At 37.6% G+C, this 288,358-nt stretch overlaps 4 protein-coding genes and 1 pseudogene across 5 annotated transcripts; 1 reads left to right on the top strand and 4 right to left on the bottom strand.

Moving 5' to 3' along the window:
• Window positions 1-10,932: 10,932 nt before the first annotated feature.
• LOC306650220 (vomeronasal type-1 receptor 90-like) lies at window positions 10,933-29,391 on the bottom strand (annotated as a pseudogene). The gene is made up of 3 exons: window positions 28,787-29,391; window positions 27,765-27,772; window positions 10,933-11,057 (listed from the first exon to the last, which is right to left on the bottom strand). The product of its transcript is annotated as a vomeronasal type-1 receptor 90-like (transcript).
• Window positions 29,392-54,074: 24,683 nt separating this feature from the next.
• On the bottom strand, window positions 54,075-214,507 carry LOC306650219 (vomeronasal type-1 receptor A8-like; the record flags this gene model as incomplete). Its single annotated transcript, XM_079122067.1, has 3 exons — window positions 54,075-54,199; window positions 72,001-72,115; window positions 213,821-214,507. The coding sequence occupies 3 exons, from the start codon at window positions 214,505-214,507 to the stop codon at window positions 54,075-54,077; spliced, it is 927 nt and encodes a 308-aa protein (XP_078978193.1).
• On the top strand, window positions 122,669-123,616 carry LOC306650440 (vomeronasal type-1 receptor 90-like; the record flags this gene model as incomplete). Its single annotated transcript, XM_079122468.1, has 1 exon — window positions 122,669-123,616. One exon carries the CDS (start codon window positions 122,669-122,671, stop codon window positions 123,614-123,616), a length of 948 nt encoding a protein of 315 aa, XP_078978594.1.
• On the bottom strand, window positions 178,338-187,572 carry LOC306650439 (vomeronasal type-1 receptor 90-like; the record flags this gene model as incomplete). Its single annotated transcript, XM_079122467.1, has 3 exons — window positions 178,338-178,447; window positions 186,515-187,362; window positions 187,529-187,572. 3 exons carry the CDS (start codon window positions 187,570-187,572, stop codon window positions 178,338-178,340), a joined length of 1,002 nt encoding a protein of 333 aa, XP_078978593.1.
• Window positions 214,508-259,992: 45,485 nt separating the features above from the next.
• On the bottom strand, window positions 259,993-260,910 carry LOC306650218 (vomeronasal type-1 receptor 90-like; the record flags this gene model as incomplete). The annotated part of the gene is made up of 1 exon (XM_079122066.1): window positions 259,993-260,910. One exon carries the CDS (start codon window positions 260,908-260,910, stop codon window positions 259,993-259,995), a length of 918 nt encoding a protein of 305 aa, XP_078978192.1.
• Between the last annotated feature and the right edge of the window lie 27,448 nt (window positions 260,911-288,358).

The following is a 288,358-nucleotide window of genomic DNA, read 5'->3' as shown; positions in this document are numbered from 1 at the left end:
GAATTGCAAACTCTGATGTCAGATCACTTCAATGCACCTATATATTCTTCCATTTAAAGGCTAAGTATTCAGCCTTGAGAATTCCATGAACCAGACTTCTAGGCTCTTCTTACCAATAAACTGAACACATTCTAATCAGGTATGTTCTGGAGATAAAGTGCATGAAGCAGAATGAGATATATGTGACAAACAGAGGAAACTTTCCTGCAAAGAAATATCATATGGATTCGTTCTACTTTTCAAAATTGTACAGATTCTCATTTATGTCAGTTGGTAGTCTTCATAGAGTTTTAATATCTGATCACCTCTATCACCAAAGCAGAGAGGTTAAAAATTTACCAGAATAGTAGTCAGTTGACAATATCTGTTCAGAGAAAACTGATTGAAATTTAGGAGTTTTGCCATCCTTCAACACAGCTCTATATTTTAAATATTTTTCTTATCATAATAGAATTTGGCTTATGTGAGCCACGTCCAGTTATTAAATATGAGCAGGAATGCACTATGAATTTTTTTCTTCTGCAATACATGGAATCCTTGTGTAGCAGAAGTATAATTAAAATAGATCTAGGTACACTCCATTTTAAGGTATTTATTAAAGGATAAGTATCCAAACTATCCTTGAAATATCAGTCTTCTTTGAGTCCAGATTTTCCTCCCTCCTACCAGAAAGCAATGTGATTTCTCCAGGCTCAAGAGGTGCACACATGGTCTGGGGTTCTGGCTCAGTGGTAGGGTGCTTGCCTAGAACATGTGAGGCACTGGGTTCCAACCTCGTCACCACATAAAAATAAACAAAATAAATGTATTGTGTCTATCTACAACTAAATATATATTTAAAAACAGAGGTCCACATGTAAAATTGGTACTGGATTTGTTTGATTGCAAGGGTGAGGATCAAGCCCAGGATCCCACACATGTGAGATAAGTTCTTTACCACTGAGCTACACCCCCACCCCTATTCTAGAAAATTTTGTATTGAATTCCTGGCAGAAATTTTTCCTGGACAATGCATGTATTTACCTTTATCCAAACTTCTCATATATGTAATAATTGATTTAATTTGTGTTTTCACATAGTGAAAAAAAATATCATCTGGAAAGCGAACTCTGAAGTTTAAAGTAGTTCATGAGAATATAGATGTGAAAGTCAGATACTGAGGAAATCCCAGTTACTCAGGAGGCTGAGACAGAAGTATCCCAATTTCAAGGTTAGCCCAGCAACATAGCAAGTCCCTAAGAAACTTAGCAAGACCCTGTCTCTAAATAAAATATAAAAATGCTGAGGATGTGATACAGTGTTTTAGCACCTCTGTGTTTAATCCCTGGTACTAAGATAATAATTTTAATAGTAATAATAATAATGATGATGATAACAACAACAAAGGAGCATTCTTTGGTTCCTCCTGGCCATGAATTTAAAGTTCACTACTGTTCCCATCAACTTCTATTTGCTGAGGATGGACAAATGAGATCTGGAAGGTCAGACTGGTCCTGCTTTATTTGGGTTTGTGACTGAGGGGAAATTGGGCAGCAAGCTATATTTTGTGACCCAAACCAAGCTGAGAAGTTATGAGGGACACTTGGGAGAAACAGCTTGCACATCAGGGAGGGCAGAGCCATCAACAAGCAGGAGCCATGATGGGTGGCACTCACATACTACAGGAATGTGGAGTGTGATGGGCTGACAGATTTGACTCCATGAGAATGTTATAGGTCTGACTCTAAGGGAAATGACTAAACAGACTCCATTTTTCTCTGATTTACCATGTTATCTAGGAAATAAGCTTCTCCCATGGGAACACCTCTGTGCCCATCATCAGTTACTTGGTGTGACATGTTTAATAATATACAATGGCAACTCCTATGTAGTAAAGAATTGCTCTCTTTTGATTCCTATTGCTACTAAACAATGTACCATGTGAACAGTGATTGTGTGGATGTTATCAACCATTCTTTAGTTTGTACTTAGGTAAGGGTCATTTTGACACACTTCCCCCTTTTTTGATGATCTCATGATGTTAATGTGTAATTTCAAATCATAGCAACAGACACTTATGATTAATGTAATTTTTGGTATAAGAACCCCTACAACCCTGTGGTCGGGGATGTTCTCCCAATAGCCATTTTTGGGGGCATTGTGTGAGACAGTCAGCCTGCCGGCTTAAAGACTCTCAAATTTGGACTTCTCAGTGGTGATCGGTCTGTTCTTAAGTTGTGCCCCATAACAGGAGGAGAAAATCCTGGAGAAGATTTGGGCAAATAAACCACAGCTAATCCTAAAATATCTGGCTGATTATAATCCATTGGTTCTGCAAATCTGAAGGATAAGAATATCTCAGGGTTTGCACTGGCAGCTAGAGGCTAAGACTATTTTAATATCTGTCTTCAGAAACATTAGAAGAAAAATTACATTTCTAACATCAACCAGAAACTACAAAGGCATTTCATCACAGACTCGAACCTGTCATTACTAGAAAATTCAAACAAACCTGCAAGAGAATCTGTTTCCATGATCAACTGAATAATGACATAAGTCCAGTCCAGGTTTCTTTAGGAAGAAGAAAAGGAGATAGTGTTACACTTATTTTTTTTTTTCTGTAAATGCATGTGCATGGAAAGATGTACTTAAGAAAAAGCAAACATACACACTTGAAGTTGAGGTCCCACTTGCTTAAGCATTCTTCCTAACAAAATGCCTTTCAGAAACATTCATTATTAGGGAATTGAGAAGAAGAATTTTTAAATTAATTATGAGAAGAGAAAATGTTAATGGACATAAATATCCTTCCTACTCAGCTGTTGCAAATTATATTCCAAGGTATTTTGGAGCAAGAGAAATGTATTCACCAGCAGGTTCACGTCTCTTTTTAATATTTCATGTGAAGGTTACATTGGGATCACTGACTTCTCCCTTGAAATTTGATAGTGGGCAGAGCACATGCTTTGGACTTACACCATTAATTTTCAATTTGTTAAATGTAGAACAGGAAAGATTTTATGGGAACCTACAATAGATGCTTGCAGTAATGTGAGGTTACCCTATTACCTTCTGGAGCAAGTAGAATTATTTTTTAATTCCTCAAATTATAGAAGTCACATATCAATAATAGTTCTTTTTTTTCAGGAAGATGAGGTAAGCAATTCTGTGTTTTCAAATAAAAAGTGAACAGGGAAACTTAATATTTCCCTGAATATTTTATAGGAGTAAATAACATGTAAAATATAAGATAGCATAGATAGCATATGTAACTTGAATACTGCTACAACTGGTTGATGAAAATTAAGCAGAAATCTGAAGTAATTGACTTTTCCTATGGAAAAATAATTTTGTTTCAAATTTAATGGATGACATAACTTCGAAAGATTTCTTTCATTGCATTTTACAGAGTACAGTTGTCTGGTTTGAGTATAGAAGTTAGAGCTGGATGTTTCTTCTCAAGCCACCAAAAACCTCATTAAAAGACCAATTTGTTCCCTTCCAACCTCCTCCTAGAAGCCCCATACACGGACACACTTCAGATGTGGAACAGAGGCACTCACCTGGATGGATGAGGGACAATTGGTGCAGCTGAGAATAACCTGCATAGATTTAAAGAAAGGGTGCTGTGAGCTCATGTCTCTGCAGCCTGTAATTTTAGTGTCTCTAGAGAGGTGACAAGATCCACAGGGAGGCCCTGGACTATGAAGTCCCCAATGAAATATTTCACCTTCCCCTTGATGGAATTTGTTCTGGATAATAGCCATCTAGGGAGAGTGAGGCTCAAAATCTCCTCTAGGTATTCTTGACAAAAAAGTGCATGCCAATCATGTAGACAGCCCAACTTTTCTCACTTTTATCAGATGTTCAAATTATCCCATACCCACTCCATGTATTGTTCTGCCTTGATTCTTGGGTGAGAGATTCCTAGTGCCCACTGTGGCTCTGAAGATCCTCTCTCTACAATGTCTGGTGGGTGCCCTCTTCCCCACTCCATTCCCACATGGATCACCTGGTTTCCTGATGTAACTGCTCATGTGCTCCATGATTTCCATACTGAAAATATCTGGATTCAAGCTATGCATCACATGAAAGTGCACATGAAGCAAAATAGTAAAACAGAGGCAGATCCAAGACTGGGTTTGTGGTGATAGCAGGCAGATGGAACATACTTGAAGCTCAGGCAGAACCTGAGCTATATTCCACTTTGTTGGGAACCCAAGTGATCACCCTTCATCGTCATGAATGGAGAAATTAAAGACATACATTTCCTCTGAAAGAAACAATAAAAATTCTGCATAACTCCAAAGCAATTTATACAAAACTATGTAAAGTTTTATGAGACCTGGAACAAAATGGAAGTCCATGATCTACAAGTCGTTGAGATGTAGTGATAGGTTATTTATTTGGAACTCCATGCAATGAATTTTCCTCTTAGAACTGCCTTCGTAGTGTCCCAGAGGTTTTGGTGTGTTGTGTCAATATTCTCATTTACCTCTAAGTATTTCTCATTGATCCCTGATTTCTTCTGATATCTATTGGTCATTCAATGGGCATTCTGTCCCCAGATGTTAAAGTAGTTTCTATTTTTATTTTATTGTTGATGTCTAATTTTATTCCACTATGATCTGATAGAATGCATGGTATTATCCCTATTTTTTTTTTAATTTTCTAAGATTTGCTTTGTGACATAAGATATGGTCCATTTCAGAGAAGGATCTGTGTGCTGTTTAGAAGGAATTATATTCAATAATTGATGAATGAAATATTCTATGTCTGTTGACTCCATGTTACTGATTGTATTTTTTTATTTCTAATCTTTCTTTGTTTAGTTTTTGTTTGGAGACTCTATCCAGTGGTGAAAGATGCATTTTAAAATCACCCAGTAGTTCCCCAATATCTTCTTCCATTCTGTGGGTTGTCTGTTCACTCAGGTTACTGTTTCCTTTGCTGTGCAGAAGGTTTTGAGTTTGGTATTATCCCATTGAACTATTTCTACTTCTATTTCCTGTATTTTTGGAATAGATTTTGAAAATCATTATGTGTACAGAAATATCATCCTGAAAGTTTTCCCATTTTCTTCTCTAAGTTACATATTTCCAGGTCTGCATTTAGGTCCACAAAGAGGGTGGTATTGGTACTGTCATGAAAAAAAATACACACACACACAGGGAAACATATATGTACATATATGTTTATATATAATTATATATTATATATGATTATATTTGAGTAAACATAAAATATGTGTGTATATGTTTAAAATACATACTATATCTATATATTATATATACAAAATATGTTTCATGCCAGTACCATTCGGTGTGTGTATTTTTATATGCATATATGTATATATATGTTTTTATATCTCTTTATATACTTATATATCTGTTTATATATTCCATATCACAATGGAGATCCCAGAAGTAAATCCATACATCTATACACATACATCTATATACATCTATAATATATAGACAATGAATTCACAAAAGTCTGCAATAAACACATCATAGAAAGGACCATCTTTTCAGTGAGGCTTGGTAAGCTGAATATTCATATAACAAAGATTAAAACTTGACCCTAATCTCTATCTCACCCTGTACAAACCAAAAAAAGTAAGTCCAAATTGTTCACAGACCTAATTTCACATGCTTCTGTGGTGATTAGTATCATTCCTTTACTTCTAGACCTAGGAGTCTCAAGCACATCTTATGAGACTCATCGGGTGATGATGAGTTCCCTGTTTTCTGATTGGTGCATAATAATTCCACATAATTGAGGGATTGATGATGCCATATTCATTTGTGCACATAACACAGTGTGCCCCAGGACCTTGCATTCCCATCCCTTGATGCATTTTGCGCTACTTGTAGCATCAAGGGTAGTGGGAGGACTGCAAGGGCTGGGCTTTGGTTCTGTAGTACTTCAGTGTTGCAGATTCCCTAGCAGCTCTGTAAACTGCTCAGGACATGGGTGCCTGCAGGGTTTTCCAGCAACAGAGACTTCAGTTGTCCATGGCATTAATGGGGCTGCTGTGGGCATGCCTTTTTTCTTTTTGTCATTGAGAGATGACAATATCCCTTTTTGTTCTAAACCAACCTTGATATGAGAGGTAGGTGATTTGTTACCTTCTTCATGAGTCCATCAGGATCTTCAGGATACACAGTGTCTCTTCCATTTTTCCACTATCCTCTAGCATTTTCCCTCCTGTACTCCCTTTGATTAGTAATTGCTTATTATATGTCATACATTTTTTGGGGGAAGCATATCATCCCCTCTAGTCAGCCATATTGATGTTTTCAATGTGGAGAATATAAAGAAGACTCAAATAAATAGAAATAAATGATGTGTTCATCATTGGAAGAATTACTATTGCTAAGACATCAACAATATCCAAAGTTATCTACAATCCCTATCAAAATCCCACTGATTTATTTCGCCAAAGTAGAATAATCCCTTCTGGCATACATGTAGATTTCTAAATGATGCCAAAATAATTTTGAAGACATGGGGCACATTTGGACATCTTACATTTCTGAATTTCAAAACTTATTCAAAAGATAGATCAAACAAATGTGTGTGGTAGTAGCTTAAAAACTGACTAATGCAATGGAGAACCTAGACAAAAACCCTTACAGAAAAAATCAAATGATTTTGGCCATGGATGTCAGTCTTTCAAAGGGGAAAGGGCACTCCTTGCAACAAATAGTGCTGAGAAACCTGAATATCTGAAAGCAAACAATGAAGTTGGGCCATTACTTATAAAATTCACAGACAATATCTCCAAGTTGATCAAACACCAAAGCTTAAGAGCTAACTCTATAAGATCCTTACAAAAGCTTAGGAGGAATGCTTAATGATGTTGGACTTGGCAAAAATTTCTTGGATATAATAATATGAAGGAAAGGGGACAAAAATACAATAGACAAATAGAAGTAGATATAAATGTAACAACTTTTATTGAAAAGATATAATGAGTAGAATGAATAGGGAACTTACCAAATGGCTGGAAATATATACAAACAATGGATATGGAAAGTGGTTAATATGTAGAATATACAGAAACCACAACTAAAAAAAGCCAGCCAAATTGTAATAAATGGGCTATGTGGCACTAAATAGAATTTATACCAGCAACTTCTCTTGCTTCTTAGTAAAAATTGTAAATGAGACAGGGAGCTTCAGGGAATCACCATCAAATTACTGCTACCCACAGTTTTGTTTCATTTTATTTTTTGTTTTTTTGTTTTTTGGTACTAGGGATTGAGTGTATAACCACTTGACTGCTGAGGCACATCCCTGGCCCTTTTTAAATATTTAATTTAGAGAGAGCTTCTCAGTAAGTTGATGAATCTGGCCTAGAACTCACAATACTCCTTCATCACCTCCAGAGCCCTTGAAATTATAGTCATGTGCCACTGAGCACAGTTTGTTTGGCACAGTTTTGCTGAGATATTTTCAAATCATTGGAAAATTATATTTTTGCAATTTTAAAACCCTTTTACTTTCTTTTGTAATATCAGAGAAAGTTTTTTCAACCATTGGCTATAAGGTCATTGAAACATTTCATTAAAAGGTTAAAGATAAAATCTACAATTTACCCATTTTTAGGAATACAGGTCAGTGGCATTGAGCAAATTCAAGTTTTCTGCACATATATTCTCTACCATCTCCAGCACTTTTTCTCCTTCATATACTTTATCTGTATCCATCACACAGAAATTCCCTACTGGACTCCTTCCTCACTTTCTGGCAAATATCATTCCATATTCTGCCTTTGTAAATTATACTAGCCTATGCTCCACCATCTACATGTAGTTTATACAGTGTTTTTTTTTTTTTAGTGACAGTTCACTTGACACAGTAGTAAAGACTCATCTGCCTCAGAATCTCCTTTCTATTTACCATCAAGAACCACTCATGATCTATATGATTGAGACATAGAAAGTTAGTCACTGTTTTCCAGAGGAAATGTGATTATTTCAGAATACCTTTTAATTTGAATCAGTGAGTTGTAACTGTACTCAGGTTACATATGCTATCTATGCTATCTCCTGTTTTATATCTAACTTACTTCTATAAAAATAATGAGAGGTAATAAATTTCCCTGTTCACTATTTCAGATACTCAGCTTTGCTTCATTCTTCTGTGGCTTCCATACTGAGAAATTTAAAAAACAATAATTTTATGCACTCCAGAGCAATGTGAGCAACCTCACATCACCACAAGCATCTATTGTTGTGTCTCATAAAATTTTTCTTGTGGTACACTTAGTAACTCAAATTAAAAGTTAATGGTTTAAGTATATAGCATGTGCTCTTTTCATTATCAAATTCCAAGTGAGAGGACAGGGGTTGTGATGTCCCCTTTCCATGAAATATTAAAAAGACAAGTGCAACTGATGGTAGTTTCCTTTTCTGTACTTCAGAACACCAGGGTACATTATTTCCAATACCTGGATTGAAAGAATATTTGTGTCCATTAATCTTATAAAAGAGCATTGTAAACTTTTCAATAACATGTTTTAATCATCTGTAAGTCAAAGCATTACATGAAATTATTCAATTTTAAGTAAAAGTGTTACTTAAAAGAATGCAGGCATGCAAACCTAAATATTTTAGAAAAGTAAGAATGAGAAGGAGCCATGAATTTGCAACAATATTTAGAAATTAAGGTCTCTGTTTATTGTTGCTTTAAAATGACTGGAACATCTTATTTTTCTGAAAAAATTCCACAAGAGAAGCAAGAAAAATGAATATCATTTCTCCAGAGTGTAGAGGAGAGTGAGTGAACACTACTAACTACAATAGAAAAAATAATAACTACTCTGTACCAGGAGAAATCACATATTGTCTCTTTTCATTCTTTTGTTGTGGGAGACAACTTAAGAACAGACTGATTGTCACTGTGAAGCCCAAATTTCAGTCTTTATTAATTGACTGGCTGACTGTCACACAACACCCAAGAAATGGCTACTGGGGGAACAGCCCCAACCATAGGGTTGTAGGAGTTTTTATACCATAAGTCAGTACATCACTCATAAATGTCTGTTGCTCTGATTTAAAATTACAAACTAACATCATGAGATCTAAAATCATTAGCAGAAGGGGGAAGTGGGTCAAAATGACCTTACTTAGGTACAAATTAAAGATTGGTTGCTAACATCTAGAAAATCACTGTTGACATCACTGTTGATATGGTACATTATTTAGGAAAATAGGAATCAAAAAGGGAACAATTTTTCATTATGCAAAAATTACATTTTGTGTTGCCAACATGTTGTGATAAGCAACTGTTGATGGGTACAGAGGCAAGGTGTTCTCATGGGAGAACTATTTCCTACATAACATGGAGACTCAAGGTAAAATGAACTCTGTTTAATCATTGCCCATATAGCCTGTCATATATAACATTTCCATGGAGGCAAATCCATCAGCCCATCACAGTTTTAAAATTCTCCTTCCCATTTCCTTAATAATGAATGTGCTTAAAGGCAGATTTTAGAAAAAAAATATTTAGGGAAGTTGAATCTCATCCTGTATTGGTCTGTATATTCACATTTTATTTTGTCAGGACATCACAGAAAATGTGAACCTCTCTTCTTTTCTTCTTCCTAAAGCAAATTGCACTTGGCTTTGTCATTATTGAGTTCATCAGGGAAACAGATTCTCCTGCAGGTATGTTTTTTTTTCCCAGTAATGACAGCTTAGTGTCTGTGACAAAGTTTCTTTGGAGTTTCCTGATTCTTCATTGTTAGAACAACAAAGTTTCTTCTAATATTTCTGAAGACAAACTTTGAAAGGTTCTTGCAAGTCTTATTTTCCAGAAATGGTTGCCATCCATTTGGCCAGATATTCTCCAGGTATTTCTTCTCCATATGTCTGTAGCTCATACCTTTCACAAGGTGCCTGCAAGATATACCAAGCTGTTTCTCCCTAGTTCTCTTCATAGTTTTTCAGTTAGAACTGTGCCACCAACTACTGCCCAGTTAACAGTCAGTCCCAAAACCACATAAAGCATGACCAGTTCCATTTTCAAGATCTCATTTGTCCATAATGCCTTAGCCTACAGAAGGCCATGAGAGCTGTGGTGAGTTGAACTGTATGGCAAAAACAAATCAAAGTATGAAGTTCTGCAATTATTATCATTAGTACTGTTATTATTTTGGTACCAGAGATTGAATCAATGGCTGCTTAACCACTGAGGTACAGTCACAGTCCTCTTTTATTTAGAAGTAGGGTTTCACTGAGTGACTAGGGCCTCACTAAGTTGCTGAGGCTGTCCATGAGTATGTAATCCTCCTGCTGCAGTCAACCAAACTGTTGAAATTAGAGTCATGTGCCACAGTGTCCAGCCCATATTACTTTCCCTGTGATTTATGTCTGCCTCCATGGAAGGTCCAGTGTTTTTGAGGATGGTTTTATGCTGTAGTGTATTAAATCTGATTGTTTTTATTGGAACAGTGTGTTATCCTTGCAGCACAAAGACCCAATCAAATCTGATTTGACAACAATGGAAAAAAAGAGAGAGGGATGTCTTCCACAAGGCACCAGAGAACATGAGTATTAGAGGGGAAAATGGGTCACTGGGACAGGTTCACAAATTTTTCTCACAGCCACAGTTTTAACTGAGAGATTGAAATTAAATATTAATATTAATGACTATTTTTTACTTTTCTACTAAGACATGTATTCCATGATTCATTACCCCAAAATATGAGAAAAACAAGCTGCACCATATTAAGAAACACCTTTTATTCTGGTGTTGGAATTGGGATGTTGGCAAACACCTTTTTTTTCCTGTTCCACATCAAGGTTCTCTTTGACAACAGGCTCAAGAATACTGACTTGATTATTTGACACTTGGCTTTAATACACCTACTGATTATGTTCATCATGGGATTCATAGGTACCAACATGTTTCTGTCTTAGCAGTGGCTTTGGGATGACATCACAGGTAAATCAGTTTTCTGTTCTTGTATAGGTCGATGATGGGCTCCTCAATTTCTACCACCTGCTGAGCATCCTGCAGGCCATCACCCTCAGCCAGAAGCTCCTGTTTGGCAAAGTTCAAACCTAAATTTTCACAGGACAGCCTGAGATTGCTTTTTTACCTGTGGGTTTTGCATATGTCACTCAGTGCTCACTTCTCAATCTCTGCATTTGACAAGTCCATTGTGACTTCATGTGGGCTCATATTTCTTAATGATTCCTGCACTATTTTACCCATGAGGTAAATAGGTTGCATATTCTGCTCTGTTTTCTCAGTCAACTTTTTAACTTCAAATACAGAAGATTACATACGCAAAATGGATTTGCATCCAAAATCAAAACTGTGGACATATTTGTTTCTGCTAACAGGGTAGGGGATGACATAACATTCTTTGAATAAGACTTTTCTTCTAAGGCAACTTATAGTGGTGTTTCATGCAGCTTTTTTCTCCTGTAAATAAAGGACCAAATGAGGACAATATAGAGAAGAAAAAAATTATTTGAGGTCTCAGATGTTCAGAGGTCTTATTCCATAGAAAGCTGGTTTTGATCCTTGGGGATTGGAATGGGATAGCACATCATGGCAGAACAGTGTTGTAGAGAGACAAGGTTTACATGATTATCAGGAAGAAGTGAGATGGAGACTCCTATCATCAGATAAAAAACATACCCCAAATCCATGCCCCTAAAGTCCTACCTCCTGCAGCCACAGCTTACCAGCCTTCAGTTACCACTCAGTAATTCCTTATCAGGGGACTAATTCACTGGATTAATTAATTGAATTAAGGCTCGTAAAATCCACTCACTTTTTTTCTCTAAACCCTCTTGTGTTGTGTCACACGTGAGTTTTTGGGAACACTTCACTTCCAAACCATAAAACAGGATGAGGAAAATGTTGGAATGTTTGAATTCCTCTTTATTTTACTTCACTTTTTAAGTTTTCTACTTTGGGTAATATAATGACTATAATTTCCACAATAAATCAGATGATAAGAAAAAAAAATCATTAAAAAGCAAGGGACAAATCATCCCAAACCAAGATACTTCAGTAAAAGAATCCATCAACACTACAGTGGAAAAAATGTCAGAAAATGAATTCAGAATATACATAGTTAAAATAATCTGAGAGCTACAGGAAAATGTAAGGAATTAATCAGAGAGGAAACACAGGAAGTGAAAGATCACTTCCATAATGGGAAACAGATTTTTTAAAAATTTGAAAAAATCCTCTAAAGGGAGGAATCACTAAGCCAAATTAAAAGTTCAAGAAAGCATCACCAAAAGGCAATACCAGGTTATACCATTTGAAAGACAGAGTTAGGCAATGAAAGACAATATGTATCAATTTGAAAAATAATTGACCATGGAGAAAATATGTTATAAAGACATGGAAAGAACTTCCAGGAAATATGGGCTATCATGAAAAGACCAAAAAAAGATTTATTGAGATATATGAAGGCTTGAAGATATAAACTAAAGGAATGCACAGTCTTTTCATTGAAATAATATCAGAACATTTCTCAAACCTTAAGAATGAAATGAAAAATCAAACACAGCATACTTACAGACTCCAAATATTCAAAAGTAGAACAGACCCACACAAGTGCACATTATTATGAAAATGTCTAACATACAGAATAAGGATGGACTTATAAAGGCTGCCAGAGACAAAACACAGGTAACAGTTAGAGGGAAACATATCAGGATCTCAGCTGATTTCTCAATCCAGACCATCAAAGATAGGAGATCTTGCAATAATATCTACCAAACTGTGAAATAAATGGATGCCATACAAAAATATAATACCCAGAAAATTAACTTTTAGAATTGAGGATGAAATATAAACCTTTCATGACAAACAGCAGTTAAAAGAATTGACAGGTAGAAAGTCTGCATGAAAAAAAATTCTAAAAAAATATTTCTTGAAGAAGAAATAAAAAACAATAGAATAAAAACAGTTCAAGGGGGAAACCACACTAGAGAAAAGAGTCAATCAAAGGAGAAATTAATTCCAATTGAAAACCAGAAATAAATCAAATTGATGGGGAATAAAAGTCATTTCTCAATTCCAACATTGAATGTAAAAGGCCTAACCTGGTCAACCGGAAGTCATAGACTGGCATATTGGATTGAAAACCATGACCGAACAATATGCTATCTCCAAAAGACCAAATAATATACAAAAACATCAACAGAGTAAAGGTAAAAGTTTGGGAAATAATGTGTTATTCCCATAGATCTCCTCAAGTAGCAGTGATTTGTATCCTCATATTAGATAAGGTGTACTTCCAGATAAAGTTAATCAGAAGGGACAAGTAGGAGATTTCATACTGCTTAAGGCAAATATATATATATAATATATATAATTATATATAATAATAATTATATATAATATATATTATATATAATATATATAATATATATAATATATATATTATATATATATAATAGATATATCAATGGGATGTAAAAATCACAAATCATTATGCCCAAATAATGGAACATGTATGTACATCAAAAAAAAAAAAAAATCCCTTCTCAAATTCAAGGATCAAATAGACCATAAGAAACTAATACTGTTGAGTTTCACATAACTCTCTCCACATAGTAGATTCTGCAAACAGAAACTAAACTATAGAACTAAAAATGCCATTTATTGGGGTCCAGCACTAGCAGAGATTGGGGGTCCTAGGTGGATGGAGGTGTCAACATGGTGGAGAAACAGCACACAGAGACACCAAGTGTTCTGAGGCTGAATCTGAATCTTTATTTTTCTACTTGTCTTATTATAGATATTTTTCTTAAGTAATGGTTATATCATTTTTGATTAGTTTAAAAACAAGAAAAACCTTCAAAAGTGCAATCTATGCTTCTTCTCAAAGACACATTCTGTCTGTATGACTGTGCAGACCAAAACAATTTTATTTCCCAGCTAGATTAAAACAACCTTGTCTCCCAGTTAAACTGAAACAAACTTGTCTCCCAGCTAAACTGAGGACACCATGATCTTCCAGCCTTTAACCTTCAGAACAAACATGTTACTAGATTTTCTGAGAAACCACCCCTACCATGAACTCCAGTGTTTAACAGTGAGAAACTTTTAATATTATTAAAGGGCAAAGAAATCAACTGATAATTAGTATTTAGTCTCTTCTAATTTCATATAATAGCAGAATACAATCTTATTCTGATTCTCAAAGAATTAGACTAAGTATAGGAAAAGCACAAATTATATTTAGACTAGTCTAAATGTTTTTATTATGTAAAGTATCTCTAGAATCAACTATTGAAACTAGGAAAAGCACAAAGTCTAAACACCGCATCCAAGCTCAGAGGAATATCTGTTTATCCATCTATTATTTTACTAGAGAAATCACAGACTCCTTTAAACTTTAGTACATCTAGAATAGTTATGTTCATATATTTTATCTTGGTATTACTGCTAAATTTTTATTTTGCAGTATTTGTGTCCCAACACAGTAAAACCTTCCAATGCTTTTCTATAAGTGTTTCTAATGATATATTGATTATTAATATTAAAAAGCAGCTACACATGGAGACATGCCACACCTGTGGCCCCCAAGAGGGAGGATGATCAAACAGAACCATGTCAAGTGTCGGATCTTCTACTCCAACAGAGCTGTGTCAAATATCAGAGTGGCAGGAAATAGACGTGGTAGCCATTAATAATTTAGACTTGAAAGATACATATAGAATAATTCATCCATCAATGACTGAATACACTTTCTTCTCAGGAACACATGGATCCCTTCCAAAATACACAGATCTTAGGTCAAACAGCAATTCTTAGAAAATACAAAAAATATAGAGATAGTACCTTGCATTCTTTCAGATGATAATAGAATAAAATTGGAAGTCACAAATAAATAAAATTAGAAACTACTCTAACTCTTTGAGGCTAACTAATATGCTATTGAGTGACCAATGGATAGCAAGAAGAAATCAGAATGAAATTATAAATACTTAGAGGTAAATGAGACTAGTGAGATGTTCAAAAATTGCTGAGACACTATGAAGGTGGTTCTAAGAAGAAAGTTATAGCACTGATTTCATCAGGTAAAGAATAGAAGTCACCAAATCCATTACCTAAGATAAAATCCCAAGACCTGGAAATAGAATAAATCAACAACAAATCATTTTAAAGACTGGAAAGCATTAAAATCAGAAGCCCAAATCAATGAAGTTGAACAAAAATAAAAAATAAAAATAAAAAAATTGAAGTAAAAGTTGGTTCTTTGAAAAAAAAAAAAAAACACAAAATTGATGAACCCTTATCCCAGCTAATGAAGAGGAATAGGAAAATTACTAAAGTTGATGATGGAAAAAGGAAGAATCACAAGTGGCACTACAGAAATACAGATGATAATCAGAAACTATTTTGATAATTTTTAACTGTAATAAAATAAAAAAATATTAAAGACACTGACAGATTTCTAGAGACTTGGACTGGCCCAAATTGAATCACAGGACATAGAAAATTTAGACACATCAGTTTCAAACAATTCATTAGAAGATGCCATGAAAAGACTACCAAGAAACAAACTCCAGGAGAAGGCAGATTCTCAACTGAGTCCTACCAGCCCTTCAAAAATAATAACACCAATCCTCCTCAAATTATTCCATGAAGGGAAAGAGAACCTTCCAACCTCATTCTATGAAGTTAATATCACATTCTTATTTCTCCATCTTAACTGGACCCCTCCTTTGTGTCTTTTTTTTTTTTTTTTTTTTTTTCAGATCACTGCTTTTATTTCATCAAAGAGGGCTTTGCTTAAACTGGTGCTTAAGGGGTGAAGGAATAAGATTATTTTCCTTCCTGACAAAGATTGATTGTCCTTGGGCGTTTGCAAGGGATCTTGGCAAATGCTGCGATCTCATTCCATCTTGCTTACAGGTTAAGTGAAAGTGTTGTAGAGGCCCCGACCTCAGGCTTTCTGGGGACCATAGAGCTGGGGATGGGCAGTGGGGATGGGGATGGTGCCAGGGCCTCCTTTTCTGCTCTGTGGACTGAGCTTGCTACTAACACCTCAGGATTCAAAAGGTAAATATAAATATGTAAGTCGCATTTGTAGATTCGGGAACTTCAAAGCTCAGAGCCACGTACTCTTGTACATTGTGGACTTTCTTGTACGTGTGGCTTTTCTCACAATATTGAAATAAAAGCATTGTATGATCATCACTGTTCCCATAAGTAAACTGTAGGTCACCTTCACCCTGAGCTATAAGAGGCTGGAAGGTGGTGAAGCGTGACTACCCTCCCATCAGAAGGAAGCATGATCTATTGATTAAGAGCACAGCTTTCTCTAGCATTAAGAACTGAACTCACAGGTCCTGGCTGCTGTGGGAGGGGCGCAGAGCTGGCGGGTAAGGGAAGAATGGAGGAACTTTGGATTGTGTAGAAGGAAATGAGAGGAGGGGAGGGGACAGAGGGAAGGAAAGATGGTGGAATGAGAGAGACACCAGTGCCCTATTACATGTATGATTTCATGAATGGTGTGAATCTACATCGTGCACAACCAGAGGAATGGAAAGCTCTACTCCATTTGCATACAATGAATCAAAATGCATGCTGTTGTCATGTGTAACTAAATAGAACAAACAATAATAGTAAAAAATAAAAGAACTGGACTCAAATTCTGGTCCTCTCCCTGTTTGGTTGTGGGACTGTGGGAGGTACTGAAGCTCGAGCTTGCACCCTGGAGAAGGTTCTTCCTTGGTTTTGGGGGACATCATGGTCCTGTGCTCTCCCTTCTAGGCATTTCACTCTTCACTGTGTTTTTTTGTTAGTATCTCTTCTTGCCTCATACACCAGATGTTGTCAATAGGTCTGCTTCCCTCTCTTTCTCTCCCCCTGCTTTCTTGATATTCTCTTCTCCGTGGCTGGCTGCGTCACCATGACAGGGAAGGAGTGAACGAAGGATACATTCCACTCCAATCTCCCATTGGAAACATGACACACCTGTGCTCACCTCTCGCTGTACCCAAAAAGGCACAGATCCACATCTGCCCTCCAGATGGTACACATCCCAGCAAAGAGGAGCATCGGGGTCCTCAACTCTCACGTCTGTGTAGACTTCCAAATTGACTTCTCATCCATATCTTACAGCTGATCATGAATTCCTTTTGCTTTTTTGTTAGGAAGTTCAAAGCCAAATTTTCCATTCACTTCCAGGTTAAGGTCCCGACCTTACGGCATGAAGATCATATATTAATCTTTTTTTTTTTTGCATTTTTTTTATTGTAAACAAATGGGATACATGTTGTTTCTCTGTTTGTACATGGCTTAAAGGGATACCATTTGTGTAATCATAAATATACATAGGGTAATGTTGTTTGATTCACTCTGTTATTTTTTCCCTTCCCCCCACCCTTCCCACCCCTCTTCTCCCTCTATACAATCTTTCCTTCCTCCATTCTTGCTCCCCCTCCCTAACCCTAACTCTAACCCTAACACTAACCATTCCCTCCCCCCTTTATGTGTCCTCATCTACTTATTAGTGATATCATTTGACCTTTTTTTTGTGATTGGCTTATCTCACTTAGCATGATATTCTCCAATATCATCCATTTGCCTGCAAATGCCATAATTTTATCATTTTTTATAGCTGAGTAATATTCCATTGTATATATATACCACAGTTTCTTTATCCATTCATCAATTGAAGGGCATCTAGGTTGGTTCCACAATCTGGCTATTGTGAATTGAGCAGCTATGAACATTGATGTGGCTGTATCTCTCTAGTATGCTGATTTTAAGTCCTTTGGGTATAGACCAAGGAGTGAGATAGCTGTGTCAAATGGTGGTTGCATTCCAAGTTTTCTAAGGAATCTCCACACTGCTTTCCAGAGTGGCTGCACTAATTTGCAGCCCCACCAGAAATGTATGAGTATACCTTTTTCCCACATCCTCGCCAACACTTGTTGTTGCTTGTATTCTTGATATTCGCCATTCTAATTGGGGTGAGATGTAATCTTACGGTGGTTTGATTTGCATTTTTCTTATTACTAGACATGTTGAACATTTTTCCATATGTTTGTTGATTGCTTGTAGATCTTCTGCTGTGAAGTGTCTATTCATTTCCTTAGCCCATTTGTTGACTGGATTATTTGCATTCTTGGTGTAGAGTTTTTTGAGTTTTTTATAGATTCTGGAGATTAGTGCTCTATCTGAAGTATGATTGGCAAAGATTTTCTCCCACTCTGTAGGGACTTTCTTCACATTGATGATAGTTTCTTTGCTGAGAGAAAGCTTTTTAGTTTGAATCTATCCCAGTTATTGATTCTTGCTTTTATTTATTGTGCTATGGGAGTCCTGTTGAGGAAGTCTGGTCCTAAGCCGACATGTTGCAGATCTGGACCTACTTTTTCTTCTATAATTTGCAGGGTCTCTGGTATGATTCTGAGGTCCTTAATCCATTTTGAGTTTAGTCTCATGCATGGTGAGAGATATGGGTTTAGTTTCATTCTATTGCACATGCATTTCCAATTCTCCCAGCACCATTTCTTGAAGAGGCTATCTTTTCTCCATTGCATATTTTTGGCCTCTTTGTCTAGTATGAGAAAATTGTATTTATTTGGGTTTGTGTCCATGTACTCTATTCTGTACCATTGATCTACCTGTCTATTTTGGTGCCAATACCATGTCATTTTTGTTACTATTGCTTTGTAGTAGAGTTGAAGATCTGGTATTCTGATACCCCCTGTTTCACTCTTCCTGCTAAGGATTGCTGTAGCTATTCTGGGTTTTTTATTCTTCCAGATGAATTTCATAATTGCTTGCTCTATTCTGTAAGGTACGTCATTGAGATTTTAATTGGAAATGCATTGAATATGTATAGCACTTTAGGTAGTATGGCCATTTTGACAATATTAATTCTGCCTATCCAAGAACATGGGAGATCTTTCCATCTTCTAAGGTTTTCTTTAATTTCTTTCTTTAGTGTACTGTAGTTCCCATTGAAGAGGTCTTTCACCTCTTTTGTGAGATTGATTCCCAGTATTTTATTTTTCTCGAGGCTATTGTGAATGGGGTAGTTTTCCTGATTATTCTTTCCAAAGACTCATCACTTATGTATAAAAATGCATTAGATTTATGTGCATTGATCTTATATCCCGCTACTTTACTGAATTCACTTATGAGTTCTAAAAATTTTCTGGTGGAATTTTCTGGTTCCTCTAAGTATATAATCATATCATCAGCATATAGGGATAGCTTGAGTTCTTCTTTTCCTATTCCTATCCCTTTAATTTCTTTGGTCTGTCTAATTGCTCTGGCTAGAGTTTCAAGGACGATATTGAATAGAAGTGGTGAAAGAGGGCATCCCTGCCTTGTTCCAGTTTTCTGGGGGAATGCTTTCAGTTTTTCACCATATAGAATGATATTAGCCTGGGCTTAGCATAGATGGCCTTTACAATGTTAAGGAATGATCCCACTATCCCTATTTTTTCTAGTGTTTTGAGCATGAAGTGATGCTGTATTTTATCAAATGCTTTTTCTACATAGATTGAAATAATCATGTGATTCTTGACTTTAAGTCTATTGATATGGTGAATTACATTTATTGATTTCCTGATGTTGAACCACCTTGCACCCCTGGGATGAAACCCACTTGAAATGGTGCACTATATTTTCAATATGTTTTTGTATGCGATTTGCTAAAATTTTGTTGAGAATTTTTGCGTCGATGTTCATTAAGGATATTGGTCTGAAATTTTCTTTCCTCGATGTGTCTCTGTCTGGTTTAGGTATCAGGGTGATTTTGGCTTCATAGAATGAGTTTGGGAGGGTTCCCTCCTCTCTATTTTTATGGAATACTTTGAGAAGTATTGGAATGAGCTCTCCTTTAAGGTTTTGTAGAACTTGGCTGAGAACCCATCTGGTCCCGGACTTTTCTTTGTTGATAGGCTTTTGATGACCTCTTCTATTTCTTTGCTTGAAATTGATTTATTTAAGTTGTGTATATCTTCCTCATTCAGTTTCGGCAATTCATATGTCTCTAGAAACTTGTTGATGTCTTCGAGGTTTTCTGTTTTGTTGGAGTATAGATTTTCAAAATAGCTTCTAATTATGTTTTGTATTTCACTCGTGTCTGTTGTGATATTTCTTGTTCATTCCGAATTTTAGTAATTTGAGTTTTCTCCCTTTTTCTCTTTGTTAGCATGGCTAAGGGTTTATCAATTTTGTTTATTTTTTCAAAGAACCAACTATTTATTTGTTAATTTTTCCGATTGTTTCCTTGTTTCAATTTCATTGATTTCAGCTCTGATTTTAACTATTTCCTGTCTGTCTACTACTTTTGGTGCTGGTCTGTTCTCCTTTTTGTAGGGTTTTGAGCTATAGTGTTAGGTTGTTTATTTGTGAGTTTTACTTCTTTTATTAATGCACTCCATGAAATGAATTTCCCTCTAAGTACTGCTTTCATAGTGTCCCAGAGATTTTGATATGATGTTCTTTGTTCTCATTTACCTCTAAGAATTTTTTCAATTTTCTTCCTAATATCTTCTGTTATCCATTCATCATATAATAGCATATTGTTTTAATCTCCAGGTGTTGAAATAGTTTCTGTTTTTCCCTCTTCATTTATTTCTACCTTCAATCTATTATGATCTGATAGAATACAAGGTATTTTCTCTATCCTCTTGTATTGCTAACATTAGCTTTGTGGCATAATATATGGTCTATTTTAGAGAAGGATCCATGTGCTGCTGAGAAGAAAGTGTATTTGCTCTTGGTTGGATGGTATATTCTATAATGTCCGTTAAGTCTTAATTATTGATTTTGTTATTGAGATCTATGGTTCAATTTTGTTTGGAGGATCTGTCCAGTGGTGAGAGAGGTTTGTTAAATCACTAGTATTATTGTGTTATGGTTTATGTGGTTTTCTGAAATGAGAAGGATTGTTTGACCATACATGGATAGCCACTGTTTGGGGCATAGATGTTATGATGTTATATCTTGCTGATTTATGCTTCCCTTAAGCAGTATGAAATCTCCTTCTTTATCCTTCTAACTTTGCTTGAAGTCCACACTATCTGAAATGAAGATGGATACACCAGCTTTTTTGCTGAGCCATGTTCATGGTATGTTTCTCCCCATCCTTTCACCTTTAGTTTATGAGTATCTTTTTCTATGAGGTGAGTCTCTTGCAGGCAACATATTGTTGGATCTTTCTTTTTAATCCAATCTGCCAGTCTATGTCTTTTGATTGATGAATTCAGGCCATTAACATTCAGGGTTATTATTGAGATATGTTTTGGTTTCCCAGTCATTTGGTTCATTTTTAAATTACATTTATTTATTTATTTATTTATTTATTTGACACGACTTGGTTCCTCCTTTATTTGACAATTCCTTTGGGATAATTCCTCCCTTTGCTGATTTGCTTCTTTGTTTTTCATCTCTTCCTCATGGAATATTTTGCTGAGAATGTCTGTAATGCGGCTTTGTTTTTGTAATTTATTTAGCTTTTGTTTATCATGAAGGATTTTATTTCATCGTCAAATTTGAAGGTAAGTTTTGCTGGGTATAAGATTCTTGGTTGGCATCCATTTTCTTTCAGAGCTTGAAAAATATTGTTCCAGGCCTTCCTAGCTTTTAGGGTCTGGATTGAAAAATCTGCTGATATCTGTATTGGTTTCCCCCTGAATGTAATTTCGTTCTTTTCTCTCACAGCCTTTAAATTCTGTCTTTATTTTGTATGTTAGGTATTTTCATTATAACGTGCCTGGTGTGGGACTGTTGTAATTTTGTGTATTTGGAGTCCTATAAGCCTCTTGAACTTGATTTTCCTTTTCATTCTTCAGAATTGGGAAATTTTCTGATATTATTTTGTTGAATAGATTGTTCATCCCTTTGGTTTGTTTCTCTAAGCCTTCCTCAATCCCAATAATTCTTAAATTTGGCCTTTTCATGATATCCCATAGTTCTTGTAGATTCTGTTCATGATTTTCTTACCATCTTCTCTGTTTGTTCAACTTTGTTTTCAGGTTAAACATTTTGTCTTCAATGTCTGCGGTTCTGTCTTCCAGGCGTTCTATCCTATTGGATATGCTTCTATGGAGTTCTTAATTTGGTTTATTGTTCCTTCATTTCAAGGATTCTGTGTGTTTTTTTTTCAATATCTCTATCTCCTTATTGAAATGATCTTTTGCTTCCTGTATTTGCTCTTTTAACTGTTGATTGGTGAGGCACCGTTCAATGCCTGCATTTGCTCTTTCAGCTCATCGTTTGCTTCCCTGATCATTTAATTATGTACATTCTGAACTCCTTTTCTGTCATTTCTTCTGCCATGCTTTCATTGGGTTTTATTGATGTAACATCTAGATTGTTTGGGGCATATTCTTCCCTTTTTTTCTCATGTTGTTTAGGTATCAGTTGACCGCTGAGCTATTGCAGATTTCCTCTATTGACATATAATATCCCTGAAGATTTCTAGGATATCTCCTCTTAGCCTTCAGTAGGCTGAAGTCTTGGAGGCAGTTGATAGTGCGGTGCTGCACAAGGAAGCTGCCTCTCTAGGGGTGGTGGGCCTTCAGGTGGTATATATTCCCTGCTAGTGGGCAGAGGAGTCTCCCTTGTTGGACCATGGTCATCCAAAAGGTAACTAGGCTGCGGGCTGAGGCAAGGCCTGTTTGGGCCTGTGTCCTCTGGTTTTACCATCCTTGTGGAAAACCCTCACCCGCAGGGAAGACTCACCAGGTGGGGAGGTCTCGCTGGTCAGTTCCCGTCCTAGAGGTTCCTGTCAATCTACACTACTGCCTGGGCTGGGCTGCCTTCCTCTGCAATGTTCCCAGGATACCTGACCTACTCCCTGGTCCTGGGAGCCTCAACCTTCGCAGAGAGTCTCCTTTGTCTGCCTTTCCTCAGAAAGTCTGCCCGCAGTCCTGGAACCTTTGCTCCGCCCCTAAGCTTGTCTCTGTGCGGCTCTTCCACCAAGAAGACTCCTAGGTCCTGGGACCCTGCTCTGCACCTAATCGCTTGGCTATGCGGCCCCCTCCTCTGAGCAGCCACCTGGGGCCCCATACAACCACTCTGAGTCCCCAGAGACCCGCCGCATGCCTCTTCCTCCAGACAGCCGCCCGGTGTTCCGGTGTGGTCACTAGGAGTCCAAGCAACTCACTGAGAGCCTCCTCCCTCCCACCAACCACCCGTAGCCCTGGGCAATCACTCCGAGTCAAGTGACCCGCCCCGTTCCTCTCCTCTTCCAGGTAGCCCCCCGGGTGTTCAGGAGTGATCACTGTGAGCCACTCTGAGTCACTCTGAGTCCACGTGACCCGCTGCTCTCCTCCTCTGGCAGCCGCCCGGAGCTCTGGTCTGGCCACTGGAGACCAAGTGACCCACCATGCTCCTCCTCCAGGCAGCCCCCCGGTGTTCAGGAGTGGTCGCTTTAAGTCCAAACAACTCACCACTCGCTTCCCTCCTCTGAGCAGCCTCCTGGAGCTCCAACACAGTCACTGCAAGTCCAAGGACCCTCCTCCTCCTCCGGGCAGGCCCTGGTGTTCAGGAAAGGTCGCTTTGAGTCCAAACAGCTTGCCAACGCCGCTCCTCTTCCGGCAACCGCCTGTAGCTCTGGTATAGTCACTCCAATCCAAGCAAGCCATGCTTCTCCTCCTCCTCCTCAGGGCAGGCCCTGGTGTTCAGGAATGGTCCCTCCAAGTCCAAACAGCTCACCGAGCAGCTCCTCCTCTGGCAACCACCTGTAGCTCTGGCGCATCACTCCAAGTCCAAGCACCTCGTCACACTGCACCTCCTCCTCCTCCTCCTCCACGCGGCCCCGGTGTCAGAAAGTGGTCCCTCTGAGTCCAAAACAGCTCTCCTTGCAGCCCCTCCTCTGGGCTGCTCCCCGGAGCCCCAGTGGTAGCTTAAGTCCCAGCGCTGTGCTGAACAGCCTCCTCTACAATGCTCCCAGTGTCTGAGTTTACTGCTCCAGCGGGGGGAGGCGTGTCTCGCCGGGCAGCTCTACTTCACAAAGTTCCCTGCATTCCGGGACTATCACCCCATCTGGGACGCCTCCCCAATGGGAGACCTCACCTGGATGCTTTGAGTTGGTCCCAAGTCTCTCAATTTCTCCTCTTTTGAATCCTGAGTCCTGGAGCAACATGAAATGCAGCCACCCTCTAGGCCACCATCTTGAAACCTCCATCCTTGTTCTTAACTGTCCTCTGTTGTCCAGTTCATCCAAGAACCATCTGTGATCTGTGAGAGTTGATACAGAAACTACCCCTCACACTCCACTGTCTGTTCTCCACACAGGAGAAAGTGGTTCTGACTTGATGTCTGTCAGAGATGTGCTATCTTGCCTTGTGGAATGGTGCCTAAACTGAATAAATTTAAATTGCCCTTTTGGCACCATTCAGTAATATTATTCTTGGTGTTTGTTCTTCTGGAGTAGTGAAATTTCTTAAGTGGATTCTGTATTATCGTAAAAGTGTTTGGTTCATAAATTGTTAAATCAGTGTTTCCGTAGAGGCATGTGATCTGACTTCCTTTTCTTCCTACTTACCAAAACTGTTCTATCACTTACCTATTTTCTACTCCACATTGTTTCCTGATCAGGATGCCAAGTTGCATTTCGGTTTTATTTCTTTGTTAAACTCATCAGTGACTACCCTGGAAATTTCTTGTATGGAAGCATGGTATTTGCTTGTCCATTTCTTTTCTGAAGTACAGTTTTATTCCTTCCAACTTATATTTTTTTCAATTTACACTATCATGAAGATGCTCTAAACACTTTCAAACACAATTTGGGCAAAACATTTAGGTTTGATATCTCAATCTTGTAGGTGACTACTCTTGAGGGTAAGAAATTAAAATGCTGTATTCACAAAGCCTGTGTCATTTGGCATCCCATACATCAATGAGGATTCCTGTCCTCTGCATACTTACCAGCATTTGATGCTGTTCTGTTTTGGTGTGCCTTAATACATTAAATGTTTAGTAACATGACCACCAAATCAATCAGAAAGGCAACAATCAAGTGTCTGTTTAGTGGTATCTTATTGTGGTTTAAAATTGTTTTTCTAATGACATGATATTACTAGAAATGATGCACATTGTTTGAGGTTCCCTTCTAACCTGGACATCATATTTTGTCAAGTGTGTCTTTGTATTTTCATTCTGTATCTCAGCTGGATATTTCTGTTTCCTTCTTTTTCCCTCCATTTCTCATTCTGTTCTACTCATGATATGTAGATTCTTTCATGTCAAATATTTAGACAGAGTACATAATTGACGTGTTGCTGTGCATATTCTGATTATTACAACATCTAGAAGGTATACAGGAGATAATCTTTCCACAACCTACCTATTCCGACTACTTCCTTGACTTCATATTATTTATGCAGATCATCATTGTAAATAGAAAATTATCAGAGCCATACTAGAACTGTGATATCAGTAGGTGGTTGCTTATAAGTAGTTTGGTTTTGTCACATGTTCCTAAATTTTTCTCTTGATATATTCACATATGAACACTGTTACCTATTTCAAAATTTAAATTATTTTCCCGAGCCTGCTGGGAGAAAATGGAGGCCCAGCTCTCCATCATAACAGCTTAAGATGTGACTTACTCTACAAGACTCCTACAGTGCAAGAGGTAAATCAAGAATCATTAGATGGGATGAGGTATCAAACTAAAAAGTTTCTTCACAATAAAGGAAAAAAACAATAACATGAAGAGAGAGTCACAGAATTGGAGAACATTTTTGAAACCTACATCTGCGATAAACCATTAATTTCAAGGATATAAAACAATCTCAAACACTGAACACTGAAAGAACAAATAACCCAATCAATAAATGGGCAGAGGAAGTGTACAGGCACTTCACAGAAGAAAAAATACAAGTGGTCAACAAATAAATGAAAAGCAATTACATAATGGCAAACCAAATCTAAATTGAAATTTCATCTTACTCCAATCAGAATGGCCATTATCAAGAACACATATAACAATAAATATTGGCAAAGGTGTGGAGAAAAAGGTTCACAAATACATTGTTAGTGGAGCTTGATGTTGGTTCAGCTACTCTGAAAGAAATATGGAGATTCCTCAGAAAACAAAATGGAAACACCAGGTGATCCAGTTATTCCACTCTTCAGTATATACCCAAAGGTTTAAAATTGGCATACTACAGAGATGCAGCCACATCAATGTTCATATCCACTCAATTCACATTAGCTAAACTATGGAATCAACCTAGGTGCCATTCAACAGATGAATGGATTAAATATGTGGTATATATACACAATATTGTACTCAGCCATAAAGAAGAATGAAATGATGGTATTCACTAGTAAATGAAAGGAACTGGAGAATATCATACTAAGTGAAATGAGTCAATCCCAAGAAACCAAAGGCCAAATGTTCTCTCTGAAATGTGAATACTAACAAACACTAACGGGATGGGCAGGGAAGAATAGAAGTTCATCAGATTAAAAAAAGGAGGAAGGAAGGGGAGTGGAAATAGAAAAGACAGTAAAAAGAATCAGACATATCTTTTGTGTTCATATATAAATGCACAACCAGTCAAACCACATTGTGTCCAACCACAAGAATGGGATTATAATTAGAATAAGTTATATGCATGTATATATAATATGTCAAGATACACTCTACTTTCATGAACATCTAAATAAACAAGTAAACAGTCTCAAATAAACCTAGTACTCCAGGTTAAAAAGGAAAGAAGTTGGCATTATTTTTATTTGTTCCTTTTTCTAATTTAAAGACTTTTGTGAGTGCAAAAGTCAGGCTCTCTAGAGAAACAGAATCAACAGGAAGTATGATTATAAAAGGAAGCTTATTAGATTGGCTTAGAAGACCAGAAGCTGGATAGTCCAAAATGGTCACCTGCAGCTGGAGAACTGGAAGAACCAGCAGCAGTGCAGTCCAAGATGCAGAAGCCCCAAAACAAGAAAGATCAACAATGCTACCCTAGTCCAAGTCCAAGGCTTCTAGAAACTACCTGGAGAATCACTGGCAGAGTTCAATTTGGAAGAGTGAAGAACTGAGTGTTCAATATCCTCAGACAATTGACACAATGATCAAGTACCTGATCAAGAAGAAATGAGCTTCCATCTGCATCTGCTTCCTTTTTCTTCCCACTGTTATTCCATCCTATTGGGCAGTGCTGCCCACACTTAGGGAGGGGTTCCACTTGGGTTCACTATCCCTCATTTCAGTCATTCCTAGACATGCCCTCATGGACAGACCGAGAGTACTATTACTCATTGGAATGTCTTAATCCAATCAGGTTGACAATTCATATTAACCATTACAATGAGTCTGTAATTTTCATGACTTGAAGTGTTATCAAGACTCTTAATTTTCCAGGTACTGCTTTAATTTAGTGTTTTGACCTAATTTTATAAACTTCATTAAGGTAGTTAGCATGCAGGATTACTTTTATTTTATTGGGTTGCAGGCATTGAATCCAGGGGTGCTTAACCACTGAGCACATCCCCAACACTTTTATACTTTATTTAGAGACAAAGTCTGGCTAATTTGCTTAGGTTCTCACTAAGTTGCTGAGGCTGACTTTGGACTTGTGATCATCCTACAGGATTACAGGTGCTAGGATTAGGAGTGTGGCCCTGCATCTTGTTTACTTGGCACAATTTGCTAAAATGTTTTCCAATGATTGGAAAAATTATATTTTCACATTTTCAGAATTTTTCAATTTTCTTTGTATTTTCAGAGAGATTTTTCTCCCACAACTGGCTCTAAGTTCATTGAAATTTTATTATGATTATGTACACAAGATAAGACTTACCTTTAATCCTTGTTTAAGAGTACAGGTCAACAGCATTAAGCACATTCCCATTTGTATGCATGTATAATCTCCCCCATATCCAGCCTTTTTCTGCCTAAATTATCTCTGCATCCATCAAACAACTGTTTTCCCCTACAGTGATTCCTCAACTTCTGGCAAATACCAATTTATATTTTCTCTGTACAAATTGTGCTACCCTAAGTTCCAGTTACCATGTGTAGATTTATACAATGTTGAGAATTCTGTGACTGACATTTCACTGGACATAATTTCTTCCAGATTTATCTGTGGTTACATATGCATCAGAATCTCCTTTCTATTTAATGTTGAGTGGTATTCCGTGGTGTATCCCAAACACATGTTGTCTATACATTTATGTGCTTGCAGACATCAAAATGCTTCCATCATTGCCTATTATAAATAATGGTACCATGATAAACGGTGGTGTTTAAATATGTTGAGTCTCTATATTCAGTATTTGTTATATTGATAAAAGTACAATTGACAGATGAGATGGCAATTCATGATAATAGATGTTTACAATCTATTAGGCATAATGGAGGATACTGAGAATATTGACTTATTAATAGCTGCTCTGATCTCTCATATGTCTACAAATATATGGACTAATTTGACAATGAATGTGAGACTCAAATCTCAGGGGTCCCTTTCACACAAAAATCAGAAATATCTCAGAGGCATATGGATATTTACCAGGATTGTACTTTTCATTCACAAATTTCAAAGTAATCATTTTTAAAACTCCATATTATCAATTCATACAGGAGAGGTTATACGATATACAAAATAGCATATACATAACACCATGATTAAAAGTTGCAAAGCTGAACTGTAACTCCTTAAGAGAATTTATCCATCACACAATGATAACACTTTTACTGTCCTTCCCCAAAAGTTTTTCAAAAAGTTACTACATTGCTTTGCACTACAAATGAAAATGAAAGGACTGATTGTGACATAGCCATTGGCCACCATCATTGAGATAGAATGAAAAACAGTACCTTTGTTCTGCATTGTTCTGAAGTAGAAGAAGATGCAGTCCAAACAGTACATGAGCATGAAGAAACTCATCAGTCAGGATGGTTCTGGTGGCCCTCTGTTCTGGGGAGGCTTTTGGAGATAGGGTGATGCTGTGAAGGTGCTGGCACTCCCTTTTATGCTTGCACAAGAGAATCACCATATACCCACACAAAAGTGCCATAAGTCCTATAAGAAAGACATCTCAAAATATACCCAGTGTGGAAAATAAATGGCTAAGGAAGTAGCCCATGGGTAAGACAGTGCAGGAATCACTGAGAAATATAAGTCCTTGTGAGGTCACATTGAACTTGTCAACTGTGGAGATGGAGAAGTGAGCACTAAATGACATATAGAAGACCCACAGGAAAAGAAGAGATCTCAGGGTATGATGTGGGAATTTAGGTTTGAATTTTGCCAAACAGGAGTTTCTTGGACTGAGAGTGATGGCCTGGAGGATGCTCAGCAGGCAGGTGGTTGAAATGGAGAGGCCCCTCATCAACCTGTACAAGTAGAAAACTGATTTACATGTGATGTCATCCCAAAGACCCTGCTGAGATGTAAGAATGTCTGTAGCTATGAACCCCATGGTGAGCAGCATCAGTAGGTGGATTAGGGCCAAGAGACAAATGATCAAGTCAGTGTTCTTGATTCTTTTGTCAAAGAGGAGCTTGAGGAGATGGAATAGAAAAAGGATGGTGTTGGCCAAGATCCCAATTCCAAGTTCAGAGTAAAAGATGTTTCTTATGTGTATAATACAATTCAGTTTCTTGTTTTTCCTCATCTTTTGGGGTAAGGAATCATGCGTACATGTCTTAGAAGAAAAATTCATTATCAAAAATATTAATTTTTATCCTTCTCAGCCAACACTGTGTCCATAAGGAAAATAGGGGACCTACTCAAATGCCTCATTTCCCCCTCAATATTCATGATTCTCTGGTACTCTTCTGGAAGTCATCCCTCCCTCTCTCTTTTCCCATCATTTGCCAATAATTACTTATTATCTGTGTCTCTAAATACAAAACATTTTCCTGTGCATTAAAAATTGTCATATATTATAGAAACTATTTCCATGTTATGACTTTGAGTTGTTCATGGTGATGTCTTTCTCAAAGGGTGATTTCTTATTTTCTTTCTGTCCATCGTCTTGATAACATGAAAGGAATATAGTAAGAACAGTGTAATTTTTGGTAAATTAAAAGTATGGGGGTTGCATTTGATAAGAACCCCCCCCCCAAAGCAAACTGTCTCAATGGTTTAGACAATCCATATTGACATTGTATTTGTATTAACTTTATTCTGGTTCATTTACAAACACATGTAATTGTGTTAATATGTTAATAAAGAAAATGCTAAGAAATACACACTCTGAAGTCAGATGGCTTTAATGTGCCCATATGATGCTTCATTTAATTCAACTGTGACCTTGAGAATTCCATGAGCCTGAGCTGTAGGCTCCATTTTTCTATAAAGTGAAAACAGTCTCATTATGTGCAGAGAAGGGATATAGTGTGTGAAAGGATGAAGCATGCATACCAAACAGGGTCACCTTTCTGCAGAGAATGACCTCTCCAGAATTGTTCTACTCACTAAAATAGTGCAGATTCTCATTCATGTAATTTGATAGACTTCATTCTGTTCTCTTAATATCTGATCACCTCTGTCACCAACTGAGAGGGGCTAAAAATGACCAGAATATTAGCATTTCTTAAAAATCTCTGTCAGAGAATATTGATGGAATTTTTGGAAAATTTGACTCCCCTTTTATAGCTACAGATTTTAAATATTTTTCTTATCAGGTCAGAATGTGTCCTATGTGAGCCAAGTCCAGTTATCTAACACTAGCAGGGACATATTTTGAAGTTTTTAATTAAATATGTGAAATCATGGTAGAAAATAGAATCAGACTTAAAATTGATCCAGGTTTACTCCATTTTTTTTTATGATCCTATTTTTTATTTTTTTTTATTGTAAACAAATGGGATACATGTTGTTTCTCTGTTTGTACATGGTGTAAAGGCATACCATTTGTGTAATCATAAATTTACATAGAGTAATGTTTTTGATTCATTCTGTTATTTTTCCCTTCCCCCCACTCCTCCCCCCCTCTTTACCCTCTATACAGTACTTCCTTCCTCCATACTTGCCCCCCTCCCTAACCCTAACAATAACCCTAACACTAACCCTTCCCTCCCCCCATTATGTATCATCCACTTATTAGTGATATCATTCGTCCTTTGGCTTTTTGAGATTGGCTTATCTCACTTAGCATGATATTCTCCAATTTCATCCATTTGCCTGCAAATGCCATAATTTTATCATTCTTTATGGCTGAGTAATATTCCATTGTATATATATACCACAGTTTCTTTATCCACTCATCAATTGAAGGGCATCTAGGTTGGTTCCACAGTTTGGCTATTGTGAATTGAGCAGCTATGCCATTTTAAGGTATTGTATAAAGACTAAATATCTTACCTAACCTTGAAATTCAGGCTTCTTGGAGTACAGGTTGTCCTCCTTCCTTCAAGAAGGGAGTGAGACTTTTCCATACTCAAGAGGTCCACATATCAAATTGATAATAGAAAAAACATTTTGCAATGCTGGGAATCAAGATGAGGTCCATACATTCTAGCTAAAATTTCTACTACAGAGCTAAAACCTTTATTCTAGAAAATGTTGTAGTGACTTACTGGCAGAATATTTTCCTGGACAACATATGTATTTACTTTAATCCCTGCTCTCAAATGTGTAATAATTAAGTTTTTTTGTTTTCACATACTGAAACATAGTGTTATCTGAAAACAAAGGTGTAAGATAAAATAGTTCATGAGCAAATAGATATAAAAGATAAGATACTAAGAAAATCCCAGAAACTCTGGAGGGTGAGATTTGAAAGGATTGGAAATTTAATGCCACCTTCAGCAATGTATCAGAGATCCTAAGTAATGTAGTCAGAAGCTGTCTAAATAAAATAAATGAAAACGGTCTGGGGATATAGATCACCCCTTGGTTCCATCCATGGTACAAAAATTTGCTAAGGAAAGCTGACATGTTAAAGACTTGTCAAAATAGTGTATCGAGTATGAACTCATAGCTTAAGTAGATGTTTGGTTAAAAGATTGAAAAATAAATTTTTTTATTGTAACCTTTGATTGACTCAATATTTGGACTAAGACTTGGAGTAAAATATTATAAATCAATACATGTTTTATTGTTTTATGATCACATTAGGGTAATTAACATTTTAGTGTCCTCAAATTTCATCATTTTATAGTGTGGTGAGTCTCAAAACTTTTTTCCTCTATGTATAAGTTTATTTGGTTTGGACTCTAGTGACCATATTTAGCTCTAGAGCATGACAACTGCTAATTGCAGCCCTGCAGTTGTGCACAGGTGTCCCCACCCCTCATTGATGTTTACACTGTCCCTTCCCAGCCTCTTCTAAGGTGCACTTGTATGTGGTCAATGATTTAACTTCTATACATGAGTGAGAACAGGCAGTATTTGTGTAAAAAGACAATTCTAAACATCATTACAAAAAAGTTTTTGTTTTCTCCAATGTGATGACCATGCCAATTGACATATTTATCCTTTAACTCATTCAGCATATTTGGGTTGGTTCCCATGACAACCCATGGAAAGACACCCGAAAGGATTTATTGAAGCAACTTCATTTTCTGTTTTATGCATCACAAATGATCACAGGCACACAGCCCAGTTATTCTCTGACATCTTTATACATAAAAATGACATACTTCTGTCCTCATATACTTTTTTCATTTGAGGTAAAATATAGACCGATGAAGCTTTAAAAATAAAATTTTACATATATATATCCATTCCACATATTGTGATGCCTTGATCCTGGGGTGAGAGATCCCTAGTGTTCCCTGTGGCTCTGGAATGTCTGAAGGATGCCTTCTTCCCCAGTCCCTCCTGTTGATCACCTGAATTTTTGACATTATGGTTTATGTAGACTATGATTTTCATATTGAAGATTTCAGGATTCAAGCTGTGCACCACATGAAAGTGAACTTGAAACAAAGTAGAAAAACAGAGGCAGAGCTGGAAGCTGCAGTTGATGTATAGCAAGTAGAGGGAATACACTTGAAGCTGAGACAGAGTCTGAGCTGGACTCCACTCTGCTGGAACCCTAGAAGTCATTTCTCATTCTCATGAATGGAAAATTATAAAGGCTCCAATGTTCATTTGTTTCCTAAGTAATTTATACAAAATTTTATGAACATTCATAAGACCTGAGACAAAATGAAAACCCATGACCTACAAGCCTAAAATAAACATAATTATTTTAAGTAGACTCAGGTATGATCCACTATTAAAATGTAATACTCCAAAACAATAGTAATCAATATATTAGTAATTAATACTGACATAATAGAAGAAAATAATAGTTTTTTCTGAGAGAAATGAAAACTTAAAATCAAATGAAAACTCAAGACCTTTAAATATACTGATTACGATGTAAAATTTCATATGGATGGAGTGGGCATGATTTGAAACTGCAGAAGTGAGTTTCACAGAAGTAAAAACTGGCTAATAATTACCCAAATTTATTAGAGAGATGGGTAAAATAAGGTATATGACCAGGGATGTAGCCTGTTATACAAGACCATGCTTAGCATGGTGAGGACCTGGGTTCAAACTCCAGGAGTAAAAATGTATGAATATTTATTTAGAACAAGAGGTCATCTGAAGTATGTGAGTAAGCATTCTAACTTATGTATAATTAGAACTTGGGAAAGAAAAAGAAAAAGAGAGAAACATTAACAGAAAATTATTGCCTAACCATTTTGAAACCTAATGAGACATATAAAATAAAAATTTCAATAAATCCTAATAGAAAACACAAAAAATTGACAGCCAAACACATCGCAGTGAAAGTGCTGACACAGGTTACATAAGGGGAATTCCCCCAAAGCCCATGTGTGAGACAAGACAAGAAGTATTAAGGGCGAAATAATAGGGTTATGAAAGCCTTAATCCAGTGAGCATATTAATCCACTCAGGAATTAACTGGGTGATTACTGTGGGTAGGTAGGGTGTGGCTGGAACAGGTAGGTCACTAAGGGCCTCCTTGGAGACTTTATTATTCCTGGTGAGGAGTTCTCTCATCTGCTTAATGGTGGGCATGTGCTGAGCCATTTTCCTCCTCCACACTCTTCTGCCATGATCTCCTGCCTCACTTCAGGCATTTCTGCTCTAAAGCTATTGGCATTGTCTCATACATGAGTGTAACCTATGAAAGTAGCTAAATTTCTTAATTACTTTGTGTTATTTTTTACTAGTTCTATGGAGAATGTCATAAGTGTTTTGGTAGAGATTGCATTCAATATGTATATGGCTTCTTGACCGTATTAACTCTGCTTATCCAAGAACATGGGACGTCTTTCCATCTTCTGAGGTTCTCTTTAATTTTTTTTTTTCAGCATTCTATAGTGTTCATAGTAAAAATCTTTCAACTCCATCTTTGGAGTAGGTTTTGAGGCTATTGTTAAGTGGGTCATTTTTCGATTCCTTTCTCAGTCAAGTCACTGTTGTAGAATAGAAAAGTTGTTGATTTTTGAGTCTTGATGTTGTATCCTGCTACTTTGCTAAATTCTTTAATCAGCTATGGAAGACTTCTGGTAGAAGTTTTGGGAGGCTTCTAGATGAAGGTCAATGTGATCGACAAACAGTGATTATGTGACTGCTGTTCCAATTGTTGCCCCCCTGATTTCCTTGTCTTGCCTGATTGCCCTGGCTAGAGTTTCAAGAATTACATTGAGTAAAAATTATGAGAGGGGACATGCTTATCTTGTTCCTGATTTTAGGTGAAATGCTTTCATTTTTCTTCTTTACATTTTATTTCTGTAGGAAATGCCTTTTCTTCTCAAATTGTCATTGGGATCACAGCCTACATCTTCCTGCTTCTCTTTCACATCCCCACATTCCTTCCCCAGCACAAGGCCAAGACCACAGATCTGACCATTGTTCACCTGGCCCTCATTCATCTGCTGATGCTAATAATCAGGGCATTTCTGGATATGGACATTTTTGGGATTCAGGACACTTGGAATGAGATCACATGCAAAGCAGTTTTCTGCTTGTAAGGTTGATGAGAAGCCTGTCTGCTAGCACCACCTGCCTGCTGAGTGTACTTTAGGCCATCACCCTTAGCCCCAAAACCTCCATTTTGGCAAATTTAAAAATGGACATCTCCACAGCTTTTGGAGAAGGCTTGTTTGTCATTGATAATCTTCAATGCCTGTTAGATATTCATGTGGACAGGTTTGTGCAGGTAATTAGGACTATGTGACCAAGTGTGACCAGTTAGTACGAGTGTGCAGATGGTGATGTATGTGGAGCCTCTAGCCCTGGTTCACATCTGTATGTAAAATGGAGCAGAAGAGAAATCTATTAAGGAGGAAGAGGAAGGGCCTCCAGACAGAAACTTGATAAATGTATCACTCTGGATTTTTGAGAGCATTAGACGTCCTAAAGCAGTGAATCCCCATGTTCTGAAGACCACTCAGAAAATGAGCAAGGGTGAAGTAAGGGGACCATCAGATATAAGGGAGTTTGTGAGATGGAAAACAACCTAATGTAAAGACATGGATTTCTGAGGGGAGAGGGTATAAATATAAAATTGGGGTCTCCATGTGCTCCATTTTAGAAAGTGAGCAAGAGGGACCATTGGATTTGACACTGCAGAGTTCCCTGAGAGTCTCATTGGAAAAGTGTCCCCAGGTGGTGGGGGATACTATTGGATGAATTATGGCAGAATGTGAATTGAAGGAAAACAGAGTAGAGAGATTCCCTTTAATGACCAAGGAGGATGATATGAATGACAGTGAGGGTATTAGCAATGGTGTTCTGAGATGTGGATGAGCTCATTCTGCAAAGCTGCATTTTCCTCAGGTGTGACCACAGAATCTCTGATTTGTTGCCATATTTACCAGCTAGTAACTAGAGATAGGTTTTAGAAAAAGCATAGAACCTAACGTGGAATATTGTGACTCCTAGAGAATGGTCATTGGGCTGGATTTGGGAAGGTGAAAAGTGAAAGAAAATCACCTCAGTGGATTACACGTGGAACTGGTTATACTGTTTCAGTGCTATCTTTATTATAATTGATTTATTGCCAGAATAACATTCTTAACATGTTAACACAGGAAATACTGATAAATGTGGAGAATTAATTGAGACTACTTGAATTTACATATCTGATCTGACACTTACTATGTGTGTGACCTTGCACACCTGCAACACTGAGATCCCATCATCTTATGTGAGAAATAGGTTTGATGGTAGAGATAGTGTGTGAGAAATAATGATTAAGCAACACATACCAAGCATGGAAATGTTTCTGGCACATCATGAGCTCTAGAATACTGTCTAATCTTTTTGTTATTATGGTTCTTCATATATTTGACTTGGATAATTCACTCAGTTCTTTTAATAATGACTTCTGTCCCAGTGAAATTAGAGATAAAACATTATCAAAATAAAATATTCCAAAATCTGTGTTGAGAGGACACTCATGGAATTTTAAGTCTTTTTTTTTTTACTTCCCCTAAAAGCTATATTTCTCACATTTTTTCAATTTTTATTGGTTCTCTTAGTTTTAACATAACATTGGTGTTATTTTGGCATAATTATAAAAGCAGAAATAATTTGCTCTGATTCATTCCCTTCACTCCTCTCCTTCCTCCCTGTTCTCTTTGCTGTGTTCTACAGATCTTTCTGCTACTTGTTTTTGTTTTAATAGTTAGTGTCTTGCAAATATACACATTGGTGAGATTCATGTGGTATGTTTATACATGTACATAAAAAAGTTAGGTCAAATACATTCCACTTTTATTGTTTATATATGAGGTATCCCCCAAAGCTCATATGTGAGACAATGCAAGAAGGTTCAGAGGAGAAATACTTGGATTATAAGAATCTTAATCCAATGAGTGATTTAATCTCCTTATAGAAATTAACTGAATGGTAACTGAAGTGTGTGTGGCTAATGGAGGTGGAATTGGACATGGCTTTGGGATACATATTTGTATCTGGCAAGAGTCTCTCCCTGCTTCCTGTGAAGCAAGCTGCTTCCCTCTTCCCCCTCTTCTGCCATGATGTTCTGCTTCACCTCCAACCACAAAGAGTGGAGCTGGCCTTCTATGGACTAAGACCTCTGAAACTGAGCCCTCAAGTAAACTTTTCCTCCTTTAAAATTGTTCTGCTTAGAAAAAATTGTTCACAGCAGAAAAAAGCTGACTGAAACACCACCATTCTTCATTATCCCATCCCTTCTCAATCTCTCAGTCCCCTTCATCTACTCTGCCAACTGTTCTTCAATTTTGAGGAATCCCCCCTAGATTTCTTATTCCTATAAAATAAATTACTGATTTTTAGTAAGGGCTTGCATCTACTCTGCACATAACTTTGGATATTTAATATTTATTCTTCATCTGTGAATGATGGTTCTTTCCTCTTATTCCTATTTGCTTTACTTTCTTTCATCATTATAATTTCCAGGGTACATGTATTTCCCTTCCCTGGTCAAGTTTATTTTCAATATTTTGCTCTTTATTATGGTATTGCTGCAGGAATTGTTTTCTAAATTTTCTTTTCATATATTTTCTGGCAATTGTAAATCAACAAAACAAAATTTTAGGAATATTGCTTTTGTATTCTGAATTCTCATAATAATCCTAAAAGAATATTTTTGTGGAGTCTTTAGTGTTTGTACATATATGATCATGTTACCACAAAGACAATTTTACTTCTTCCATTTGTATGCCTTATTTTTTTCTAGATTTTCACTCTAGCAAGAACTTTCAGGGATGTGCAACTAAAAGTGGTAAGAGTGGGCTTCATTCCCTCATGCCTGGTCATATATAAAATCATTTCAATATTTCACCATTAAGTATGATGTTGACTGTGGGTTTTTTAATTTATGGCCTTTCTTGTGTTTAGTAAGTTCCTTCTCTACCTTCTTTGTTGACAGTGTTTATTTAAAAGGGTCTGTTTGTCAAAGTTTCTTTGCATCTGTTGAGCAGGTTGTGTAACTTCAGTTCCTCACTAACTTGGTTTTGGGTGCAGTATAATCAATCTGCACACACTCAGCCATCCTGTTCCCATGGATAAATCCCAGGCATTAGTGATTTGAAGCCTTCATCTGCTCTTTTTTTCTGAAACATTTTCCATCTATGTTCATCAGGTGGATTGACCTGTAGTTTCCTTTCCTCATTGTGTTTCCTGATGTTGGTGTACATGTGTCTTGTCCTTATACAATGAGTGTGGAAATGTTTCTTCTTCCATGGTTTGGAGGATATTTAGGTGGTTTGTGTTAATTCTTTAAAAATGTAATAGCCTTCTGTCATGGAGTCAAGTGGTCCTGGACTAATTTTTTAATGGGTGGGACTGTTTTGTGTGACAAGTTCAATCTTCTCATTTATTATTTTTGCATTAAGTGTTAATTTTTATTCTTCAGTGTTTAGATTCTATATTTGTCTAGGGATCTATTTGTTTCTATATGGTTATGGTTCAGATGGTGTGTAATTGTTCACAGCACCCTTTTATGGTTCCTATACTTCTCGTGGTACAGTTGTAATATTTCCCCTTTAATTTCTGATTTGTCTTCCCCTTTGTTCTCTTAGTCATTCTGCATGGAAGATTACAATTTGTTTGCCTTATCAAAGAACCATGTCTTGATTTGATTGATTTTACTAGTGCTTTTCATATGATGATATGCATTAAATTATTATCTACAATACAAACAATAGGTGCAAAGTGTCTACAGTTTCTAATGGTGAGCAAAGAGAATATGAGGTTGGTGTAGGATGTGATGTTTATGAGGAAGGATGAGATTATAGAGATATTGGATTGTAGGTAGAGTGAAAGTAGAAAAATAGAAGTTGACTCTTACAGGAGAGATGAGTCATGACTCTCAGTGTACCAAGCCAGTAGTGACTTTGGAAATGATCTTCCAGGTCCTGGCTGTTATCTGTAGATAGAGTGGCTATGATCCTAGTTGTAGGCAGCGACAGCACCAATTGTAGGTACCTTGATGTTGGGCTTTGAGTCCCTGTCAGTGTCCCAGGGTGGGACCTACCCAAACTAAAGGTGGTGGCAGGCAGCACAGGTATCCCAGGATGGATTGGAGGTGACCTAGGATGGAGGTGACAGCTTTAAGGGGTAGGACTGCAAGGGTGAGCATGAGGTGGCATTGGGCTGCCTATTTAAATATGGCACTTTGGCAGGTGTTGTAGCAGACAGTTTTCACATGGCCCTGACTGTTGTTCTAGGGTAGAGGCTACCATGTGTGTGGGGCTGTGGTAGGGCTGCAGCATCCCACAATGGAGGTTGGCATAGAGACCATGGAACCATAGTGTGTTCTCTCTTCTCAGAATGGCAAGGTTGCTGTCCTTGGGGCAGGTGGCATGGGCGAAGTCACTGTCCCCTTTGCCTATTTTTCAACTGAATGACTTTGTTGTTATTTATGTGGTCATTATCTTTCAGGATATTTATCTTTTACCAAATCTGTGTACCCCAAAATCGTCTGCATTCTGCAGGTTGTCACGTCATTCTGTTCATTGTTTCCTTTGCTGTGTTTCTTTGGAGTTTGATTTCCTCCCCTTTGACTATTTTTGTTTTTGTCTGTCTTGCTTGTGGGTGTATCTGAATATAACTGACCTCACAGTACCAATCTCCTGAAAGGTTCTTCCTGTTTCTCTTCGTTTCATATTTTCAGTCTGCATTTAGTTAATCAAAAACATGGTATTATCATAAAACATATGCATATATATATAAACATACTATATATGTAAATATATGTATATTTAAACAAATACATGTATTTTTTTGTGCCAACCATTCTGTATGTATATATTGTTATACTCACAAACACATACTCACATATATTATATATCTATGTTTATATTTTTATATAGGATTTTGTATATCACAGTAGAGATACCAGAAATAATCCATGAAAAATAGTCTATATTCAATGGATTCACAAATAGTCTTCAAGAAATATGTCATTGAAAGAACAGTATTGTCAGTGACTGGTGCTTTGTTAACTGGATGTCCATATAAAGAAGATTGATACTTGACACTGATCTTATCGTCCCCTGTAAAAACATAAATAAAATATAAAAGACAACCCCTAATGGATCAGAGACCTAATTTCAAATTTCCATGGTGATTAGTATCATTACTTTAGTTCAAGATCTAGGAGTTTCAGACATTTTTCTGGAAGTCATCTGGTGCTGATGAATCCCTGTTTTTTGGTGTGTGGTAATCATACACAATGGGGCATTGATGATGCAATACATGTATGTTGCACGTATCATACTGTACCTTCTCTCATTCTGCAGGGACCTTGCAATTCCCTCCCTGATGTACTTGCTCTGCTGGAACCTCCCTGTGGGTGGAGGGAGGACTTCAATGACTGGGTTTCTGTTTCTGTCTTAATGTAGTGCTGCAGATTCCCTAGCAGCTCCCTACACTGCTCAGGACCTGGGATTCTCCTGCAGCAAAGACTTCAAGTGTCTGTGGCATTAATGGGGCTCTGCTGTGGGCTCCCTTTATCTTTTTGGCTGGTTGTGAGGGTTCCCTATCCCTTTGTATCCTGAGCAGACCTTGACTGGGGATTGAAATGGAGGGTAATTTGACATCTTTGTAAGGCTATCAGGGGATACTTAAACACTAAACCACATCCCCAGCCATTTTTCAAAACTTCACTTAGAGACAGGGTTTCACTGTGTTTCTTAGGTCCTCACTAAGATGCTGAGGCTGATGTTGAATAATGATGTTATTCTCAGCTTCTCCAGCCACTAGGATTACAGTCACCCTGCATGGCTTCTTTGGCACAGTTTTGCAGAAATGTTTTCAAATGAATGCAAAATTATATTTTGAGAATCCTTTTACTTGCATTTTAATTTCAGGAAATGATTTTGCCACTATTGGCTATAAAGTCATTGAAACATTTCATTATAATTAAATACAGAAAATATAACACCATTTAACCATGCTTAAGAGTACAGATCAGTGGCATTAAGCATATTTAGATTTGGGTGCACGTATTATCTCCACTATCTCCCCCCACTTTTTCTTCTTCTTAAACTATCTCTGTACCAATTAAACAAGAATCCCCAACTGTACTCCTTTCTCATCTGCAAATTATAGTACCCAAAGTTTCTCTCTCTTCATGTAGATTTGCCCAGTGTTGAGTTTTTTGAGTGACAGCTTACTTGACATAATAACTGGATTCATTTGTGGTTACCTATGGATCACAATGTCCTTCCTGTTGCTGGCTGAGTGGTACTGCATGGTATATCCAGATAACATGTTTATACATTCATATGCCTGTGGTATCAGACTGTTTGCACCATTGCCTATTATAGATAATGGTACCATGAGCAATGGTGTTCAAATAAAAATTTTGTACCACTGTATCCAAATTTTGTTATATGTATAAGAAGATGCTTGACAGATGAGGTGGCAATGTATGACATTTACATTATTTTAGGCATAATAAAGATTAATGGGACTATTGACCTATAAAATCTGCTCCAGTCTATCACATATCTATAAATGTATGGAATAATACATTATCTAATGTAGGTGATGTTTACCTCCCAGGTCCCTGTTTCACACATCAAAAAGAAATATAAACTTGTTAGTTCATTGTGGACCCATTTGGATAATAACCAGGGATGTTTTTGTCATTCACAAGTTTCAAAACAATTACTTAAAATACCCCACTTCATCTATTCACGTAGCACAGAGAGCTTACACACCACCCCATGATTTAATTGTTGCAAAGCTGTGCAGTTGCTCATTCAGAGAATCTATCCATCTTGCAATGACTAAACATTTACTCTCCTCCCCCACAAGCATTTCAAAAGGTCAACACTTTGTTTTTCAGTACAGATGAAAATCAAAGGACTGATTGTGGCATAGCCATTGGACACCATCATCTTGATAGAATAACAGATGGGGTTATTGTTCCACATAATCCTTGAGGAGAATATGATGTAGTCCAAAGAGTACAGGAGAACAAAGAAACTCATGAGCAGCAGGATGGTCCTGATGGCCCTCTGTTCAGGGGAGGCTTGTAGAGAAAGGCTGTTGCTTTGAAGGTGCTGGCACTGCCTCCTATGCCTGCACAAGAGGGTCACCATGTACACACTCAAGAGCACCATGAACCCTATAATAAAGATATCTCAGAATACACCTAGTATGGAAAGTGAGTGCCTGAGGAAATAACTCATGGGTAAAATAGTGCAGGAATCACTGACAAATATAAGACCCTGTGAGGACACTGTGGAGTTGGCAACAGCAGAGATGGAGAAATGAGCGCTGAATGACATGTAGAACACCCACAGGAATAGAAGACATCTCAGGCTGTCCTATGGGGATCTAGATTTGAACTTTGCCAAACAAGAGCTTCTAGGACTGAGGGTGATGGCCTGAAGGACACTCAGCAGACAAGTGGCAGAAATGGAGAAGCCCCTCAGAAACCTGTACAAGTAGATGACCTATTTACATGTGATGTCATCCCAAAGACCTCCCAGAGATGTAAAAGTGTCCGTAGGTATGAACCCCATGATGAGCAGCACCAGCAGGTGGATTAGGGCCAGGAGACCAGTGATCACATCAGTGTTCTTGATTCTGTTGTCAAAGAGGAACTTGATGAGATGGAACAGAGAAAGGCTGGTGTTGGCTGAGATCCCAATTCCAATCTCAGAGTAAAAGACATTTCTTATGTGAATAATGCCATACAGCTTGTTGTGTTTTCCCATCTAATAAGGTAAGGAATCAGGGAGTACATAGGAGAAAAGTAAAAATATATTTATTATGATTAATATTAAATTTCATCAGTCTCAGCTGTACTGTTGTCATGAGGATAATTGATGGACTTTACCAATGTCCCATTCCCCCTTCTAATATTCAAGTTTCCATGGCACCCTCTGGAAGGCATCTGACTGGATTATATTTGATACAAAGTACAAAACTTTCACTTATACTTTAAAAATTACCATGTTGTAGAAAATCTTTCCCTGCTCTGATAGGTAGCTTTACATGGTGATGTCTTACTGCAAGGGTGATTTATTTTTTTTCTTTGGACACATCATCTTGATTGCATGCCAGGAATATATTAAGAACCATATAATTTTTGTTAAATTAAAATCATGGGGGTTGCACTGGAAAGAAAATCCTCCAAAGCAAAGAGAGTCAATGTCTTAGATAATGCATATTTATATTAGTTTTGTGTTATCTTTATTCTGGCTTGTTTATGAACCCTTGTAATTTGTTAATATATTCATAGAAATGCTAAGAATTGCAAACTCTGATGTCAGATCACTTCAATGCACCTATATATTCTTCCATTTAAAAGGCTAAGTATTCAGCCTGAGAATTCCATGAACCAGACTTCTAGGCTCTTCTTACCAATAAACTGAACACATTCTAATCAGGTATGTTCTGGAGATAAAGTGCATGAAGCAGAATGAGATATATGTGACAAACAGAGGAAACTTTCCTGCAAAGAAATATCATATGGATTCGTTCTACTTTTCAAAATTGTACAGATTCTCATTTATGTCAGTTGGTAGTCTTCATAGAGTTTTAATATCTGATCACCTCTATCACCAAAGCAGAGAGGTTAAAAATTTACCAGAATAGTAGTACAGTTGACAATATCTGTTCAGAGAAAACTGATTGAAATTTAGGAGTTTTGCCATCCTTCAACACAGCTCTATATTTTAAATATTTTTCTTATCATAATAGAATTTGGCTTATGTGAGCCACGTCCAGTATTAAATATGAGCAGGAATGCACTATGAATTTTTTTTCTTCTGCAATACATGGAATCCTTGTGTAGCAGAAGTATAATTAAAATAGATCTAGGTACACTCCATTTTAAGGTATTTATTAAAGGATAAGTATCCAAACTATCCTTGAAATATCAGTCTTCTTTGAGTCCAGATTTTCCTCCCTCCTACCAGAAAGCAATGTGATTTCTCCAGGCTCAAGAGGTGCACACATGGTCTGGGGTTCTGGCTCAGTGGTAGGGTGCTTGCCTAGAACATGTGAGGCACTGGGTTCCAACCTCGTCACCACATAAAAATAAACAAAATAAATGTATTGTGTCTATCTACAACTAAATATATATTTAAAAACAGAGGTCCACATGTAAAATTGGTACTGGATTTGTTTGATTGCAAGGGTGAGGATCAAGCCCAGGATCCCACACATGTGAGATAAGTTCTTTACACTGAGCTACACCCCCACCCCTATTCTAGAAAATTTTGTATTGAATTCCTGGCAGAAATTTTTTCTGGACAATGCATGTATTTACCTTATCCAACTTCTCATATATGTAATAATTGATTTAATTTGTGTTTTCACATAGTGAAAAAAAATATCATCTGGAAAGCGAACTCTGAAGTTTAAAGTAGTTTCATGAGATATAGATGTGAAAGTCAGATACTGAGGAAATCCCAGTTACTCAGGAGGCTGAGGACAGGAAGTATCCCAATTTCAAGGTTAGCCCAGCAACATAGCAAGTCCCTAAGAAACTTAGCAAGACCCGAGCTCTCTAAATAAAATATAAAAATGCTGAGGATGTGATACAGTGTTTTAGCACCTCTGTGTTTAATCCCTGGTACTAAGATAATAATTTTAATAGTAATAATAATAATGATGATGATAACAACAACAAAGGAGCATTCTTTGTTCCTCCTGGCCATGAATTTAAAGTTCACTACTGTTCCCATCAAACTTCTATTTGCTGAGGATGGACAAATGAGATCTGGAAGGTCAGACTGGTCTGCTTTATTTGGGTTTGTGACCTGAGGGGAAAATTGGGCAGCAAGCTATATTTTGTGACCCAAACCAAGCTGAGAAGTTATGAGGGACACTTGGGAGAAACAGCTTGCACATCAGGGAGGGCAGAGCCATCAACAAGCAGGAGCCATGATGGGTGGCACTCACATACTACAGGAATGTGGAGTGTGATGGGCTGACAGATTTGGACTCCATGAGAATGTTATAGGTCTGACTCTAAGGGAAATGACTAAACAGACTCCATTTTTCTCTGATTTACCATGTTATCTAGGAAATAAGCTTCTCCCATGGAACACCTCTGTGGCCCATCATCAGTTACTTGGTGTGACATGTTTAATAATATACAATGGCAACTCCTAGTAGTAAAGAATTGCTCTCTTTTGATTCCTATTGCTACTAAACAATGTACCATGTGAACAGTGATTGTGTGGATGTTATCAACCATTCTTTAGTTTGTACTTAGGGTAAGGGTCATTTTGACACACTTCCCCCTTTTTTGATGATCTCATGATGTTAATGTGTAATTTCAAATCATAGCAACAGACACTTATGATTAATGTAAATTTTTGGTATAAGAACCCCTACAACCCTGTGGTCGGGGATGTTCTCCCAATAGCCATTTTGGGGGGCATTGTGTGAGACAGTCAGCCTGCCGGCTTAAAGACTCTCAAATTTGGACTTCTCAGTGGTGATCGGTCTGTTCTTAAGTTGTGCCCCATAACAGGAGGAGAAAATCCTGGAGAAGATTTGGGCAAATAAACCACAGCTAATCCTAAAATATCTGGCTGATTATAATCCATTGGTTCTGGCAAATCTGAAGGATAAGAATATCTCAGGGTTTGCACTGGCAGCTAGAGGCTAAGACTATTTAATATCTGTCTTCAGAAACATTAGAAGAAAAATTACATTTCTAGACATCAACCAGAAACTACAAAGGCATTTCATCACAGACTCGAACCTGTCATTACTAGAAAATTCAAACAAACCTGCAAGAGAATCTGTTTCCATGATCAACTGAATAATGACATAAGTCCAGTCCAGGTTTCTTTAGGAAGAAGAAAAGGAGATAGTGTTACACTTATTTTTTTTTTTCTGTAAATGCATGTGCATGGAAAGATGTACTTAAGAAAAAGCAAACATACACACTTGAAGTTGAGGTCCCACTTGCTTAAGCATTCTTCCTAACAAAATGCCTTTCAGAAACATTCATTATTAGGGAATTGAGAAGAAGAATTTTTAAATTAATTATGAGAAGAGAAAATGTTAATGGACATAAATATCCTTCCTACTCAGCTGTTGCAAATTATATTCCAAGGTATTTTGGAGCAAGAGAAATGTATTCACCAGCAGGTTTCACGTCTCTTTTTAATATTTCATGTGAAGGTTACATTGGGATCACTGACTTCTCCCTTGAAATTTGATAGTGGGCAGAGCACATGCTTGGACTTACACCATTAATTTTCAATTTGTTAAATGTAGAACAGGAAAGATTTTATGGGAACCTACAATAGATGCTTGCAGTAATGTGAGGTTACCCTATTACCTTCTGGAGCAAGTAGAATTATTTTTTAATTCCTCAAATTATAGAAGTCACATATCAATAATAGTTCTTTTTTTTTCAGGAAGATGAGGTAAGCAATTCTGTGTTTTCAAATAAAAAGTGAACAGGGAAACTTAATATTTCCCTGAATATTTTATAGGGAGTAAATAACATGTAAAATATAAGATAGCATAGATAGCATATGTAACTTGAATACTGCTACAACTGGTTGATGAAAATTAAGCAGAAATCTGAAGTAATTGACTTTTCCTATGGAAAAATAATTTTGTTTCAAATTTAATGGATGACATAACTTCGAAAGATTCTTTCATTGCCATTTTACAGAGTACAGTTGTCTGGTTTGAGTATAGAAGTTAGAGCTGGATGTTTCTTCTCAAGCCACCAAAAACCTCATTAAAAGACCAATTTGTTCCCTTCCAACCTCCTCCTAGAAGCCCCATACACGGACACACTTCAGATGTGGAACAGAGGCACTCACCTGGATGGATGAGGGACAATTGGTGCAGCTGAGAATAACCTGCATAGATTTAAAGAAAGGGTGCTGTGAGCTCATGTCTCTGCAGCCTGTAATTTTAGTGTCTCTAGAGAGGTGACAAGATCCACAGGGAGGCCCTGGACTATGAAGTCCCCAATGAAATATTTCACCTTCCCCTTGATGGAATTTGTTCTGGATAATAGCCATCTAGGGAGAGTGAGGCTCAAAATCTCCTCTAGGTATTCTTGACAAAAAAGTGCATGCCAATCATGTAGACAGCCCAACTTTTCTCACTTTTATCAGATGTTCAAATTATCCCATACCCACTCCATGTATTGTTCTGCCTTGATTCTTGGGTGAGAGATTCCTAGTGCCCACTGTGGCTCTGAAGATCCTCTCTCTACAATGTCTGGTGGGTGCCCTCTTCCCCACTCCATTCCCACATGGATCACCTGGTTTCCTGATGTAACTGCTCATGTGCTCCATGATTTCCATACTGAAAATATCTGGATTCAAGCTATGCATCACATGAAAGTGCACATGAAGCAAAATAGTAAAACAGAGGCAGATCCAAGACTGGGTTTGTGGTGATAGCAGGCAGATGGAACATACTTGAAGCTCAGGCAGAACCTGAGCTATATTCCACTTTGTTGGGAACCCAAGTGATCACCCTTCATCGTCATGAATGGAGAAATTAAAGACATACATTTCCTCTGAAAGAAACAATAAAAATTCTGCATAACTCCAAAGCAATTTATACAAAACTATGTAAGTTTTATGAGACCTGGAACAAAAATGGAAGTCCATGATCTACAAGTCGTTGAGATGTAGTGATAGGTTATTTATTTGGAACTCCATGCAATGAATTTTCCTCTTAGAACTGCCTTCGTAGTGTCCCAGAGGTTTTGGTGTGTTGTGTCAATATTCTCATTACCTCTAAGTATTTCTCATTGATCCCTGATTTCTTCTGATATCTATTGGTCATTCAATGGGCATTCTGTCCCCAGATGTTAAAGTAGTTTCTATTTTATTTTATTGTTGATGTCTAATTTTATTCCACTATGATCTGATAGAATGCATGGTATTATCCCTATTTTTTTTTTAATTTTCTAAGATTTGCTTTGTGACATAAGATATGGTCCATTTCAGAGAAGGATCTGTGTGCTGTTTAGAAGGAATTATATTCAATAATTGATGAATGAAATATTCTATGTCTGTTGACTCCATGTTACTGATTGTATTTTTTTATTTCTAATCTTTCTTTGTTTAGTTTTTGTTTGGAGACTCTATCCAGTGGTGAAAGATGCATTTTAAAATCACCCAGTAGTTCCCCAATATCTTCTTCCATTCTGTGGGTTGTCTGTTCACTCAGGTTACTGTTTCCTTTGCTGTGCAGAAGGTTTTGAGTTTGGTATTATCCCATTGAACTATTTCTACTTCTATTTCCTGTATTTTTGGAATAGATTTTTGAAAATCATTATGTGTACAGAAATATCATCCTGAAAGTTTTCCCCATTTTCTTCTCTAAGTTACATATTTCCAGGTCTGCATTTAGGTCCACAAAGAGGGTGGTATTGGTACTGTCATGAAAAAAAATACACACACACACAGGGAAACATATATGTACATATATGTTTATATATAATTATATATTATATATGATTATATTTGAGTAAACATAAAATATGTGTGTATATGTTTAAAATACATACTATATCTATATATTATATATACAAAATATGTTTCATGCCAGTACCATTCGGTGTGTGTATTTTTATATGCATATATGTATATATATGTTTTTATATCTCTTTATATACTTATATATCTGTTTATATATTCCATATCACAATGGAGATCCCAGAAGTAAATCCATACATCTATACACATACATCTATATACATCTATAATATATAGACAATGAATTCACAAAAGTCTGCAATAAACACATCATAGAAAGGACCATCTTTTCAGTGAGGCTTGGTAAGCTGAATATTCATATAACAAAGATTAAAACTTGACCCTAATCTCTATCTCACCCTGTACAAACCAAAAAAAGTAAGTCCAAATTGTTCACAGACCTAATTTCACATGCTTCTGTGGTGATTAGTATCATTCCTTTACTTCTAGACCTAGGAGTCTCAAGCACATCTTATGAGACTCATCGGGTGATGATGAGTTTCCCTGTTTTCTGATTGGTGCATAATAATTCCACATAATTGAGGATTGATGATGCCATATTCATTTGTGCACATAACACAGTGTGCCCCAGGACCTTGCATTCCCATCCCTTGATGCATTTTGCGCTACTTGTAGCATCAAGGGTAGTGGGAGGACTGCAAGGGCTGGGCTTTGGTTCTGTAGTACTTCAGTGGTTGCAGATTCCCTAGCAGCTCTGTAAACTGCTCAGGACATGGGTGCCTGCAGGGTTTTCCAGCAACAGAGACTTCAGTTGTCCATGGCATTAATGGGGCTGCTGTGGGCATGCCTTTTTTCTTTTGTCATTGAGAGATGACAATATCCCTTTTTGTTCTAAACCAACCTTGATATGAGAGGTAGGTGATTTGTTACCTTCTTCATGAGTCCATCAGGATCTTCAGGATACACAGTGTCTCTTCCATTTTCCACTATCCTCTAGCATTTTCCCTCCTGTACTCCCTTTGATTAGTAATTGCTTATTATATGTCATACATTTTTTGGGGGAAGCATATCATCCCCTCTAGTCAGCCATATTGATGTTTTCAATGTGGAGAATATAAAGAAGACTCAAATAAATAGAAATAAATGATGTGTTCATCATTGGAAGAATTACTATTGCTAAGACATCAACAATATCCAAAGTTATCTACAATCCCTATCAAAATCCCACTGATTTATTTCGCCAAAGTAGAATAATCCCTTCTGGCATACATGTAGATTTCTAAATGATGCCAAATAATTTGAAGACATGGGGCACATTTGGACATCTTACATTTCTGAATTTCAAAACTTATTCAAAAGATAGATCAAACAAATGTGTGTGGTAGTAGCTTAAAAACTGACTAATGCAATGGAGAACCTAGACAAAAACCCTTACAGAAAAAATCAAATGATTTTGGCCATGGATGTCAGTCTTTCAAAGGGGAAAGGGCACTCCTTGCAACAAATAGTGCTGAGAAACCTGAATATCTGAAAGCAAACAATGAAGTTGGGCCATTACTTATAAAATTCACAGACAATATCTCCAAGTTGATCAAACACCAAAGCTTAAGAGCTAACTCTATAAGATCCTTACAAAAGCTTAGGAGGAATGCTTAATGATGTTGGACTTGGCAAAAATTTCTTGGATATAATAATATGAAGGAAAGGGGACAAAAATACAATAGACAAATAGAAGTAGATATAAATGTAACAACTTTATTGAAAAGATATAATGAGTAGAATGAATAGGGAACTTACCAAATGGCTGGAAATATATACAAACAATGGATATGGAAAGTGGTTAATATGTAGAATATACAGAAACCACAACTAAAAAAAGCCAGCCAAATTGTAATAAATGGGCTATGTGGCACTAAATAGAATTTATACCAGCAACTTCTCTTGCTTCTTAGTAAAAATTGTAAATGAGACAGGGAGCTTCAGGGAATCACCATCAAATTACTGCTACCCACAGTTTTGTTTCATTTTATTTTTTGTTTTTTTGTTTTTTGGTACTAGGGATTGAGTGTATAACCACTTGACTGCTGAGGCACATCCCTGGCCCTTTTTAAATATTTAATTTAGAGAGAGCTTCTCAGTAAGTTGATGAATCTGGCCTAGAACTCACAATACTCCTTCATCACCTCCAGAGCCCTTGAAATTATAGTCATGTGCCACTGAGCACAGTTTGTTTGCACAGTTTTGCTGAGATATTTTCAAATCATTGGAAAATTATATTTTTGCAATTTTAAAACCCTTTTACTTTCTTTTGTAATATCAGAGAAAGTTTTTTCAACCATTGGCTATAAGGTCATTGAAACATTTCATTAAAAGGTTAAAGAATAAAATCTACAATTTACCCATTTTTAGGAATACAGGTCAGTGGCATTGAGCAAATTCAAGTTTTCTGCACATATATTCTCTACATCTCCAGCACTTTTTCTCCTTCATATACTTTATCTGTATCCATCACACAGAAATTCCCTACTGGACTCCTTCCTCACTTTCTGGCAAATATCATTCCATATTCTGCCTTTGTAAATTATACTAGCCTATGCTCCACCATCTACATGTAGTTTATACAGTGTTTTTTTTTTTTAGTGACAGTTCACTTGACACAGTAGTAAAGACTCATCTGCCTCAGAATCTCCTTTCTATTTACCATCAAGAACCACTCATGATCTATATGATTGAGACATAGAAAGTTAGTCACTGTTTTCCAGAGGAAATGTGATTATTTCAGAATACCTTTTAATTTGAATCAGTGAGTTGTAACTGTACTCAGGTTACATATGCTATCTATGCTATCTCCTGTTTTATATCTAACTTACTTCTATAAAAATAATGAGAGGTAATAAATTTCCCTGTTCACTATTTCAGATACTCAGCTTTGCTTCATTCTTCTGTGGCTTCCATACTGAGAAATTTAAAAAACAATAATTTTATGCACTCCAGAGCAATGTGAGCAACCTCACATCACCACAAGCATCTATTGTTGTGTCTCATAAAATTTTTCTTGTGGTACACTTAGTAACTCAAATTAAAAGTTAATGGTTTAAGTATATAGCATGTGCTCTTTTCATTATCAAATTCCAAGTGAGAGGACAGGGGTTGTGATGTCCCCTTTCCATGAAATATTAAAAAGACAAGTGCAACTGATGGTAGTTTCCTTTTCTGTACTTCAGAACACCAGGGTACATTATTTCCAATACCTGGATTGAAAGAATATTTGTGTCCATTAATCTTATAAAAGAGCATTGTAAACTTTTCAATAACATGTTTTAATCATCTGTAAGTCAAAGCATTACATGAAATTATTCAATTTTAAGTAAAAGTGTTACTTAAAAGAATGCAGGCATGCAAACCTAAATATTTTAGAAAAGTAAGAATGAGAAGGAGCCATGAATTTGCAACAATATTTAGAAATTAAGGTCTCTGTTTATTGTTGCTTTAAAATGACTGGAACATCTTATTTTTCTGAAAAAATTCCACAAGAGAAGCAAGAAAAATGAATATCATTTCTCCAGAGTGTAGAGGAGAGTGAGTGAACACTACTAACTACAATAGAAAAAATAATAACTACTCTGTACCAGGAGAAATCACATATTGTCTCTTTTCATTCTTTTGTTGTGGGAGACAACTTAAGAACAGACTGATTGTCACTGTGAAGCCCAAATTTCAGTCTTTATTAATTGACTGGCTGACTGTCACACAACACCCAAGAAATGGCTACTGGGGGAACAGCCCCAACCATAGGGTTGTAGGAGTTTTTATACCATAAGTCAGTACATCACTCATAAATGTCTGTTGCTCTGATTTAAAATTACAAACTAACATCATGAGATCTAAAATCATTAGCAGAAGGGGGAAGTGGGTCAAATGACCTTACTTAGGTACAAATTAAAGATTGGTTGCTAACATCTAGAAAATCACTGTTGACATCACTGTTGATATGGTACATTATTTAGGAAAATAGGAATCAAAAAGGGAACAATTTTTCATTATGCAAAAATTACATTTTGTGTTGCCAAACATGTTGTGATAAGCAACTGTTGATGGGTACAGAGGCAAGGTGTTCTCATGGGAGAACTATTTCCTACATAACATGGAGACTCAAGGTAAAATGAACTCTGTTTAATCATTGCCCATATAGCCTGTCATATATAACATTTCCATGGAGGCAATCCATCAGCCCATCACAGTTTTAAAATTCTCCTTCCCATTTCCTTAATAATGAATGTGCTTAAAGGCAGATTTTAGAAAAAAAATATTTAGGGAAGTTGAATCTCATCCTGTATTGGTCTGTATATTCACATTTATTTTGTCAGGACATCACAGAAAATGTGAACCTCTCTTCTTTTCTTCTTCCTAAAGCAAATTGCACTTGGCTTTGTCATTATTGAGTTCATCAGGGAAACAGATTCTCCTGCAGGTATGTTTTTTTTTCCCAGTAATGACAGCTTAGTGTCTGTGACAAAGTTTCTTTGGAGTTTCCTGATTCTTCATTGTTAGAACAACAAAGTTTCTTCTAATATTTCTGAAGACAAACTTTGAAAGGTTCTTGCAAGTCTTATTTTCCAGAAATGGTTGCCATCCATTTGGCCAGATATTCTCCAGGTATTTCTTCTCCATATGTCTGTAGCTCATACCTTTCACAAGGTGCCTGCAAGATATACCAAGCTGTTTCTCCCTAGTTCTCTTCATAGTTTTTCAGTTAGAACTGTGCCACCAACTACTGCCCAGTTAACAGTCAGTCCCAAAACCACATAAAGCATGACCAGTTCCATTTCAAGATCTCATTTGTCCATAATGCCTTAGCCTACAGAAGGCCATGAGAGCTGTGGTGAGTTGAACTGTATGGCAAAAACAAATCAAAGTATGAAGTTCTGCAATTATTATCATTAGTACTGTTATTATTTTGGTACCAGAGATTGAATCAATGGCTGCTTAACCACTGAGGTACAGTCACAGTCCTCTTTTATTTAGAAGTAGGGTTTCACTGAGTGACTAGGGCCTCACTAAGTTGCTGAGGCTGTCCATGAGTATGTAATCCTCCTGCTGCAGTCAACCAAACTGTTGAAATTAGAGTCATGTGCCACAGTGTCCAGCCCATATTACTTTCCCTGTGATTTATGTCTGCCTCCATGGAAGGTCCAGTGTTTTTGAGGATGATTTTATGCTGTAGTGTATTAAATCTGATTGTTTTTATTGGAACAGTGTGTTATCCTTGCAGCACAAAGACCCAATCAAATCTGATTTGACAACAATGGAAAAAAAGAGAGAGGGATGTCTTCCACAAGGCACCAGAGAACATGAGTATTAGAGGGGAAAATGGGTCACTGGGACAGGTTCACAAATTTTTCTCACAGCCACAGTTTTAACTGAGAGATTGAAATTAAATATTAATATTAATGACTATTTTTTACTTTTCTACTAAGACATGTATTCCATGATTCATTACCCCAAAATATGAGAAAAACAAGCTGCACCATATTAAGAAACACCTTTTATTCTGGTGTTGGAATTGGGATGTTGGCAAACACCTTTTTTTTCCTGTTCCACATCAAGGTTCTCTTTGACAACAGGCTCAAGAATACTGACTTGATTATTTGACACTTGGCTTTAATACACCTACTGATTATGTTCATCATGGGATTCATAGGTACCAACATGTTTCTGTCTTAGCAGTGGCTTTGGGATGACATCACAGGTAAATCAGTTTTCTGTTCTTGTATAGGTCGATGATGGGCTCCTCAATTTCTACCACCTGCTGAGCATCCTGCAGGCCATCACCCTCAGCCAGAAGCTCCTGTTTGGCAAAGTTCAAACCTAAATTTTCACAGGACAGCCTGAGATTGCTTTTTACCTGTGGGTTTTGCATATGTCACTCAGTGCTCACTTCTCAATCTCTGCATTTGACAAGTCCATTGTGACTTCATGTGGGCTCATATTTCTTAATGATTCCTGCACTATTTTACCCATGAGGTAAATAGGTTGCATATTCTGCTCTGTTTTCTCAGTCAACTTTTTTAACTTCAAATACAGAAGATTACATACGCAAAATGGATTTGCATCCAAAATCAAAACTGTGGACATATTTTGTTTCTGCTAACAGGGTAGGGGATGACATAACATTCTTTGAATAAGACTTTTCTTCTAAGGCAACTTATAGTGGTGTTTCATGCAGCTTTTTTCTCCTGTAAATAAAGGACCAAATGAGGACAATATAGAGAAGAAAAAAATTATTTGAGGTCTCAGATGTTCAGAGGTCTTATTCCATAGAAAGCTGGTTTTGATCCTTGGGGATTGGAATGGGATAGCACATCATGGCAGAACAGTGTTGTAGAGAGACAAGGTTTACATGATTATCAGGAAGAAGTGAGATGGAGACTCCTATCATCAGATAAAAAACATACCCCAAATCCATGCCCCTAAAGTCCTACCTCCTGCAGCCACAGCTTACCAGCCTTCAGTTACCACTCAGTAATTCCTTATCAGGGGACTAATTCACTGGATTAATTAATTGAATTAAGGCTCGTAAAATCCACTCACTTTTTTTCTCTAAACCCTCTTGTGTTGTGTCACACGTGAGTTTTTGGGAACACTTCACTTCCAAACCATAAAACAGGATGAGGAAAATGTTGGAATGTTTGAATTCCTCTTTATTTTACTTCACTTTTTAAGTTTTCTACTTTGGGTAATATAATGACTATAATTTCCACAATAAATCAGATGATAAGAAAAAAAAATCATTAAAAAGCAAGGGACAAATCATCCCAAACCAAGATACTTCAGTAAAAGAATCCATCAACACTACAGTGGAAAAAAATGTCAGAAAATGAATTCAGAATATACATAGTTAAAATAATCTGAGAGCTACAGGAAAATGTAAGGAATTAATCAGAGAGGAAACACAGGAAGTGAAAGATCACTTCCATAATGGGAAACAGATTTTTTAAAAATTTGAAAAAATCCTCTAAAGGGAGGAATCACTAAGCCAAATTAAAAGTTCAAGAAAGCATCACCAAAAGGCAATACCAGGTTATACCATTTGAAAGACAGAGTTAGGCAATGAAAGACAATATGTATCAATTTGAAAAATAATTGACCATGGAGAAAATATGTTATAAAGACATGGAAAGAACTTCCAGGAAATATGGGCTATCATGAAAAGACCAAAAAAAGATTTATTGAGATATATGAAGGCTTGAAGATATAAACTAAAGGAATGCACAGTCTTTTCATTGAAATAATATCAGAACATTTCTCAAACCTTAAGAATGAAATGAAAAATCAAACACAGCATACTTACAGGACTCCAAATATTCAAAAGTAGAACAGACCCACACAAGTGCACATTATTATGAAAATGTCTAACATACAGAATAAGGATGGACTTATAAAGGCTGCCAGAGACAAAACACAGGTAACAGTTAGAGGGAAACATATCAGGATCTCAGCTGATTTCTCAATCCAGACCATCAAAGATAGGAGATCTTGCAATAATATCTACCAAACTGTGAAATAAATGGATGCCATACAAAAATATAATACCCAGAAAAATTAACTTTTAGAATTGAGGATGAAATATAAACCTTTCATGACAAACAGCAGTTAAAAGAATTGACAGGTAGAAAGTCTGCATGAAAAAAAATTCTAAAAAAATATTTCTTGAAGAAGAAATAAAAAACAATAGAATAAAAACAGTTCAAGGGGGAAACCACACTAGAGAAAAGAGTCAATCAAAGGAGAAATTAATTCCAATTGAAAACCAGAAATAAATCAAATTGATGGGGAATAAAAGTCATTTCTCAATTCCAACATTGAATGTAAAAGGCCTAACCTGGTCAACCGGAAGTCATAGACTGGCATATTGGATTGAAAACCATGACCGAACAATATGCTATCTCCAAAAGACCAAATAATATACAAAAACATCAACAGAGTAAAGGTAAAAGTTTGGGAAATAATGTGTTATTCCCATAGATCTCCTCAAGTAGCAGTGATTTGTATCCTCATATTAGATAAGGTGTACTTCCAGATAAAGTTAATCAGAAGGGACAAAGTAGGAGATTTCATACTGCTTAAGGCAAATATATATATATAATATATATAATTATATATAATAATAATTATATATAATATATATTATATATAATATATATAATATATATAATATATATATTATATATATATATATATATATCAATGGGATGTAAAAATCACAAATCATTATGCCCCAAATAATGGAACATGTATGTACATCAAAAAAAAAAAAATCCCTTCTCAAATTCAAGGATCAAATAGACCATAAGAAAATAATACTGTTGAGTTTCACATAACTCTCTCCACATAGTAGATTCTGCAAACAGAAACTAAACTATAGAACTAAAAAATGCCATTTATTGGGGTCCAGCACTAGCAGAGATTGGGGGTCCTAGGTGGATGGGAGGTGTCAACATGGTGGAGAAACAGCACACAGAGACACCAAGTGTTCTGAGGCTGAATCTGAATCTTTATTTTTCTACTTGTCTTATTATAGATATTTTTCTTAAGTAATGGTTATATCATTTTTGATTAGTTTAAAACAAGAAAAACCTTCAAAAGTGCAATCTATGCTTCTTCTCAAAGACACATTCTGTCTGTATGACTGTGCAGACCAAAACAATTTTATTTCCCAGCTAGATTAAAACAACCTTGTCTCCCAGTTAAACTGAAACAAACTTGTCTCCCAGCTAAACTGAGGACACCATGATCTTCCAGCCTTTAACCTTCAGAACAAACATGTTACTAGATTTTCTGAGAAACCACCCCTACCATGAACTCCAGTGTTTAACAGTGAGAAACTTTTAATATTATTAAAGGGCAAAGAAATCAACTGATAATTAGTATTTAGTCTCTTCTAATTTCATATAATAGCAGAATACAATCTTATTCTGATTCTCAAAGAATTAGACTAAGTATAGGAAAAGCACAAATTATATTTATGACTAGTCTAAATGTTTTTATTATGTAAAGTATCTCTAGAATCAACTATTGAAACTAGGAAAGCAACAAAGTCTAAACACCGCATCCAAGCTCAGAGGAATATCTGTTTATCCATCTATTATTTTACTAGAGAAATCACAGACTCCTTTAAACTTTAGTACATCTAGAATAGTTTATGTTCATATATTTTATCTTGGTATTACTGCTAAATTTTTATTTTGCAGTATTTTGTGTCCCAACACAGTAAAACCTTCCCAATGCTTTTCTAATAAGTTTCTAATGATATATTGATTATTAATATTAAAAAGCAGCTACACATGGAGACATGCCACACCTGTGGCCCCCAAGAGGGAGGATGATCAACAGAACCATGTCAAGTGTCGGATCTTCTACTCCAACAGAGCTGTGTCAAATATCAGAGTGGCAGGAAATAGACGTGGTAGCCATTAATAATTTAGACTTGAAAGATACATATAGAATAATTCATCCATCAATGACTGAATACACTTTCTTCTCAGGAACACATGGATCCCTTTCCAAAATACACAGATCTTAGGTCAAACAGCAATTCTTAGAAAATACAAAAAATATAGAGATAGTACCTTGCATTCTTTCAGATGATAATAGAATAAAATTGGAAGTCACAAATAAAATAAAATTAGAAACTACTCTAACTCTTTGAGGCTAACTAATATGCTATTGAGTGACCAATGGATAGCAGAAGAAATCAGAAATGAAATTATAAAATACTTAGAGGTAAATGAGAATAGTGAGAGTTCAAAATTGCTGAGACACTATGAAGGTGGTTCTAAGAAGAAAGTTTATAGCACTGATTTCATCAGGTAAAAGAATAGGAAGTCACCAAATCCATTACCTAAGATAATATCTCAAAGACCTGGAAATAGAATAAATCAACAACAAAATCATTTAAAGACTGGAAAGCATTAAAATCAGAGCCCAAATCAATGAAGTTGAAACAAAAATAAAAAATAAAAATAAAAAAAGTGAAGTAAAAGTTGGTTCTTTGAAAAAAAAAAAAAACACAAAATTGATGAACCCTTATCCCAGCTAATGAAGAGGAATAGGAAAATTACTAAAGTTGATGATGAAAAAGGAAGAATCACAAGTGGCACTACAGAAATACAGATGATAATCAGAAACTATTTTGATAATTTTTACTGTAATAAAATAAAAAATATTAAAGACACTGACAGATTTCTAGAGACATTGGACTGGCCCAAATTGAATCAACAGGACATAGAAAATTTAGACACATCAGTTTCAAACAATTCATTAGAAGATGCCATGAAAAGACTACCAAGAAACAAACTCCCAGGAGAAGGCAGATTCTCAACTGAGTCCTACCAGACCTTCAAAAATAAATAACACCAATCCTCCTCAAATTATTCCATGAAGGGAAAGAGAACCTTCCAACCTCATTCTATGAAGTTAATATCACATTCTTTATTTCTCCATCTTAACTGGACCCCATCCTTTGTTCTTTTTTTTTTTTTTTTTTTTTCAGATCACTGCTTTTATTTCATCAAAGAGGGCTTTTGCTTAAACTGGTGCTTAAGGGGTGAAGGAATAAGATTATTTTCCTTTCCTGACAAAGATTGATTGTCCTTGGGCGTTTGCAAGGGATCTTGGCAAATGCTGCGATCTCATTCCATCTTGCTTACAGGTTAAGTGAAAGTGTTGTAGAGGCCCCGACCTCAGGCTTTCTGGGGACCATAGAGCTGGGGATGGGCAGTGGGGATGGGGATGGTGCCAGGGCCTCCTTTTCTGCTCTGTGGACTGAGCTTGCTACTAACACCTCAGGATTCAAAAGGTAAATATAAATATGTAAGTCGCATTTGTAGATTCGGGAACTTCAAAGCTCAGAGCCACGTACTCTTGTACATTGTGGACTTTCTTGTACGTGTGGCTTTTCTCACAATATTGAAATAAAAGCATTGTATGATCATCACTGTTCCCATAAGTAAACTGTAGGTCACCTTCACCCTGAGCTATAAGAGGCTGGAAGGTGGTGAAGCGTGACTACCCTCCCATCAGAAGGAAGCATGATCTATTGATTAAGAGCACAGCTTTCTCTAGCATTAAGAACTGAACTCACAGGTCCTGGCTGCTGTGGGAGGGGCGCAGAGCTGGCGGGTAAGGGAAGAATGGAGGAACTTTGGATTGTGTAGAAGGAAATGAGAGGAGGGGAGGGGACAGAGGGAAGGAAAGATGGTGGAATGAGAGAGACACCAGTGCCCTATTACATGTATGATTTCATGAATGGTGTGAATCTACATCGTGCACAACCAGAGGAATGGAAAGCTCTACTCCATTTGCATACAATGAATCAAAATGCATGCTGTTGTCATGTGTAACTAAATAGAACAAACAATAATAGTAAAAAATAAAAGAACTGGACTCAAATTCTGGTCCTCTCCCTGTTTGGTTGTGGGACTGTGGGAGGTACTGAAGCTCGAGCTTGCACCCTGGAGAAGGTTCTTCCTTGGTTTTGGGGGACATCATGGTCCTGTGCTCTCCCTTCTAGGCATTTCACTCTTCACTGTGTTTTTTTTGTTAGTATCTCTTCTTGCCTCATACACCAGATGTTGTCAATAGGTCTGCTTCCCTCTCTTTCTCTCCCCCTGCTTTCTTGATATTCTCTTCTCCGTGGCTGGCTGCGTCACCATGACAGGGAAGGAGTGAACGAAGGATACATTCCACTCCAATCTCCCATTGGAAACATGACACACCTGTGCTCACCTCTCGCTGTACCCAAAAAGGCACAGATCCACATCTGCCCTCCAGATGGTACACATCCCAGCAAAGAGGAGCATCGGGGTCCTCAACTCTCACGTCTGTGTAGACTTCCAAATTGACTTCTCATCCATATCTTACAGCTGATCATGAATTCCTTTTGCTTTTTTGTTAGGAAGTTCAAAGCCAAATTTTCCATTCACTTCCAGGTTAAGGTCCCGACCTTACGGCATGAAGATCATATATTAATCTTTTTTTTTTTTTCATTTTTTTTATTGTAAACAAATGGGATACATGTTGTTTCTCTGTTTGTACATGGCTTAAAGGGATACCATTTGTGTAATCATAAATATACATAGGGTAATGTTGTTTGATTCACTCTGTTATTTTTTCCCTTCCCCCCACCCTTCCCACCCCTCTTCTCCCTCTATACAATCTTTCCTTCCTCCATTCTTGCTCCCCCTCCCTAACCCTAACTCTAACCCTAACACTAACCATTCCCTCCCCCCTTTATGTGTCCTCATCTACTTATTAGTGATATCATTTGACCTTTTTTTTGTGATTGGCTTATCTCACTTAGCATGATATTCTCCAATATCATCCATTTGCCTGCAAATGCCATAATTTTATCATTTTTTATAGCTGAGTAATATTCCATTGTATATATATACCACAGTTTCTTTATCCATTCATCAATTGAAGGGCATCTAGGTTGGTTCCACAATCTGGCTATTGTGAATTGAGCAGCTATGAACATTGATGTGGCTGTATCTCTCTAGTATGCTGATTTTAAGTCCTTTGGGTATAGACCAAGGAGTGAGATAGCTGTGTCAAATGGTGGTTGCATTCCAAGTTTTCTAAGGAATCTCCACACTGCTTTCCAGAGTGGCTGCACTAATTTGCAGCCCCACCAGAAATGTATGAGTATACCTTTTTCCCACATCCTCGCCAACACTTGTTGTTGCTTGTATTCTTGATATTCGCCATTCTAATTGGGGTGAGATGTAATCTTACGGTGGTTTGATTTGCATTTTTCTTATTACTAGACATGTTGAACATTTTTCCATATGTTTGTTGATTGCTTGTAGATCTTCTGCTGTGAAGTGTCTATTCATTTCCTTAGCCCATTTGTTGACTGGATTATTTGCATTCTTGGTGTAGAGTTTTTTGAGTTTTTTATAGATTCTGGAGATTAGTGCTCTATCTGAAGTATGATTGGCAAAGATTTTCTCCCACTCTGTAGGGACTTTCTTCACATTGATGATAGTTTCTTTTGCTGAGAGAAAGCTTTTTAGTTTGAATCTATCCCAGTTATTGATTCTTGCTTTTATTTATTGTGCTATGGGAGTCCTGTTGAGGAAGTCTGGTCCTAAGCCGACATGTTGCAGATCTGGACCTACTTTTTCTTCTATAATTTGCAGGGTCTCTGGTATGATTCTGAGGTCCTTAATCCATTTTGAGTTTAGTCTCATGCATGGTGAGAGATATGGGTTTAGTTTCATTCTATTGCACATGCATTTCCAATTCTCCCAGCACCATTTCTTGAAGAGGCTATCTTTTCTCCATTGCATATTTTTGGCCTCTTTGTCTAGTATGAGAAAATTGTATTTATTTGGGTTTGTGTCCATGTACTCTATTCTGTACCATTGATCTACCTGTCTATTTTGGTGCCAATACCATGTCATTTTTGTTACTATTGCTTTGTAGTAGAGTTGAAGATCTGGTATTCTGATACCCCCTGTTTCACTCTTCCTGCTAAGGATTGCTGTAGCTATTCTGGGTTTTTTATTCTTCCAGATGAATTTCATAATTGCTTGCTCTATTCTGTAAGGTACGTCATTGAGATTTTAATTGGAAATGCATTGAATATGTATAGCACTTTAGGTAGTATGGCCATTTTGACAATATTAATTCTGCCTATCCAAGAACATGGGAGATCTTTCCATCTTCTAAGGTTTTCTTTAATTTCTTTCTTTAGTGTACTGTAGTTCCCATTGAAGAGGTCTTTCACCTCTTTTGTGAGATTGATTCCCAAGTATTTTATTTTTCTCGAGGCTATTGTGAATGGGGTAGTTTTCCTGATTATTCTTTCCAAAGACTCATCACTTATGTATAAAAATGCATTAGATTTATGTGCATTGATCTTATATCCCGCTACTTTACTGAATTCACTTATGAGTTCTAAAAATTTTCTGGTGGAATTTTCTGGTTCCTCTAAGTATATAATCATATCATCAGCATATAGGGATAGCTTGAGTTCTTCTTTTCCTATTCCTATCCCTTTAATTTCTTTGGTCTGTCTAATTGCTCTGGCTAGAGTTTCAAGGACGATATTGAATAGAAGTGGTGAAAGAGGGCATCCCTGCCTTGTTCCAGTTTTCTGGGGGAATGCTTTCAGTTTTTCACCATATAGAATGATATTAGCCATGGGCTTAGCATAGATGGCCTTTACAATGTTAAGGAATGATCCCACTATCCCTATTTTTTCTAGTGTTTTGAGCATGAAGTGATGCTGTATTTTATCAAATGCTTTTTCTACATAGATTGAAATAATCATGTGATTCTTGACTTTAACTCTATTGATATGGTGAATTACATTTATTGATTTCCTGATGTTGAACCAACCTTGCACCCCTGGGATGAAACCCACTTGAAAATGGTGCACTATATTTTCAATATGTTTTTGTATGCGATTTGCTAAAATTTTGTTGAGAATTTTTGCGTCGATGTTCATTAAGGATATTGGTCTGAAATTTTCTTTCCTCGATGTGTCTCTGTCTGGTTTAGGTATCAGGGTGATTTTGGCTTCATAGAATGAGTTTGGGAGGGTTCCCTCCTCTTCTATTTTATGGAATACTTTGAGAAGTATTGGAATGAGCTCTCCTTTAAAGGTTTTGTAGAACTTGGCTGAGAACCCATCTGGTCCCGGACTTTTCTTTGTTGATAGGCTTTTGATGACCTCTTCTATTTCTTTGCTTGAAATTGATTTATTTAAGTTGTGTATATCTTCCTCATTCAGTTTCGGCAATTCATATGTCTCTAGAAACTTGTTGATGTCTTCGAGGTTTTCTGTTTTGTTGGAGTATAGATTTTCAAAATAGCTTCTAATTATGTTTTGTATTTCACTCGTGTCTGTTGTGATATTTTCTTGTTCATTCCGAATTTTAGTAATTTGAGTTTTCTCCCTTTTTCTCTTTGTTAGCATGGCTAAGGGTTTATCAATTTTGTTTATTTTTTCAAAGAACCAACTATTTATTTTGTTAATTTTTCCGATTGTTTCCTTTGTTTCAATTTCATTGATTTCAGCTCTGATTTTAACTATTTCCTGTCGTCTACTACTTTTGGTGCTGGTCTGTTCTCCTTTTTGTAGGGTTTTGAGCTATAGTGTTAGGTTGTTTATTTGTTGAGTTTTACTTCTTTTATTAAATGCACTCCATGAAATGAATTTCCCTCTAAGTACTGCTTTCATAGTGTCCCAGAGATTTTGATATGATGTTTCTTTGTTCTCATTTACCTCTAAGAATTTTTTCAATTTTCTTCCTAATATCTTCTGTTATCCATTCATCATATAATAGCATATTGTTTAATCTCCAGGTGTTGAAATAGTTTCTGTTTTTCACTCTTTCATTTATTTCTACCTTCAATCTATTATGATCTGATAGAATACAAGGTATTTTCTCTATCCTCTTGTATTTGCTAACATTAGCTTTGTGGCATAATATATGGTCTATTTTAGAGAAGGATCCATGTGCTGCTGAGAAGAAAGTGTATTTGCTCTTGGTTGGATGGTATATTCTATAAATGTCCGTTAAGTCTTAATTATTGATTTTGTTATTGAGATCTATGGTTCAATTTTTGTTTGGAGGATCTGTCCAGTGGTGAGAGAGGTTTGTTAAAATCACCTAGTATTATTGTGTTATGGTTTATGTGGTTTCTGAAATTGAGAAGGATTTGTTTGACATACATGGATGAGCCACTGTTTGGGGCATAGATGTTTATGATTGTTATATCTTGCTGATTTATGCTTCCCTTAAGCAGTATGAAATCTCCTTCTTTATCCCTTCTAACTTTGGCTTGAAGTCCACACTATCTGAAATGAAGATGGATACACCAGCTTTTTTGCTGAGTCCATGTTCATGGTATGTTTCTCCCCATCCTTTCACCTTTAGTTTATGAGTATCTTTTTCTATGAGGTGAGTCTCTTGCAGGCAACATATTGTTGGATCTTTCTTTTTAATCCAATCTGCCAGTCTATGTCTTTTGATTGATGAATTCAGGCCATTAACATTCAGGGTTATTATTGAGATATGTTTTGGTTTCCCAGTCATTTGGTTCATTTTTAAAATTACATTTATTTATTTATTTATTTATTTATTTGACACGACTTGGTTCCTCCTTTATTTGACAATTCCTTTGGGATAATTCCTCCCTTTGCTGATTTGCTTCTTTGTTTTTCATCTCTTCCTCATGGAATATTTTGCTGAGAATGTTCTGTAATGCTGGCTTTGTTTTTGTAATTTATTTTAGCTTTTGTTTATCATGAAAGGATTTTATTTCATCGTCAAATTTGAAGGTAAGTTTTGCTGGGTATAAGATTCTTGGTTGGCATCCATTTTCTTTCAGAGCTTGAAAAATATTGTTCCAGGCCTTCCTAGCTTTTAGGGTCTGGATTGAAAAATCTGCTGATATCTGTATTGGTTTCCCCCTGAATGTAATTTCGTTCTTTTCTCTCACAGCCTTTAAAATTCTGTCTTTATTTTGTATGTTAGGTATTTTCATTATAACGTGCCTTGGTGTGGGACTGTTGTAATTTTGTGTATTTGGAGTCCTATAAGCCTCTTGAACTTGATTTTCCTTTTCATTCTTCAGAATTGGGAAATTTTCTGATATTATTTTGTTGAATAGATTGTTCATCCCTTTGGTTTGTTTCTCTAAGCCTTCCTCAATCCCAATAATTCTTAAATTTGGCCTTTTCATGATATCCCATAGTTCTTGTAGATTCTGTTCATGATTTCTTACCATCTTCTCTGTTTGTTCAACTTTGTTTTCAAGGTTAAACATTTTGTCTTCAATGTCTGCGGTTCTGTCTTCCAGGCGTTCTATCCTATTGGATATGCTTTCTATGGAGTTCTTAATTTGGTTTATTGTTTCCTTCATTTCAAGGATTTCTGTGTGTTTTTTTTTCAATATCTCTATCTCCTTATTGAAATGATCTTTTGCTTCCTGTATTTGCTCTTTTAACTGTTGATTGGTGAGACCATTCAATGCCTGCATTTGCTCTTTCAGCTCATCGTTTGCTTCCCTGATCATTTTAATTATGTACATTCTGAACTCCTTTTCTGTCATTTCTTCTGCCATGCTTTCATTGGGTTTTATTGATGTAACATCTAGATTTGTTTGGGGCATATTCTTCCCTTTTTTTCTCATGTTGTTTAGGTATCAGTTGACCGCTGAGCTATTGCAGATTTCCTCTATTGACATATAATATCCCTGAAGATTTCTAGTATATCTCCTCTTAGCCTTCAGTAGGCTGAAGTCTTGGAGGCAGTTGATAGTGCGGTGCTGCACAAGGAAGCTGCCTCTCTAGGGGTGGTGGCCTTCAGGTGGTATATATTCCCTGCTAGTGGGCAGAGGAGTCTCCACTTGTTGACCAATGGTCATCCAAAAGGTAACTAGGCTGCGGGCTGAGGCAAGGCCTGTTTGGGCCTGTGTCTCTGGTTTTACCATCCTTGTGGAAAACCTCACCCGGCAGGGAAGACTCACCAGGTGGGGAGGTCTCGCTGGTCAGTTCCCGTCCTAGAGGTTCCTGTCAATCTACAACTACTGCCTGGGCTGGGCTGCCTTCCTCTGCAATGTTCCCAGGATACCTGACCTACCTCCTGGTCCTGGGAGCCTCAACCTTCGCAGATGAGTCTCCTTTGTCTGCCTTTCCTCAGAAAGTCTGCCCGCAGTCCTGGAACCTTTGCTCCGCCCCTAAGCTTGTCTCTGTGCGGCTCTTCCACCAAGAAGACTCCTAGGTCCTGGGACCCTGCTCTGCACCTAATCGCTTGGCTATGCGGCCCCTCCTCTGAGCAGCCACCTGGGGCCCCATACAACCACTCTGAGTCCCAGAGACCCGCCGCATGCCTCTTCCTCCAGACAGCCGCCCGGTGTTCCGGTGTGGTCACTAGGAGTCCAAGCAACTCACTGAGAGCCTCCTCCTCCCACCAACCACCCGTAGCCCTGGGCAATCACTCCGAGTCAAAGTGACCCGCCCCGTTCCTCCTCCTCTTCCAGGTAGCCCCCCGGGTGTTCAGGAGTGATCACTGTGAGCCACTCTGAGTCACTCTGAGTCCACGTGACCCGCTGCTCTCCTCCTCTGGGCAGCCGCCCGGAGCTCTGGTCTGGCCACTGGAGACCAAGTGACCCACCATGCTCCTCCTCCAGGCAGCCCCCCGGTGTTCAGGAGTGGTCGCTTTAAGTCCAAACAACTCACCACTCGCTTCCTCCTCTGAGCAGCCTCCTGGAGCTCCAACACAGTCACTGCAAGTCCAAGGACCCTCCTCCTCCTCCGGGCAGGCCCTGGTGTTCAGGAAAGGTCGCTTTGAGTCCAAACAGCTTGCCACGCCGCTCCTCTTCCGGCAACCGCCTGTAGCTCTGGTATAGTCACTCCAAATCCAAGCAGCCATGCTTCTCCTCCTCCTCCTCAGGGCAGGCCCTGGTGTTCAGGAATGGTCCCTCCAAGTCCAAACAGCTCACCGAGCAGCTCCTCCTCTGGCAACCACCTGTAGCTCTGGCGCAGTCACTCCAAGTCCAAGCACCTCGTCACACTGCACCTCCTCCTCCTCCTCCTCCACGCAGGCCCCGGTGTTCAGAAGTGGTCCCTCTGAGTCCAAACAGCTCTCCTTGCAGCCCCTCCTCTGGGCTGCTACCCGGAGCCCCAGTGGTAGCTTTAAGTCCCAGCGCTGTGCTGAACAGCCTCCTCTACAATGCTCCCAGTTGTCTGAGTTTACTGCTCCAGCGGGGGGAGGCGTGTCTCGCCGGGCAGCTCTACTTCACAAAGTTCCCTGCATTCCGGGACTATCACCCCATCTGGGACGCCTCCCCAATGGGAGACACTCACCTGGATGCTTTGAGTTGGTCCCAAGTCTCTCAATTTCTCCTCTTTTGAATCCTGAGTCCTGGAGCAACATGAAATGCAGCCACCCTCTAGGCCACCATCTTGAAACCTCCATCCTTTGTTCTTAACTGTCCTCTGTTGTCCAGTTCATCCAAGAACCATCTGTGATCTGTGAGAGTTGATACAGAAACTACCCCTCACACTCCACTGTCTGTTCTCCACACAGGAGAAAGTGGGTTCTGACTTGATGTCTGTCAGAGATGTGCTATCTTGCCTTGTGGAATGGTGCTAAACTGAATAAATTTAAATTGCCCTTTTGGCACCATTCAGTAATATTATTCTTGGTGTTTGTTCTTCTGGAGTAGTGAAATTTCTTAAGTGGATTCTGTATTATCGTAAAAGTGTTTGGTTCATAAATTGTTAAATCAGTGTTTCCGTAGAGGCATGTGATCTGACTTCCTTTTCTTCCTACTTACCAAAACTGTTCTATCACTTACCTATTTTCTACTCCACATTGTTTCCTGATCAGGATGCCAAGTTGCATTTCTGTTTTATTTCTTTTGTTAAACTCATCAGTGACTACCCTGGAAATTTCTTGTATGGAAGCATGGTATTTGCTTGTCCATTTCTTTTCTGAAGTACAGTTTTATTCCTTCCAACTTATATTTTTTTCAATTTACACTATCATGAAGATGCTCTAAACACTTTCAAACACAATTTGGGCAAAACATTTAGGTTTGATATCTCAATCTTGTAGGTGACTACTCTTGAGGGTAAGAAATTAAAATGCTGTATTCACAAAAGCCTGTGTCATTTGGCATCCCATACATCAATGAGGATTCCTGTCCTCTGCATACTTACCAGCATTTGATGCTGTTCTGTTTTGTGTGCCTTAATAACATTAAATGTTTATTAACATGACCACCAAATCATCAGAAAGGCAACAATCAAGTGTCTGTTTAGTGGTATCTTATTGTGGTTTAAAATTGTTTTTCTAATGACATGATATTACTAGAAATGATGCACATTGTTTGAGGTTCCCTTCTAACCTGGACATCATATTTTGTCAAGTGTGTCTTTGTATTTTTCATTCTGTTATCTCAGCTGGATATTTCTGTTTCCTTCTTTTTCCCTCCATTTCTCATTCTGTTCTACTCATGATATGTAGTATTCTTTCATGTCAAATATTTAGACAGAGTACATAATTGACGTGTTGCTGTGCATATTCTGATTATTACAACATCTAGAAGGTATACAGGAGATAATCTTTCCACAACCTACCTATTCCGACTACTTCCTTGACTTCATATTATTTATGCAGATCATCATTGTAAATAGAAAATTATCAGAGCCATACTAGGAACTGTGATATCAGTAGGTGGTTGCTTATAAGTAGTTTGGTTTTGTCACATGTTCCTAAATTTTTCTCTTGATATATTCACATATGAACACTGTTACCTATTTCAAAATTTAAATTATTTTCCCGAGCCTGCTGGGAGAAAATGGAGGCCCAGCTCTCCATCATAACAGCTTAAGATGTGACTTACTCTACAAGACTCCTACAGTGCAAGAGGTAAATCAAGAATCATTAGATGGGATGAGGTATCAAACTAAAAAGTTTCTTCACAATAAAGGAAAAAAACAATAACATGAAGAGAGAGTCACAGAATTGGAGAACATTTTTGAAACCTACATCTGCGATAAACCATTAATTTCAAGGATATAAAACAATCTCAAACACTGAACACTGAAAGAACAAATAACCCAATCAATAAATGGGCAGAGGAAGTGTACAGGCACTTCACAGAAGAAAAAATACAAGTGGTCAACAAATAAATGAAAAGCAATTACATAATGGCAAACCAAATCTAAATTGAAATTTCATCTTACTCCAATCAGAATGGCCATTATCAAGAACACATATAACAATAAATATTGGCAAAGGTGTGGAGAAAAAGGTTCACAAATACATTGTTAGTGGAGCTTGATGTTGGTTCAGCTACTCTGAAAGAAATATGGAGATTCCTCAGAAAACAAAATGGAAACACCAGGTGATCCAGTTATTCCACTCTTCAGTATATACCCAAAGGTTTAAAATTGGCATACTACAGAGATGCAGCCACATCAATGTTCATATCCACTCAATTCACATTAGCTAAACTATGGAATCAACCTAGGTGCCATTCAACAGATGAATGGATTAAATATGTGGTATATATACACAATATAATGTTACTCAGCCATAAAGAAGAATGAAATGATGGTATTCACTAGTAAATGAAAGGAACTGGAGAATATCATACTAAGTGAAATGAGTCAATCCCAAGAAACCAAAGGCCAAATGTTCTCTCTGAAATGTGAATACTAACAAACACTAACGGGATGGGCAGGGAAGAATAGAAGTTCATCAGATTAAAAAAAGGAGGAAGGAAGGGGAGTGGAAATAGAAAAGACAGTAAAAAGAATCAGACATATCTTTTCTGTGTTCATATATAAATGCACAACCAGTCAAACCACATTGTGTCCAACCACAAGAATGGGATTATAATTAGAATAAGTTATATGCATGTATATATAATATGTCAAGATACACTCTACTTTCATGAACATCTAAATAAACAAGTAAACAGTCTCAAATAAACCTAGTACTCCAGGTTAAAAAGGAAAGAAGTTGGCATTATTTTTTATTTGTTCCTTTTTCTAATTTAAAGACTTTTGTGAGTGCAAAAGTCAGGCTCTCTAGAGAAACAGAATCAACAGGAAGTATGATTATAAAAGGAAGCTTATTAGATTGGCTTAGAAGACCAGAAGCTGGATAGTCCAAAATGGTCACCTGCAGCTGGAGAACTGGAAGAACCAGCAGCAGTGCAGTCCAAGATGCAGAAGCCCCAAAACAAGAAAGATCAACAATGCTACCCTAGTCCAAGTCCAAGGCTTCTAGAAACTACCTGGAGAATCACTGGCAGAGTTCAATTTGGAAGAGTGAAGAACTGAGTGTTCAATATCCTCAGACAATTGACACAATGATCAAGTACCTGATCAAGAAGAAATGAGCTTCCATCTGCATCTGCTTCCTTTTTCTTCCCACTGTTATTCCATCCTATTGGGCAGTGCTGCCCACACTTAGGGAGGGGTTCCACTTGGGTTCACTATCCCTCATTTCAGTCATTCCTAGACATGCCCTCATGGACAGACCGAGAGTACTATTACTCATTGGAATGTCTTAATCCAATCAGGTTGACAATTCATATTAACCATTACAATGAGTCTGTAATTTTCATGACTTGAAGTGTTATCAAGACTCTTAATTTTCCAGGTACTGCTTTAATTTAGTGTTTTGACCTAATTTTATAAACTTCATTAAGGTAGTTAGCATGCAGGATTACTTTTATTTTATTGGGTTGCAGGCATTGAATCCAGGGGTGCTTAACCACTGAGCAACATCCCCAACACTTTTTATACTTTATTTAGAGACAAAGTCTGGCTAATTTGCTTAGGTTCTCACTAAGTTGCTGAGGCTGACTTTGGACTTGTGATCATCCTACAGGATTACAGGTGCTAGGATTATAGGAGTGTGGCCCTGCATCTTGTTTACTTGGCACAATTTGCTAAAATGTTTTCCAATGATTGGAAAAAATTATATTTTCACATTTTCAGAATTTTTTCAATTTTCTTTGTATTTTCAGAGAGATTTTTCTCCCACAACTGGCTCTAAGTTCATTGAAACATTTTATTATGATTATGTACACAAGATAAGACTTACCTTTAATCCTTGTTTAAGAGTACAGGTCAACAGCATTAAGCACATTCCCATTTGTATGCATGTATAATCTCCCCCATATCCAGCACTTTTTCTTCTGCCTAAATTATCTCTGCATCCATCAAACAACTGTTTTCCCCTACAGTGATTCCTCAACTTCTGGCAAATACCAATTTATATTTTCTCTGTACAAATTGTGCTACCCTAAGTTCCAGTTACCATGTGTAGATTTATACAATGTTGAGAATTCTGTGACTGACATTTCACTGGACATAATTTCTTCCAGATTTATCTGTGGTTACATATGCATCAGAATCTCCTTTCTATTTAATGTTGAGTGGTATTCCGTGGTGTATCCCAAACACATGTTGTCTATACATTTATGTGCTTGCAGACATCAAAATGCTTCCATCATTGCCTATTATAAATAATGGTACCATGATAAACGGTGGTGTTTAAATATGTTGAGTCTCTATATTCAGTATTTGTTATATTGATAAAAGTACAATTGACAGATGAGATGGCAATTCATGATAATAGATGTTTACAATCTATTAGGCATAATGGAGGATACTGAGAATATTGACTTATTAATAGCTGCTCTGATCTCTCATATGTCTACAAATATATGGACTAATTTGACAATGAATGTGAGACTCAAATCTCAGGGGTCCCTTTCACACAAAAATCAGAAATATCTCAGAGGCATATGGATATTTACCAGGATTGTACTTTTCATTCACAAATTTCAAAGTAATCATTTTTAAAACTCCATATTATCAATTCATACAGGAGAGGTTATACGATATACAAAATAGCATATACATAACACCATGATTAAAAGTTGCAAAGCTGAACTGTAACTCCTTAAGAGAATTTATCCATCACACAATGATAACACTTTTACTGTCCTTCCCCAAAAGTTTTTCAAAAAGTTACTACATTGCTTTGCACTACAAATGAAAATGAAAGGACTGATTGTGACATAGCCATTGGCCACCATCATTGAGATAGAATGAAAAACAGTACCTTTGTTCTGCATTGTTCTGAAGTAGAAGAAGATGCAGTCCAAACAGTACATGAGCATGAAGAAACTCATCAGTAGCAGGATGGTTCTGGTGGCCCTCTGTTCTGGGGAGGCTTTTGGAGATAGGGTGATGCTGTGAAGGTGCTGGCACTCCCTTTTATGCTTGCACAAGAGAATCACCATATACCCACACAAAAGTGCCATAAGTCCTATAAGAAAGACATCTCAAAATATACCCAGTGTGGAAAATAAATGGCTAAGGAAGTAGCCCATGGGTAAGACAGTGCAGGAATCACTGAGAAATATAAGTCCTTGTGAGGTCACATTGAACTTGTCAACTGTGGAGATGGAGAAGTGAGCACTAAATGACATATAGAAGACCCACAGGAAAAGAAGAGATCTCAGGGTATGATGTGGGAATTTAGGTTTGAATTTTGCCAAACAGGAGTTTCTTGGACTGAGAGTGATGGCCTGGAGGATGCTCAGCAGGCAGGTGGTTGAAATGGAGAGGCCCCTCATCAACCTGTACAAGTAGAAAACTGATTTACATGTGATGTCATCCCAAAGACCCTGCTGAGATGTAAGAATGTCTGTAGCTATGAACCCCATGGTGAGCAGCATCAGTAGGTGGATTAGGGCCAAGAGACAAATGATCAAGTCAGTGTTCTTGATTCTTTTGTCAAAGAGGAGCTTGAGGAGATGGAATAGAAAAAGGATGGTGTTGGCCAAGATCCCAATTCCAAGTTCAGAGTAAAAGATGTTTCTTATGTGTATAATACAATTCAGTTTCTTGTTTTTCCTCATCTTTTGGGGTAAGGAATCATGCGTACATGTCTTAGAAGAAAAATTCATTATCAAAAATATTAATTTTTATCCTTCTCAGCCAACACTGTGTCCATAAGGAAAATAGGGGACCTACTCAAATGCCTCATTTCCCCCTCAATATTCATGATTCTCTGGTACTCTTCTGGAAGTCATCCCTCCCTCTCTCTTTTCCCATCATTTGCCAATAATTACTTATTATCTGTGTCTCTAAATACAAAACATTTTCCTGTGCATTAAAAATTGTCATATATTATAGAAACTATTTCCATGTTATGACTTTGAGTTGTTCATGGTGATGTCTTTCTCAAAGGGTGATTTCTTATTTTCTTTCTGTCCATCGTCTTGATAACATGAAAGGAATATAGTAAGAACAGTGTAATTTTTGGTAAATTAAAAGTATGGGGGTTGCATTTGATAAGAACCCCCCCCAAAGCAAACTGTCTCAATGGTTTAGACAATCCATATTGACATTGTATTTGTATTAACTTTATTCTGGTTCATTTACAAACACATGTAATTGTGTTAATATGTTAATAAAGAAAATGCTAAGAAATACACACTCTGAAGTCAGATGGCTTTAATGTGCCCATATGATGCTTCATTTAATTCAACTGTGACCTTGAGAATTCCATGAGCCTGAGCTGTAGGCTCCATTTTTCTATAAAGTGAAAACAGTCTCATTATGTGCAGAGAAGGGATATAGTGTGTGAAAGGATGAAGCATGCATACCAAACAGGGTCACCTTTCTGCAGAGAATGACCTCTCCAGAATTGTTCTACTCACTAAAATAGTGCAGATTCTCATTCATGTAATTTGATAGACTTCATTCTGTTCTCTTAATATCTGATCACCTCTGTCACCAACTGAGAGGGGCTAAAAATGACCAGAATATTAGCATTTCTTAAAAATCTCTGGTCAGAGAATATTGATGGAATTTTTGGAAAATTTGACTCCCCTTTTATAGCTACAGATTTTAAATATTTTTCTTATCAGGTCAGAATGTGTCCTATGTGAGCCAAGTCCAGTTATCTAACACTAGCAGGGACATATTTTGAAGTTTTTAATTAAATATGTGAAATCATGGTAGAAAATAGAATCAGACTTAAAATTGATCCAGGTTTACTCCATTTTTTTTTATGATCCTATTTTTTTATTTTTTTTTATTGTAAACAAATGGGATACATGTTGTTTCTCTGTTTGTACATGGTGTAAAGGCATACCATTTGTGTAATCATAAATTTACATAGAGTAATGTTGTTTGATTCATTCTGTTATTTTTTCCCTTCCCCCCACTCCTCCCACCCCTCTTTACCCTCTATACAGTACTTCCTTCCTCCATACTTGCCCCCCTCCCTAACCCTAACTCTAACCCTAACACTAACCCTTCCCTCCCCCCCATTATGTATCATCCTCCACTTATTAGTGATATCATTCGTCCTTTGGCTTTTTGAGATTGGCTTATCTCACTTAGCATGATATTCTCCAATTTCATCCATTTGCCTGCAAATGCCATAATTTTATCATTCTTTATGGCTGAGTAATATTCCATTGTATATATATACCACAGTTTCTTTATCCACTCATCAATTGAAGGGCATCTAGGTTGGTTCCACAGTTTGGCTATTGTGAATTGAGCAGCTATGCCATTTTAAGGTATTGTATAAAGACTAAATATCTTACCTAACCTTGAAATTCAGGCTTCTTGGAGTACAGGTTGTCCTCCTTCCTTCAAGAAGGGAGTGAGACTTTTCCATACTCAAGAGGTCCACATATCAAATTGATAATAGAAAAAACATTTTGCAATGCTGGGAATCAAGATGAGGTCCATACATTCTAGCTAAAATTTCTACTACAGAGCTAAAACCTTTATTCTAGAAAATGTTGTAGTGACTTACTGGCAGAATATTTTCCTGGACAACATATGTATTTACTTTAATCCCTGCTCTCAAATGTGTAATAATTAAGTTTTAATTTGTGTTTTCACATACTGAAACATAGTGTTATCTGAAAACAAAGGTGTAAGATAAAATAGTTCATGAGCAAATAGATATAAAAGATAAGATACTAAGAAAATCCCAGAAACTCTGGAGGGTGAGATTTGAAAGGATTGGAAATTTAATGCCACCTTCAGCAATGTATCAGAGATCCTAAGTAATGTAGTCAGAAGCTGTCTAAATAAAATAAATGAAAACGGTCTGGGGATATAGATCACCCCTTGGTTCCATCCATGGTACAAAAATTTGCTAAGGAAAGCTGACATGTTAAAGACTTGTCAAAATAGTGTATCGAGTATGAACTCATAGCTTAAGTAGATGTTTGGTTAAAAGATTGAAAAATAAATTTTTTTATTGTAACCTTTGATTGACTCAATATTTGGACTAAGACTTGGAGTAAAATATTATAAATCAATACATGTTTATATTGTTTTATGATCACATTAGGGTAATTAACATTTTAGTGTCCTCAAATTTCATCATTTTATAGTGTGGTGAGTCTCAAAACTTTTTTCCTCTATGTATAAGTTTATTTGGTTTGGACTCTAGTGACCATATTTAGCTCTAGAGCATGACAACTGCTAATTGCAGCCCTGCAGTTGTGCACAGGTGTCCCCACCCCTCATTGATGTTTACACTGTCCCTTCCCAGCCTCTTCTAAGGTGCACTTGTATGTGGTCAATGATTTAACTTCTATACATGAGTGAGAACAGGCAGTATTTGTGTAAAAAGACAATTCTAAACATCATTACAAAAAAGTTTTTGTTTTCTCCAATGTGATGACCATGCCAATTGACATATTTATCCTTTAACTCATTCAGCATATTTGGGTTGGTTCCCATGACAACCCATGGAAAGACACCCGAAAGGATTTATATGAAGCAACTTCATTTTCTGTTTTATGCATCACAAATGATCACAGGCACACAGCCCAGTTATTCTCTGACATCTTTATACATAAAAATGACATACTTCTGTCCTCATATACTTTTTTCATTTGAGGTAAAATATAGACCGATGAAGCTTTAAAAATAAAATTTTACATATATATATATCCATTCCACATATTGTGATGCCTTGATCCTGGGGTGAGAGATCCCTAGTGTTCCCTGTGGCTCTGGAATGTCTGAAGGATGCCTTCTTCCCCAGTCCCTCCTGTTGATCACCTGAATTTTTGACATTATGGTTTATGTAGACTATGATTTTCATATTGAAGATTTCAGGATTCAAGCTGTGCACCACATGAAAGTGAACTTGAAACAAAGTAGAAAAACAGAGGCAGAGCTGGAAGCTGCAGTTGATGTATAGCAAGTAGAGGGAATACACTTGAAGCTGAGACAGAGTCTGAGCTGGACTCCACTCTGCTGGAACCCTAGAAGTCATTTCTCATTCTCATGAATGGAAAATTATAAAGGCTCCAATGTTCATTTGTTTCCTAAGTAATTTATACAAAATTTTATGAACATTCATAAGACCTGAGACAAAATGAAAACCCATGACCTACAAGCCTAAAATAAACATAATTATTTTAAGTAGACTCAGGTATGATCCACTATTAAAATGTAATACTCCAAAACAATAGTAATCAATATATTAGTAATTAATACTGACATAATAGAAGAAAATAATAGTTTTTTCTGAGAGAAATGAAAACTTAAAATCAAATGAAAACTCAAGACCTTTAAATATACTGATTACGATGTAAAATTTCATATGGATGGAGTGGGCATGATTTGAAACTGCAGAAGTGAGTTTCACAGAAGTAAAAACTGGCTAATAATTACCCAAATTTATTAGAGAGATGGGTAAAATAAGGTATATGACCAGGGATGTAGCCTGTTATACAAGACCATGCTTAGCATGGTGAGGACCTGGGTTCAAACTCCAGGAGTAAAAATGTATGAATATTTATTTAGAACAAGAGGTCATCTGAAGTATGTGAGTAAGCATTCTAACTTATGTATAATTAGAACTTGGGAAAGAAAAAGAAAAAGAGAGAAACATTAACAGAAAATTATTGCCTAACCATTTTGAAACCTAATGAGACATATAAAATAAAAATTTCAATAAATCCTAATAGAAAACACAAAAAATTGACAGCCAAACACATCGCAGTGAAAGTGCTGACACAGGTTACATAAGGGGAATTCCCCCAAAGCCCATGTGTGAGACAAGACAAGAAGTATTAAGGGCGAAATAATAGGGTTATGAAAGCCTTAATCCAGTGAGCATATTAATCCACTCAGGAATTAACTGGGTGATTACTGTGGGTAGGTAGGGTGTGGCTGGAACAGGTAGGTCACTAAGGGCCTCCTTTGGAGACTTTATTATTCCTGGTGAGGAGTTCTCTCATCTGCTTAATGGTGGGCATGTGCTGAGCCATTTTCCTCCTCCACACTCTTCTGCCATGATCTCCTGCCTCACTTCAGGCATTTCTGCTCTAAAGCTATTGGCATTGTCTCATACATGAGTGTAACCTATGAAAGTAGCTAAATTTCTTAATTACTTTGTGTTATTTTTTACTAGTTCTATGGAGAATGTCATAAGTGTTTTGGTAGAGATTGCATTCAATATGTATATGGCTTCTTGACCGTATTAACTCTGCTTATCCAAGAACATGGGACGTCTTTCCATCTTCTGAGGTTCTCTTTAATTTTTTTTTTCAGCATTCTATAGTGTTCATAGTAAAAATCTTTCAACTCCATCTTTGGAGTAGGTTTTGAGGCTATTGTTAAGTGGGTCATTTTTCGATTCCTTTCTCAGTCAAGTCACTGTTGTAGAATAGAAAAGTTGTTGATTTTTGAGTCTTGATGTTGTATCCTGCTACTTTGCTAAATTCTTTAATCAGCTATGGAAGACTTCTGGTAGAAGTTTTGGGAGGCTTCTAGATGAAGGTCAATGTGATCGGCAAACAGTGATTATGTGACTGCTGTTCCAATTGTTGCCCCCCTGATTTCCTTGTCTTGCCTGATTGCCCTGGCTAGAGTTTCAAGAATTACATTGAGTAAAAATTATGAGAGGGGACATGCTTATCTTGTTCCTGATTTTAGGTGAAATGCTTTCATTTTTCTTCTTTACATTTTATTTCTGTAGGAAATGCCTTTTCTTCTCAAATTGTCATTGGGATCACAGCCTACATCTTCCTGCTTCTCTTTCACATCCCCACATTCCTTCCCCAGCACAAGGCCAAGACCACAGATCTGACCATTGTTCACCTGGCCCTCATTCATCTGCTGATGCTAATAATCAGGGCATTTCTGGATATGGACATTTTTGGGATTCAGGACACTTGGAATGAGATCACATGCAAAGCAGTTTTCTGCTTGTAAGGTTGATGAGAAGCCTGTCTGCTAGCACCACCTGCCTGCTGAGTGTACTTTAGGCCATCACCCTTAGCCCCAAAACCTCCATTTTGGCAAATTTAAAAATGGACATCTCCACAACAAAGTCTGTGTTGCTTTCTCATTCTCTGGGTGTTCACCATGTACATTAATGTTCATATTTTAGTCTCCATGGGAGTCCCCACTAATACAACATCAGGTTTTGCTTTGCCTCTGAATCCTGCACTGTTTCACCCACAGATCACTACTTCAAGACCTATTTAGCCTGAATACTCCAGAATATTTTCCTTGTAGGTCTCATGGCCGTTTCAAGTTGTACATGGTGACCTTCTTGTGCAGACCTAAGAGGCAGTGCCAGCACCTTCCCAGAACCAGCCTTTCTCCAAAAGCATTCCCAAAACTGATGGCCACCAGGACCATCCTGCATGGGTTTATTTGTGGTCATGTTCTTCATGGACTGCAGTATCTCCACCTCTCCTACAGAGATGCAGAAGAATGATCCAGCTCAGCTTGGGGTCCAGATGGTGGTGGGCAGTGGCTATGCCACCATCAGTGCTTTGATGCTAATCAGCACTGAAAAATGGATAATCAATTTCTTCCAATCCACATTGGGAAAGGAGAGGAAATGTTTCTTCAGTGCTGAGTGAACCCTCATTTTGTTATCCTACATTGTATATGTCAGAGTTTATAAAAATTTGCTTCTGTTGGAAAAAATTATAAGTGAGGTTGATGGAGATTTAGCTTCAATATTTGTTCTTTGTTAAAATGCTAAATCAAACTGGGTAGAGCTGTACACACCTGTCATCTCAGTGGCTCATGAGGTTGATGTGGGAAGTTTACAAATTGAAGGGCAGCCTCAGCACCTGAGGCTGTAGACAACTTAGCAAGACCGTGTCTCACAATTAAGTATAAAATTGGCTGAGATGTAGTTCAGTGTGTAAGTGGCTCTGGGCTCAATTCCTATTTCCCACCACCGAAAAGAAGATTTTTTGATCAAAGATGGGTTGTTTTGTTACTGGTCATGACTAAAGCAGATCATCTTTCAATTTCCAAAAGTTTACAATGCTGGAAAAATGCATTTTGAAAGAAATTTTCTGTTTAGTAATAGTAAGAGAAAACACTTAAGTACAGCTCTCTTTATGTGCCTGAAATAATTAGTGTTATGATTCATTTATATTTTTACAGGAGAGCTGTCAATAAGGATAATGAAATTCCTTTCCTGTTAACTCCAGGAGCTTTTCTAATCATAACTGTACCTTATAATCTCCATGTATTTCTTTCCAACTACATTTTTGCATTTTAACATTTGTCAATATAATTTTATATTAATCTGATTGACAAGCCCATAGTGAAGATATACAAAACAGTAGCTAGTAATCAGGAGTAAGAATACAGGAGAGAGCCAGATGTCTTGGAAACAGATGATCTAAACCACATCCCAGTTCTCCTTCTATTGGTCTAGTGGCCTTGGAATTGTGGCCTAGATCTTTCAACCTGAAATGTAAAATGCAGACAGTATATGTTTTGAGGTTATGAGGCAAATGAGAACTAACAATGGTGTTCATTTTGGCAGCATGTATCCTGACATTGCAGGGTGCAGAGGAGATTAGCATGGCCCCTGCACAAAGGTGATATGCAAATTTGCAAATCATGCCCCAATGTAAAAATAAGAGTAACTGCTACTATCTGTATGTATACAGATTATATGTATATATTAACTCTTTATTACCACAGTAATGCTGTGAAGATAGTAGTGTTACTATCCCCACTTTTCAGTGGAGGAAACAAAGGCCTAGATAAGTTAAGCAAGTGAATTCCAGAGGAAATTTAAGGAGAAAGTCAGGATTTGAACCCTGAATGTCAGGCTGTATGTCCTGAGCTTCCAGCACACAGACAATGATAAGTAATGCTGCTAGAACAATGACTATCATTTTGAACTGGCATGTAGGAGTCACAAAAAATGGTACAGACAACCAGGGACTACAATGCCAACCCCACACCTGCATCCTTCCAGCTCAACAATGCAGCTGGATGGCAGGTGGGTATGTTTTGCCCAATGCAATGTAGCCCTAACTAAAGTAGTCATGCTGCTGTATTGAAAGAACACCACAAGGTCAATGTGAAAGCCTTTCAGTGGAAGCAGAAATGGGCAATCCCTGGAGGTCAACCCAAGTTATTATCCTCCTCCTGGTGTAGAATGTGAAGATTCCAGCTGCATTTCTAGGGATACTGTGGGTGACATCCAATGTCACTGATCCCCAAAACCAATGAGGCTGCTATTTCTCCAACTCTTCTGTCTCCTGTAACCAGATGAACAATGTTAGACATGAGATGTCCCCTTTTGCCTCCTTCATTGTAAGTTAAAAATACTATGTACCAGTATATATTCAAATATTGCTTTTGGTCTTTGAGATACCATTGTTACGGTGACTGGTCTTGAACTCCTGAGCTCAAGTGATCCTCCTGCTTCAGCTTTTTGAGTAGCTGGAACCGTAGGTGCAAAATGCTGTTCCCAGCTTAAATATTAGAGCAGATTCAAAGAAGTGCTGACTCTACAATATTGCCTATTCCTCCAGCAGTTTAATCACTCCGCAACTCCACAGGCTGTTACATTGTCAGAATGTGGAAAAACTGTCACTCTCTGTGAGGAAGGAGAGTGTAATTATTGACATCTGGATCTTGTGTGGCCTGGACAATCTTTTACCATTGGGAAAACTAAAGAGAAAATATAACCTCTTCAGCAAATGGTGCTGGCAAAACTGGAAATCCATATGCAGTAAAATTAAATTAAACCCCTATCTCTCACCCTATACAAAACTCAACTGAAAATGGATCAGTATCTAAGAATTAGGCCCAAGACCCTTTACCAAATGGAAGAAAAAGTAGGCCTGAATCTCCATTACATTGGCATAGGACAAAACTTCCTTAACAAGACCCCCATAGCACAAGAAATAAAAGCAAGAATCAATAAATGGAATAGATTCTAACTAAAAAGATTTTTCTCAACACAGGAAACAATCAATAATGTGAAAAGAGAGCCTACAGTGTGGGAGAAAAATCTTTTCCACACACACTTCAGACAGAGCACTCATCTCCAAAGTTTATAAAGAACTTAAAAAATTTACACCCAAAATACAAAAACCCAATCAATAAATGGGCTAAGAAAATGGGCAGACACTTCACAGAAGAAGATATACAGGTGATCATCAAATATATGAATAAGTGCTCCTCATCCCTAGTAATTTGAGAAATGCAAATTAAAACCACCCTAAGGTTTCATCTAACTCCAATGAGAATGGCTATTATCAAGAACACAAGCAATTATAAGTGTTGGCATAGATGTGGGGGGAAAGGAACACTCATACATTGCTGGTGGAGTTGCAAATTGGTGCAGCCACTCTGGAAAGCAGTATGGAGATTCCTGAGAAAACTGGAGTGGACCCACCATTTGACCCAGTTATCCCACTCCTCAGTTTATACCCAAATTACTCAAAATCAGCAGCCACATCAATCTTTGTAGTAGCTGAATTCACAATACCTAGATTGTGAAACCAACCTAAATGCCCTTCAATTGATGAATGGATAAAGAAACTGTAATATATATACACAATGAAATATCACTCAGTCATAAAGAAGAATAAAATTAGGGAATTTGCTGGTAAATGGATGAAGTTGGAAAATATCATGCTAATTGAAATAGACCAAGTCACAAAAACCAAAGGACAAATATTTCCTTTGAAAAGTACATGACAATATTTAACAAGGGGTGTTGGTGGGGAGAAGAAAAGAATGAAGGAACTTTGGATGGGGTAGAGGAAAATGGGGTGGGAGAGGGTGGAGGACAGAAAGACAGTAGAATAAAACAGACAGTATTACCCTATGTATATGTATGATTTCAAAAATGGTGTGAAGCTACATTTTGTACAACCATAAAAATGAAAAGTTGTACTCCATTTGTGTACAATGAATGAAACTGCAGTCTGTAAAAATAAAAAAGATTTTTAAAATGTCATACTCTTTCCCAGATCATGTTAGGAATGCTGGGGTGTCAGAAGGTATCAAACACATGGCCACAAGTTGATGGGCAAAGCACACTTGGTTTCTGCAGGATGGTGTGCTGCTGAACATAACGTGGAGACAAATTATCATGCCATCCTTTGCATTCTTGGGCAGACAGTCCACCTGTTTTTATCCCAGTACAGCCCTGACTTTGCTCTGATAGGAGGAGCTTGACATTCCATTTTATGTGATTGACTAATTTTGAAATTGGGAAGGACCAAGGGAAGAGCTACCTTTTAGATGTCCATGAGTGGATACAGGTGGAAAAGTTCTAAGTGCCCAGGATTGGATTTTACATCCCAATTAAGGCTGAATATTGTATTCTGAAAATGGACTACCAGCCTTTCTACTTTTCACAAGTCCTTGCTTTGACTTTTGATACCTTTGGTCTTATTTTCATTTTGTTCTTTGCCCTTTTTAATGCCAGGCAGCCTAGATTTATTAATATTTTGAAGTGGAAATGACACATAGTTAAGAGTTCCTTCATTTTAGCAATCTTGGTGATTAGGGGCACTTGGTAGCATCTTTTCCACCTCAGTTGAAGTTTGTCTTCTTTACATGTCTGCACTAAATCTAAGTTGCCAACTGTAAGTGTTGAATTTGGAACTCCAGGGGAGGGTTCTGAGCAGAACTTCATAGTAAACATATCAGCAAACAAATCACAAAACATACAGAGGTCAAGTCTACTTATGATAGAGGTCAGAAATGTGTGTAGGTCTCAAGTTGACTCGGATCAGACTTGTGACTCTGAGCAAACTTTTTGTGATATTTATCAGGTACTCCCATATGAAAACCTTTCCTTCATAACCTTCCAGTTTCACTTACTTTTGGAAGGACTGGCACAATTGAACATCTCAAGTAACAATAAAAGGACTATTGTCTTCTTTAAATGTCCATGTATGGCTGTGTTTTGATGATAGTCTCCTGCCCGATGTGTAAGACTGAGTTGGTCAAATTTGATCTTTTTCCTATCCATTGTTAGAGTCAGCTGAGATTTTTCAGAGATCAACTCTTTCAGATTTTCCTCTGTCAGTTGTGCCATTTGCCAGGATCAGTCAGGATCTTGCTGAATAAATGTGGCTTCTTTGGGATGTTTCAGAAATGCTTTTCTGTCCAGTGAACCTCCTCTTTGTAGAATGTACTCTGATTGGATTTCTGTTTTCTGAGGTCCTTTGAATGCCTGTAATGGGAAAGTCAGGTAACTCTCTGAAGTTGTAGGGTTGTTAGAGTGTTTCCACTCTTCCCTTGATCCTGATTGACCTTATTGGGACTTATCGACTTCTTTTTCCCTGACCATTGTACTTCCTTAACATTGGTCTCCAGGTTTTCATTTTAAATATCTAGCAGGTCAGTTTCACCAGACTTGAAGTAGGAATACTGCTTTTAATTTCAATGAATAAAATTTCATTGTGAATCCTTCAATTTAAATGGGGTCATTATTAGTACTGGTATTTGCTTTTATATTCTATTCATCCTAGATGTGATGGCTTATTATGTCAGCTTATCTTAAGAGGTTCTATTTGAAGTGGTGGTTCTTTTAGAAGCAGCGCTTCTGAAAAACAACAGGAAAAAGTTACAAAGTGTAACAAGGAAAATATAAAATAAAATTTAATAGAGGAAAACCATATTCAGTTTGGGATAATAGCTATGAACCAAAAAATATAAGTTTTATCTAAAACCTGCATTTAGTCATGAATTATATCCCTGGTTTTTTTTTTATATCATAGGAATCTTTTCAGCAAAATTTATATCTATTGAACATAATATTAATTGTGCTTAATTCTGGTCTACCTTGGAGACATTGTAACTTGGTGTCATGTGAAAGTAGAGATTTACCTCATGTGAGGTGGGAATCGTGACAAATTTTAGGTAAAATATTATGTTATGATGCACTGCCATCATTCTTTGGAGGTTAAAAGTGTCATCAGCACAGGAGAAAGTATTTTTCCAAAATTATGCACTAGTTGAGAGGAGCATATTCTGGACCATCAGATTCTTACCTCCTGTACTTTTGGCCTATGTCCTGGAATCATTGCATTAAGAATCAAGGAACCCTGAGCCTTACACATGCTACACACATGCTCTATCACTGAGTTCCCTTCCACTCTTTAGTAAGAGAATGTAAAGGCTCCAGAGAGGCAAGCCCAGAGAACCAGAGACTTCGACACGCAGGAGTCCCAGCCCAGAGAACCAGGCCCAGCCAAGCCTGGCCTCATCCCATAGGCAAGTGCCCATGCTACAGTGGACCATCTGTCAACATGTGGATGTGCCTCTGCCCAGTAGCAGGGATTATACTCCACCTGGAGGCCACCATTCCTAGAGGGGCAGCACCCTTCTTAGGTCACTGCATTATTGAACTATCTGGGACACTATGAAAGCAGTTCTAAGAGGAAAATTCATTGTATAGAGGACATTCAATAAAAGAAGGTAAAGTCAACAAACAAACAACCAAACATTACTGCTCAAAGCTCTAGAAAAAGAAAAGATCAACACCAAAAGTGGTAGAAGACAGGAAATAGTTAAAACCAGAGCTGAAATCAATGAAATTTAAACAAAAACACAATTAAAAACTTGACAAAATAAAATTTTGGTTCTTTGAAAAATAAACAAAACTGATAAGCCCTTAGCCACACTAACAGAGAAGGAAAGAGAAAAATCAAATTACTAAAATTCAGAATGAAAATGGAAATATCATGACAGACACTATTGAAATACAAAACATAATTAGAAGGCATTTTGAAAATATATACTTTTACAAAATAGAAAATCTAGAAGTCACCAAGAGATTTCTAGATGTCTCTGAACATGATCCACCCAAACTGAATAATGAGGACATACACAATTTAAATACATGAATTAGAAGCAATGAAATAGATGTCATCAAAAGCCTACCAACAAAGAATAGTCCAGGACCAGAAGTGTTCTGTCAAGTTCTACAAAACCTTCAAAGAAGAGCCATTCCAATACTCCTCAAAGTATTCCATGAAATTGAAGAGGAGGGAACTTTCCAAACCTTCCAAACTCATTCTGTGAAGCTAATATAACCCTGATACCAAAACCAAAGACATATCAAGTAAATAAAATTTCAGGCCAACATCCCTAATGAACATAGATGCAAAAATTCTTTACAAAATTTTAACAAATCACATACAAAAACATATTTCAAAAATAGTGCATCATGATCAAGTGGGTTTTATTCAAGTTTGGTTCAAGATCTGAAAATCAATGAATGTCATTCACCACATCACAAACTTAAAATTAAGAATCACATGATTATTTCAATAGATGCAGAAAAAGCATTTGGGAAAATACAGCACCCTTCAGGCTCAAAACACTAGAAAAATAGGGAGAGTAGGAACATTCATCAACATTGTAATGGCCATCTATGATAAGCCCATGGCCAACATCATTCTCAATGGAGAAAAACTGAAAATATTCCCCTTAAATGGAAATTAGAGGGATGCCTTCTTTCACCTGTTCTATTCAACATCATCCTTGAAACTCTAGACAGATCAATTAGACAGATCAAAGAATTGAAGGGATATGAATAAGAAAAGAAGAACCCAAAATATCCCTGTCTCTTGATGACATGATTCTATAGTTAGAGGAGCTGTAAAATTCCACAAGTAAACTTCTAGAACTCATAAATGAATTCAGTAATGTAGCAAGATATAAAATCAATGCTCATAAATCTATGGCATTTTTATTCACAAGCGATGAATCCTCTGAAAGAGAAATTAGAAAATGTACTCCATTCACAGTAGCCTCAAAATATAAAAAATAAAATAAAATACTTGGGAATAAATCTAACAAAGTGAAAGCCTTCTACAATGACAAATACAGAGCACTAAAGAAAGAAATCGAGCTTTGGGGAGGCAGGTCCAGAGTCCCAGCCCCAGACCAGCCAGGAGTAAGATCACAGACTAGTGCCCATGCTGCTGTTGACCATCTGTCAACACATGGAGGTGCCTCTGTTCACTAGCAGGATTTATACCCCACCTAGGGGCCACCATCCCTAGAAGTGAAGCACCTTTCTTAGGTCACTGCATTATCAAGTTCCTCCAAGACCTCAGGCTACTGAAGACTAGGAGGTTTGAACAGTATTGTATAGTTTTATTGTAGATTTTTTTATTAGTAGTAATATTATGATTATTCCTATTATACCTAATATTATTCCTACATTTTTCTTTAATTAATATTTTTCTCATCCTATTTTCCTCTTGTCTATCTGTCTCCTTGGAGACCTTTTGTCCCTTTTCACATGCTAGCAACTAGTTTCTTTTAATTCTGCTTGCACTACTCCTATGACATGGTACCTCTCTAGAAGCACTTTCGATCTCATTAACATTATATCCTACCCTCTTCCCAATCCTCCTTGTCCAATGTTAGAAATCATGGTCCTTATTGTAAACCTTATTGGCTAAGCTGTAGATAATAATCAAACAAATAATCTGTTTATTGAGACAATATGGTCAATACCTTAAAAGAAAATATTTGAGTTAATGATGTATATTGTTTGTATGGTATGCTGCTAATATTGATCTCTCACTTCAAGGAGAGTTATTGGAAACCTGCAGGAACACTATAAGTCTATAGGGGGAAAACTGCAATACCTCAGATTTGCACTCCGAGAGGGGAAGATACATGAACAATATGGGAAAACAAGGAGATAAAGTGTGCCAAACCAACCTAAATGCTACATCAATAAAATGCAATGACATCATTGCAGAAGAAATGTCAGAAAGGGAGTCCAGAATGTACATAATTAAAATGATCAGAGAAGCAAACAATGAGATAAGAGAGCAAATACAGGAATTGAATGATTGCACCAATCAACAGTTAAAAGTTTACAATGAATCAAAATAAATAAATTATCTTAAAAATGAGCAAATGCAGGAAGCAAAGTATTATTTCAATAAAGAGAAAGAGATTATGAAAAAAAATGAAAGATAAATTCTTGAAATGAAGGAAACAACCAAATTAAAAACTAAATAGAAAGCATAACCAATCAGCTAGAATATTTGGAAGACAGAACCTCAGACATTGAAGACAAAATATTTGATCTTGTTTTTTTTGTAATATGGAAATGTGTTGTTCTACAACACTTGATACTCCTCTTGATGCATCCCCAAAAATCTAATATGTTCTACATTGATTCCTGTTTTTCTCAAGAAATTATCTGATTTCACTGTTGATTTTTTTGCATGATTGTTTAAAAGTGTTTAATTTCCACACTTTTATTATTTACAGTTTTATGTATTTCATTGATTTTCTTTTCATTCTATTATGCTTGTACATGTGCTTGATATGATCTCAGTGTTTTTAAGATTGAGGAGTCTTGTTTGTGACCTGGTATGTATCCTCTTCTGAGCACTGCCCTAAGCACATCAGAATAGTGTAATCTCTTGTTGGTGGAATGTTTGTTTATCTCTTAGGTCCTTTTGCCCTAGTACTGTTTAGAGCTGCACGTTGATGTGAAGTATAAAATTGTTTTCATGTTATTATATTGCTGTTCACTCATCTTGAATTCTGTTAACATTTTATTGATTTTGATGATTGAAATTATATCAGACATTTGTAACTGTGACACCTTCTTGATGGGTTGATGTCCTTGTCAGTATGTGATGACCTTCATCTCTGACCATTTGTGACCTAAAAGTCAAAGCTATCATTTTCAGGTGCTCATGCTATCCTGCTTTTCCTCTGCAATGTGCAACATTTCCCTGTACTGTCATCCTGTGTAAGTCCCTCCACCTAGCGTTCATTTTTACAGAGTTCATACTGGTATTTTATTAGGTGGTTTATTTATCCACCCTGTGTCAATTCATGGTTAGCTTCATTTATTCAAAATAGCTATTGATAAAGACTTAGATGGACATTTAGTTCATTGTTTTCGGTAGTGAAATTCTTTGGTCTTTTTTCTCCTCTTTTCTGTTCCTTTTCAGTTCTTTTTTTAATTTTTATATTTGTATACTTTGCTTCCATCACCTCTTACATTTTTTTCCTATAGGCATTTTATTTGAGAGTAATTTATATTTGACTGATTCTTCTAATTTAAATAGAATGTAGTACAAGTGTATAATTATAAGAACACTGATATCATGATTAGGAAAATTTGCATGTCCAACTTAGTGTTTAAATTTGATGTTTTGACCTCATCTACATTTCATTGAAGAAACCATAACATTAGAATGATCTACTGCCATATTTAAAGTGTTTCAAAGTCTCAGTAGCTCAGAGATGTACTTAACAGAATTCACTTGAGGAACATCATTACTGGTTGAGATTTAGAATAAGATTTGAAATTTTCAAACCAATCTTCATATCATTGGGACAAATTAGCTCTAATGTTTTAATGTTCACCAAATTACCGTGTGGCATGTTTACAGTCTTATCACTTAATGTTAATTTTGGAAAGAATATTGTCCACAACTGGGTTAAGATCATTTAAAATCCTTTTATTGTGATAAAATATATATAACATAAACATTGTGACCATTTATTCAGTGCACTATTAAGTGGCATTGAATCTATTCCCATTTTGCACAACTTTTAATACCATCAATTTTATGTACTTTTCTTCTTACTGAATAGAAATTCTGCATGTAACAAATGAAAGTCTCCCACTGCCCACTAGAATCCCATTCTTTTTCTATGTCTATCAATTTGCCTATTCCAACTTCTACCTTATTTAAGCACATTTATACAGTATTTGTTCTTTTGTGACTGACTTGCTTCACTGAGTAGAATAACTCTAGGGCTCAGCAATGTGGCACCATGGCAAGAATTTTCTTCATTGGAAGAGTTAATAATATTACAGTGTATGCAGAAGCCATGCATTGTCTTTATATTTTTCCAGTTGTTTGCACTGAGTTTTTTCGACCTTTGAATATTTAAAACTTGATTATATGAGCAATGGTACAGAAATGCCATTTGAATACCCTGAATGTAGTATGCAAGTGTGTGTGTGAGTGTTGGATCATGTGATACGTTATGTAGTAAATGTTTACATATCTAGTTTGGAAAATTATAGATAACTAAGAAAATGCAATTATGGAAAACCATGGGTAATATTGTATCTAAAAATAGTTTCAGAATACCTAATCAAGAAAATTGTCATATACCTCACAAGACCCACTTTAGAACCCAGTAAGAGAAATCAACCCCTGGTAATGTCCCAAAGAGGCCTGTAGTTTAATTTTCTTTTATGGACATGCCATCCACACATATATGAGTAGATGAGTTTAACAGAAGAAGTACATCTTTGTATTGTAGTTATACAACTTGATAAACCATTCCAAAGAAAGCACTTTTTCTAATTAAAAAAAAATCTCTCAATGGCTAATCAAATATTTCATGTATTCCCCCACACATATCTCAAAACACTAATTATACATTTTTCAGTGGCAATGAACACCAAAGGACTAAATGGCGCATAGCTATGAGCCACAGAATCTGGATACAGTAGAATATTTGATCATCATTCAGTGTAATTCTCTCATAGTTGATAATGCTGTCCATAATGGACATGACCACAAAGCAACTCAAGAGCAGCAGGATTGTCTGTGTGGCCCTCAGTTCTGGGGATGATATTGGTGAGAGTCTGGTGCTGTGAAGATGCTGGGACAGCCTCTAATGCCTGCACAAGAGAGCCACCATGTGTCCATTTGAGACGGCCATTATTCCTATAAGTGTGGCTTCCCTGAAGATCAACATGGTGGCAAACATGTGTCCCAGAAGGAAGCTCATGAGCAAAAGAGAGCAGGATTCTGTGATATAGATTAAGTTGTCTGAGGTCAAATTGCGGGTAACAATAATGGAGATTAAGAGGTGGCTACCAAAGAATGAATTGATGACACACAGGAAAAGAAGGAAAAACAGGTTTCTATGTGAGGATTTATGTTTGAACTTTTTCAAACATGAGTTTCTTGGGCTGATGATCATGGCCTGGAGGACACTCAGTAGGCAGGTGGTACAGATGGAGAAAACCCTAAACAACCTGTACAGGTAGATAAGTAATTTACATATCAGGTCACCCCATCTTCTCCCTTGAGGTGTAAAAATGTCAACAGCCATAAACCCAATGATGAGCAGCATTACCAGGTGAATTAGTGCCAAGAGACCAATGGGCAGGTCAGTGGGCTTAGGTCTGTGCCTTGTGAAGCACAAGGAGATATGGAAGAAAAGAAGAATGATGTTGGCCACAATCCCAATGCCAATTTCAGAATATACAGTGTTTCTTATGTATCACTGTACAGGTTGTTGTTTTGCTAATGTCATGAGGGAAAATACTATTGTGAACACTTTAGGAGACAAGTTAGAAAATATCTGTTTCCTGTCATCAGGAAAATAAAAAGAATTCATCCAAATGTATCTTAATTCTATGTGAAATCTCAGTTCTGGTGCTGGGCACAGTGGCACCTGAAATCCCCGTGACTTGAGAGCTTGTGGTAGAAATATCACAACGTTGAAGCCAGTGTGGGCATCTCAGTAGGAGCCTGCCTCAAAATATGCAGTAAAAAGTCCTGGAGGTAACTTGGTGCTGGTGAACTTTACCACCAAGCATGCCTCAGCACTAAATCCAAAAAACAAACAAAATGTGATTCCACCTCACACCAGCCAGAACTCATCCCCATGCTCTCCCTTGTCCCAAAACCTCCCAGTCTTGGCTGACTTATATGTGCCACTGGGGCCTCCACAATGGCATATGTAATGGTACTTCCATTTTCTTGTACATTAGGAATTGTCAGTCAAGAAGGTAGCACACTCTGTTAATCTCAGTAGATTGGTTGTCTGACATGGGAGAATTGTAAGTTGTAGACCAGTCTCATCAATTTAGTCTGGTCCTAAGCAACTTAAAGACACCCTTTCTCAATCTGGATAATAAAATGGACTGGTGATGTGACACTGTGTTGAGAACTCCTGGGTTCAATACCTGGTAACAAGTTAAAATGAAAAACAGTAAAGCATTGCCATATATTTTAGAATATGATTCCTTCCTATTACTTCATGCCTGAGATTTTCTGGGGCAAGGCAGAGTATCACTTGATTTTCCTGTGCTTGTTTTTTTCAGATACATAATAGTAGCTCCACAATTTTGGGAGAATGTGAGCAGGGTTGATTGCAGGAACCTAGAAATGAGTCCCTCCAACACACAAAGTGACCACAGATGAGACATGCACAGAGTTATTTCATGTTGACACCATGTTAATTCCTTCTTATTCAGTGTCAGAGCAAATATTTATAATATATAAACAAGAAAAAGTTGGTGTGAAGTGTGAAGCTGAATGATTGAATATGTCTATGAGCTGTCATTTCCAATAGTGTAAGTTTAAGCACTGTTTGGTGCTGAGGGCTAATGACACCAGTTATCAACATAAATAATCATGGTATGTATATCCTGGAGATATTTTGTGTGAAGAAAATAAATTATGCATACCAACTTTGGAAGTGTTTGTGGCACATAATGAACTCTAAAAATGGTGGCTTCTATTTTTCATATCATATACTTCTTCATGCATGTGATTTGGAAGAATAAATTCAGCCTTTTTAATAACAGATCTTCTCTGTTGTTGCCTCAAAAGAGAGGATAGAAATTTGAAATTACTGCAGGGTGTGAAGGTACATGACTGTAATCCCTGTAGCCCAGGAGGCTGAAGCAGGATGATCAAAAGTTCAAAGCCAGCCTCAGAAACTTAGCTAGGTTCTATATAGTTTGGCAAGACCCTGACTAGAAATAAAATATTAAGTAGGGCTGGTGATGTGGCTCACTGGTTAAGCACCTGTGGATTCAATCTCTGATACCAAAAAAAAAAAAAAAAAAAAAAAAGAGAGAGAGAGAAATTTTCAGCATAGTAGAGCATTTACATTCAGAAAAAAATGAATATATTTACTGCTGCCCATTGAATGCTCTGATGTACCTATACATATCAAACTGTTTTAATCCTCAAACAAGAATAAGTAGCCTCTGTTAGAATATTCCAGAAATAATACCAAGAGCATAGATCACTTTTTTCTCTTTTAAATTCATTACATTCAGAATAGTAACTAGAAGTTCAATTAAAGTAGACCTTGTTGTTCCATGTTAAGGTTTTAATTAAAGGACAAGTATCCAACCCAATGAAACATGGTCTCTAAGATGTCATCTGCATTATAAATCAAATGTGACATTCCTCCAGACTCAAGAGGACAAACTGAATTTTATGCTGGAAAATATGGTCAGTGATCTGCTGGGACAATATTTCTTGGAGAGTGTGGCATATTTATTTAAATGTCATCCATGTAAACTACATGGTATTCTAAACTCTTGGCCGTCACAGAGTAAAAAGGAATTTTCATGTGAAAATCAAGCATATAAGCATAATTTATTTTATGGCAGAAGTTCTGTAATGTAAAATTCTAAGGGAAAGCAAAAATGTTAATCACTCACAAATGCAGCACTATTTAAGAATTCAGACCTGAGACATGTATTTAGGTAAACTTTTGAAATTTGAATTATTCTGAAATAATACTCTATAGCATTATTAGAAAAAGATAGCTGTAATGTGATAGCTGGACATTGTTTATAAATAGTAATAAATTCCTTGTTAATTAAAATTTACTGTGATATTCCCATTGATTTGTAAAGTTCTTGTATAAAATATGGCCTTGTTTTCCTATTCTCAGTCTCAGTAAAGAGAAATCAGAAGGAAAAAATGATGATCAAGAAGAAAATTATTGTAGTTTAAAAAGTTTCTCCATTCATTCATCCAACACTTTTGAGTTAGTCCCACAATAATCCCAGGAACACATAGTAAAATACCACAGTTACACTCATCTTTGAGCTTTATGATGTTAACATGTTAACATCATAAACAAATATTAACAATGTCTAAACAATGTTAACATGAGTCCAATGTGTACTGATAACAATATAAGTCTGTTTTTGTTTGTTTCTTCATCTAAAATAAGCTTTCCAGTGTGAAAGATTACAAAGAATAAAATTTTGTTTTATTTTTGATGCCAGAAATTGAAGCCAGTTGCCCTTAATCACTCAGTCACATTCCTAGTTCTTTTTATTTTTTATTTCTAGACACCATCTGGCTAAGCTCACTGGAACCACACTATGTTGCTGTCACTGGCCTCAAACTTGCCTCAGCCTGCTGGGCTGCTGAGTCCAACAATACTAAATAGACACAAATTATCATTTAATAACTACCTTTTAAAAATAGCCATCAAACTACCTTCACTCTCATGATTTCTGTGAAGTACAATTTTACATTAATTCAGGTTAAATCATTTTTAAAACTTGAGTTTTCATTGATTTCTATTGTGTGCATGTATGAATACATAACAATGAATTCCACAGTTCTGTATCATTATAATGCACCAATAAAAATTAAAATAAAAACATAAATAAAGCAAATAATTCAACAAATAAATAAATAATAAAAAAAACTCAGCTGTAGAAATAGTTGGCATTACAGAGCTCTTCAACAAGTATATTTCAATAACCTGTAAATCAGAGATCTTTATGGTATTAATTACAGAATTGTTTTAGAATCTGCAGTCTTGTCAAACTAAAAGTTTTAGAACTATCAGGAATGTACAGATGCCATAAATTTGCATTAATATTCAGGAAGTCATAGCTCCAGTGGAGATTTAAAAATCACTGGAAAGTATTTTTTCCTGGAGTTGAAATTTTACCAAAGATATAGGAAAAAATAATCTTTTTCAAGTGTACATCAAGGAAATTGGCATAATTTTATATCATCAAAAGCAGCAACTTTGCGTCCTCCAAGGAGAGCCAGGTACACCACAGTGTGTATTTCTCTAGCCCTCACACTCTAACTTCTGGATCACATTCATCATTATCAAACATACTGCTTGAATTTATCTCAACAATATACAATAAGTATGCTTTTTAAAGAAATGTATGTAAATAATTCCGAGTTTGTCATTTTAGTGGAAAATATTCTAGTGAGTATGCTCCCATCTTAAAAACTGGAACTTCTCCAAAATGTCCACTTTTAACTATGTCTAATTAGGCTCTCCCCTGTCTAGCACAACATAGTCCAGGAGATGGAACAGAACAGAAGCTGTATGCCATCAGCCAAATACTGTAGGTTACCCTCCCTGAATGTCACTTTTAGGAGTGAGTATCCTGAGATAGCATTTAAACAGCCTATTTGTACAATGCAACATATACATATATATTTCACACCCAGAATATAAAAATGGCAGTCTTCAGAGAAATTTGGCATTGTGTATATAAGATCTTCAATCAGATGAAAATACTTCTCTTGAATAGGTCAGATTTGAGAAGAGGAAGTACAAGAAAGGAAAGACTAAGTGGTAAGATTAGGAAAATTAAACATGCATGGATTAGAAAATATAAATGAGAAATCTGATAGAATTGATAGTATGTGCTGGAGACTCCTCAGAGGAAGTACAACCCAGCTAAGTATCCTTTGTTATATGAAAAAGGTCTCTTCATATTAGGTATTTTATCATTTGGAAGTTTTCAAAAGTTTGGACAATCCTGTTTAACATGACCTTATCAAATGGGAGCACAAACTAGCAAGGAATGTTCAGAATGGTTTTCCTGATTTGATGGCCAGGAGGGAATTGGAGCATGAAAATATATGGGAAAATCTGTCTGCACATTGCCATGTGAGATTGGACACTTAGGTGTGCATATTCCAGCATGAAGTAGGGAAGGGACACATATCTCTTTGTTCTTGTGAATTCTGAAATCATCTTGCCCATCTTTTAAGTTGGTGATTGTGTGTAAATAACATGATTCCCACCCAGCACTTAGAAACCCATGTCTAGTCTCACATACAATGAGAGAACAGACTTTGGGTTGTCATTATCATTTAACTGAATTTTACTCTAGCTCAAGTTCACCATCATTATCATCACTATCATCTCCTTCTATAAATAGATTTAAATATTAATAAAGGAATCTGGGAGGTGAGACAGGTCCTGCTTCACACAGGTGGTTTGGGGACTGTGGATAAATTGGGCAGCATGCTCTCTCTTGTGGCCCAAGTCTAGTGGGCAAACTGTGAAGAGCACTAGGAAAAAATAGCCAGCACATCAGGGGAGGTGAAGTTCTCAGCAGCATGCTGCCAGTGCTGTCCACAGGGATTCTCTGAAAAAAAAAAAAATGCACTCGTGTATGTAATCATAATCCTGGAGAATATTTGACAAATGAATACAAGTCACAGTTTTGAAAGCAGTTTAAAAATTATACAAAGTTCTTTGTAAATTAAAAGACTTGTAAGTATAGCTTGTGTTTCAGAATAGAGACATTACCAATATTTTAAAATAATTCTTCACAAATTTCAATAATAAAGGTAGAGAAATATGGGCCAGGTATAGTAGCAAATACCACTAGGGAGATGGAGGCAGGTGGATCACATATCTGAGGCCAGTCTCAGCAACTGAGCATGTGTCAAAGCAACTTAGTGAAGCTGTGTCCCAGCATAACAAATTAAAAGGACTAGGGCTATGACATCATGTTTAATCACCCCTGGATTTAATCCCTGGTACCAAAAACAGACAATTCTGGCTCTTAGTGCTGTGATGGTGCTTGGAAATCGTACTGTTTCAAGCAAAAACAATCACATTGTATAAGCTAGAGAAAGCAAACTATCCTCAGAAACCCTGTAATTTCCACAGAGAGGGACATAAATCAGAGGGAAATTAACATCAGCCAGGCAAGTTGGTGCATGCCTGTAATTCCAGCAGCCTGAGAGCTGAAGAAAAGGGATCACAATTTTGAGACCAGCCTAAGCTACTTAGTGAGACCATGTCTCTCTGTGTAAATAAAAAGGGCTGAGGATGTTGTTCAGTGGTTAAGCACTCCTGGATTTATTCACTGGAACCAAAATAAGAATCATAGGAAGAAGAAGAAGCAGGAAGAGGAAGTGGAGGAGGGGAGGAGGATAGCAACAGCAGCAAAGGAGCATGATTTGTTTTCTCTTTGCTACATAGTTGAACCTCACCACTGCTCTGAAAACCTTCTGTATGCTGAGGTAAACCTGGAGAAGTGAAATCTGGGAGGTGGGACTGGTCCTGATTCACTTGGTTTTGGTACAGGGGTAAATTGGGCAGAAAGTTCTACTCTGTGGCACAATTCTAGCCAGGACACTATGAAGAGCAAGCACTGGGGAGAAACACATTGCACATCAGGGAGAGCATGACTATCACGACTCATGTGCCATGCTGTGTACAGAAGTTCTATGAAATACACATTCCCAGGAATATGGAGGAGAAAAACCTGAAGAATATCTGTGTGAAAGAATGACAGGTATTCTGAAAAATCTGGATGATGATAATTCATGGTTTCTGAAAATTGGAAGGATTTAATTACAGCTCAGTGTACATACTTTCAGCTAGACCCTCACAATATTTCAAAATCTGTCTTAAGAAATAGTAGATTTAAAAATTACTTTTAAACAAGAATAAACTGCAAAGGAGCTTCATCATAGACACTAAGCTACCATTACTGGGAAACCCAAAGATAACTGCAGGAGAATCCATTACCTCGATGAACTCAATAATGACATGAGTCAAGTGCAGTTTGCTTAACGAAGAAGAAAAAAAGATAGGTTCAAAATCTTCCACAAATGCGTTTTCATGAAAATATGTACTTAAAAAAATTAACAAAGCATACACACCTGAAGAGCATGAGTTTTTTCTCCTCTAGATAATCTAACAAAATGCCTTTCAGACACATTCATTATTAGGAAAATGGGAAAGAGAATGTATAGATGAATAATAAAAAGGGACAAGATTAATGAGCACAAATAATCTTCCTACCCAGATATTGGAAATTATATTCTTGAGACTTTAGTGGTAAAGAAAAGGAAACCATCATAATGATCACTTGTCTTTTCTCCTAAGGTTGTCAAGGGACCACTGCTCTGCTCGTTGAAATTTGCTAATGGGCAGAAAACACAGTATGGATGCAACCATTCATTTTTAATTTGTGAGATTAAGACAAGAAAGATTTCATGAGCAACTTCAATAGATGCTTGTGGTAATGTGTGGTTATACTTGTTACATTCTGGAGTATGTAAAATTGCTGTTAATTCCTCAAAATTTACAAGTCAAATATCAACAGTAGTTTTATAAAATTCAGGAAGATAGGAAGCACAGCTGTATATATTTAATAAAAATAATGCAGGTAATCTTATAACTTCCCTGGTTATTTGTATAAAACTAAGGAACATATAAAACATGAGAGAGCATGATAGCATATGTAACTTGGGTACTGCTATAGCTGTCTGAAGAAAATTAAATAGAAACCTGAAATAATGAACATTTCCTATAGAAAACACTGGCCAATTTTCTAGGTCTCAAAATGAAAGGATTGTGTATCCTAGGAAGACTTCCTTCTTTGCATCTTACAAAACACAATTGTCAGGTTGAGTGTAATGGTTACAGTTGTATGGCTCTTCTAATGCTAACAAAAATCTCACTAAGAGTCCCATTTTTCCCCCTTCCAACCCACTCATAAGACCCATGTCCTCATTCACTACATTTGTGGAACAGAGAGGCACTTACCTGGACAGATGAGAGACACTTGTTGTACCCGAGAATAACTTGCATAGTTTTAAGGAAAAGGCTGCTGTGAGCTCATCTCTCTGTGCAGCCTGTAATTTTAGTGCCTCTAGTAAGGTGACAAGATCCCACTGGGGAACACAGAATTATGGAGTCCCCAATGGAATATTTCAATGGCCTGTTGATTGGATTCTCTTCTGGATAATAGCCATGTGGGGTGAGTGAAGCTCAAAACTTTCTCTAAGTTCCCTTGACAAAAATAGTATGTGCCAATCATGTAGACAACCCAACTTCTCTCACTTTGATGCAAAGTTCAAATTAGCTCATACCAATTACATATGTTGTGATGCCTAAATTCAGGGGTGAGAAATTACTAGTGCCTCCTGTGGCTCTGAAAGTTCCCTCTCTACAGTATCTGATGGGTGTCCTTTTTCCCACTCCATTCTCACATGGATCACCTGAATCCCTGATATTACTGTTGATATGCTCCATGATTTCCATATGAGAAATATCTGGATTCAAGCTGTGCATCACATGAAAATGCACATGAAACAAAATAGAAAAGTAGTGGCAAATCTGATTTGGGGTTGAGGTAATAATGGGCAGATGGAACATACTTGAAGCTCGGACAGAGTCTGTGCTAGATTCCATTCTGATGGGGAACCTTAGGGGTCATCCTCATCCTCATGAATGGAGAAATTAAAGGCATATATTTCTTCTGAATGGAACAAAAACCATGTTTGTTTCCTAAGCTATTTATTCAGATTTATATAAAGATTTATGAGGTCTGTTATAGAAATAAAGCCTATGACCAACAAACCTTTGAGTTGTAATGTAAAGTTATTTATTTGGTATTTGTCTATTCTTTTAATAAAATAGTTCAATGCAATAAACTTTCTCCTTAGAACTGCCTTCATAGTATCCCAGAGATTTTGATGTCATGTAGACATTTCATTTACCTCTAAGTATTTGTTAATTCAACCCTGATTTCTTCTGATGTTCATTGTTCATTCAATAGCATATTATTTATTCTCCAGGTATTAGAGTATCTACTATATTTTTTGTTGATTTCTAATTTTATTCCACTGTGATCTGATAGAATGCAACGTATCATCCATTATTTTTGTATTTGCTTAGAGTCGCTTTTGGCCCAAGAAATGGCCTATTTTAGAGAAGGGTCTGTGTGCTGCTGAAAAGAAAGTATAGTCAATTATTGATTGATGAAATGTTCTATATATGCCTGTTAAGTCTGTTATTGATTGTAATATTTAATTTTGTACTAGGTTACAGCTGTGGCAGACACTATACAGTTTCTCCCAGCTGGGGTGAGTGCCCATTGTTATCCCTTGAGTTCCCAGAGGGTGGAGGGCCCAGGTGATGAGCAGTGGTTGCCAGAACAACAGTCCTCAGCTGAATGTCTGCTGTTTAGTTTTTGTTTGGAGTATCAATCCAGTGGTTAAAGAGATCTGTTATAGTCACCCAGTATTATTCTGTTGTGGTCAATTTTATTCATGAATTTGAGAAGTGTTTATTTTATGTACATTGATGCTCCATGATTTAGAACATAAATATTTCTGATTGTTACATCTTGTTGATGTATAATTCCTTAAAGCAGCATGAACTGTCCTGTTTTCATCAGAAGGGTCTGATGAACTTTGGCTTTAAGTCAATTTTTTCTGATATGAGGATAGAAAATACTACTTACTAGAGTCATGTGAGTGATAAGTTTCTCTCACTCTCTCACCTATAGTCTGTGGATGTCTTTCTTTGTCTATGAGGTAAAACTCTTGAAGACAGCATATTGGTAGATTTGTTGTTTAATCCAGTCTGCCAGTCTGTATCTTTTGCTTCATGAATTTAGGCCACTTAAATGCAAAGTTATTGAGATATTATTTGTATTTCCATCATTTTGGTTTATTTCTGGTTGTTAATTTGAATTAGTTTCACTTTAATTTTTTTACTCATTTAGTGTAGTTCCACCCTTTGATTGTTTTCACTTATATTTTTCACATCTTTTCATAAAATATTTCATTGAAATTTTTGGTTTTTTTTTTTTTATGCAGGTTTTCTGGTTTTGAGTTTTTTTAAACTTTTGTTTACCATGGAAGGTTTGATTTTATCTTCAATTCTGAGGTTTTGTTTTGTTTTGTTTACAGTATTCTTGGCTGGCAGTCATTTTCTTTCAGAGTTCCATATGTATTATTCCAAGACATTCTAGTTTTCAGGGCCTTGGTTGAAAAATCAGCTAAGATCCAGATTGATTTCCCTCTCAATGTGTCCTGTCATTTTTTTCTTGGAGGCCTTTGAAATTCTATCTCTTTTATGTTAATTATTTTCATAATAATGTGCCTTGGTGTGGGTGTGGTGTCATTTTGTATATTTGGGATCCTGGTTGCCCCTTGTATATGATTTTCCATTTCATTCTTCAAGTTTGCAAAATTTTCTGATTTTATTTCATTGAAAAATTGTGCATTGCTTTAATTTGTATCTCCATGCTTTCATTTATCCCATTAAAACTTGAATCTGATCTTTTATGTTTCCATATTTCTTGGAAGTTCTGTTCATGCCTCTTAACATATTTTCTTCATTGTCAACTGTAATTTTAAGATCATATATTTTGTCTTTGTGGCCTGAAATCTGTCTTCCACAGAGGTTGTAATCTTTTGTTCATACTTTCCATTTAATTTTTGTATTGGTTTGTTGATTTCATCATTTTGAATATTTCTGCTTGATTTTTTCAGGGTTTCTATCTTTTTATTGAAGTGAGCTTTTGCTTCCTTATTTGCTCTCTGGTATCACTTTTTATATCATTGTTTACCTTACAGACTAGTTTATGTACATTCTAAATGGATTCCATTATTAGAGCATCTTGGTTTGTTTGGGATGACTATAATTTCTACCCTGTAGACTTATGGTGGTCCTGGAAATTTTTAGTACCTTGCCATCAAGGGTTTAGAATAATAATACAAGCACCCAATGTATGCAATATAAAGACATAAACCAAATAACTCCTGATATGACATCTACAGGTTTCTTTCAGTAAAGAGAGATGATACATTGATTTATTGTGTATGATGAAAACAGAAAGTTTGCAAAAGGGTTTACAATTTCAAATGGCAGACAAGGAGAGAATGGAATGTGTGTAGGGTATGATAATTATGACAAAGGAGGAGTGAAATTAGAAATAAAAAATTAAAGGACTTGTAAAAGAGGAAATAATAAAGATTGGTTGTTAGCAGGAGAAAGGGGAGAAGAAATCAAGGAAAACATAAGTGAGAGAAATATATATATGTAGACTATATATATATGTATATATATATATGTATATATATGAAATGTAAAAATTAAAAATGTAAAGAAAAACATAAAAAGAATCAAAAAACCTGAAATATGCTAATCAGACACTATAGTCTCCATAAACTTGTCATCGAAAAATAATTGGTTTCAAAATGGTAAAAACATGAGAGAAAATCAAAACTAAAAAGAAAAAATCTCAATGGAAAATTGAATAATTTTTTTCTGTAGAAAAAAATCAAAAGATTCTCACCTTTTTTTTTTTCTCAGCAGTATTGTGTGGTGTTGTCTGGGGTATGATGCTTGTTTGTAGTGTGTAGTTATCCTGGAGGTGGAAGTCCTGGAGGTGGAAGTCCTGGAGGTGGAAGTCCTGGAAGTAGGGAAATGTGAAAGAAATTTTTTATATGAATAATGAAAAGAGACAAGATTACTGGACACAAATATTTTTCTTACTCAGCTATTGAAAATTATATTCCCAGGTCTTTGGGGACAAGGTAAAGGAAACCACAATCAGGTTCACTACTCTTTTTATTCTGAGGTCACACAGGACCCTCTTACTTGAAATTTGGTAATGGGCAGATCATACACTATGGATGACACCATTCATTTTTAATTTGTGAGATTAAATGTAGGAAAGGAAAGATTTCAAAAGAAAGGACAATAAATATGTGTGCTAATGTGAGTTACCCCCATTACATCCTGGATTGTGTAAAATTATTTTGTAATTTCTCAATATTTAGAAGCCACATATCAATAACACTTCTATTTGTTCAGAAAGATGAGGGAAGGAAAGTTGATTATATTTAATAGAAAGCAGACAGGAAACATTACCTTCCTGATATTTGTATAGGACTAATAGCACTATAAAACAAGAGGATAGCATAGATAAGCACATGGAACTTGAGTATAGCTATAGCTATCTGATGGAAATTAAATAGGAACCTGAAATAACTGACATTTGTGATGGAAAACACTAATAGTCTATGCCTCAAAATTAATGTATGGCATGTCCCTAGGAAGATTTCCTTCAATGCATTTTACAGAGCACAGGTGTCTAGTTGTGCTTCATGGTTAGGGCTGGGTGTCTTTTCTACACCTACCAGAAACCTCACTAGGAGACCCACTTTGCCCCCACCCACTTCTGCCTAGAAGAACCATGACCTCATTCACTACATCTGTGGAACAGAGAAGCACTTATCTGGATGGATGTGGGGTACTTGGCACACCTAGAAATAACCTGATAGTTTTAAGGAAAGGGTGCTGTGAGATCATCTCTCTGCAGCACATAACTTTAGTGTCTCTAGTAAGGTAACTGGACCTCACTGGGGAACACAGAACTGTGGATTTCCTAAAGAAACTTTTCAGTTACCCTTTGATGGCTTTCTCTTCTAGGTAATAAATATCTGGAGAGAGTGAAGCTCAATATTTTCTTTAAGTTCCCTAAAAAAAATAAATAAATAAAAGGTTTCCCAAACATGTGGACAACCTTGAGTTTTCTAATTTTAATTCAAAGTTCAAATTAGCCCACAGGGTTCCCACATGTTGTGATGCCTGTACTCTGGGGTGAGAAGTTACTAGTGCCACTTGTGGCTCTGAAAGTCCTCTCTCCCTCTACTTTTTTACATGGATCACCTGGTTTCCTGATATTACTACTCATGTGCTCCATTATTTACATGCTAAAAATTTTGGGATTCGAGCTGTGCATCATATGAAAGTGCACTTGAAGTCAAATAGAAAAACAGAGGCTCTTCTGGAGGCTGAGGTTGACGTCACAGCAGGCAAAAGGAACATACTTGAAACTCAAGCAGAGTCTGAGCCCACTCCACTCTGCTGGGAACCTGAATGATCACCCCTAATCATTGTGAATGGAGATATTAAAGGCTCATGTTTAATGGACATGCTTATCTTGTTCTTGATTTTAGAAGAAATGCTTTCATTTTTTTTTCATGAAGTATGATGTTGGTTATGGGTTTGTCATAAAAATCTTTTATAATATTAGACTACTCCTATCCCTAGGTTCTCCAGTGTGTTTCTCATCAATGGCTGCTGTGTTTTATCAAAGATCTTTCCTGCCTCTATTGAGAGAATCATATAATTGTTGTTCTTTATTCTATTTAGGTGGTGATTTTCATTTATTGATTTGTGTATGTTGAACTAGACTACCATCCCTGGGATCAAGACTATTTGATCATCGTGGATTCTCTTCTTCATATGTTTTGAAGGTTTTCTAATATCTTATTAAGGATTTTTACATCCGTGTTCATCAAGGCTGTTGATCTGTAGTTTTCCTTCCTAGATGGTTCTTTGTCTGGTATTGGCATCATGATTATATTGGATTCACAGAATGTGTTTTGGAGCCTTCTTTCTCTATCAGATTTATGAAATAATTTGAGGAAGACTGACAAAATTTCTGTTTTAGAGGTCTGGCAGAACTTTCTTCAGAATCCATCTGGTCCTGGGCTTTTCCTTATTAGTACAGCTTTAATTGCCATTTCCACTTAATTATTTGATATTGGTTTGTTTAGACTTTCTAGATCTTCCTCGTTCTTTGTGGGCAATTTGTATGCATTTAGAAATCAGTCAATATCCTCTAGATCTTGCAGATTTTTGGAGTATAAATTTTCCAGATATTTTCTGATGATCATCTGGATATCAGACACCTCTGCCCTAATAGAATTTTTTATTCATTTTTATTGTAAACAAATGGGATACATCTTATTTCTCTGTTTGTACATGAAGTAGAGGCATACTATTTTTGTAATCATTCATTTAAGTAGGATAATAGTTTTTGATTCATTCTGTTATTTTCCACTGTACCCTTCCAACTCCTCTTATCCCTCCATGCAGTCCCTCCTTCCTCCATTCTTGCCCCCCTCCTACCCCCTATGATGTGTCATCATCCATTTATCAGCGAGATCATTCTTCCTTTAGTTTTTTGAGATTGGCTTATCTCAGCATGATATTCTTCAATTTCATCCATTTGCCTGCAAATGCCTTAATTTTATTATATTTTATGACTGAGTAATATTCCATTGTGTGTGTGTGTGTGTGTGTGTGTGTGTGTGTGCATATATATGTCTCACTGTTTCTTTATCCATTTATCCTTTGAAGGGCATCTAGGTTGGCTCCAGTATTTGGCTATTGTGAATTGAGCAGTTATGAACATTGTTGTGGCTGTGTCGCTGTAGTATTCTGATTTTAAGTCCTTTGGGTATAGGCCAAGGAGTGGGATAGCTGGGTCAAATGGTGGATTCATTCCATTCCAAGTTTTCTAAGGAATCTCCACACAGCTTTCCAGAGCAGCTGCTCGAATTTGCATCCCCACCAGCAATGTATGAGTGTACCTTTTTCCCCACATCCTCGACAACACCTATTGTTGCTAGCATTCTTGATAATCACCATTCTAATTGGGGCGAGATGGAATCTTAGGGTAATTTTGATTTGCATTTCTTATTATTAAGATGTTGAATATATTTTCATATGTTTGTTGATTGCTTGTAGATCTTCTGTGAAATGTCTGTTTACTTCCTTAACCCATTTGTTGACTGGGTTATTTGTATTCTTGGTGTAGAGTATTTTGAGTTCTTTATATATTCTGGAAATTAATGCTCTATCTGAAGTATGTGTGGCACAGATTTTCTCCCACTCTGTAGGTTCTCTCTTTGCATTGATGATAGTTTCCTTTGCTGAGAGAAAGCTGTTTATTTGGAATCTATTCCAGTTATTGATTCTTGCTTTTATTTCTTGTGCTATGGGAGTCCTGTTAAGGAGGTCTAACCCTAAGCCAACATGTTGAAGATTGAACCTACTTTTTCTTCTAAAAGATACAGGATCTCTAGTCTGATTCAGCGGCCCTTGATTCATTTTGAGTTGACTTTTGTGCAGGGTGAGAGATAGTGGTTTAGTTTCATTCTATTGCATACGGATTTCCAATTTCCCCACCACCATTTGTCAAAGAGGCTATCTTTTCTCCATTGCATATTTTTGGCACCTTTGTCTACTATGTGAAAATTTTATTTATTTGTGTTTGTGTCCATGTTCTCTATTCTGTACCATTGATCCACCTGTCTATTTTGATGCCAATACCATGCTTTTTTTTACTATTGCTTCGTAGAACAGTTGAAAGTCTAGTATTGCGATGCCCCCTGCTTCACTCTTCCTGATAAGGATTGCTTTAGCTATTCTGGGTTTCTTATTCTTCCAGATGAATTTCATAATTGCTTGCTCTATTTCTGTAAGGTACTTCATTGGGATTTTAATTGGAATTGCACTGAATCTGTATACAACTTTTGGTAGTATGGCCATTTTGACAATATTAATTCTGCCTATCCTAGAACATGGGAGATCTTTCCATCTTCTAAGGTTTTCCTTAATTTCGTTCAGTAATATTTCTTTTACCTCCAATGTTGATTTGGGTCCTCATTCTCTTTCTTTTCATCACCTTATCTAGGGGCTAATCAATCTTATTGCTTTGAATTGTTGTTTCTAGGTATAGATGACAGAAGAGTCTATATATATATATATATATATATATATATATATATATATATATATGTCTGATATATATAAATGTCTGATATATATAAATGTCTGAAATACAATCTATACTAATTAGAATCCCATTCTTGTGGTTGAACATGATCTGGAATTTCTATAGTCATGTATTCATATATGAGTATACAAAATAGAATGAATTATTTTTCCTATTTCTATTCTTCCTCCCTTCCCTTCATTTCCTTTTGTGTAATCCAATGAACTTCTAGTCTTCCCTTTCCCCTTTTATTGTTTATTAGCATCCACATATCAGAGGGAATATTTGGCCTTTGTTTTTGGAGATTGGCTTATTTCACTTAGCATGATAGTCTCTAGTTCCATCCACTTAGCATCAAAGGTCAAAATTTTATTCTGCAACTCATTCAATTGTGTATATATACCACATTTTCTTTATCCTTTCATCTGTTTGAGAGCACCTAGGTTTGTTCTATAGTTTACCTATTGTGAATTGAGCTGATATAAATATTGATGTGGGGCTGGAGTTGTGCATGTGGTAAAGCACTTGCCTGGTATGTGTGGCCCTGAGTCAGTACTCAGCACCACATATAAATAAATAAAATATCCATTGACAACTAAAAAATATATATAAATTTTTAAAAAAATATATAAAAATGTATATAAATTTTAAAAAATAAATAAACAAGTATTTATGTGACTACATCACTTCAGTATGCAGATTTTAAGTCCTTTCAGTATATACCAAGAAGTGGGATAAATTATTCAAATGGAGGTTCCAGTCCTAGTCTTCTGAGGAAATTCTATACTGCTTTCCAGCATGGTTGCACAATGTGCAGTCCCACCAGCAGTGTATGAGTGAACATTTTAGCCCCCCTACATCATAGCCAACATTTATTCTATAATTGCCATGTTGACAGGAGAGAGATGGAATCTCAGTGTAGTTTTGATTTGCATTTCTGTAAATGCTAGAGATGTTGATCATCTTTTCCTATGCTTCTTGGCCATTAGTATTTTTTCTTCTGTGAAGTGACTGTTCAGTTACTTTCCCATTTATTGATTGGGGGTTTTGGTGGTAAATATATGAGTTCTTTATATATCCTGGAGGTTAATATTCTATCTGAGGTGCAGGTTTAAAGATTTTCTCTCATTCCATACCTTCTCTTTCTTTCATGCTTGACTGTTTCAATTGCTGTGAAGAAGTTTTTACTTTCATGCCATGCCATTTATTGATTCTTGTTTATTCCTTTGGATTTTTGTTTGATGTTTTAAAGTATTTTTAACATTTTTTAAAATTTTGATTCATTGTACACAAGTAGGGTACAAGTTTTGTTTCTCTGGTTTCACAGGAAGTAAATTCACATCATTTGTATAATCATACATGTACATGGGATAATAATATTTGCCTCATTCTATTATTTTTCCTTCCTCCACCCCACCCACCCCTCATTTTTCTCTATACAATCCATCCTTCTTCCATTCTGGCCTCCCCTCATCCACCATTATGTAACATCATCCACTTATCAGAGAAATCACTCTCCCTTGGTTTTTTGGGATTGGCTTACTTAGCAGGATATTCTCCAACTCCACACATTTACCTGCAAATGCAAAAAATTTATTTTTCTTGTTGGCTGAATAATATTCCCTTCAATAGATGAAAAGTTAAAGAAACTGATATATATATATATACTGATATATATATAGTATATATATATATATATATATATATATATATATATATAGTTGTTGTTGTTTGTTTTGTTTTGTTAAGGGTCTTGTTGAGGAATTTGGTTCTTTCCTAACACCATGAAGAGGTGAGTCTACAGTGTCATTAGTTGACACAGGATATCTACTCTAATGCTTTGATTTGAGTTTTATGCAGGGTGAGAGATAGGGGCTCAATTTCATTATACTATATAAGGAATTCAGTTTTGCCAGCAACATTTGTTGAAGAGACTGTCTTTTCCCCAATGTACATTTATGGTGCTTTTTTGCTGTTAGGTTGAGATAACTGCCTTTATGTGGGTTTGTCTTTGTGTCTTCTACTCTGTCCCACTGGTCTTTGGGTGTATTTTCATGCTAATGCTATTCATTTTTCATTACTGTAGTTCTGTATTGTACTTTAAGGTCTGTTACTGTGATGCCTCCTGCTTCAGTTTTCTTGCTAAGAATTTCTTTGGCTACTCTAGTGTCCGGAGCCAGCAGGTCACACGCCCTGCCTTGCCTCATGGTCCCGTCCCCTGTCTCACCTCATGCTGAGCTAAGATGGCGCCTGCTGGATGCTAGCGGGGCGTGCCTCTACCTGCACACACAACTGTCAGACTATACCAGGTGCATCAGACTAGCTTGCTTGGTGCTTCACGACTGGCCAACTACACTTCCTTATTTGAGCTCTGGCGCGCGGACTAGTCTTGACTTCATGCGCTTTCCCCTGATTGGTTTTTGTACTTTATATTAACTGTGCTTATTCTCCTAATAAACGAGATTGATCAGGCTTTTGTCTTGTCTCCATTGCTCGTGTCTCTTGTCTCTCCCAATCCCTGCTCCCCCTCCAGGTTCCCGTTGAAGTCCTGCAGGTCAGGACAATTGGTGCCCAGTGGTGAGGAGTGGATATGGAGGAATTCTCGAGGGAAGAGGCGTCTAATTGTTCGGCTGAAGAAAAAGAAAAGTGAAAGTCAGTTTAACAAAGATCGCCACGGGAGCCTGCAGTGCCGCTCTTAAAGGTACAGTAGCACCTAACTATGGAACAAGAATTAAGTAAGCATAAAGTTTTTGTTAAGCAATTAAAAGAAGCTTTAAAGACACGGGGAGTAAAGGTTAAGAGTAATGATCTTTTTAAGTTTTTTGACCGTATTAAGGACACCTGTCCGTGGTTCTCATGAGAAGGAAGCATTAATATAAGAAGTTGGAATAGGGTGGGAGATGCTTTGGGAGATTTTCATAGAACGTTTGGCCCAGATAAAGTTCCTATTACAGCTTTTGCTTACTGGAGTCCCATAAAGGAACTTTTAGAACATACAACAAATAATTCTGATATAGCAGCAGCACTTACTCAGACAGAGGACATTTTAAAAGCAGCATCAAAACAGGATCTTCAGGGAGAGCCCTCCGAGGAATAGGGGGAGGGAGATCTTATTTCTCTTGGGAGTGAAGATGAGGAAGTTACAAGTCCTTTTCCAGATGCAGGCAGCAAAGATGTTGAAAAGAAAGCTCAATATCAGAACGAAGATCCACCTCAAATTTGTACTTCATTGACTCATTTTAAAGACCCTTCAAATGAGAATAAAATAGATGATGAGAAAGTTAATTTGGACCTCATAAATGAGGAAGCCTCAAAATATCATAATCCCGACTGCCCGCTTAAACAAGGACAGTCCGTTTTCTCATATCCACCTCCCTATCGCACATCCTCTGCTCCTATGGCAATGGCAGTGATAGATCCAAAGGAAGACCTTAAAGAAAAAATTAAAGATTTGGAGGAACAAATAAAACTAAAGGAAGAATACCAAGCTCTGATTACCAGGTTACAAAAATTAAAGACAGGCAATGAGTCAGTGCCCAGTCCTGATGGATTTAAAAGGGTATTTCGCCCTCAAATTCTATCTGGACAACAGTGTGCAGGAGGAGGAGCTCACTTAATCAACAGGGATTTAAAACCCCCTCCTCTAAGTGCTTTCCCTGTTACTGAGACAAGGGATAACCAGGGACAACCCTGGAGGCACCACACTGACTTTGATTTTACTATCATAAAAGAATTAAAAACTGCTGTTTCTCAGTACAGAGCTACGGCACCATACACCTTGCTATTTTAAACTCCATAGCAGAAAATTGGTTAACACCACAAGATTGGAATACTTTAGTTAGAGCCACCCTGACTGGAGGTGACTTCTTGCTTTGGAAGTTTGAATATTTTGAAAATTGCAAAGAGACAGCTCAAAGAAATCAACAAGCAGGAAATGGGTGGACTTTTGATATGCTCACTGGAGTAGGTGATTATGAAACCACAGACAATCAGATGCAGTATGACCCAGGAGCGTATGCTCAGATACAGGCAGCAGCCACTAAGGCCTGGAGGAAATTGCCTGTTAAGGGAGACATCAGCATGTCTCTTACAGGAGTCAAACAAGGCCCCGATGAGCCCTTTGCTGGCTTTGTTCACAGACTTATAACAACGGCTGGTCGTATTTTTGGCAGTTCTGATGCAGGTTTTGACTATGTCAAGCAACTTGCTTATGAAAATGCCAATCCTGCATGCCAAACTGCTATAAGACCATACAGAAAGAAGACAGATTTAACAGGATATATTCGTCTGTACTCAGATATAGGACCTTCTTATCAACAGGGCTTAACAATGGCAGCTGCTTTTAGTGGACAGACAGTGAGGGACATTCTTAATAATAAAAACAAGAGGGCCTGTTTTAAATGTGGCAAGGGTGGACACTTTGCCAAAGACTGCAGATCAGATTTACAAAAAACTCTTGAGGCCAAAATACCTGGTCTCTGCCCTAGGTACAAGAGAGGAAAACATTGGGTTAATGAATGCAAGTCCAAAAGAGACAATTAGTGAAATCCCCTTCCACCACATCAGGGAAATGGGAGGAGGGACAAGCCTCAGGCCCCGAAACAAGCATATGGGGCAATCAGTTTCATTCCAGCCAACAGCAGCAACAACAATCCATTTCAGACCTCAGTAGAGCAACCCCAGGGAGCACAGGATTGGACCTCAGTTCCACCTCCCATGTCATATTAACTCCTGACATGGGCCCTCAAGCCTTGAATACTGGAATTTTTGGCCCATTGCCCTCAGGTTATTTTGGCTTAATTTTAGGAAGAAGTAGTTCTACCATGAAAGGTTTACAAGTACTCCCAGAAGTTGTAGATCAAGATTTCTTGGAAGAAATTAAGATCATGGCTAAATCAGATAACAACATTATTACTGTTACTCAGGGAGAAAGAATAACACAGCTGATACTGTTACCATTAGTTCCAACCAAACACCCAGTTCAAAATCCTAGGAGAGGATATGGAAGTTTTGGATCCTCTAATGTATATTGGGTACAACACATAACTGATCAAAAACCTTCTTTGACCTTATGGCTAGATGGCAAATCCTTTACAGGTCTAATAGATACAGGAGTAGATGTGACCATAATTAAACAAGAGGATTGGCCTTCTTCTTGGCCTACCACAGAAACTATGACTAATCTTAGGGGTATTGGTCAAAGTACAAATCCAAAGCAGAGTTCTAAATACCTCACTTGGAGAGACAAAGATAACAACACAAGTCTCATTAAGCCTTATGTCATACCTCATTTGCCTGTTAATTTGTGGGGAAGAGACCTACTATCTCAGATGAAAGTAATCATGTGCAGCCCCAATGAAAGAGTTGCTGCCCAAATGCTATCTCAGGAAAAGGTCTAGGAAAGGCCGAAAATGGTATTTTACATCCCATTCCCAATGTAGGACAGATTGACAGAAAAGGCTTTGGAAATTTTTGATTTTGGCCATTGACATGCCTGCACCCCAACTGTGTGCAGATTCAATAACTTGGAAATCAGATGAACCAGTTTGAATTGATCAACTTCTGAAAACTTGAGGCTGCTCGAATGTTAGTGCAGGAACAGCTAACAGCCAGACATATCATAGAGAGTAATTCTCCTTGGAATACTCCTATATTTGTAATTAAGAAAAAATCTGGTAAATGGAGATTATTACAGGACTTAAGCGCTGTCAACGTCACTATGGTGCTCATGGTAGCCCTACAACCAGGGCTGCCATCTCCTGTAGCCATCCCTCAAGGATATTTTAAGGTAATTATTGACCTCAAAGACTGTTTTTTTACTATCCCTCTACATGTAGATGATCAAAAAAGATTTGATTTTAGTCTACCATCAATAAATTTTAGAGAACCTATGAAAAGATATCAGTGGAAAGTATTGCCACAAGGAATGGCTAATAGTCCAACCTTATGCCAAAAATTTGTCGCTCATACCTTACAGCCTATTAGAGATTCTTGGAAACAAATGTATATTATTTGTTATATGGATGATATACTCATAGCAGGACAATCAGGAGAACAGGTATTACTATGTCTCACACAGCTTAAACAGCAGCTGACTACAGTAGGATTACAAATTGCTCCAGAAAAAGTTCAGCTACCAGACCCTTATACTTACCTAGGTTTCCTGCTCAATGGGCCTAGGATTATTAATCAAAAGGCAACAATCAGGAGAGATCATTTAAATACACTTAATGGCTTCCAGAAACTTCTAGGTGATATAAATTGGCTTCAACCATACCTTAAATTAACCACAGGGATGTTAAAACCATTGTCTGAGATATTAAAAGGAGACCCTAATCCACAATCATCCAGGACTATATCTCCTGATGCATTAGCTGCTCTTAAAAAGGTGGAGGATGCTATTGCAGGTCAATTTGTTACCAATATTGATTATTCTAGTCCCTTAACGCTCATTATATTTAATACTTCCATCACTCCAACTGGTCTTTTCTGGCAAGATAATCCTATTATGTGTATTCATCTTCCTTCCTCACCCAAAAAAAGTGCTATTGCCTTATTATGATGCAGTAGCTGACCTGATTGTCATGGGGAGAGGAGATTCCAGAAAATATTTTGGAATACAACCATATAAGATTATTCAACCCTACACCCGATCTCAGGTCAATTGGCTGTTACAAAATACTGACACCTGGCCTATAGCTTGTGCCTCATTCACAGGTGATCTAGATAATCATTATCCACCAAATAAATTGGTTCAGTTTTGCAAACTACATCCTTTTGTGTTCCCTCGTATTATTAGAAGGGAGCCCTTACACAACGCTCTTGTTGTCTTTACTGATGGGTCATCCACAGGAACAGCTGCTTATACCTTCCTTGATAGAACTGTCACTTTCCAGATGAAATGCACATCTGCCCAACTTGTTGAATTACAGGCTCTTATTGCAGTTTTATGTGCCCTTCCCAATCAACCCCTTAATATCTACACAGACAGTGCCTACTTAGCGCACTCAGTGCCACTCCTTGAAACTGTTTCTCAGATCAGACATGTTTCTAAAACAGCATCACTGTTCCTTCAGTGTTAGACATTCATCCATAATAGAGGGGAGCCTTTGTTTATTGGACACTTCAGAGCTCACTCTGGCCTTCTGGGGCCATTGGTTAAGGGCAATAGAATTGCTGACACAGCTACCAAAATGGTTGCAGTAGCTTTTTCACATAATATTAAGCAAGCTCAAGACACTCATAACCTACATCATTTAAATGCCCACTCTCTTAGGTTACTCTATAAAATCACTAGGGAACAAGGAAGGCAAATAGTAAAAGGCTGTACCACATGTGCTACTCATCTACCAGTTCCACATCTAGGAGTTAATCCTAAAGGCCTTGTTCTTAACATGGTGTGGCAAATGGACGTTACCCATTTTTTAGAGTTTGGTAATCTAAAATATATTCATGTTTGCATAGATACATTTAGTGGATTTATATTGGCTATACTTCAGGCTGGAGAAGCAAGGAAACACATAATTGCCCATCTATTACATTGTTTCTCAGTCTTGGGCATACCTAAACAAATTAAAACAGATATTGGCCGTGGATATACAGCAAAAACCCTCCAAACATTTTGTGAAAAATTACAAATTCAACATGTCACCAGATTTCCTTATAATCCTCAAGGCCAAGGAATGGTTGAGAGAGCACATCTCTCTCTTAAAACTACTATTGATAAAATAAAAAAGGGGGAATGGTACCCAATCAAGGGTTCTCCCTGTAATATACTCAATCATGCTTTACTCATTCTCAATTTTTAAAAAATGGATGATCATGGGAAATCTGCGGCTGATCGTTTCTGGCACCCAGAATCTCAAAAGCATTTTTCCATGGTAAAATGGAAAGATCCACTGGATGGTTCATGGCATGGTCCATACCCAGTCTTGATCTGGGGTCGAGGTTCAGTCTGGATCTTCTCTCAAAAAGCTGATGCAGCCAGATGGCTGCCAGAGTGCCTTGTGCACCAAGTTAATGAAGTTACCTCCTCCAGGGATAAAAATTATCCCTGAGAGTCTTTTCTTCTCCTTCCACAGGAATGAGCAAAACATTGCTTCTCTGGATGATGGCTGCCTGTTCACTGCTCTCCTACAGCCATGCATGGTTTGAGGACCCTGCTAATGCTCGTGAGTATTTACTGGAGCTCAAAAACAAACCATGTAAGTTTGAGGGAGGATTTATATTGAGTACTGATGAGGCAAGTTACAAGTCGTCATACATCGGTAATCTCCCGAAACAATGCATATAGACTGTGGCAGTCACATCACATTTTGGACGACACATACACTGTGGCACTGTATCGAAAAACCACAGATTATTCCCTCAGTTAATGGCAAATATGCACCTTGTTCTTGCACGACCTTTCACACTTCCTTCCATAGCTCTTGTTATTCCTCAACTCAGACCTGTTCTTCAGGGAACCAAACCTATTTTACTACTACCTTAATAAAGTCCCATCCAGGATCAACTGGAGGGGATTGGTCTAATAACCCTGGAAAATTAAGTGTTACCTCATGTCCTGCAGACCTAGTGGGGAAAACAGTTTGCTGGTCTACTATGGCACCCCTACATGTGTCTGACAGAGGAGGTCCCCAAGATTCTAATAGAGCCAAGCAAGTCCATGAAAAATTCAACGGATGTTCGAGGAACTGCATCCCAGTCTGTTATATCACCCACTAGCATTACCCAACCACAGACCTTCTGAGATAGACCCTGTCACATACGACATCCTTGAGGCCTCTCACACCTTGCTTAATCAGTCTAACTCTCCCTTGACTGTAGATTGTTGGCTTTGCCTTCAGCAAGGATATCCTGTTCCACTAGCTATCCCAATTGATTATAGAAATAACTCTGCTACCAACCTCACAGTGATAAGTTATAAGACTATGACCAATCTTGATGCATCTTGGTCCAGTTTTGTGGTAGAAATTGCTTACCGACTCCACCATTTCTAGTACAGCCATTCATGTACTCCAATACTACTTGCTTTTTTTCACCTGGCTATAAGAATACCTGGGATTTAGATGTAGGGACTATAACCTTTAGTGGTTGTTCTGAGACATTCAATCTTTCGCAGCCATTGTGCCACCCTAATGGCACTGTGTTCATTTGTGGAGGTAATAAGGCTTTTACTCAACTGCCTATCAACTGGACTGGACTATGTGTCTTAGCTGCCTTACTCCCAGATGTAGACATTATTCCAGGAGATGAGCCTGTCCCTATACCAACAATTGACTACATTACAGGGGGGACCTAAAAGTGCTGTCACTTTTATTCCTCTACTTGCAGGACTTGGAATAACTACAGCAGTGGCCTCAGGTACTTCTGGTTTGGGGGTCTCTCTTACTCAATATACTAAATTATCCAGACAATTGATTTCTGATGTACAGATACTCTCAAGCACCATCCAAGATCTTCAAGATCAGGTAGATTCCTTGGCAGAAGTGGTCCTACAAAATAGAAGAGGTTTAGACCTTCTAACTACCGAACAGGAAGGCATTTGTTTGGCTTTGCAGGAGAAGTGCTGTTTCTATGCCAAGAAGTCAGGAATCGTTAAAGACAAGATCAAACAGCTGCAAGAAGACCTAGGAAAATGCCAACAAGCACTGGCTGATAATCCACTATGGTCTGGATTCAGTGGACTCCTTCCCTATCTCCTTTTTTCTTAGGTCCCCTCCTTTGCTTGCTGCTAGTCATATCTATAGGTCCTTTGACATTCAACAAGATTATGGCTTTCATCAAAGCTCAAATTGAGGCTATACAGGCAAAACCTATTCAGGTTCATTAACATCGAATGGAGATGATGGATTGTGATGGTGCAACATTTGATCAATATTAGATAGTAATAGACCATCACCCCTGTGTGCTGAACTGGTCAGCCAATGACGGGTAAGATTTGTGGGAGTGCATACCAACCTAAGACAGGAAATGAGGGCTAGAGCCTCATTATCCAATGACGGGTAAGGATGTTGCTCTGGCACGGACAACCTAAGACAGGCGCAGTTCCCGAGGGATTGTCACTCCAGCTCTATAAAATAAAAAAGGGGGACCTGTCCAGAGCCAGCAGGTCATGTGCCTGCCTTGCCTCATGGTCATGCTCCCTGCCTCGCCTCATGCTGAGCTAAGATGGTGCCTGCCGGATGCTGGCGGGGCATGTCTCTACCTGCACATACAACTGTTAGACTATACTAGGTGCATCAGACTAGATTGCATGGTGCTTCATGACTGGCCAACTACACTTTCTTATTTGAGTTCTGCCACACGGACTAGTCTTGCCTTCGTGCACTTTCCCCTGATTAGTTTTTGTACTTTATATTCACTGTGTTTATTCCCCTAATAAACGAGACTTGATCAGGCTTTTGTCTTGTCTCCATTTCTCGTGTCTCTTGTCTCTCCCAATCCCTGCTCCCCCCTTCCAGGTTCCTGTTGAAGTCCTGTGAGTTGAGACACTCTAGACTTCTTATTTTTCTAAATTATTTTTCAACTGCTTTTTCTATTTTCATGAGGAATTCCATTGGAACTTTAATAGTGATTGCATTATATCTGTATATTCCTTTTGGCAGAATGGACATTTTAACAATATTAATTTTGCCTTTCAAAGAACATAAGAAATATTTCCTTCTTGTAAGGTCTTCTTCAATGTTTTTCTTTAATTTTCTTTAGTCTTTGTTGTAGAGGTCTTCCCCCTTTTCTGTTACATTGATTTCCACATATTCTATATTGTTGAACTCTTGTAAATGGGATACTTTTTCTGATTTTTCATTCAGCTGATTCACCATTGGTCTATAGGAACACAATCAATTCATGCATGTTAATTTTATATCCTGATAATTTATTGAATTTGTTTATGAGTTCTAGAAGATTTTGGGTGAAGTTTATTGGATCTTCAAAATATACAATTTTGTCATTGGAAAATATGAACAGTTTTAGCTCTTCTTTTCCTGTTCATATCCCTTTGCTTTTTTTCTTTTTTCTAATTGTTGTGGCCAGTATTTCTAGAACTATACTGAGTAAAAGTGATGAAAGAGGGCATTCCTGTCTAGTTCCAATTTTCATAGGAAATGCTTTGAATTTTTCTCAGTTAAGAATGATGTCTGCCTTCAGTTTATCATACAGCTTTTACTGCATTGAAATATGTTTCTGCTATTCCTACTTTTTCTAGAGTTTTGAATATTAATGGATGCTGTATTTTGACAAATACATTTTCTGCATCTATTGAGATAATAATGTGACTCTTTCCTTTGGGTATGAAATGCACTTCATTTCCATATGTTGAACCAACCTTGCATCCATGGGATTAACACCACTTAATCTTGGTGGGCTATGTTTTTAATATGTTTTTGAATGTGATTCTCCAGTATTTTATTAAGAATTTTTCATATATGTTCACCAAGAATATTTGTCTGAGGTTTTATTTCCTTGATGTGTTCTTGAATGTTATTGGTATCAGGATGAATATTAAATTTGTAGAATGAGTTTGGAATGTCTCCCTCCTTTAATATTGCATGTGATAATTCAAGGAGCATTGGTGTGAGTTCTTCTTTGAAGGTCTGATAGGACTCAGCTGAGAATCCTCTGGTCTGGCCTTTTTTGTATGAATTTGGTGATATGTTCAACTTCATTGCTTGAAATTAATCTGTTTAATTTTTTTTCTTTCCTGATTCAATTTAGATAGATCATAATGTCTTGAGGAAATTTGTCAATGTCTTCATTATTTTCTATTGTATTGGAGTGTACATTTTCAAAATAATTTCTGATTATCATCTGTATTTAAGTAGTGTCACTGGTGATATACCCTTTTTTCACAAATTTCAGGAATTTGAGTTTTCTCTCTTTTTTTCATTAGCTTGGTAGAGGTTTAACAATTTATTCAAAGACCAACATTTTGTTTTTTTTTTTTAAATTCCTTTTGTTGTTGTTTCAATTTGATTTATTTTGACTGTTACTTTAATTATTTCCTGCCTTTGGTGTTTTTTCTTCTTTCTTTAGAGCTTTGTGTTATAATATTAGGTTATTTGCTTGATTACTTTCTATACTTTAGTGAATGAGTCCAAGGAAATGAACTTTCTTCCTAGAACTGTATTCATAATGTCCTACAGATTTTGATGTTGTGACACTATTCTCACTCAACTATAATATATTTTTACTTCATTCCTGATTTCCTTAGCTATTCTTTGGTCATTTACTAGTATATTATATAGTCTCCAGGTGTTGGAGTAGCTTTAATTTTTTTTATTTTATCATTTATTTCTAATTTCATTCCATTACTGTGTGATAGAATGTGTGGTATTATCTCTATTCTGTTGCATTTGCTAGAAGTTGATGTTTGGCCCATATATAGTCAATTTTAGAGAAATGTGCTGTGAGAAGAAAGTGTATTCAGTCATAAATAGATAAAAATTTTACATGTGTCTGTTAAGCCTAAATCACTAATTGTATTTTTAGTTCTATACCTACTTTTTTAAGTTTTTGTTTACTGATCTAACAGAGTTCTGTTAAAGTCACCCGATATTTTTGTGTTGTGGTCTATTTAATTCTTAAAAGTGAGAAATGTTTCCTTTATGTACATGGATGCTCCATAGTTTGGAGCATAATTATTTTAAATTGTTATGTCTTCCTGATGCATAATTCTGCTAAACAGTGTGAAATGTTCTTTGTCCTACTTGATGAACTTTTCTTGAAGTCCACTTTATCTAACATGGGGAACAGCAACTCCTGCTTGTTTACCACTTCCAGATTAATGATAATGTGTGTGTGTGTGTGTGTGTGTGTGTGTGTGTGTGTGTGTTTAGTTGCATATGGCAGTAGAATGTATTTTGACATATTGTACACACATGGACTAAAACTTCCCATTGTCTGGTTTTACATTATTGGGAATTACATTGGTCATATATTCATATATGAACATAGAAAAGAAATGGCCAAATCATTCTATTATCTTTCCTATTACCATTTCTTCACCCTTCCTTCATTTTCCTTTGTCTATTCCGAACTTTTCTCTACTACCCTAGACCTTCCCATCTTATTGTGAGTTAGAATAAATTATATTTTTCCCCATATTTTCTATCTTCAGTCTGTGGATATCTTTGTCTGTGAGGTGAGTCTTTGAGCTAGCATATGGTTGGTTCTTGCTTTTTAAACCAATCTGTGAATTTATTTCTTTTGATTGATAAGTTTAGGCCATTTATATTCAATATTATTATTGAGATATTTTTATTACTCACCTTTTCAGTCATTTCTGGTTTTTATTTTGAATTAGTTTCTCCTTTGATTGACTATTCTTGTAGTGTAGTTTCTGCCTTTGCTGGTTTTCTTTGTAATTTTTAATTAATTCTTCATGTATTATTTTATTGAGTGTGTTTCCTAGTGCAAGCTTCCTAGCTATAAATTCTCTTAATTTTTATTCATCATGGAAGGTTTTTATTTCATCAACAATTCTGAAGCTGAAATTTGTGGGGTATAGAATACTTGACTAAAATCCATTTTATTTCAGTTCTTGGTAGATATAATTCCAGGACTCCTAGCTTTGAGTGTCAGATTTGAAAAATGAGGTGAGATCTCCATTGGTTTTCTTCAAAATGTAACGTGTCATTTTCTCAGGCAGCTTTTAAAATTCTATTCTTTTTCTGTATGTTAGGCATTTTCATAATGTGCCTTTGTGAGTGTCTGTTGTAATTTTGTATATTTAGTATCCTGTGTGTTTCCTGTATCTGATTTTCCAATTTATTCTAAAGGTTTGGGTAAATTTCAAATATTTCATTGGCAATATTGTGCATTCCTTTTTTTTTTTTCCTCCAGGACTTCTTTCTTGAAAATAGATAAAGTTTCATATTTCAAGGTATCCCCTATTTCTTGGAGATTGTGTTTCTGGTCTCCTAATATCTTTTCTTCAAGGTCAACTTTATTTTCAAGATTATTTATTTTAATTTCATTGCCTGAATCCCTCTTCTAAGTGATCCAGTCCACTTGTGATGCTTTCCAATGCATTTTTAGTGTGATTTAATAATTCTTGCAATTCCAGAATTTCCAACTCATTCCTTTTCAGGATCTCAAGCTCCATATTCATGTTATATTTTACTTGTATTTTCTCTCTGATCTCATTCCTTATGTCATCTGTTACCTTGTAAATGAGTTTAACCATGATTTTTCTGAATTCTACTCATCAGTTTCCCCCACTGTGGTATTAGTGCACTCTGTTGTTGAGGTAATCTGCATTGTTTTGGATGGTGTGTTCCCCTGCTTTTTCACATGGCTTTTATGTCTACCCATCTATCTGGGTGGATCTGAAGCTGTAGAGTTTCTACCTTACAATTTTTTTAGAGTCCATCTATGGTACTAGTACCTCACATACTGGTGGGAAGCCCAATGATAGCAACAATCTATGCAAACCTATATAACAGTAAAGTAGAAACATATTTTCTTTTTTGATATTTATGTTGTTAATTGGTACAATAAGCAGAAATGGTAGGATTAGAAATTTCCATTGTTAAAAAGAGTAAATCATCATAAAATATCTGATATTAGATTAGACAATAGGAGTTGCCTATGACTTTTGCCATATTAATTATTGTGTGGCATTGGTGGTAGGGGCAGAAGTTATATACATCCATTTGTGTTATGTGGTCGTAAGGATAGACTTGAGTAGGAGAAATAGGAAGAGACAGGAGGGTAGAACACTGTTTACAATTTCAAAGGGAGAACAGGGCAGATGCACTGGCAGTGTAGAATGTTATTAATGAGGAAGTTGGTGGAAAAATGGAAGTAAGAATATAAAGAGAGAATGGAATTTGGTGGCCAGCAATAGAAAAAAATGAGAGGAAGGCAAGAGAGATAGAGTAGCATCAAAGAGTATACAAAACTAAATCATAACATGTAAATAAAAATCCCTATCCCTCAAGAAACAGAGCATGGGTAAGAGAATTCCTTTTAACTCACATCTATGAAATTTCCACACTTTCAGGATGTTTTATAATAAAACTGATAAATTAGAAATGAAGTAGACACATTACTTTCTTTATAATAAAACTACATGTAAAATGTATGAAGTGGACTCTATGTCTTGCTGATATACATGTGTGTGATCTGCACAGTTGCAGACACCCAGTTGCTTCCTTCCTTTCCTGATGGCTCCAAGGAAGACAGTGCGTATGTGAGACTCCTGAGAACTTCTGACTCTGCCACATTTTTTGAACAGGACAGTGAGAAAATGAGATCAGGTTTTTCAGCTATAACTAGGACATTTCTCATAAAGGAAAAAATATATATAATATTCCACTGGTTTTTCTATAATGCTCCCCTGAATTCATGACACCCTTCCCATGTTTGCAAGTCTGTGGCACCTTCCAGCTCAAAACTTCCCTCCCATGATCACGCAGACAGGATTGCCAGCCCCTTAGCTATGTTGTGCCCTCAGTCCATAGCCCAGAGATAATTCAGAGTGACACTTCCTCCTGAGGTTTGGTCTTCTGTGGTTTATTTTTTTAAACTGACTTCAACAGAATTCAAGAAAAACCTGTATTTCACAGAAGTGACAGTGTAGAAGGGAATCAGTTATTTCATTTTATATCATTTTAAAGGACATTGTGAAATATTATATATCCAGTATATATTGTCTTAAAGAAATTTTATCAAAACAGCACTGTATATCTTATATCTTACTTGAAATAGGCATACAGAAATGGGCGTATTCTATTTAAAGCCACATAGAAGATGAAAACCATGTAATGCTGTGCTACAAATGACAGTCTGTGGCTCCTAAAAAGAGGAGACCACTGGACCATTACATTAGCATTTATTTCTATTTCTCTTGGGCACACCAAGGGAGTAGTCTCTTTTTGCTGAAGGCATATATACAGAATTGTTTTTAGTAAATTATTAATTTGCAAGAAATTAATTTTTTAATGTGACTATTTACTTTCCACTTTACACCATGGTACTTCCCCAAACTTTGAAATACTTCACTCTTTGTCATTTTTGTTCACCATTAGTAACTGATTATACTGAAAATTTTTTAGGTAACTAGGAAAATATCTGATAGCCTTATCTACTTGTTTATCAGATGATAAAATCATGCAAATATGCTACAAGTCTCATTTAAAATGTTGTGTACATCATAGGCATACACCTCAAATTAATTGAAATAAAATTAAATCCTTCATGCTATAGGAAAATATTACATGAAGATGTCATCACTAAATTGTTTAGTATAATTTTTTTCTGTCACCTCTGTAGAAATACCATTCCTAAATTAAGATATGAAATCTTGCTTTCTTATAGAAATGCCTGTCTCAGGGCCAGGGTACATTCCTCTCTCCTATTTAAAACACTAAAAAGTACACCCAATGAACTATTTAGGTTGTGTGAAATGCAGTGGCTCACACCTGTAATCCCAGCAGCTTGTGAAGCAGATGCAGGAGTATCACATGTTCAAAGGCAGACTTAGCAACTTAGCAAGGCCCTACACAACTCGATGAGACCCTGTTTCTAAGTAAAATTCTTAAACAAGTTGCAGATTACACTCAGTGGTAGAGAAAACCTGGGTTCAATTCCCACAACCAAAAAGTAAGTAAATGAATGCAAGCATCTAACATCTGAGTCCACATATATCAATGTTTTGCCTGCAATCTGGTGATGAACAGTCCAGGGAAGAACACTGAATGCATAGACCTGTATGAGGCTGCCCCAATGACACCCTCTCATTGGGAGTTCTATTTGGACATTCCTGCAATTTGCCTCATTTGAATTCACTTAAAATTCTAGCATGCTCAGGTTTTTATCAGGTTTGTGCACACACAAATACAATTTAAGTGTTGCTGTACTCTGATAAACAAGGCATAGTGCTAAAAAGAAGATGTTGGGCTTCAGTATTAAAAGAGTTTGGAAGGGGTGCACTAAAGGGTACCCACATATTTTGATGTGGAAATTCTTGTTGGTTGGGAATGTTGAAGCTTATAATAATTGTGATGCACAGAACTTATCTTCATGTTATCCTCACACATTGACTCTATACTTCTTTTCACCAGAAAAAAAAATGACAAAAAGCAATACAAGTTACATTTTTATTGCTCTGAGAAATGTCTTTTCCTCCCAAATTGTCATTGGGATTGCAGCCAATATCTTCCTGCTTCTCTTCCACAAAATCATGTTCCTTCTGCAGCGCAGGTCCAAACCCACTGATCTGACCATTGCTCACTTGGCCCTAATACATCTGCTGATGCTATTAATCAGGACATTCCTGGACACAGACATTTTTGGGATTCAGGACATTTGGAATGACATCACATGTAAAGCAGTTATCTACTTATACAGGTTGATGAGGAGCCTGTCTCTTAGCACCACCTGCATGCTGAGTGTCCTTCAGGCCATCACCCTCAGCCCCAGAAGCTCCTTTCTGGCAAAATTCAACCAGACATCTCCACAGAACAGTCTGTGTTGCTTTCTCTTTCTCTGGGTGTTCAACATGTTCATTAATGTTTGTGTTTTAGTTTACATTGGAGGACCCAGCAATGACACATCAGCTTTACTATTTTTCTCTGAATTCTGCAGGGTTTCCCCCAAAGTTCACTACTTCAACACCTTCCTTTCCCTGATAGGAAGCCTCTGGGATGTTTTCTTCATAGGACTCATGGCCCTCTTCAGTTTGTACATGGTGACCCTCTTGTGCAGGCATAAGAGGCAGTGCCAGCACCTTCACAGCACCAGCCTGTCTCCAAAAGCATCCCCAGAGCTGAAGGCCACAAGGTCCATCCTGCTGCTCATGGGTTTCTTTGTGGTCATGTACTTTGTGGACTGCATTTTCTCATCCTCCTCTAGAATTATGTGGAAGAATGATCCAGCTTGTATTGTGGTCCAGATGCTGGTGGGCAATGGCTCTGCCACCGTCAGTGCTTTGATGCTAATCAGCACTGAAAAGCGGATAATCAAGTTCTTCCAATCCACATTGGGGAAGGAGAGGAAATGTTTATGGAGTGCTGGGTGAACCCTCCTTTGTAATTTCCAGGTGAGCATGAAGGAGTTGTAATTTGAACAATTATTTTTGTAAAGTTGCTAAGTCTTACCCGGTACAGTGGAACACATCTGTAAACCCAGTGCCTCTGGAGGCTGAGGCAGAATCGCAAGTGTGTTCAGCCTCAGCAACTTAGTGAGCCTATAATCTACTTAGTAATGTCCTGTCTCTAAATACAATATAAAAAGGGTTGGGAATGTTCTCAGTAGTTAAGTTTCCCTGGGTTTAATCCCTAGAAAAAATAAAGCTAAATAGCTAATGGACTGTTTTTTTATGGTGCATGACTAAGTCAGATAGCTTTCAGTGTCCTTAAGTGTTCCTTGGCTGGAAAAATGCACTTCAGAAGAGGTATTTTGTCATAGCAAGAGGAAAAATTTGCACAAATACAGCTCTCTTTATGTGCCTGATATGATTACTGTTATGGTTCATTTCTTTGATTAGAGCAACCAGTATCAGTAAGGATAATGAAATTTCCTCCATTTTAACTCCAGGAGCCTTTCCACTCATAATTTTACCTTGTATTCTCAATGTATTTCTTTCATATGAATTTTCATATATTAATGTCTTTCAATATTATTTTATTTTCATCTGAATAATAGCGAGGGTAGGAAAACTAGCAGCGGCTAAACAGGAGTCAGTACAGGAGAGCGCTCAGGTGTCTTGGAAACACACGGATCTAATTCATATCCAGGTTCACCTTCTATTGGCCTTGTGGTCTCCATATAGTGGTCTTACTCTTTTGGCCTCAGTTGTAGAACAGACACAAAATCTGTTTCATGGTTGAAGTGGGTGAGAGCTAACAATAGTGTTCATTTGGCAATGTGTATACTGACAGTGGCAGGGTGCACAGCCATCTCTTATGACCCCTGCACAAGGATGACAGTCAAATTTATAAAGAAATCCACATTGAAAAAATAAGAACAGCAGTTACTATCTGTGTGCATGCAGAGCATGTGTGTATATTAACTCTCAATGACCACAGTAATGCTATGAGAATTGTGGTATTATGATCTCCTCTTTGTAGTGCAGAAAACTAAGTCCTAGATAAATTAAGTGAATAAATTGCGGAGAAAATTCTGAATTTGACCACTGACAGCCAGGCTGCAAGGCCTGGGCTTCCAGCACTTTGCCAATGATCAGTATTGCTGCTACAACAAGGACTATCATTCTAAAGTGGCATGTGAGAGTCACAGCAATTGTGCAGACAATCAAGGAGTAAAATCCCAACCCTATTTCTGTATCTTTCCAGCTCATAAACATAGCTGGATAGCAAGTGGATATGTGTTTTCACCTATAGTTGTAAGGCCATAACTAAAGAAGTCAGGCTGCTGGACTGAAGTCTACAAGGTCAATGTGAAAGTTGTTCAGTGGCAGAACTGGTCAACTTCTGGAGGACAGCCAAAGCCATCCCCTTCCTTATGCAGTAATATGTGGACATACCAACTGCACTCCTGAGGGTGCTGTGGAAAATTCCCAAGGATGTTGATTCCCACAGACACCAGAGACTCCTAATTCTTCTGATTCCTGGAATGTCTACCCTAGCCAGAGGATGAATGAAGGCATTTGGTGCTTTTTTTTTTTTTGCCTCCCTCAATGTCAGATATAAATACTGTGCACCAGATAATATTCAAATATGTGGTTTTCTTTCTTTCTGAGATGGAATCTTACTCTGTTGCAGAGACTGTTCTTGAACTCCTGAGCTCAATTGAGCCTACTGCTTAAGCTGCCTGAGTTACTGGAACCACAGCTGCACAGTGCTGTGATCAGCTCAAATATTATGGAAGATTCAAATCAGTGCTGAGCATATAGCATTGCCTGTCCCTCAAGCAGTTCTTTCTCACCTGAACTCCACAGTTGTGACCTCATCACAATGTGGGAGAAACTATCACTGTGTGTGAGGGATGTGAGGGTAAATGTCTGCATCTGGACCTTGTGTGACATGGACAGCCTTTTACCAAAGGGACAATTTAAAATCAATAAAGAAAAAGAGCCACAAAACAGTCTTCCTGATACCTTTAGAAATACTGGGCTACCATGGGAATTAAACACATGCCCAGAAATAACTGAGAAAGGCAAACCTGACTTCTGCAGAAGGCTGTGCTGCTGAACAAACCTGACAAGGAGATCTGCAGAACTATCCTTGTGCACTCTTGGCCAGATCATCCACGTGTTTTTGTCCCACCACAGCATTGCCCTTGCTCTGATAGGAGGAACCCAAGCTAATGATCAATGTGATCAAATAATTTTGAAATTGTTTAAGACAATGGCAAAAGCTATGGTTAAAATTCCCATGATTGGATACAGGTTGGAAAACTCAAAATGCCTATGACTGGGTCTAGCATGCCAATTAAGCCTACATGCTCTATTCTATAAATGGTTTACCAGACTTCATATTTCACCCAAGTTCCCCTTTTTTCCTTGTTAACTTTTGGTCTTATTTTCACTTTTGTTCATGTACCTTTGGAATTGCCAGGCATCTTAGATATATTAATATTTTGATTGTGAATTTACCCATAATAAATATCTCTCCCTTTTTAGCAGTTTGGATACTCATCCCAGGAAATAGGAGCACTCAGTAAGGTCATTTCCAGCTTTGAAACTTGTCTTATTTTATAGGTCTTTATTTAAACCAAATAACCAGACTGCAAGTGATGAATCACAAACTCCAGAGAAGGAAGTCTGAGCAGCAGCTCATAATAATCATAACCACAAACAAGGTAAAAAGAGATGAAGGTGGCCTTTGAATGGCATTAGGAAGATTTGTAGGTCTCAGATTAACACAAAAGACACCTGTCACTCAGACAGAAATTTTTGTGATATTTATCAGGCACTCCTGTATAAACCCTGTGTTTATGTCCTCCCACTTTCACTTACTTCTGGAAGGACTGACACACAGGTACATCTCATGTAACAATAAAATAAGTACTTATCGTTTAAATGTCAGTGTATGACGGTGCTTTGGGTGTATCATCCTGTTAGTTGTCTAAGACCAAGTTGCTCACCACTGAACTTTTTCCTCTCCACTGTTAGCATCAGTTGAGATTTGTCAGGGATCAATCTTGGGAACCTTGGAGAAGTCCTTGGCTTCTTTAGATATTTCTCTACCTGTTATGCCATATGGCAGGATGGGTTAGGGTTTTGCTGACCACATGTGGCTTCCCAGGGAAGCATAAGAGACATTTCCTTTTCAATGGATCTCCTCTTTTCTGAATTTGCACTCTTTGTCTTCCTCTTTCCAAGAGTAATTTCAGTTCCCTCTGATCAGGGAGTCAGGTGACTCATGGAGATGCAGGGACATTGGGGATCCCATTGTTCCCTGGTTGCTGGCTGACTGTAGAAGGCAAGGTCCAACTATTGGCTGTTTTTTCCTTTGCCCTTATACTTCCTCACATGTGGTCTCCACGTTGAGGATTTAAATAACCAGCAGGTCAGTTTCACCAGTGGTGAAGTAATTTACTGGTTATAACTACAATAACTGTAATTTTACAGTGATGCCTTCAATGTAATTGGGGTCACTAATAGTATTAGAAATCAGCTTTATATCTATGTGTCCTGTAGGTCATGCATTATTGTCTCAAATTAACTCAGGTTTTTCTTTTAGAAGCAGTGCTTCTTCCAAATACCAACAGGAAGCACTTACAAAGTTTTACAAGGAAAATGCAAAAGAAAATGCAAAAAGGTAAAACCATATTCAGTTTTTCTAACAGCTGTGAATGAAGAAATACATTTTTATGCCAGTCTTTCAATTAGTTATGTATAATACACCTGTTTATCTTGAGATCACAGTAAATTTTAGAACAAAAAAAAAATCTATCTTTTGAACATAAATTAAATTGGGCTTAATTGTGGTATTCTTTGTAGCCATCCTAACATGGAGTAGGGTGAGAGGCAGAGCCTTAACTCAGGTGAGGTGAGGCCATGACAAATTTAGGTAATGAGCTTTATTTCTAAAGCCTTTTAATTAAATATCACATTACAATATTCTCCCACTTTTTTTCCTGAATCTATCTGAATATCAGTTAACATAATATAACATTACATTTGAAACATTCGTGAAAAAGAATGACTAAGAGAAATCCACAGTAATCTCCAGGATATATAAAGAACTCAAAAAGCTTAACACCAAGAAAACAAATAACTCAATCAATAAATGGGCTAAGGGACTAAACAGATACTTCAAAGAAGTATAATCAATTAACAAACACCATCTTATGAAATCAGAAAAATGCAAATCAAAACACATCTAAGATTTCATTTTACTGCAGTCAGAATTGCAGTTATCAAGAATACAAGTAATAATAAGTGTTGGTGAGGATGTAGGTAAAAGTACCCTCATACATTGTTCGTGAAGCTGCAGACAGGTACAACCAGTTTGGAAAGCAGTATGAAGATTCCTCAGAAAACTTGGAATGAACCCACCATTTGGCCCAGCTGCCTACACCTTGGTTTATACCCAAAGGACATAAAATCAGCATCCTACATTGATGCAGACACGTCAATGTTTATAGCAGTTCAATTCACAATAAGTGTATTGTAGAACCAAACTAGTTGCACTTCAATAGATGAATGGATAAAGAGACTATGATAAATATACCAAATGGTATATTACTCAGCCATAATGAAGAATAAAATTATGGTACTTGCAGGTAAATGGATGGAATTGGAGAATTTCATGCTAAGTGAATTCAGCCAATCCCACAAATTCAAAGGCTGAATGGTTTCTCTGATAAGCGAATGCTGACACATAATGAGGGGGGTATTAAGGGAAGAATGGAGGAAAGTTGATTTGTATAGAGGGAAATGAGGGGAGAGTGGGGGAAGTAAAGATGGTGGAATGAGACAAACCTCATGACCCTATGTATATGTATGATTTCAGGAATGGTGTGATTCTACATTGTGTACGACCATAGAAATGAAAAGTTGTACTTCATTTATGTCCAATGAATCAAAATGCATTCTGTTGTCATTTAAAACTAAATAGAACAAATGATGAAAATGTAACAAATATTTATTTTAGAAAAGGAGAGCTCTAAACTTCAACAAATCAGACTCTGATTATTCTAAAAATGCATTTAAATTCCCAATTCAGTTTAAAGAGTTAATGCAAATATATACATATATCAAAATATATACATATAGGATAGCAGACTACCTTTATCCAGTTAAAAAATATTAAATGACATAAATAAAAAGCAATTTTATTAGCTCTTATAATAATAATCAATAATAAATTGTTTATTTTCTCTATAAATCTGAAGTAGATTATTGTTAAAAACAATTTTAACTTGAAGAACACCAACTTGGTAAATATTCTCCTGAGCATTACATTTTAAAAGGGTGTGTAATTTGTCTCATATACAAAGATATCAGTAATGGTTAGGGTCAGTGATGTCCTTATTAACTAAGTTTAGTTATTATCTTTGACGTTCAACACTAAGTTTAGAATAAGATTTAAAATTTTATATTTAAAGTTTAGAAGACACAGGAAATTACCTTGATGGTGAAATGCAGATCATTATTTTAAGGGGCCATTTTTTCTCAACAGAGAATTAGTACATTACAGGTTAGGAATGAGAACCTTGCATAATTTTCTGCTTATTAAGTTAACTAATCCCATACATGAGCTTTTTCAGATTTACCTTCCACAGTTCTTTTGCAACTTTCTTAGATTTTCTACAAGTTATTTTGTAGAATGTCCTTATTTTGTCTTCTTTTTCATCTTGGAATTCAGCATAAGAATATTACTTTACCATGCTTTCTACTTTTCCATACTAACGTATATTTTCATACCTGTTCTTCCTTGTATTTCTTTTCCAGTGTGAGACCCTTTCTTAAATTTCCATTCAGAAACAATCATTAAAAATATCTGAATTTTTACAAATTTATCATTTTTCATAAGTTGTAATACTTTGTTTCACAGTACTTCAAGCACAACTGGAACTATTGTACTTTTCACAATGAAGATTATACCTTTTAGATTTTAATTCTTAGTAACCTTGTTTTCAGTGGAGGCCAAGAAACAAAGCAATCTTACTGTGTTTTCATATTTACCAACAACTTATAAAAACATACTTATGAAGGAAAACTACATTTATGTGAAAAATTCATTTACATATTTTTAACCTAGTTTACCCATGAAAAACCAGGTATCAGATAAGTCTAGTTGAAATTTAAGTCAGTAATTCCTGCCAAAGAAAAATCCTTAAAGGCAGAGGACATTGTACTTTAAATATCTTATAGAAACCAATGATCTCTTGATTGACGAGTGGCCAAGAAAACTTGTGGGTTAGTAATCTTAAAGACATCTTTATTCATATTTATTTAACCACTTAACGACACATGAACTGAAAGGCATTTGGATCCATTCTCTGCTTTAAAATTTCTAAGCACTCATTTATCTATATGCTAATTTTGGTAGCATGTATGACATAGACACAACTACATATGTAAACACAACATACAATACACAGAGGTGCACAGATATACAAAGAATGGACAGGAAACAAAGGTTTTGCAACTTCTACCAGGTATTAAATGCCTGCAGGTAGAAGGCAAAAAAAAAAAATGTATCAGATTTAACACTTTAGAAAATAAAATGGATCTAGTCACAGATTCTTATGGTATGACTCAGACATGGGGAGGGCCTATGATTTCCATTTTCCTTCCCTGTCCATAATTTTTGAATTTTTCCTGGAGATGATTTGTATATCCCAAACTCCCTGCATGCTCAATGATTCCAAATCAAACAGTATTTTCTCTATTTGGTTTCTGTTTCCCTTTTATCCTAGGACTATGTATCCAATATTTTAACAAAATCCCAGAGGGCTTTCTGTGGGAATTTGGGTTTCTATTCCCCTGTTGGCATCCTCTTTCTCTAGATCAATTTTTTGTTGTTGTCGTTCTTTTATTTAGAGGCTCAATCCCCCTCTTTGGAGATTTCTTGTACTCGTGTCTGTCACACAATCTTCAGGATGTCCTGACGACCAAGGAAGTACTTCATTGTGGAGAATACATTTTTCCTACCTTGATCTGTGCATGGAGTTACCTGGAATTACCTGGGCCCTTGCTCACTTGGACTCTTTCCTTGTTCTGCAGATCTGCTTTTGATTTGGGGTCTGATTCACCTCAGGAATCTGGTTTCCTCCTCCACAATGAGACTGCTGCAAAAAGGTAGTGGGTCTGTCTATGTGGATGTGATCCCATCTGCCCCCTAGATGATGTATGCAACCCGATGTTGTGTGCTACCATTGTTAGAAATATGTGGCCAGGGCCTCCAGCTATGACTTTATGGAGCAGTGGGATTGTTTTGAGGATGGAAAGGGACACAGGAACTGTGCTTCTGGGGTTTCAGTAAACTTTTCTCAATCTCTATTCATTTCTATTCCATATTCAATTTGAATTTTGAATTTTTCCTTTCACATCTCCATAGGAGATGGTAATTGTCTTTCTGAGTTTGGCATATTTCATTCAAGGGGCTGTACATTTGGTTTTTGCACTATTCTATGAGTGTGTTATCATCAAGGTTTTTATAATAACAAGAAAATACAAAATATTTGCACATAACTCAGAATTTGTATTAGGAATGTATGTATGTATAGACAAGAGTCTAGTATAATATTATTAGTCTATGTCTTTTTATTGAGAATTTTACATTCCAGGTTATTATTGATACATATAAGAACTTATTTTTCCATTTAATTGTTTTCTGGTTTTAGATCCCTTGTACATTCTTGTATACCCTTTGTACCTTTCTTTCTCTCTTACATATTCTTCTGGTTGTTGGTTATCTATATTACTCACTTGTGTAATACTGTACCAACGAGTCATTAAATTTCATGTGCTTTCAAATTATTTTATTACCATGTATTAACCATACATATTGATGGGGTTCAGTGTGACCCTTCCATGAATGTGTGAAGAATTCACTAATCAAATCTAGTCTCTGTTAATCCACCCCCCACTCTTTTTCAATCTCTATTAATTGCAGTGTCACATTCAGGTTGACTTTGACTTTTTATCATCTACCTAGGAGAGAGGACAGGTAGTACTTGTCTTCCTGTGTCTGGTGTATTTTACTTAACAAGGTCGTGCATTTCCTTTCATTTTTCTTCACATAACAGCAATTCATTCTCATTTATGGTGGATAAAATTCCAGTGTGTGCGAATCTCATGCATTCATCTGCTGATTGGTACCTGAACTTTTTAAATCTCAGCTGTTTTGAATACTGCTACAATTAACATCGGCATGCATGTATGATTTCATTCCATTAGGAAACATCAGAAATTAGATTTTTTGGATTATTTGGTAGATCTACTTAAATTTTTTTCAAAGCCTTGCATACTACTCTTCCTAATGGTTGAACTGATTTATATTCCCACTCACTATGAGAGCTCCTTTTATTCTCCACATCTTCACCAGCATTAAATAGTTTGTTTGCATAATAACTGTGTTACTAGAACAAGATTACAAGTCATTATAATATTTCTTTATTGTAAACAAATGGGATACATGCTGTTTCTTTTTTTGTACATGGAGTCAAGGCATACCATTTTTATAATCATAAATTTTAAAAAGGCAATGTTGTTTGATTCATTCTGTTATTTTTTCCCTTCCCCCCACCCCTCTCACCCCTATTTTCCCTCTATACAGTCCTTTCTTCCTCCATTCTTACCACCCTCCTTAACCCTAACCCTAAAACTAACTCTAACCCTAAAGCTAACCCCTCCCACCCCCCATTATATGTCCTCACCCGCTTATCAGAGAGATTATTTGTCCTTTAGTTTTTTGAGATTGGCTTATCTCACTTAGCATGATATTCTCCAATTTCATCCATTTGCCTGCAAATGACATAATTTCATCATTCTTTATGGCAGAGTAATATTCCATTGCATATATATGCCACAGATTCTTTATCCATTCATCAATTGAAGGACATCTAGGTTGGTTCCACAATCTGGCTATGGTGAATTTAGCAGCAATGAACATTGATGTGGCTGTATCTCTGTAGTGTGCTGATTTTAAGTCCTTTGGGTATAGGCCAACGAGTGGAATAGCTGAGTCAAATGGTGATTCCATTTCAAGCTTTCTGAGGAATCTCCATACTGCTTTCCAGAGTGGCTGCACTAATTTGCAACCCCACCAGCATTGTATGAGTGTCATTGTAATATTGATTTAATTTCCTTGATGACTAAAAATATTGAACAGTTAAATTATACTTGTTCACTGTTTCAATCATTTGCCTACTTTTCAGTTGAATTACTTTTTGTTGTTTATGTGGTCATTGTCATTAGGATATAAATATAAATCCTTTACCAAATGAATTGTTTCCCAATATCTTCTTCCATTCTGTAGGTTGTCACTTCACTCTGTGGATTGTTTCCTTTGTTTTGTAGAAGTTTTGGAGTTGGGTCTCATCCCTGTGCACTATTTTGGCTATTGTTTCCCATGTTCATGGGTGTGATTTTGAATATTAGTAAGTTTACTGTTGAAATGTCCTGAAAGGTTTTTCCTCTTTTGTTCTATTATATTCATATTTTCAGGTCTGCATTTATTTCACCAGCAACGTGGAATTGGCATAAACACAGTCAGTCACAAACTTATACATATATACATGTCAATATATATGTATATATGTATGTGTGTAAATATATGAATATATACACATGTATATATTAAATATATACAAAATATATATGTATATGGATAGAAAACATATGTGCATATGTATGTTTTATGCAACACCACATTATTTATGAATATATTTATATACTTATATATATATTTGTATATATATAATATGTATTTGCATATTTTTATATGGGATTTTATACCTTATATCACAGTGGAGATAATGAAAATGAATCTGTATCTATAATCTATATCCAATATACTCACAAAAAGACTGCTAGAAATCCATAGTTGAGAGGACAGTATCATCAATGACTGGTGATGGTAAACTGGATATCCATATAAGGAAGATCAAAACTTGACCCTGATTTCTGTCTCCCCCTGTAAAGGAAAGGAAATAGAAAATGCAACTCCTAATGAATCAAAGACCTGATTTTATGTTTCCATAGTGATTACTATCATTCCTTTACTTCTAGACTTAGAAGTTTCAAGCATTTCTTCTTAAATTCATCTGGTGGTAATGATCCATCAGGTTTTTTTTATTGGTGCATCCTAATTATGTATAATAGAGGGATTGCTGATGCAGCATTCTATGTGCACATAACACAACATGCCCACTCTCATTTCCCAGGACCTTCCATTTGTCCTCCTTTATATACTTAGCATCATTGTGGGTGGAGGGAGGACTTCAGTGGCTGGGCTTCTGTTCTGTGCAGTATTACAGTTTCCCTGGCAGCTCCCTAAACTTCTCAGGACTTGGGTGCCTGCAGGTTTTGCAGCAGAAAAGACTTCAAGTGTTTGGGGCATTTATGGGACTGCTGTGGGACCTGATCCTTGACATCCTTTAGTAGTCCTTGACATGAAAATGGAGTGGTAGGTGATTTGCCTTTTTTGTAAGGCCATTGATGAACTCTTAAACTGTAAGTCCCACCCCTAGTCCTTTTTCAAACTTTATTTAGAGACAGCGTTTTGCTAAGTTGTGTACAGCCTCACTAAGTTGCTGAAGCTGTTTTTCAGAAATGATTCCCCTGCCTCCGCCTCCCCAGCTGCTACAATTAAGTCACTGTGCATGGGTGGTTTGGCACAGTTTTGCAGAAATATTTTCAAATGACTGCAAAATTCTATTTTGGCACTTTAAGAAACCTTTCTCTTTTCTTTGTAATTTCAGGGAATGTTTTTCTCACCATTGACTACAAGGTTATTGAAACATTTTATTATGGTTAAATACAGAAAAGATAAAATTGACTATTTAACCATGTTAAATAGAACAGATCAGTGGAATTAAGGACATTCAAACTTAGGTACATGCATAGTCTCTACTCTCTGTCCAATTTATATGCTTCCTAATTGATCTCTGTATACATTAAACAAGAATTCCCAAATGCACTCCTTTCTTAACTGCTGGAATATGCTATATTGTCTTTATATTTCATACTACCCCAAGTTCTACCCTTTAGGTGTTGATTTATACGGTGTTGATTCTATTGTAAATGATGGTTCACTTGGCATTATAACTTGAAAATTAATCTGTGGTTAACTTTGCATCAGAATCTCCTTCCTATTTACTGCTGAGTGGTATATCCAGATTACATGTTTACACATTCATATGCTTGTGGATATTAAACTGTTTCCATGAGCAATGGTTTTCAAATGATAATTTGTGTCCCTGTATTCGATTTTTTGTTATATTCATAAAAGTACACTTGACCAAAGTATTATGAGATGTGTACATTCTATTAGGCATAACAGAGGTTACTGAGACTATTGATTTATTAGGCATTGCTCCAATCTCTCACATATGAGCTAATATCCATAATGTAAGTGATAATTGCCTTTCAGGGCTCCTTTTGAATCATCAATCAGAACTATAAAGTTCTTAGTTTATCTTGGAGCCATTTGGATAATAATCTTGGATTTATTTCTCATTTACAGTTTTCAAAGTATTCATATAAAATACCCCACTTCATCTACTCATTCAACAGAAAGAGCATATGCAACACTCCATGATTAATTGTATCAAATCTGTGCAGTGGTGAATTCAGATAATTTATCCATCTTGCAAAGATTGAACATTTACTCTCCTCCCTCACAAGCATTTCAAAGAGTCAACACTTTGTTTATCAGTACAGATGAAAACCAAGGAACTGATTGTGGCATAGGCATTGCATACCATCATCTGGATAGAATGACTAATAGGGTCATTGTTCCACAGAGTTCTAGAGGAGGAGGCAATGCAGTCCAAACAGTACATGAGTACAAAGAAGACCATCAGCAGCAGAATGGTCCTGGTGGCCCTCTGTTCTGGGGAGGCTTTTGGAGACAGGTTGGTGCTGTGAAGGTGCTGGTACTTCCTCCTATGCCTGCACAAGAGGGTCACCATGTACCCACTTGAGAGCACCATGAGCCCTAAAAAAAAGACATCCTGAAACACACCCAGTATGGAAAATGCATGCCTGAGCAAGTAATTCACAGGTAATATAGTGCAGGAATCACTGAGAAATATCAGGCTGTGTGAGGTCACATTGGAGTTTTCAACCACAGAAATTGAGAAGTGAGCACTAAAGGACATATAAAAAAGCCACAAGAAAAAAAGGAACTCAAGCTTTCAGGTGGGGATTTATGTTTGATCTTTGCCAAACAAGAGCTTTTGGGGCTGAGGGTGATGGCCTGGAAGACACTGAGCAGGCAGGTGGCACACATGGAGAAGCCCCTCAAAAACCTGTATAAGTAGATCAGTGATTTACATGTGATGTCATCCCAAAGTCTCTGCCGCGATGTAAAAGTATCTGTAGCTATGAACCCCATGGTGAGCAGCATCAGCAGGTGGGTTAGGGCCAAGAGACCAGTGATCACATCAGTGTTCTTGAGCCTTCTGTCAAAGAGAAACTTTATGAGGCGGAACAGAAAAAGGATGGTGTTGGCCAAGATCCCAAATCCAACTTCAGAGTAAAAGGCATTTCTTACATTAATAATGTCATGTGGTTTTTGTATTTTTCCATCTTTGGGAGTGAGGAATCATGGAATACACATGTGAGAAGAAAAGTAAGGAAATTCATTATCATAAATATTAAGTTTCACCCAACTCAGTCAATAATAGTCCATGAGGTTAACTTGTGGACCTGTCCCAATGCCCCATTTCCCACTCCAATACTCAAGGTTCCCTGGCACCCTTTGGAAGCCATCCCTCTCTCACACTTTTCCCATCATTTCCCAATCATGGCTGGATTATCTTTGATAAAAAGTATAAAATTTTACACTGTAAATGAAAAATTCCATATTATATAGAAATTTTTCCATTATGACCTTGCATTTCTCATGGTGAGGTCTTACTGCAAGAGTGATTTCTTGTTTTCATGCTGACCATTATCTTGATTACATGGCAGGAATATAGTAAGGACTGTGTATTTTTTGGTAAATTAAAATCATTGGGATTTCATTGGAAATAAAATCCTCCAAAAAGAATCAACACCTTAGACAATGCATATTTACATTAGTTTTGTGTTACCTTTATTCTCTTTTGTTCATGAACACATGTACTTTTTTTAATCTATTCAAAGAGAAAATGCTAAGAATTGCAATCTCTGCAAGACAATCTCAAAAAACCAAAGGACAAATGATCTCACTGTTTAGCAGATGATGACACATATTGGGGGGTGGGAGGGGTTAGTGTTAGGGTTAGGTTTAGGGAGGGGGACAAGAATGGAGGAAGGAAGGACTGTATAGAAGGAAAAGAGGAGTGGGAGGGGTGGTGAGGAGGGAAAAAATAACAAAATGAATCAAATAACATTACCCTATGTAAATTTATGATTACACAAATGGTATGCCTTTACATCATGTACAAATAGAGAAACAACATATATCCCATTTGTTTACAATAAAAAATAAATAAATAAAAAAGAATTGCAGTCTCTGAAGTCAGATGGCAAGAATGTACCTATATGATCTTGCATGTAAAGGATAAGCTTGCAACCTTGAAAAGTCCATGACCTGAGCTCTGAGTTCATCTCATCTACATAGTCAGGAGTCTCATTATGTATGTGCTGGAGACACAGTGGTTTAAACAGTATGAAGCATATATGCCCATCACGGAAGTCTTCCTACAAAGAATGGGCACTATGGAATTGTTCTATTTCAAAATTGTACAGATCCTTATTGATGTAATTTGGTTAACTTCATAGAGTTCTCTTATTATCTGGTCAACTCTATCCCTATTTCACAGAGGTTAACAATTACCAGAATATTAGAGTCTGTTGACAGTTCCTGTTCAGATAAGTGATGGAACTGTGGGACTATGTGAATCTACCTATACAGTTATATTTTTAGTCATTTTTTAATCAGGTCAGAATTTGTCCTATGTGAGACAAATTCAGATACTAAATAACAGCAGGAATACATGTGGATTTTTTAGTTAAATATGTGAAATCATTTTGGTAAACAGAATTATAATTAAAATAGTTTCAGGTTCACTCCATTTTAAAGTGTTAATTAAAGGATAAATATTCCACCTAACCTTGAAATATGAATCTTCTAGGAGGCCAGGTTTTCTTCCCTGCTTTCAAAATGCACTGTTATTTCTCCAGACTCAAGATGTCCATATATAAATTTGATACTGGATTCTGTTTCCTTGTAATGCTGAGGATCAAGTCCAGGACTCCACATATTCTAGGTATGTTCTGTACAACTGAGTTGTGCCCCCACCCTACATTCTAGAAAAATTTGTATTAACTTACTGGCAGAATGTTTTCCTGGGCAATGTATGTATTTACTCAGATATGTAATAATTAAGATTTGATTTGTGTTTTCATGTATTGAAACATAATATCATCTGAAAAGCAAAGTCTTAAAATTTAAGTAGCTCAGGAGCATATAGATGTGAAAAATCGATACTAGGAAATTCCCACTGATTTGGGAGGATGAGGCAGCAGGACCTCAATTTGAAGGCCAGCCTCCACAACTTAGCAAGACTCTACATAGCAAGAACTTCTCTCTAAACACAACATAAAAAGGGCGAAGATGGGGTTCAGTGTATAAGCACCTCTGGATTCAATTTGTGGGAACTAAATTAATGGTAATAACAACAACAACAAAGGAGCATAATTTGTTTTCTCATGGCCCACAGTTAAACCTCACTACTGCTTACATGGCCTTCTGTCTGCTAAAGTAAAATGGACAAATGAGTTCTGGCAGCAAGCTCTTATTTTGTGGCACAGTTCTACCTGGGAAACTATGAAGAGCACTAGGGACAAGCTGCCTCCATATCTAGGAGGATGCAGCCATCCCCAACCAGTTCCATGCTCTGTGCAGAGCCTCGGGAAATATAAAAGTGCCAGGAATATGGAGGAGAAAAACATGGAGAAGGTATCAGCAAACAAATGACAAGTATTCCTGACAAATCTGCCTGGAAATAATCCATTTATTTTTAAATTGGAAATCTAAGTGCAGCTCAGGGTTCACACTGCCAGTAAGACACTAACAATAATTTAAAGCCTGTATTCAGAAACATGAGAAGAAAGATTACTTTTCTAACATAAACAGGAAACTCCAAAGCAGCTTCATCATAGACACTAACCTTTCCTTAATGGGAATCCAAACCATACCTTCATCAGCATCTGTTTCCATGATCAAATGAATAATGAGAGCAGTCAAGTCCAAATTGCTTTGGAAAGAAGAAAATGAGATATTTTTATGTGGTTTTTCTACAAATGCATGTGCATGAGAAGATGTAGTTAAAAGAATATAACTTGAGCACACAGACCTGTACAGATGAGGTCCAACTTCTCCAAGAATTCTTCCTAACACAATGCCTTTCAGAAACATTCATTATTATGGAATTGTGAAGAAAAATTTTCAAATGAATAAGAAAACAGAAAAGATTAATGGATTTAGAAGTTCTTCCCACTGAGCTATTGCAAATTATTTTTCAGGGTCTTTTGGAACAAGGATAAGGTATCCACCATCAAGTTCAGTAACTTTATAATATTTTATGTGAAGATTTCATCAGGATCACTGCCTTCTCTCTTGAAATTTGGTAGTTGGAAGTGCACATACATTGCACTAGAAGCATGAAATTCAATTTGTTATAAGTAGGACAAGAAAGATTTTATGAGAATCTAAAATAGATGCTTGCAGCAATGTGAGGTTACCCTTATTAGCTTTTGGAGTATGTCAAATTATTTTAAATTCCTCAATATCAATAATAGTTCTATTTTTTCAAGAAGATATGGGAAGCAACACAGTATTTTTAATAAAAAGGGGCAGGGAAACATGAGATAGCATAGAAAGCATACATAACTCGAATACTGCTATAGTTGTCTGATGAAAATTAAACAGAAATATGAAATAATTGACATTTCCCATGGAAAATACTGACTAATTTTCTGTCTCTAATTTAGTGGATGGCATAATTTTGAAAAACTTCCCATATGGCATTTTTAAAGAGCACTGTTGTCTGGGCTGAGTAGAGTGGTTAGAGCTGGATGTCTCTTCGCAAGCCATGAAAAACATAACTAAAGTTCTCAGTTTGCCCCCTTCCATCCTATAAGCCCCACACAGTCCCCCATTACCTCTGTGGAACTGAGAGACACTTACCTGCTTGGATGAGGACACTTGGTGAGCCTGAGAATAACCTGCAAGTTTTAAGGAAAGGGTGCTGTGAGCTCATCTCTCTACAACCTGTAATTTTAGTGTCTCTAGTAAGGTGACAAGATCCCACTGGTGATCACAGGACTGTGAAGTCCCCAGTGGAACATTTCATCTGTCCCTTGATTGGATTCTGTTCTCGATAATAGCCATCTGGGGAGAGTGGAGCTCAAAATTTCCTCCAAGTTCCCTTGACAAAGAAAGTTTGGGCCAATCATTTATACAACACAACTTCTCATTTGATCTGAAGTTCAAATGATCTCATACCCATTCCACATGTTGTGATGCCTGAATTCTGGGACAAGAGTGTCCCATACCTCCTGTGGCTCTGAAGTTCCTCTGAATACAATGTCCTCATTTCCACTCCATTCTCATGTGGATCACCTTGTTTCCTGATGATAAAACTCATGTACTCCATGATTTCCATTCTGAAAATTTCTGGATTCAAGCTCTGTTCCACATGAAAGTGAACACTAAAATAATGGAAAAATAGAGGCAAATCTGGAGGCTTGGATGAGGTAACAGGAGGCAGATAGAACATACTTGAAACTCAGGCAGAGTCTGGACTAGACTCCTCTCTGTGGGGAATCTGAGTGATGATCCTTCATCCTCATTAATGGAGAATTTAAAGGCATACATTTCCTCTCAAAGAAGCAATAAAAAAGAATATTTGTTTCCTTAGCAATTTTTACATATTTATATGAAGATTTATGAGACTTGGTGCAATATGGAAGCCCATGAACTGCAAGCCTTTGAGATGCATTGTTAGGTTATTTATTTGGTGATTCTCTATTCTTTTAATAAAGGAGCTCAGTGCAATAAACGTTCATCTTAAAACTGCCTTCATAGTGTCGTGGACATTTTCACATGCTGTACCTATATTCTTATTTACCTCTTAGTGTTTTTTAATTCATCACTGATTTCTTCTGATATTAATTGTTCATTTAATAGTTTATTTCTTAGTCTCCAGGCTTTAGAGTAACTTCTATTTTTATTTTATTGTTGATTTCCAATTTAATTTGTCTATGGTCTGACAGAATGCATGGGATTATCCCTATATTTTTGTATTTTCTAAAATTTACATTGTAGCCTAAGATATGGTCTATTTTAGAGAAGGATCTGTATGCTACTAAGAAAGAAGTATATTCAATCATTGATGGATGAAACACTCTATTTATGTCTGTTAATTCAAAGTTATTAATTTCATTATTTATACCTCCTTTGTTTAGCTTAGTTTTTGTTTGGAGAATCTATCCAGTACCTATCTCTAAAATTTATAAAGAACTTAAAAATCTTTACACCCAATATACAAAGAACCCAATCAATAAATGGGCTGGGAAATGGGCAGACACTTCCCAGAAGAAGATATACAAGTGATCAACAAATATATGAAAAAGTGCTCCTCATCCCTAGTAACTAGAGAAATGCAAATTAAAACCACCCTAAGAGTTCATCTAACTCCAATTAGAATGACTATTACCAAGATCACAAGTACTGGTGTGGATGTGCTGAAAAAGTCACACTCATGCATTGCTGGTGAAGTTACAGATTGGTGCACCCACTCTGGAAAACAGCACGGAAATACCTCAAAAATCTTGGAATGAACACACCATTTGACCCAGCTATCCCACACCTTGGCCTATACCTGCAGGACTGAAAATCAGCACACTACAGTGACGCAGCACATCAATGTTCATAGCTGCTCAGTTCACAAAATCTAGATTGTTGAACCAATGTAGATGCCCTTCAGTTGATGAATGGATAAGGAAACTGTTGTATATATACACAATGGATATTATTCAACCATAAAGAAGAATAAAGTATGGCATTTTCTGGTAAATGGATGGAGTTGGAGACTATCATGCTAAGTGAAAAAAGACAAGCTCAAAAAACCAAAGGTCGAATATTTTCTCTGATAAGTGGATAATGATACATAACAGAGTGGGGTGATAGAGAGGTAATAGTGGAATGGAGGAATTTTATATGGTATCAAGGAAAATGGGGTGGAAGGGGATGGGGGAAGGAAAGATAGTTGACTGAGACAGACAGTATTACCCTATATATATGTATAATTACATGAATGGTGTGAATCTACATTGTGTGTGACCATAGAAATGAAAAGTTGTACCACATTTGTGTACAATGAATACAAATGCAGTCTGTAAAAATAAAACTTAAAAGAATGAGTAAAAATAAAAATAAACAATACATAAATAAATAATGTCTCATAAAAAAAGATACTGTACCATATTCTTCTGCAGAAAAGAAGGTGTATCACTCACTGCTTGCCGCCTGCAGAGAACAGAGGAAGGAAACACTGTGTAGACAGTTGCAGGATGGCAGCTGTTGCAGCCAATTCCTGGCAAACCCACAATGCATGACATAGTGTGGGCCTAAGTGACCAGGAGAAAATCAAATGTGGAGAGTGGTTTATACACAGGAATACATGACTCAGAATCCCACTCACCTCTGCCCTGCTTTTCTCAATCCTGCTGCTTGCAGGGTGGTGTGGGAGGGATGCCTCTGGCTAGCAATGTAAAAGGGAATGGGCAGGAGTGATTGAATTTGGAGACTGAGCCCAACAGGACAGGAAATGTGGGGTCGTTATGTGATGGAGGGAATTAAGAATCGGCTCTCCATCAAATGTTTGGAACCCAAGGGAGATCCCTGGAGTGCCGTCCTCAAGCATGGACTAGCAATTGCTGGGCCTGGGAGGTGACCTGATCTAAAATCTCCTGACAAATTGCCATTCAAGGAAGAACCCAGAGATCAACTGAGCCGACATGCCCCATCCCGGATTCCACCTGTGGGATTTCCTCTCACTCCAGCAAGCCCACCCTGAGGGTGCAGCAGGCATCACACTCGGGGGCATCCCACCTCACACTGCTAAGACGGAAAATGGAGAATGTTCTGATCTGCAGTGGCAATATTGCTGTAACTTATCATTGAGATGTTTTTCCTTTTTTCTTTTCTGTATAATTGTGACCTGAGTGGTTCATGGACACTTCTACTTATTTATATTTTTTTCTCATTCTAACATTTTTTTTTTGCCTTTTCTATTTTATTTTAATTTATTTTTATTGTAAACAAATGGGATACATGTTGTTTCTTTTCGTACATGGAGTAACAGTATACCATTTGCATTATCATACATTCACATAGGGTAATAATGTTTGATTCATTTTGCTATTTTATTCCTTCCCCCCACCCCTCCCACCTCTCTTTTCCCTCTATACAGTCCCTCCTTCCTCCATTCTTGCCCCCCTCCCACCCCTCATTATGTTTCGTCATCCGCTTATCAGTGAGATCATTCATCTTTTGGATTTTTGAGATTGGCTTATCTCACTTAGCATGATATTCTCCAATATCATCCATTTGCCTGCAAATGCCATAATTTTATCATTCTTTATAGCTGAGTAATATTCCATTGTATATATATACACCACAGTTTCTTTATCCATTCATCAATAGAAGGGCATCTACTTTGGTTCCATAGTCTGGCTATTGTGAATTGAGCAGCTATGAATATTGATTGGCTGTGTCTCTGTAGTATGCTGATTTTAAGTCCTTTGGGTATAGGCCAAGGAATAGGATAGCTGGGTCAAATGGTAGGTCCATTCCAAGTTTTCTAAGGAATCTCCACACTGCTTTCCAGAGTGGCTGCACTAATTTAAGCCCCACCAGCAATGTATGAGTGTACCTTTTTCCCCATATCCTCACCAACACCTATTGTTGCTTGTATTCTTGATAATTGCCATTCTAATTGGGGTGAGATGGAATCTTATTGTAGTTTTGATTTGCATTTCTCTTATGACTGAAGATCGTGAACACTTTTTCCTGTCTGTTGATTGCTTGTACATCTTCTTCTGTTAAGTGTCTGTTCATATCCTTAGCCCATTTGTTGATTGGGTTATTTGTATTCTTGGTATAGAGTTTTCTGAGTTCTTTATATATTATGGAAATTAGTGCTCTATCTGAAGTATGAGTGGCAAAGATATTCTCCCACTCTGTAGGCTCTCTCTTTGCATTGCTGATAGATTCCTTTGCTGAAAGAAAGCTATTTAGTTTGAATCTATCCCAGTTATTGATTATTGTTTTAATTTCTTGTGCTATGGGAGTCCTGTTAAGGAAGTCTGATCCTAAGCCAACAAGTTGAAGATTTGGACCTATTTTTTCTTCTATAAGATGCAGAGTCTCTGGTCTGATTTCAGGGTCCTTGATCAATTGTAAGTTGATTTTTGTGCAGGATGAGAGATAGAGGTTTACTTTCATTCTGTTGCACACGGATTTCCAGTTTTCCCAGCACCAGTTTTGAAGAGGCTATTTTTTCTCCATTGCATATTTTTGGCACCTCTGTCTAGTATGAGAAAATTGTATTTATTTGGGCTTGTGTCCATGTTCTGTATTCTGTACCATTGATCTAACTGTCTATTTTGGTGCCATGCTTTTTTGTTACTATTACTTTGTAGTATAGTTGAAGTCTGGTATTGTGATACCCCCTGTTTCATTCTTTCTGCTAAGGATTGCTTTAGCTCTTCTGGGTTTCTTTTTCTTCCAGATGAATTTCATGATTGCTTGCTCTATTTCTGTAACGTATGTCATTGGGATTTTAATTGGAATTGCATTGAATCTGTATAGCACTTTTGATAGTAAGGTCATTTTGACAATATTAATTCTGCCTATCCAAGAACATGGAGATCTTTCCATTTTCTAAGGTCTTCCACAATTTCTTTCTTCAATGTTTTGTAGTTTTCATTGCAGAGATCTTTTACCTCTTTTGTTAGATGATTCCCAAGTATATTATTTTTTTGAGGCCATTGCAAATGGGGTTGTTTTCGTCATTTCCCTTTCAGCTGTTTCATCGCTTGCGTATAATAATGCTGTAGATTTATGCATGTTGATTTTATAGCCTGCTATTTTGCTGAATTCATTGATGAGGTCTAGAAGTTTTCTGGAGGAGGTTTTTGGATCCTCTAAATATATACTCATGTCATCTGCAAATAGTGACAGTTTAAGTTCCTCTTTTCCTATTCGCATCCCTTTAATTTCTTTGGTCTGCCTAATTGCTCTGGCTAGAATTTCAAGGATAATGTTGAACAGAAGTGGTGAATGAGGCCATCCCTGTCTTGTTCCTGTTTTTAAAGGGAATGGTTTCAGTTTTTCTCCATTGAGAATGATATTGGCCATGGGCTTAGCATAAATAGTCTTTACAATGTTCAGGTATGTTCCTACTATCCCTATTTTTTCTAGTGTTTTCAGCATGAAGGGGTGTCGTATTTTGTTAAACGCTTTTCCTGCATCAATTGAAATAACCATATGATTCTTATCCTTAAGTCTATTGACAGAATGGATTACATTTATTGATTTATGGATGTTAAATCATTTTTACATTCCAGGGATGAATCCCACTTGATCATGGTGCACATTATTCTTAATATGTTTTTGGATATAGTTTGCCAATATTTTGTTAAGGATCTTTGCATCTATATTCATCAAGGATATTGGTCTAAAATTTTCTTTCCTTGATGTGTCTTTCCTGGTTTTTGAATGAGGGTGATATTAGCTTCATAGAATGAGTTCGGTAGGGTTCCCTCCTTTTCTATTTCCTGGAATACTTTGAGAAGTTTTGGAATGCGTTCTTCTTTGAAGGTCTTGTACAACTCAGCTGAGAATCCGTCTGGCCCTGGGATTTTCTTGGATGGTAGATTTTTAATGGCTTCTTCTATTTCATTGCTTAATATCTGTTTAAATCGTGTATGTCCTCCTGGTTCAGTTTGGGCAGAGCATATGTCTCTAGAAATTTGTCAATGTCTTCGGTACCTTTCACCTTTAGTCTGTGGATGTCTTTTTCAATGAGATGAGTCTCTTGCAGGCAGCATATTGTTGGGTCTTTCTTTTTAATCCATTCTGCCAGTCTATGTCTTTTGATTGATGAGTTTAGGCCATTAACTTTCAGGTACTTTCTACTTTGTTGGAATACAGATTTTCAAAGTAGCTTCTCATTATGTTCTGTATCTCAGTGGTGTCTGTTGTGATATTCCTTTTGCATCATGTATTTTAGTAATTTGAGTCTTCTCTCTCCTTCTCTTTGTTAGTGTGGCTAACGATTTGTTTATTTTTTACTTTCTCAAAGAACCAACCTTTTGTTTTGTCAATTTTTTAAATTGTTTCTTTTCTTTCAATTTCATTGATTTCAGCTCTGATTTTAATATTTCCTGTCTTCTACTAATTTTGCTGCTATTCTGCTTTTATTTTTCTAGGCTTTGAGCTGTAATGTTAGGTCATTTAGTTGTTGACTTTTCATTCTTTTCTGGAATGCACTCCGTGCAATGCATTTTCCTCTTAGTACTGCTTTCATAGTGTCCCAGAGATTTTGATATGTTGTGTCGTCATTCTCATTGACCTCTAAGAATTTCTTATCTCCTCCCTGATGTTTTTTGTTATCCATATTTCATTCAATAGCATATTATTTAGTCTCCAGGTGTTGGAGTAATTTCTGTTTTTTATTTTGTCATTGATTTCTACTCTCAGTTCATTATGATCTGATAGAACACAAGGCAGTATCTCTATTTTTTTGCATTTCCTAAGGGCTGCTTTGTGGCATAACATATGGTCTATTTTCAAGAAGGTTCCATGTGCTGCTGAGATGAAAGTGTATCCACTCATTGATGGATGGAATATTCTATATATGTCTATTAAGTCTAGGTTATTGATTGTGTTATTGAGTTCTATGGTTTCATTGGTCGGATTTTGTTAGGAAGATCTATCTAGTGGTGACAGCGGTGCGTTAAAGTCACCCAGAATTTTTGTGTTGTGGTCTATGTGATTCCTGAAATTGAGAAGGATTTGTTTGATGTAAGTGGATGCACCATTGTTTGGGGCATAAATATTTACTATCATTATGTCTTCCTGATTTATGGTTCCCTTAAACAGTATGAAATGTCCTTCTTTATCCCTTCTGACTAACTTTGGCTTGAAGTCCACTTTGTCTAATATAAGGATGGAAACCCCCGCTTTTTTGCTGAATCCATGTGTGTGGTAGGCTTTTTTCCAACCTTTCACCTTTAGTCTGTGGATGTCTTTTTCGATGAGATGAGTCTCTTGCAGGCAGCATATTGTTGGGTCTTTCTTTTTAATCCATTCTGCCAGTCTATGTCTTTTGATTGATGAGTTTAGGCCATTAACTTTCAGGGTTATTATTGAGAAATGATTTGTATTCCCAGTCATTTGGCTTATTTTTGGTTTTTAAGTTGGCTTGGTTTCTCCTTTGAGTGGTTTTTCTCTAAAGTGTTTCCTCCCTTTGCTGACCTACATTTTTTTTTTCATTTCCTCCTCATGGAATATTTTGTTGAGAACATTCTGTAGTGCAGGCTTTCTATTTGTAAATTCTTTTAACTTTTGTTTATCATGGAAGTATTTTATTTCATCTTCAAATCTGAAGGTTAGTTTTGCTGGGCATAGGATTCTTGATTGGCAACCATGTTCTTTCAGAGCTTGAAATATGTTGGTCCAGGCACTTCTAGCTTTTAGAGTCTGGGTTGAGAAGTCAGCTGCTATCCGTATTAGTCTCCCCGTATATGTAATCTGATGCTTTTCTCTCGTGGTCTTCAAAATCCTATCTTTATTTTGAATGTTAGGTATTTTCATTAAATGTGCCTTTTTGTGGATCTGTTGTGATTTTGTACATTTGGTGTTCTGTAATCCTCTTGTATTTGATTTTCCATTTCATTGTTCAGGTTTGGGAAATTTTCTGATATTATTTCATTGAATAGGTTTTTCATTCCTTTGGTTTCTGTCTCTGTGCCTTCCTCAATCCCAATAATCCTTAAATTTGGTCTTTTCATGATGTTCCATAGTTCTTGGAGATTCTGTCCATGATTTTTTACCATCTTTTCTGTTTGGGCAACTTTTTTTTTCAAGATGAAATATTTTGTCTTCATTGTCTGAGGTTCTGTCTTCCAAGTAGTTTAGTCTTTTGGTGATGCTTTGGTGAGTTTTTTATTTGGTTTATTGTTTCCTTCTATTCAAAGATTTCTAATTTTTTTTTTTTTGAGGATCTCTGTCTCTTTGTTGAAATTATGTTTTGCTCCCTGTAGGTGCTCTTTCAGCTTATTGGTATTATCATTCATTGCCTGCATTTGTTCTCTAATCTCATCCTTTGCTTCGTGAATCATCTTAATCATGTATAATCTGAAGTCCTTTTCTCACATTTCTTCTAACATACTGTCATTGGATTCTATTAATATAGAATCTAGATTTGTTTGAATCATTTTCTTTCCTTGTTTTTTTCATGCTATTCATGTATCTTTCCTCTAGCAGTGCAAATCTGGGGTATTGCAGATTTCCCCCTGTAGGCTTATAGTGGCCTTATAGATTTACAAAACCCTTTCTTTAAGGGGAGATCAATATTAGCAGTGCCAAATCAGACACTATGCGATCCTAGACGAAATAGCCACTACGAGGACAATAACAAAATTGTCATAGTAAACAGAATGAGTTCAAATATTATCTTTGGTAAAAGAAACAGGTTTGCAATAAGGTCTGCATTTTCTAATGGAGGACAAAGAGGATGCAGATGGATGTAGAATGTGGCTGTTAATGGGATAAGAAAAGAATATACAGAAGTTCTAGAAAATGGAAAGGGTGAGTGTGTAATCAAAAGAAATTGGATATTAGCATGCAAAAAAGGGAGAAAGATACTCTGAGGGAACTGCTAAACATAAGGAAAAGAGAGCAAGAAATGTAAAGAAATAAAAACTTAAATTTTTTAAAAAGGAAAAAAAAATCTACAGTATAACATTCATATACTAATGAAACCTCTCAGTGTTCAGTAGCCTGATGCATGAGGGGTACCTGACAGTGAACTTCAAGCCTCCAGCAGGCATCGCAGAATGGGATTTGCCCCACCCAAAGATAAGAGCTACGGCTTCCAGGATTATCCAAGATGGCCGCTCTGGCTTTGAATATGTTGGCAAATGGGGAGCTGCAGCTCAGAGGTGGACGTGGTCAGCTGGAGGTCCTGGAGGTAATATGCGTTTGGTCCCCCAGGGGTCCTGGAGGTTCGGTGTGTTTGGTGTGGTTGTGGGATCCTGGATGCCAGGGGCAATCATTTGGTCTGGGGTCCTGGTGTTAGGGCAAAGTTTGTTGGTCTGGCGTTCCTGGCAGCAGGGAGCAGTCAATGTGAGGGCCCCAGAGGCAGGGAGTGATTGGTCAGGCTGAGGGATCCTGGAGTCAGGGCTCAGTCAGTCTGGCCAGGGGTCCTACAGGGCCTGGCTGTTGTCTCAAAATGGCGGCAGCCATGTGTAATCAAACCTACATGTACTGTAACAGTGAACTTCCAAGGAACAGCAGGCAGCTGGTGCTCCACTGGCAGTTGGCGATCAGTTTGCTGACTCTTGTCGGAGGATCTGGATGTGAACCTCGTGTGTTGGGTGATGGAAGGTGTAAGGCAGGTGATGGACTGGCCAGAGGCAGGCAAATGGTGGATGATAGGCGCCTGACAGTGAGCAATCTGCACTCAAAAAAGGCGTCGATATGCTGGAAGACTGAGGTCATCACAGCAGACAAATGGGTTAAACACCAGGGGTTCTATAAACAGCAAAAACTGCCTCACTGAGAAACAGATATCCTCTGCTTGAAACCGTAGTTATGGAGCGACAAGGAATGCAGCCTCCCTCTAGTCCTCCATCTTGGATCTCTCCTCATTCTACCATTTTTGAAGGAATGAGAAATTGTGCTTTCCTTGTGTACCATGTGTCCAAATGCATTCTATTGTTATGTATAATTAATTAGAAAAAATGAAAAATTTAAAAAATAGAGTTACATTTGTTTCTTGACTTTCCTACACTTGCTTAGAAAAATATTTCATATGCTGGATTATTTAGTGTTCATCTTCTTATATTTCTTTCCAAAATCGCCATGCTCTTGGTCCCCTGTCCTACCTGAAATAAAAGAGTACCTAAGAAATGGGGGAGAAAACCTGTGTTTTTTGATGAGAAGGTGATGAAGGTGACACTACCCATAATGAATTACAGATTCAGTGCCACCCTGTGTGCCATGCACGAGGTGGGCATTACCCAGCCTGGTGATTCAGTGCCTCCCAGGGCAAACTGTGGAAGGGGGGAAGGGCTGAAGCCCCCTGAGCAGGAGAGCTGGAGCATGCACATCAGGGCTGGGAAGGCAGCGGCTCCCTCTCCCCACTGCTAGGGCCCAACGGACTCCTCTGCTCCTGGGCAGGTGCACAGAGGGGAAGGGTGTTGAGACCAGCCATCCACAGATGGGCAACCGAATCCCAAGGCAGGTCCAGGAGGCTCCCAAGACACGTGGGCAAGAAGGGGCACAGACAGATGTGAAATATACTGAGAGCACAGTGGCAAATGCCTCAGTCTCTTGCTGTGTGATCTTAGGAAAATGATGCATCTCCTTGAGAGTCAGCCTTGTCACTTTGTGAGAATGGCAATAAAATTTGTTCCTATGTCCCAGGAAGTAATATAGAGAAACCATTTAGTAGTCACCATATGTCATACACTCCTGTCCAAGGTAGCTATTTAATTAGGATGACAGTGACATATTTTGGAATTCAGACCTGGAGGGTCAGAAGAAATATTAAGAATCATTCAGGCCAGTGTGTCTCAAAGTTCTGTGTTCACCAGTGACCTGGTCACAAAGACAGATGCCAGATCCCTCTGCAGCCCTCCAAAGCTGGGCTTCCTGCAGAAGGTCCCCAGGTGCCATCAAGATAGGCCTCATGGGAGCACAGACCCTCTGGTTCCTTCTGAGCCCCAGTCTTCCTCCGGTATCTGAACCTACTTCAGCTCTTCTCCACTGAGCCGTTGCAAACAGTGCCCGTACATCTCAGGGAGAGCAGCCCCATCTTCCCAAAGCAGGCTCTTCCATGTGGAGACAACTGTGGCTGGGACACGGTTCTCCACAGCAAAGGAGAACTGGCAAATGGAAGTCAGAGGGAACAGAGAAGGGAGAGGCAGTTCCTCACTGTTCTCTGGGCCTCAATTTCAGCAGATCAGAAATGAGGCCAGGTGTGACACTGGCGAGTCTGAGTCTTGCCGGACTTGGTCTGCAGGCACTTTGAATTCCACAAAGATACTCAATGCTCAAGAATGAAAATATAAATTGTTTTAAGCTTAATGTGAATACAATATTTAAAATAATTAACCTGAAACCTATCAAGTTATAATGCCATAAAGAATATAGGTAGTTTTGAGGGAGTATATATTTAAGCCAGAGTACCATGTAAGGTATTTAAAGCACCATTTTTTGCTAGGGGAGAAGTCACAAAGCTGTTTTCCCCTTCAAGGAGCCTGCCTGATACCCACATTTGAGAGATTCATCCCTGCTGATTGTGCAGGATCTGGTGTACTCTTGTGTGCCCTCAGTGGGCCGCCAGATGAAGGGAATTTTCCAGTGAACTTGAAGTTGAGATCATTGCATGACCATTTCACACAGAATAACTACTGTGTATGTAAGTGTGTGTGTGCATGTGTTGGAGTTTTTTGGCATCAGATTCCCCAGGAGAAGGCCTTTTGATCATCCACATGCTTCCCCACCACCAGTTTAGATGCAGCCCATCTGTGGTGTTACCTGAGCACATGCATTTCTAAGTGTCCAGGAGATGGTGATGGCCTCTCTTGGAGCTGATAGGAGGCAGGACTGACATCTACAGGGTCTCTGGTGAACTTGCTGTGGATCTCAGTTATGCGCTTTGCTCTGTCTGGCTTCCATACTCCCTCTGGTGGGAAGAGAAGTTTGGACACGTGTAATGCCTCATCCCTGAGCAAGGATCATAACTTAGTCTGTGCCTGCCATAGGGAATCTAGATCATGGCGTTTCCTCTGTGAACCCTCAGGTGCACCCAGGAAGCACCCATGGGGAACACAGTGGCAGGCTTCACCTCCTGCTTTTGGGATGGAAACTGGAAGTAGAAGAAAGGGCGACACCCCACTTCATCTCCCATCTCTACCTGGGTGACCTTGAGCATGGGACTTCTCTCCAAGTTTATTCAGGTGTGGCAAGGTCACTGAGAAGCACTGTTGTTCCCCTGTCAGGCTTAGCAGGAGGATGGAACTGACAAGATGCGCAGAGTGGTCCTGTGGAGGCCAGCCCTGAGGAGCAGGGGGAAGGGTGTCCATAGCAGAGCTGGATAGGTGGGGCACAGGGCAGGGAATGGAGCCCAACCCAGGGAATGGAGCCCAACCCAGAGGAGCAGCGGATGGGGCAGGGCCAGGCGGAGCAAGTGGGGCCTGGATAATGGGCGGAGCCGGAGGGGCGGGACTGATGGGACTGGAGGGGCGGGGCTGGGTGGGGAGCCAGCAGGGCCGGCGGGGCGGGGCTGGCGGAAGCTCGTTGGCAGCGCGCCCTGCCCAGGGCTCCTCTGGTGAGCTCAGCTCAGGAATGAGGAGCATCGCTGGTGAGCTGAGGGCGAGGTGGGTGCGTCCTCAGGAGGCGAAGGAGCCGGAGAGGCGCGGTATCTAGAAATCCTGTTAGAAGTCGTGTGGACCCAGCGGGTTCAGGTTCCTTTGGTTTCCGCAGCCGGAAATGTGACCTCCGAGGCTGCTCCGTGGGGGCCTCAGTTTCCCACCTTCACAAAGAGGCCATGGAGGGAGGCTGAGGACACCGGCAGCCATAGTCCCTCCCGCTCACCGGCCTGCTGTGGACTTCCGTGAATTCAGGTAGGTTGGGGCTTGGTTCTGGAAGTGACCTTTTCACCAGCGTGTTCACAGAGACTTCTCCTGCCTGCTGTGTAGAGGGTGTCACGTGCTCACAGAGACTCATCCTGGTGCCTGCTGTGTAGACGGTGAGGCCTGGAGTCAGTGTGCAAGCGTGTGGCCGGCTGTCACTCACTGCAGCCTGCTCCCGATCCCTCAGTGTCCCTCACTCACTGAAGGGCAGGGGCTTCCTGGCCCCTGGGCAGGAGAGAAGCATGGATGGGGAGGTGGCCTTGTCCTTCCAGGGGCGACCTTGGGGACTCGCTGCATGTGTTAAGCGGGACAAGGAGAGCGACCTGCCTCTCAGGCTGGTGCGAGGCCAAGCCCAGCTTTGCGATTCTCTAAAAGAAGATCGGGCAATGGGTAGGGTGGGGACCAGGTTTTTGACAGTGTTATCATGAAGATGAACACGTGGGAAAATATTCTCCTTTCTGTTGTAATTAATTAAAACTATTATGAAGCAGTGTGTGTTCTAAACATTCAGGACATAAATAAAAATAAATAAGCGAGGAACCCCTGCTATCCTTCTGAAAGGGGCTGCGGTTCCATTGGTCTGGCCCAAGAATTCAGGCCCTGAACAGGCGTTAGACACTAGGTGACGCCAGAACTGCACAGGCACTAAGCAGGCCTGACCTCTTTAGGCCTCTGATCTGATGCCACCCGTGGTGAAGTTCCCACCGCTGAATTATTAACACACCCCTCTCATCATGTAACTCAGCTGCCCCAAGCCCTTCCTACCTGTGCAATAAAGGCCCCTTCAGGAGCCGGACTTGACGTTCTTCTCCACGTGCATCCCGTGAATCCCCCGGACTTTCAAGAGCACCTGTCAGCTCATCCCTGTGGCACTCCCTGCGCCTAATGCATTTATTTTCATTGCTAGAAGTGCTGAGCTGGGGCTAGGGTGTGGCTCAGCGGTAGAGAGCTCCCCTAGCATGGGGAGATGCTGCACTTCAGCACCACACGGAAATAAATAAATTAAATAAAGGCCCGTCATCAAATTAAACAATATTTTTAAAAAATCTGAAGCTCACCAGGCTTGGATTACCTGTTCACTGGTTTCCTTATCTGGAAAGCTTTGTAGTGTCAATCTTAAGAGCAGCAACTATTCTTAGTATAGCTCAGTAGGTTTTATGTATCGAATTCATTGTCCCACTAAGAAAGGGAGTATTGTTACTCTCTCTCTACCCAGAGTGTTTTAGGTCCATCATCTTGGGGAGTAAAACACACAGTTGGATTCCCAAGTGAGATAAGGGTCTGAATTCAGCTGTGGCCTCTTCTTACACTGTCATCACTGGGATGCTTCTGAACTCTTTGCCAATGTTGGGGGCATTTCCTTGTCTTTACTGGACTCAGATTTTCTTAAGCAAGAAATAGAATTTGGTCAGAAGGATTCTCACACCCTCCTACCCCCACCTGGAGAGTCACATTACAACTCTTCTCCTCTGGTTTTTCAGAAAATTTTCTTTCAACTCAATTCTGTGAGCCTCTGTACTCCTCTCTTAGGAGGGACCATAAAGTGAAATTGCATCCAAAATGAAAATAGTGAAATTCACCTGGTCTCTGCTCACTAGGTGCAAAGGAACATGCCACATTTCATAGATGAGTTTTCTGCAAAGACAACCTACTAGGGTGAGGACAATAAGGGAATGATTAAAATAATAATGTCTCTTTTACCTCACTTTTTTTGTTTCACTTTTGTGATGGGGATTGAACCCAGAAATGTTAATCCACTGAGCCACATCCCCAGTCCTATTTTTGTATTTTATTTTGAGACCAGGTCTAAGTTGGTGAGGCTGGGTTTGAACTCACAATCCTCCTGTCTCAGAGTCCTGAGCTGGTGGGTTACAGGCATACAGCACCATACCTGGCTTACCACTGCTTTTTAAATATAAATGTGTGGCCATGTGATGTATTGTAAATCACTTGTTTATATGAAGCCTCTGTTTTTTCAGATGAATTTAAGATTGTAATGGGGCAAATATCTCAGAGTTTTGTTGTGTTCTTCCAGAAACCCCAGGCGCAGAGGAAAACTCTGGGAAGTGAGAGTTCCTTTTAGGAGTGTCCCCTGCAGGGTTTGGTCTTTTCCATGTCTCTGCCTCAGTTTCTTCATTTGCAAGATGGTGCTGATGATCTCTGCTTCATGGTGCTGTGAGAAGTCAGCCACATATTGTGTAAAAAGGATTTGAAGACTTGCTCCTGGGCCAGGAGAGACAGGGCTCCTGTTAGACCACACGACACATTGGGGTGCTGTGGAAAAGGCACCCATTTCTCCTGGTGGACCCAAACATGCATTTGAATTCACAGTTTGTGAGTTGACCTTGATTGTGTTTCAGCCCCACTTTATTCTTCTTCAGACATCCCAGGGCATGTTGAGCACTGGGCTGTGTCAGTTGTGTGGGTCAAGGTCAAACTCACAGAGGAGCCTCTCTACCCGCCACACACCCTGGGTCTCTACCAAACTACAGGCATCAGCACTTTGAGAGCAAAATGTCATTTCAGCCCTCTATCCCCTGCAGGTGAATGTGCCTCTGGCTTGCTTGTGCCTTCCCTTGCTGTGGTGCTCTAGGTGACTACTGTTCAGCCTGTCAGATCCACCCTGAGCCAGCCTTCCTCCCCTGAGCCCTTCCTTCTGCTCCCAGCTGTGTCCACTTGGCCATTTTTACCCATGATGCAATGGCCTGTTGTTTTCTGTCTCTTTTGCTAGATTTGGACACACAGAGAAAATGAGACCACCTTGGACCCTGGATAAGTCCATATGCAGCACATGAACTTGTGATTGTGGCAGAATTACTTGTGAAGAGTGGTCAGGCTGTGAAGAATGGTGAGACCATGGAGCTGCTGAAGCCAGAGAACACAAGTCATCGGCCTCCAGGTGCCTGGTGCACGTAACTGAAGGGTGCTGGTGAGTGTCTGTTGACTGAGGTACTGACTGTGCTTCAGCAGGAACAGGAGGGGAAGGCAGGCATTGTCTTTTAATTGATTTTCCTGTGCCTGAAAGACTTATTTCTTAACCATGTTTAAAACAATTCACTGCAGACTGTACTGAAGCTCACTGTGTCCACCCCACCAGTCCAAGGACCTTCAGAGAGGGTCTGGCTTTTCAGTGGCTGTCTCTGCATGTGGTTTATGGTGGTTCACTGTTAGAGCACATGCTGGCTGCAGGGAAGAAAAGCACCCACATCTCAGTTGCTTAACATAAAAAGTTTCTCTCTCCTCAGCTGTGTAGCCTGATGAGTTTGGTATTGGGCTGTTCACAGCTGCCCTGGAAGGTGTCTCAGGTTCTGGACCCAAAATGCAGGTGTTGTCAAATCTTCATTCCCTGCTTGGAAGGAAGATTTAGTAGGAAATTTGTCACCCAAAGTGAGTTCCTCAGCTGAAGGACAAATATCCTTTTCTATGTCCAAAACCCAGATCTTGGTCACATGGTCATTAAATAAGATGAGTGATACTGGGTTGTGTAATCTTATGTAAAGATTACATAACTGTGGCCAAGTGTGGCCAGTTAGTATTAGTGTGCAGATGGTGATGTGAGCACCTAGCAGAACATGCCCCCATGCACATGTGTTTCAAAGAATGTATATTGTGCCAGGCATATTGGCACAACCCTGTCATCCCAGTGGGGTAGGAGGCTGAGGCCAGAGAACAGTGAGTTTAAAGCTAGCTTAGAAACTGAAGTAGGCCCTTAGGAAGTTAGCAAGACCCTGCCTCTAAATTTTAAAAATTTAAAAAGGACTGAGGATGTGACTCAGTGTTTAATGACCCCTGGTTTCAATTCCCAGTACCAAAAAAAAAAAAAAAGTATGTTGTATAAAATGCTGTCCTGACTATGTAATAGCAGAGTAGAATTATTTGGATCTGTAATATATATGATTTTTACTGGAGATTAAACTAGGCTTGCTGGTGTTTATTCAAGGATGATTCTTGAATTTCTGGCTTTTAAAATCTAGGGTGTTAGTGATTACTGTACAGATCAGATAGGAGACACAGGACTAAAAATTATGCTTTTGGAGAAGGCTTGTTTGCCATTGTTAAATCTTCAATGCTTGGTAGATATTCATGTGGACAGGTTTGCAGGTGAGATTAGAGCCCATGGTATTTAGGACCATGTGACCAAGTGTGGCCAGTTAGTATTAGTGTGCAGATGGTGATGTATGTGGAACCTCTGAGCCCTGGTTCACATCTATATGTAGAAATGGAGCAGAAGAGAAATCTATGAAGGAGAAAGAGGTAGGGCCTCCAGACAGGGATAGAAAACTTGATAAATGTATCACTCTGGATTTTTGAGAGCATATGACTTCCAAAAGAAGGTGAATCTCCATGTTCTGAAGACCACTCAGAAAATGAGCAAGAGGTGGGGTAAGGGGGGTCCATCAGATATAAAGCAGTTTGGGAGATGGAAAACAAGCTAAATGTAAAGACATGGATTTCTGAGAGGAAAGGGTATAAATAATAAAAGTGGGGTCTTCATGTACTGCAGGCCATTTAGAAAGTGGGCACAAGGGGACCATTGGATTTGACACTGCAGAGTTCCCTGAGAGTCTCATTGGAAAAGTGTCCTCAGGTAGTGGGGGACACTATTGGATGAGTTCTGGCAGAATGTGAGTTGAAGGAGCAGATCTAGATTTCCTTTAATGACCAAGGAGGATCATATGAAATGACAGTGAGGGTATTAGCAATGGTGCTCTCTGAGATGTGGATGAGCTCATTCTGCAAAGCTGCATTTTCCTCAGGTGTGACCACAGAAATCTCTGATTTGTTGCCATATTTACCAGCTAGTAACTAAAGATAGGTTTCTTAAAAAGCATAGAACCTAACGTGGAATATGTGACTCCTAGGGAATGTTCATTGGGCTGGGTTTGGGCAGGTGAAAAAGTGAAAGAAAATCACCTCAGTGGATTACACATGGAATTGGCTATACTATTTCAGTGCTGTCTTTATTATAATTGATTTATTGCCAGATTAAATATTCTTAACATGTTAACACAGGAAATATTGATAAATGTGGAGAATTAACTGAAACTACTTATCTGATCTGCCACTTAATATGTGTGTGACCTGCACACCCTGCAGCAATGAGATCCCATCATCTTATGTAAGAAATAGGTTTGATGCTAGAGATACTGTGTGAGAAATAATGATTAAGCAATACATGCCAAGCAGGGAAATGTTTCTGGTACATCATGAGCTCTAGAAATACTGGCTATTCTTTTTTGTTATTATGCAGTTCTTCATACATTTGACTTGGGATACTTAATCCAATTCTTTTAATAATGATGACTTCTGTCCCAGTGAAAATAGAGATAAAAAATTATCAAAATATTCCAAAATCTGTGTTGAGATGACGCTCATGGAATTTTAAGTCTTTTTTTTTTTTTTACTTCCCCTAAAAGCTACATTTCTCATGTTTCTTTCCAATTCTTATTGGTTCTCTTCAGTTTTAACATAACATTGGGGTTCATTTTGGCATAAAAGCATAATTATAAAATATAATTTGCTCTGATTCAGTCCCTCACTCCTCTCCTTCCTCCCCATGTTGTCTTTGCTGTGTTCTACTGATCTTTCTGCTACTTGTTTTATTTTTTTTTTAACCGTTAGTGTCTTGCAAATATATACATTGGTGAGATTCACTGCAGTTTGTTTATATATGTACATAGGAAGGTTAGGTCAAATTCACTCAACTTTTTATTGTTTAGATATGAGTTATTTCCAAAAATCTCATGTGTCAGACAATTGAAGAAGTTTCAGAGGAGAAATAATTGGATTATAAGTGTCTCAATCCAATCAGCGATTTAATCCCCTGATAGGGATTAACTGAATGGTAACTGAAGTGGTAGTGTGTGGTTAATGGAGGTGGGAATTGGACATGGTTTGGGGGTACATGTTTGTATCTGGCAAGTGGAGTCTCTCCCTGCTTCCTGGTGAAGCAAGATGCTTCCCTCTGCCACCCTCTTCTGCCATGATATTCTGCTTCACCTCCAACCACAAGGAGTGGAGCTGGCCTTCTATGGACTAAGACTTCTGAAACTGTGAGCCTTCAAGTAAACTTTTCCTCCTTTAAAATCTTTCTGGTTAGATCTTTTAGTCACAGCAGAGAAAAGCTGACTGAAACACCACCATGCCTTCATTATCCCATTCCTTCTCAATCTCCCTCAGTCCCCTTCATCTACTCTGCCAACTGTTCTTCAGTTTTGAGGAATGCCCCCTAGATTTCTTATTCCTGTAAAATAAATCACTGGTATTTGGGAGGAAATGCATCTGCTCTGCACATAACTTTGCTTGTATGGATATTTAATATTTATTCTTTACATCCATGAACATGATGCTTCTTTCATCTTATTCCTATTTGCTTTAATTTCTTTCATCATTAGATCATTATAATTTTCAGGGTACAAATATTTCCCTTCCCTGGTCCAGTTTATTCTTCAATATTTTGCTCTTCATTATGATATAGCTGCAGGAATTATTTTCTAAATTTTCTTATCATATGTTTTGTGGCAATTGTAAAGCAACGAAACAAAATTTTAGGAATATTGTTTTTGTATTTTCTGAATTCACATAATAATCCTAAAAGAATATTTTTGTGGAGTTTTCAGTGTTTGTATGTATATGATCATGTTACCACAAAGACAATTTTACTTCTTCCAATTTGTATGCCTTATTTTTTTCTAGATTTTTCACTCTAGCAAGAACTTTCAGGGATGTGCCCACTAAAAGTGTTAAGAGTGGGCATTCTTGCCTCATATCTGATCATATATAAAATCATTTCAGTATTTTACCATTAAATATGCTATTGACTGTGGGTTTTCAATTTATGGCCTTTCTTGTGTTTAGGTAAGCTCCTTCTCTACCTTTGTTGACAGTGTTTATTGTAAAAGGGTTTATCTGTTTGTCAAATGCTTTCTTTGCATCTGTTGAGCTGGTTGTGTAACTTCAGTTCTTCATTAACTTGGTTTTGGGTGTCAGTATAATAGGTCTGTGCACACTCAGCCATCCTGTCTCCATGGATAAATCCCAGGCATTAGTGACATATAATGCCTTCAATCTGCTCTCATTTTTCTCAAGCATATTCCATCTATGTTCATCGGGTGGATTATCCTGTAGTTTCCTTTCCTCAATGTGTTTCCTGATGTTGGTGTACACGTGGGTTGTCCTTATGCATTGAGTGTGGAAATGTTTCTTCCATGGTTTGGAGGATTTTAGATCATTTTGTGTTGATGGAATTTCCAATTGTCCCATTCTTCCCTCTAATATTTAAGTTTCCATGGCACCCTCTGAAAGGCATATGACTGGATTATATTTGATGTGAAGTACAAAACTTTCATTTGTACTTTAACAATCACAGTGTAGAAAATCTTTCCCTGCTAGGACAGGTATTTTACATGGTGATGTCTTACTGCAAGTGTGATTTACTTTTTTCCTTTGGACACATCATCTTGATTATATGCCAGGAATATAATAAGAGCCATGTAATTTTTGTTAAATTAAAATCATGGGTGTTACATTGGAAGGAAAATCCTCCAAAGCAAAGAGAGTCAATGTCTTAGATAATGCATATTTATTTTAGTTTTGTGTTATCTTTATTCTGGCTTGTTTATGAACACTTGTAATTTTGTTAATATGTTCACAGAAAATGCTAAGAATTTCAAACTCTGATGTCAGATGGCTTCAATGCACCTATATGTTCTTCCATTTAAAGGATATGTATTCATTCTTGAGAATCCCATGAGCCAGACTTCTAGGCTCTTCTCACCAATAAACTGAACACATTCTAATCCTTTATGTACTGGAAATACAGTATATGAAGCAGAATGAGGCATATGTGACAAGCAGGGGAAGCCTTCCTGCAAAGAACTATCATATGGATTTGTTCTTTTTTTCAAATTGTACAGATTCTCATTTATGTCAGTTGGTAGTCTTCATAGAGTTTTAATATCTCATAACCTCTATCACCAAAGCAGAGAGGTTAAAACATTACCAGAATATTAGTCTGTTGGCAATCTCTGTTCAGAGAAAACTGATTGAATTTTAGGACTTTTGTAATCCTTCAACACCTCTATATAATTTAAATATTTTCCTTATCAGGTCAGAATTTGGCTTATGTGAACCAAGTCCAGTTACTAAATATTTGCAGGAATGCACTATGAATTTCTCTTTCTACTGCAATATGTGGAATCATTGTGTAAGCAGAGCTATAATTAAAATAGATCCAGGTCCCTCCATTTTAAGGTATTTATTAAAGGATAAGTATCCAAACTATCCTTGAAATATGAGTCTTCTTTGAGTCCAGATTTTCCTCCCTCCTACCAGAAAGCAACTTGATTTCTCCAGGTTCAATAGGTGCACACATGGGCTGGGGTTCTGGCTCAGTGGTAGGGTGCTTGACTAGCACATGTGAGGCATTGGGTTCCAACCTCAGCACCACATAAAAATAAACAAAATAAAGGTATTGTGTCTATGTACAACTAAATACATATTTAAAAACAGAGGTCCATACATAAAATTGATACTGGAATTGTTTGACTTCCAAGGATGAGGATCAAGCCCAGGACCCCACACATGTGAGTTAGGTTTTTCATCATAGACTCTAACCTGTCATTACTAGGAAATCCAAACATACCTGCAGGAGAATCTGTTTCCATGATCAACTGAATAATGACATGAGTCAAGTCCAGTTTTATTTAGGAAGAAGAAAGGGAGATAGTGTTACACTTTTTTTTATGTAAATGCTTGTGCATGGAAAAATGTACTTAAAAAAAGGCAAACATACACACCTGAAGATGAAGTCCAACTTGCCTAAGCATTCTTCCTAACAAAATGCCTTTCAGAAACATTCATTATCCCATTTGTTTACAATGAATCAAAATAAATGAATTTTAAAAAAGAAACATTCATTATTAAGGAATTGAGAAGAAGAATTTTTAAATGAATTATGAAAAGAGAAAATATTAATGTACATAAATATTCTTCCTACCCAGCTATTCCAAAGTATATCCCAAGTTCTTTTTTTTTTTTTTGATGAAAATGGTATCATATTTTTTATATTAAACAACTGAAGTAAAAGTAAAGTATAAGGTATTGGGGAAAATCTTAAGTATTTAGTTTCTATAAAATTCTCAAAAATATTTTAATTTTTTAATGAGAAATTTGTTCCTGTTTCTGTCATATCATATGCTAAATTTGTATCCACAGTTATGCTTTAGAAAATGTTAACGATTTTTGCAGTTGGGTGCAATAAGAAATTTTGAAATATTTTTACACATATTCAGAAATTTACAAAGTTCAAAGAATCTATGGTTTCTTATTTCTTTTTTGCATACTCAAGAAATTGAAATATCTTCTGATAATGTGCATAAAATTAAATGCAATCCAAGTTTGTTGTTTTTATGAGCATGTTACAAAAATGAACAGGCGTCCCTTGTTCACAGTGAGCAGGGGCATACATTGCAGTTGGCAGTGACAGAAGTTGATATCCAGGCAACTGAACATTGAGCCCATTGTGGTCGACCCATAGGTGTGAATGCTGCTTTTTGTGCTCACCATCTGTGATCATCTCAACTCCATATCAGTCTCTGCCTGTCCTGGGTCACCTTCCTGGGACACGCTGGAGATGCTGCTTGTGACTACATATGATGATCTCTAGGATTCTAAGTAAGCTAGGCTCCACTGGGAGTCCCAAAGTTTGGGGGATCATTGTCTCACGTCCCACTTTTTATGTATCACTTTCACAAATGCATATCTATGTAGACTGGTTGGGATCATTTAAGCAAAGTCAGGATGGAGGCATGCTTAACTAATTAAGAAATTGCCCAACTTTTCCAAAGTGGTTATACCATTTTACATTCCTAACAGCATCGAAGGAGTTCCTTTATATACCCACCAAACTAGATAATCAGCCTTTTAGAGTTTAGCCATTCTATATGCATGGAGTGATACCTCATTGTGTTTGGATTTGAATTTCCCTAATGATGAATTATTTTGATTATATCTTTGGATTTTTTTCCATGTATCTCTTAGATAAAGTGTTCAAATCCTTCCCAAATTTTTGGTTTCCTTATTGTTGAATTTTGAGAATACTGCATATATTTTAGAGACAGATATATGCTTTGCATTTTTTCATGCTGTCTTTTTATTAACTTATGGTCTTTCTAAAATAAGATTTTAGTTTTGATAAAGTCTAATTTATATACTTTATGGATCATGTTTTTGGTGTGGTATTTAAGAAATCTTTGCCTAACCTGAAGCTTTTCTCCTGTTTTAGACTAGATGTTTTATAAATTTACAATTAGGTCTATGTTTACAATTACAATCTATGTTTTATAAATTTATAATTAGTCTGTTTTGCACATCTTTTATACATGGTGTATGTTATACAGTTCATTGTTTTGCATTTGGAAATTTTATTTTTCCAGTACCATTCTTGAAACAACTTTTCTCTCTCCATTTAATCATCTTAGATAAACATCTATTGCTAGTGTATGTGTGAGTCAATTTATAGGCTCTATTCTTCTTCATTTGTACTTCAGTTTCCCAGTACAACAATTCCACATCGATCAGTTTCTATAGTTTTATAATAAATATTGAAGTCAGGTAATGTAAATCGTCTTTGTTCTTTTTTTTTTTTTTGGGAAAAATTTTACCAACTTTGGTTTATTTTCCATGTGAAGATCTAAGCTAGGTAAATACAACAGGACACACAATTCAGATCTAATTTACCACTCTACCTCTTTAGCAGAAAAAGTGAGAAAAGGAGGAGGAATAATAATTTTCCTATATTTTTATGGCGGCTATAAATGTCTTCATAAATAGGACACCTGTTAAAGGAATTTTTTTCCTTTTTTTTTAATATAATAAATTTATTTTCTGGAAACTGGTAGCCCAGTTCTCACAGTCCTGGAAGGTAGATAGTCAAAACTGATGTGTTGGCAGGTTTGGTTTCACCGTTGTTTGCAGGTGGCCTTCTTCTTGCTACTGTATGTGTGTCCAGCCCGCGAGTCTCTTTTTGAATCCAAATTTCCTCTTTTTAAAAGTACACCAGTCATAATTGATTAGGGTTCCTCATTAATAGCTTCATATTAATTTAACCATTTCTTTAAAGTCATGATCTCCTAATATAGTTACAGTCTGAGGTTCTGGGGTTGAGACTTCAGCTTATGAATTTGGGAAGGAAGGTCAAAACTCAACCCAGAATAATCCCCATCAAATTGATTTTTTTTAATTTTTTGTTTTAATTAAAAATCATAAATTTACATAGGGCAATGTTGTTGGATTCATTTTGTTATTTTTTCCCCTTCCCCCCTCCCCTCCCACCCCTCTTTTCCCTCTATACATTCCTTTCTTCCTCATTCTTACCACCCTCCTTATCCCTAACCCTAAACCTAACCCTAACCCTAACACTAACCCCTCCTACCCCCCACCCCCGTATGTCCTCATCCGCTTATCAGCGAGATCATTCCTCCTTTAGTTTTTTGAGATTGGCTTATCTCACTTAGCATGATACCCTCCAATTTCATCCATTTGCCTGCGAATGCCATAATTTTGTCATTCCTCATGGCGGAGTAATATTCCATTGTATATATATGCCACAGTTTCTTTATCCATTCATCAACTGAAGGGCATCTGGGTTGGTTCCACAATCTGGCTAGAGTGAATTGAGCAGCTATGAACATTGATGTGGCTGTATTTCTGTAGTATGCTGATTTTAAGTCCTTTGGGTATAGGCCAAGGAGTGGGATAGCTGGGTCAAATGGTGGGTCCATTCCAAGCTTTCTTAGGAATCTCCATACTGCTTTCCAGAGTGCTTGCTCTAGTTTGCAACCCAACCAGCAATGTATGAGTGTACCTTTTTCCCCACATCCTCGCCAACACCTATTGTTGCTTATGTTCTTGATAATCGCCATTCTAATTGGGGTGAGATGAAATCTTAGGGTAGTTTTGATTTGCATTTCTCTTATTACTAGAGATGTTGAACATTTTTTCATATATCTGTTGATTGCTTGTACATCTTCTTCTGTGAAGTGTCTGTTCATTTCCTTAGCCCATTTGTTGATTGGATTATTTGTATTCTTGGTGTAGAGTTTTTTGATTCTTTATAGATTCGGGATATAAGCACTCTATCTGAAGTATGATTGGCAAAGATATTCTCCCACTCTGTAGGCTCTCTTTTCACATTACTGATTGTTTCCTTTGCTGAGAGAAAGCTGTTTAGTTTGAATCTATCCCAGTTGTTGATTCTTGCTTTTATTTCTTGGGCTATGGGAGTCCTGTTAAGGAAGTCTGCTCCTAAGCCAACAAGTTGAAGGTTTGGACCTACTTTTTCTTCTATAAGATGCAGGGTCTCTGGTCTGATTCTGAGTTCCTTGATCCATTGTGAGTTGAGTTTTGTGCAGGGTGAGAGATAAGGGTTTAATTTCATTCTGTTGCATATGGTTTTCCAGTTTTTCCAGCACCATTTGTTGAAGAGGCTATCTTTTCTCCATTGCATATTTTTAGCCCCTTTGTCTAGTATGAGAAAATTGTATTTATTTGGGTTTGTGTCCATGTCCTCTATTCTGTACCATTGATCTACCTTTCTATTTTGGTACCAATACCATGCCGTTTTTCTTACTATTGCTTTGTAATAGAGTTGAAGATCTGGTATTGCGATACCACCTGCTTCGCTCTTTCTACTGAGGATTGCTTTAGCTATTCTGGGTTTCTTATTCTTCCAGATGAATTTCATAATTGCTTGCTCTATTTCTGTAAGGTACATCATTGGGATTTTAATTGGAATTGCATTGAATCTATATAGCACTTTTGGTAGTATGGCCATTTTGACAATATTAATTCTTCCTATCCATGAACAAGGGAGATCTTTCCATTTTCTAAGGTTTTCTTGAATTTCTTTCTTTAGTGTTCTGTAGTTCTCATTGTAGAGGTCTTTCACCTCTTTTGTCAGATGGATTCCCAAGTATTTTATTTTTTTTGATGCTATTGTGAATGGGGTAGTTTTCCTAATTTCTCTTTCTGAAGAGTCATCACTTATGTATAAAAATGCATTGGATTTATGAACATTGATCTTGTAACCTGCTACTTTACTGAATTCACTTATGAGTTCTAAGAGTTTTCTGGTGGAATTTCCAGGTTCCTCTAAATATATAATCATGTCATCAGCAAACAGGGATAGTTTGAGTTCCTCTTTTCCAATTCGTATCCCTTTAATTTCTTTGGTTTGTCTAATTGCTCTGGCTAGAGTCTCAAGAACAATGTTGAATAGAAGTGGTGAAAGAGGGCATCCCTGCCTTGTTCCAGTTTTTAGGGGGAATGCTTTCAGTTTTTCACCATTTAGAATGATATTGGCCATGGGCTTAGCATAGATGGCCTTCACAATGTTAAGGAATGATCCCACTACCCCAATTTTTTCTAGTGTTTTGAGCATGAAGGGATGCTGTATTTTATCGAATGCTTTTTCTGCATCTATTGCAATAATCATGTGATTCTTAACTTTTAGTCTGTTGATATGGTGAATGACATTTATTGATTTCTGGATGTTGAACCAACCTTGCATCCCTGGGATAAAACCCACTTGATCGTGATGCACTATCTTTTTAATATATTTTTGTATGCGATTTGCAAAAATTTTGTTGAGAATTTTTGCGTCGATGTTCATTAAGTATATTGGTCTGAAGTTTACTTTCCTCGATGTATCTCTGTCTGGTTTAGGTATCAGGGTGATATTGGCTTCATAGAATGAGCTTGGGAGGGTTCCCTCCTCTTCTATTTTATGGAATACTTTGAGAAGTATTGGAATGAGCTCTTCTTTAAAGGTTTTGTAGAACTCGGCTGAGAACCCATCTGGTCCCGCACTTTTCTTTGTTGGTAGGCTTTTGATGACCTCTTCTATTTCATTGCTTGAAATTGATTTATTTAAGTTGTGTATATCTTCCTCATTCAGTTTCGGCAATTCATATGTCTCTAGAAACTTGTTGATGTCTTCGAGATTTTCTGTTTTGTTGGAGTATAGATTTTCAAAATAGCTTCTAATTATGTTTTGTATTTCACTCGTGTCTGTTGTGATATTTTCTTGTTCATTCCGAATTTTAGTAATTTGAGTTTTCTTCCTTTTTCTCTTTGTTAGCATGGCTAAGGGTTTATCAATTTTGTTTATTTTTTCAAAGAACCAACTATTTATTTTGTTAATTTTTCCGATTGTTTCCTTTGTTTCAATTTCGTTGATTTCAGCTCTGATTTTAACTATTTCCTGTCTTCTACTACTTTTGGTGTTGGTCTGCTATTCTTTTTCTAGGGCTTTGAGCTGTAGTGTTAAGTCGTTTATTTGTTGATTTCTACTTCTTTTGTTGAATGCGCCCCATGAAATAAATCTTCCTCTCAGTACTGCTTTCATAGTGTCCCAGAGATTTTGATATGATGTGTCTTTGTTCTCATTTACTTCTAAGAATTTTTTAATTTCCCTCCTGATGTCTTCTGTTATTCATTCATCGTATAATAGTGTATTATTTAATCTCCAAGTATTGGAGAAATTTCTGTTCTTTATTCTGTCATTTATTTCTAATTTCAGTCCATTATGATCTGATAGAGTACAAGGTAGTATCTCTATCTTCTTGTATTTGCTAACAGTAACTTTGTGGCATGAAACATGGTCTATTTTAGAGAAGGATCCATGCGCTGCTGAAAAGAAAGTGTATTCATTCCTTGTTGGATGGTGTATTCTATATAAGTTGGTTAAGTCTAAATTGTTGATTGTGTTATTGAGATCTATGGTTTCTTTATTCAGTTTTTGTTTGGACGATCTATCCAGCAGTGAGAGAGGTGTGTTAAAATCGCCTAGTATTATTGTGTTGTGGTCTATTTGATTTCTGGAATTGAGAAGGATTTGTTTGACGTACATGGATGAGCCAATGTTCGGGGCATAGATATTTATGATTGTTATGTCTTGCTGATTTATGCTTCCCTTAAGCAGTATGTAATGTCCTTCTTTATCCCTTCTGACTAGTTTTGGCTTAAAGTCCACATTATCTGAAATGAGGATGGATACTCCAGCTTTTTTGCTGTGTTCGTGTGCATGGTATGTTTTTTCCCATCCTTTCACCTTCAGTCTATGGGTATCTCTTTCTATGAGATGAGTCTCTTGCAGGCAGCATATTGTTGAATTTTTCTTTTTAATTCAATCTGCCAGTCTATGTCCTTTGATTGATGAGTTCAGGCCATTATCATTCACAGTTATTATTGTGATATGATTTGTATTCCTATTCATTGGACTCATTTTTGTTTTTTGACATGATTTGGTTTCTCCTTTATTTGGCTATTCCTTTAGGCTAGTTCCTCCCATTGCTGATTTACATCGTTGTTTTTCATCTCTTCCTCATGGAATATTTTGCTGAGAATGTTCTGTAATGCCGGCTTTCTTTTAGTAAATTCTTTTAGCTTTTCTTTATCGTGGAAGGATTTTATCTCATCGTCAAATCTGAAAGTAAGTTTTGCTGGGTATAAAATTCTTGGTTGGCATCCATTTTCTTTCAGGGCTTGGTAAATGTTGTTCCAGGCCCTTCTAGCTTTTAGGGTCTGTACTGAAAAATCTGCTGATATTCTTATTTTTTTCCCCTGAATGTAATCTGATTCTTTTCTCTCACGGCCTTTAAAATTCTGTCTTTATTTGGAATGTTAGGTGTTTTCATAATAATGTGCCTTGGTGTAGGTCTGTTGTAATTTTGTATATTTGGAGTCCTATAAGCCTCTTGTACTTGGTTTTCCATTTCATTCTTGAGATTTGGGAAATTTTCTGGTATTATTTCATGGAATAGATTGTTCATTCCTTTGGTTTGTTTCTCTAAGCCTTCCTCAATCCCAATTATTCTTAAATTTGGCCTCTTCATGATATCCCATAATTCTTGTAGATTCTGTTCATGATTTCTTACCATCTTCTCTGTTTGTTCAACCTTGTTTTCAAGATTAAATATTTTGTCTTCAATATCTGAAGTTCTGTCTTCCAGGTGATCTATCCTATTGTTTATGCTTTCTATGGCGTTTTTAACTTGGTTTATTGTTTCCTTCATTTCAAGGATTTCCGTTTGGTTTTTCTTCAGTATCTCTAACTCTTTATTGAAATGCTCTTTTGCTTCTGTTATTTGCTCTTTTAACTGTTGATTAGTGCGTTCATTTAATTCCTGCATTTGTTCTTTCATCTCCTCATTTGCTTCCCTGATTGTTTTAATTATGTACATTCTGAACTCCCTTTCGGACATTTCTTCTGCTGTGCTGTCATTGGGTTTTATTAATATAGTATCTAGGTTTGTTTCGGACATTTTCTTCCCTTGTTTTCTCATATTGGTCAGATGTCAATGGGACTCTGTGATATTGTAGATTTCCTCTATTGGCTTATAGTGACCCTGTAGATTTCCAGTGTATCACCTACCAGCCTTCAGTAGCCAGAAGTCTTGGATTAATTTGATAATGCAGTGCTTCCGAAGAATGCTGCCCCTAGCCCGCTACCGGTTCCAGGGAGAGAGACCTGGAGATGTCTCTTGTTGCACAGCCCTGGTTCCAGAGGCTGGTTATAGTTTGGAGGTCTCCACTGGCTTGGGGACTTGTGGCTGGCTCTGTGTAGACAGGCTCTCACTGAGTGATTTGCCCCGAGAAGCTAGCCTAGAGAGGCGCTTCCTGCTAGAGGGGGGCTGAGCTGCTTGGGGAAGTCCCTGGCAACCTGTGCTGGTCACTGAAGCAACCTGTGGGCGGGCTGTAGCTGGCTGGGGCGGGCCGGAGCTGGCCGTGCTGCTTCCGTGCAGAAGGGCTCTCACTGGGGGGCCTGTTCCGAGAGGCTGGAGGATCTGTCCCTGTGGGCGGAGCCCACCACCAGACTGCACCGAGCTGCCTGGGGGAGACGCTATCTGCCCTGTCCCACTCTACTAAGCCACTCGAATCTGGGCCTGCCACCCAGCTGAGCTTCGCTGGGTGGGGGAGACTCACCCCGTGGTTCTATCTTAGTCCAAGTTTCTCAACGCCTCCCCTTCTTGAATCCTGTATTCTGGGGTGACTGGAGATGCAGTCACCCTCTAGTCCGCCATCTTGGAAAAAGCCTGCAGCTGGAGGGGGACAATGCTGCCTGGAGAGGTCTCTGGCTGCCCAGCCCTGGTCCCAGAAGCCCCTTGCATGTCGAATATCTCCACTGGCTTGGGGACTTGTGGCTTGCTCTGCATCGAGAGGCTCTCACTCTGCGGTCTGCCCCGGGAAGCTAGCCTAGATAGGCGCTTCCCACCAGAGGGGGCTGGGCTGCTTGGGGGAGTCCCTGGCGCCCTGTGCTGGTCACTGAAGCAACCTGCGGGCGGGCCGGAGCTGGCCACGCTGCTTCTGTGCAGAAGGGCTCTCACTCTATCCCAAGTTCTTTTGCAGCAAGAGAAATGTATTCACCAGCAGTTCCCGTCTCTTTTTAATATTTCATGTGAAGGTTACATTGGGATCACTGACTTCTCCCTTGAAATTTGATAGTGGGGAGAGCACATGCCTTGGACTTACACCATTAAATTTTGGTTTGTTAAGTGTAGAACAGGAAAGATTTTATGGGAACCTACAATAGATGCTTGCAGTAATGTGAGGTTACCCTATTACCTTCTGTAAGGAAAAGGAACAAAAATACAATAGATAAATAGAACTAGATAAAAATATAACAACTTTAATTGAAAAGATATAATGAGTAGAATGAATAGGGAACTTACTGAATGGGAGGAAATATATACAAACAATGGATATGGAAAAGGGTTAATATGTAGAATATACAGAAACCACAACTAAAAAAAGCCAGCCAAATTGTAATAAATGGGCTATGTGGCACTAAATAGAATTCATACCAGGAACTTCTCTTCCTTCTTAAGAAAAATTGTAAATGAGACAGGGAGCTTCAGGGAATCACCATCAAATTACTGTTACCCACAGTTTTGCTTTGTTTTGTTTTGTTTTTTGCTTTTTGGTACTAGGGATTGAATGTACAACCCCCTAACTACTGAGCCACATCTCTTGCCCTTTTTGAATATTTAATTTAGAGAGAGCTTCTCAGTAAGTTGATGATACTGGCTTAGAACTCACAATACTCCTACATCAGCCTCCAGAGCCCCTGAAATTATAGTCACATGCCACTGAGCACAGCTTGTTTGGCACAGTTTTGCTGAGATATTTTCAAATCATTGGAAAATTATATTTTGGCAAGTTTTAAACCCTCTTACTTTCCATTGTAATTTCAGAGAAAGTTTTTTCCACCATTTGCTATAAGGTCATTGAAATATTTCATTAAAAGATTAAAGATAAAATCTACCATTTACCCATTTTTAGGAATACGGGTCAGTGGCATTGAGCAAATTCAACTTTTCTGCACCTATATTCTCCACCATCTCTAGCACTTTTTCTCCTTCATATACTTTATCTGTATCCATTATGCAGAAATTCCCTACTGGACCTCTTCCTCACTTTCTGGAAAATATCATTCCATATTTTGTCTTCATAAATTATACTAGACTATGTTCCACCATCTACATGTAGTTCATACAGTGTTTTTTTTTTTTTTTTTTTTTTTTTTTTTTTTTTTTTTAGTGACAGTTCACTTGACACAGTAGTAAAGATTAATCTGCTTCAGAATCTCTTTTCTATTTACCATCAAGAACCACTCATGATCTACATGATTGAGACATGGAAAGTTGTCACTGTTCTCCAGAGGAAATGCCAATTATTTCAGAAATCTATTTAGTTTTAATCAGCAAGTTGTAACTGTACCCAGGGTACATATGCTGTCTATGCTATCTCCTGGTTTATATCTAACTTACTTCTATAAAAATAATGAGAGGTAATAAATTTCCCTGTTCACTTTTTAATTAAGATATTCAGCTTTGCTTCTTTGTTCTGTGGCTTCCATACTGTGAGGAATTAAAAAAATAATTTTATGTACACCAGAGGGCAATGTGAGCAACCTCACATCACCACAAGCATCTATTGTAGTTTCTCAAAAAATCTTTCTTGTGGTACATTTAATAACACAAATTAAAAATTGATGGTTTCAGTATATAGCATGTGCTCTGTCCATTATCAAATTCCAAGTGAGAGGACAGTGGTTGTGATGTCCTCTTCCCATAAAATATTAAAAAAACAAGGGAAGCTGATGGTGGTTTTCTTTTCCATTTTTCAGAACAACAGAGTACATTATTTCCTAAACCTGGATTGAAAGAATATTTTTGTCCATTAATCTTGTCTCTTTTCATTCTTCATTTTGTTGTGGGGTGCAACTTAAAAACAGATTGATCACCACCGAAAAGCCCAAATTTCAGTCTTTATTAATTGACTGACTGACTGTCACACATCACCCAAAAAATGGCTACTGGGAGATCAGCCCCAACCACAGGGTTGTAGGAGTTTTATACCATAAGTCAGTACATCACTCACAAATGTCTGTTGCTATGATTTAAAATTATAGACCAACATCATGAGATCTAAAATCATTAGCAGAGAGGGGGAAGTGGGTCAAAATGACCTTACTGAGGTACAAATTAAAGAATGGTTACTAACATCTAGAAAATTATTGTTGATATCACTGTTGATATGGTACATTATTTAGGAAAATAGGAATCAAAAACAACAATTTTTCATTATACAAAAATTACCATTTTGTGTTGTCAAACATGTCATGCTAAGCAAATGTTGATGGGAACAGAGGCAGGGTTTTCCCGTGGGAGAACTATTTCCTTTATAACAAGGAGACTCAAAATAAACTTTGGTCGCCCATATAGCCTGGCTTATAACATTTCCATGGAGGCAAATCCATCAGCCCATCACAATTTTAAAATTCTCCTTCCCATTTCCTTAATAATGAATGTGCTTAAAGGCATTTTTTAGAAAAAAAAAATATTTAGAAAAGTTGAATCTCATCCGGTCTTGGTCTGTATATTCACATTTTATTTTATCAGGACATCACAGAAAACGTGAACCTCTCTCCTTTTCTTCTTCCTAAAGCAAGTTGGACTTGACTTGTCATTATTGAGTTCATCAAGGAAACAGATTCTCCTGCAGGTATGTTTTGGTTTCCCAGTAATGACAGCTTAGTGTCTGTGACAAAGTTCCTTTGGAGTTTCCTGATTCTTCATTGTTAGAACAACAAAGTTTCTTCTAATATTTCTGAAGACAAACTTTGAAAGGTTGTTAGTGCCTAGCTGAAGTTGTGAATCCTAAGGATACTTGCCAGTCTTACTTTCCAAAAATGGTGGCCATCCATTTGGCCAGATATTCTCCAGGTTTTTCTTCTCCATATTCCCGTAGCTCATACTTTTCACAAGGGGCCTGCAAGATATGCAAGCTGTTTCTTCATAGTTCTCTTCATAATTTTCTCCCTAGTTCTCTTCATAGATTTTCAGCTAGAACTGTGCCACCAGCTGCTGCCCAGTTAAGAGTCAGTCCCAAAACCACATAAAGCATGACCAGTTCCATTTCCCAGATCTCATTTTTCAATAATTCTATACCCTACAGAAGACCATGAGAAGTGGTGAGTTGAACTGTATGGCAAAAACAAATCAAAGTATGATGTTCTGCAATTGTTATCATTATTACTGTTATTATTTTGGTACCGGAGATTGGATCAAGGGCTGCTTAACCACTGAGGTACAGTCACAGTCCTCTTTTATTTGGAAGTAGGGTTTTACTGAGTGACTAGGTCTTCACTAAGTTGATGAGACTATCCATGAATATGTAATCCTCCTGCTGCAGTCAACCAAACTGTTGAAATTAGAGTCATGTGTCACAATGTCCAGTCCATATTACCTTCCCTGTGATTTATGTCTGTCTCTATGGGAGGTCTAGTATTTTTGAGGATGGTTTTCTGCTGTAGTGTATTAAATCTGATTGTTTTTACTTGGAACAGCGTGTTACTCTTGCAGCACAAAGACCCATAGTTGAGGAGATCCCTTGATCAGCCTCCTGAAGACTGGGAGTTTTATCTTGTCCCTGAGCCTCTAGATTCTTCTGTTATAGGCAGATGTGAGTGGAAAGACCAAGGCTATCAGTGGATATGCCAGGCAATTACTTTTAGCGATTTTTTTATGAAGGTATCCCACTCACCAGAATGCTTTCTAATATAAATAAGATAGTAACACAGACATGGCTATATATTCTTTAAAATATTTACATATTGTATAATATTTAAGTGAATAAGGCGTGTGTATTTGATGTGTACAATTTATGTATACATTACTATGTGATCTAAAATTTGGACACAGGCCAAATCAGTGGCCCAGAAGGCTGAGACAGGAGGATCATGATTCAAAGTTGGCCTTACTGCATTAGCAAGGCCCTAAGCAACTTACAAAGACCCTCTAAATTAATAAAATGGCAGAGGAGAATGGGACTGTGTCATAGTGGTTATGTACCCCTGAGTTTAATTCATGATGCAGAAGAAGAAAATAAGAAAGAAGAAGAAGAGGAAGAGGAAGAAGAGTAGGAGAAAAGAAAACATAATTAAATACAGCTGGAAATTCCAGAAATATGTGATTTCTCCTGGTTCTACATAGTTGTTGTTATTTTTTCTATTGTAGTTAGTAGTGTTCACTCACTGTCCTCTACATTCTGGAGCGATGATATTCATTGTTCTTGCTTCTCTTGTGGAATTTCAACTTCAGAAAAATAAGATGTTCCAGTCATTTTAAAGCAGCAATAAAGAGAGACCTTAATTTCTAAATATTGTTTCAAATTCATAGCTTCTTCTCATTCTTACTTTTCTAAATTATTTAGATTTGCATGCCTGCATTCTTTGAAGTAACACTGAAAATAATTTCATGTAATGCTTTGTCTTAAAGATTATTAAAACATGTTGTTGAAAAGTTTACAATGCTCATTTACAATGTTTGACTGGTTCCAGTTTTAAAATGAACTAAACACAATGAAAGTAAAGTCTCCATTTTACAAAAATGGCATAAGAGAAGAGAACTTCAGAAGTTTCCATTTAATGTTTATTGTATAAAGTACATAAAGGATAATAGACATGCATATATATAAATTAATTTTAAACCTTCATCAGTATATATTTTACCTCAAATGAAACAGGTATATGAAAACAGATGTATGTCATTTTTATGTTTAAAGATATCACAGAATAATAGGGCTGTGTGCCTGTGATCATGGGTGATACATAAAACATGAAACAAATGTTCCTTCATGTAAAATCCTTCTAGTGCCTTTCCTGGGTTTGTAATGGGAACAAACCCAGATATGCCAAATAAGTGAAAGGATGAAATTTTCATTTTGCCTGATCATCACATGTGGGAAAACAAACTTTTTATTTCTAATGATGCATAGAATTTTATTTTTACACAATTACTGCAGGTTCTCACCCATGTATGGAAGCTAAAATTGTTGACAGCATGGAAGTGCAGTTTAGGTTGAAAAGGGGCAGTGGAAAGAGCAGTAGAAGATGTGTGGGTCATCTGCACACAGCTGCAGCACTGACGTAAGCAGTTCTCATATCCTAAGCTTCAAAGTGGTCACTAGTCTACATCAATTAATTAGAACCAAAAAATAGAGGGTAAGTATTCTGAGAATTCACATACTTCAAAATGATGAAATTTGAAGAAATAAAAATGTTAAGCACCCTAATGTGATCATCAAAAAATGTAAACATGTATTGATTTATACTATTGTACTCCCAGTCTCAGTCCAAATATGTCAATCAAAGGCTACAATAAAAAAACAAAGCTGTATTTCAATGTTTTAACCAAACATCTATTTAAACTCTGAGTTCTTAAATGGTACCCTGTGATCACAAATATTTTTTTGTTATGCAACATATTTTATTAAGTGGACAGGCAGTGTCTCCCTGCAGGATGAGAGAGAGAGAGAGAGAGAGAGTGAGAGAGAGAAAGAATGAATGTCAGTAGAACTATTCTTAAGTAGTGGAATTTTGTGAGCTAATAACAACAGACCAGTGACTGCCTAGGAAGTTTGTGGGCTAACAATCTGGTTGTAAAGTGGTGTGGGGGAGGCAGAATAATGGTGGCAGCAAAATAGCAGATCTGATGCTAATATTCCTCTCTTTTGGGGACAATGATCTTTATTCTGTAGCTTCTTCCTGCTGGTTAGGGGTAAAGAGTCTCATTCCAGCAGTAGAGGGAAGTCTGTGCAGCGTTGAATTCTGTGGTGGGTGAGGAGGTTGGCAATGGCAATAGGCAGAAACATCCTGGGTGTGTCATGCCAGGGCATTTGTAGAGACAAAAATGTCATAGAAAGAACCCAGGACTAAAGTATGTCTCTATGTCTCTCTCTCTCTCTCTCTCTCTCTCTCTCTCTCTCTCTCTCTCTCTCTCTCTCTCTCTCTCTCTCTCTCTCTCTCTCTCACCCTATAGGCAGAGACTCTGCCAGTTCACTTAATAAAACTTCTTGCATGAATTCCCAGATCTGGAGTGGATTTTCTGGGTGCTTTCATTGGTGCTGTGACTCAGATGGGGCTCTTCTACTGCCTCTTAAGCAAGTGGAATCCCATCTGTTGCCCCCCAACCCCCAGACTCTCGTCTCACCTTCTATTTGCCTGGATCCTCTTCTCCACATCCAGACACTGGTTTCATTCAGTGGAAAGCTTCAGACTTTCTCTTGTCAGACCTACTCCAGTCCTGGGTTCTCTCCATGACATTTTGTCTCCACAAATCTTTAACATGTCAGATTTCCTTAGCAATTTTTTTTGTACCGAGATTGAACAGAGGGGTGGTGTTACCATTGATCTACATCCCCAGATCTTTCTCATTTATTATTTCAGACAGGTTCTGACTACATTACTTAGGGTCTCTGCTGCAGTGATGTGGCTGCTCTTCAATTTTCAATCCTTCTTTCTCAGCCTCCTGAGTTGCTGGGATTTTCATATCTTATCTTTTATATCTATTTACTCTGAACTACTTTATTTTAAGCATTTGCTTTTGAGATAACATTATGGTTCAGTATGTGAAAACACAAACTAAATTTTAATTATTACACATTTGAGAAGCTGTGATTAAAGTAAATACATGTGTTGTCCAGGAAAGAATTCTGACAGTAAGTCACTATAAAATTTTATGAGGTTTAAGTTCAGTGGTAGAGGGCTGGGGATTAAGCTCAGCAGAAGAGAACTTAGCTTGTGTGGAGTTCTTGATCCCCAGCGTTGCAAAAAAAAAAATTCTAACATCAATTTTATATGTGGACCTCTTGAGTCTGGAGAAATGCCATTATTTTCTTGAAGGAAGAGGAAAACCTAGACTCCAAGGAGATTTTCATTTCAGTGTTAGGTTGGGTACTTATCTGTTGTGGAGTGAACCTGGATAAATTTTAAGTATGATTCTGTATATTGCAATGATTCCATATATTTAACTAGACAAAAGTTAAAATGTGTTCCTGATAATATTTGTAACTAGACATGACTGATAATGACCAAATTCTGACCTGATAATAAAAACATTTGAAATATGTAACTATGCATACAATTCAAATCTTCCTAAAGTTACACTCATGCTCTCTGAACAGAGATTTTCAACAAAAGCTAATACTCTGGTATTCTTTTTAGCCCTCTCATTTATTGACAGAGATGATCAGATATTAAGAAAACAGAATGAAGTCTACCAACTTACATGAATGAAGGTCTGCATAATTTTAAAGAGTAAAACATACCTACAGAGATCATATTAAGTAGGAAATTTTTAATGTGAGGCCTGCGTGCTCATTCCACTTCCATGAACTCTGCCTCCAGTACATACATGATGACACTGTGTTCATCTTATATATGTGATGAGCCTGGAACTAGGCTCATGGACTTCTCAACGAAATAAAATAAAATGGAAGATCAAGTGGATACATTCAAACCACCTGATTTCAGGTGTTGTAATTCTTAGCATTTTTTCTGTTAATATACTTAAAAATTACATGTATTCATAAATAAACCAGAATAAATATAACATAAAAATGATGTAAATATGGATTGTCTAAGTCCTTGAGACTACTTGCTTTGGAGGGTTTTCTTTTCTTTTTTTTTTTTATGCAACCCCAATACTTTTAACTTACCAAAAGTTGCACAGGTTTTACTATACTCCAGGCACAAAATAAAGATGATGACAGAAAGAAAATAAGAAATGACCCTTGGAGTAAGACAACACCCTGAAAATCTCAAGGTCATAACATGGAAATATTTTCTATAACGTGGTAATCTTTAATGCATAGGAAAATGTTTTGTACTTGGAGACAAAGATAATCAGCTATGATCAGGCAACAATGTAAAAAGAGAGAGAGGAATGACTTCCACAAGGCACCAGAGAAACATGAGTATTAGAGGAGAAATGGGGCACTGGGACAGGTTCACAATTTTTTCTCACAGCCACAGTTTTGACTGAGATGAATGAGATTTAATATTAATCTTAATGACTATTTTTTACTTTTCTCCTAAGACATGTATTCCATGACTCATTACCCCAAAATATGAGAAAAATAACAAGCTGCACCATATTAAGAAACACCTTTTATTCTGGTGTTGGAATTGGGATGTTGGCGAACACCATTCTTTTTCTGTTCCACATCATCAAGGTCCTCTTTGCCATTAGGCTCAAGAACACTGACTTGATCACTGACTCTTGGCTCTAATCCACCTACTGATGCTGTTCATCATGGGATTCATAGGTACGGACACGTTTATGTCTTAGCAGGGGCTTTGCGGTGACATAACAGGTAAATCAGTTGTCTACTTGTACAGGTTGATGATGGGCTCCTCAATTTCTACCACCTGCCTGCTGAACATCCTCCAGGCACTTACCCTCAGCCCCAGAATCTCCTGTTTGGCAAAGTTCAAACCTAAATTCCCACAGGACAGCACGAGATTGCTTTTTTACCTGTGGGTTTTGCATATGTCACTCAGTGTTCACTTCTCAATCTCTGCAGTTGACAAGCCCAGTATGAGTTCACATGGGCTTATATTTCTTATGATTCCTTCACTATTTTGCCCATGAGGTAAATAGATTGGATACTCTGCTCTGGATTCCCAGTTGACTTTCTTTAACTTCAAATACAGGAGACTACATACTCAAAATGAATTTGCATCCAAAATGAAAATTGTGGACATATTTTGCTTCTGCTAACAGGGTAGGGGATGATATAACATTCTTTGTAAAAGACTTTTCTTCAAAGACAACTTATAGTGGTGTTTCATTCGGCTTTTTTTTTCCTGTAACTAAAGGACCCAATGAGGACAATAATAGAGAAGAAAAAATTTATTTGAGGGCTCAGATGTTCAGAGATCTTAGTCCATAGAAAGCTGGTTTTGTTCCTTGGGGATTGGGATGAGATAGCACATCATGGCAGAACAGTGTTATAGAGAGAGAAGGTTTACATGATCAGAAAGCAGTGAGAGGGAGACTCCTATCATCAGATAAAAAACATATACCTCAAATCCATGTTCCTAAAATCCTACCTCCTGCAGCCACAGTTAACCGGCCTTCACTTACCACACAGTAAATCCTTATCAGGGGATTAATTCACTGGATTAATTAGTTGGATTAAGGTTCCCACAATCCACTCATTTTTTTTTTTCTCTAAAACTTATGTTGTGTCACACATGAGTTTTTGGGAACACCTCACATTCAAACCATAAAGCAGGATGAGGAAAATATTGGAATAGTTGAATTCCTCTTTATTTTACTTCACTTTTTAAGTTTTCCATTTATGGTCATATAATGACTATAATGTCCACAATAAATCAGTGGAATACATCAAGCTCTCTTTCTGGTTGAAGGAAAGATTGTCACAGAAGAAATGGCTAAGAGTCTTGTTGATTTCACCAAAAATGCTCTATCTCAGGGAAAATCAGTGTTTTAGGAGGTTTCAAGAAGGTCTAATGGATAAGGATGTTTTCCTCACTGCTCTCTGTCATGAAACCAAGAAAGGAGCTAAGTATCTTCTCAGAAATGTGTGTGGAAAAAAATGGGGTGTGGTGAATACTTTACTTAAAATTAATACTGGATATTCAAAGCAGATCAGGGACTCAGGAATTTGGATATAATAAAATAAGGAAAAAATATCTAGTGCCACACTTGCTGCTTCCACTGAAGGAAACACTAGAGTGGGCCCTCTGGGTGTGAAGTGGAGGGATAAGGGAATTAAAGGAACTTGCATTGTCAGGAGGCCTGAGGTGTGCCTGTATCTGGGAGATCTGAGATTAAAGACAATGCATGACTAAATGGAAAGGCATACTGCACTATATCGTGTGTGAGAACAATGTTATGTCACTCCCTGTGGAGGACCAAGGAAGGAACCATTTTGCAGTTGGTTGCAGAAGACTAGCAAATGTGGGAGGCAATTCCTGTCAGACCCAAGTTTGGCCTGAAGAACAATCTTGGCAAATCCACACTTCAGAAAATAGTGTATGCCTAACTAACCAGGAAAAAATCAAATGTGGAAAGTTTACACAGAGAATACTGTTTGTGGGAAGCCGCTCAACTCCTACCCTCTTCCCCCAATCTGACTGTAGAATGGACTGGGAGAATTGCATTTGTCTGGAGATTCAAAAGGGCAGGGCAGGAAAGATGGAGTTTACAAACTGAACTCAAGAGACCAGGAAATATGAGGTCTTCAGCTGATGAAGGGGATTAAGGATTGGATCTTCATCACACATGCAAAAACCAGGGGAGATCCCTGTGGTGCAGTCTTCCAGCATGAGAGGGCAACAGTTTGTCCTGGGAGGTACACTGATTTAAAATCTCCAGATGAATTGCCATGGAAGGAAGAACCTGGAGAGTACCTAAACCTAAACCCCTCCTTCAGGAATTCTGCCTATGGGATTTCCTGTCTCTCTCCAGATAAAAACACCTTAAGGGTGCCGAGGGCATTACACTTCAAGGGAACCCACCTAACACAACTAAGAAGGAAGTTGAGAATCTTCTTATCTCCAACAAATGATCTCGCTGATAAGTGGATGATGACAAATAATGGGGGGTGGGAGGGGGGCAAGAACGGAGGAAGGAGGGACTGTATATAGGGAAAAGAGTGGTGGGAGTGGTGGGGGGAATGGAAAAAATAACAGAATGAATCAAACACCATTACCCTATGTAAATGTATGATTACACTAATGGAATGCCTTGACTTCATGTACAAACAGAAACAACATGTATCCCATTTATTCACAGTAAAAATAAATTTAAAAAATTGATCATGGAGAAAAGAGATTATGAAGCCATGAAAAGAACTTCCAAGAAATATGGGCTATCATGAAAAAAACAAATAAAAGCTTAATTGAGACACATGAAGGCTTGAAGATACAAACTAAAGGAATGCACAGTCTTTTCAATGAAATAATATCAGAATATTTCACAAACGTTAATAATGAAATGAAAAATCAAACAGCATGCTTACAGGACCCCAAATATACAAAAGTAGAACAGACCCACACAAGTGCACATTATTATGAAAATAACATTCAGAATAAGGATGGACTTACAAAGGCTGCCAGAGACAAAATACAGGTAACATTTAGGGGTAAAGAAATCAGGATCTCAGCTGATTTCTCAACCCAGATCTTCAAAGATAGTAGACTTTGGAATGATATCTTCCAAGCTGTGAAATTAAATGGATGCCAGACAAAAATATAATACCCAGAAAAATTAGCTTTCAGAATTGAGGATGAAATAGAAACCATCCATGTCAAAGAGAAGTTAAAAGAATTGACAAGTAGAAAGCCTGCATGAAAAAATACTCTCAAAAAATATTTGTGGAAGAAGAAATGAAAAAAAAAAAAAAGAATGAAAACAGGTCAAGGGGGAAACCACACTAGAAAAAACAGTCATTAAAGGACAAACTAATTCAAATTAAAAACCAGAAATAAATCAAATTGACAGGGAATAAAAATCATTTCTCAGTTCCAACATTGAATGTAAAAAGGATAACCTCATCAACCAGAAGTCATATACTGGCATATTGGATTAAAACACATGACCCAACAATATGCAGTCTCCAAGAGACTCAAATAATATACAAAAACATCAACAGAGTAAAGGTAAAAGGTTGAGAAATAATGTATTATTCACATAGATCTTTTAAACTAGCAGTGATTTCTATCCTCATATTAGATAAGGTGTACTTCCAGCTAAAGTTAATCAGAAGGGACAAAGGAGGATATTTCATACTCTTAAGGCATTTATATATCAATAGGATGTAGCAATCACAAATTTTCATGCCCCAAACAATGGAACATCTATGTACATAAAAAAAAAAAAAAAACCTTCTCAAATTCAAGGATCAAATAGACCAAAAGAAAAATAGACCAGTAGGTGAGTTTGACACAACTCTCTCCACATAACAGATTCTGCAAACAAAAACTAAACTATAGAAGTAGAAAATGCCATTAATAATTTTGCTTTAATAGATACATATAGAATAATTCATTCATCAGTGACTGAATATACTTTCTTCTCAGGAACACATGGATTCTTTTCCAAAATAGACAGATCTTTGGCCAAAAAGCAATTCTTAGAAAATACGAAAAAAAAAAAAATAGAGATAATACTTTGCATTCTTTCAGATGATAATAGAATAAAATTAGAAATCAGAATTAAAATAAAATTAGAAACTACTCAAATACTTGGAGACTAATATGCTACTTAGATAGCAGATGAAATCAGAAATGGAATTATAAAGTCCTTAGAGGTAAAGGAGAATAGTGACACAACACATGAAAATTGCTGAGACCCTGTGAAGGTTGTTCTAAAAAGAAAATATATAGCACTGATTTCATCAGGTAAAAGAATAGGAAGTCACCAAATGAATAACCTAACATAACATCTCAAAGACCTGGAAATAAAACAAATCAACTCCCAAATCATTAAAAGACAGGAAATCATTAAAATCAGAGCTCAAATCAATGAAGTTGAAACAAAACAAAAAAAATTTAAAAAAAAATCCATGAAGCAAAAGTTGGTTCTTTGAAAAAAAGTGCAAAATTGATGAGCCCTTATCCAAGTTAATGAAGAGGAATAGGAAAATTACAAAAATTTATGATGAAATAGGAAGTATCACAAGTGACACTACTGAAATACAGATGATAATCAGAAACTACTATGACAATTTTCACTGTCATAAAATAGAAAATCTTGAAGACACTGACAGATTTCTAGAGACATTGGACCTGCCCAAATTGAATCAAGAGGACATAGAAAATTTAGACATATCAGTTTCAAGCAATGAAGTAGTAGATGCCATGAAAAGACCACCAACAAACAAAAACCCAGGAGAAGGCAGATTCTCAGTCAAGTTCTACCAAACCTTCAAAAATAACTAACACCAATCCTCCTCAAATTATTCCATGAAGTGAAAGAGAAACTTCCAACCTCATTCTATGAAGTTAGTATCACATTCTTTATTTCACCATCTTGACTGGACCACATCCTTTGTTCTTAACTGCCCTCTGTTGTCCAGTTCATCCAGGAATCCTCTGTGATCAGTGAGAGTTAAGACAGAAACCACCCCTCACACTCCACTGTCTTGTTCTCCACACAGGAGAAAGTAGGTTCTGACTTGATGTCTTTCAGAGATGTGCTATCTTGCATTGTGGGATGGTGCTAAACTGAATAAAGTAAAATTGCTCTTTTGGCCCCATTCAGTAATATTAATCTTGGTGTTTGTTCTTCTGGAGTAGTGAAATTTCTCAAGTGCATTCTGTATTCTCATACAGGTGTTTGGTTCAAAAATTGTTAAATCAGTGTTTCTGTAGGGCATGTGATATGACTTCCTTTTCTTCCTACTTACCAAAATTGTTCTATCACTTATGTATTTTCTTCTCCATATTGTTTCCCTCTCAGGATGCCAAAAAATAAAATGTAACGACTGGCCTTGACATCTTGGCTTCTTTCATATAGTAAATTGCATTTCTGTTTTATTTCTTTTGTTGAGCTCATCAGTAGACTAACCCTGGAATGGTAGCACAGTATTTGCTTATCAATTTCTTTGCTGAAGCACAGTTTTATTCCTTTCAACTTATATTTTTCCAATTTACAGTGATCATTAAGATGCTATAAACACAAACACAATTTGGGCAAAACATTTAGGTTTGATATCTCAATCATGTAGGTGACTCACTCTTGAGGGTAAGAAATTACAATGCTGTTTTCACAAAAGCCTGTGTCATTTGGCATCCCATAAATCAATGAGGATTGCTTTCCTCTGCATACTTATCAGCATTTGATGCTGTTCTCTTTTGTGTGCCTTAATAACATTAAATGTTTATTCACCATGACCAACAAATCATCAGAAAGGCAACAATCCAGTGATCATTTAGTGGGATCTTATCGTGGTTTAAAATTGCTTTTCTAATGACATGACATCATTAGAAATGATGCACATTGTTTCAGGTCCACTTCTGACCTGGGCAGCATATTTTGTCAAGGTGGTCTTTGTATTTTTCATTCTGTTATCTCAGCTGGATTTTTGCGTTTCCTTCTTTTTACCTCCCTTTCTCATTTTGTTCTACTCATGATATGTAGTATTCTTTCATGACAAATATTTAGACAGAGTAGTTAATTGACACATTGCTGTGTGTATTCTGATTATTACAACATCTACAAGGTATAATTCTACAAGGAGATAATATTTCCACAAACTGCCTGTTCCTACTACTTGACTTCATATTATTTATTCACATCATCATTGTAAATAGAAAATTATCAGAGCATAGTAGGAACTATGATATCAGTAGGTGGTTGTTTATAAGGAATTTTGTTTTGTCACATGTTCCTAAATTTTCTCTTGATATATTCATTGATTCTGAACACTGTTATCTATTTTAAAATTTAAATCATTTTTCCAAGCCTGCTGGAAGAAAATGGAGGCCCAACTCTCCATCATATCAGCTTAAGATCTGATTCCTGTAGAAGAATCCTATAGTGCAAGAAATAAAATCAAGAATCATTAGATGGGATGGTGTCAAAATAAAATTTCTTCACAAGAAAGGATACAATAACATGAAGAGAGACCCTTCAGATACTGGAGAAAATTTTTGAAACCCACATCTGAGATAAATCCTTAATTTCAAGGATATACAACAATCTCAAATCTTAATACTAAAGGAATAAATAACCCAATCAATAAATAGGCAGAGGAAGTGTACAGGCACTTCACATAAGAAAAAATATAAATGATCAACAAATAAGTGAAAAGATATTCAACATCTCTAGCAATTAGAAAAATGCAAACCAAATGTAAACTGAGATTTCATTTTACTCCAATCAGAATGTCCATTATCAAGAACACTTATAACAATAAATGTTGGCAAGGATGTGAAGTAAAAGATTCACACATACATTGTTAGTGGAGCTTCATATTTCTTCAGCTACTCTGAAAGAAATATGGAGATTCCTCAGAAAACAAAATGGAAACACCAGGTGATCCAGTTATCCCACTCTTCAGTATATATCCAAAGGATTAATATCGGCATACTACAGTGATTCAGCCACATCAAAGTTTATATCATCTCAACTCACATTAGCTAAACTATGGAATCAACCTAGGTGCCATTTGACAGATGAATGGATTAAAAATGTGGTGTATATTTACATAATGTAATGTTACTCAGCCTTAAACAAGAATGAAATTATGTTATTCAGCAGTAAATGGATCGAACTAGAAAATATCATGCTAAGTGAAATGAGTCAATCCCAGGAAACCAAAAGTCAAATATTCTCTGAAATGTGGGTGCTAACAAATGATATGGGGTTGGGGGAGGGAAGAATAGAAGTTCATCAGATTAAAAAGGGGAAGGAAGGGGGCTAGGAATAGGAGACCCAGTAGAATGAATCATACATAACTTTTCTGTGTTCATATATGAACACACAAGCAGTCAAACTCCACATCATGTCCATCAAAAAGAATGGGATTATAATTAGAATAAGTTGTATGCACACATATATAGCGTGTCATCTATACTTTCAAGAATATCTAAACAAAATATAAACGGTCTCAAATAAACCTAGTATTCCATGTTATAAAGGAAAGAAGTTGGCATTATTTTTTATTTGTTCCTTTTTCTAATATAAAGAATTTTAGGAGTGTACTAGTCAGGGTTCTCTAGAGGAGCATAATCAACAGGAAGTATGATTATAAAAGGGAGTTTATTATATTGGCTTAGAAGACCAGAAGCTGGATAGTCCGTAATGGTCATCTTCAGCTGGAGAACTGTAGGAATGAGCAGCTGTGCAGTCCAGTATGCAGAAGCCCCAAAACAAGAGAGATCAATAGTGCTACCCTAGTCTGAGACCAAGGCTTCTGGAAACTACCTGGAGAAGCACTGGCAGAGTCTAATTTGGAAGAGGGAATAATGAGAGTCCAACATCCTCAGACAATCAAAGCAGCAATCAAGAACCTGATCAAGAAGAGCTGAGCATGTATCTGCATCTGCTTCCTTGTTCTTCCATCTTTTATTTTATCCTAAAGTGCAATTGACAGATGAGATGTCAATTTATGATAATACATGTTTACAATCTGTTAGGTTTTATGAAGGTTATGGAGGATATTGATTTAATATTAGCTGCTCCAATCTCTCACATATCTATAAATACATAGACTAATTTGACAATGAAACAGATTGACTTCTCAGGGGTCCCTTTCACACAAAAATCATAAATATCCTTAGGTTATCTTGGAGGCAGATGGATAGTTACCAGCATTGTATTTCTCATCCACATGTTTCAAAGTAATCATTTTTAAAACCCCATATTATCTATTCATACAAGAGCAATTATACAATATACAAAATAGCATATACATAACACCATGATTAAAAGTTACAAAGCTGAATGTAACTCCTTAAGAGAATTTATCCATCACACAATAATAACACTTTTACTGTCCTTCCCCAAAAGCTTTTCAAAAAGATACTACCTTGCTTTGCACTACAAATGAGAATGAAAGGACTGATTGTGGCATAGCCATTGGCCACCATCATTGACATAGAATGACAAACAGGGCCATTGTTCTGCATAGTTCTGAAAGAGAAGAAAATGCAGTCCAAACAGTACATGAGCATGAAGAAACTCATCAGCAGCAGGATGGTCCTGGTGGCCCTCTGTTCTGGGGAGGCTTTTGGAGGCAGACTGGTACTGTGAAGGTGCTGGTACTGCCTCTTATGCCTGCACAAGATAGTCACCATATACCCACTTGAAATTGCCATGAGTCCCAGAAGAAAGACATCTCGAAATATACCCAGTGTGGAAAATAAATGGCTGAGAAAGTAGCCCATGGGTAAGACAGTGCAGGAATCACTAAGAAATATAAGTCCACGTGAAGTCACATTGGACTTGTCAGCTGTGGAGATGGAGAAGTGAGCACTAAATGACATGTAGAAAACCCACAGGAAAAGAAGGGATCTCAGGGTGTGATGTGGAGATTTAGGTTTGAACTTTGCCAAACAGGAGTTTCTTGGACTGAGAGTGATGGCCTGGAGGACGCTCAGCAGGCAGGTGGTTGAAATGGAGAGTCCCCTCATCAACCTGTACAAGTAGAAAACTGATTTACATGTGATGTCATCCCAAATACCCTGCTGAGATGTAAAAATGTCTGTAGCTATGAACCCCATAATGAGCAGCATCAGTAGGTGAATTAGGGACAGGAGACCAATGATCAAGTCAGTGTTCTTGATTCTGTTGTCAAAGAGGAGCTTTATGAGATGGAAAAGAGAAAGGATGGTGTTGGCCAAGATCCCAATTCCAAGTTCAGAGTAAAAGGTGTTTCTTATGTGTATAATACAATTCAACTTCTTATTTTTTCCTCATCTTTTGGGATAAGGAGTCATGGATACATGTCTTAGGAGAAAAGCAAGCAAAATTCATTATCACAAATATTAAATTTTATCCATCTCAGCCAACACTGTTGCCATAGGAAAGATTGAGGACCTACTTGAATGCCTCATTTCCCCCTCCATACTCATGATTCACTTGCATACTCTAGAAGTCATCCATCCTTCTCTCTTTTCTCATCATTTCACAATCACAGCTTACTATCTGTGTCTCAAACTACAAAACATTTTCCTGTGCATTAAAAATTATTCTATATTATAGAAAATATTTCCATGTTACAATCTTGAGTTTCTCATGGTGATGTCTTACTCATAGGGTGATTTCTTATTTTCTTTCTGTTTTCTTGATAATATGCAAGTAATATAGTATACACAGTATAAGTTTTGGTAAATGAAAACTATGATTCCACAATCTAGCTATTGTGAAGTGAGCTACTATAAACATTGATGTAGCTGCTTTATTGTAATATGCTGATTTTAAGTCCTTTGGATATAAACTGAGAAGTGGGATAAGTGGTTGGGTCCATTCCAAGTTTTCTGAGGTTTATCCACACTGCTTTCCAAGGTGACTGCACCAATTTACAACTCCACCAGCAATGTAAAAGTGTACCTGGGGAGTGAGAGAAGAATGGAGGAACTTTGGATTATGTAGAAGGAAATATGGAGGGGAGTATGAAAAATGGTAGAATGAGACAGACATCATTACCCTATGTACATTTATGATTACACAATTGGTATGAATCTACACCATGGAAACAAAATTACGTACCCCAATTGTGTACAATGAATCAAAATGTAGTCTGTAAAAAATTTAAAAATAAATAATAATTTTTTTAAAAAAGAATGGGGGTTGCATTTGAAAAGAAAACCCCCCAAATCAGCAGTTTCAATGGCTTAGCCAATCCATATTTACATTGTGTTTGTGTTAACTTCATCCTGGTTCATTTATGATCACATTAATTTTGTTAGTACATTAATAGAGAAAATGATAAGAATTACAAACTCTGAAGTCAAATGTCCTGAGTGTACCTATATTATCTTCCATCTAATTCATGTGTGACCCTGAGAAACCCATGAGCCTGAGCTCTAGGCTCAATTTTTCTATAAAGTGAAGACCATCTCATTATGTGTGTATTAGGGATATAGTGTGTGAAAGAGGATGAATCATACATACCAAGCAGGGACACCTCCCTGCAGAGAATGATCTCTCCAAAATTGTTCTACTCATTAAAATAATGCAGATTCTCATTCATGTAATTTGGCAAACTTCATTCTGTTCTCTTAATACCTGATCACCTCTGTCACCAACTGAGAGGGGCTAAAAAATTTACCAGAATATTAGAATTTGTTAGAAGTCTCTGTTCAGAGAACACTGGTGGAATTTTAGGAAAATTTGAATCCCCTTATACAGCTACAGATTTTAAATATCTTCCCTATCAGGTCATAATGTGGCCTATGTGAGCCAAGTCCATTTATCTAATACTAATAGGGACATATTTTGAATTTTTTCTAGTTAAATATGTGGAATCATTCTGGGAAACAGAATCAGACTTAAAATTGATCCAGGTTTACTCCTTTTTAAGGTATTGTATAAAGGCTAAATATCTAACCTAACCTTGAAATATAGGCTTCTTGGAATGCAGGTTTTCTTCCCTCCTTGAAGAAGACTCATGTGGTCCACATATCAAATTGATAACAGAAAAATAAATTCTGCAACACTGGAAATCAAGACTAGGGCTTCACACATACTAGCTAAGTTCTCTCCTATGAGATAAAACCTCACACTTTGTTCTAGAAAATTTTGTAGTGGCTTACTAGCAGAATATATTCCTAGACAACACGTGTTTACTTTAATCCCAACGTTATGTGCAATTTGCCTTAGGAAGAAGAAAAGGATATGGGTTCTTTTTTTTTTTTTTTTTTTTTTTTTTTTTTTTTTTTTTTTTTTTGTAAATGCATGTGCATTGAAAAATGAGCCCTGAGCATGCAGATCAGTACACATTCATTTTTAGGGAAATGGGAAGGAGTATTTTTAAATGAATAAGGAAAGGGGGAAAGGGACAAGATTGAAAGACACAAATATTATTTCTACCCAGGTATTAGATTTTGTTCAACAGAAAAGAAAACTACCATCAGTTTCACTTGTCTTTTTAATATTTCATGTGAAGGTAATATCAGGACCACTGTCCTCTCACTTGGAATTTGATAATGGACACAGCACATGCTATGGACTGAAACTATTAATTTCTAATTTGTGTTATTAAATGTAGTACAAAGATTTTATGAGAAACTACAATACATGCTTGTGGCAATTTGAGGTTACTCACATTGCCTCCTAAATATGATAAATTATATTCTAATTCCTCATACTGTAGCTTCTCTTGTGCTGGGCTAGCTCATAGGTGGGGTAAGGGCATGGCATCAAGACCCAGACTCTAGGAGTTGGATGGAAGCAGGCTTGTGGTGAGCAGCCTGCAAACTCATTTATTGTGGGAACAGCTATACATTTTATATGTTTCTTGCCAAACACAATGCACCATGGGGGTTCAGACCACCAGGTTCCTATAAGGTTCCCTTCGTAACTCTGAGTCATTTTGGGGCAGTTGTTTAGTTTCCTAGGTAGCTGAAGCAGAACGCTTCTCCTTGCAAGTTTCTCTTACACACTTGAGATGTTCACTGCTGCCAGCCAAGAACAAGGATTACTCCCAACATCATACTATAGAAGACACAAATAAGTAATAATTCTATGTGTTCAGGAAGATGAGAGAATCAAATTTGAGTATATTTAATAAAACATTAATGGAGAAATTTATCACTTCTTTCATTTTTATAGAAGTAAATCATATACAAAACAGGAGATAGCATAGGTAGCATATGTAATGTAATTGTTATAACTTTGTGATTAAAATTAAATAGAAACCTCATATAATTTGCATCTCATATGGAAAACAGTGACTAACATTTTATGCCTTGAAATTAAAGGTCTACATATCCTAGGAAGATTTCCTTCATTGCATTTTACACAGCACAGTTTCCTGCTCTAATATAGTAGTTAGAGATGAATGTCTCTTCTAGAGCTACCAAAAACCTCATTGAGAGATCCAATCTGCCCGCTTTCAAACCTCCTCCTGAATGCCCCATGTCTTCACTCACTGCATCTGGGTCAAAGAGGCACTTACCTGGATGGATGAGGGGAACTTGGTGCACCTGAGAAAACCTTCACAGTTTTAAGAAAAGAGTGCTAATCTCTCTACATCCTGTAATTTTAGTGTCTCTAGTAAGGTGACAAGATCCCAGTAGGGAGCACAGGACTATGGAGTCCCCAGTGGAATATTTCACTTACCCCTTTATTGGATTCTGTCCTTGATAATGGCCATCTGGGGAGAGTGCTGCTCAGAGTTTCCAATGATTTCCCTTGACAAAAACATGTATGTCCCAATCATGTAGACAAACCAATTTCTCATTTTGATTTGAAGTTCAAATTAGCCCATATCCATTCCACATACTGTGATGCATTGACTCTGGAGTGAGAAATTCCTATTGTCCCCTGTGGCTCTGTAATGTCTGAAGGGTGCCTTCTTCTTCAGTCCATCCTGATGTTGACCACCTGAATTTCTGACATTATTGTTCATGTAGACTATGAATTTTATACTGAAGATTTCAGGATTCAAGCTGTGCATCACAGGAAAGTGCACTTGAAACAAAATAGAAAAACAGAGACAGAGCTGGAGGCTGTGGTTGAGGTGATAGCAGGCAGAGGTAACACACTTGAAGCTGAGGCACAGTCTGAGTTGGACTCCACTCTGCTGGGACCCTGAGAAGTCATTCCTCCTTCTCATGAATGGAAAATTAAAGAGACTCCAATGTTCATTTGTTTCATAGATAATTTATAGAGAATTTTATGAACATTCATAAGACCTGGTACAAAATGGAAGCCCATGAACTGCCAGTCTAAAATAAAGATAATTATTTTAAATAGTTCAGTTGTGGTCCACTATTGAAATGTAATATTCCAAAACAACTGTAATCAATATCTTAGTAGTTAATACTGACATAATAGAAGAAAGTAGTAGTTTTTTCTGAGAGAAAGGAAAAGTTAAAATCAAATGAAAACTCAAGTTCTTTTAATATAGTATTTACGATGTAAAATTTCATATGGATGAGGTGGGCAGGATTGGAAACTGCAGAAGTGAGTTTCACAGAAGTAAAAACTGGTTAATAATTATCCAAAGTTATTGGAGAGATGGGTAAAATAAGGTATAGGACCCAGGATGTAGCCTAGTATACAAGACCATTCTTAGCACGGTGAGGACCTAGGTTCAATCTCCAGGAGTAAGAATGTATAAATATTTATTTAGAACAAGAGGTCATCTGAAGTATGTGAGTAAGCATTCTAACTTATGTATAATTAGAACTTGGAAAAGAAAAAAAAAAGAGAAACATTAAGAGAAAATTATTGCCTAACCTTTTTGAAACCTAATGAGACACATGAAATAAAAATTTCAATAAGTCCTAATAGAAAACACAAATAAATGACAGCTAGACACATTGCAGTGAGAGTGCTGATACAGTTTACATAAGAGGAATTCCCCAAAAGCCCATGTGTGAGACAAGACAAGAAGTGTTAGGGGTGAGATAATAGGGTTATGAGAGCCTTAATCCAGTCAGCATATTAATCCACTCATAGGGATTAACTGGGTGATTACTGTGGGTAGGTAGGGTGTGGCTGGAATAGGTAGGTCACTAAGGGCCTCCTTTGGAGACTTTATCATTCCTGGGGAGGAGTTCTCTCGTCTGCTTCATGGTGGGCATGTGCTGAGCCACTTTCCTCCCCCACACTCTTCTGCCATGATCTACTGCCTCACTTCGGGCATTTCTGCTCTAAAGCTATTGGCATTGTCTCATACATGAGTGTAAGCTATAAAAGTAGTTAAATTTCTTAAATATTTTGTGTTCTGTTTTTTACTAGTTCTATGGAGAATATCATAATTGTTTTGGTAGAGATTGCATTGAATGTGTATACGGCTTCTTGACTGTTAAATCTGCTTATCCAAGAACATGGGAGGTGTTTCCATTTTCTGAGGTCCTCTTTAATTTTTTTTCTTCAACATTCTATAGTTTTCATAGTAAAAATCTTTCAACTCCATCTTTGGCTCATTACCAAATATATTTTAATGCTATTGTGAAGTGAATCGTTTTTCAGATTTCTTTCTCGGTTGAATCAGTGTTGTAGAATAGAAAATTTGTTGATTTTTGAGTCTTGATCTTGTATCCTGCTACTTTGCTAAATTCATTAATCAGCTAAAAAAAGACCTCTGGTGGAAGTTTTGGGAGGCTTCTAAATAAAGGTCAGTGTGATCAGCAAACAGTGATTATGCGACTGCTTTTCCAATTTGTGTCCCCCTGATTTCCTTCTTATGCCTGATTGCCATGGCTAGAGTTTCAAGAATTATATTGAATAAAAATGATGAGAGGGGACATGCTTATCTTGTTCCTGATTTTAGGTGAAATGCTTTTGTTTTTCTTCTTTATATTTTTATTACTGTAAGAAATGCCTTTTCTTCTCAAATTCACATTGGGATCACAGCCAAAATCTTCCCACTTCTCTTCCACATCCCCACATTCCTTCCCCAGCACAGGCCCAAGCCCACTGATCTGAACATTGCTCACTTGGCTCTCATTCATCTGCTGGTGCTAATAACCAGGGCATTCTGGATATGGACATTTTTGGGGTTCAGGACACTTGGAATGACATCACATGTAAAGCAGTTATCTACTTGTACAGGATGATGAAGAACCTGTCTGTTAGCAACACCTGCCTGCTGAGTGTCCTTTAGGCCATCACCCTCATCCCCAGAAGCTCCTTTCTGACAAAGTTCAAGATGACATCTCCACAACAGAGTCTGTGTTGCTTTCTCATTCTCTGACTGTTCAACATGTTCATTAATGTTCATATTTTAGTCTCCATGGGAGTCCCTAGTAACGCAACATCAGGTTTTGTCTTTGCCACTGAATCCTGCACTGTTCCCCCACAGGTCACTATTTCAAGACCTATTTAACCTGAATATTCCAGGATATTTTCCTTGTAGGGCTCATGGCCCTTTTGAATGTGTACATGGTGACCCTCTTGTGCAGGCGTAAGAGGCGGTGCCAGCACCTTCACAGCACCAGCCTGTCTCCAAGGGCATCCCCAGAGCTGAGGGCCACCAGGACCATCCTGCTGCTCATGGGTTTCTTCGTGGTCATGTACTTCATGGACTGCAGTATCTCCACCTCTGCTGAAGAGATGCAGAATGATCCAGCTTGCCTTGGGGTCCAGATGCTGGTGGGCAATGACTTTGCCACCATTTGTACTTTGATGCTAATCAGCTCTGAAAACTGGATAATCAAGCTCTTCCAATCAACATTGGGAAAGGAGAGGAATTGTTTCTGCAGTGCTGGGTGAACCCTCATTTTGTCATCCTGCATTGTATATTTCTGAGTTTTCAAACATTTGTTTCTGTTGGAAAGATTATAAGTGAGGTTGATGGAGATTTAAATTGAATATTTGTTCTTTGTGAAAATGCTAAATCAAACCAGGTAGAGTTGTACACACTTGTTATCCGAGTGGCTCATGAGGTTGATGTGGGAACATCACAAATTCAAGGGCAGCCTCAGCACCTGAGAATGTAAACAATTTAGCAAGACCATGTCTCACAATTAAGTATAAAAATGACTGAGATGTGGCTCAGTGTGTAAGCGCTTCTGAGCTCAATTCCCATCACACAAAAGAAGATTCTTGATCAAAGGTGGGCTGTTTTGTTACTGGTCAGGACTAAAGCAGATATCTTTCACTTTCCAAAAGTTTACAATGCTGGAAAAATGCATTTGGAAAGAATTATTCTGTTTAGTCATAGCAAGAGAAAACACTTGTTTAAGTACATCTCTCTTATGTGCCTGAAATAATTAGTGTTATGATTCATTTATATTATTATAGGAGAACCATCAATAAGGATAATGAAATTCCTTCCATGTTAACTCCAGGAGCTTTTCTAATCATAATTGTATCTTTTATTCTCCATTTATTTCTTTTCAACTACATATTTGCATTTTAATATTTGTTGATATAATTTTATTTTAATCTTATTGACAACCCATAGTGAGGGTATCCAAACCAGGAGCAAGTAATCAGGAGTCAGAGTACCAGAGAGAGCCCAGATGTCTTGGAAACAGATGATCTAAACCACATTCCTGTTCTCTGTCTATTGGTCTAGTGGCCTTGAACTTGTGGCCTAATTCTTTCAACCTCCGATGTAAAATGCAGATAGTATCTGTTTTTGGGTTATGATGTAGATGAGAACTAACAATGATGTTCATTTTGGCAGCATTATCCTGACATTGGCAGGGTGTGGAGGAGATTAGCATGGCCCCTATGCAAGGTGGTATTCAAATTTACAAAACATGCCCCAATGTAAAAATAAGAGTAACTGCTACTATCTGTTGGTATACTGATTATATGTATATATTAACTCTTTATTACCACAGTAATGCTGTGAAGATAGTAGTGTTAATATCCTCACTTTACAGTGGAGGAAACAAAGACCTAGATAAGTTAAGCAAGTGAATTCCAAAGGAAATTTAAGGAGAAAGTCAGGATTTGTATCCTTAAAACCAGGTTGTATGTCCTGAGCTTCCAGCACATAGCCAATGATAACCAATGCTGCTAGAACAATGACTATCATTTTGAACTGGCATGCAGGAGTCACAACAAATGCTACAGACAACCAGGGACTATAGTGCCAACCCCACTCCTGCATCCTTCCAGTGCAACAATGCACCTGGATGGCAGGTGGCTATGTTTTGCCCAATGCAATGTAGTCCTAACTAAAGTAGTCAGGCTGCTGTATGGAATGAACCCCAGAAGGTCAATGAGAAAGCCTTTCAGTGGAAGCAGAAATGGGCAAACCCTGGAGGTCAACCCAAGTTATTTTCTTCCTTCTGGTGTAGGACGTGAAGATTCAGGCTGCATTTCTAGGGATACTGTGGGTGACTTCCAATGTCACTGATCCCCAAAACCAATGAGGCTGCTATTTCTCCAACTCTTCTGTCTCCTGTAACCAGATGAACAATGCTAGACATCAGATGCCCCTTTTTGCCTCCTTCATTGTAAGTTAAAAATACTGTGCACCAATAAGTATTCAATCATTGCTTTTGGTCTTTCAGATACCATCATTACAGAGACTGGTCTTGAACTCCTGAGCTCAAGTGATCCTCCTGCTTCAGCTTTTTGAGTAGCTGGATCCACAGCTGCACAATGCTGTTCCCAGCTTAAATATTACACCGGATTCAAAGAAAAGCTGAGCCTACAATATTGCTTATCCCTCCAGAGGTCCAATCACTCCTCAACTCCACAGGCTGTTACAGTATCAGAATGTGGAAAAACTGTCACTCTCTGTGAGGAAGGAGAGTGTAATTATTGACATCTGGATCTTGTGTGGCCTGGACAATCTTTTACCATTGGGAAAACTAAAGAGAAAATATAACCTCTTCAACAAATGGTGCTGACAAAACAAGAAATCCATATGCAGTAAAATGAAATTAAACCCCTGTCTCTCACCCTACACAAAACTCAACTCAAAATTGATCAAGGATCCAGGTATTAGGCCCAAGAACCTTCACCAAATGGAAGAAAAAGTAGGCCTGAATCTCCATTAGGTTGGTTTAGGATCACACTTTCATAACAAGACCCCCATAGCACAAGAAAAAAAAGCAAGAATCACAAAATGGGATAGATTCAAACTAAAAAGTTTTTTTCTCAGCACAGGAAACAATCAATAATGTGAAAAGAGAGCCTACAGAGTGGGAGAAAATCTTTTCCACACACACTTCAGATAGCACACTCATCTCCAAAGTTTATAAAGAACTTAAAAAACTTTACACCCAGAATACAAAGAACCCAATCAATAAATGGGCTAAGGAAATGGTCAGACACTTCACAGAAGAAGATATACAGGTGATCAACAAATATAAGAAAAAGTGCTCCTCATCCCTAATAATTAGAGGAATGCAAATGAAAACCACCCTAAGATTTCATCTAACTCAAATTTGAATGGCTATTATCAAGAACACAATCTATAATTAGTGTTGGCGTGGATGTGGAAAAAAAGGCACATTCATACATTGCTGGTGGAGTTGCAAATTGGTGCAGCCACTCTGGAAAGCAGTATGGAGATTCCTGAGAAAACTTGGAATGGATCCACCATTTGACCCAGCTATCCCACTCCTCGGTTTATACCCAAATGACTCAAAATCAGTATACTACAGTAATGCAGCCACATCAATCTTTGTAGCAACTCAATTCACAATAGCTAGATAGTGAAACCAACCTAGATGCCCTTCAATTGATGAATGGATAAAGAAACTGTGAGATATATACACAATGAAATATTACTCAGCCATAAAGAAGAATAAAATTATGGAATTTGCTGGTAAATGGATGAAGTTGGAAAATATCATGCTAATTGAAATAGACCAAGTCCCAAAAACCAAAGGACAAATGTTTTCTCTGAAAAGTGAATGACAATATTTAATGAGGGGGGGTTGGTGGGGAGAAGAGAAGAATGAAGAAACTTTGGATGGTGTAGAGGAAAATGGGATGGGAGAGGGTGAAGGACAGAAAGACAGTAGAATAAAACAGACGGTATTACCCTATGTATATGTATGATTTCATGAATGATGTGAATCTACATTGTGTACAACCATAGAAATGAAAAGTCATACCCATTTGTGTACAATGAATCACAATGCAGTCTGCAAAAATTAAAAAAAAAAATTTAAATGTCATACTCTTTCACAGATACTGTTAGGAATGCTGGGGTGTAACAAGGTATCAAACACATGACCAAAAGTTGATGGGGAAGGCAAACTGGTTTCTGCAGGACTGTGTGCTACTGGACATACCCTGGAGACAAATTTGCCTGCCATCTTTTGCACTCTTGGGCAGACAGTCCACCTGTTTTTTTCCCAGTACAGCCCTGACTTTGCTCTGATAAGAGAAGGTTTGGCTTCCACTTTATGTGATTGACTAATTTTGAAATTGGGCAGGACCAAGGGAAGAGCTAGCTTTTAGATAACCATGAGTGGATACAGGTGGAAAAGTTTTACATGCCCAGGATTGGATTTTACATACCAGTTAATGCTGAATACTATATTCTGAAAATGGACTACCAGCCTTTCTACTTTTCACAAGTCCTTGCTTTGACTTTTGATATCATTGTTCTTATTTTCATTTTTGTTCTTGTGCCCTTTTTAATGCCAGGCAGCCTAGATTTATTAATATTTTGAAGTGGAAATGACCCATAGTTAAGAGTTCCTTCATTTTAGCAATCTTGGTGATTAGGGGCACTTGGTATCATCTTTTCCACCTCAGTTGAAGTTTGTCCTCATTACATGTCTGCACTAAATCTAAGTTGCCAGGCTGGAAGTGATAAATTGGGAACTCCAGGTTAGAGTTCTGGGAAGAAGTTCATAATAACCATATCAGCAAACAAATCAGAAAACATACAGAGATCAAGTCTACTTATGAAAGAGGTCAGAAATGTGTGTTGGTCTCAAATTCACTCAGATCAGACTTGTGACTCTGAGCAAACTTTTTGTGATATTTATCAGGTACTCCCATATGAAAACCTTTCCTTCACAACCTTCCAGTTTCACTTACTTTTGGAAGGACTGGCACAACTTAACATCTCAAGTAACAATGAAAGAACTATTGTCTTCTTTAAATGTCCATGTATGGCTGTGTTTTGATGGTAGTCTCCTGCCCGATGTGAATGATTGAGTTGGTCAAGTTTGATCTTTTTCCTATCCACTGTTAGAGTCACCTGAGATTTTTCAGAGATCACTCTTGAGAATTTGTGAGAAATCTCTTGACTTTCATATTTTCCTCTGTCAGTTGTGCCATTTCCCAGTATTAGTCAGGATCTTGCTGAATATATGTGGGTTCTTTGGGATGTTTCTCTGTCCAGTAATCCTCCTCTTTGTAGAATGTACTCTGATTGGATTCCTGTTTTCTGGGGTCCTTTTAATACCTGTGATGGGGAAGTCAGGTGACTCTCTGAAGTTGTAGTGTTCTTAGACTGTTTCCACTCTTCCCTTAATCCTGATTGACCTTATTGGGCCTTATTGACTCCTTTTTCCTTGACCATTTTACTTCCTTAACTTTGGTCTCCAGATTTTCATTTTAAATATCTAGCAGGTCAGTTTCACCAGACTTGAAGTAGAAATGCTGTTTTTAACTTCAATGTATATAATTTTACACTGGATCCTTCAATTTAAATGGGGTCATTATTAGTACTGGAATTTGTTTTTATATTCTATTCATCCTATAGGTGATTGCTTATTATGTCAGCTTAACTCAGGTGGTTCTATTAGTAGCAGTGGTTCTGTTAGAAGCGATGCTTCTGCAAAACAACAGGAAAAAGTTACAAAGTGTTACAAGCAAAATATAAAATGATATTTAAAGGAGCAAAACCACATTCAGTTTGGGATAGTAGCTATGAATCAAAAAATATAAGTTTTATGTAAACCCTTTATTTAGTCATGAATTATATCCCTTTTGTTTTTTTTTTTAGATCATAGTAATATTTTTGACAAAAATTTTATCTATTGAACATAATATTAATTGTGCTTAATTCTGGTCTACTTTGTAGACATCATAACTTGGTGTCATGTGAAAGTAGAGATTTACCTCATGTGAGGTGGGGATCATGACAAATTTTAGGTAAAATATTATGTTATGATGCACTGCCATCATTCTTTGGAGTTCAAAAGGTTCATCGGTACAGGAGAGAGTAGTTTTCTGAAATTATGGACTACCTGAGAGGGGCATATTCTGAACCATCAGATTCTTACCTCCCTGTACTGCTTGGCCTATGCCCTGGAATCATTGCATTAAGAATCAGGGAACCCTGAGCATTGCACATGCTACACACATGCTCTATCAATTTCCCCTCATTAGTAAAAGAATGTAGAGGTTCCAGAGAGGCAGGCCCAGAGAATCAGAGACTTCCACACCCAGAAGTCCCAGCTCAGAGAACCAGGCCCAGCACAGCCTGGCATCATCCCACAGTCAAGTGCCCATGCTGCAGTGGACCATCTGTCAACATGTGGACATGCCTCTGCCCACTAGCAGGGATTATACTCCACCTGGAGGCCACCATCCCTAGAGGGGCAGCACCCTTCTTAGGTCACTGCATTATAAAGTTCCTCCAAGACTTCAGGCTACTGAAGACTAGGAGGTTTGAAAAATACTGTATAGTTTTATTGTAGTTTTTCTAATTAGTAGTAATATTATGATTATTCCTATTATACCTACTATTCTTCCTACATTTTTTCTTTTATTAATATTTTCCTCATCCTATTTTTCTCTTATCTATCTGTCTCCTTGGAGACCCTGTGTCCCTTTTCACATGCTAGCAACCAGTTTCTTTTCATTCTGCTCGCAGTAATCCTGTGACATAGTTCCTCTCTAGACACACTTCTGATCTCATTAACGTTATATCCTACATTCTTCCCAGTCCTCATTGTCCAATGTTAGAAATTGTGGCTCTTATTGCAAACCTCTTGGCTAAGCTGTAGATAATAATCAAACAAATAATCTGTTTATTAAGACAATATGGTTAATATCTTAAAAGAAAATATTTCAGTTAAGGATGCTGTTGTTTTTAGGGTATTCTGCTAATATTAATCTCTCACTTCAAGGTGAGTTATTGGAAACTTGCAGGAACACTATACTATAGGGGAAAAACTGCAATACCTCAGGTTTACACTCTTTAAGGGAAAGATACATGAACAATATGAGAAAACAAGCGAATAAAGTGTGCCAAACCAACCTAGATGCTACATCAATAAAATGCAATGACAGCATGGCAGAAGAAACGTCAGAAAGGGAGTTCAGAATGTGCATAACTAAAATGATCAGAGAAGCAAATGGTGAGATAGGAGAACAAATGCAGGCATTGAATGATTGCACCAATCAACAGTTAAAAGAGCAAATGCAGAAAGCAAAGGATCATTTCAATAAAGAGATAGAAATTCTGAAAATAAAAGAAACAGAAATTATTGAAATGAAGGAAACAATAAACCAAATTAAAAAGTCAATAGAAAGCATAACACAACACCTGGAAGCAGAACCTCAGACATTGAAGACAAAATATGTAATCTTGAAAACAAAGTTGACCAAACAGAGAAGATGTTATGAAATCATGAATGGAACTTCTAAGAGTTATGGGATATCATCAAAAGAACAAATTTAAGAATAATTGGGATTGAGGAAGGAACAGAGAAACAAACCTAAGGATTGAACAATTTATTCAATGAAATAATATCAGAATATTTTCCAAATCTGAAGAATGAAATGGAAAATCAAATACAAGAGGCTTACAGTACACCAAATGTATAAAATTACAACAGACTCACCCCAAGACACATTATAATGAAAATACCTAACATACAAAATAAAGATAGAATCTTAAAGGCTGTGAGAGAAAAAAATCAGATTACTTTCAGGGGGAAACCAATATGTATTAGCAGATTTCTCAACCTAGACCCTAAAAGTTAGAAGATCCTGGAATTGTATTTTGCATGCTCTGAAAGAAAATGGATACCAACCAAAAATCTTATACCTAGCAAAAATTACCATCAGATTTAATGACAAATAAAATCCTTCCATGATAAACAAGAGCTAAGAGAATTTACAAATTGAAAGCCAGCATTATAGAACATTCTCAGCAAAATATTCTATGGGAAGAAATTAAAAACAATGATGTAAGTCAGCATAGGGAGGATCTACCCTAAAAGAATAGCCAAACAAAGGAGAAACCAAGTCAAGTTAAAAACCAAAAATAAGGCAAAATTACTAGGAATACAAATCATATCACAGTAATAACCCAGAATATTATTGACCTGACCTGAATTCATCAATCAAAAGACAAAAACTGGCAGATTGGATAAAAAGAAAAACCCAACAATATACTGCCTTCAAGAGGTTCATCTCATAGAAAAAGATACCCACAAACTAAAGGTGGAAGGATGGGAAAAAACATACTATGCACATGGATTCAGTAAAAAAGCAAGGGTATTTATCCTCATATCAGATAAAGCAGACCTCAAGTCAAAATTAGTTAGAAGGGATAAAGAAGGACATTTCATATCACTTAAGGGAAGCATAAATCAGCAAGACATAACAATTATAAATATTTATGCCCCAAACAATGGCTCATCCATGTATGTCAAACAAATCATTCTCAATTCCAGGAACCAAATGGACCACAACACAGTAATAATAGGTGACTTTAACACATCTCTCTCTCCACTGGACATATCTTCCAAACAAAAATTGAACAAAGAAACCATAGATCTCAATAACACAATTGATAATTTAGACTTAACAGACATATATAGAATATTCCACCCATCAATGAGCTAATACACTTTCTTCTCAGCAGTACATGTATCTGTCTCTAAAATAGGCCATGTGATATGCCACAAAACTAATGTTAGCAAATACAAAAAGACAGAGAAACAACCTTTTATTCTATCAAATCATAATGTAATGAAACTAGAAATCAATGGCAAAATAAAAAACAGAAACTAACCAACACCTGGAGTGAAAATAATATGTTATTGAATGAGTCATGGACTACAGAAAACATCAGGGGGAAAATTAAAAAATTCTTAGAGGTAAATGAGATCAAAGACACATTTCATAATCTCTGGAACACTATGAAAGCCGTTCTAAGAGGAGAATTCATTGTATGGAGCGCATTCAATAAAAGAAAGTAAAGTCAAAAAACAAATGACCAGACATTACAGCTCAAAGCCCTAGAAAAAGAGAAGATCAACACCAAAAGTGGTAGGAGACAGAAAATATTTAAAATCAGAGCTGAAATCAATGAAATTGAAACAAAAACACAATCAAAAAATTGACAAACTAAAGTTTGGTTCTTTGAAAAATAAACAAAACTGATGAACCCTTAGCCACACTAACACAGATAGAAAACTCAAATTACTAAAATTCAGAATGAAAATGGAAATATCATGACAGTCACTATTGAAATACAAAACATAATTAGAAGGAATTTTGAAAATCTATACTTTTACAAAATAGAAAATCTACAAGTCACCAACAGATTTCTAGAGACATATGATCCACCCAAACTGAATCATGAGGACATACACAATTTAAATAGATGAATTAGAAGCAATGAAATAGAAGATTTCATCAAAAGCCTACCAACAAAAATAGTCCAGGACCAAAAGTGTTCTCAGTCGAGTTCTACAAAACCTTCAAAGAAGAGCTCATTCCAATACTCTTCAAAGTATTCCATGAAATTGAAGAGGAGGGGACCTTCCAAACTAATTCTGTGAAGCTAATATAACCCTGATACCAAAACCAAAGATACATCAAGTAAATAAAATTTTAGACCATTAGCCCTAATGACCATAGATGCAAAAATTCTTTACAAAATTTTAACAAATCACATACAAAAACATATTTCAAAGATAGTGCATCATGATCAAGTGGGTTTTATGCAAGTTTGGCTCAACATCTGGAAATCAATAAATGTCATTCACCACATCAACAGACTTAAAATTAAGAATCACATCATTATTTCAATAAATGCAGAAAAAGCATTTGGGAAAATACAGCACCCTTCAGGCTCAAAACACCAGAAAAATAGGGATAGTGGGAACATTCACCAACATTGTAAAGGCCATCTATGCTAAGCCGATAGCCAATATCATTCTCAATGGAGAAAAACTGAAAACATTCCCCTTAAGTGGAAACAAGAGGGATGCCTTCTTGCACCACTTCCATTCAACATCATCCTTGAAGTTCTAGCCAGAGCAATTAGACATACCAAACAAATTGAAGAGATATGAATAGGAAAAGAAGAATCCCAACTATGCCTGTCTGGTGATGACATGATTCTATAGTTAGAGGAGCTGAAAAATTCCACAAAAAAAATCTAGAACTCATAAATGAATTCAGTAATGTAGCAAGATATAAAATCAATAGTCATAAATCTAAGGCATTTTATTCACAAGTGATGAATCCTCTGAAAGAGAAATTAGAAAATCTACCCCATTCACAGTAGCCTCAAAATAAAAAATAAAATAAAATACTTGGGAATAAATCTAACAAAAGAGGCAAAAGACTTCTGAAATGAGAAATTCAGAGCACTAAAGAAAGAAATTGTGCTCTGGGGAGGCAGGGCCAGAGACCCAGGCCCAGACCAGCCAGGACCAAGCTCACAGTCTAGTGCCCGTGTTGCTGTTGACCATCTGTCAACATGTGGAGGTGTCTCTGTTCATTAGCAGGATTTATACTCCACATAGAGGCCACCATCCCTAGAGGGGCAGCACCCTTCTTAGGTCACTGCATTATCAAGTTCCTCCAGGAATTCAGGCTACTGAAGACTAGGAGGTTTGAACAGTACTTTATAGTTTTATTATAGATTTTTTATTAGTAGTAATATTATGATTATTCCTATTATACCTATATTATTCCTACTTTTTTCTTTTATTAATATTTTTCTCATCCTATTTTCCTCTTATCTATCTGTCTCCTTGGAGACTCTTTGTCCCTTTTCACATGCTAGGAACCAGTTTCTTTTAATTCTGCTTGCACTACTCCTATTACATGGTACCTCTCTAGACACACTTTTGATCTCATTAACATTATATCCTACACTCTTCTAAATCCTCCTTGTCCAATGTTAGAAATCATGGTACTTATTGCAAACCTTATTGGCTAAGCTGTAGATAATAATCAAACAAATAATCTGTTTATTGAGACAATATTGTCAATATCTTAAAAGAAAATATTTGAGTTAAGGATGCATATTGTTTGTATGGTATGCTGCTAATATTGATCTCTCACATCAAGGTGAGTTATTGCAAACCTGCAGGAACACTATAAGTCTATAGGGGGAAAACTGCAATACCTCAGATTTGCAGTCCTATAGGGGAAGATACATGAACAATATGAGAAAACAAAGGAATACAGTGTGCCAAACCAACCTAGATGCTACATCAATAAAATGCAATGACAGCATGGCAGAAGAAATGTCAGAAAGGGAGTTCAGAATGTGCATAATTAAAATAATCAGAGAAGCAAACAATGAGATAACAGAGCAAATACAGGAATTGAATGATCGCACCATTCGACAGTTAAAAGTTTACAATGAATCAAAATGAATAAATTATCTAAAAAAAGAGCAAATGCAAGAGGCAAAGGATTATTTCAATAAAGAGACAGAGATTCTGAAAAAAATGAAACAGAAATTCTTGAAATGAAGGAAACAACCAAATTGGAAACTCAATAGATAGCATAACCAATAGGCTAGAAGATGTCGAAGACAGAACCTCAGATATTGAAGACAAAGTATTTAATCTTGTTTTTTTGTAATATGGAAATGTGTTGTTCTACAACACTTGATAACTCCTCTTGATGCATCCCCAAAAATCTAATATGTTGTACATTGGTTCATGTTTTTCTCAAGAAATTATCTGATTTCACTGTTGATTTTTTTTGCATGATTGGTTAAAAGGTGTTTAATTTGCACACTTCAATGATTTACAATTTTATGTCTTTCATTGATTTTCTTTTCATTCTATTATGCTTGTACATGTACTAGATGTGATCTCAGTGTTTTCAAGATTGAGGAGTCTTGATTGTGACATGGTATTTGTCCTCTTCTGAGCAGTGCCCTAAGCACATCAGAATAGTGTAATCTCTTGGTGGGATGTTTGTTTATCTCTCAGGTCCTTTTGCCCTAGTACTGTTTAGAGCTGCACCTTGATGTGAAGTATAAAACTGTTTTGCTGTTATTATATTGCTGTTTATTCATTTTGAATTCTGTTAACATTTTATTGATTTTGAAGATTGAAATTATACATGACATTTATAACTGTGATACCTTCTTGATGGGTTGATGTCCTTGTCAGTATGTGATGGCCTTCATCTCTGACCATTTGTGACCTAAAGCCAAGCTATCATTTTCAGGTGCTTATGCTATCCTTCTTTTCCTCTGCAAGCTGCAACATTTCCCTCTACTGTCATCCTGTGTTTGTCCTTCCACCTAGAGTGTTCATATTTTACAGAGTTCATACTGGTGTTTTATTAGGTGTGTTTACTTAGCCATCCTGTATCAATTCACGGTAGCTTCATTTATTCATAATAGCTATTGATAAAGACTTAGATGGACATTTTGTTCATTGTTTTCAGTACTGAAATTCTTTGGTCCCTTTTTTCCTCTTTTCTGTGTTACTTTTCAGTAGTTTTTTAGTTCTCATATTTTTATACTTTGCTTCCATCACCTCTTACATTTTTTTCTATAGGCATTTTATTTGAGAGTAATTTATATTTGAATAATACTTCTAATTTAAATAGAATGTATTACAAGTGTTTACTTATTAGAACACTGATGTCATGAATAAGAAAATTTCCATGTCCGACTTAGTGTTTAAATTTGATGTTTTGACCTTATCTACATTTCATTGAAGAAACCATAAAATTAGAATGATCTACTGCCATTCTTAAAGTCTTTCAAGGTTTGAGTAGGACAGAGATGTACTTAACAGAATTCATTTGAGGAACAACATTCTTGGTTGAGATTGAGAATAAGATTTGAGGGGGTGATCCAAGATGGCGGACTAGAGGGTGACTACATCTCCAGTCACTCCAGATCCCAGGATTCAAGAAGGGGAGGCATTGAGAGACTTGGTCTAAAATAGAGCCATGGGGTTAGTCTCCCCCACCCAGTGAAGCGCTGCCCGGGGGGCAGGCTCAGATTCAGGTGGCTTATTAGAGTAGGGTAGGGCAGCTAGAGTCTTCTCCAGGCAGCTCCTTACACTCCGGTGGTAGGCTCCTCCCAAAGGGCCAGATTCTCCAGCATCTCGGAGCAGGCCCCCCAGTGAGAGCCTTTCTGCACCGAACCAAGCTTCAAGTCCCTGAACCAGGGTGGTGAGTTCCTGGCTGCAGGTTGCTTCAGGGACCAGGACAGGGCAGCAAGGGACTTCCCCGAGCAGCCTGCAGCCCGGCCCCCTCCAGCAGGAAGCGCTGTTCCAGGCTAGCTTCTCAGAGCAGGCCCCCCAGTGAAAGCATTTCCACACAGAGCCAGCCACAAGTCCCCAAGCCAGCAGAGATCTCTGGCCTGCAAGAAGCCTCTGGGACCAGGGCATGGCAGCCAGAGACCTCTCCAAGCGGACCTACTCCCCAATCCCCCCGGCAGCAGGCTTTTACCATGGGGCAATCCAAGATGGTGGACTAGAGGGAGACTGCATCTCCAGTTGCTCCAGAACCCAGGATTCAAGAAGGGAAGGCATTGAGAGACTTGGACTAAAATAGAGCCACAGGGTTAGTCTCCCCCACCCGGTGAACTGCTGCCCGGGTGGCAGGCCCAGATCCAGGTGGCTTATTATAAGTAGGGTAGGGCAGCTAGAGTGTTCCCCAGGCAGCTCTATGCACTCTGGTGGTGGGCTCCTCCCACAGGGCCAGATTCTCCAGCATCTAGAAGCAGGACCCCAGTGAGAGCCCTTCTGCACAAAACCAAACTTCAAGTCCCTGAACCAGGGAGGAGAGTTCCTGCCCACAGGTTGCTTCAGGGACCAGGACAGGGCAGCCAGGGACTTCCTCAAGCAGCCCTCAGCCTGGCCCCCTCCAGCGAGAAGTGCCTTTCCAGGCTAGCTTCTCGGAGCAGGCCCCCCAGTGAAAGCCTTTCCACACAGAGCCAGCTCCAAGTCCTAGAACCAGTAGCGGGCTAGGGGCAGCTTTCCTTGGAAGAACAGCATTATCAAGTTACTCCAAGACTTCAGGCTACTGAAGGCAGGAAGGTGATACACTGGAAATCTACAGGGACACTATAAGCCAATAGAAGAATTCTGCAATATCACAAAGTCCCACTGACATCTGACCAATATGAGAAAACAAGGGAAGAAAATGCCCCAAACATACCTAGATACTATATCAATAAAACCCAATGACAGAACAGCAGAAGAAATGTCAGAGACGAAGTTCAGAATTTACATAATTAAAACATTCAGGGAAGCAAACAAGGAGATGAAAGAGCAAATGCAGGCATTAAATGATCACACCAATCAACACTTAAAGGAGCAAGTACGGGAGCAAGAGATCATTTCAATAAAGAGTTAGAGATATTGAAAAAAGATACCAAACAGAAATCCTGGAATTAAAGGGAACAATAAACCAAGTTAAAAACTCCATAGAAAGCATAACCAATAGGATAGAACACCTGGAAGACAGAACCTCAGATATTGAAGAAAAAATATTTAATCTTGAAAACAAAGTTGACCAAACAGAAAAGATGGTAGGAAATCATGAACAGAATCTACAAGAATTATGGGATATCGTGAAAAGGCCAAATTTAAGAATTATTGGGATTGAGGAAGGCATAGAGAAACAAACCAAAGGAATGAACAATCTATTCAATGAAATAATATTAGAAAATTTCCCAAATCTGAAGAATGAAATGGAAAAACAAGTACAAGAGGCTTATAGGACTCCAAATATACAAAATTACAACAGACACACAACAAAGAACATTATTATGAAAATAAATAACATACAAAATAAAGACACAATTTTAAAGGCCACAAGAGAAAAGAATCAAAGTACATTCAGGGGGAAACCAATAAGATTATCAGCAGATTTTTCAATCCAGACCCTAAAAGACATAAGGGCCTGGAACAACATTTACCAAGCCCTGAAAGAAAATGGATGCCAACCAAGAATCTTATACCCAGCAAAACTTACTTTCAGATTTCACAATGAAATAAGATCCTTCCATGAAAAACAAAAGCTAAAGGAATTTACAAAAAGAAAACCAGCATTACAGAACATTCTCAGCAAAATATTCCATGAGGAGGAGATGAAAAACAATGATGCAAATCAGCAATGGGAAGAATGAGCCTAAAGGAATAGCCAAATAAAGGGGAAGACAAATCGTGCCAAAAAAAAAAAAAAATGACTCAACTGACTGGGAATACAAATCATATCACGATAATAGCCCTGAATGTTAATGGCCTGAACTCATCAATCAAAGGCATAGACTGGCAGAATGGTTAAAAAAGAAAAATCCAACAATTTTCTGCCTGCAAGAGACTCATCTCATAGAAAGAGATACCCATAGACTAAAAGTGAAAGAATTGGAAAAAATGTACCATGCACACAGACACAGCAAAAAAGCTGGAGTATCCATCCTCATTTCCGATAATGTGGACTTCAAGCCAAAACTAGTCAGAAGGGATAAGGAAGGACATTACATACTGCTTAAGGGAAGCATCAATCAGCAAGACATAACAATCATAAATATCTATGTCCCGAACATTGACTCATCCATGTACGTCAAACAAATCTTTCTCAATTCCAGAAATCAAATAGACCATAACACAATAACACTAGGCAATTTTAACACACCGCTCTCACTGCTGGATAGATCGTCCAAACAAAAATTGAATAAAGAAAACATAGATCTCAATAACACAATCAACAATTTAGAATTATCCGACTTTTATAGAATATACCATCCAACAAAGAATGAATACACTTTCTTCTCAGCAGCACATGGATCCTTCTCTAAAATAGACCATGTCTTATGCCACAAAGCTACTGTTAGCAAATACAAGAGATAGAGATACTACCTTGTACTCTATCAGATCATAATGGATTGAAATTAGAAATATATGAGAGAATAAAAAACAGAAACTTCTGCAATACCTGGAGATTAAATAATACACTATTATATGATGAATGGATGAAAGAAGACATCAGGAGGGAAATTTAAAAATTTATAGAAGTAAACGAGAACAAAGACACATCATATCAAAATCTCTGGGACACTGTGAAAGCAGTACTTAGAGGAAGATTTATTTCATGGGGCACATTCAAGAAAAGAAGTAGAAATCAACAAATAAATGACTTAACACTACAGCTCAAAGCCCTAGAAAAAGAAGAGCAGACCAATACCAAAAATAATAGAAGGCAGGAAATAGTTAAAATCAGAGCCAAAAGCAACAAATTGAAACAAAAGAAACAATCAGAAAAATTAACAAAATAAATAATTGGTTCTTTGAAAAAATAAACAAAATTGATAAACCCTTAGCCACACTAACAAACAGAAAGAGGGAGAAAAATCAAATTACTAAAATATGGAATGAACAAGGAAATATCACAACAGACACGAGTGAAATACAAAACATAATTAGAAACTATTTTGAAAATCTATACTCCAACAAAACAGAAAACCTCGAAGACATCAACAAGTTTCCAGAGACATATGAATTACCTAAACTGAACGAGGAGGACATACACAACTTAAATAAATCAATTCCAAGCAATGAAAGAGAAGAGGTCATCAAAAGCCTGCCAACAAAGAAAAGTGCGGGACCAGATGGGTTCTCAGCCGAGTTCTACAAAACCTTTAAAGAAGAGCTCATTCCAATACTTCTCAAAGTATTCCATAAAATAGAAGAGGAAGGAACCCTCCCAAACTCATTCTATGAAGCCAATATCACCCTGATACCTAAACCAGACAGAGACACATCAAGGAAAGAAAATTTCAGACCAATATCCTTAATGAATATCGATGCAAAAATTCTCAACAAAATTTTAGCAAATTGCATACAAAATATATTAAAAAGATAGTGCACCACAATCAAGTGGGTTTTATTCCAGGAATGCAAGTTTGTTTCAACGACCAGAAATTAATAAATGTCATTCACCATATCAACAGACTAAAAGTTAATAATCATATGATTATTTCAATAGATGCAGAAAAAGCATTCGATAAAATACAGCATCCCTTCATACTCAGAACATTAGAGAAATTGGGGTAGTGGGAGCATTCCTTAACATTGTAAAGGCCATCTACACTAAGCCCATGGCCAATATCATTCTAAATGGTGAAAAACTAAAAGCATTCCCCCTAAAAAGTGGAACAAGTTGGGGATGTCTTCTTTCACCACTTCTATACAATATCATTCTTGAGACTCTAGCCAGAGCAATTAGACAAACCAAAGAAATTAAAGGGATACAAATTGGAAAAAAGGAACTCAAACTATCCCTGTTCGCTGATGACATGATCATATATTTAAGGGAACCTGGAAATCCCACCAGAAAACTCTTAGAACTCATAAGTCAATTCAGTAAAGTTGAAGGTTACAAGATCAATGCTCATAAATGCAATGCATTTTTATACATAAGTGATGAATCTTCAGAAATAGAAATTAGGAAAACTATCCCATTCACAATAGCATCGAAAAAAATAAAATACTTGGGAGTCAATCTCACAAAAGAGGTGAAAGACCTCTACAATGAGAACTACAGAACACTAAAGAAAGAAATTAAAGAAAACCTTAGAAGATGGAAATATCTCTCAGGTTCTTGGATAGGCAGAATTAATATTGTCAAAATGGCCATACTACCAAAAGTGCTATACAGATTCAATGCAATTCCAGTTAAAATTCCAATGATGTACCTTACAGAAATAGAGGAAGCAATTATGAAATTCATCTGGAAGAATGAGAAACCAAGAATAGCTAAAGAAATCCTCAGTAGAAAGAGCAAAGCAGGGGTTATCGCAATACCAGATCTTCAACTCTATTACAAAGCAATAGTAATAAAAACAGCATGGTATTGGAACCAAAATAGAGAGGTAGATCAATGGTACAGAATAGAGGACATGGAAACAAACACAAATAAATACAATTTTCTCATACTAGACAAAGATGATAAAAATATGCAATGGAGAATAGATAGCCTCTTCAACAAATAGTGCTGGGAAAACTGGAAATCCATGTGCAACAGAATGAAACTAAATCCCTATTTCTCTCCCTGCACAAAACTCAACTCAAAATGGATCAAGGACCTCAGAATCAGACCAGAGACCCTGCATCTTATAGAAGAAAAAGTAGGTCCAAACCTTCAACTTGTAGGCTTAGGAGCAGACTCTCTTAACAGGACTCCCATAGCACAAAAAATAAAAGCTAGAATCAACCACTGGGATAGATTCAAACTAAAAAGCTTTCTCTCAGCAAAGGAAACTATCAGTAATGTGAAGAGAGATCCTACAGAGTGGGAGAATACCTTTGCCACTCATACTTCAGATAGAGCACTAATTTCCAGAATCTATAAAGAACTCAAAAAACTGTACACCAAGAATACAAATAATCCAATCAACAAATGGGCTAAGGAAATGAACAGACACTTCACAGAAGAAGATGTACAAGCAATCAACAGATATATGAAAATATGTTCACCATCTCTAGTAATAAGAGAAATGCAAATCAAAACTACCCTAAGATTTCATCTCACCCCAATTAGAATGGCGATTATCAAGAACATAAGCAACAATACGTGTTGGCAAGAATATGGGGAAAAGGGTACACTCCTACATTGCTGTTGGGGTTGCAAATTAGTGCAGCCACTGTGGAAAGCAGTGTGGAGATTCCTCAGAAAGCTTGGATGGAATCACCATTTGACCCAGCTATCCCACTCCTTGGCCTATACCCAAAGGACTTAAAATCAGCATACTAGAGAGATACAGCCAAATCAATGTTCATAGCTGCTCAATTCACTGTAGCCAGATTGTGGAACCAACGTAGATGCCCTTCAGTTGATGAATGGATAACAAAACTGTGGCATATATATACAATGGAATATTACTCTGCCATGAATAATGATAAAATTATGGCATTTGCAGGCAAATGGATGAAATTGGAGGATATCATGCTAAGTGAGATAATCCAATCTCAGAAAACTAAAGGACAAATGTTCTCACTGATAAGCGGATGAGGACATATAAGGGGGGGTATGAGGTGTTAGCATTAGGGTAAGTGTTAGGTTTAGGGTTAGGGATAAGTCGAGTGGTAAGAATGGAGGGAGGAAGGACTGTATAAAGGGAGAAGAGGGGTGTGAGGGGTAGGAGGAAGGGAAAAATAACAGAATGAATCAAACAATATTGCCCTATATAAATTTATGATTTTTAATTAAAATAAATAAATAATAAAAAAAGAGGAAAAAAATATTTGAAATTTTCAAACCAATGTTGAAATCATTGCGACAAATTAGCTGTAATGTTTTAAAGTTCACCAAATTACAGTGTGGCATGTTTACAATCTTATCACTTACATTTTAGTTTTGGAAAGAATATAGTCCACAACTAGGTTAAGATTATTGAAAATCCTTTTATTGTGATAAAATATATATAACATTATCATTGTGACCATTTATTCAGTGTAGTATTGAGTGACATTGAATCTATTCCCATTTTGCACAACTTTTAACACCATCAATTTTAAGCACTTTTCTTCTTTCTGAATAGAAATTCTTCATGTAACAAATGAAAGTCTCCCACTGCCCACTTTTTTGGGTCTCTAGAATCCCATTCTTTTTCTATGTCTATCAATTTGCCTATTCACACTTCTACCACATTTAAGTACATTTATACAGTATTTGTTCTTTTGTGCCTGACTTGCTTCACTGATTAGAATAATTCAAGGGCTCAACTATGTGACACAATGGCAAGAATTTTCTTCATTTGAAGAGGTAATAATATTCCAGAGTGTGCAGAAGCGATGCATTCTTTATATTCTTATGGTTGTTCACACTGAGTTGTTTCTACCTTTGAATATTTAAAACTTGGTTATATGAGCAATGGTACAAAATGCCATTTTAACACCCTGAATGTAGTATGCAAGTGGGTGTGTGTGTTGGATCATGTGATATGTTACAGAAGAAATGTTTACATATCTACTCTGGAAAATTACAGATAACTAAGAAAATGCAATTATGGAAAACCATTTGTAATATTGTATCTAAAAATAATTTCAGAATACCCAATCAAGAAAATTGACATCCACCCCACAAGACCCACTTTAAAACCCAGTAAGAGAAATCAATCCCTGGTAATGTCTCAAAGAGGCCTGTGGTTTAATTTTATTTTATGGACATGCCATCCACACATATAAATGATGGGTTTAACAGAAGAAACACAACTTGGTATTGCAGTTATACCAAAACTACCTTGATAAACCTTTCCAAAGAAAGCACTTTTTCTAATTTAAAAGAAATTATCTCTCACTGGCTAATCAAATATTTAATGTATTCCCCCACACATATCTCAAAACACTATATGTTTTTTAGTGGCAATGAACACCAAAGGACTGAGTGAGGCATAGCTATGGGTCACAAGAATCTTGATACAGTAGAATATTGGATCATCATTCTGTGTAATTCTCACATAGTTGATAATGCTGTCAATAATGGACATGACCAAAAATCAACTCAAGAGCAGAAGGATTTTCTGTGTGGCCCTCAGTTCTGGGGATGATACTGAAAAGAGTCTGGTGCTGTGAAGATGCTGGGACAGTCTCTTATGCCTGCACAAGAGAGCCACCATGTATTCATTTGAGACGGCAATTATTCCTATAAGTGTGGCTTCCCTGAAGGTCAACATGGTGGCAGACATGTGTCCCAGAAAGAAGCTCATGTGCAAAAGAGAGCAGGATTCTGTGATATAGATTAAGTTGTCTGAGGTCAAATTGGGGGTAGCAATAATGGAGATTAAGAGGTGGCTACCAAAGAATGAATTGATGACACACAGGAAAAGAAGGAAAAACAGGTTTCTATGTGAGGATTTATGTTTGAACTTTTTCAAACATGAGTTTCTGGGGCTGAGGGTGATCACCTGGAGGACACTCAGTAGGCAGGTTGTACAGATGGAGAAAACCCTAAACAATCTGTACATGTAGATAAGTAATTTACATGTCAGGTCACCCCATCTTCCCCCTTGAGGTGTAAAACTGTCAACAACCATGAACCCATTGATGAGCAGCATTACCAGGTGAATTAGTGCCAAGAGACCAATGGGCAGGTCAGTGGGCTTAGGTCTGTGCCTTGTGAAGCACAAAGAGATATGGAAGAAAAGAAGAATGATGTTGGCCACAATCCCAATGCCAATTTCAGAATATACAGTGTTTCTTATGTGAGTGTCACTGTACAGGTTGTTGTTTTTGCTCATGTTATGAGCAAAAATACTATTGTGAACACCTTAGGAGACAAATTAGAAAATATCTGTTTCCTGTCATCAGGAAAATAAAAAGGATTCATCCATATGGACTTTAACTCTATGTGAAATCTCAATTCTGGTGTTGGGCATAATGGTGCCTGACATCTCAGTGACTTGAGAGGCTGAGGCAGGAAGATCACAAGGTTGAAGCCAATGTGGGCATCTCAGTGGAAGCCCATCTCAAAATACACAGTAAAAAGTCCTGGAGGTAACTTGGTGGTGGTGCACTTTACCACCAAGCATGTCTCAGCACAAAATCCAAAAAACAAACAAAATGTGAGTTCCACCTCACACCAGCCAGAGCTCATCCCCATGCTCTCCCTTGTCCCCAAACCTCCAGTCTTGGGTGACTTATATGTGCCAGTGGGGCCTCCACAATGGCATACATAATTTTACTTTCATTTTCTTGTACATCTGGAATTCTCAGTCAAGAAGGTGGCACACTCTGTTAATCTCTGTGGAATGGTTGGCTGACACAGGAGAATTGTACGTTTTAGACCCGTCTTAGCAATTCAGTCTGGACCTAAGGAACTTAGAGGCACCCTTTCTCAAATTGGATAATAAAATGGACTGGTGATGTGACTCTGTGTTGAGAACTCCTGGGCTCAATACCTGGTAACAAAAGCAAAAAGAAAAAGAGCAAACCATTGCCATATATTTTAGAATATTATTCCTTCCTATTACCTCATTCCCGAGATTTTCTGTGGGAATGCAGAGTATCACTTGATTTTCCTGTGCTTGTTTTGGTCAGGTATATAATAGTAGGTCCACAGTTTGGGGTGAATGTGAGCAGGGTTGATTGCAGGAAACTACAAATGAGTCTCTCCAACACACACAGTGTCCAGAGATGAGACATGCACAGAGTTATTTTATCTCAACACCATGTTAATTCTTTCTTATTTAGTGTCAGAGCAAATATTTATAATATATAAAAAAGAAAATGTTGGTGTGAAGTCTGAAGGCAGAGTAGTGGAATTGTATATTAGCTGTCATTTCCAATAGTTTAGTTTTAAGCACTCTTTGGTGCTGAGGGCTAATCATCCCAGCTATCAACATATATATTCATGGTATGTATATCCTGGAGATATTTTGTGTGAAGAAAATAAATTATCCATACCAACCTTGGAAATGTTTGTGGAACAACATGAACTCTAATAATGGTGGCTTCTATTTTTCATATCATATCCTTCTTCATGCATGCATTTTGGGAGAATCAATTCAGCCTTTTTAATAACAGATCTTCTGTATTGTTGCCTGAAAAGAGAGGATAGAAATTTGAAATTACTGCAGAGTGTGGTGTTACATGCCTGTAATCCCTGCAGCCCAGGAGGCTGAAGCAGGATGATTGAAAGTTCAAAGCCAGCCTCAGAAACTTAGCTAGGTTCTATATAATTTGGCAAGACCCTTACTAGAAATAAAATATTAAGTAGGACTGGTGATGTGGCTCACTGGTTAAGCATCATGGATTCAATCTTGGATACCAAAAAAAAAAAAAAAAAAAGAAATTTTCAACATAGTAGAATATTTACATAAAAACAGAATATATTTACTTCTGCCCATTGAATGCTGTGATGTGCCTATACATATCAAACTGTTTTAATCCTCCAGCAAGAATAACTAGCCTCTGTTAGAATATTCCAGAAATAATAACAAGAACATAGATCACTTTTTTCTCTTTTCAATTCATTACATTCAGAATAGTAACTAGAAGTTCAATTAAAGTAGACCTTGTTGTTCCATGTTAATGTTTTAATTAAAGTACAAGTATCCAACCCGATGAAACACGGTCTCTAAGATATCATCTGCATTATAAATCAAATGTGACATTCTTCCAGACTCAAGAGGACAAACTCTGAATTTTATGTGGGAAAATATGGTCAGTGATCTGCTGGACAATATTTCTTAGAGAGTGTGGTGCATTTATTGAAATGTCATCCATGTCAACTACATGGTATTCTAAAATATTTGCAGTCACATAGTAAAAAGGAATTTTCATGTGAAAATCAAGCATATAAGCATAATTTATTTTATGGCAGATGTTCTGTAATGTAAGATTCTAAGGGAAAGCAAAAATGTTAATCACTCACAAATGTTGCACCATTTAAGAATTCAGACCTGAGACAGGTATTTAGGTAAAACTATTGAAATTTGAATTTTCTGAAATAATATTCCATAGCATTATTAGAAAAAGGTAGCTGTCATGTGATAGATGGACATTGTTTATAAATAGTAATATATTCCTGTTTAAGTGAAATTTACTGCAATATTCCCATTGATTTGTAAAGTTCTTGTATAAAATATGGCCTTGTTTTCCTATTCTCAGTCTCAGTAAAGAGAAATCAGAAAGAAAAATGATGATCAAGAAGAAAAATATTGAAATTTAAAAAATTCTCCATTCACTCATCCAACACTTTTGAGTTGGTCCCACAGTAATCCCAGGAATACATAGTAAAATACCAAAGTTGTGCTCATCTATGAGCTTTATGGTTCATTAAAAAGGGTAACATGAGACTATTATGTACTGATAACAGTATAAGTCTGTTTTTGTTTGTTTCATCATCTAAGATAAGCTTTCCAGTGTGAAAGATTACAAAGAATAAAATTTTGTTTTATTTTTGGTGCCAGGTATTGAAGCCAGTTGCCCTTAATCACTCAGCCACATTCCCAGTCCTTTTTATTTTTTTATTTTGAGACACCATCTGGCTAAGATCACTGGAACCATGCTATGTTGCTATCACTGGCCTTGAACTTGCCTCAGCCTGCTGAGCTGCTGGGTCCAACAATATTAAATAGACACAAATTATCATTTAATAATTACCATTTAAAAATAGCTGTCAAACTACCTTCATTCATGTGATTTCTGTGAAGTACAATTTTACATTAATTCAGGTTAAATCATTTTTAAAACTTGCGCTATCATCTATTTCTATTGAGTGCATGTATGAATACATAACAATGAATTCCACAGTTCTGTATCATTATAATGCACCAATAAAAATTAAAATAAAAACATAAAATAAAGCAAGTAATTCAACAAATAAATAATTTTTAAAAACAGCTATAGAAATACTTGGCATTATAGAGCTCTTCACCAAGTATATTTCAATAACCTGTAAATGAGAGATCTTTATGGTCTTAATTACAGCATTGTTTTAGAAACTGCAGTCCTGTCAAACTAAAAGTTTCAGAACTGTCAGGAGTGTACAGATGTCATAAATTTGCATTAATATTCAGGAAGTCATAGCTCCAGTGGAGATTTGAAAATCACTGGGAAGTATTTTTTTCCTGGAGTTGAAATTTTATGATAGAAAGAGGAAAAAATACTCTTTTTCAAGTGTACATTAAGGAAATTAGCATAATTTTATGTCATCAAAAGCAGCAACTTTGCATCCTCCAAGTAGAGCCAGGTACACCACTGTGGGTATTTCTCTAGTCATCACACTCTAACTTCTGGATCACATTCATCAGTATCAAACATACTGCTTGAGTTTATCTCAACAACATACAATAAGTATGCTTTTTAAAGAAATGTATATAAATAATTCTGAGTTTGTCATTTTTGTAGAAAATATTCTGGTGATTATGCTCCCTTCTTAAGAACTGGAAATCCTCCAGAATGTCCACTTTTACCTATGTCTAGTTAGGATCTCCACTGTAGATAGTTATTTTCAGTGTTATTTCACAAAATCTAGTTTTGGAAATATATATGTTTTGGATAAAGCACAAGAATAAGCCATGAATTTTAAGTAATATTCAAAAATTAAGACCTCAGTTCATTGTTGCTTTAAAATGACCAGAAAGTTAGTTTTTAAAGTGCAATTCCACAATACCAGCAAGAGAAAGAAATCTCTTTTCTCCAGGGTAAACACAAGACTGAGGGAACACATCTAAGTACATTAACTGTGTAGATCAATGAAAGATTACATATCTGAAGATATCCAGTCATGTCCAATTTTATTTTTTGTACCAGCATTTTTGCCCAGGATTGTGTAATTACTAGCCACATTCCCGATCACCCCCAACTCTTTTTTAAATTTAGGGACAGGGTTGTGCTAAGTTTTTTAAGGCATTCCTACATAGTTGAGTCTGGCTCTGAGCTCACAATCCTCCTGCCTCAACCTCCTATGGCACTGGAATTATAGGCATGTTCCAACATTCCCATTGTCTATCTAAATTTTAGATCACATACTAATGTATCACTAAAGCATACACATCAAGAACATACACCTTACTCACTAAAATATTATAAAATCTGGAAGTATTTTAGTGATAAGTATGTAGCTATATCTGTTTTAATATCTCCCCTGTATATGAAAACATTCTGGTGAATAGGAGACAGTCATAAAACCAAGCATGTCCCCTCCCAGTCATGACTCCTGCTACTCACACCTGTCTGGCAAGAAAGAGCCTATTGACTCAGGGGAAGATGAACACTCCCAGCTCTCAGCTAGGTGATCAGTGGGTCTCCTCAACTCTGTCTCTTAGTGCTGTGATGGTGCTTGGAAATCATACTGTTCCAAGCAAAAATACTCACATTTTATAAGCTAGAGAAAGCAAACTATCCTCAGAAACACTGAAATTTCCACAGAGAGGGACATAAATCAGAGGGAAACTAACATCAGCCAGGCAAGGTGGTGCATACCTGTAATTCCAGCAGCTTGGGAGCTGAGGAAAAGGAATCACAATTTTGAAGCCAGCCTAAGTTACTTAGTGAGACCATGTCTTTCTATATAACATAAAATGGACTGAGAATATTGTTCAGTGGTTAAGCACTCCTGGATTCAATCCCTGGAACCAAAATAAGAATCACAGGAAGAATAAAGAAGAAGATGCAAGAGGAGGAGGAGAAGGAGAATAGCAGCAGCAGCACCAGCAAAGGAGTATGATTTGTTTTCTCTTTGCCACATAGTTCAACCTCACCACTGCTACCATCACCTTCTGTATGCTGAGATAAACATGGAGAAGTAAAATCTGGGAGGTTTAACTGGTCCTGATTCACTTGGTTTTGGTACAGGGGTAAATTGGGCACAAAGTTCTACTTTGTGGCACAATTCTAGCCAGGAAACTATGAAGAGCACTATGGAGAAACACCTTGCACATCAGGGAGAGCATGACCATCACAAGTCATGTGCCATGCTGTGTGCAGAAGTTCTATGAAATACACATTCCTAGGAATACGCAGGAGAAAAACCTGAAGAATATTTTTGTGAAAGAATGAGAGGTATTCTGAAAATTCTGCATGATAATAATTCATGGTTTCTGAAAATTGGAAGGATTTAATTACAGCTCAGTGTACATACTTTCAACTAGACCTTCACAATATTTCAAAATCTGTCTTAAGAAATAGTAGATTTAAAAATTACTTTTAAACAAGAATAAACTGCAAAGTAGCTTCATCATAGACACTAAGCTACCATTACTGGGAAACCCAAAGATAACTTCAGGAGAATCTGTTACCTTGATGAACTCAATAATGACATGAGTCAAGTCCAGTTTGCTTAAAGAAGAAGAAAAAGATAGGTCCAAAATCTTCCACAAATGCATTTTCATGAAAAGATGTACTTAAAAAATTAACAGAAGCATACACAACTGAACAACATGAGTTTTTTCTCCTTTACATATGCTAACAAAATGCCTTTCAGATACATTAATTATTAGGGAAATGGGAAAGTGAATCTATAGATGAACAATGAAAAGGGACAAGTTTAATGGACACAAATAATCTTCCTATCCAGATATTGGAAATTATATTCCCTGAGCCTTTGGGTGTAAGGAAAAGGAAACCATCATAATGTTCACTTGTCTTTTCACCTAAGGATGTCACAGGACCACTGACATGCTCCTTGAAATTTGCTAATGGGCAGAAAACGCAGTATGGATGCAACCATTCCTTTTTAATTTGTGAGATTAAGACAAGAAATATTTCATGAGCAACTTCAATAGATGCTTGTGGTAATGTGTGGTTATACTTGTTACATCTGGAGTATGTAAAATTACTGTTAGTTCCTCAAAATTTACAAGTCAAATATCAAGTTTTATATATTCAGGAAGATTGGAAGCATAGCTGAATATATTTAATAAAACTAATGCAGGTGAACGTATAACTTCCCTGATATTTGTATAAAACTAAGGAACTTATAAAACATGAGAGAGCATGAATACCATATGTAACTTGAGTACTGCTATAGCTGTCTGAAGAAAATTAAATAGAAACCTGACATAATGCAATATTGCAATCAATAACAGACTTAACAGACATATATTGAATATTTCATCCCTCAATGATTGAATATGCTTTCTTCTTAACAGCACACAGCACACACAAACCTTTCCCACTCCATTCTCACATGTTTCCCTGATATTACTTGAATCCCTGATATTACTGTTGATATGCTCCATGATTTCCATGTGGAAAATTTCTGGATTCAAGCTATGCATCACATGAAAGTGCACATGACACAAAGTAGAGAAACAGGCAGATCTGGAGCTAGGGTTGAGGTTATGATGGGTAGATGGAACATACATTAAGCTCAGATAGAATCTGAGCTAGATTCCATTCTGATGGGGAACCTGAGGGGTCATCCTCATCCTCATGAATGGAGAAATTAAAGGCACACATTTCTTCTGAAAGGAACCAAAACATTTTTGTTTTCTAAACCACTTATACAGATTTATATAAAGATTTATGAGGTCTGTTATAGAAATAAAGCCTATGACTGACAAGCTTTTGGGATGTAAAGTTATTTATTTGGTAATTTTCTATTCTTTTAATAAAAGAGCTGAATGCAATAAACTTTCCCCTTAGAACTGCCTTCATAGTATCCCAGAGATTTTGATGTCATGTGGACATTTTCTTTTATCTCTAAGTATTTGTTAATTCACTCCTGATTTCTTCTGATTGTCATTAGTCATTAAATAGCATATTATTTAGTCTCCGGGTGTTAGAGTAGCTTCTATCTTTATTTTTTGTTGATTTCTACTTTTATTCCACTGTGATATGATAGAATGCAAGGTATCATCCCTCTATTTTTGTATTTGCTTAGAGTTGCTTGTGGCCCAAGAAATGGTGTATTTTGGAGAAGGGTCTGTGTGCTGTTAAGAAGAAAGCATATTCAATCATTGAGGGATGAAATATTCAATATATGTCTGTTAAGTCTGTTATTGATTGCAATATTTAATTCTGTACTATGTTACAGCTGTGGCAGACACTATACAGCTTCTCCCAGCTGGGGTGAGTGGCCATTGTCATCCCTTGAGTTGCCAGAGTGTGGAGGATTCCCTTGACAGGCAGTGGTTGCCAGGACAACAGTCCTCAGCTGAATGTCTGCCATTTAGTTTTTGCTTGGAGTACCAATCCAGTGGTTAAGAGATCTGTTAAGGTCACCCAGTATTATTCTGTTGTGGTCAATTTCATTCTTGGATTTGAGAAACATTTGTTTGATGTACATAGATGCTCCATTATTTAGGACATAAATATTTGTGATTGTTATGTCTTGTTGATGTATAATTCCTTTAAGGAGTATGAAATGTCCTTCTTTGTCCCTTCTGATGAACTTTGGCTTGAAGTCCATTTTATCTGATATGAGGATAGAAACCACTACTTACCAGAGCATGTGAGTGATAATTATCTCCCACTCTCTCTCCTATAGACTGTGGATGTCTTTCTTTGCCTATGAGGAGAAACTCTTGGAGATAGCATATTGGTGGGTTTGGTGTTGAATCCAATCTGCCAGTCTGTGTCTTTTGCTTGACGAATTTAGGCCATTTACATTCAAAGTTATTGAGTTATTATTTGTATTTCCATCATTTTGGTTTATTTCTGGTTGTTAATTTTAATTAAGTTAAATTAATTTAATTTAATTAAAAAATTTCATCCTAATTTTTCTATTCATTTAGTGTAGTTCCACCCTTTGATTGTTTTCACTTATAATTTTCAATCTTCATAAAATATTTTATTGATGATATTTTCATGCAAGTTTTCTAGTTTTGAGTTTTTTTGACTTCTGTTTACCATGGGAAGTTTGGATTTCACCATCAGTTCTGAGGCATTTTTTTTTTCCTGGGTACAGTATTCTTGGCTGGCAGTCATTTTCTTTCAGAGTTCCATATGCATTATTCCAACACATTCTAGTTTTCAGGGTCTTGGATGAAAAATCAGCTAAGATCCAGATTGAATTCTCTCTCAATGTGTCCTATCATTTTTTTCTTGGAAGCCCTTAAAATTCTCTAATTTTTATGCTAATTATTTTCATAATAATGTGCCTTGGTGTGGGTGTGGTGTCTTTTTGTATATTTGGGTTCCTGATTGCCCCTTGTATATGATTTTCCATTTCATTCTTCAAGTTTGAAATTTTTCCTGATATTATTTCATTGAAAAATTGTGCAATGCTTTGATATGTATCTCCATGCCTTTATCTATCCCATTGAAACTTGTATCTGATCTTATGTTTTCCCATGTTTCTTAGAAGTTCTGTTCATGCCTCTTCACATATTTTCCTCATTGTCAACTTTAATTTTAAGGTCATATATTTTGTCTTCATGGCCTGAACCTCTGTCTTCCACAGAAGATGGAATATTTTGGTCATGTTTTCCATTTAATTTCTTTATTGGTTTGTTGATTTCATCATTTTTTAAATATTTCTGCTTGATTTTTTTCAGAATTTCTATCTTTTTATTGAAGTGAGCTTTTTCTTCCTTATTTTCTCTCTGGTATTAATTTTACATCATTGTTTACCTTACAGACTAGTTTATGTACATTATAAACTCATTCTCTGACATTTCTTCCACTGTAGTGTCAATGGATTCTATTATTAGAGCATCTTGGTTTGTTTGGGAAGAATATCCCTTGTTTTTGCATGTTGTTTGTTTGTCTTCCCATCTCACAGTATGGATATAATGCATTACAATCTCTATCCTGTAGACTTATAGTGGTCCTGGAAATTTTTAGTACCTTGCAATCAAGGGGTAGAAAAATAATACAAGCAATCAATGTATACAATATATAGATATAAACCAAATAACTCCTGCTATTACACCTACTGATTCCTTGCAATACAGAGAGATGATATGTTGATTTATTGCTTATGATAAAAACAGGAAGTCTGTAAAAGGGTTTACAATTTCAAATGTCAGACAAGGAGAGAATGGAACATGTGTAGGGTGTGATAATTATGACAAAGGAGGAGTGAAATTAGAAATAAATAATTAAAGACTTGTAAAAGAGGGAACAATAAAGATTGGTTGTTAGCAGGAGAAAAGGGAGAAAGAATCACGGGAAACATAAGTGAGAGAAATATATATATATATATGTATATATATGCTATATATATGTATATATATGCTATATATATGGATATATATATTAGAAATATAAAAATTAAAAATATAAAGAAAAAAGTAAAAAGAATACAAAAAACCTGAAATATGCTAATCAGACATTATAGTCCTCAAAAAACTTGTCATTGAAAAATAATTGGTTTCAAAAATGGTAAAAACACGAGAGAAAAAAGAAAAACTAAAAAGAAAAAATCTCCATTAAAAATGGAACAATATTTTCTGTTGAAAAAAATCAAAAGATTCTCACCTTGTCTCAGCAGTGGTATGTGGAGTTCTCCGGGGTATGATGCTTGCTCCACCCTCAGGGTGGAGTTGCTAGTGTGTGGTTATCCTGGAGGTGGAAGTCCTGGAGGTGGCAGTCCTGGAAGTGGCAGTCCAAGAGGTGGAGGTCCCAGAGGTGTAATGTACACTTAGGATGGCTCCAGCCTCTACCAAATGCCAATTGTTCTGGAAATTTTAAATTAGCACACTTTCCGTGACCAGCAGTTCCTGCTCCCTACTGTAGGACTGCACCCCAGGAATCTCCCTTGGATTACACTCATGTGTTGTAGGAGCCAATTCTTAGTCCACTAGTTGGCTGTCGACTCAGATTCCTTGTTTTAAGTTGAGTCTCCAACTCTCCTTTTTCTGCACTTTGAAGTTCCCAGTCTGGAACATCTCTCCCAGCAAGTCTAGCAAGCAGCTGGATTGGATCGAGGAGCAGAGAGCCAGGTGGGTCTCCAGAACCAATATTTGCCTGTGTAAGCCAATGTCCATGCTTGATTTTCTCCTGGTAACCTAGGCAGAATCACTGTCATGCTGAATGGGTTTGCCAGACTTGTTTGTTGGGTCAGACATGGTTTGCCAGAAATCAGCTTCCTCAGCTGTCAGTCACACTGCTGCAGCTACAAAATGGTTCCTTCCTCTGTCCTCTGCATGCTGCTTGGAGAGATGTGGCTTCTTTCCCATACAAGAACATTGTGCAGTGTGTCTTACAGTTTTAGTTCTTCAGTTTCTCTGATCTCTAAGCTCTATACCCAAAAATGCCTCATTTCTCCCCTAAATGTGGGTTCCTTTAGTTAGCTTATCACTTTACTGCATACCAAGCAAACACATTCACAACTTATACACTATGGGAAGCAAACTACCCTCAAAAAGACAGGACTTTTCATAGAGATGGACATAAATCACAGAGAAATTAACATTCACTAGGTGTAGTTGTACATACCTGTGATCCCAACAGCTTTGGAGACTAAGACAAGAGGATTGCAATTTCAAGACTGGCCTCAGCAATTTAGTGGGGGTCTAAGAATCTTAGTGAGACCCTGTCATTAAATAAAATATTAAAAGTTCTGTGGACTTGATTTAGTGGTTAAGCCCTCCTGTGTTCAATCTCTGGTAACAAATAATTTAATTAATAATAATGACAAAACAATAATAATAATAGCAGCAGCAGGAGCATCTTTTGGTTTGTCATTACCATATGGTTAAACCTCACCACTGCTGCCTTCATCTGTATCCTGAGGTAAAGATAGACAGATGAGATATGGGAGGTGCGACTGGTCCTGCTTCATGTGTGTTTGGAAATGAGAAAAAAAATATGCAGCAAACTCTACTTTGTGGCACAGTTCTAATGGGAAACTACGAAGAGCACTAGGGAGAAGCAGCTTCTTCATTATGGAGGATATGACCGTCACCAACCAAGTGCCACACTGTGTGTGGAGCCACTGTGAAATATACATGCTACAGAAATACAGAGAAGAAAACCCTGGAGAAGATTTGGGCAAAGAAATGCAGATATTTCTGAAATATCCAACTGATAATAATTTATCATTTCCTTAATTAGAAGGATTTCATTACAGCTTATGGTTCACACTTCCAACTAGACCATAACAATATTTTAATTCTCTCCTTAGGAAGAATAGAAGAAAAATTACCTTTCTAACAACAAAAATAAACTCCAAAGAAGCTTCATCAGCGGCACTAATCTGTCATTACTGGGAAACCCAAACATACATGCAGGAGAATCTGTTTCCCTGATGAACTTAAGAAAGACTTGAGTCAAGTCTTTTTTGTGTAAAGAAAAGATGTAAATAAAATAAATGAAACCTGAGCAAACAGACCTGAACAGAATAAAGTTCAACTTCTCTTAATATTCTTCCTAACAAACTGCCTTTCAGATAAATTCATTATAAGGGAAATGGGAAAGAAAATTTTTAAATCAATAATGAAGAGAGACAAGATTATTGGACACAAATATTTTTCTTACCCAGCTATCAAAAATAACATTCTCAGGTCTTTGGGGGCAAGGTAAAGGAAACCACAATCAGTTTCACTACTCTTTTCATTCAGAGATCACACAACATCCTCTTACTTGAAATTTGGTAATGGGAAGATCATACACTATGGATGACACCATTCAATTTTAATTTGTGAGATTAAATGTAGTAAAGGAAAGATTTCATGAGAGGACAATAAATATGTGTGCTAATGTGAGGTTACCCCCATTACATCCTGAATTGTGTAAAAATATTTTGTAATTTCTCAATATTTAGAAGCCACATATCAATAACACTTCTATTTGTTCAGAAAGATGAGGGAAGGAAAGTTGATTATATTTAATAGAAAGCAGACAGGGAAACATTACCTTCCTGTATTTGTATAGGACTAAATAGCACATAAAACAAGAGGTAGCAGAGATAACACATGGAACTTGAGTATAGCTATAGCTGTCTGATGGAAATTAAATAGGAACCTGAAATAACTGACATTTGTGATGGAAAACACTAATAGTCTATGCCTCAAAATTAATGTATGGCATGTCCCAGGAAGATTTCCTTCAATGCATTTTACAGAGCACAGGTGTCTAGTTGTGCTTCATGGTTAGGGCTGGGTGTCTTTTCTACACCTACCAGAAACCTCACTAGGAGACCCACTTTGTCCCCTTCCCACTTCTGCCTGGAAGCCCCATGACCTCGTTCACTACATCTGTGGAACAGAGAAGCACCTTTTGTGGAGCATAACCTGCATAGTTTTAAGGAAAGGGTGCTGTGAGATCATCTCTCTGCAGCACATAACTTTAGTGTCTCTAGTAAGGTAACAGGACCCCACTGGGGAGCATAGAACTGTGGAGTCCCCAAAGGAACTTTTCAGTTGCCCTTTTGATGGCTTTCTCTTCTAGGTAATAGACAACTGGGGAGAGTGGAGCTCAGTATTTTCTGTAAGTTCCCTTGATTAAATAAAATAAAAGTGTTTCACAATCATGTGGAAAACACTGGGTTTTCTAATTTTAATTCACAGTTCAAGTTAGCCCACAGGGTTTCCACATGTTGTGGTGCCTGTATTCTGGGGTGAGAAGTTACTAGTGCCTCCTGTGACTCTGAAAGTCCTCTATCCCTCTCCATTCCCACATGGATCACCTGGTTTCCTGATGTTACTACTCATGTGCTCCATTACTTCCATACTAAAAATTTTGGGATTCAAGCTGTGCATCACATAAAAGTGCATCTGAAAACAAATAGAGAAACATAGTCTGTTTTGGAGGCTGGGGTTGAGGTCACAGCAAGCAGAAGCAACATACTTGAAACTTAGGCAGAGTCTGAGCCTGACTCCACTCTGTTGGCAACCTGAATGATCACCCCTCATCATTGTGAATGGAGATATTAAAGGCTTACATTTCATGGACATCCTTATCTTGTTCTTGATTTTAGAGAAAATGCTTACATTTTTCTTCATAAAGTATAATGTTGGCTATGGGTTTGACATACAAATCTTTTATAATATTAGATTCCTTCTATCCCTAGGTTCTCTAGTGCTTTTCACATCAATGGCTGCTGTGTTTTCTCAAAGATCTTTCCTGCCTCTATTGAGAGGATCATATAATTTTTGTTCTTCATTCTATTTAGGTGGTGATTTACATTTATGGATTTGTGTATGTTGAACTAGACTTGCGTCCCTGGATCAAGCCTATTTGATCATGGTGAATTCTCTTCTTCATATGTTTTGAAGAAGGTTTTCTAATATCCTATTAAGGATTTTTACATCTGTGTTCATCAGGGATGCTGACCTGTAGTTTTCCTTCCTAGAGGGTTCTTTGTCTGGTATTGGCATCATGATTATACTGGATTCACAGAATGTGTTTTGGAGCCTTCTTTCTCTTTCAAATGTATGAAATAATTTGAGGAAGACTGATATAATTTCTGTTTTAGAGGTTTGGTGGAACTCTCTTCAGAATCCCTCTGAGGAAGACTGATATTATTTTTGTCTTAGAGGTTTGGTAGAACTCTCTTCAAAATCCCTCTGGTCCTGGGCTTTTCCTTATTAGTATAGCTTTAATTGTCCTTTCCATTTAATTATTTGATATTGGTTTGTTTAGACTTCCAAGATCTACCTAGTTCATTGTGGGAAATTTGTATGTATTTAGAAATCAGTCAATACCCTCTAGATCTTGAATTTTTTTGGAGTATAAATTTTCCATATATTTTCTGATGATTGGATATCAGACACCTCTGTAGTAATATTTCTTTTATCTCTGATTTTGTTGATTTGGGGCTTCATTCTCTTTCTTTTCATCACCTTGACTAAGGGCTTATCAATCTTTTTGCTTTGAATTGTTGTTTCTAGGTATACATGACAGAAGAGTCTATTTTCATATATATAAATGCCTGAAATATGATTTATTCTAATTAGAATCCCATTCTTGTGGTTGAACATGATCTGGAGCTTCAATAGTCATGTATTCATATATGAATATAGGAAATAGAATGAATTTTTTTCCTATTTCTATTCTCCCTCCCTCCCCTTCATTTCCTTTTGTGTAACCCAATAAACTTCTAGTCTTCCCTTTCCCCTTTTATTGTATATTAGCATCCACACATTAGAGGGAATGTTTGGTCTTTGATTTGGGGATTGGCTTATTTCACTTAGCATGATAGTCTCTAGTTCCATCCACCTACCAACAAAGGCCACAATTTTATTCTACAACTCATTCAATTGTGTATATACACCACATTTTCTTTATCCTTTCATCTGTTTCAGGGCACCTAGGTTGGTTCCATAGTTTACCTCTTGTGAATTGAGCTGATAAAAATATTGATGTGTGGCTGGAGTTGTGGCTTAGTGGTAGAGCACTTTCCTGGCATTTGTGGCCCTGGGTCAATACTCAGTACCACATATAAATAAATAAAATATCTATTGACAACCAAAAAAATTTATATAAATTTTAAAAATGTATATGAAAATGTATATAAGTTTCAAAAAATAAATAAACAAATATTTCTGTGGCTGCATCACTTCAGCATGCAAATTTTAAGTCCCTTGAGTATATGCCAAAAAATGGGATAAATTATTCAAATGGAAGTTCCATTCCAAGTTTTCTGAGGAAACTCTATACTATTTTCCAACACGTTTGCACAATGTGCAGTCCCACCAGCAGTGTATGAGTGAACATTTTACCCCCCACACATCGTTACCAACATTTATTCTTACTTGTATTCTTGATAATTGACATGTTGACTGGAGTGAGATGTAATCTCAGTGTAGTTTTGATATGCATTTCTGTAACTGCTAGAGATGTTGATCTTTTTTTCTTATGTTTCTTATCCATTCCTATTTCTTCCTCTGTGAAGTGACTGTTCAGTTACTTTCCCATTTATTGATTAGGGTTTTGGTGGTAAATATATGAGTTCTTCATATATCCTGGAGCTTAATATTCTATCTGAGGTGCAGGTGCAAATATTTTCTCCCATTCTATAGCTTCTCTTTCTTTCATGCTTGACTCTTTCAATTGCGGTGAAGAAGTTTTTTTTTACTTTCACACCATGCCATTTATTGATTCTTGGTTATTCTTTTGGGTTTTTATGACATTTTAAAGTATTTTTAACATTTTTTGAAATTTTAATTTATTGTACACAAGTAGGATACAACTTCTGTTTCTCTGGTAAAAAGAGGAAGTAAAGTCACATCATTTGCACAATCATACATGTACATGGGACTATAATATTTGCCTCATTCTATTATTTTCCCTTCCCCCCCACCCCCCTCATTTTTCTCTATACAACCCATCCTTCTCCATTCTGGCCTCCTCACATCTGCCATTATGTATCATCATCCACTTATCAGAGAAATCACTCTGCCCTTGGTTTTTGGGATTGGCTTTTTCACTTAGCATGATATTCTCCAACTCCACGCATTTACCTGAAAGTGCAACAATTTTATTTTTTTTATGGCTGAATAATATTTCCTTCAATAGATGAAAGGTTAAAGAAACTGTGGTATATATTCTTTTGTTATTTTAGGGGTCTTGTTGAGGAATATGATTCCTGAGCTAACACCATGAAGAAGTGAGTCTACAGTTTCATTAGGTATCTAATGGTATACTGGGTATCTATTCTATTGCTTAGGCCCTTGGTCCACTTTGATTTGAGTTTTATGCATGGTGAGCAATAGGGCTTCAATTTCATTGTACTACATATGGAATTCAGTTTTGCCAGCACCATTTGTTGAAGAGGCTGTCATTTCCCCAATATACCATTATGGTGCCTTTTGCTGTTAGGATGAGATAACTGCCTGTATGTGGGTTTGTCTTTGTGTCTTCTATTCTGTCCCACTGGTCTTTAGGTCTTTTTTCATGCCAATGCCATTCATTCTTTGTTTCTATAGCTCTGTAGTATAGTTTAAGATCTGGTACTGTGAATTTTTGACTGCTCTTTCTATTTTCACAAAGAATTCCATTGAAACTTTAATAGCAATTGCATTAAATCTGTATATTGCATTTGGCAGTATGGACATTTTAACAATATTTATTTTGCCTTTCAAAGAACATAAGAAATTTTTCCTTCTTGTAAAGTCTTCTTCAATAATTGTCTTTAATGTTCTGTATTCTTTGTTGTACAGGCCTTCTCCCTTTTCTGTTACATTGATTTCCACATATTCTATATTTTTGAGGCTCTTGTAAATGGGATAACTTTCCTGATTTCTCTTTCAACTGATTCACCATTGGTGTATAGGAACACAATCAATTTATGTGTGTTAATTTTATATCCTGATAATTTATTGTATTCATTTAAGAGTTCTAGAAGATTTTGGGTGAAGTTCATTGGATCTTCAAAATATAAAATTTTGTCATTGGAAAATATGAATAGTTTTAACTCTTCTTTCCTGTTCATATCCCTGAGCTTTTTTTCTTTTTTCTAATTGCTGTGGCCAGTATTTCTAGGACTATGTTGAGTAAAAGTGATGAAAGAGGGCATTTCTGTCTTTTTCCAGTTTTCTTAGGAAATGCTTTGAACTTTTCTCAATTAAGAATGATGTTTGGAAAGAATTCGAAGAGAGTGAGCGCACAGCACCGGGCGAGCACGTGCCTGTGTCGCGGAGAGCGCACCAGTGAGCCAGCAAGCAGCGGCACTCCTGTTGGAGTTGGGGTTTCGATATTCTTGTCTCTGCTGACCTTTCCAGTCCTCCCTGTACCATGTACAACAACATTGATTTTGGGACTCAGGATTCAAAAGAGGAGATATTGAGACACTTGGGACTAACTCAAAGCAGCCGGTGACTCTCACCCGTTGGGAAGGCGTCCCGGATGGGACGGTGGTCCCGGAATGCAGGGAACTTTGTGAAGTAGAGCTGCCGGCGAGACACCCCTCCCCCCCGCTGGAGCAGTGAACTCGGACAACTGGGAGCCCCGTAAAGGAGGCCGCTTGGCACAGCACTGGGACTCGGGGCAACCACTGGGGCTCAGGCAGCTGCCCAGGGGAGGAGTGGCAAGGAGAGCTGTGTGGACTCAGAACACCGGGGCCTGCCCTAAGGAGGAGGAGGAGGAGGAGCGTGGCCGCTTGGATTCGGAGTGACTGCACCAGAGCTACAGGCGGTTGCCAGAGAAGCCGCACGGCGAGCTGTTTGGACTCTAAGCGACCACTTCTGAACACCGGGGCCTGCCCTGAAGATGAGGAGGAGGAAGGGGAGAGTGGCCGCTTGGATTCAGAGTGACTACACCAGAGCTACAGGAGGTTGTCAGAGGAGGGGCTGCGTGGCGAGCTGTTTGGACTTAGACCATTTCTGAACACCCAGGCCAGCCCAGAGGACTAGGAGGAGGAGAAGGAGGAGCGCGGAGGGTCATTTGGACTTGCAGTAAGTGCATTAGTGCTCCAGGCGGCTGCTCAGAGGAGAAGGCAAGTGGTGAGTTGTTTGGACTTAAAGTGACAGCTCCTGAACAGAGGGGGGCTGCCTGGAGGAGAAGCGTCGTGGGTCGCTTGGTCTTGAGTGGCTGCACCAGAGCTCCGGGCGGTTACCCAGAGGACCCGTGCAGCGGGTCACATGGATTCAGAGCCACTCAGAGCGACCGCTCCTGAACACCCAGGGGGATACCTGGAGAAGGAGGAGGAACGGGGCGGGTCACGTCGACTCGGAGTGATTGATTGCCCAGGGCTACAGATGGTTGGTGGGAGGTGGAGGCACGCAGTGAGTTTCTTGGACTCCTAGTGACCGCACCAGAATACTGGGTGGCTGTCTGGAGGAAGAGGCATATGGCGGGTCTCTGGGACTCAGAACGACTGTACAGGGCCCCAGGTGGCTGCTCAGAGGAGGGGCCACATAGCCAGGCAATTAGGTGCAGAGCAGAGCCCCAGGATCTAGGAGGCTTCTTGGTGGAAGAGCCGCACAGAGACAGGCTAAGAGCGGAGCGAAGGTTCCAGGCCTGCAGGCAGATTCTCTGAGGAGGGGCAGCCTAAGGAGATTCATCTTGGAAGGGTGAGGCTCCCAGGCCCAGGAGGTAGGGCCGGGCCCTTGGGAACTTTGCAGAGGAAGGCAGCCCAGCCCAGGCGGTAGCTGTAAATTGAGGGGAACCTATAGGAGGGAACTGACCAGCGAGAAGTCCCCACCAGGTGAGTCTTCCCTGCCGGGTGAGGTTTCCCCACAAGGACGGTAAAACCAGAGACTCAGGCCCAAACAGGCCTTGCCTCAGCCCGCAGCCTAGGTCCCCTTTGGATGACCATTGGACAACAAGTGGAGGCACCTCTGCCCACTAGCAGGGATTATACCCCACCTGAAGACCACCACTCCTAGAGAGGCAGCTTCCTTGTGGAGCACCGCATTATCAACTTCCTCCAAGACTTCAGCCTACTGAAGGCTAAGGGGGGATATATATAGAAATCTTCAGGGACATTGTAAGTCAGTAGAGGAAATCTGCAATATCTCAGCGGTCCACTGATACCTGAACAATATGAGAAAACAAGGAAAGAAAATGCTGCAAACAAATCTAGATGTTATATCAATAAAACCCAATGACAGCATGTCAGAAGAAATGACAGAAAAGGAGTTCAGAATGTACATAATTAAAACGATCAGAGAAGCAAACGATGAGATGAAAGAGCAAATGCATGCACTGAATGATGAGATGAAAGAGCAAATGCAAGCATTGAATGATCGCACCAACCGACAGTTAAAAGAGCAAATACAGGAAGCAAAAGATCATTTCAATAAAGAGTTAGAGATATTGAAAAAAAAACAAACAGAAATCCTTGACATGAAGGAAAAAATAAACCAAATTAAGAACTCCATAGAAAGTATATCCAATAGGATAGAACACCTGGAAGACAGAACCTCAGACATTGAAGACAAAATATTTAACCTTGAAAACAAAGTTGAACAAACACAGAAGATGGTAAGAAATCATGAACAGAATCTACAAGAACTATGGGATATCATGAAAAGGCCAAATTTAAGAATTATTGGGATTGAGGAATGCCTAGAGAAACAAGCCAAAGGAATGAACAATTTATTCAATGAAATAATATCAGAAAATTTCCCAAATCTGAAGAATGAAATGGAAAATCAAGTTCAAGAGGCTTATAGGACTCCAAATACACAAAATTACAACAGACCCACACCAAGGCACATTATAATGAAAATACCTAACATACAAAATAAAGACAGAATTTTAAAGGCTGTGAGAGAAAAGAACCAAATTACATTCAGGGAAAATCCAATACGGATATCAGCAGATTTTTCAATCCAGACCCTAAAAGCTAGAAGGGCCTGGAACAACATTTTTCAAGCCCTGAAAGAAAATGGATGCCAACCAAGAATCTTATACCCAGCAAAACTTACCTTCAAATTTGATGATGAAATAAAATCCTTCCATGATAAACAAAAGCTAAAAGAATTTACAAAAAGGAAGCCAGCATTACAGAACATTCTCAGCAAAATATTCAAGAGGAAGAGATGAAAAACAAAGAAGCAAATCAACAAAGGGAGGAATTTTTCTAAAGGAATTATCAAATAAAGGAGGAAACAAGTTTTGTCAACAAATAAATAAAAATTGAACCAAATGACCGGGAAACCAAATCATACCTCTATAATAACCCTGAATGTTAATGGCCTGAATTCATCAATCAAAAGACATAGACTGGCAGATTGGATTAAAACGAAAGATCCAACAATATGTTGCCTGCAAGAGACTCACCTCATAGAAAAAGATACCCATAGACTAAAGGTGAAAGGATGGGGAAAAACATACCATGCACATGGACTCAGCAAAAAAGCTGCAGTATCCATCCACATTTCCAAAAATGTGGAGTTCAAGCCAAAGTTAGAATGGATAAAGAAGGTCATTTCATACTGCTTAAGGGAAGCATAAATCAGCAAGATATAACACTCATAAACATCTATGCCCCAAACAGTGGCTCATCCATGTATGTCAAACAAATCCTTCTCAATTTCAGAAACCAAATAGACCATAACACAATAATACTAGGTGATTTTAACACACCTCTCTTACCACTGGACAGATCTTCCAGATAAAATTGAACAAAGAAACCATAGATCTCAATAACACAATCAATAATTTAGACTTAACGGACATTTATAGAATATATCATCCAACCAAGAGCGAATACACTTTATTCTCAGCAGCACATGGATCCTTCTCTAAAATAGACCTTATATTATGCTACAAAGCTAATGTTAGCAAATACAAGAAGATAGAGACACTACCATGTATTCTATCAGATCATAATGGATTGAAGTTAGAAATAAATGAAAGAGTAAAACACAGAAACTATTTCAACATCTGGAGATTGAAAAATATGCTATTATATGATGAATGGATAACAGAAGATATTAGGAAGGAAATTTAAAAATTTTTAGAGGTAAATGAGAACAAAGAAACATCATATCAAAATCTCTGGGACACTATGAAAGCAGTACTTAGAGGGAAATTTATTTCATGGAGCACATTTAATAAAAGAAGTAACTCTCAACAAATAAACGACCTAACACTACAGCTCAAAGCCCTAGAAAAAGAAGAACAGAACAGCACCAAAAGTAGTAGAAGACAGGAAATATTTAAACTCAGAGCTAAAATCAATGAAATCGAAACAAAAGAAACAATACAAAAAATTGACAAAATAAATAGTTGGTTCTTTGAAAAAATAAACAAAATTGATAAACCTTTAGCCAAACTAACAAAGAGAAGACGAGAGAAAACCCAAATCACTAAAATTCGGAATGAACAAGGAAATATCACAACAGACAGGATTGAAATACAAAACATAATTAGAAGCTATTTTGAAAATCTATACTCCAACAAAATAGAAAATTTCGAAGACATCAACAGGTTTCTAGAGACATATGAATTGCCTAAACTGAACAAGGAGGACACAAACAATTTAAATAGACCAATTTCAAGTACTGAAATAGAAGAAGTCATCAAAAGCCTACCAACAAAGAAAAGTCCGGGACCAGATGGGTTCTCAGCCGAGTTCTACAAAACCTTTAAAGAAGAGCTCATTCCAATACTTCTCAAAGTATTCCATAAAATAGAAGAGGAGGGAACCCTCCCAAACTCATTCTATGAAGCCAATATCACACTGATACCTAAACCAGACAGAGACTCATCAAGGAAAGAAAATTTCAGACCAATATCTTTAATGAACATCGACGCAAAAATTCTGAACTAAATATTATCAAATCGAATACAAAAACATATTAAAAAGGTAGTGCACCATGATCAAGTGTGTTTCATCCCAGGGATGCAAGGTTGGTTCAACATCAGGAAATCAATAAACGTCATTCACCATATCAATAGACTTAAAGTCAAGAATCACATGATAATTTCAATAGATGCAGAAAAAGCATTTGATAAAATACAACACCCCTTTATGCTCAAAACACTAGAAAAAATAGGGATAGTGGGAACATTCCTTAACATTGTAAAGGCCATTTATGCTAAGCCCATGGCTAATATCATTCTAAATGGTGAAAAACTGAAAGCATTCCCCCTAAAAACTGGAACAAGGCAGGGATGCCCTCTTTCACCACTTCTATTCAACATCATTCTTGAGTCTCTGGCCAGAGCAATTAGAAAAACCAAAGAAATTAAAGGGATACGAATTGGAAAAGAGGAACTCAAACTATTCCTGTTCACTGATGACATGATTATATATTTAGAGGGACCTGGAAATTCCACCAGAAAACTCTTAGAACTCATAAGTGAATTCACTAACGTACCAGGTTACAAGATCAATCCCCACAAATCCAACACATTTTTATACATAAGTGATGAATCTTCAGAAAGAAAAGTTAGGAAAACTACCCCATTCACAATAGCCTCGAAAAAAATAAAATACTTGGGAATCAATCTCACAAAAGAGGTGAAAGACCTCTACAATGAGAACTATACAACACTAAAGAAAGAAATTAAAGAGCACCTTAGAAGATGGAAAGATCTTCCATGTTCTTGGATAGGAAGAATTAATGTTGTCAAAATGGCCATACTACTAAAGTGCTATACAAATTCAATGCAATTCCAATTAAAATCCCAATGACGTACCTTACAGAAATAGAGCAAGCAATTATGAAATTCATCTGAAAGAATAAGAAACCCAGAATAGCTAAAGCAATCCTTAGCAGGAAGAGTGAAACAGGGGGTATTGCAATACCAGATCTTCAACTCTACTACAAAGCAATAGTAACAAAAATGGCATGGTATTGGTACCAAAATAGACAGGTAGATCAATGGTACAGAATAGAGGACACGGACACAAACCCAAATAAATACAATTTTCTCATACTAGACAAAGGTGCCAAAAATATGCAATGGAGAAAAGATAGCCTCTTCAACAAATGGTGCTGGGAGAATTGGAAATCCATGTGCAGCAGAATGAAACTAAACCCATATCTCTCACCATGCACAAAACTAAACTCAAAATGGATTAAGGACCTCGGAATCAGAGCAGAGACCCTGCATCTTATAGAAGAAAAAGTAGTTCCAAATCTTCACCTTGTTGGTCTAGGATCAGACTTCCTTAACAGGACTCCCATAGCACAAGAAATAAAAGCTAGAATCAACCACTGGGATAGATTCAAACTGAAAAGCTTTCTCTCAGCAAATGAAACTATCAGGAATACGAAGAAAGAGCCTACAGAGTGGGAGAATATCTTTGCCAGTCATACTTCAGATAGAGCACTAATCTCCAGAATCTATAAAGAACTCAAAAAACACTACTCCAAGAATTCAAATAATCCAGTGGACAAATGGGCTAAGGAAATGAATAGACACTTTACAGAAGAAGATCTACAAGTAATCAACAAACATATGGAAAAATGTTCAACATCTCTAGTAATAAGAGAAATGCAAATCAAAACCACCCTAAGATTCCATCTCACCCCAATTAGAATGGCGATTATCAAGAATATGAGCAACAACAGGTGTTGGCGAGGATGTGGGGAGAATGGTACACTCATACATTGCTGGTGTGCCTGCAAATTAGTGCAGCCACTCTGGAAAGCAGAGTGGCTTCTCTCTTTTTTTTCATTAACTTGGTAAAGGTATATTAATTTATTCATAGACCAACATTTTGTTTTTTAATTCCTTTTGTTGTTGTTTGAATTTTATTTATTTTGACTCTGATTTTAATTATTTCATATCTTCTACTTTTGGTGATTTTTCTTCTTTCTTTAGAGCTTTGTGATATAATGTTAGGTTATTTGCTTGATGACTTTCTATTCTTTTAATGAATGAGTCGAAAAAACAAACTTTCTTCTTAGAACTGTGTTCATAATGTCCTAAAAATTTTGATGTTGTGACATTACTCACATTCCCCTATAATATATTTTACTTCATCCCTGAGTTCCTCAGCTATTCTTTGGTCATTTACTAGTATATTCTATAGTTTCCAGGTGTTGGAGTAGCTTCAATTCTTATTTTATCATTGATTTCTAATTTCATTCCATTACCATGTGATAGAATGTGTGGTATTATCTCTATTCTGTTGCATTGCTAAAAGTTGTTTTTTGGCGCAAATATAGTCAATTTTAGCGAAATGTGATGCTGAGAGAAGAAAGTGTATTAAGTCATTAATGGATAAAATATTTTACATGTGTCTTTTAAGTGTAAATTATTAGTAGTATTTTTAGTTCTATATCTACTTTTTATGTACGTTTTTTTTTAAACTATCCAGTAATGAGAGGGTTGTGTTAATATCACCCAGTATTTTTCTGTTGTGGTCTATTTGATTCTTGAAATTGATAAATGTTTCCTTGATATACCTAGATGCTCCATAGTTTGGAGCTTAAAGATTTTAAATTGTTATGTCCTATTGATGTATAATTCCCCTAAAGTGTGTGAAATGTTCTTTGTACCACTTGATTGACTTTCTTGAAGTCCACATTATCTAACATGAGGACAGCATCTCCTGCTTGTCTACCACATCCAGATGAATGATATTGTGTGTTGTGTGTGAGTGTTTTGTTTTGTTTGTGTTTTGTTTTTCGTTGTGTTTGACAGTAGAATGTATTTTGACATATTGTACACACATGGAGTAAAACTTCCCACTTTTTTGTTTTTACATTATCTGGATTTACATTGGTTACATAGTCATATATGAACATAGGAAAGAAATGACCTATTCATTCTATTATTCTTCCTATTCCCATTCCACCACCCTTCCCTTCATTCTCCTTTGTCTATTCCAACTTTTTCTATACTTTCCTAGACCTTCCCACCTTATTGTGAGTTAGCATAAATTATTTTTCCCCATCCTTTTTATCTTCAGTCTGTGGATGTCATTGTCTTTGAAGTGAGTTTTGAGATAGCATATAGTTGGTTCTTGTTTTTAAACAAATCTGTGAATTTATGTCTTTTGATTGATGAGTTTAGGTAATTTATATTCAATATTTTATGAGATATTTTTATTACCTGGCATTTTGAGTCATTTCTTATTTTCAATTTGAATTAGTTTCTCCTTTGATTGACTATTCTTCTAGTTTAGTTTTTGCCTTTGCTGGTTTTCACTGTAATTTTTAATTTATTCTTCATGTAGTCTTTGAGTGTGTTTCCTAGTGCAAGCTTCCTAGCTATAAATTCTCTTAATTTTTGTTCATCATGAAAAGTTTTTATTTCCTCAACAATTCTGAAACTGAAATTTGTGGGGTATAGTATACTTGACTGACATCCATTTTATTTCAGTGCTTGGTAGATATTATTGTAAGACCTCCTAGCCTTGTGTGTCAGATTTGAAAAATGCGGTGAGATTTGCATTGGTTTTCCTCTAAATGTAACCTGTCACTTTTCTCAGGCAGCTTTTAAAATTCTATTCTCATTCTGTATGTTAGGAAATTTCATAATGTGCCTTCGTGTGGGTCTATTGTAGCTTTGTATATTTCATATGCTGTGTGTCTCCTGTATCTGATTATCCAATTTATTCTTACGTTTTGGGAAATTTTCAACTATTTCATTGGCAATATTGTGCTTTCCTTTTTTTTTTCCCCTCCAGGACTTCATCTTTCTTATAAATAGATGTAGTTTTGTATTTTCAGTTTATCCCCTATTTCTTGGAGATTGTGTTCATGATCTCCTAATATCTTTTCTTCAAGATCAACTTTATTTTCAACATTATTTATTTTAACTTCATTGCCTGAAGCTCTATTCCAAGTGGTCGAGTCTACTGGTGAAGCTTTCTGATGCATTTTTAGTGTGATTTAATGATTCTTGCATTTCCAGAATTTCTAACCCCTTCCTTTTCAGGATCTCAAGCTCCATATTGATGTAATTTTTCACTTCTTGTATTTTCTCTCTGATCTCATTCCTTATATCATCTGTTACCTTGTAAATGAGTTTAACCATGACTTTCCTGAATTCCACTCATGACATTTCCTTCACTGTGGTATTAGTGCACTCTGTTGTTGAGGTAATCTGTATTGTTTCAGATGGTGTGTTCCCCTGCTTTTTTCACATGGTTTATATATCTACCCATCTATCTGGATGGATCTAAAGCTATAGAGTTTCTACCTTACAATTTCTTAGAGTCCATATGTGGTACTAGTACCTCACATACTGTTGGGAAGCCCAATGATAGCAACAATCTATGCAAACCTATATAACAGTAAATTAGGAACATAGTTCTTATTTTGACATCTATGTTATTAATTGGTACAATATGCAGAAACAGTAGGATTAGAAATTTCTATCATTAAATGAGTAAATCATCATGAAATATTTCTGACATAGATTAGACAATAGGAGTTGCCTATGACTTCTGCCATATTAATTATTGCTGTGGCATTGCTGGTAGGGGCAGAGGTTATATACATCAGTTAGTGTTATGTGGTGTTAAGGATTGACTTGAGTAGGGGAAAGAGGAAAAAAACAGGAGGGTAGAACACTGTTTACAATTTCAAAGGGAGAATAGGGCAGATGCACTGGCAATGTAGGATGTTATTAATGAGGAAGTTGAAGGAAAAAATGGAAGTAAGAATATAAAGAAAGAGAATGGAATTTGGTGGCCAGCAATAGAAAAAAATGAGAGGGAGACAAGAGAGATAGAGTAGCATCAAAGAGTATGCAAAACTAAGTCATAACGTATAAATAAAAATCCCTATCCCTCAAGAAACACAGCATGGGAAAAATAATAACTTTTCAAAAGAACAAGAAATGAGGAGAGAGAAACAAATATGTATATGTATAGGAATTCTGGAATCAATAGTTATACATTCAAATGATGGAAAAACAAAATTCAAAATGGAAAAATGGAAAAAGCAAACCAAAAAAAAAAAACAATAGCAAAACAAAACAAACTGAAAAATCTTGATGAAAACGGAAGAAATTAGGGAGGCATTTTTACAATGGTGGACACATAGTGAGCATGTGTTCATTTTCTGTGACAAATGTTTTTTTCTTTCTTCTTCACATATGAACTAAGTGTGGGATTATGCGCTGTATCCTGTGGTAGCCTACCTTTCTATTGGGTTGCTTACAAAGTTGAATGTAGGGTTTTAAAATATTCCAATTTTCCTTCTTGGAAGATTGTTGTGGGTGGAATCAACTGTGCATGAGGCGGTTTAGCTGCTGGCTGGGCAGGTGGACCTGGTGGCAAATGCATGTGGGGCAATAGGGCTGCAGCTCAGTGGCAGCTGGTGAGGCCAGGTGATGTAGCAACATGCTGGGGGAAGCTTAGCTTTCCTAGGCTGGGTGGGGCAAGTGGCAAGGCAGTGAGCTAAGGAGGCTGAGTGTCATAGTGGCTGACCATGTCAGGCAGGCCTCGTTGTGAAGTCAGAGGCCAGGCACACTGGGCTTTGACTGGGGAGTGAAGTGGCTGATTCTGTCCTGTGAACTTTTCTCACCTGTGGAGGAGGATCAGGACTTGATGATGGGTCTTGCTGATCAGCAGAAAAACTGTAGGGTAGGCTGAGCAAGCCAGGCAGCCAAGTGGTGTCCTGGTAAGCTGGGCTATGAACCCTCAGTGAAGCTGCAGGATTAGTCATCAGGTGGGGGGTCAGAGAGTTAGCAGACTGGAGCTGGGGGGCAGAGTGGCTCAGGTGTGTGCTGAAGTGATTCCAAATCCAGTGTTCCCCATGGACTCAGGGAACAAGTGAGTCATGGAACAGGTAGGTTCCAGGGACAGGTGAGTACTGTGGATGTTGTGGGTGTCAAAAGTGGGCAGGTGCCAGACCTGGGGGGCTCCAAGGACTCAGGGAGCTGGGAGGGCTTCAGGAGCAGGGCTGGTGCTTGGTCCCATGTGGAGCTGGCCCGAGTGCCTCCTGGAACTGAGATGGTGCTGGACTGGCCCATCCAGCACAGAGAATGGTCACTGAGACTGGTCACTAGGGTATATTGATACCCATGTGACCTCACACATCTACTTTTCCAACTTCTTACCTGCTGTAGCTGGCCATGTTACACTATGACTCTCAGGACTCAGAGTCAGGGAGAGTTGGGATCGCTCTAGCCTCTCTGACTTCTGTTTTCCTGGGCACAATGCTCTTGGTTTCTGACTTTTCACAGTCTTTTAGGATTAGTTAAGATTTTTCTGGGCTCAGGTAAGTTTTTGTGAACCTTGCTCTGAACTCATGGAACTGGTTTTCCACTTTCCATTGGCTCCATCACATATAGTTGCAAGACAGCTTCTAGATTGTTTCACAGCGGATGACATAAACTCCAGGTGACTTCTTTTTAGATATCTTTAATGAGTCAAAGACTTTTTAATTTGACTAGGACAAGTTGCCCTTCCAGACTCAGGATATTTTGTTCTAAGTCTCAGGGTGAAGTATTCCTGCTTCTTGAGTTCTGAGAAGCTGATCCAGGAGAAATGCTGCCTCACTCTAATCCACACCTTGGCCCCATGAATCTTATTTATCTTTCCAAGAACCAACTCCTGCTTATGTTGATTGCTTCTTATTTTTATGCTGTACTTGGAACACCCCCAGGCCCTCATGCATGCTGGAAAATTGCTGTACCACCGAGGCCCATTTCCAGACCTCATGCTTCACAGTTTCATTATTTCTTCAGGGAAAAACACCTTGAATCTCAAAAACCTACATTTCGCTGACATCATTTTGGTGACACTAAAAACCTTGGTAGTAGATAGTTGCTTGAGGAAAAAACAAACTTTTCTGTCTACATTTTCTGACAGATTTCCCACTCTGATACTAGAAAAAGACTTAACTTTGCTGGTAATTGTGGGCTACCACTCAACATCTCTTCCCATTTGATGCACAATCTGTCTGATTAGCAACCACAAATTATGCCACATTCCTGTTTAGGAACATGAGGAAAGACCTTGGTGGAGGATCCCTTGTGTCCTGGCCTGCTGAGCTCCACAATATGAATATGTACTTTGTGTATGGCATTATTTATTAAACCAATAAACTCAATGTTGTGTACATAGCCTATCCAGGCCTATAAAAATAAATTGTCCTGAGTGTGTAACTTTTCTCTTTAAAAGAGCCTTTAAATAAACAGATACTTTACTCATGATTCTGGTTCCTTCCTAATAAATTTAATAAAATATAGAAATTTTAGGAGCTGTTCAAATTTTTCAATATCACTGCTCTCATAGACTGTTCAGATTTGAAGCCTGAGGCTCCCTACTTCCAGAGAGTCCTCTGGTCACATCACATTGACCCATGAAGATTAATTTATCTGGCTCTCTCTTTTTTTTATCTTTCTTTTCTTTATTTTATTTTATTTTACTTTTTTGCCCTCAAGATTTTGATTCCTCATTCCCAGAAAAGAAAATTTTTCTGATTCTTAGAATAGATGTGTATTTCACCTCAAGAGACTATGGTCATCAAATAGGAGGGTCTGTACATTTCCAATGCAATTAGTTACACAAGAAATTCCTGGAGAATAAAAATAAATTGGCTTAAAATGAGTGTTCTTTGCTTCCTTTGCTCATGGTCAGAATGGATATTTTAATACATTTCTTAACCTGAGACTGAAATGCAAGCCTGAAGCTCATTTTGGAAATCCTGGAAGACATAATAACCTAAACCACATGGTCATTTTGAGAGTGGACTAGTGACAATAGTCTCCCATTTTAGAGAGAGGACACTCAGAGCCACTGGGAATGCATGGGAGTTGTCAAGAACAACTCACCTCAGAGTAGAAGCTTTACAGCATATGGAATGGTTTTGTACTAATTTGAACATAGGTTAAGAACATGGGAGTATCATGTATTCTATGTAATTGGGAGCCTTCAGATCCCTCACACAGATGTGTCCAGGGAGTGAAAGGAAAGTTTTGAGTTTGATTCTCCCCAAGTTGCTATTATCCAGCAGAGATTAAAGTAAAAGTAAGAGACAGGTGACAGGTTCCACAGGGGAAGCCACAGTTCTGTATCCTCCAGTGGGATCTTGTCACCCTCTTACAGATGCTCAAACTAAAGGCCTACCGAGAGGTGAGTTAAAGGCATCCATTTCTTAAAACTGAGGAGGATCAGCTCTGGTCCCCTGACTCCCCATGACCATCCCTAGGCAAGTGCCTTTATATTCCTCAGATGCAGCATCAGTGTGTCAGGAGGTTTCTGTGATTGTGATGAAGAATCAGAATTGTGAAATGTTTGCTAGATTCTTTGGCAGCCCTAAATTATATATCCAGTTATTGACATACTCAATAGCTCAGAGGAGTGTTTAGAATGCAAAGGGAAATTTTATTTTTAATTGTTTTAGCACTTTAATTTGGTGACTATGAAAATTTGTAGATTTTTTCATAAGAAATTATTATTTTGAGTAAATCATTTTTGGTTTCCATCTATTTCTCAGTGTACCAAGAGTTTAAATTTTTGCTATATTATTTCTGAACATACATAGTATTATGTAGTCTGGTTATTTTCTACTTCAGCATTACTAATTCATATTCATATTAAACAAGGAAGATACAAGTTCTAATATTTAATTTTATTAAACATACTTGGTTTTTCAACTTTTGTCTCCATAAATCAATTCAAAATATTATTTAAGCATTTCTCTCCATGCCTCAGATAATGATAAATTATTATATGTGCCAAAATACTTTTTAATTTCTCAGAAGTAAATTATATCATTTGTTGAAATTATTGTCTTAGAACTTAACCTCACATTCCTATAAAATATCAACCAGCATTTTTTATACAGATAGATTTGTCTCAGTTTTAATCTCTAAATCTAAACCAATGGTGTTAAATCTTGAGCAAGTTTTCTGCCAGGAGTATTCAACTGGAGCACTGACCAGGGGCTGCTGTTGCTTAGGAGACAACCCTGTTATGACAGTCACCCCTTCCTGGCTTCCAAGGGACCAATTGTGTGATCTCCTCAATATGTCATGCATATAGAGAAAGTTAATAGAGAAGTGGTGGTGAATTTGTCAGGTATGATAACAAGAAACTAAATATGCCCTTTCATGTATCTAATTCACATCACTAAATGAGGACAGAAATCACAGTATTTGCAGCATACATGTGACTGTGTACATGTTGCACCTGGAAAAAGATATGTCATGATCCCTCCCTCCAGTTTGTGTCTCTCCAGACACTGGCCATAGTAACATAAGCCATAGTAGCCCAAGGTGGTGTCAGGGTCTCAGCCATCCTCAGTGTCCACTGACTTGGATGCAGGATTGTTCACCAGTGTCTGACCCATTGGATGATAGCATATATTTCTGGTTTGTCTGTGATTTGGACGATGGCAGGATACAAATTGTTTAAGTGAAGGCTTCCTTGGTCAGCGAAGGAAAGGGAGTCTATGCCAAGGTACATTGCTCTTGAAGGAACCTCAACTGTGCACTCTAATGGAGCCTGTTTTTGATGATTTTTTTTTTTTAAAGAAACAGACTTCCATTCACACTTTTTTCTCCACTTATGTTTTATCCTCTAATTGGCCCAATTAGACTTTCCTTTTTCCTCCCCATTATGACCTTTCTAAAAGTGACCCAATTCTGAACTTCTCTTTCACATTATGATTTTTTTATGTGATTTTTGTCATCATACTCAGAGCCTCCAGTCTGAGGACAGCTTGTCATGATATAAGTGAGGTTTGGCACATTAGGGCATCCAGGTGCTATTTCAGCATCCTCTCTCCTAAGAGCTCTGTTTGAGAAGGGAACCTGGATCATCCAGATGTGGGACAGGCCTTCTCATCTCCACTTCCTGGACTGAGTTGTACTTGGCAGGTGTGAATGGGGTGGGTCACAGCTGGGAAAGGGCAGGGTAAGAGGATTCCTTTTAACTCACATTCATGAAATCTCCACACTTTCAGGATGTTTTACAATAAAACTGATTAATTAGAAAAGAAGTAAATACATAACTTTCTTTATAATACAAGTACACTTAAAATGTATGGAACTGGACTCTATGCTGATATGCATGTGTGATCTGCACAGTTGCAGACACTCAGTTGCTTTCTTTCCTGTGGCCTCCAGGGAAGTTAGCACATATATGAAACTCCTGAGAGAGTCTGACTCTGCCACATTTTTTGATCAGGACAGTGAGAAAAGGAGGTCAGTTTTTCCAACTGTAAGGAGGATATTTCTCCTTTAGGAAAAAATGTAATATTACACTGGTTTTCAGATACTGCTCCCCTGAAATCTTGATTCCCTTCCCACGTTTGCAAGTCTGTGGCACCTTACAGCTCAAACCTTCCCTCCCATGATCACACAGACAGGGCTGCAGGCCCCTTAGCAATGTTGTGCCCTCAGTCCACAGTCCACAGATAATTCAGAGAGACACTTCCTCCTGAGGTTTGGTCTTCTGTGCTTTATTTTTTAAGCTGAATTCAAGAAAAACCTGTATTTCACAGAAGTAACAGTGTAGAAGTGAATCAGTTATGTCATTTTATATCATTTTAAAGGACATTGTGAAATATTATATATCAAGTTTATTTTGTCTTAAATAAATTTTATCAAAACAGCACTGTACATCTTATATCTTACTTGAAATAGGCATACAGAAATGGCATATTCTAATTAAACCCATATAGAAGACAGAAACCACGTAGTGCTGTGATACAAATGACAGTCTGTGACTCCTAAAGTGTGAGACCACTTGACCATTATATTAGCATTTATTTCTATTTCTCTTGGGCACTTCAAAGGAGCAGATCTCTTTTTGCTGAAGGTGTATATACAGAATTATTTTTACTAAATTAATCATTTACAAGAAATGAAATTTATAAATGTGACTATTTACTTTCCACTTTACACCATGGTACTTCCCCAAAGTTTTCAAAGGACTTATTTTACTAGGCTTGAAATACTTCACTCTGTGTCATTTTTGTTCACAATTAGTAACTGATTATATCGATAAATTTTTAGGTAACTAGGAAAATATCTGATAGCCTTACCCACTTGTTTATTAGATGATAAAATTGTGCAAATATGCTACAGGTCTCATTTAAAATGTGTACATCATAGGAATACACCTCAAATTAAAATTGAAATAAAATTAATACCTTCATGATATAGGGAAATGAGGATGTCATCACCAAATTGTTTAGTATAATTTGTCTTCTCTCTCCTCTGTAGAAATACCATTCCTTACTTAAGATATGAAAGCTTGCTGTCTTATAGAAATGCCTGTCTCAGGGCCAGGGTGCATTCCTGTCTCCTAATTAAAACACTAAAAATTATGCCCTGCAAACTTTTTATGTTGTGTACAATGCAGTGGCTCACACCTGTAATCCCAGCAGCTTGTGAAGCTGATGCAGGAGTATCACATGTTCAAAAGCAGACTCAGCAATTTAGCAAGGCCCTGCACAACTCAGTGAGACCCTGTTTCTAAATAAAGTACTTAAACATAGTTGCAGAGAAGGCTCAGTGGTTGAGCAAGCCTGGGTTCAATGCCCACAACCAAAAAGTAAGTAAATGAATGCAAGCATCTAACATCAGAATCCACATATATCAATATTTTGCCTGCAATCTGGTGATGAACAGTCCACAGTGGAGAATGCTGAATGTGTAGACCTGTATGAGGCTGCCCCATTGACACCCTCTCCTTGGGAGTTCTACTTGGACATTCCTGCAATCTGCCTCACTTGAATTCACTTAAAATGCTACCATGCTCAGGTTTTTATCAGGGTTGTGCACACAGAAATCAAATTAAGTGTTGCCCTACCCAGGAAACAATGCATAGTGTTAAAAAGAAGATGCTGGACTTGAGTATTAAAAGAGTTTGGAAGGGTGCACTAAAGGGTACCCACATATTTTGATGTGGAAATTCTTGGTGGTTGGGAACATTGAAGCTTGTAATAATTGTGATGCAGAGAATTTATCTTCATGTTATCCTCAGACATTGACTCTATACTTCTTTTCACCAGGAAAAAAAAAATGACAGAAAGCAATCCAGGTTAAATTTTTCTTGCTCTGAGAAATGCCTTTTCTTCCCAAATTGTCATTGGGATTGCAGCCAAAGTCGTCCTGCTTCTCTTCCACAAAATCACATTCCTTCTATAGTGCAGGCCCAAACCCACTGATCTGAACATTGCTCACCTTGCCCTCATTCATCTGCTGATGTTATTAATCAGGACATTCCTGGATGCAGACATTTTTTGGGTTCAGGACATTTGGAATGATATCACATGTAAAGCAGTTGTCTACTTGTACAGGTTGATGAGGGGCCTGTCAGCACCACCTGCATGCCGAGTGTCCTTCAGGCCATCACCCTCAGCCCCAAAAGCTCCTTTCTGGCAAAGTTCAAACAGACATCTCCACAGAACAGTCTGTGTTGCTTTCTCATTCTCTGGGTGTTCAACATGTTCATTAATGTTCATGTTTTAGTCTGCATTGGAGGACCCAGCAATGACACATCACCTTTACTGTTTTTCTTTGAATCCTGCAGGGTTTCCTCCACAAGTCACTACTTCAACACCTTCTTTCCCCTGATAGGAATACTCTGGGATGTTTTTTTTATAGGGCTCATGGCCCTCTTCAGTGTGTACATGGTGACCCTCTTGTGCAGGCATAAGAGCAGTGCCAGCACCTTCACAGCACCAGCCTGTCTCCAAAAGCATCTCCAGAGCTGAGGGCCACCAGGACCATCCTGCTGCTCGTGGGTTTCTTTGTGGTCATATACTTTGTGGACTGCATTTTCTCATCCTCCTCTGGAATGATGTGGAAGAATGATCCAGCTCAGCTTGGGGTCCATATGCTGGTGGGCAATGGCTATGCCACCATCAGTGCTTTGATGCTAATCAGCACTGAAAACCTGATAGTCAAGTTCTTCCAGTCCATATTTGGGAAGGGGAGAAAATGTTTATGCAGTGCTGGGTAAACCCTCCTTTGGTCTTTCCATCTTTTGTAGTTTGGAATTTCCAAGTGAGCATGAAAGAGTTATAATCTGAACAATTATTCTTTGTAAAGTTGCTAAATCTACCCCAGTACAGTGGAACACACCTGTAACCCCAGTGCCTCTGAAGGCTGGGACAGAATCGCAAGTTTGAGGTTAGCCTCAGCAACGCAGTGAGGCCTTTATCTTCTTAGTAAAATCCTGTCTCTAAATACAATATAAAAAGGGCTGGGAATGTTCTCAGTAGTTAAATTTCCCTGGGTTCAATCCCTAGTAGAAAAAATAAAGCTAAATAACTGCTGGACTGTTTTGTTATGGTGCATGACCAAATGAGTTATCTTTCAGTGTCCTTAAGTTATCCCTTGGTTTAAAAATGCATTTTGGAAGAACTATTTTGTCATATCAAGAGAAAAAAATTTGCATAAATACAACTCTCTTTATGTGCCTGATATAATTAGTGTTATGATTCATTTCTTTAATTAGAGCAAAAGGTATCAGTAAGGATAATGAAATTTCCTCCATGTAAACTCCAGGAGCTTTTCCAATCAGTGTTGTACCTTGTAATCTCCATGTATTTCTTTCAATTGCATTTTCATATATTAATTTATTTCAATATTATTTTATTTTCATCTGAATAATAGAGAGGGTAGGAAAAATAGCAGCGGCTAAACAGGAGTCAGTATAGGAGAGAGCTCAGGTGTCTTTGAAATACACAGACCTAATTCATACCCAGGTTTTCCTTCTGTTTTCTTTGTTGGACTTGTGGCCTCCTGTGGGCTTCTGTTGGTCTCATGGTCTTAAAATTTTGGCCTCAGTTGTAGAACAGGAACAAATCTGTTTCATGGCTTACATGGGTGAGAGCTAACAATAGTGTTCATTTTGCAGCATGTATACTGACAGTGGCAGGGTGCAGAGGAGTCTCTTATGGCCCCTGCACAAGAATGACAGTCAAGTTTATAAAGCAGTCCACATTGATAAAAAAAAAAAAAGATCAGCAGTTAATATCTGTGTGCACGCAGAGCATGTGTATATATTAACTCTTAATGACCACAGTAATGCTATGAGAATTGTAGTATTATGATCTCCTCTTTATAGTGCAGAAAACTAAGTCCCAGATAAATTAAGTAAATGAATTGCTGATAAAATATATGAGAAAATTCTGAATTTGACCACTGACAGCCAGGCTGCAAGGCCTGGGCTTCCAGCACTTAGCCAATGATCAGTATTGCTGCTACAATCAGGACTTTCATTGTAAAGTGGCACATGAGAGTCACAGCAATGGTGCAGACAACCACAGAACAAAATCCAAACCCATTCCTGCATCCTTGCAGCTCATAAACGTAGTGGGATGGCAGGTGGATGTGTTTTGACCTATAGTTATATGGCCATAACTAAAGAAGTCAGGCTGCTGGATTGAAGTCTAAGGTGAATGTGAAAATTTTTCAGTGGCAGATCTGGTCAACTTCTGGAGGAAAGCCAAAGCCATCCCCTTCCTTATGCAGTAGCATGTGGACATACCAACTGCACTCCTGAGGGTGCCATGGGAAACTCCCAAGGATGTTGATCCAGGAGGCTGCTAATTCTTCTGATTCCTGGAATGTCTACCCAAGTCAGAGGATGAATGTAGGCATTTGGTACTTTTTTTTTTTTTTGCCTCCCTCAATATCAGGTATAAATTTTGTACACCAGAAAATATTCAAATATTGTTTTTTTCATTTTTGAGATAGAATCTCACTCTGTTGCAGAGACTGTTCTTGAACCCTGAGCTCAAGTGAGCCTACTGCTTAAGCTGTCTGAGTAACTGGAACCACAGCTGCAGTGTTGTGATCTGCTCAAATATTATGAAAGATTTAAATCAGTGCTGAGACTACAGCATTGCCTGTCCCTGGAGCAATTCTTTCTCACCTCAACTCCACAGTTGTGACCTCATCACAATGTGGGAGAAGCTATCACTATGTGTGAGGGATGTGAGTGTAAATGTCAGCATCTGCCCTTGTGTGACATGGACAGAATTTTACCAAAGGGACACCTTAAAATCATTAAAGCAAAAGAGCCACAAAACAGTCTTACTGATAGCTTTAGAAATCCTGGGTTACCATGGGAATCAGACACGAGCCCAGAAATAACTGAGAAAGGCAAAGCTGACTTCTGCAGAAGGCTGTGCTGCTGAACAAACCTGGCAAGGAGATCTGCATGCCATTCTTGTGCACCCTTGGCCAGACCATCCACATGTTTTTGTCCCATGACAGCATTGCCTTTGCTCTAATAGGAGGAACCCTAGCTAATGATCAATGTGATCAAGTAATTTTGAGATTGGTGAGGACAAAGGCAAAAGCTATTGTTAAAATATTCATGATAGCATACAGGTTGGAGAGCTCAAATTGCCTACAATTGGATCTAGCATCCCAATTACGTCTACATGCTGTATTCTAAAAACTGTGTACCAGAGTTCTTACTTCACTCAAGTCCCCCTGTTTCCCTTGTAACTTTTGGTCTTATTTTCACTTTTGTTCGTGGACCCTTTGGAATTTCCAGGCATCCTAGATTATTAATATTTTGATTTGGAATTCACCTATGGTAAAGATTTCTCCCTTTTTAGCAGTTTGGATACTCATCCCAGGAAAAAGGAGCACTCGGTAAGGTCTTTTCCTGCTTTGAAACTTGTCTTCTTTATAGGTGTTTATTTAAACCAAATAACCAGACTGCAAGTGATGAATTACAAACTCCAGAGAAGGAGTCTGAGCAGCAACTCATAATAATCATAACAGCAAACAAGGTAAAAAGAGATGAAGTTGTCCTTTGCATAGCATTAGGAAGATTTGTAGGTCTCAGATTAACACAAAAGAGACATGTCACTCAGACAAAATTTTTGTGATATATATCAGGCACTCCTGTGTAAAAACCCTACTCTTATGCCCTCCCATTTTCACTTACTTTTGGAAGGACTGATACAAAGGTACATCTCATGTAACAATAAAAGAAGTATTATCTTTTAAAACTCAGTGTATGGCTGTGCTTTGATTGTATCCTCCTGTTAGTTGTCTAAGACCAAGTTGCTCACAACTGAACTTTTTCCTCTCTACTCTTATCATCAGCTGAGATTGTCGAAGATCAATCTTGGGAACCTTGGAGAAGCCCTTGGTTCTTTAGATATTTCTTTAACAGTTGAGCCATCTGGCAGTATGGGTTAGGGTTTTGTTGACCACATGTGGCTTCCCAGGGAAGCATGAGAGACATTTTCTTTCCAATGGCTCTCCTCTTTTCAGAATGTGCACTCTTTGTCTTTCTCTTTCCTGGGGTCATCAGTCCCTCTGACAAGGGAGTCAGGTGACTCACTGGATTTGCAGGGACATCGGGAGTGCCATTGTTCTCTGGTTGCTAGCTGACTATAGAAGGCAACAGCCAACTATTGGCTGATTTTTTCTCAGCCCTTTTATCTCGTCACCTGTGATCTCCAGGTCTAGGATTTAAACATCCATAAGGTCAGTTTCACCAGTGGTGAAGTAAAGTACTGGTTTTAACTACAATGACTGTAATTTTACAGTGAAGCCTTCAATGTAATTGGGGTCACTAATAGTGAAGGGAAGTCCCCTTTATATCTGTGTCCAATAGGTGAAGCATTATTGTCTCAAATTAACTCAGGTTGTTCTTGTAGAAGCAGTGCTTCTTCCAAATACCAACAGGAAACAGTTTCAAAGTTTTACAAAGAAAATGGAAAAGGAAACACAAAAGGGCAAAACCATATTCAGTTTTTCTAACAGCAATGAACTAAGAAATATATTTTATCCCATTATTTCAATTAGTTATGCATAATATACTTGTTTATTTTGAGATCACAGTAAATTTTAGAACAAAAGAAATCTATCATTTGAACATAAGTTTAAGTGTGCTTAATTGTGGTCTTCTTTGTAGCCATCCTAACTTTGAGTAGTCTGAGAGAGAACCTTCACTCAGGTAAGGTGAGACCATGGCAAATTTAGGTAATGAGCTTTATTTCTAAAGCCTTTTACTTAAATATCACATTACACTATTCTTCCATTTTATTTCCTGAATCTATCTGAAGATCTGTAAACATAATATAACATTACATCTGAAACATGCCTGAAACAGAAAGACTAAGAGAGATCCACAGTAATCTCCAAAATATTTAAAGAACTAAAAAAACTTAACACCAAGAAAACAAATAACCCAATCAATAAATGGGCCAGGGGACTAAACAGACACTTCAAAGAAGTACAATCGATTAACAAATATATGAAAAAATATTCACCATCTCTTGAAATCAGAAAAATGCAAATCAAAACACATATAATGTTTCATTTTACTCCAGTCAGAATTGCAATTATCAAGAATACAAGTAATAAGTGTTGGTGAGAATGTAGGGAAAAGTCCCCTCATACATTGTTGGTGGAGCTGCCAACTGGTACAAGCAGTTTGGAAAGCAGTATGAAGATTCCTCAGAAAACTTGGAATAAACCCATCATTTGAACCACCTGCCCACTCCTTGGTTTCTACCCAAAGGACATAAAATCAGCATCCTACATTGATGCAGCTATGTCAATGTTTACAGCAGCTCAATTCACAATAGCTATATTATAGAACAAACCTAGTTGCCCTTCAATAGATGAATGGATAAAGAGATTGTGGTAAATATGTGCAATGGTTTATTACTCAGCCATAAAGAAGAATAAAATTATGGTATTAGCTGGTAAATAGATGGAGTTGGAGAATTTAATGCTAAGTGAATTAAGTCAATCCCAAAAAGTCAAAGGCTGAATGTTTTCTCCCTTAAGTGAATGCTGACACATAATGAGGGGGGCTGTAAGGGAAGAGTGGAGGAAAGTTGAATTGTGTAGAGGGAAATAAGGTGGGTTTGGGGGAAGTAAAGATGATGGAATGAGACAAATCTCATGACCCTATGTGTATGTATGATTATAGGAATGGTGTGACTCTACATTGTGTACGACCACAGAAATGAAAATTGTACTCCATTTGTGTCCAATTAATCAAAATGCTTTCTGCACTCATTTATAACTAAATAGAACAAATGATAAAAATGTAACAAATATTTATTTTAGAAAAGGAGAACTCTAAACTTCAACAAATCAGACACCGCTTATCCTAAAAATGCATTTAAATTTCCTATTCAGTTTAAAGAGTTAATGAAAAATCATATTTATCAAATATATATCAAAATATATACATATATGATTGGAAACTACCTTTATCCAGTTAAAAATATTAAATGACATAAATAAAAAGCAATTTGATTAGTTCTTATAATAATAATTATCAATAATGAATTGTATATTTTCTCTATAATTCTGAAGTAGACTCTTGTTAAAAACAATTTTAGCTTGAAGAACACCAACTTGGTAAAATGTTCTCCTGAGCATTACATTTTAAAAGGCTTGTGTAATTCATCTCATATATGAAGATATCAGTAATGGTTAGGGTCACTGATATCCTTATTAACTAAATTTAGTAATTATCTTTGATTTAACACCAAGTTTAAAATAAGGTTTAAAATTTTATATTAAAAATTTAGCAGACACAGGAAATTATCTTGATGGTGAAATGCAGATCATCATTTTAAGGTGCCATTGTTTCTAAACGTAGAGAATTAGTACATTACAGGTTAGGAACAAGAAACTTGCATAATTTTCTGCTGATTAAGTTAACTCATCCCATATATGAACTTTTTTAGATTTACTTTGCACAATCCTTTGGCTACTTTCTTAGATTGTTTATAACTTATTGTGTAGAATGTCCTTATTTTGTCCTCTTTTTCATGTTGGAATTCAGCATAAGAATATTACTTTACCATGCTTTCTACTTTTCCATACTAAAGTGTATTTTCATAGTTGTTCTTTCTTGTATTTCTTTTCAAGTGTGAGACCCTTTCTTAAATTTCCATTCAGAAACAATCATTAAAAAAATCTAAATTTATACAAATTTCTCATTTTTAATAATTTGTGTTACTTTGTTTTACAGTACTTAAAGCACAACTGGAACTATTGTACTTTCACAATTAAGATTATACTTTCTAGATTTTAATTCTTAGTAACCTTGTTTTCAGCAGAGGCCCAGGAAAAAAGGAATCTTATTCTTTTCCCATTTACCAACAACTTATGAAAACACATTTATGAAGATCAATCACATTTATGTTAAAACACATTTACATATTTTTAACATAGGTTACCATGAAAAACAGGTATCAGATAAGCCTAGTTGACAATTTAAGTCAGTAATTCCTGCCAAAGAAAAATCCATAAAGGCAGAGGACATTCTACTAAATATTTTATAGAAATCAATATCTCTTGATTGACAAGTGGCCAAGAAAATGTGTGGGTTAGTAATCTCAAAGACATCTTTACTCATAATTATTTAACCACTTAAAGACACATGAACTGAAAGGAATTTGGATTTATTCTCTGCTTTGAAATTTCTAAACATTCGTTTATGTATATGCTAATTTTGGCAGCATGTATGACATAGACAACTACATATGTAGACACACCATACAATACATAGAGGTGCACAGATATACATAGAATGGACTGGAAACAAAGAGTTTTTAACTTTTTACCAGGTATTAAATGCCTACAGATAGAAGGAAAAAACAAAAGTATCAGATTTAACACTTTAGAAAATCAAATGGATCTAGTCACAGATTCTAATGGTATGACTCAGACATGGGGAGGGCCTGCGCTTTCCATTTTCCTTCCCTGTCCATAGGTTTTGAATTTTTCCTGGAGATTATTTGTATACCCCAAACTCCCTGCATGCTCAATGATTCCAAATCAAAAGTATTTTTTCTCTTTGGTTTCTTTTTTCCTTTTATCCTAGGACTATGTTTCCAATATTTTAATAAAATCCCAGAGGGCTTTCTGTGGGAATTTGGGTTTCTATTTCCCTGCTGGCATTCTCTTTCTCTAAATCAATTTTGTTGTTGTTGTTGTTTTATTTAGAGGCTCAATGCCCCTTTTTGGAGATTTCTTGCACTCATGTCTGTCACACTTACAATCTCCAGGATGTCCTGACCACCAAGAAAGTGCTTCATTCTGGAGAATACATTTTTCCTACCTTGATCTGTGTATGGAGTTACCTAGAGTTACCTGGGCCCTTGCTCACTTGGATGCTTTCCTTGTTCGGCAGATCTGCTTCTGATTTGGGGTCTGATTTGGCTCAGGAATCTGGTTTCCTCCTCCACAATGAGACTGCTGCAAAAAGGTAGCGGGTCTGTCTATGTGGATCCAGTCCCCTCTGTCTCCTAGACCATGTATGGAACCTGATGTTGGGCACTACCATTGTTAGAAATATGGGGACAGGGCTTCCAGCCATGACCTCATGGAGCAGTGGGAATGCTATTGGGATGGAAGGGACACAGGCACTGTGCTTCTGGGGTTTCAGTAAACTCTTCTCAATCTCTATTAATTTCTATTCCATATTCAATTTGAATTCTGACTGTTTTCTTTAATATCTTCATAGTAGAGAGGACACATGGTACTTGTCTTTCTGAGTCTGGCATATTTCATTCAAAGGGCTGTATATTTGTTCTTTGCACTTTTCTATGTGTGTGTTATCATCAAGGTGTTTATAATAACAAGAAAATACAAAATATTTGCACATAACTCAGAATTTGTATTAGGAATATATGTATGTATAGACAAGAGTCTAGTATAATATTATAGTCTATCTTTTTATTGAGAAATTTACATTCCAGGTTATTATTGATACACATAAGAACTTATTTTTCCATTTAATTGTTTTCTGGTTTTAGATCCCTTGTCCATTCTTGTATACCCTTTGTTTCTTTCTTTCTCTTTTACATATTCTTCTGTTTGTTGGTTTTCTATAGTGATGAGGTTTGCTTCTTTACTCACTTGTGTAATACTGTACCAATGAGTTATTAAATTTCTTGTGCTCAGATTATTTTAATTAGCATGTATTAATCATGCATATTGATGGTGTTCAGTGTGACACTTCCATGCATGTGTGAAGAATTCACTGATCAAATCTAGTCTCTGTTAATCCACCCCCCACTCTTTCTCAACCTCTATTAATTGCAGTGTCATATTCAGGTTGACTTTTGACTCTTTATCTTCTACCTAGGAGACAGGACAGGTAGTACCTGTCTTCCTGTGTCTGGTGTATTTTACTTAACAATGTCGTGCATTTCCTATCATTTTTCTTCACATAACAGCAAGTCATTCTCATTTATGGTGGATAAAATTCCAGTGTGTGTGAATCTCATGCATTCATCTGTTGATTGGTACCTGGACTTATTAAATCACAGCTGTTTTGAATACTGCTACAATAAACATCGGCATGCATGTATGATTTCATTCCTTTGGGATATATCCAGAAATGAGATTGTTGGATCATTTGGTGGATCTACTTACATTTTTTTGAAAGCCTTGCATACCTCTCTTTCTAATGGTTGAACTGATTTATATTCCCACTCACTATGTGAGCTCCTTTCATCCTCCACATCTTCACCAGCATTTAATAGTTTCTTTTGCATAACAACTGTGCTACTAGAACAAGACTACAAGTCATTGTAATATTTATTTCATTTCCTTGATGACTAAAAATATTGAATACTTAAATTATACTTGTTCACTGTTTCAATCATTTGCCTACTTTTGAATGACTTTTTGTTGTTATTTACATAGTCATTATCATTAGGATATTAATCCTTTACCAAATGAATTGTTCCCCAATAACTTCTTCCATTCTGTTGGTTGTCACTTCACTCTGTGGATTGTGTTCTTTATTGTGTAGAAGATTTGGAGTTGGATCTCATCCCTGTGCACTCTTTTGGCTTTTGTTTCCCATGTTCGTGGGTGTGATCTTGAATATTAGTAAGTTTACTGTTGAAATGTCCTGAAAGGTTTTTCCTCTTTTGTTCTATTAGATTCATATTTTCAGGTCTGTGATTAGTTCACCAGCAACATGGTATTGGCATTAACACACTAACAAACTTATACATATATACATGTAAATATAAATGTATATATGTGTATGTGTAAATACATGAATACATACACATGTGTATATTAAATATGTACAAAATATGTATGTATATGTATACAAAATACATATGTGCATATATGTTTTATGCCATACCCCATTCTTTATATATATATTCATATACTTACATTTGTATATATATTATATCTGTTTGCATATTTAATATGGGATTTTATACCTTAAATCACAGTGGAGATAATGGAAATAAATCTGTGTATCTATAATCTATAGCCAATATATTCACAAAAATACTGCTAGAAATCCATAGTTCAGAGGAGGGTCTCATCAATGACTGATGTCCATATTAGGAAGATGTCCATATTAGGAAGATTGAAAACTGACCCTGATCTCTGTATCCCCCTGTAAAATAAAGGGAATAGAAAATCCAACTCCTAATGAATCAAAGACCTGATTTCCTGTTTCCATGGTGATTAGTATCATTCCTTTACTTCTAGAGTTAGGAGTTTCAAGCATTTCTTCTGAAACTCATCTGGTGGTGATGAATCCATCAGTTTTTTATTGGTGCATCATAATTATGTATAATAGAGGGATTGCTGATGCCACATTCTATGTGCACATAACACAACATACCTATTCTCATTTCCCAGGATCTTCCATTTGCCTTCCTTTATGCACTTAGCATCATTGTGGGAGGGAGGACTTCAGTGGCTGGGCTTCTGTTCTGTGTTAGTGCAGTGTTGCAGATTCCCTAGCAGTTTCCTAAATGTCTCAGGACTTGGGTGCCTGCAGGTTTTGCAGCAGCAAAGACTTCAAGTGTTTGTGGCATTCATGGGCCTGCTGTGGGAGCTTATCCCTTTTGGTTAGTTGTCTTTGACCTGAGAATGGAGTGGTAGATGGTTTGCCTTTTTTGTAAGCCCACCGATGAACTCTTAAACTCTAATTCCTACCCCAGCCCTTTTTCTCTAATGTTATTTAGAGACAGGGTTTTGCTAAGTTGTGTACAGCCTCACTAAGTTGCTGAAGCTGACTTTCAAAAATGATTCCCCTGCCTCCACCTCCCCAGATGCTAGGATTAAGTCACTGTGCATGGGTGGATTGGAACAGTTTTGCAGAAAGATTTTCAAATGATTACAAAATTATATTTTGGCACTATGAGAAGCATGCCTCTTTTCTTTGCAATTTTAGGGAATGTTTTTCTCACCATTGACTACAAGGTTATTGCAACATTTTATTATGGTTAAATACAGAAAAGATAAAATTGACTATTTAACCATATTTAAGAGAACAGATCAGTGGAATTAAGGACATTCAAATTTGGGTACATGCACAATCTCCACTTTCTCCCCCCTTTTTCTGCTTCCTAATCTATCTCTGTATCCATCAAACAAGAATTCCCAAATGCATTTCTTTCTTAACTGCTGGAATATGCTATATTGTCTTTTTAATTCACACTACCCAAAGTTTCACCCTTCAGGTGTTGATTTATATAGTGTTGATTCTATTGTAAATGATGGTTCACTTGGCATTATAACTTGAAGATTAACCTGTGGTTACCTTTGCATCAGAATCTCCTTCCTCTTTACTGCTGAGTGGTACATCCAGATCACAAGTTTATGCATTCATGTGCTTGTGGATATTAGACTGTTTCCATGAGCAATGGTTTTCAAATGATAATTTGTGTTCCTGTATCCAATTTTTTGTTATATTCATAAAAGTACACTTGACAAATGTATTAGAGATATTTACATTCTATTAGGCATAACACAAGTTACTGAGACTATTGATTTTTAGGCATTGCTCCAGTCTCTCACATATGAACTAATACCCATAATGTAAATGATATTTGCCTTTCAGGGCTGCCTTTGAATCATCAATCAGATATAAAGCTCTTAGTTTATCTTGAAGCCATTTGGATAATAATCTTGGATGTATTTCTCAGTTACAGTTTTCAAAGTAATCATATAAAATACCCCACCTCATCTACTCATTGAACACAAAGTGCATATGCACCACTCCAAGATTAATTGTATCAAAGCTATTCAGTGGTGAATTCAGATAATTTATCCATCTTGCAAAGATTGAACATTTACTCCTCTTCTACCACAACCTTTTCATAATGTTAGCACTTTGTTTTTCAGTACAGATGAAAACCAAGGGACTGATTGTGACATAGGCATTGCACACCATCATCTGGATAAAACAACAAACAGGGTCATTGTTCCACAGAGTTCTAGAGGAGGAGAAAATGCAGTCCAAACTGTACATGAATACAAAGAAGACCATCAGCAGCAGGATGGTCCTGGTGGCCCTCTGTTCTGGGGAGGCTTTTGGAGAGAGGCTGGTGCTGTGAAGATGCTGGCACTGCCTCCTATGCCTGCACAAGAGGGTCATCATGTACCCACTTGAGAGCACCATGAGCCCTAAAAGAAAGACATCCCGAAACACACCCAGTATGGAAAATACATGCCTGAGCAAGTAACTCATGGGTAATATAGTGCAGGAATCACTGAGAAATATTAGGCTGTGTGAGGTCACATTGAAGTTTTCAACCACAGATATTGAGAAGTGAGTACTAAAGGACATATAAAAAATCCACAGGAAAACAAGGGAACTCAAGCTTTCAGGTGGGGATTTATGTATGAACTTTGCCAAACAGGAATTTCTGGGGCTGAGGGTGATGGCCTGGAGGACACTCAGCATACAAGTGGCACAAATGGAGAAGCCTCTCGAAAACTTGTACAAGTAGATCAGTGATTTACATGTGATGTCATCCCAAATCCCCTGCTGAGATGAAAAAGTGTCTGTAGCTATGTACCCCATGGTGAGCAGCATCAGCAGGTGAGTTAGAGCCAAGATATCAGTGATCATGTCAGTGTTCTTGAGCCTTCTGTCAAAGAGAAACTTTATGAGGCAGAACAGAAAAAGGATGGTGTTGGCCAAGATCCCGATTCCAACTTCAGAGTAAAAGGCATTTTTTATGTTAATAATGCAATGTAGTTTTTTGTATTTTCCCATCTTTGGGGGTAAGGAATCATGAAATACATATTTTAGAAGAAGAGTAAGGAAATTCATTATCATAAATATTGTTTCATCCAACTCAGTCAATAGCAGTCCATGAGGAAACCTTGTGGACCTGTCCCAATGCCCCTTTCCCACTCCAATACTCAAGGTTCCCTGGCACCCTTTGGAAGCCATCCCTCTCTCACTGATTTCCATCATTTCCCAATCATGGCAGGATTATACTTGATAAAAAGTACAAAATTCTCTACCATAAATTAAAAATTACCACATTGTATAGAAATTTTTCCCTGTTATGACCTTGCATTTTTCATGGTGAGGTCTTACTGCAAGAGTGATTTCTTGTTTTCATGCAGATCATTATCTTGATTGAATTCCACAAATATAGTAAGGACTGTGTACTTTTTGGTTAATTAAAATCATTGGGATTTCATTGGAAATAAAATCCTCCAAACAAAGAAAATCAGTGTCTTATACATTGCTTATTTACATTAGATTTGTGTTATCTTTATTCTGTTTTGTTCATGAACAGATGTACTTTTGTAAATGTATTCATAGAGAAAATGCTCAGAATTGCAATCTCTGATGTCAGATGGCTTGAATGTACCTATATGATCTTCCATGTAAAGGATAAGCATGCAACCTTGAGAAGCTCATGACCTGAGTTCTGGGTTCATGTCATCTACATAGTCAGGAGTCTCATTATGTATGTGCTGGAGACACAGTGGTTTAAACAGGATGAAGCATGTGTGCCAACATGGAAGTCTTCATAGAAAGAATGGTCACTATGGAATTGTTCTATTTTTCAAAATTGTGCAGATCCTTATTGATGTAATTTGGTAGAGTTCATAGAGTTCTCTTAGCATCTGGTCAACTCTATCCCTATTTTACAGAGGTTAACAATTACCAGAATAATAGGATCTGTTGGCAATTCCTATTCAGAGAAAAATAATGGAACTGTGGGACTATTTGAATTCACCTATACAGTTATATTTCTAAAATACTTTTTAATCAGGTCAGAATTTGGCCTTTGTAGAGCAATTTCAGTTATTAAATAACAGCAGGAATACACTTGGATTTTTTTATTTAAATATGTGAAATCACTTTGGTAAACAGAATTATAATTAAAATAATTTCAGGTTCACTCCATTTTAAAGGGTTAACTAAAGGATAAGTACCCAATCTAACCTTGAAGTGTTAATCTTCTAAGATGCCAGGTTTTCTTCCCTCCTTTCATAAAGCACTGGTATTTATCCAGACTCAAGATGTCCATGTATAAATTTGATACTGGATTCTGTTTCCTTATAATGTGAAGGCAACAAGGCCCCACATATTCTAGGTATGTTCTGTACAATGTAACTGTGACCCCACCCTACATTCTAGAAAACTTTGTATTAACTTACTGGCAGAATATTTTCCTGGACAATGTATGTATTTACTCATATATATAATAATTAAGATTTGATTTGTGTTTTCATGTATTGAACCATAATATCATCTGAAAAACAAAGTCTTAAGGTTTAAGTAGTTAAGGAGCATATAGATGTGAAAAATAGATAGTAGGGAAATCCCACTGATTTGGGAGGATGAGGCAGCAGGATCTCAACTTTAAGGCAAGCCTCCACAACTTAGCAGATCTCTAAGTAATATAGCAAGAACCTGACTCTAAATACAACTTCCAAAGGGTGAAGATGGGGTTCAGTGTATAAGCACCTCCAGATTCAATTCTTGGGTACTAAAATAATGATAATAACAACAACAACAAAGGAGCATAATTTGTTTTCTCATGGCCCACAGTTAAACCTCACTACTGCTTACATGGCATTCTGTCTGCTAAGGTAAAATGGACAAATGAGTTCTGGCAGCAAGCTCTTATTTTGTGGCACAGTTCTAGGTGGGAAACTATGAAGAACACTAGGGACAAACAGCTTGCACATCTGGGAGGACACAGCCATCACCAACCAGTACCATGCTCCATGCAGAGCCTTGGGAAATATACAAGCTCCAGGAATATGGAGGAGAAAAACCTGGAGAAGGTATCAGCAAACAAATGGCAAGTATTCCTGACAAATCTGCCTGAAAATAATCCATTTATTCTGTAAATTGAAAATCTAAGTGTAGCTCAGGGTTCACACTGGCAGTAAGACACTTAACAATAATTTAAAGCTTGTATTCAGAAATTTGAGAAGAAAGATTACTTTTCTTACATCAACAGGAATCTCCAAAGCAGCTTCATCACATACACTAAGCTTTCATTAATGGGAAACCCAAACCTACCTTCATCAGTATGTGTTTCCATGATCAACTGGATAATGACAGCAGTCAAGTCAAAATTGCTTTGGAAAGAAGAAAATGAGATAGTTTTATGTGGTTTTTCTGTAAATGCATGTGCATGAGAAGATGTACTTAAAAAAAATATCACTTGCGCACACAGACCTGAACAGTTGGAACACGTGAGTTCCAACTTCTCCAAGTGTTCTTGCTAACAAAATGCTTTTCAGAAACATTCATTATTATGGAATTGTGAAGGAAAATTTTCAAATGAATAAGAAAACAGAAAAACAGATTAATGGAGTTAAATATTCTTCCCGCTGAGCTATTGCAAATTATATTTCAGGGTCTTTTGGAACAAGGATAAGGTATCCACTGTCAGGTTCAGTTACTTTTATAATATTTTATGTGAAGATTTATCAGGATCACTGCATTCTCCCTTGAAATTTGGATTGGCAGTGCATATGCACTGGACTGAAAGCAAGAATTTCAATTTGTTATAAGTAGGACAAGAAAGATTTCATGAGAATCTAAAATAGATGCAGCAATGTGAGGTTACCCTTATTAGCTTCTGGTGTATGTCAAATTATTTTTTAATTCCTCAATATCAATAATAGTTTTGTTTTTTTCAGGAAGACAAGGGAAGCAACACAGTATTTTTAATAAAAGTGACAGGGAAACATGAGATAGCATAGAAAGCATACATAATTTGAATACTGCTATAGTTGTCTGATGAAAATTAAACAGAAATATGAAATAATTAACATTTCCCATGGAAAATACTGACTAATTTTCTGTCTCTAATTTAGTGGATGGCATAATTTTGGAAAACTTCCCTCATGGCCTTTTAAAGAGCACTGTTGTCTGGGCTGAGTAGAGTGGTTACAGCTGGATGTCTCTTCTCAAGCCATGAAAAACATAACTAAAGTCCCAGTTTGCCCCCTTCCATCCTAGAAGCCCCACACAGTCCCTCATTACATCTGTAGAACTGAGAGACACTTACCTGCTTGGATGAGGACGCTAGGTGAGCCTGAGAATAATCTGCAAGTTTTAAGGAAAGGGTGTTGTGAGCTCATCTCTCTACAACCTGTAATTTTAGTGTCTCTAGTAAGGTGACAAGATCCCACTAGTGAGCACAGGACTGTGGAGTCCCCAGTGGAACATTTCTTCTGCCCCTTGATTGGATTCTGTTCTCGATAATAGCCATCTGGGGAGAGTGGAGCTCAAAATTTCCTCCAAGTTCCCTTGACAAAGAAAGTTTGGGCCAATCATTTATACAGCACAACTTCTCATTTGATCTGAAGTTCAAATGATCTCATACCCATTTCACATGTTGTGATGCCTGAATTCTGGGACAAGAGTGTCCCATACCTCCTGTGGCTCTGAAGTTCCTCTGAATACAATGTCCTCATTTCCACTCCATTCTCATGTGGATCACCTTGTTTCCTGATGATAATACTCATGTACTCCATGATTTCCATTCTGAAAATTTCTGGATTCAAGTTCCGTATCACATGAAAGTGAACATTAAAATAATGGAAAAACAGAGGCAGATCTGGAGGCTTGGATGAGGTAATAGCAGGGAGATAGAACATACTTGAAGCTCAGGCAGAGTCTGAACTAGACTCCTCTCTGTGGGGAATCTGAGTGATGATCCTTCATCCTCATTAATGGAGAATTTTTAGATTTATGAGACTTGGTGCAATATGGAAGCCCATGAACTACAAGCCTTTGAGATGCAATGTTAGGTTATTTATTTGGTGATTCTATAGTCTTTTAATAAAGGAGCTTAGTGCAATGAACTTTCATCTTAAAACTGCCTTCATAGTGTTGTTGAAATTTTCACATGTTGTACCTATATTCTCATTTACATCTTAGTGTTTTTTAATTCATCCCTGATTTCTTCTGATATTCATTGGTCATTTAATAGTTTATTTCTTAGTCTCCAGGCTTTAGAGTAACTTCTATTTTTATTTTATTGTTGATTTCTAATTTCATTCCTCTATGGTCTGATACAATGCATGGTATTATCCCTATATTTTTGTACTTTCTAAAATTTACTTTGTAGCCTAAGATATATGCTCTATTTTAGAGAAGGATCTGTATGCTGCTAAGAAGGAAGTGTATTCAATCATTGATGGATGAAACACTCTATTTATGTCTGGTAATTCAAAGTTATTAATTGCATTATTTATACTTTCTTTGTTTGGTTTAGTTTTTGTTTGGAGAATCTATCCAGTAGCTAGAGAGGTGTGTAAAAATCACCCAGTATTTTTTTTATTGTGGTCAATTTCATTCTTGAATTTGAGAATCATTTGTTTGATGTACAATGGGGCATAAATATTTATGATTTTTATGTGTGGTTAATGTATAATTCCTTTAAGCACTATGATATATCCTTCTTGGTCCCTTCTGGTGAACTTAACTTTGGCTTGAAATCAATGTTATCTGATATGAGGTCTGGAGAAATCAGATAATAAAGTTACTGTACCATTTGTTAAAGAAGCTATATTTTCTCCATTGTATGTTTTTGGCACCTTTGTCTGTACTTATGTACTTATGTGGGTTTGTCTCTGTGTCTTCTGTTCTGTACCATTCATCTATGTCTATTTTGGTGCCAATACCATGACATTTTTGTTACTGTTGCTCAATAGTAGAGTTTAAGGGCTGGTATTGTGATACCTCCTGCATCACACTTCCTGCCCAGAATTGCTTTGGATATTCTGGGCCATTTGTTCTTCCAGATGGATTTCATGATTGCCTTCTCTATTTCTATAAGAAATGTCATTGGGATTTTAATTGGAATTGCATAGTGCCTTTGGAGGTATGGCCATTTTGATAATATTAATTCTGCCTATCTCAGAACAGAGGAGATATTTCTATTTTCTAAGGTCTTCCTGAATTTCTTTTTTAATGTTCTGTAGTTTTCATTGCAGAGGTCTATCACCTCTTTTGTTAGATTGATTCCCATGTATTTTTTCGAGAATATTATAAGCATAGTGGATTACCTCATTTATATGTAGTAAAATGAAATTAAACCCCTCTCACCCTGTACAAAGCTCAACTCAAGTGAATCAAGAATCTAGGAATTAGGTCTGAGACCCTTCTCCAAATAGAAGAAAAAGTGGGTATGAATCTTCATCGTGTTGGCTTAGGACCAGACTTCCTCATCAAGACCCCCCAAGCACATGAAATAAAAGCAAGAATCAATAAATGGGATTGATTCAAACTAAAAAAACCTTTTCTCAGCAAAGGAAAGAATAATGTGAAAAGAGAGCCTAAAGAGTGGGAGAGATATCTTTTCCACACACACTTGAGACACAGCACTTATCTCTAAAATTTATAAAGAACTTAAAAATCTTTACACCCAATATACAAAGAACCCAATCAATAAATGGGCTAAGGAAATGGGCAGACACTTCCCAGAAGAAGATATACAAGTGATCAACAAATATATGAAAAAGTGCTCCTCATCCCTAGTAACTAGAGAAATGCAAATTAAAACCACCCTAAGAGTTCATCTAACTCCAATTAGAATGGCTATTACCAAGATCACAAGTACTGGTGTGGATGTGCAGAAAAAGTCACACTCATGCATTGCTGGTGAAGTTACAGATTGGTGCACTAACTCTGGAAAGCAGCACGGAGATACCTCAAAAATCTTGGAATGAACACACCATTTGACCCAGTTATCCCACACCTTGGCCTATACCTACAAGACTGAAAATCAGCACACTACAGTGACACAGCATATCAATGTTCATAGCTGCCAGTTCCCAGTATCTAGATTGTTGAACCAATGTAGATGTCCTTCAGTTGATGAATGGATAAAGAAACTGTTGTACACATACACAATGGATATTATTCAACCATAAAGAAGAATAAAAGTATGGCATTTGCTGGTAAATGGATGGAGTTGGAGACTATCATGCTATGTGAAATAAGATAAGCTCAAAAAACAAAAGGTAGAATGTTTTCTCTGATAAGTGGATAATGATACATTATTGTGGTCAATTTCATTTTTGAATTTGAGAATCATTTTTTAATGTACATAGATGCTTTATTGTTTGGGGCATAAATATTTATGATTGTTATGTGTGGTTAATGTATAATTAACCACATAGAGAGGTAATAGTGGAATGGAGCAATTTTAGATGTTATAGAGAGAAATGGGTGGGATGGGATGGGGGAAGGAAAGATAGTTGATTAAGACAGACAGTATTACCCTATGTATATGTATAATTACATGAATGGTGTGAATCTACATTGTGTACGACCATAGAAATGAAAATTGTACCTCATTTGCGTATGCTGAATCTAAATGAAGTCTGTAAAAATAAAAATTTAAAGAATGAATAAAAATAAAAAAGAAACAATACATAAATAATGTCTCATAAAAAAAGATACTGTACCATATTCTTCCGCAGAAAAGAAGCTGTATCACTCACTGCTTGCCGCCTGCAGAGAACTGAGGGAGGAAACACTGTGAAGACAGGAGCAGTCTGGCAGCTGGGGCAGCCAATTCCTGGCAAACCCACAATGCATGACATAGTGTGGGCCTAAGTGACCAGGAGAAAATCAAATGTGGAGAGTGGTTTACACACAGGTTTACTTGCCTTGGAATCCCACTCACCTCTGCCCTGCTTTTCTCAATCCTGCTTCTTGCAAGGTGGTCTGAGAGGGATGCATCTGGCTAGCAATGTAAAAGGGAATGGGCAGGAGTGATTGAATTTGGAGACTGAACCCAACAGGACAGGAAATGTGGGGTCGTTATGTGATGGAGGGAATTAAGAATTGGCTCTCCATCAAAGTTTGGAACCCAAGGGAGATCCCTGGAGTGCCGTCCTCAAGCATGGACTAGCAATTGCTGGGCCTGGGAGGTGACCTGATCTAAAATCTCCTGACAAATTGCCATTCAAGGAAGAACCCAGAGACCAACTGAGCCGACATGCCCCATCCCGGATTCCACCTGTGGGATTTCCTCTCACTCCAGCAAGCCCACCCTGAGGGTGCAGCAGGCATCACACTCGGGGGCATCCCACCTCACACTGCTAAGACGGAAAATGGAGAATGTTCTGATCTTCAGTGGCAACAGTGCTGTAACTTATCATTGAGATTTTTTTCCTTTTTTCTTTTCTGCTTAATTGTAACCTGAATGGTTCATGGACCCTTCTACTTATTTATATTTTTTTCTCATTTGTAGCATTTTGAAGAAATGTGAAATTGTGCTCCATTTGTGTACCATGTGTCCAAATGCATTCTACTGTGATGTATAACTAATTAGAAAATATGAAGAATTTAAAAAATAAAGTTACATTTGTTTCTTGACTTTCCTTACACTTGCTTTGAAAAATATCTCATATGCTGGATTATTTAGTGTTCATGTGCTTACATTTCTTTCAAAATCGCCATGCTCTTGGTCCCCCGTCCTATCCTGAAATAAAAGAGTACCTAAGAAATGGGGGAGAAAACCTGTGTTTGTTGATGAGAAGGTGACAAAGGTGACACTACCCAAAATGAACTACAGATTCAGTGCCACCCTGTGTGCCATGCATGAGGTGGACATCACCCAGCCTGGTGATTCAGTGCCTCCCAGGGCAAAATGTGGCAGGTGGGAAGGGCTGAAGCACCATGAGCAGGAGAGCTGGAACATGCACGTCAGGGCTGGGAAGGCAGCGGCTCCTTCTTCCCATTGCAAGAGCCCCAGGGACTCCTCTGCTCCTGCACAGGTGCATGGAGGGGGAAGGGTTTTGACACCAGCCATCAACAAATGGGCAACCAAATCCCAAGGCAGGTCCAGGAGGCTCCCAAGACATGTGGGCAACAAGGGGCACAGACAGATATGAAATATGCTGAGGGCACAGTGGCAAATGCCTCAGCCTCTTGCTGTGTGACCTTAGGAAAATGATGCTTCTCTTTGAGATGCCAGATCTCTCAGATGCCAAATCCCTCTGCAGCCCAGAAGCTGTGCTTCCTGCAGAAGTCCCCAGGTGCCACTCAAGATAGGCCTCATGGGAGCACAGACCCTCTGGTTCCTTCTGAGCCCCAGTCTTCCTCCAGTGTCTGAACCTACTTCAGCCCTTCTCCACTGAGCAGTTGCCAACAGTGCCTGTACCTCTCAGGGAGAGCCGCCCCCTTCTTCCCAAAGCAGGCTCTTCCATGTGGAGACAACTGTGCCTGGGACACGGTTCTCCACAGCAAAGGAGAACTGGCAAATGGAAGTCAGAGGGAACAGAGGAGGGAGAGGCAGGTCCTCACTGTTCTCTGGGCCTTAATTTCAGCAGATCAGAAATGAGGCCAGGTGTGCCACTGGCGAGTCTGTGTCTTGCCAGACATGGTCTGCAGGCACTTAGAATTCCAGAAAGATACTGAAGGCTCAAGACTGAAAATATGAATTGTTTTCAGCTTAATGTGAATACAATATTTAAAATAATTAACCTGAAACCTGTCAAATTTATAATACCATGAAGAATATAGGCAGTTTTAAGGGAGTATATATTTAAGCAAGAGTACCATGGAAGGTATTTAAGGCAGCATTGTGTGCTAGGGGAGAAGTCACAAACCGTTTTCCCCTTCAAGGAGCCTGCCTGATCCCCACATTTGAGAAATTCATCCGTGCTGATTGTGCAGGATCTGGTGTACTCTTGTGTGCCCCTCAATGGGCCACCAGATGAAGGGAATTTTCCAATGAACCTGAAGTTGAGACGATTGTATGGCCATTTTACACAGAATAACTACTGGGTGTGTGTGTGTGTGTGTGTGTGTGTGTGTGTGTGTGTGTGTGTGTGTGTGTCTGTATTTTGGAGTTTTCTGGCATCAGAGTCCCCAGGAGAAGGCCTTTTGATCATCCACATGCTTCCCACACTCCCAGTTCAGATGCAGCCCATCGGGGTGTTACCTGAGCACATGCATTTCTAAGTGTCCAGGAGATGGTGATGGCCTTTCTTAGAGCTAACAGGAGGCAGGACTGACATCTGCGGGGTCTCTGGCGAACTTGCTGTGGATCCTGGGTAAGCGCTTTGCTCTATCTGGCTTCCATACTCCCTCTGGTGGGAAGAGAAGTTTGGACAGGTGTAATGCCTCATCCCTAAGCAAGGATCATAACAGTCTGAGCTTGCCATAGGGAATCTAGACCGTGGGGTTTCCTCTGTGAACCCTCATGTGCACCAGGAAGCACCCATGGGGAACACAGTGGCAGGCTTCACCTCCTGCTTTGGGGAGGCAAACTGGAAGTAGAAGAAAGGGAGACTCCTCACTTCATCTCCCATCTCTACCCGGTGACCTTGAGCAAGGGACTTCTCTCCAAGTTTATTCAGGTGTGGGAGGGTCACTGAGAAGTCACTGAGAAGCCCTGTTGTTCCCCTGTCAGGCTTAGCAAGAGGAGCTGGGTGGAACTGACATGATGCGCAGAGTGGTCCTGTGGAGGACAGCCCTGAGGAGCAGGGGGCAGGGTGTCCATAGCAGAGCTGGCCAGGTGGGGCCCAGGGGAGGGAAGGGAGCCCAACCCAGAGGAGCAGCTGGAGGAGCGGGGCCAAACAGAGCAAATGGGGCCCGGCTGATGGGCGGAGCCTAAGGGGCGGAGCCGGCGAGGCTGATGGGGGCGGGGCTGGAAGGGCGGAGCCAGCGGGGCTGACTTGGTGGGCTGGTGGGGCGAGACTGGCAGGCGGATCCAACTCCAGACTGAGTGGAGCCCAAAGCCTAGAAGGAGCCGGTGGGGCGAGGCCTAGTGAAGCAAGTAGGACCTGTCTAATAGGCGGAGCTGAAGGGGCGGAGCCAGCGGGGCGGGCAGGGCGGGGTTGGCGGAAGCACGTTGGCGGTGGCCCCGCCCAGAGCTCCTCAGGTGACCTCCAGGCTGGAATGAGGATCTTAGCTGGTGAGCAGAGGGCGAGGTGGGTGCGTCCTCAGGAGGCGAAGGGAGCCGGAGAGGCGCGTGTCTAGAAATTCTGTCAGAAGTCGTGTGGACCCAGCGGGGAGCAGGTCCCTTTGGTTTCCGCGGCCCGAAATGTGACCTCCGAGGCTGCTCCGTCGGGGCCTCAGTTTCCCACCTGCACGAGGAGGCCATGGAGGGAGGCTGAGGACAGCGGGCAGCCATAGTGTCCCTCTCTCACCGGCCTGATGTGGACTTCCGTGAATTCAGGTAGGTTGGGATCCGTCGGGCTTCTGGGAGGGGTCGTGGGGATGTCACCTGAGAGACTTGGTTCTGGGAGTGACCTTTGCCCCAGCGTGTTCACAGGGACTCATCCTGGTGCCTGCTGTGTAGACGGTGAGGCCTGGAGTCACAGTGTGAGCATGTGGCCGTCTGTCACTCACTGCAGCCTGCTCCCGATCCCTCCCTGCCCCTCACTCACCAAAGGTCAGGGGCTTCCTGGTGCCTGGGCAGGAGAGAAGCATGGATGGGGCTGCGACCTTGTCCCGCCAGGGGTGACCTTGGGGACTCACTGCTTGTGTTAAGCGGGACAAGGAGAGAGGCCTGCCTCGCAGGCTGGTGCGAGGCCAAGCCCAGCTTCGTGATTCTCTAAAAGATGATTTAGCAATGGATGGGGTGGGGGCCAGGTTTTTGACAGTGTAATCATGAAGATGAACACGTGGGAAAATATTCCCCTTTCTGTTTTAATTGATTAAAATTATTATGAAGCAGTCTGGGTTCTAAACATTCAGGACATAAATAAAAACAAATCAGCCAGGAACCCCTGCTGCCCTTCTGGAAGGGGCTGCGATTCCATCGGTCTGGCCCAAGAATTCAGGCCCTGAACAGGCGTTAGACACTAGGTGGCGCCAGAACTGCACAGGCACTAAGCAGGCCTGACCCCTATTTAGGCCTCTGATCTGATGCCTCCGTGGTGAAGTTCCCACCGCTGAATTATTAAGACACACCTCTCATCATGTCACTCAGCGGCCCCAAGACCTTCCTACCTGTGCGATAAAGGCCCTTTCAGGAGCTGGACTTGACATTCTTCTCCACGTGCATCCCGTGAGTCCCCAGGACTTTCAAGAACACATGTCAGCTCACCCCTGTGGCACTCCCCGCAGTTAATGTGATTTATTTTCATTGTTAGAAGTGCTGAGCTGGGCCTGGGTTGTGGCTCAGCGGTAGAGAGCTCGCCTAGCATGGGGAGGCACTGGCTTCGATCCTCAGCACCACACGGAAATAAATAAATAAAATAAAGGCCTGTCATCAACTAAAAACAATATTTTAAAAACACCTGAAGCTCACCAGCCTTGGATTACTGGTTCACTGGCTTCGTTATTTGGAAAGCCTTTTAGTATTAATCTTAAGAGCAGCAACTATTCTTAGTATAACTCAGTAGATTTTATGTATAGAATTCATTGTCCCACTAAGAAAGGGAGTATTATTACTCTTTCTATCCAGAGTGTTTTAGGTCCACTGTCTTCTTGGGGAGTAAAATACACAATTGGATTCCCAAGTGAGATAAGGGTCTGAATTTAGCTGTGACCTCTTCCTACAACTGTCATCACTGGGATGCTTCTGGATTCTTTGCCAATGTTGGGGGCATTTCCTTGTCTTTGATGAACTCAGATTTTCTTAAGCCAAGGAATGGAATTCAATCAGAAGGATTCTCACTCCTCCCACCCCCACCTGGAGAGTCCCATTACTTTTCTACCAAAACTAATACTACTTAAAAATCAACTCTTCTCCTCTGGTTTTTCAGAAAATTTTATTTCAGCTCAATTCTGTGAGCCTCTGTACTTCTATCTTAGGAGGGACCATAAAGTGAAATTTCATCCAAAAGAAAAATACTGGACGTCACCTGGTCTCTGCTCGGTGGGTGCAAAGGAACATGCCACATTTCACAGATGAGTTTTCTACAAAGACAACCTGCTAGGGTGAGGACAATATTGGAATGATTAAAATAATGTTTCTTTTACCTCACTTTTTTGGTTTCATTTTTGTAATGGGGATCGAACCCAGGAATGTTAATCCACTGAGCCACATCCCCAGCCCTATTTTTATATTTTATTTTGAGACCAGGTCTGAGTTGGTGAGGCTGGGTTTGAACTCACAATCCTCCTGTCTCAGACTCCTGAGCTGGTGGGTTATAGGCATACAGCACCATACCTGGCTTACCACTGCTTTTTAAATATAAATGTGTGGCCATGTGATGTATTGTAAATTACTTTTTTATATGAAGCCTCTGTTTTTTCAGATGAATTTAAGATTGTCATGGGGCAAATATCTCTGAGTCTTGTTGTGTTCTTCCAGACACCCCAAGCCCCGAGGAAATACCTGGGAAGTGAGAGTTCCTTTTAGGAGTGTCCCCTGCAGGCTTTGGTGTTTTCCATGTCTCTGCCTCAGTTTTTTTCATTTGTAAGATGGTGCTGATGATCTTTGCTTCATGGTGCTGTGAGAAGTCAGCCAGATGTTGTGTGAAAAGGATTTGAAGACTGTGCTGCTGGCGCAGGAGAGACAAGGCTCCTGTTAGACCACACAACACATTGGGGTGCTGTGGAAAAGGCACCTCTTTCTCCAAGTGGACTCAAATGTGCATTTGAGTTCACAATTTATGAGTTGAAATTGATTGTGTTTCAGCCCCACTTGATTCTTGCTCAGGCATCCCAGGGCATGTTGAGCATTGGGCTGTGTCAGTTGTGTGGGTCAAGATCAAACTCACAGAGGAGCCTGTCCATCCCACACACCCTGGGTCTCTACCAAACTAAAGGCATCAGAATGAGAGCAAAATGTCATTCCAGCCCTCTGTCCCCTGCAGGTGGGTGTGCCTCTGGCTTGCTCGTGCCTTCCCTTGCTGTGGTGCTCTAGGTGACTCCTGCTCAGCCTTCCTCCCCTGAGCCCTTCCCTCTGCTCCCAGCTGTGCCCACTTTGCCATTTGACCCATGATATAGTGGCCTGTTGTTTTCTGTCATTTTTGCTAGATTTGGACACACAGAGAAAATGAGACCACCTTGGTCCCTGGATAAGTCCATCTGCAGCACATGAGCTGTGATTGTGGTAGAATTACCTGTGAAGAGTGGTCAGGCTGTGAAGAATGGTGTGACCATGGAGCCACTGAAGCCAGAGAACACAAGTCATTAGCCTCTGGGTGACTGGTGTGCATGACTCATGGGTGCTGGTAAGTGTCTGTTGACTGAGATACTGAGTGTGCTTCAGCAGGAAGAGGAGGGGAAGGCAGGCATTGTCTTTTAATAAATTTGCCTGTGCCTGAAAGTCATATTTCTTAACCATGATTAAAACAATTCACTACAGACTGTACTGAAGCTCACTGTGTCCACCCCACCAGTCCAAGGATCTTCAGAGGGGGTCTGGCTTTTCAGTGGCTGTCTCTGCATGTGGTTTATGGTGGTTCACTGTTAGAGCACATGCTGGCTGCAGGGAAAAAAAAGCACCCACATCTGGGTTTCTTAACATAGAAAAGTTTCTCTTTCCTCAGCTGCGCAGTCTGATGAGTTTGGTATTGGGCTGTTTACAGCTGCCCTGGAAGGTGTCTCAGGTTATGGACCCAAATGACAGGTGCTGTAAAATCTTCATTCCCTGCTTGGAAGAAAGTTTTAGTAGAACATTTGTCCCCCCAAGTGAGCTCCTCAAATGAAAGACAAATATCCTTTTCTATATCCAAAACCCAGATCTCAGTCATATGGTCCTTAAATAAGATGACTATACTTGGAAGTGTAGTCTTATGTAAAGATTTGTAAGCACCTATTAGAACTTGCCACTGTGCACATACGTTTCAAAAGAATGTATATTGTGCCAAGCATGGTGGCACAACCCTGTCATCACAGTGGGGTAGGAGGCTTAGGCCAGAGAACAGTGAGTTCAAAGCTAGCTCAGAAACTGAAGTAGGCCTTTAGAAACTTAGCAAGACCCTGTCTCTAAATTAAAAAATTTAAAAAGGGCTGAGGATGTGACTCAGTGTTTAATGCCCCCTGGTTTCAATTCCCAGTATCAAAAAAAAAAAAAAAGTATGTTGTATAAAATGCTGTCCTGACTATGTAATAGCAGAGCAGAATTAATTGGATCTGTGATATATAGTATTCTTATTGGAACTTAAACTAGGCTTGCTGATGTTTATTCAAAGAAGATTCTTGAATTTTTGGCTTTTAAAATCTAGGATGTTAGTGATTCCCAGACTGTACATATCAGACATGTGGCAGGAAAAGATTGCTGCTTTTGGAGAAGAGTTTTATTTTTTCATTGTTAAATTTTCGATGACTGTTAGATATTCATGTGGACAGGTTTGCAGGTGAGATTAGAGCCCATGGTACTTAATGCCATGTGACCAAGTGTGACCAGGTAGGGTGAGTGTGCAAAGAGTGAAGTTATGTGGAGCCTCTGAGCCCTGGTTCACATCTGTATGTAGAGATGGAGCTGAAAAGAAATCTGTGAAGGAGACAGAGCAAAGGCTTCCAGTCAAGGAGATGGAAAACTAGATAATATATTAATCTGGATTTCAGAGAGCAGAGGACTTCAAAAAGAAAAATCGATACCCATGTGCTGAAGACGACTCAGAAAGTGAGCAATAGGTTGAATAAGCAGGGTCCATCAGATAGAAGGGAATTCAGTTTGGGGGATGGAAAACAAGCTGAATGTAAAAACATGGATTTCTGAGGGGAGAGGAGAGAAATAATAAAAGTGGGGTCTCCGTGTGCTGCAGGTCATTTAGAAAGTGGACACAATGGGACTATTAGATTTGACCCTGTGGAGGTTACTGCCAGTCTCAGTGGAACCAGTGTCCCCAGTGGTGGGAACAGAAGCCAATTGGATGAGTTAAGGCAGAATGTGAGCTGAAGGAGCACAGACAGTAGCTATAGATTCCCTTTTATGATCAAGAAGGATATGAAATGATAGGGTATTAGCAATGGTGCTCTGTGAGATGTGGGATGAGCTCATTCTGCAGACAAAACTCTCTAATTTGTTGCCATATTTTCCAGCTAGTAACTAAAGATAGGGGTCTTTTTTTTCCAAAAAATAATTATTTTCAGAGTTCAAACCTCATTCCTGTAAGTCAAAGCTGTTTAAAAGTTGACCCTACCTACTTTTTCTATATCTAATAGGCATATTCCTTATTTTTCCAATAGCCAAAAGCTCAGGTGAACAGAATTCTAAGATTTTAGAGGTATGCTTTTTTTTAAAGCATAGAACTAAAATTGGAATATTGTAAGTTCTAGGGAATCATAGGTGAGCCAGGTTGGGCAGGTGCAAAAGTGAAAGAAAGATCATCTCAATGAATTACACGTGGAATTGGTTATGCTATTTCAGTGCTATCTTTATTATAATTGGTCTATTGCCAGATTAAATATTCCCAACATGTTAACACAGGAAATATTGATAAATGTGGACACTGATTTCAGACTTCTTGAATTTGCATGTCTCATCTGCCACTTAGTATGTGTGTGACCTTGAAAAGCCTGCAGCAGTGAAATCCATCATCTTATGTATGATATATGTTTGCTGCTAGAGATACTGTGTGAGGAATAATGATCAAGCAATAAATACCAAGCAGGGAAATGTGTCTGGTACATAATGATCTCTAAAAGGCCTGGCTGTTCTTTTTTGTTACTATGCAGTTCTTCATACTTATGACTTGGGATACTTATTCCAATTCTTTTGATAATGATGATCTCTGTCCCTGTGAAAATAGAGAAGATAGAAAATTATCAAAATAGAATATTTCAAAATCAGCATTGAGAGATCTCTCATGGAATTTTAAGTCTTTGACTTCTGCCTAACAGCTGTACTTTTCACATGGTTTTTTCCCCATTTTTATTGGGTTTGTTTAGTTATAAGATAACATTGGGATTCATTTTGGCACACTTACAAAAGTATGGAATATAATTTCCCTTGATTCAGCCCCCTTTTGTTCCTCTTCTCCGCATGTTCTCTTCCCTGTATTCTGCAGACTTTTCTGCTATTTATTTTTACATTTTATAGTTAGTGTCTTGTGGATCTACACATTGGTAAGTATCACTGTGGTGTATTTATATATGCACATAGGAAAGTTAGCTGAGATTCATTCCACTGTGCCTTCCTTACCCCATCCTTCTCCCTCTCCCTCAGTCCCCTTCATCTAGTCCACTGATTGTTCCTTAATTTTCATGGATCACACCCCCCCCCGCCACCAGATTTCTCACTGCCTGTTTCTGTAAAATAAATCACTGGGATTTGGAAAGGGATTTCATCTGATGTGTACATAAGTTTGATGGTATAGACATTTTAATATTGATTCTTCACATTTGTGAACATGATGCTTCTTTCCTCTTATTCCTATTTTCTTTGATTTCCTTCATCATTATAGTTTTCAGAGTATACGTGTTTCCCTTCCCTGGCCAAGTTTATTCCTAAATATTTTGCTCTTTCTAATGGTATTGTTACAGGAATTGCTTTCTGAATTTTCTTTTTACATATTTTGTGACAAATGTCAAGAAACAAACAGAATTCTTGGATGTTGTCTTTGTATTCTGCTGAATTCATGTAATAAACTTAAAAAGAATTTTTTGTGGAATCTTTAGTGCTTGTACATATATGATCGTGTCACCCACACAGACAATTTTACTTCTTCCAATTGGTACACCTTATTTTTTTCTTGCCTTATCACTGTAGCAAGAACATTCATGGACGTCTTCCCTAGAAGTGGTGAGAGTGGGTGTCCTTGCCTCATTCCTGATCACATATAAAATCATTTTGATATTTCACCACAAAATGTGCTCTTGACAGTGTGTTTTCAATATATGCTTTCTCCTATGTTTAGGTTAGTTTCTTCTTTCTCTTTTTTGTTGAAAGTGTTTATTGTAAAAAAGTTTTCCATCTTGTCAAATGCTTCCTTTGCATCTGTAGAGATGGTTACTTAACTTCAGTTCTTTATTTACTTGGTGTTGGGTGTCGGTATAATTGATCTGCACATGCTGAACCATCCTGTATCCCATGGATAAATCTCAGGCCTTAGTGATGTATGATGCTTTCAGTCTGCTCTCATTTTTCTCATGTATTTTTCACCTGTGTTCTTCAGGGCAATTGGTCTGTGGTTTTCTTTGCTTTTCGTGTTTCCTGTGTGAGTATGTTGTCCTTATGAAATGAGTTTGGAAATGTTTCCTCTTCCATTGTTTGGAGGAGATGAGGATGGTGTGGTGTTAATTCTTTAATAATGCGGTAGCGTTCCATCATAGTCATGTGGCCTGGAACTTTGGGGGGTGGGCAGGTGTTGTGTTACTTGCCCAGTCTTTCAATTCATTTTGGTTCCATGGAAGTTTTCATTTTTTCATCTTCTGTGTTCTGGGGTTGTTTGTGTCTAGGGCTCTATCGGGTTTTTTGATGTGTAATTGTTCACAACACTCTTCTATGATTCCCATTATTCCTGTGGTATCAGTTATACTTTCTCTTTTATTTCTGATTTTATTTGTATTCCTTTTTGTCCTCTTAGCCATTCTACATGGAAGATCGTCCATTCTGTTTGCCTTATCAAAGAATGAGATCTCGGTTTGGTTGATTTTTACTGGTGATCTAAGTGCTTTTCATTTATTTCTGCTCTTATCTTCATTATGATCATTATTTGGGTGATTTGGGGTTTGTTTTGATGTGCTGTCTCTGGATCCTTAAAGGTCGTTAGGTAGCTTATGTGCAAACGTTTTCTTTTGTAACATGAACAGATATTGTTTTTTGTCTCCTCATCCTGCTCTTGGTGCTTCCCCAAGTTCGAGTATGTTGTACTTTTTTTCTTGTTTTTCTCAAGAAATTTCCTGATTTCACTTTGAGGTCTTTGCATTACTGGTTAAAAAGGGTTGTTTAGTCGTCACATATTCATGATTTACAGTGTCCCTCTGCATTTAATTTTATTTTTATTCTATGTTTTTATAAAGATACTTGATATTCTCTTGGTGTTTTTAAAATTGAGGAAGCTTGCTTGTGACCTGGAGTGTCTCCTGTCTTGAGCACTTTCCAGAGCCCATTGGAATACATTGTGGCCTGCTGTCTGTGGGTTGTGCATGTCCTCAGGTCCTTTTGTCCTGGTAGTGTTACAGCTGTACCTTGATGTGAAGTCTAAAATTGTTTTCCTCCTATTATATTGCAGTTCATTTGTCTTGACTTCTGTCAATACTTTACTTATTTCATTGATGACATTATGTCAGACATTTGTAACTGTGACAGCTTGTTGATGGTTTGATGCTCCTGTCAGTCTGTGATGGTCTTTCTCTCCTCTGACCATTGGTGACCTCAGTCCCAGTGATTAGTTCAGGTGCCCAGGCTCTCCTGGGTTTCTTCTGCAAGGTGCATCCTTTTCCTGTACTGCTAGCCTGTGTGTGTCCTCACTCTTCCTGTGTGTGTTGTTCGGTGTTTATTATTGGTATTTATTTAGGGATGTGTATTCAGCCACTCTGTGTTACTCTATGGGGGGTTTCATTTATTCACACTTAACAGCTATTGATAATGAGTTGCATGGCCAGTTGTTCATTGGTTTCTGTTCTGTGAGTCTTTGGTCCCTAACCTCTTTTCTGTGTCCTTTGGTTTTATAAAATTTTATACTCATATTCTTTGCTTCCTTTACTTGTTACGTTGTCTACCGATATTTTATTTGAGAGTATTTTATATTTAACTTATTTTTGGAATTGAAATGGTGCTTCACTTCCACAACATTGACATCATGATTAGGTAAATTCTCCTGTCTGGCTTACTGTTTAATCATGGCGTTTTAACCTAGGTACGTTTTATCCAGAGAACCATAATGTCAGAGCTCTCTATTGCAGAGCTTAAAGTCTCTGAAAGGCTGAGACACAGAGTGGCATTTATGAGAATCTGTTTTCAGTCCATCTTTCTTCAGAGAATGAGAATAAGATTTGAACCCTTCAAAACCAATCCTCAAATCACTGGAGCAATTTAACTATCATGTTTTAAAATGCACCAAATGACACAGTGGCATGTTCAGAATCTTATCACTTTGTTTTGAGTTTCAGGAAGAATATTTTCCACCACTGGGTTAAGGTAATTGAAAACACTTTTATTATGATAAAATATATAAGACATAAATGTTTTGACCACTTTCTCAGCACACAGTCAAGTGGCATTAAGTCTGTTCACAAGATTGCATGACTTTTACCACCATGCCTTTTCAGTACTTTTGTTCTTGCTGAACAAAAATTCTGTATCCATCAAGTAAATACTCCCAACTTCCCACTTTCTTGGATCTCTAGATTCTATTTTCTAACTTCTTTCTTTCACTTATACAGTATTTGTTCTTTTGTGCCTGACTCACTTCACTAAGTAAAGTAACTTGAGGGCTCAGCTATGTGACACCATGTACCAGAATTTTCTTCCATTTGAAGAGTTGATAATATTCCAGGGTCTGCAGAAGCCGTGTACTCTTTATATATTCTTATGGTTGTAGGTGTTGAGTTGTTTCTACCTTTGAATATTTAAAACATGGTTTTATGAGCAATGGTGTGGACATGACTGACTCCCTTCATGTAGTATGTTCATCCATGTGTGTGTGTGTGTGTGTGTGTGTGTGTGTGTGTGTGTGCATGTGTGCGTGCGCGCATGTGCTTATGCATGTGTGCATGCAGGATCCTGCATTATTTTACAGTATCAAATGTTTACATATCTAGTTTGGAAAAATACAGATAACTGAGACAATGCACTTATTGAAAATCATTGGAACTGTTGTACCTCAAGATAGTTTGGAATAACGCAGGTCATGACATGTAACATCCACTGCATAGGTCCCACTTGAAGACCCAATGATAAAAACAAACCCCTGGTAATATCTCAGATAAGCATGTGGTTTGCTTTTCCTTTACATATTTGCCATCCATGCATATTCAAATAGATGGGTTTAACAGAAGAAGTGAGACATTGTATTACATTTAAAGCAAAGAGCATATACACTTTGACATGACAAATCATTCCAAAGTGAGCACATTCTCTCATCTTAACAGAACTGATTCATCACTGGCTAATGAGATATTTCATTTCTTCCCCCACACATATCTCAAAATGTTAATTAGACATGTTTCAGTAGCCATGAACACCAAAGGACTGAAGGAAGTGTAGCTATGGGCCACAAGAATCTGGATAGAGTAGAATCATCATCATTCAGTGTGATTCTGGCATAGTTGATAATGCCGTCCATAATGACATGGCCACAAAGCAACTCAAGAGCAGCAGGATTGTCTGTGTGGCCCTCAGTTCTGGGGATGGTATTGGAGAAAGGCTGGTTCTGTGAAGGTGCTGGGACAGCCTCCTATACCTGCACAAGAGAGCCACCATGTATCCATTTGAGATGGTCATTATTCCCAAAATGGAGGCTTCCCTGAAGGTCAACAGGCTGGCAAAGGTGTGCCCAGGAAGAAGCTCATGGGCAAAAGAGAGCAGGATTCTGTGACATACATAAAGTCATCTGAGGTCAAATTGGGGGTAGCAGTAGTGGAGATGAAGAGGTGGCTTCTAAAGGATGAGTAGAGGACACACAGGAAAAGAAGGGAACACAGGTGATATGAGAGTTTATGTTTGAACTTTGCCAAACAGGAGCTTCTGGGGCTGAGATAAGTGGAGGACACTCAGCAGGCAGGTGGTGCAGAGGGAGGAGCCCCTCATCAACCTGTACAGGTAGATAACTAATTTGCATATCACATCACCCCACCATCCTCCTGAGGTGTAAAAATGTCTGTAGCTATGAAGCCCTTGATGAGCAGCATTACCAGGTGGAATACAGCCAAGAGACCTATGGGCAGGTCAGTGGGCTTAGGTCTGTGCCCAGTGATGCACAAGGAGATGTGGAGGAGAAGAATGATGTTGGCCAACATCCCGATGCCAATTTTAATATATATGTTTTTTCTTATATGAATATAACTGTTGTACAGTTTGTTGCTTTTGCTCATCTTATGGAGGAAAGAAGCATATTGTGAATACCTTAGAGGAAAAAAACAAAAAAATATGTTTTTTTGCAAATATTACCTCCTTCATCAGTTTTAATGAATACCACTGCCATGAGGGAAAAAGAGGATTCAACTCAATGTATCTCTCTCTCTCCACATGAATACTCAGTTCTGGTACCTGGCACTGTGCTGCCTTCCTGAAATCCCAGTGACTTGAGAGGCTGAGGCAGGAGGATCACAAGGGTGAAGCCAGTGTGGGCATCTTAATGAGACCCTGTCTCAAAGTACACAATAAAAAAGGCTGGGTATAATTTGGTTCTGGTGTGCTTACCCACCAAGCAATCCCCAGCATAAAATCAAAACAAAGAAACAAAACAAACCTGAGTTCCATCTCCCATTCTCCAGAACCCCTCCACACTCCCTCCCTTGTCCCAACACCTCCTAGTCTTGGTTAGATGACACGTGCCATTGGGGTCTCCTCAATGGCGTACATAATGGTACTTCAGTTTTCTTGTACATTAAGAATTGCCAGCCAGACACAGTGGTGCAGTCATGTAATCCTAGCTCCTCAGGAGGTTGAGGCAGGAGGACTGCAAGTCCAGCAACAGCCTCAGCAACTTAGCAAGACCATCAGCAACACACCATGACTCAGTCTCAAATGAAATATAAAAAGGGCTGGTGAAGTGACTGAGCAATCAGTACCCATGGAGTTAATCCCTGGTACAAAAAAAAAAAAAAAAAAAAAAAAAAGGCCATTTATCTTGGAATACATTTTCTTCCTATTACCTCATGTCTGCAATTTTCTGGGGAGGACAGATTCATCCTTGATTTTCATGTGCCTGATCTTGCTTGTCATGTATATAATAGTAGCTCAGCAGTTTGGGGTGAATTTCAGTGGGTTTGATTGTAGGAAACTGAAAACGAGGCCCTCCCAAGCAGAGTGTCACAGATTAGACTTGCACAGAGATATTTCATGTCAGCAGCATGTTAATTCTGGCTTATTTATTGCCAGACCAAATATTTTCAATATGTAAAAAAGTAAATGTTGATGTGAAGCCTCAAGTAAGATGGGTTGAATCTATGTGTCTGAGCTTCCATTTGCAATAGCCTTGGCTAAGGCACTCTGGGATGCTGAAGTTTAGTCATCTCACCTATCAATATAGCAAGGCTGTGAGAGAAAAATCATCAGATTACATACAGGGGGACACCGATATGGATATCAGCAGATTTCTCAGCCAAGACCCTAAAAGCTAGAAGGGCCTGGAACAACATATTTCAAGCTCTGAAAGAACATGGACATCAACCAAGAATCTTATACCCAGCAAAACTGACCTTCAGATTTGATGAACCTAAACAAAATCCTTCCACGTTAAACAAAAGCTAAAAAATTTACAAATAGAAAGCCTGCGCTACAGAACATTCTCAGCAAAATACTCCATGAGGAGGAAATGCAAACTATATAGGTCAGCAAAGGGAGTATCTACCCTAAAGGAAAAGCCAATCAAATGAGAAACCAAGTCAAGTTAAAAACCAAAAATCAGCCCAAATGACTGGGAATACAAATCATGTCTCAATAATAACCCTGAGTGTTCATGGCCGAAACTCATTAATCAGAAGACATAGACTGACAGAATGGATTAAAAAGAAAGACCCCAAAATATGCTGCCTTCAAGAGACTCATGTCATAGAAAAAGACATCTACAGACTAACGGTGAAAATATAGGAAAAAACATACACAGAGACAGTATAAAAGCAGGGGTTTCCATCCTCATATCAGGTAAATTGGACTTCAAGCCAAAGTTAGTCAGAAAGGATAAAGAAGGACATTTCATACTGCTTAAGGGAACCATAAATCAGGAAGACTTAATATTTATGCTGGTGGAGTTGAAATTTGATGCAGCCACTCTGGAAAGTAGTATGGAGATCCCTGAGAAAACTTGGAATGGACCCACCATTTGACCCAGATATCCCACTCCTCAGTTTACACCCAAAGGACTTAAAATCAGCATATTACAGTGATGCAGCCACATCAATGTTCATAGCAGCTGAATTCACAATAGCTAGATTGTGAAGCCAACCTAGATGCCCTTCAATAGATGAATGGATAAAGAAACAGTGGTATATATACACGATGTAATATTACTCAGCCATAAAGAAGAATAAAATTATGGAATTTGCTGGTAAATGGATGAAGTTGGAAAATATCATGCAAAGTGAAATAGGCCAAGCCCAAAAATCCAAAGGCCAAATGTTTTCTCTGATAAGTGAATAATGATACATAACATAGGGGTGGCTTAGGGGGATAAGAGAAGAATGGAGAAAACTGAAAGAATAATTGTTCTAGGCCTCAGATAGCCCAGCAGAAGAGACCATCTTGAAATAAGTGACTTTGCTGATTAAGAAACTAAATATTGAGGTTATTCTGGTGTTGGCATATGTCTTTTTTAAAAAAAAAAAAATTTTAGTTGTAGATGGACACAGTACCTTTATTTTATTAATTTTCTTGTGGTGCAGAGGATTGAACCCAGTGCTTCAAACATGCTAGGCAAGCACTCTACCACTGAGCTATAATCCCAGACCCTGATGTTTGTCTTTTTAAGTTGATATTTGGTAATGTGGTCGGGTATGTTGGTAAATGGGAAGACAGAATGTGTCTTCTTTAGGCATATGTGATCTCCTCTACTGTTTACTGATGTATACTTTATGAGTAGTCATTTTAACTAATTGTTATTGCTTGGTTTGTGGTTTTATCAAGTTACCTTTGATTTGTGGTTCATTTCTCCTAAAAGACTGTCTAAGAGGGGAAAATCAATGTAGTCTTCTTGGCATTGATAAATTCATACCAGTTCTTCTGGAGGAAGAATTGTTCAGAATCAACAAATTGTTACCCTTTAGCTCATAGCTTAAACTGTTCTATTTGAAAGATGAAATGAAAACAAGTACTAGTTTTTATTCTTTATTCTACTATGTTTCAAATGCTGTGTGATGGCTCAGATAAGAAATAAAAACTGCTGAGATTAAAAATTCGTTCCTAACATTGTAGTATGAACGATCTTGTTGAAGTAGTTGTTTTTATAGTGTCTGATGCACAAATAGTTGAATGTCGAGTCCTTCTGACTTAGCTACAGAAAAATAAATACAACATAACCTCTTTGAACTATAATTGTTCTTATCTCCTTGGGTTCCCCAAATTAGTTTTTAAAATATCTTAAATGTTCATTTCAAGGCCACAGAAAGTGAGGCTGGTGACATGGATCTGAGTGGGTTGCCAGAAACAGCGGTGGATTCTGAGGAAGATGATGAGGAGACGTCGAGAGGGCGTGGGATCCGCTGATAAGAAGGGACATTGTGAGAGACTGACTGGGGGAGGACCCAATCGACAGGACAGACGACAATATTGGTAAGTGAACCAATAAAAGGAATCTAGGAGCAGTTAAAAATATGTAGAGGTAAATCTGTCTGGTACAATAGAGTTCAAATCCAGTAAACTTTAAAAAGTCATTAATTTATGAATTTCCTTTGTATAAATGTGGGTGATGAACACTTTTCCTTAGTATACATAGTATTCCCTTGTGAGCAAGAGTCAATTGTGTAATTATGGCTTTGTGTTTGAACACATCCCCAACTCTGACATTTTGCTCCACATATTAGGAACAAGAGCAACTTTTATGCAGTCATCTCCCTCCAAAGTTCTGGAATCCATAGCCACCCTTGCCTGAACCCAAATGATCTATCTGTTCTACCAATTGCCCAATTCCTTGGGTCAATATGTATTTCAAGAGAAATCAAATGGGCTGAGTTTGTGGGATCAGCTATAGGAAGCTGTGGGTATATGTATGTGTGAGTAGCTTGTCTTATTACACGTTCGAGTGGGACAAACATGTTTGTGGGAGAACTCTGACCATTTAAAATAGATATGAGATAGGGAGTAAGAAGAGTAGAATATGGAAAACCAAACCCTTAATTAGTTATGTGTAATTTAACTGCAGCCATTGATAGGAGTTGCTGACTCTCTGTAGGTGAACATCATAAGGTGGTAATTATTCTTCCGTTCATTCAGCTAATGTAGTAGAGCACCTTCTGGGTGCTGAACATTTCCTGGCTCTGGGCAAGGCCGTGGTGAACAGGGCAGAGGTTCTGGTTTTGTCAAAGTCTGTTGGGGGGACAGTGATTAGCAAATGGACAGGTCAGACACTGCAGTAGTGGTGAGTGCTGCAGAGGAGCATAGAGTGGAGGAGGGGGGTGAACCCAGTGCTGTGGTTCTCAGATTCACCCCCTGAAGACAGGTCTGTCCCTGTCATGTATCAGAAACCAACGTGTTCTTCTCATTTCCAGTGTCCAAATGTTTTTTTAAGACTTCTGTTCTTTGTCCATGCAAACTTATTTTAACTTTTATTTTTTTAAACTTATTTTTATTGTAAAAAAATGGGATACATATTGTTTCTGTTTGTACATGGAGTAAGAGCATACCATTTGCATATTCATAAATTTACATAGAGTAATGATGTTTGATTCATTCCATTCTTTTTTTTTTGTTCCCCCCACCCCTCCCACCACTCTTTTCCCTCTATACAGTCCCTCCTTCCTCCATTCTTGTCCCACTCCCACCCCCCATTAAGTGTCATCATCCGCTTATCAGTGAGATCATTCCTCTTTTGGATTTTTGAGATTGGCTTATCTCATTTAACATGATATTCTCCAATTTCATCCATTTGCCTGCAAATGCCATAATTTTCTTATTCTTTATAGCTGAGTAATATTCCATTGTATATATATACCACAGTTTCTTTATCCATTCATCAATTGAAGGGCATCTAGGTTGGTTCCATAGTCTGGCTATTGTGAATTGAGCTGCTATGAACATTGATGTGGCTGTATCTCTGTAGTGTGCTGATTTTAAGTCCTTTGGGTATAGGTCTAAGAGTGGGATAGCTGAGTCAAATGGTAGGTCCATTCCAAGTTTTCTAAGGAATCTCCACACTGCTTTCCAGAGTGGCTGCACTAATTTGCAGTCCCACCAGAAATGTATGAGTGTACCTTTTTCCCCACATCCTCTCCAACACCTATTGTTGCTTGTCTTCTTGATAATCGCCATTCTAATTGGGGTGAGATGGAATCTTATTGTAGTTTAGATTTGCATTTCTCTTATTACTAAAGATGGTGAACATTTTTTCATATATCTGTTGATTGCTTGTACATCTTCTGTGCAGTGTCTGTTCATTTCCTTAGCCCATTTGTTGATTGGGTTATTTGTATTCTTAGTGTAGAGTTTTTTGAGTTCTTTATAGATTCTGGAAATTAGTGCTCTATCTGAAGTATGAGAGGCAAAGATATTCTCCCACTCTGTAGGCTCTCTCTTAGCATTGCTGATAGTTTCCTTTGCTGAGAGAAAGCTATTTAGTTTGAATCTATCCCAGTTATTGATACTTGCTTTTATTTCTTGTGCTATGGGAGTCCTGTTAAGGAAGTCTGATCCTAAGCCAACAAGGTGAAGATTTGGACCTACTTTTTCTTCTATAAGATGCAGAGTCTCTGGTCTGATTTCAAGGTCCTTGATCCATTGTGAGTTGATTTTTGTGCAGGGTGAGAGATAAGGGTTTAGTTTCATTCTGTTGCATGTGGATTTCCAGTTTTCCCAGCACCATTTGTTGAAGAGTCTACTTTCTCCATTGCATATTTTTGGCACCTTTGTCTAGTATGAGAAAATTATATTTATTTGAGTTTGTGTCCGTGTCCTCTATTCTGTACCATTGATCTACCTGTCTATTTTGGTGCCAATACCATGCTGTTTTTGTTACTATTTCTTTGTAGTATAGAATTTCTGGTATTGCGATACCCCCTGTTTCATTCCTCCTGCTAAGGATTGCTTTAGCTATTCTGGGTTTCTTATTCTTCCAGATGAATTTCATAATTGCTTGCTCTATTTTTCTGAGGTACATCATTGGGATTTTAATTGGAATTGCATTGAATCTGTATAGCACTTTTGGTAGTATGGCCATTTTGACAATATTAATTCTGCCTATCCAAGAACATGGGAGATCTTTCCATCTTCTAAGGTCTTCCTTAATTTCTTTCTGCAGTGTTTTGTAGATTTCATTGTAGAGATCTTTTACCTCTTTGGTTAGATTGATATCCAAGTTTTTTTTTTTTTTGAAGCTATTGCAAATGGAGTTGTTTTCCTCATTTCTCTTTCAGCTGTTGCATCACTTGCATATAAAAATGCTGTAGATTTATGCATGTTGATTTTATAGCCTGCTATTTTGCTGAATTCATTGATGACGTCTAGAAGTTTTCTGGAGGAGGTTTTTGGATCCTCTAAATATAGAATCATGTCATC

Source organism: Sciurus vulgaris (genome assembly GCF_902686455.1).
Source record: "Sciurus vulgaris genome assembly, chromosome: 19".
Lineage (NCBI taxonomy): Eukaryota > Metazoa > Chordata > Mammalia > Rodentia > Sciuridae > Sciurus > Sciurus vulgaris.
This window is presented reverse-complemented; position numbering and strand designations above follow the sequence as displayed.